The 288,358-nt window shown below is 37.0% G+C and overlaps 1 protein-coding gene across 38 annotated transcripts; it reads right to left on the reverse strand.

The window, feature by feature from the left end:
- Positions 1-23,431: 23,431 nt before the first annotated feature.
- Positions 23,432-235,493, reverse strand: LOC102154803 (DDB1- and CUL4-associated factor 13-like). Of its 38 annotated transcripts, none has more exons than XR_005353649.1 (9): positions 234,950-235,079; positions 191,982-192,158; positions 190,117-190,301; positions 182,221-182,341; positions 151,319-151,451; positions 121,492-121,536; positions 103,080-103,170; positions 95,454-95,579; positions 76,028-76,260 (listed from the first exon to the last, which is right to left on the reverse strand). XR_005353649.1 is itself a non-coding variant. In XM_038526289.1 (9 exons), exon 9 carries the CDS (start codon positions 112,754-112,756, stop codon positions 111,836-111,838), a length of 921 nt encoding a protein of 306 aa, XP_038382217.1. In that variant the 5' UTR covers positions 112,757-113,175; positions 121,492-121,536; positions 151,319-151,451; positions 182,221-182,341; positions 190,117-190,301; positions 191,982-192,158; positions 223,829-223,991; positions 228,267-228,353; positions 234,950-235,084; the 3' UTR covers positions 111,472-111,835. The 38 variants fall into 38 exon arrangements, 12 of the variants coding, with proteins under 12 accessions (XP_038382217.1, XP_038382218.1, XP_038382216.1 ...); XM_038526289.1 differs by lacking the exons at positions 76,028-76,260; positions 95,454-95,579; positions 103,080-103,170 and adding exons at positions 111,472-113,175; positions 223,829-223,991; positions 228,267-228,353 and having other exon boundaries at positions 234,950-235,084; XR_005353647.1 differs by lacking the exon at positions 95,454-95,579 and having other exon boundaries at positions 76,029-76,260.
- Between the last annotated feature and the right edge of the window lie 52,865 nt (positions 235,494-288,358).

Consider the following 288,358-nt stretch of genomic DNA (forward strand, 5'->3'; position numbering starts at 1 on the left):
TGTTCTTAAAAGTCATTTTCCTTGCCTCCATGCAGCTTCACCTACCAAGCTTCTCTGTTTTTCTCCTCTTAAGAACACAAAGATTAACTTCCTTGAATATTTTTATGGAAAAGAATTCAGCCATAATTCCCCAACCCTTATAGTAAACTCTACGGTGCCTGCCTTCCAATGTGTATCTAGACTCAGTCAAAGCTTTAAATGATACCTGGCCAAGATTTGATTACGCTTTTGACTTCTATTTCTTTCTCATTCTGAGGAAGACAGAAGGAGACAGATGTGGAATTCTTATTATTCAATAGGAAAATCAACAAATTAGCCTATGGCCCTAAAAGAAGGTCAGAGCCTAACTTGTATGCTTTTTTAAGTTTCCTTGGGGGTAAAACATTAACTAGAATGGGTCACCAGGAAGAGCGGTAAGAGGTTGGTGATTTTTGCTGAAACAACATTTAAGTGTTGGGTTTCAGATTTACTGTACTCATTTGGGACCGTATATGGTATTGTTTTCCCATAGAAGAAAGTGACCCTTACATGCATAAAAAGAACAAGAGGAAGGGAGACTTTTTATAGTGGCATTATGGAGTAAATATACCTATTTGGGAAGCAATGTCAAACTAAATGAATTATTTTCTGCCTTTGAAAGAATCAAGAATCTCTTCTTAATAAGAAGAGAGAGACACAAAATGTCCCCCAGCCAGACCAAAATCTCAACCATGGCCTGACTTAGCATAAAAGAAAAGAAAGCCAGTCAAGATCATAAGAGAATTTGCAAAAGTTGGCTTAATTTAGTAAATATTTTTGGAATGTTTTATGAAGTTAGTCATTTTTCAAGTACTGTGTTTTTCTATCACAAAGACCGATACAGGGAAAAATATATCAAACTTTAGGCAACTTTTTTGCATGCTTTCAAATTTATACACACCGCTAAGGAAACTTTTATGGGTGTTAAATTTTAACATATTTTATTCAAATGAAATTGCCAAAATATTCCCCCGAACAAAATCTATTTCCTAGAACAACTAACTTTCCCCAATCAACCACTTTCTCCAGGCTTTTATTTTATAACGTGCAACTTTGAGGTATCAGACTGTGAGGCACCCAGTTTATCTAACACACAATCTTTCATTGCTTTGGAATTGAGAAAACAATGTTGATTTCTAGAGTCTGTTTTGGTATAGAAGGAGACACAAAAGATTTTCCAAGAGGTTCCTCCATCAGGTAATAATAGGAGAGCAAACAGAACTTGTAAAAGGGACAAGGTCCCTGGTTCTATTTATACAGCCCTAAAATATACCATTTTGAGATGACAACACTTTGCTTCCCTGCAGCCTGTCGATACCCTCTGCCCACCTTTCTCCTCTGCACCAGTTCTCTCATCTCCACATTTTCCAACTATCAACTGCTTCCTAGCTTTGAAAGAGTTTTCTCCCCTGTGGACGGGCCTGTGCCAGTGTTAATAAAAGTTTTGCTACTTTTGTGCCTCTCTCTGCTGACACCATCTCAAGAGAAATAACACAGAGGAGAACTGTTTCTAAGAGGAAAAAGGAAAAGCCAAGGAGAATTAAGGTAAACTTAAGACACTCATCTTTTGGAGATCTCTCAGCTCCCACAATCAAGATGAACTGCTCCCCCCTTATGCCCTCTTTTCCCAATCATTGTTACAATCTATTGTGGACAGACCTGCTCCATTTTTATCTGCGTCTGTCTTCCAGAAATCATGTGGATGATAAGAAAATGGTGGAAAGAGCATGGTGACAAGTCCAAGGGCAGCCAGAAGGATGACTTTGAAAGTTTGAGGGTAAGAAGAGTCAGTTTTTTAAGGGGTATTTCAGAAAAGGAAGTAAAAATAGGAAGAATGGAAAAAGCTGGAGAGATGCTGCTTTGCCATTGTTAACAAAATTCAGTTAGTTCTAGGGAATCACAGGCCAGCAATTTATGTTGTAAAGGAAGGTTATATTTTCTTTCTAGGAGTAGAAAATAAAACAAATTATGCACATTTTCCAAAAAATCTAAAAGGAATCTGTAAGCCTAATAAAAAGATTCAGTTTTTTTTAACACATTTAATTACCAAATTATGACAGTGTGACATAACAAACAATAGTTCACAATTTTTCTTTTTCTTTTTTTTTTTTTTTTTAATAGTTCACAATTTTTCTTAAGCTTAGTATGAGCTAGTCATTATTTAAGTGTATTGTTTGGATTACTCCCATCTTCTACATGAGGAAACTAAAATTAAAAAAAAAAAAAAAACCTTCCAAAGTGTTCAAATTTATATAATTAGTAAATGATGGAACCATGCGAACCCCCACAACCTACTAAAGACCCTACACTCTAAAGCTGGATTAGCGAATAGAGGGGAACTCCAAAATAAAGATTTGGGTCTATAGGGAATATGGAATTGTGCAACCTTAATATTCTATCTATGGCTCTACTAGATTCTCCAAAATTGACTTCTGGTTAATTTCATTGATGCCATCTTTAGGCAAGCCAAATAAAACTGTAGAAAAAAAGAGAAAAGATCACCAAGAAAGGGTAGTAGAGATAGGTAGGAAGGTAGGAAACTAGCCAGCTGTGCTCCCATGGCCATGATTGCATTTGACCAAAAGAGATTGACACAAAAAGGGTGCCTGGGTGGCTCAGTCAGTTAAGTGTCTGCCTTCAACTTAGGTCATGATCCCAGAGTCGTGGAATCCAGCCCAGTATCAAGCTCCCTGCTCAGTGGAGAATCTGCTTCTCCCTCTATTGTCTGCTCTGCTTATGTTCTCTCTCTCTCTCTCTCTCTCTCTCTCAAATAAATAAAATATTAAAGAAAAAAAAGAGAGAGAGAGAGACATTTACACACAATGGAGCAAAGGATGACTAAAGGTGTTTGCCAAAGACACACAGAGCATTGCAAAGTTGCCAGATAGTGAAAATGTTCACTTTGACAAGGTGCCATTTTTGAGGTAGAAAGAGAATAGTTTGCTCTAGAAAAACCAAGCTGCCTCAGTCTCTCTAAAGAGGAGGATATAGGGAACTCCTTGGTGCCATTCACAAGTCGCAGAGTAATTGGAGCATTAAAGTGGAAATGCAAATGGGGCTCTTAATTGTTTCCAGATCCCTACTTCATTTCAGCCTTCTAGGGCAAGTAAACACCAGCAACACTTTCCAATCAAACTGGCAAACATTTTATCTTTCCGTTTGCTTACAGTTAACAATTTGTCTTCAATATTTCAGCTGGATCAGTGTTCAGAAATGGGACCTTAGAGAATCAAGGCCTTTCACCTTGCATTAATTCCTCGGCCTGCCCAATAACAGAAATAGCAGTGCATTGCTCAGGAGCCTACTGCAGATAAATTAGCTAATGTCTGTGGAGGATAATGAAGATTAAAATGGTGTGGGTACAATCGTCATGAATAATGAACACATTAGCTATACGTCGTTACTTCAAACACACGTATTACAGCTTATCGATTAGGGAACCTGTGACATTTTGCTAGGTGATGGCTCAATTTAAAAGGAGACCCTTTTGAAAAATGATCTACTAACTTTAAACAAGATTTTAAAATAATTTTAATATTTCAAACCATTAACTGTTTATTTAGGATCCCATTTTATGTCATCACTCATTATCTGCCAGGTCATCGTGAGCATTTCATAAAAGGATTTCAAATAGGACCAGATTTTTTTTTTTTTTGACCTAGCTAGTATGGGCCCTTCTTGAGGAATCTTTATAGAATTGGGAAACATAGTAAGAAAAAAATAGAATTCTACGCACTTGTCAGACCTCCTACCAATGTCATTAAGCCCCACCACTGGTATGACACACCTGATGTGCTTCTCCCAGCTATGCCCCAGTCAGTTTGGCTCTCCATTTAACTGTCAGATTTACCCCAATTCAAATATCTGGATCCATGATGAATCTTTCAGATTTCGTTTGTGGCTTACATGATGAATCAATCAATCTATGGTAATGGATTCTACAGTTACTACATGTGAGCAACATCTTCACCTTTTCACCTGGGGCCTCCTCATTGCATGATATCTGTACTCAAATGTCTGTGTGCATCATGGAGATTGGTGGCACTGTCACTGTCCTCTTGGTGTCTACTGACTCTGTGACCCCTGCGTTCTCATCACTCCAGGCATTCTTTATGTTCACCTCAAACCCACCCTTTGGGCTTCTTTGGCCCTTTATTTATTGTGCAAACTGTAAATTTGTTATGACATGTCCCTTGGCACTTTCACTGCATGAGCTTCTTTACCAGAAAAAAATTTAAACTAATCCGCTCTCTGTGGCTGCTAGTTGGGAATTTTATCATTCTGAGAGACAGAGCCACAAAGGAGAAAGCCAATGAGAAAGAGAAGCTCAAGTGATTCATGTCTGAACTAAATCCTAAAATAAGCAAGCTTTCCAAACGTGCATACAATTTCTACTGCATCTGTATGTCCAGCACGCAGCAGTGAGTTGCATGTTCTGCTTATCTCTGGTACCACAAGGCATATTAAATATGGTTCCAGATCTTGCCACCATTCCCCACTAATACTGGTGATGCCAGTGCAGTGTGGCAAGGCAGGAGTCCACATGGAGAAGGAGACAGAATGTTTACAATAGGCAAACTAAAAGATCTGCCTCTTAGACACTATCGCTGGCTACCTCCAAATTCAGAGCTGAGTTTGGGGCATTGGAGAGGAACAAAGTGGCAATTATTTATATGGGATTCATGGAGGAGCAAAAAGTTTTTCTAAAGAAAGTCTTCAGTTGAGAGGGAAAATTTGAAAAGGCTGTTTCTTTATTTTGGTATTAAATGAACTTAGAGCAGAAATTCCTACCTTGGCTTCTGTGTAATTTCTGATGGTTCATGGGGGAATTCTACAATTGGACACAGAATCCTGTGGTGCGTACCACGTAAGGAGAATATTTCAAGAACAGGGCTCTTATTTTTTTTTTGCATATTTTTATATTGGAGTTCGATTTACCAACATGTAGTGTAACACCCAGTGCTCATCCCGTCAAGTGCTCCCCTCAGTGCCCGTCACCCAATCACCCCACCTCCCCTTCCACTACCAATTGTTCATTTCCCAGGGTTAGGAGTCTCTCATGAAGAACAGGGCTCTTAAATGCTCTTAGAGTCTCAAAGAATAGTACATGACCTCAAAACATCTACAAAATTGAATAAAAACTACACATGTAGATAATGCTATAAATTACCATATGGAAATACTATACCTATGTATCATTTTATAGAGATATGGTAAATGATGACCAGGGTAAACAAAAGACACTATTTTTCTTATTATTATCATTATTTATCGCTCCTTTTTGCTGCACAAACCCAGTACCTCATGGAAGACAGAATGTAGGCGATAGGATTAGCAGTACTCTGGGATCCTAGGGAGTCATGTAAACTCTCTAAGCCTCTTTTTCAACTCCAAAATAAGAATTAGATTTCATGATATTTCAAGTGACCTTTCAACTCTGAACTATTCTATAACATAGCCCTTTCCCATACGATGATTTAAATGTTTGTACTCAAATATACATTAAATACAAAATTTTAAAATACAACAAAAACATAAGTTAAAAAACCCCAGGCGTTCGCATTCTCCTAAAGCCTCTCCAAAAATTATGGCACTTTGATGTCAAAAACCACTTTGCAATATCTACAGATTTTGGCCTAAAGCACTATTTGGTTATGGTTTGGTGGCAGTCATTGAAACGAGAATTAGAGTTTGGGGGATAAATTCACTAATTTATGAACAACTAAACTCTAGCAGTAATTCTTTAGCCTACGTTAGCCTACGTTAGAATTACCTGGAGGGCTTGTTTAAAGGTACAGATTTTGGGGCACCAAACCCAGAATTTCTGGTTAAGTACATTTTTGGTGCAGAGCCTATGAGCTTGGGTTTCTTAGTATGTTCCTAGGTGACTTTGATGCCCTTGGGACAGGGACAACAGTCTACCTCTGACCTATTCTACCTCTATCCTCCATTAATCTCCATATTAAGAGGCTGTCTGGGCCTAAGAATAAACCATTTGATTGTCACAAAGGAGGCTTGGATCTGTTTTTTTTTAAATCTCTGATAGCAGATAAAAATGTTTAGAAATCTGTAATTTATCTTAAAACTTTTCTCCTTATACCCAGGTATAAATTGATTTTCTAATTTACCAGTTTCATTGACTTAATCTGACCTCTAGGTGGCAGCAGCTCTAATCTCTCCAAAGAGAAGAAAAGAGCTGTATGTTGAGAGAGAGAGAGAGAGAGAGAGAGAGAGATTAACATCACTGAACCTCAGTTCTTGACCAGGTAAAAGTAGAGGCCAACATTCCATGTCACGGCTACAGAGGCGTGAAATGAACACCGTCTAGGGAATACGGAGGGACAGACAACACGTGTTTAGTGTCACATATTTGTCACCTACTCATTACAACTCACTCAGAATTAATTGGGATTTTGAGGTTGTTGTCCTGGGCTTGAACTTAATATTTTCTTCATACCTGTTATTTAATTCCGCAGAAGATACTGCTGCTTCTGCCAGAAGTTCAGCAGATGAGTGAGAGAGAACAAAGACTGGCTGGAGCTCCAGTTCTGCTATGTCATTGCTATGTGACCCTTCTGAGCTCCCATTTCCTTGTAAGTAAAGTGGGAACTACCTAGATTGTCACAAGTCTTTGGGGAAGTTATACAGTTCTTTCCCAGCTAGTTGCCTATAGGTAAATCTTTATTCTCCATGTGCTCTATCATACATATTAGAACTGCTTGGGTGACACTTAAGTGAAATTTGTCAACTTTTATTGATCTTATAAACTCCACTTTATACATATTGTTGGATAAAACCATTCTTTTTATATTCTTAGACACACTGCTAATAGTCTTAGTAAAACTCCTTTTAAATTTTCAATCAATAAGTAGGGCTATATCACCTACCCAATTATCCAGGAAGTGTTTGGTGAGCCTACTAGGTTTAAGGTATTTTACTAGACCTGAGAGCGCTGGGGTTCCCTGAGCGGCAACAGCAACAACAACTCCTGGGAAGTCAATAGAAAAGTAGATTCTTGGGTCCCTCCCCAGAACTACTGAGTCAAAAACTTTGGGGTGGGGTCTAGCAGTCTGTGTTTTAACTGGACCCCCAGATAATTCTGACGCTTGCTAAAGTTTGAGAACCACTGCATGTAGGAAATTCAAGAAAGCATTAAACATAGGAAAAAAAAAAAAAAGAAAGCATTAAACAAGTGGCTGCAGTGGAGATCAGAGTTCAACTAGCTACACGCAAGGCACTATGTGGCAGCTGAGTGTGACAGGGCTTGGGAGTTCCATGGAGAAACAAGGTGCTTCAAGATGGAGTGTTAATAGAAGATTCATAGAGACGGTATAATAATACAGTGAGGAGTAAAGGCTCTTTAAGTGTGGAGCAAGAGGAAAAGACAAAATAAGCTACAGGAACAGCCTGAGCAAAGTTTTGGAAGGAGGTTAATGTTTAATTCAGAGAAGCTCTGGGTGTTGAACCAGAAGAGGCAGAAAGGCATTACATCATGGAGAATTTGGAACATCGTGCTAGAATTTACTTGCAAGACAGTGGGAAGCCACTGCAGGCTTTTGGGGGAATTTGTATTTTAGAAAAATAACTAGCTGATCTGTATTTTAGAAAAATAACTCTAGAGGTAAGGTGAGGGATTCGGCATATGAGAATTTAGAGGCAGACAATGATGTGTTCCAGCTCTTCTATGAGTGACTCTAAGTTCTAATTTAAGATTGCCAGTGTTCTTTAAAAACTGCAGCATTGCAATAAGGATTACATGTTTTGTTTAAATGAGGAATGCTACCGGTCACATTGCATTCTGATGCATACCGATCAGTTACATAAATCTAAATCATTTGATTAAATTAACGATTGCTTATTTGAATACTTTAGCATTACAAAACAAATAAAATGAAATAGGATGGCATTTTCTCTTCCCCAACTTTCCTCTCATGCAAAAATATGCTTTCAGGTCAGTAGTCTTGTGCTTATGTGTCACCCTAACTTCCTCTTTCCTGATAAGATGACTTAACCTTCCCTGTTTATTAGTCCCTCTGCCATGTTTGTCAGTTCCTTCTATCCTTCATCAGATGGCTCCGATTCAGAGCCTCTCTCCTAAACAACTCTTCTTTCCTCAATAATGACCCATCCCAACCCCAAATTCATTCTCCAGCTTGAAACTGTCTATGTATTATCCTTCAAGTTCATGGGACTTGAAGAATGGGTAGGGACTTGGTAAGCTTAGGGGAAGGAACACAGGAGCTCAAAATATATTGGAAATAGTATTTGGGTTTCTTTTTAACCTGACTTCTTGTAAGCAGTGATGTTCTGGGTTTAGGTGCTGATGACCCTGTTTTTAAATACCAGCCCGACTACTTATTGTGTGATTTTTGGTTTCTCATTTTCTCTTCATTTATTCATACTCAACGTGGAGATAATCCTTGGAGTTATAGCAAGATATGGTGGTTAGCACGAGAATTGTTATTATCATTTCTAAATTGTTGCAAGCAAATTGAAGTCCATTCCCTGGAAAAAAATACTATCAATCTTGACCATCAAATTGTTAATAATGGAGAAGATACACATTAGCTATTATAATTCAATGATGTCTATTTTATTCCCTGTATTTAAAAGGAGAATAGGGTGTTTGTTCAGCAAATACAGAAGGAGAAACACTTTAGCTTCAGTCATAGAGTTGAAGCACAGAATTCTTATATAGCAATATACACTCACTTTAATTTTTAAGACTATAATACATCAAATTATGCAGAAAGTAGCTTTTAGGATTTATTCCTGTAAAATGAATTAGAGGCATCAGTTGGCTCTACAAATAAAATTTTAAAATTGCTTTGCAAGCTAACTTTTATCCTAGAGTCAGAGTACTTTAATCAACACTTGGGCCTAGTGATAACTATTGCACTTCATACTGAAGAAGAGCATCAAAAAGAGAAGGAAATTACTTAAATTCACATATCAGAGAGTGGAATCTCCTACAAGAATTAAAACTGAGTATCAGTGCTGGGGGAGGGATGAACAGGCAGGGCACAGAGGACCTTTAGGCCAGTGAAATACTCTATATTGTAATGATGGATATGTGTAATTATGTTTGTCCAAACCCATAGAATGCACAATACCAGGAGTGACCCCTAAGGTAAACAATGGACTTTGGGTAATTATGATATGACAACGTAGGTTCATCCTTGTATAAAAATAGACCTTTCTGGTGATGCTAATAATGGGGGAGGCCTAAACTGCTTTTAAAAAGCTTTTCTTAAGAAACTGACTCTCTCTTTCCTTAGGATGGAGCTGACACTGATTGGACCATGGAGGTCCATGAGGATGAAATAGGAACTTACAGGAAATTCACATCAGAGAAGGGAAGAGAGTATTCTGCAGGAAGTCAAAGCACATTGAAGTGACCAAGATGATATCTTAGAGTCATGTACTGATATGTAAGGGTATGAATCTTAATACTAATTAATAAGATCCAACAGTATCAACTCCTGGCTTATGTTAAAATAGGCAAAAGATGAGAACCACAGAGAAGTACTCATTGTGAACTTGAAAATAAGAAATATGTGATCACCCTGTCTTGTATAAAACCACAAATCAATTCATAATGGATTAGAGTAGATATATAAAAGTCATCAAAAAATCTAGAGTGAGTCCAGGCCCTCAAGACTAGACAGCAACCTGATATGAACTCATATCAGACCTAAAAAAATGGCTCATTGGAAGCAGGGGTGGCCTATCATGGAATCAAAGAGAAGGAAATCAACATTTAGAACAAATACTAACAAGAGTGGGTTGGAGACCATAGAATTTGAGTGGCACACATACATTTGGCTCTATAATATCCCAGAATCATCAGTTGAGAGAGGTATAAACTGAGAAGACCTATATATAAATTGATCCATGGTTGGGATTTAGCTGGGCAGGTGAAATAGAAGGACCAGTGAGCAAGAACATTAATAAAGTGACCAAAGTGATACACAATGGGATCTAAGTTGGATGAGAAAGCAGTGAAGGTAGGAGGAAGCTGATGGGTAAAGAGACAGAGGAATTGTGGGCTGAAGCTCTTGATAAAGCTAAAGAACAGAAGCTGTGGATCTCGTGGGTTGAGAAGGCTGAAAGCTAGTGTAGGACAGTATGATCAGAGATGGGTCTGGCTGAATGTGGAATCATGAGAAGGAGGACTTGGTATGGGGAAAGTGAAAGTTATTGGACCTAAGAAGATAAAAAAAAATTCAGGAGGTCAGGGTGTTATGTAGTCATCCTTGTGAACAGGAGAGTAACTCACGATGTAGAGGAAGCTTGGGGAGGAGAATAAGGTTGTAAGCCAGGTCTCCCAAAGAATGAAGGAGAGACCTAAGAATTTGGTAAAAGAGTGAGATGAGAGATGGTGATTTAGTTTGATGTTCCAAGTCTCAAAAGAGCAAGAATTTTCACCTGAGAGGGGAGGACTCATGACTTGGAAGGAGCCTTGAGGATGAGATGTATGCTGCCCAAATTACTGGAGTTGTGGAACTGGTCCTCCCCCCTCCCACCCCCACCCCGATGTAGGGGAAACAATGTTATCAGGAAGGAGTCAGGCTTGAGGTAAGGAAAGAGCATGCAAGAAATGTTCACTGAAGGAGCCTAAGGCAAAGGGAGCTGTGGATATAGGATAAGAAAAGGCACCAAAGAAAAGCTGAGAAAGTTGATGTGAAAGGAAAGGTTGGGTAGTAGGAAGAAAAACACAGACATGTTTGGGAATTAAATGTAGAAAGAAGACAGAGGGAGAAGAGCTTATGTTCTGGAGAGTCTCCAAAGCGTCAAGGGCAGGAGGCATTTGTTCCATCAGTCTCCAGTAGCTGGGAGGAGATACTGTCAGGGAGGGATGGATAAAGCTTTCATGGAAGGAATTAACTGTGACCTGTGTTGGTGGGACTTTCTAGAGTTGGGGAGGTTGGGCTAGATTTGCCCTGAGTGAGAGATGTAAAAGGTATGGTGAGTGTTGAATTGGGACAAGACACTTCTTTTTAAATTTCTGTCCTTAAATAACCTGGAGCCCAAAGTCATGTTAGCTGAATGCCTCTAAGAAAGAAAGCTTAACTCCCTCTCCATTCCCTCCTGGGGTTCACTCCACTCAGAACATTTCCTCATATAAGGACTCTGAGCTACTTGGGTATAAACAATGTAGATCACAGAACAGTGCACGCACCAAAGGAAGGTAGGCATCCTACAATATATCCACAATATTGTAAACATTTTAACATCTCACTGCCAGGAAATTAGTGTATTGAATCCAAAACCAAAAAGTATACTTCGTCGTAGTAGTGCCCAGTAACAGTGCAGAGCGGTACTTCATATAAACTACCTTGACATTCTTTCGAAAGGATAGTGGCTCTCCTTGTACATACTGTGGTTCCTGTCCTCTCTCTGCTTAAAACAATATCTTATGAAGCAGACTTTCTGAGAAGAGATAAGAGGATTTGGGATTGTCCAAATGCAGCCTGTGCAGACTCGGCTCTTATCTGTTCAGATTCCCTTGCCTTCATTAACTATTAAATGCTAACCTTTTCTATTTAACCAGAGGAGACTCTAATTTTCCACAGCCTGATGAGAGCGATGTGGAGGTCTATTAAGGCCACGTCTTTCACATTTCTGCCTCCTGGAAGATGAAAAAAAAAGAAAAAGAAAACCAAAAAAAAAAACCCTCTTTAAACATTTCTAACCACTGCCATGACTATATTTGCCCTTCTCTTAACCTACAGCTGGTTAGCTGAATTTGATGTTCTCTGTATCAGCAGTGATTGTGTCTACAGTACTCACAGAAAATACCAGAAATGGTCTGTGTAGCTACTTTGGCCCTGTGGGGTTGGTAAAGCCCCCCCTAGGCATAGTCTGTCTGTGCCTTGCAGGTGTCTGTTGGTGTTCCTGAGCTATGGCTCAGTCTCTTTACCTCAATATCTCACTTCTTTTCTGTTGTGCATTTTCCCCTCCTAAATCTTTGAACATCAGGCAGTTAAGACAACCTGAGTATGATCATAGAACATTATAATTCCAGAAGCAAAAATCGGCAAAAATCACCTAGTAAAGTGATAGTAAATGTCCTTTCACTTTCAAATGATGTGGATATTTTAATTTTTTGCAAATTAACTCCTGAGACCCAGGGCTGAGCTAATAATTTGTTACCCCTTTACATGGATGGTTTAAAAATATTTGTTCTACATGTATTAAAGATAAAGGTTATATGTTCTGGGTTGTGGGGCTGAAAAGGAGGGTGTGAAGAACGCTTCTGGATAATTCAGTTCCGATCCCAGACTTGCCTAGCACACACTCTGCAAACATAGGCTCTACCTTCTTTACCCAAGTCACTATCCTGAGAATCAAGTTAGAGATTCCTTATCATAACCTGAGCATGAGTCTTAGAAGCCTTTGGGCTCATCCCCAGAGTTTTAACAAAGTAAATATTCTGACTGCTTTTCCCTAGAGGGATTCTAGTAAACATAATTTCTTCTGCTTTTTATATCTCTGCTGATATCTTAGACTTAAGTGACATTTAGCTCTCCTTATAGATGGATGCCCTGGGCTCTCTACTCTTAGACTCAGCTTGGCTAATAACTAAGATCCCAAAATATACACAAATGTATAATTTTAATGCTATGGCAGCAAGAAAATAACAAGGGAATGCTATTATATAGAACAAAGTTATGGCCAAAATTGGAAACAAAACAGAGATACGGATAATTTTTAAAGCTTCTTTTTCATTTAACTTTTTAATGATCAATTCTGATTTTTAAGGAATTCTAAAAATTTGCCAGGCAATTAACTGACAAAACTGTTTTTCACAGAATGTATTTCCATTTTAGCAAAAGCTGGAAATATTCCGCTCTATTGTGAGATATGATGGCTACAGTTAAGTGTAAGCAAAAAGATAATGTCTAGGTAATTTTTTATTTTTATTTTTATTTTTTACTTTTTATTTTGGAAAATTTCAAGCATATGCAAAAATGGACAGGGTGGTGGAATGAGCCCCTAGGTGCCTGTCATTTAATTTCAACTGCTTGCATCACATGACTAATTTTGTGTCTTCACTGACATCACCTTCCCCACCCCGACCAAGATCCATAAACCTCTCACAAGGCTGAGAGGATATATCAATACAAACAAGATGAAGTTCCATCAGCATACATAAAAAATTCCCCTTTTCAGGCTTTTTAAATGTGTGCCTTTAATAAACTTAATTGATTTCAGTTTTAAGGGTAAAAAAGAACTGACTTTAAAAGATTTTTTGAGGGAAAGATCTGAATGGGTTAGCTAGATATGAATTAGTTTCACAACAGAATTTTTCAACAAATGAACACCATCTAAACCAACAGAAAAAGTGATTTTCAGATAGAAGACATCATCATGGGCTCTTGTCTTGTGAGCCTCTGAGATGCTTATCTTTAACTACAAACACTATCTTGAAGGAGGATAATGTACAAGTCATCCTGGGGAGCCCCAGAAAAGTTAAGATTCTAAAAATCATACAGGGAGCAAAAGAAGAACTTGGGCACGTCTCATTGTGATTACAAATAATTAAAAAGTTGAGAGACAAGAAAATTATCTTCAGTAACTGAATCAGTGTCTATGGAGAAGGGACTCATTTTGACAAATTAAAGATAAGGTGTTTTTTGTGTGTGTGCCCCTTTGCAGGTTTCTGTTGGTTTAATTTGATGATAGATTTTAGACTTTTTAACACCAATTATTTTAGGGCAAACTAAATACCAGACATACTAAAAACTATCTTTCAGATGCCTACTGTTTTCTAAAGGAAAAATGGATCAAACATGGATCTGGAAAATGCAGTCAATATGGGGTATGGAAATGGACAATTTAAGCATCCTTAGTAATGATACCATGGGTATCTGCTAAAGTGGGATAAAAATTATTTTTAATAAAAAAAGAAAGAAGTAGGTCTCAGGGACATTGCTCTATGACTTGAACTTTCCAGAAAAGAAGGTTAGGTTAATAAGAGAGAGGGAAAGGAAGTGTGATTGATAACAATTAAAAAAAAGCCAGGAAGATCAAGATATATCCAACACCTATTATTTTTTAAAACAGAGAGTGTAAAATGTGATCTCTAGACCTTACTGTAGATGAAACCAAATTATTTAGGATAACTTAATGGTTTTCAGCAGTCAATGTATTCACTTGAAAAATTCTAATTCTTTATTTTAAAAAATAGGAAGAAAAAGCACTTTAAAGCATGAGAGATGTGTTTTAGAATCCAAAAACCTTTCTATTGGAGTTTTAAATATCGAAATGAAGCCTCAAAATGATGGTTAAATCTTCTCTGCAAGACATCTGTGTAGAACTGATTCTCACAACTGATGTTGTGTCTTCATCAGCAGGTGGGTACCCAGATGCTCCTGATGACCAGCCTTGCGACACTCTCAGGAAATGAGAACATTATTCTATGGTCATAAGATCAGTGATTGCAAAGTGCTTTCTAGACAATAATGGGAACTATAAGGTGAAAGATAGGGTGATCCATGTCTGAGGAGTTGTGATTTGTGTTTGGTGCCACCCACCATGGAAAAGCTGGTCTCAGCCCTGCCTTTGCTTGGACCAACAAGAGCTGTGTAGTATGCAGCATCTTTAGGAGGAAGCACCACCAGCAGGTCACAGTCTACTTCAACCACCTGCCTGGTGCCTGCTTGGATTGTTCCCAGGTCTGGGCAAGAGAAATCCCTCCTAGAAGACAGGAAGGGCTTCAGGCAATGCTTGGTGGTGGCTGTGCTACCAGTCCCTGAAGCAAAATGGCTGGCAGTGGGAGCTATGTATAGACCTGTGTTTACTGTGTAGGTGAGGGAACTGTGGAGACCACGTGCAACTCTGAGTGTCTTTGCTTGTATCATTGGGTCAGTATTTGTCTTCTCTATGATGAACATAAACCTAAAATCCAAAGAGCCTGATATGATGTGACAAGGGTGCATTTCTCTATACTAATGTGGCCACACAGAAACTTTATTTTTCTAATTTCTCCCTTTTAAGAACTCTGCATAAACCCAGGTGGAGCATCACTGGGTTGGTAATCTAAGCTAAGGGTCCATGGACTGTTACAGTATTTGAGTTTCATCATAAGGTCTAATTTAAATATGAAAATATGGAAAATCATGTATGAATATGCACTGAAATTCTATACCTGGACTTAACAAAGAAAACATAGTCTGTATGGAAAATAATACTTTTTTTTTTTTTTTTTTTTTTACAAAATTAAAAGAAATCCTTGGATATTTCCAGATTCTGCTCCTAACAAGACCCTTTCCTTCTGAGCCTGCCACGATGCCTCTCTAACCTTCGAGAAAGACCCATTTGACCAGCTACTGGGATTAGTGTATAAAGACTTAAGACCAGGGCTAGGCTAGTGCTGACTTAAGTTCACCATTTGTTCATTTTGGTGCATTGAGCAATTGTTTGATATGCTAGTTTTCTCATCTGTGAGACGGGATTATATCAGATTCAACCTCACAGTCTGTGGGGAGGGGATTATGAGATAAAATATGTAAAAGAACCTAGCCCAGTGCCTGGTGTTTGGAAATCTGTTTCTTAATGTTCCATGCATAAGCCTGCCGCAGGGTTTTGGTCTCTTTTCTCTTCTGTCCCACATATTTGCAAAGCTCTCTCTCCTTTGTCCTTCAAGCTTTGACTCCAATGTCACTTTCTCAATGAGGCTTTCCCTTGCCACCTTACTTAAATTGCAACACTCTCCCCTTGGATGATCCCTCTTTCTCATTACCCACTTTAATTTTCTCCTTGGTTCTTATCATCTTTTAACGACAGCATTTATTTCACTTGTTTATTGTCTGTATTCCCTACTACAACACAAGTCCTTTGAGGGCAAGGAGTTTTGTCAATTCTTGCCTATTTGATCTCTTTCATAACCCATAGTGTAGACACAACACACAGTACGCACTCCATAGTATTAGTTGAATGAATAAATGAAATGATACACATCAGCTACTCTTATACTATCAGTGCCCCTTTTGACTTATTGTGGTCACCTCTGTTGTGGTTGTCCTTTTCCATTTCCTATTTGTGTATTTTCTTCCCCTTTGCTGAGTCATGAGCTCCTATTATTTCATTGTGTTCACGTAATATTTGACAGAATCTCTTTCTCTGTAGACTCTAGCCCCCACAGAATGAGAACCCATACTTCTGGTCAAGTTTATACTGGGAAGACATGAGTTTGCCTTCTTATACATGTTTACATACAACAGAGTATGAACAGGCATTTTTTTGGAATTATTTATTCGTGAGAGACACAGAGGGAGAGAGGCAGAGACACAGGCAGAGGGAGAAGCAGGCTCCATGCAGGGAGCCCAACGTGGGACTCGATCCTGGGACCCCAGGATCGGGCCCTGAGCTGAAGGCAGCGCTCAACCACTGAGCCACCCAGGGATCCCCTGAACAGGCATTTGCCTACGTGTGTACCGTAGGCCATTGATCCAGTGGTGCATCCACTAATTATAGGACTGTACGGGTAGACAGGCTATGAGACTGTGATTCCAGTCTATTTAAAGAAAGTAAAAAATGTCTTAGGATTGATTGAGTTTTTGTGCACAGGCAAAGTGTAAGCCTTGTGAGAGAACTACATCGCAGGGAATGGTGGGGGCAGCACACCTGGTCACAAGGCAGGATCGTCAGTAGAAAATGTGAGTCCTAGAATCTATTATCATAATTATCATTAACTGTCACAACTTTTGAGACTTTTGCCTGGTGCTGGGATCTGTAGTGAATGTGTTCTGTTGACTCTCCACAATACCCACTTACATGGGCCATCACACTGTTTATGTGGTGTACACATGATAATTTTGATGAACAACTTGGAAAGATAGGAAGAGAATTTTTACTCCAGGGAATATTGGTTTAGCATTTTAAAAAGTTTGAAGTACAGATAATTTGGAAAATGTAGTGGTAGGTATCTCCATGAGATGGCACTCCTTATCTTCCTTACTTTTTATTTATTTAAAGTTTTTAACATATTCATAGTTACAGAGTATGGATGTACATATATGCATATACATATACACATATATGTGTACTTATCTTTGGTTTTATAATTTACCTAGATTATTCATACTCGTAATAATTCAATCACATTTTTTACAAAATTGTCATTTATTTGGGCCCCTTGGGGCCCATGGCACAGGTAGTGTGTGGGGTACTGTGTTGGTGGGTGTAGGAAGGAAACCATTAGCTTTATCTTCTTCACTTCCACCCTATGCTCTTCTTAGGCCAGAGGACAATAAATACAAACCTGCCTGTGAGCCTAGGAATCTCTGCACAGTAGGTAAGGATGAAGCACAAAACCACAGAGACAGAATAAACAGGAATGTAATGAGATAAGCTATTTATAGAAAGAGTACTATCTAGATTGTTGGAGGACTGAGCAGGCTAGTAATTCGAAAAGCTAATAACTTTTTAGAAAAAACACTGGGGTTCACTTGCTCCTGTTAGCATCTGAGACCTGAAAATAACTCCCTTCTCCTTTGTTAGTAAAGTTGAATATGAATTAAAGTAGGATCTCCCTTACTTGAGGTTCTCTCACTATCCACTGCAGTCCTGTGCTCTGGTTAAAACGCTCCACGAGTGAGAGACCTCAGCATGGATTTTGAGGTCACAGACTCAATTGCAGTCAGCTGGAGAATCAACCAGGGCTCTGGATCATTATGCCATAATTTTGTTTTCATTACATTAGCACTAAAAGGGGAGAAAGATCAGGAATTTAGACTCTATTAAAAAGCATATCAGATAATCTATGGGGGGAGACACAAGCTTCTCAGCAACAACAGCATCAATGCCTATCAGCAGGCTGGATATTGCACTCAAATTGACCTTGTAGGCATTCAAACCAAGTAGGCACTTGGGAGGCAGAGATGGAGAAGGCATTTCTAAGCACTCTCTCATGTCATATGCCTTAAATAATGACAGCCAGTCCCTCCGGCCTTTTCAGGAACTTCTTCCTCATGCGGCCTCTTCCTCACTCAGAGAGCACTCTGCACTGCCTGCCTGCATTAGTTTTCCTTTGTGTAAATACCTAAAGTCATGGCTTATACTCCTATAGTATTTTGTTAATTTCAAAATTATTTGACATCTGAGAATCATCTTCATTCCTTTTAACCACAATACAATAGAGGTTGGTAGATCTGTTCATCCTAATGTCATAGGTAAGAATCTTGAATAGGGGAAGCGGCTTATCTGAGGTCACAAATGAGATAGAATCAAGGCCTGAAATGGACAGAAACTGGTCCCAAGTCTGGTAGCCCATTCTGCATACTGCCTGGTCATGTGAAAAGCCCAATCTCAATATATCATAGGAACTAAAGGCTCCATTTTCTTCTCTAGCAAAAGCAGGAGTAGTCTAAGTTAAGTTAATGCTGTCTTCCCAGAGGATATTTTACACGTGGTGATTTCCGTCCCTAAATATTATTTGCTATAACCTTCTTGAGGATAAAGTCATGACCTCAGAAAAAAGACACAGTATATTAAATTTCTTCTAGTCCTCAAACTGGATTCTCATTAAGGCCACTGCCTGATTCATTTTTAGTACTGCCCCAGGCACACCAAAAGAGCATATTTTCATGACTAGCAAGGGCATCATTCAAAAGACAACTTGAATGTGGCCATTTATGTTTTTTTTTTTTTTTTTTTTTTTTTTTTTTGTCTAAAGCTAGCATTTAGATAACCTGCAGGGAAATCTTAAAACACCCTGAAAATGAATGCCATTTCCTATCTGGTAGACATATATAAAACGCTGTATAATGTGTGTGTTTGTGTGTGTATGTGTGTGCGCACGCGTGTGTACATGCATGTGTGTGTGTGTTGGAGAAACAGGAGGTGTGTTCTTTGGAAAACAACTGGTCCAGAAACCAGCATTAATTCATAGGCCAACAAATCAGTGCTCTAATTTCCAGTCCTTTCCTACTAGATTTAAAGAGTCTGAGGATGCAGAAACAAACCAAGAAAAAAAAAAGCCAAAAGTCTGAGGAATAAAAACCATCAAAGAAACATTCAACTTTGCTCTTTTCCAGGATTTTGTCCAAAGCTACCCAGGACAGCCTGAGACATGTCAGACCCAAGCGTGGTTAAGTCCATTCTACCAAATAACTTTCTACTTGCTGCCCAGGGAACCAGTATGTCATGTGCATGTATGCAGAGAAATATGCATGCATCTCTCAGATTCTCATTCTCTGCATGCCCTCGGTGCATATGTATGTGTCAAATGTATGTTGAAGGTCATTTTTCTATTTGAGTTTTTGCTGCTTCTTATTTTTAAAAGGCCAATGGAAAAGGGTTTTAAAAAGCAGGTTGCATAAAAATTCTGTTTCACTGGGCAGCCCCGGTGGCTCCGCGGTTTAGCTCTGCCTTCAGCCCAGGGCGTGATCCTGGAGACCCAGGATCGAGTCCCATGTCGGGCTCCCTGTGTGGAGCCTGCTTCTTCCTCTGCCTGTGTCTCTGACTCTCTCTCTCTCTTTGTGTCTCTTATGAATAGATATATAAAATCTATTAAAAAAATCTGTTTCACCAAACTGGCTTCAGACTCCTTGTACGCGTACTTACAGGTGCATGCGCGTGCACACACACACACACACACACACACACACACACACAAACCTCTTTTAACCCCCTATGTGGTGATTTAAATAACGAATAGCTGCTTTTTCTTAGGTCCTTTGGAAGGACCTCTATTCTTCGGCATTAGAAACTCCTTGATTCCTCTGCCAAAATGCAGCAGATTCCTCATCAAAGCTGTGACCCTGTTGATTTTGCTCACTGCCAAATTTCACATTGTGATAAAAACAAAACAACAACAACAACAAAAAGCTTGATATTGGAGTGATTAAATTTCAGGGAGACTTGACAGAATGGAGTTCTTCAAAACCTAAACTCTGCCAATTTGAGGTCTCCAATTTATTCCAACAGCCATTTAAGCCTGAACGCCTCCATTTTAATCATATTAAGAGTAGATTACAAAGACACTGAACACCCAAAGAACTCCAGTTGCAAAATGAATTTGGCTCTTCCCCCTCCTCTTTATGTTTGGAATGATCAAATATCTGCTAGCAGAAGCCATTAGCCAGAGCCAGCCCTTTTGTAATTTCCCTTTGATTCCCTCTGTTTCCTTAGCCAGAGGTCAGCACCTTGGCACTTGCCCAGATAGTAGAGGGGAAATAAATGCACCTACTATCCAAGCAACAGCTAAGGTACTAAGTTCCCAGTGCCAGCATTTAGCTCACCTTGAGAGCTCACATTTTCTTTGCATATGACTGGTGCTACAGAGAATTAGTGATGAAACTAATCCACATCAATTCACAGCAACTTAGAGCCCTGGTCTGACTGTCATCATGCTCTAACCAGGGAGGCGACAGCAATGGTCCCCCCAAACTGTGTGCTCTTGGCCCCCTTCTGGATGGCACCAGTTGGTAGTTTATTAGGCCTTCAGTGGGGCCAGTGTAGAGATTTGTCCATGCCAAGCCCGAGCCTTTGCCAGCTTGCCCATTTCTCTGGTAGTGTACTCCCATAAAGCTGCAGGAAACCTGAATATTTAATGCAGATATTTTATTTGAAACCAAATGCCTCTGTTCTCCAGAGTCTACTTTCTGTCACCAGCCTACATCGTAGAAAACAGAATAAACATTTTTCTGCCCTGCACAAGCCAAGCTATTTTCATATTTTGTTTCCCCAAAGTCATTAAACTGCATGTGTACACAGATTCTAAAAACTCAAATATCCCCTTACTGTTTTTCACGATATTGCATAGTGGGAACAAACTGGGGCTTTCCCATCAGCCAGCCTGTGCATACCTCCCAGCTCTGCCCCTTACTCTGTGACTTCCAGTGAGTTATCCATACTTTCTGAGATTTGACTTTCTCAATTATTAAGATGGGGAAAAAACTATCTCCTTCACACAGTGCTACTGTGAGAAACAAGGGAGATAACACACAAAACGTACTTAACATTGAGTCTGGCCTATAGTAAATGCTTAATAATGCATTTAATATGGTAAGTGCATAAGTGTTTAACCAGTGGTATTGTTAATATAATCATTATTAATATTATCCACTTATAAATGGCTTGAATTGAAGATTTATCATGACTTGATAACGACACAGAAATAGAGATGAGGAGACTATGAGTTACAAGAATTTCTACACAGCAATATGCTTGGAAGAGGAGCTGGGGGATTATCTTGTGTTTCATTCACATAGAAGCACATTCATTTTCCTTAGATTGTGTGAGTATTTGGGGTGGTGAGGTGAATACCGGCGCTGATGGAGGCTTATTATCCTGTGGTATCTTCCATTATACCCTTTCTATTCTGCTTCTGGGTGTTCCATGCCAGACTTTTCCTGCAACTTTTCTCCCATGGCCTAGAATATTTAAGATTTTTGAAAATTATTTTACAAAGTATCTTATTCCTACTTAAAAAAAAAAAGCTTTGAAATATACTGTGAAATAGAGTTAAATATCTAAGCACAGGTTATTTTCTTCCTTTGTGTTGAATCAAGGAAGAATCTTCTAAAGTTGGGCTCTGTCGATAACCTTGGGAGATATCACTACAACCTTTCCGGACAGAGTCCCATATTGAAAGATGAACTGATTGAATCATATATGAGGTAATTGTCCTCAATTAGACAATAAAGGTGATGGAAAAACAAGATTTTTTTCTTAAAGTTTACCTTTCACTCAATCAACAGATACTTTGGAGTATAAACAAGAGGGCTTTGGAATTGTGAAAGGTGAAATGGAACCTTTCTGGTACCTCAAAGTAGTTGGAAAACCAAATTTCTGCTCAATAGAAATCAGTAATATTCTCTTATACATTGGCTTAAGACTTTGATCTAGTTCAATAAACAAAGCTAGAATGCATTATTTTTTTCCCCTGAAATGATTGGCCCTTCACATAGAGATTCAGTTTCAAAAGGAATGGCAAAATACAAGGAAGATTTAATGCCATCTCTCAGCTTCCTGAAAGAGAAGATTCCCTAGCCAAAGAGAAGAATAAAGTGTTAAAATTTCTCTCCTCCTTCAGGAAGATTCAGATGTTTACATTTGAGAAGGGAGAGTGAAATTTCAGGGGCATTCATAGGTCCTTGAAAAAGCAGAGTCCAATCTTATGTGGCTGGAGAATGGACAGCACTTCTGTCTGTGGAACTGAGTGGTGCTAAGGCTTTGAGTTTGTGCCACGTTGTCTTACGCAGTCCTGGAACGAGGACACTGGGTTCCCTTTCGTTTGGGTCCAGTGAGGTGTATCCTGACTGTATCATGTGTAACCAGTCAATCAGAGAACAATTAGCCCAACTATCTGGGGGTCATCAGACATCTGGGTCAGGTTGCTAAAAAAACACCAAAGTACTCAGCCACTGAGACTCCCTAAATATTACTCAATGGTCACCTTTAAAATGTCAGTAAGAGCTAATCACATGTATTTACAAATACAGTATTGACTAGAAAACTACTTCAGCCAGCTATATTTCTAAGATCTAGCGAGAGCAGTCTGTTGAACAAAAAACAAAAAGTCTTAAAATGCAGTGTTTTCTTGGAGGCCTTAGGTCCCAGAAACTGGAAACACTTCCAACAAATAAGGGGAAATAAAATTTCTTAAATGAATAGGATAAAAGACTACAAGCCCTGTTATCAAAGTTGGGATTCTGAGCACTAAATTCATTATTTTTTACAGCAATTTCTTTTTGAAGCCAAGGATATTTGGAAGATACTATTACAAAACAATCTGATGAAGCACAAGTAACTTCAGTCTATACATAAGAGGACATGCATTTTATTAACTTGTTACTGGTTGATGTTAACATACATAATTTAGTTCCCTCAGGACAATCTGCAATAAAAAATGTAGTGATACTAATAACAAATGTAGAGGAATGACCTTTCTTATTTACCATTTCTGACACCATTTCCGCCAAGGCGGCTTTCTCTTGGACATATAGGCTCTGAATTTTCAGTGTGTTAATCCTTACTAACGTTCTTCTAAATCCAATCCTGGACATAGATTACTTTTTTTAATTTTTATTTCCATTCTCTTTGCACCAACCCTCCAGGATATTTACTGATCTCTCTTTGTCCTGTCATTCTTTCTGTCTTACAGAGCCTGAGTCATTTATGTGCATTTAAAGCTATCTTTGGATGCAGCCCTGCTAAAGCACAAGGTAGTCTGATGATGAAGTACTTCACCCATTTGCACTTGTTTAGAAGAATACCCTCCACTTCTCCGCAGTGTACTTCTCAAGTAAAGCAAGTTGGATATTGGCTCCTACGTTGCCCTTTGTGTACAATTTCTTTTGACTCTTAATCATCCTGGCAGCAAGTGTGTTCAACATGAACTGGACCACACATGGTGTCTTTGCATATTCTGTGCATATTCTGTCTCCAAGGATTTGGAAAAATCTCAAAGTCAGTGCTAGAAAAAGAAACGTAGTAAAACAAGATTGGGGAAATAAAAAAGTCAGTTACTTAGGAAAATATGCCCAATTATAATATAATCTGCACAGTACGTACCATAAGTATTTTAGAAATAATGCAATGTTGTCTGTAGGGAGAGATGAATGTTGCAACTAAATAGTTTCTGAAGAGCAAACATAAATAAATGTACTGACTCTTAAGACCTTGGCATAGAGCGTACAATAATGAGTTGTTTTGACAAGTCCAAAAAATGTTTCTGTCTCTCCTCTTTCCTATGATTTGGCAACTTCTTTACCTCATATTGATTTGTTCCTCATTTCCCTTGCAACAAAATTTACCTTCTTGTAAACATATCATCTGATATTCTTTCCACAAAGACTATTTCTAGAGCCTCTACCTTCTTCCTAAATGATTTACTACTTTTTCGTTCCTTTTATTATTCCTCCCTCCACTGAAAAACCAAAACCAAACCCAAAAATTTAACCAGCACAGAATAGAATATTACATTTTTCCAAACTATCCAGACGATGAAGACAATGATGGGTGTAGAGTTCTGTGTGGATGGCTGTCTCAGCCTTACAAGATGGATAGTAATGGGTCTCCTTTCAACCTCAAGCCTCTGTCTCTAAAACAATCTCCAAGTCCATCCTTGTAACAGAATTGCTAATAACTGCTCTTCCTGCATCTCCATGTCACAGTGGGTTGACCTACTTCTTCCCCTCCCTGACTTTTCTCATGTGTTCCACTACTGCTGAGAGACAGGAGACAAGGTATACTTCCAAGGGGGAGATGCTCAATTCAGCCAACAGAATTATGAGAAACAAGGCCCCTGTCACTTCCTTTTTAACATTTAAATTCTGTCTAATGTTTCTGACTGGTGGTTCCATTTCTTTTCAAGTACTAAGTTATTTCTCAAAGACAAATTTTAGATTACATTGTTCTCATCGTCTTCACCAACGTAAGTATTCCTCAGATGTGCATGGTGCTGTTTGAATAAAACATTTGTTTCTTCAGGAAAAATGTATGTCTTCCCTGTGGATTGAAAAACAAGGTACCATATCCCCTTCTGCATTTCCTCTCCTCTGGGTAGAGGGAGGGGATCATATTCCCTATTGGTAAACTGTGATTTTTGAGAAGTTAAAACTGAATTGAACAACTTTTTCTGGATTATTCTCAGGGCTTACCCTATATTAAATGAGCTGGATTTTGAGTTTTAGAAGGTCAGCTCAGCACATTACTTTTATTTTCATGTCTTTAAAACTTGTAAATGAGTCTGCCACAAGGGCAGCCCAGGTGGCTCAGTGGTTTAGCACCACCTTCAGCCCAGGGCGGGATCCTGGAGACCCAGGATCAAATCCCACGTCAGGCTCTGCATGGAGCCTGTCTCTCTCTCTCTCTCTCTCTCTCTCTCTCTCTCATTCTGTTGCTCATGAATAAATAAATAAAATCATTTAAAAAAATCTTGTAAATGTGCCCCTCTCCAAATCTTATATTTCATCAATAAGAAAAACAAGGCCGAGAATGGTTAAATGACTTACTCAAGGCTATACAGCTACCTTGTGGAAGAAAGTGGATGGTATCCCTGATTTTCTGATGTTTTCATTTACCACTACATAAATGAAATAATTTTGCAATAGTTCCACAGATATGTATGTGAAGACCATGCACACTCACTGAATAGGTTTCAATGGATCTTCATGTTGAACATTCCTTCATGTTTGAATCAGTATGGTGCTTCCATCAGAGCAGAGTTAGCCACCAGTACCACTAGTCCTCTAGCTAGAAAAGAGACCTAACGTTTTGTCAGCACTATACATTTATAAAGGGCTTTGACACACATGCTGGCATTCTTTCCTCATTCTAGCCCTAAGAGGTTGATATAATTAATAGTTTTACATTTTAGATGAGGACACCAAACATTCTCAAGTAAAATCCTCTCTGTTGCTCAAGTGATGTGACTTGAGAGACCATGCTCAAGAGAGACCTTGCTCAACATCAGAATCCATTTAGAGCCCATTCAAAACTAGTGGATGTGTCCATACTTCCTTAGCTAGAGAGCCCTGAGAGAAGAGCTTTAATGGATAAGACACAGCACGAGCATGATTTGACTTCACAGTTTTGACTAATCCAGCACACCTGGCCAAGTATACATGTGTGCTTATCTGTAAGTTTTGAGGAAATGGTGTATTAATGATTGGTCCTCAAGTCTCTAACATTTATGATGATGAATCTTACTTTGTGTTTTTTTTTATTTTAAATTAGATTTGAGAGAAAGCAATTATAGCTCCTGTTAAGTTATTTCTGACAAAAACATTTTGTAAACAAACAAGGAACTAAATAAATATTTTTGCTTGGACTTCTACTCTATGAATCATTTAAGAAATGTACACAAATCATGGCAATGTGTGTTTTTCCCCCCTCTGGATGACTTTTATTTCAACTTTTCCATATTTAAGAACATTTTCAATTATTTATAATCACACTTTATAAAGTCGCTTTGCTGCTAGAGCCAAGATAAAGTCATATGTGAGTTAGCTTCATATTTTATTTGTCTTCACCTGTAAAAGATCTGGTTTCCCAAGAGTGTCATACTATCATGAGGGGATATTCTAATAATTCTATTGAGGTATATAAAATATTCATATTTTTTCTAAAATGAAAAAGAAATGTCACGAAAACAGTTTTAAAATATAAAATTTGATAGTGGTGCACATTGGTGTTTAGTGTTCATCCTGAGAGGAGCCCCTACATATAGCCACCTGATATGAATGTAAATAAAACCCTCACTTCTTTCAGGAACACCAATGCAGAAAGAAGTATAAATCAATAGTATATCATTAATAGGAACATTTTGACTTTGTATAGACCATCAAAATAATCCCATCAACATGGAGTTGTCAGTATTAGGGAATCAAGATGGAGACAAAGAAAGATGACGCCACACAAGATCAGACACAGAGGATGTCCTGGGCAGGATTGGCAAGAAAGTGGGGTGTGGCCTAAGCATTGCCTATCTCCCTCCCTGCTGCTCCTCTTAGGAACACTCAGGAGTCCTGAGAACACATACCTCCTGTGCCTGCCTCCAAAACACCATCCCATTTCATGCTCCAGACTTCCCCACTACTTTAGGTGCTACTCCCAGAGGCAACTGTGCTCAAATTTGTAACTCCTTAGAAAACAGTCTGATGAAATGAAGCTCTTTAATGCAGGCAACTGATCATATGCCCCTGATCACTGACCGTCCATGAGATAAAAGCCTTGGCCCAAAGTGCTGACAGATGGTAGAGAGTTTTTGACCAATAGCCTTGTTAATTGTGCTAGAATAAGAAAGCACTGGGGGAGGGGGGGAAAGGAGATCTGGATTCAAGGAATGGTTTACTGTCAAGTAACTCCTCTGGCCTTGGATAAGCCACCTGACTTGCCTATGCCTTAGTCTCCCCATGTAATAAATGAAGATTTAGGGGCACTTGGGTGGTTCAGTGATGAGTGTCTACGTTCAGCTCAGGTCATGAACCTGGTGTCCTGGGATCGAGTCCTGCATCAGGCTCCCCACAGGGAGCCTGCCTCTCCTTTTGCCTATGTCTTTGCCTCTCTCTCTGTGTCTCTCATGAATACATACATTTTTAAAAACTAAAAACTAAATAAATGAAGATTTAAAGGGTGTTTTGTGAGGGAACAAAACAGGCAGCCAATTATTTTTATTACTGTTAGCATTATAGGAGTTTTCAAATCATTTTGCATCTCCTGTTCATTTGCTGTGCAAGACATAAATCAGCCATACTACTACTAGTTTTTCAAATACCAACCATATAGAATTCACAAAGAAAATCAGAGTAAATTAATTTTCCCTTCTTTTACATGAATTTTTGTTTCTTTCAGATATAAAGATTCACACATAACTAATGCCAGATGTACTTTTTGCCCTTACAGTTGGTCAATATTTGGTAAAAGTGTCGGGAAAATACAGGTATGCAGAAATGAGGAGCTTCTGAGCCCTGGTTCTCCCCAGCCCCTTGGGTAGTTCATCAGAGGTAGATGTGGTGTACCTGGACCACAGAGCTTGCCCAGGCAGTGGAGACTTTTCCTGTGCACTCTGCTGGCTTGTAGGCCTGTTTCTTCCCTAGCAGTGCAGTTCAAAACTGCTGATTCATGCTCATGATACAAGCTTAATGACCATGAATGCACTCTGATTTTTTTCTTCAGGCACATTTTCTTAGTAACTAGGCTCATGATATGCTAATACAAATTGGCAGACTTGAACTGAAACTACAAAAATACAATCAGCCACTTGGAAGGAACAAAGGACAAAAGACTCCAAGGCTGCCCTTTCACCTTGGGTTTTCATTTTGGTGGTGAAGGCACACAGTAAGTGCTCAACAAAGAGAGGTGGTGTTCAGGGGAGACCCATGGTTACCATTAGGATTTTAAATCACTCTGAGTAGTAATTCTTTTCATTTAAAATAAATTTCCTTCGAGCCCTTTTAGTAATCTGGCATTAAGAGGCTCTGCTGGTTTCTCTCTTTGTGTCAAATAGCTCTGGCTCAGCAGCAGCTACTGAAACCAGGGAGGCAGAAAAGTCAAATTTTGCCTTTTCTCAAAATCCATCTTGGCCACAACCTGGCTGCATCTTGCTTCTGAGTCATATAGGAAAGGTTCATGGGAGGTCACCCTAGTTCCAGGGACTAATTTGGAGTTTTAATGTATTGCCATTAAAATAATGCTTAATCTCTTCTTGTCAGCTGGCTGGATGATACAATGATATTACCCTGTGTTGCTACACAAGTGATTAGAGTACAAGAGCACAGCAAGTCCTCCTTCGACAGCAGACAGCAGCCTCCCAGGAAAGCTCAGAAGATTCTGCAGAAGAACCAGCCTTCTGCAACAGACAGATATTCCCAGAAAGACAATTCTGAGACTGGTTCATTAGTGCCTGTGTTTTCATTGCACTGCTGAGTGGAATGCCAGGGCCCTTGGCTTCTGTTTTATTGAGGGTCTCCTCTACCTACCTGAGTATCACATATTTTCTGACCACAGACTTGGAATTACTGTAAAGTGAGTGATCTGATATGAACCAATCAAAGTTCTCCAGGCAAATTCAGCTCAGATTTGAAGTTGTTTCTATTCTGAAATGAGCTTTTTCTTTATTACTTGGAAACATGTCTATTAGGTGGGACTGGGTGAGTCTGTTCTAAGATGCTAAAATTAAAAAATAAATAAATCACCTTGGGTAATTTCATGCCAGAAGCTACAATCTCCTGTTGATAAAAAAGGAAGATGTTTGGTTTCAATTGTAAAGGTCACAGTTGCTCTGCTAAGCTGATTTTAAAAGTGATGTGGTGATAAGCATAGAAAAGGGTAAAGAAATTCCTTACAAAGCAGAATGAAGTTGAGGATTTTTTTTTTTTTCATCACAGGGGAATAAGATTCAAATCAAAGTCCTGAGAAAGAGGTCATTTTGAGATACAGAGAATTAAAGATTGGCTCTAATTTGTTTAGGTTTTTATAAACTGCTTATAACTGTTTGCTCTGTTAATCAGTTCAGCATTTACAACAATCCTGACATAGTTATTACCACTTTATAATAAAAGTACTAAAAATGAGAATTTTATTTTCTCTTCTGCACTCTAAAATGCTTAGTCTTAATATCATCTCAAAAACCAAAATCCTATTTTATCTTTTGAAGTGATCCAGAGCCAACAATCTACTCAGAGACCATTACTATAAACATGGCTGTCAGATTAACCCTGGAGGAAGCAGTCACCATAATCTCTTTAGGTCCCTGGGGGTGTCACCAAGTAGTACTTCGGGCAATATCTGAAGGCTGATCACCATGAAACTGGAGTGCTCCAAACATCACTCCCACCAGGGGCATCCGAGCCACGGAGTCCAAGACAGAACAACCCTTGCATTTAGACTCTAGTGAAAGTGTCCAGGCAGGAAGATTTCAGGAGGAAGTTATATTAAAATTACTATCCTTATTATTTGGGTGAGGAAATGAGGCACAGAGCATTCATGATTCCTCTACCTCCCAGCAACAAAGGGATGAATTGGAATCAATTTTTTCTGCCCCTGTGCCTTAAATTGGGCATCCATCAGACCATGCCACCTCCTTTTGTGAAAGGAAAAGAAGAAATAGAAAATTGGATAAACAAGCACAAAAGCTGAATTCCAAGGTTAAAGATAAATCCCAGTTGACACAATAGGGGCAATTTTCCAATGATCTGTTGTTGGAAGATGGCGGACTAGACACGGGTTCCAGGGAAGAACCAGAAACAAGTTCCCTTTGAAAAGTGTTATTTGAGCCAGAGCAAGGATATTGAACAAAATTCTGAGAAGGTGATCCTGACATATATTTCCTCCTAATAGCTGGCTGGGTTAGCAAAGGAATTAAATTCTCTCTCCACACCTCCAGCTATCCCCCAACTAAGGAAGGGCTAATTCAATTCTTTAAGAACATGTATCCGTATTCCAAATGGCTGAACAAGCAACACATTATTAACATGGAAATGGTCAAAACAGCATGTCTTTCCTAAGGACTAATGAAAGGAAAATATGTTGGACTAAGAGTCTGTTTTCAGACAGAATATGAGAAGAGAAGGAATAATAAAGGCAAAGATTAGGAAAAGAGAAAAGATGGTAAGAAGATGGACAGGCCAAGACCTAGTCTTGGCTTGGGGGCATTGACTTCTTTTCTGATCTCACCCTCATTAATGGCCACCTTGTCACCCTCTGTGCCCAGTGAATGTATTGTTACCTGGAAGGCTCTTATTTCCATAGAGTATTGGAGCTGTGGTCCAGCTGTGTTCAAGAGCCCGAGCCCAGCCCAGGTTTTAAAAGGAAAATAAACTGCAGGGATGTAACAATTGAAAGGGAAAACTCTTAAATAAGAATTTCTCAAATTTTACTGGGAACAACTGACTGAAAGGAGCAGAAGAATAAGTACTTCAATTGAACATTTATTGAGCAAGTACTATATGTCAGTTATTATACTACAAACTCTCCCTATTTGCTCTTTAATGTTCTTAAGAAACATAGATGTGGAACTATCCTTGTTTTACTAGAATCAAGGAGGTTTAGTTACTCCATGAAGATCATACAATTATAATTGAAAGGACTGGTATTCATTTCCTGGTGGATTTTTATTTCTAACTAATAAAGATACAAGTGGAATTTATGCACATATAGTAAATGCATGTAAATGTTTCAAAAGGCATGATGATTAACTAGTATCTTTATTATAAAACTATAAAAGATTATCACGGGCCAAAACTTGATGAGGACAAAATTTCCCATTAGTACATCTGTAATTTTGAGTACAGGGAAATCTAAACAAGTAAACAAGAGAGGAGGCAGGGGAAGAGGAACCCATCAGAATCACTTGTGCAACCTATTCAAGCACATCTTCCATTCCTATATTCCCTCCGCAGCCCACTTCACTTCTGTTGGTCAGTGTTTTTGGTAGAATATGTCTCATTTCTTAGAAGCACCTAGTCATTAAGAAAAGAAACAAAAAAAATGTTCTGACATCACTTTATAAATTTCCACACAAGTGAATATATCTATGCCTCTTCATCATCCTATACATATAGGATATGTCCTTCTCTTTGACTAGGATATATTCCTCAAATAAAGAAATTTCTGGATGATTTGTTCTCAAGTTATTTAGATTCTCATGTGTTTTGGTAATTCATTTATATCACACACAATTTTACAGGTAACAAATATTCTCACAATAATACAAATAATTTATGTCTTTCATTTGCTTCACTAACATACTCTGCACATAAATGTACAACTTCATCAAGATACTGAGTTCTGATCAGATTAAAAATAAAGTAAGTTACTTCATTAGAAAATAGCAAATCTCCTACAAGTGGTATAGGAAGTGATTTCACTGAATCTCTCTACTTTGTCATATATTCATTAACTTATTAAATATCAATTTATTATTGAGTGCCTATAATATTCCAGGTAGCTGGATTTTACCAGCTCAAGTAGAACTTACACCCTTTGTTGAGAAACTCATTTGCTTATTTTGGAGAAATCTCTTTCAGACTATGGATGTACTGAATGATATTAAAGATATTCAGAAACATCAGACTGTTGTTTTGCTCTTGAATGACTATATTTATTGGAGATAAAGCCTTCATGTTTCTCAGGTGACACTTTCCAGATGTCAGCATTTAGTAATAATTACTAGTAATAATTTAAGTCACTTATCTTGTTATGTAGGCTAAAATTTGGGCTTTGAAGAACATTGGGTTAGTTAAATTATAATAAAAACATAGACCAAACATACTGAAATGGGCCCTATGGACTCTAAATACCTTAGTGGTGCTGGTTTAGGGAATTCATAGTAAAGCTCTGATCTGTAGGTGAATCTATACCAGTAACCTGCATTATACTACACATGACACCAGAAGAATGAGAAGGCACCTGGGACTGGGAATCTAGATTTTATTTACTTATTCATGAGAAACAGAGAGGCAGAGACACAGGCAGAGGGAGAAGCAGGCTCCATGTAGGGAGCCTGACGTGGGACTAGATCCCAAGTCTCCAAGATCATGCCCTGGGCTGAAGGCAGCACTAAACCACTGAGCCATCTGGGCTTCCCTGGGACTGGGAATCTTAAGGCCTGCATCCAAATTTCAGTTTGCAAGTTTGGGAATCACAGATAAATTACTTAATCTCCGAGTTCCCGTCACTTCATCTGTAAAGAAAATAATGACTTTGCCCCTATCACTGGGATATTATAAAGATCAAATGATCTAAGATTCGTGAAATGTTTCAGAAACTATAAGATGATATAATATAAAATATTAGTTGTAAGAAAATTTTCAGAAACTGTAAATGATACATTAAAGTGTTAGTTTTGCTATTGCCCTCAAAATTTTATTTTGAATTTTATAATCATATTTAAGCTTATTCATTACAATATACTTGCTTATTGTAAACAATCTACAAGATTCAGAAGAGGCAATGTTGTAGAAAGACAAGAACTCAAGGCTGGAATCAGCTGAACTCGAATCCCAGTATACAAGATCCATTTGGGCATCTTGCTTCTCTGAACCTGTTACTTCATCTATAAAGCATACATAAATATACTTTAATGTATGCAAAGCATGTAGTACAGTTGCTCAGTAAGTAGGCCCAATCAATGAGAATTACTTCTATTATTACAAAGTTTAATGGTCTTTGTTCTCTCCACTAACCATCCTTACAAATGTCCATCTGGCTCAAGAATTGTATCATATTCTGCTAGTTTTTTAGTATCCTCCTTTTTTCCCTTTCTCAATCCCTTCCAAAAGCAAAGGATTCACAACTACCATAATTATGCAAATGTATCAGATACGCATTAGTTTTACAGTTATGCTAGAGGTTATATCCTACTAAGATACCTAAACAGTGAGTCTGGTTTGAAAGGTAAAGTAAGACGAGGGTCATGCACAATTGAAGACATGTTCTTATCAAGGTGATTCTTTCTGAGGTTATAGCCTCACTTTTGTACTTTTGTATTTTATATTTTCTTTTTCTTGAACTGAATGTTTTGAAAATACTATCCCACCTGAAAGAATCTGGTAATTGGTAAAATGAAGGTTTGTCTGAGAAAGAAAACACTGCTGCAAAAAAATCTGATTTAGTATCATGACTTTTATTCATTTTTAATACAGAATTTCATGGCTCATCAAGGAGTAAGCCAGTCTATCACAAGAAGTTGTCTTTTTCTTCATTTTAGAAATGTCCCTGCTGTTATTGTGTGTGTGCTTTTGAAATATCAACACTGTTTATAAGGAAGGGAGCTGGGAGTCTGTTCTCTTTCCCCTCCCTCTTTCCAAGTTCCCTGTATGTGCCCTTAAAGTCCCTCTCACAATTTCTTCCTGCAGCCCATATTATTGAGTGTCATAGCTTAGCAACAATCATCATATCACATTAAATTTATAGTTCAGCTAATGTGATGGAATGGTCTCCATTCCAGAATCTCCTAATTTTCTTTCTTCCACACAACTACAGACTGGAACCAAAATGCTCAGTCAAATATCTTTCTTATGTAACTAACAGGAGGTAAGTGTTCTCCTGTTTCTCTTCCTCTCTCACTCTTATTCTCTATCCCCTTCTGAATTTACATAACTGGCTTTCATTATAACTTAACAATGTTCTGAGAGCACATCAGTGATTCTCCAGATGGCTCAAACTGATCCATGGGAGTACCTTTCTTTTCAAATTTGATCTTAGAATAGCCAATATGTTTCTAGCAAGAACTGACTAAGCAGGTGACTTGTCTATTTCCAGTTAGTTTCCATTTACCTACTTTCTGATAATGAATATTAATATTCCTTGATATTATCGGTCCTTTAGGTATCTCTCTAAATTTTATCCTTTAGGATTTTTTTTAAAAAAATACTTAATCTGTGGACCAGTTGAAGAAAAAACTTTAATTTGAAAAAAAAATTCATTATTTAAATCTGCTTTTCTTCCAGCATATGTTACAACTTCTAAAAGAAAGGTCTTAAACTTCAAGCGAAGGACAGCCAGATGTTTATTCTTAAAGAATTTATGAGAAAGTGAAAAGTATAGCTATAAATAAATAAAGAGAAAAGAAATATGGGGAAGAGAAAGGTATAATGTTTTATATGTTCTTCTATTTCCTCTCATCAAATTCTCTGCCAAAGTGCTTAATATAAGGTTATAACCAATTTGGTTACTGTAACCAAGTACTGGTACCACCAGCACAGATTCTGCATTTCTTTTATCCCCAAATAATGGAAAATAGGGGCTCCAGAATGATCCTAAGAGCTGTAAATAAATCAGCAATGGCAAAATATTCTTTAGAAATAGTAGTGTGTGTGTGTGTGTGTGTGTGTGTGTGTGATTTCATTGCCTTCTCTGGTCTAATGTCAACTAAATATGACAGAGTAATATTTCTGTAGTGAGTAGGTAAAAATATTCTTTCTCAGTTTATTTGAATTGTCAAAATGTTTTTATTGAGCCAAATAGAAACTAAGGAAGTAGAACTACTATTAAAATTCTAACAGAATGTAAAATGTGAAGATGTTTATGTCCATCTATAAGTTCATATATGAGCAAACCTAAAAGCTTTAGTTTTCAGTGTCTTCTGGAGGTTCATGGTAATTCTACTCTATCATTTATTCAATTATTTGCTCACTTGACAGACCTACTATTTGAATATATAAAAGGGGAGGGAATAGGGTAAGAGGAAGAAATCTAAAGGAATTTTGAGGAAATTTCAGGCAGAGAGTAGCATATGAACAGGGAGCTGAAGAAACTTGTCATTTATGGTAATTAGCTTAATTTCTGAACAGCATAGGAAGAAGGTGACAATGGACATAAGTGAGAGAGAGAATGTAGATGGTTTTCTATGACATACTCTGGAACTTGGATTTTGTCCCTTTTTCATAGGTAAGGGGGAAAATAGATACATTTTGAGCAGGTGAGTTGGATATATTATTGAATTTCTGTGGATATTCACAGTGACAGCAGTGTGAAGGGTGTCTTGAGAGCACCTGAATCTACAGACAAATACATATTAGGAGACCACTGCCATAGTTGAGGTGAGAGATGAGAAAAGCCTTAATCAATAGTAGAGGAGTGGGGATTTACAAAGACACAATTTATAGGTCTCAGTGATGGTTACACATCAGAGATGAAAGAAAGACACAAATCTAGGCTTTTTGGCTTCAACAGCTGGGCAAACTTCTAAAATGAGAAATGCGAAAGGAAAGGTAGGTTGGTGGAAGATGATGAGGTCAGTTTGGGACATACTGTGAAGTATGAGACATAGTTCAACAGTACACATTGAAGCACATACATCTCAAGCTCAGGAGGGAGAGGACTGAGATTTATAAAAAGATTTATTTTTCAGATTTGGGGATCAACAGCATAGATGACTGTTGAAACCCAGAGAGTAACAAGCTTGCCCAGAGAGAACCTAGTTGGAGGAGAAAGTCCTAATAACAGAGCCCTGGAGAACACAAACACTTAAGCTATCATTAGAAGAAAAGAAATTAGAAAAGAAGCATTTTTTAAATAGGAAGGAAGACTATCAGGAGAGAGTTATGATTCAAGAGGGAAAGGAAAAAAAATAGCTTCAAAATTAGATAAGATGAGGACTGAATGATAATATTGTCTTCACCCATAATTATGTCACTGATAAACTATGCCAGAGCAGATTAGTATAGTACATTGCAGAGGCTATGACCAGTAAAATTTAATATGCACCAATTTTATCAATGGATCAAGTCATAAATTCTAAAAATTACACAGAAATAACATTCAAAAGAATAAGATCATTTAAAAATGAAAGTGTTTGCATATGCTATATATAAAAATTGGCTTAGAAATTATATTTTCTAAAAGAAAATTCCTTCAAATTAGGAAAATTCTGATTAAAATAATTGTATTTTGAGAATATGAAGCCACACTTTTGGCCAACAGATACTAGACTAGCTGTACACAGCTAGAATGATAAACAAATTATATAGAAATATATAAAATAATATTTACAGATGTTGTACAATAGTCAGCACAAGGCAGTATCTCTAAGAGAATGGAAACAAGAAAAATCTTGTTTTCATGACCCATGTTTTCTGGCAGAAGCAGAGAGGCAAGAGGAGGAATCCATGTAAAGCACAGAGATCTCATTAATCAGATTTTGGAGAGGTGGGGTATTTTGAATAGTGGGATGGAACAATGGAGAGAAGGGATTATACTCAGCAAGAGTTCCAAAAACCTGCACAGGCCAATTCTTGAGACTTGGTGAAATAAAAGGTTGTCCATGTTAGGAACACTTCACAAGGTTGAGATAACCGCCAAGGAATTATGAACTCAGCTACCATCTGGAGCTTGCACATAACTGGGCCAAATTCTGGTTCCAATCAATCAGGGTAAGAGACCTTGATGCACACCACAAATAGCCAACAGAAATCATAGAAAGGCCATGTGTTAGCATAAGGTCTAACTTAGCTGGACAATAAAACATGTTCTAGATCAGCCTTAAGCAAGCCTAAAAACAAATGTTGAAAAGATCAAGCTGATTCCCACATAAGTAGATTTCTAAACAAAACAACTTCATACTTCTCTAAAGGAAGATAATAAAATCCAGAATTTCAACAATTAAGCACTCGGCATCCAGTTACAAAGCAATTACTAGACATGCAAAGAAACAGGGAAATAAGACCCATAACTGTAAGAAAAATCAATCAATAGAAGTATGCCCAGGAATCATTGAGGTGATGGAATCAGTAGGCAAGGTTTTTAACAGCTATTATAAATATATTCAAGGATTTAAAAGAAATAATGAACAAAATAAGAAGAGAATTTGAACCTATTAAAAAACAAAAACAAATGGGGCAGTCCAGGCGGCTCAGCGGATTAGTGCCGCCTTCAGCCCAGGGCGTGATCCTGGAGACCAGGATCGAGTCCCGTGTCAAGCTTCCGACATGGAGCCTGCTTCTCCCTCTTCCTGTGTCTCTGCCTCTCTCTCTGTTTCTTGAATAAATAAATAAAACCTTAAAAAAAATAAAAAGAAAAAATTAAAAAAACATGGAATTTCTAGCGTTGAAAAAATGCATATATAAAATAAAAAATTCGCTGGTTGAGCTTAAAAACAGATTAGATGCTATAGAAGAAATGATCAGTGAACTTAAAAGCAGAAAAATAAATAGATTCCAAATAGAAACACTGAGAAAACAGATTTGTACCAATATACAAGACACCTTAGATGAAATGGACAGATTTCTTGAAAAACATACATTGCTGAAGCTGACTTAAGAAAATGGAAAATCCAAATAGCCCTATACCTATTAAAGAAATTGCATCCTTAATTTAAAATCTCAGAGAAGGGCAGCTCCGGTGGCTCAGAGGTTTAGCGCCACCTTCAGCCCGGGGCCTGATACTGGAGACCCAGGATGAGTCTCACGTTGGCCTCCCTGCGTGGAGCCTGCTTCTCCCTCTGCCTGTGTCTCTGCCTCTCTCTCTCTCTCTCTCTCTCTGTGTGTGTGTCCCATGAATAAATAAATTAAATCTTAAAAAAATAAAAACAAAATAAAATAAAATCTCAGAGAAATAAAAACAAAAAGAAAAATCCAGATCTGGATAGCTCCACAAAATTTTATCAAATGTTTGATAAACAATCCCTATTTCCTTAAGAAAATAAATGTAGGGAACACTTCTCAGAATTACATTACAAGTTAGTGAGAATCACTTCAACAAGGACTTACACAAGTTCTTAGGAAAGATCTCTTCTGAATGTTATGGTCAAGAATAGAGCTAATCTAAGTATAAGTTTAACTTAATGTAATATAACTAATATAAGTTAAATATATATATATATATATATATATATATAAAATTTATTTATTTATGAGAGACAGAGAGAGGCACACAGGAAGAGGGAGAAGCAGGCTCCATGCAGGGAGCCCAACTGTGGGACTTGATCCCGGGTTCCCAGGATCACACCCTGAGCGGAAATCGGCGCTAAACCGCTGAGCCACCCGGACTGTCCAAGTTAAACTTATATTTAGAGGGTTTTGACAGAATGGAAATTAATTCTAATTTGAGGGAATGACAAAATAACATGAAGCGAGAAAGCATATGTGCATGGAATAGTAAATACAATTAGACAATATCACAGATTATGCAAAGATGCAATCACCATGGGATACCTTCAGTTTCAAGAGAGGGAGTTTGAATTTTATTTTATAAGTGGCTATAAAGTCAATGAAAGTTTTTGAGCATGGGAGTGGCACATCGAATAGAGATTTTGCAACCTTGATTTCATAAAAGCTATTTGGACTGAAGGAAAGAAGTTTAATGACAGAGAAAAGAGGAAAAATCCCTTAAATGGCTTGGTATGTTTCTTTGGGAATGGAAAGAAAGACACAGTGCCCAGAGGAGGCCTCGGGGTAGATTCAAAGAAGAACAGCTACAAACCTCATCACATTTTCTAAGTATTAAGTAAAAATATATACGAGCTAGTCTAGATTCTAATTCCCAGGCTCAGAAAGAACCTTGTATGGTATGGAATCTGACTACTAAGACCTCACTGTATGAGAAAATAAATATTATTTCAATTTATAATAAATTTATAATACATTTATAATACATTTATAATAAATAAATATTATTTCAATTTATGCCATGTTCTTGGCCGGAAAAGACACTTTTAAATTTAGTCCTATATATTTACATATGAAAATTTAGGTAAGATCTATGATGTTCTCTCCCACACGAAAGAACACGAAGCTATGTTCAAATAAATTCATAATGAGAAGCAATTGTACATGGTACATTTACTGGATTTTCAATTGATTTAGGAGGGTGGATTTATCTACTGAATTTGAAAATGATCGATGCTGATTAAATCAATTATATTTGATATCATCCATAGTTTTATTTTTTTTTGCTCTCAACATGAAATTTGATGAATACCTTTTTCCTTCAATAACCAAGGCTCATGTACAGATATCTCTGAGGTAGCATCTAATTCTCCGTGAATGTTATCTGGGGACTAAGGCAGACAAGAATTTGATATGTTGTGACTTTGCAGCAGTAAACAAATCACAGTTAAGAAAGCAGTAATTAAGTTTGTGAATTTGCTAACACCACAATTGATATAAAAGAATTTTCATGATAACCAGACTAAAGAAAGACTTGTGTTTTTGTAGTAGTCTTCTTAAAAAAAAAATCAAAGCAAACAAAAAAATTGTTAAGAAATGAATAGTTAAGGGGTGTAGGATTTCTATAAATAATTTGAGTTTGTTCATTTTGCTGAATATAGAAAATTTTCACTTGCCCATTCATTCATTTATTCAACAAGCAAATACTGAGCACTGCTATCTCTGGGACACTGCAGTAGTTTGAAGTAAGTGAGTTCCAGAGCCAACCACAATGAGAAGAAAAACATGTACTCATGTGACTACAGAAAATTATTGCAGGTAATACTGTAAGCAAAAGCTTCCCTTAAACATTTCCCTATGCTTGAAAACAATTCTTTTTAAACATCATGGAAACAAAAAAATGCATAACAACTTAAAAGTTTCTGTTTTACTATTCACATCAAGTCTCATAAATTTTAAATATTTTCCTTACCTGGTGCAAGTTTCCTCTCCTTAAGAATTCATACTGCACAAATCTAGTGAACATTTACTGTTTGGCAAACACTGATAAGAGCTGCCCTCTTTCTGGAAAAATTCACAGGTTAATGGGAGGATGCCTCCTGTTTGTAGGGCACTTTACAATTTACCGAGGGAATTTATTTTTTAACCGATTTGGTCTCCACAACAGCCTCTGAGTTTGGAAGGCAGTCAGTTCTGTCTTCCTGGAGGTAATATGGAGCTCTAAGACTTTGTGTTTGTACTTATGGTGAGTGATGGTGACATGCACATGAATCCTCTAATTCCTAATTCAGTGTTCTTTCAAACACAACATCCAGCACATATGTGTATGTGTGTCTGTTGTATGTGTCTATCTATCTACCTACTTATCTATCCATGTCATAGGAAATGGGATTAATAGAAATGCATTCGCTTTCAAGTTCTCTGTGCCATATAATTTGTGGCTATGGAATGGCGAGTTTAAGAAAATATTTTCTTAAGTGTGTCTCTCACTATATCAAATTACAACGCTATAGTCAGGCATCTCATGTGCAAAGAGTGGCATAGGCTTTATAGTTATAGAGGGCCTATTGCATGCCAAGTACATTTTTAAACCACATTGTATGCATTAAATCAATTAAACATCATGATAACACTATAAAGTAACTTCTGTTTTTATCCCAAGTTTATATATGTATGTGCAAGCTCACTTTATATACAAAACACAGAGAAGTTAACTTGCTCAAGATGATACCATCAAAAAGTAATAGAAATGTAATCTGAGACAATTTGGCATCAGAGCTAGCCCTATAATATAGGATGATATTTAAGAGGGAAAGAGTCTCATTAGCCAAGTACAATGTCTGATAGAGAGTTCAGTGGTTACATTTTAAGACAAATATTAGTATATACCATGTATTACATAGAAGGTGCATTTCAAACCTCTGCCTGATAGCATTTTGTCATGGATGGTTTCATTATATTAGCTGGTTGCTACTTATATAGCTTAGCTATTGGATTGGTCACAGGACAGAAACATTTTAAGGTGGATGAATGTAGAATGATCAAAAACATGAAGAAACTTCCAGAAGATTATGGCAATACAAGAGCTGTTGTAGAGGAACACTTGGAAGCCAAGGGGGTGACTTGGCTTAGTCTGTGGCAGAAAAGGGCATAATGAGCCCAAGAGGAAGAACCAATGTCAATGGACATTCCATAAGGAGTTCTCAGTCCGGGAAGGAAGGCAGATATGTCATACACAATTATACTCGCTTGAGGCATATGTTTAAATAGGGGTATGTGCATGGTTCAAAGAAGTTTCAGAGGAATGCTTATTTTACCAGGCAGAGGAAAAAAGGTCAGGAAAAAATACATGTCTGAGGAGACAGCTTCTAAAGAATGGATGGATCAAGCAGAAGAGAGATTGTAGTAAGTGGTTCCTGCAACGTTTTGATTTCTAAAGCATTCAAAAGTATTTCAAAAGCATAAAATGCTTGAAGCATTTTAAATACAGAATAAAGCATTTGTTTTACTATTAAAGATAGTATATTTCAAGAAATTATGGAAATAACTCATAATAGATTCTTTTCTGCCATAATTTTAATTGATAACAAGTTAATCACAAGGCACGAAAGTGTGTGAGAAATGGGGGAAGTGGCCATCACTACAGGAAGTAGCGGGAGGGCAGAATTTAATGAAGTATTATGTGGTAGTTTTTTGTTTCTTTGTTTATATCCTTTCACTGAATTTTCAGAACCACCCCATCAGGTGTTTTATGCCCATTTACAGATGAGAAAACAGAAGTTTCGAGAAGTATTTGTTACCAGTAAGTGGTAAATCCAGACAGGTTTTCCAATTCTAAAGTTCATGCTTCATTCACCCTGACCTTTCACTCTAATCTCCACAGGAAATACAGATATGAAAGCTCTATCAAGGATCCAAATGAACCTCTACAGTCATGCTCGGCAAATCCATGCTCAGGGTTGGCCAAGTGGAACCTTTGGGAGGAAAGAATCAGGAGATTACAAAATCTCTCCTCCTTCTGCGTCTTCTTAGTCTTGGTGGGATTTGAAGCAAGATGTTTCGTTTGTTGCTATGTCTTCATCTCTGGATGTCTGATAGGGGTTGTAGGACCAGGGAGGACAAAGGAAAAAGGATATGCATAAGGCTTTGAGGAAAAAGGAAAAGATCACGGCATTTCCACTTTGCCCAACTGAGTTCTTCAGGGCAGGAGAGCAGAGAAGTCTTCAAAGCAAAAGCCCCAGGTAGGAAAAAGTGAATTTACTTGTATTAGCACCTAAGCACAATTGTAGGTGGCTGGATAAAGCATAAGTCTCAAAGAAGTAAGAATTCTTTAATGTACATTGTCAGAGGTAGGAACCATTGCAAAAGCAAAGATGCATGCAGTCAGTCTTCCCACTTCTTTCTAGCATCATAAAGAGAGAGAGTGATGGAAAGTTCAGGTCTTTGGAAAGGAAACTTACTCAGCTAGAACATCAGAGAGGAGAAGAAAAGGTATGCATAGGAACCAGGATTGACTAGAGATACAAGGAAGTGGTAAATGTCAAGGAAGTTAATGAGGAGGATGTCAATCACCAGTTCAAGGGTGTTTTTACTACCTCTTATTGGGCTCTTACTCTCTTTCCCTTATCCAGCATTCATTTCTCTCTCCTCTTACCAGGACTATGATTCTGCTATGAAATCTTTACCAGCCTCTTTTTGCTTACAGAATGATCCATGCTTCTCAAACATGCAGTCATTATGCTCTACAATGTAGCACACCTTCCCTTCCCAACCTGGTCTTCTACTCTTACTATGGGAAATCTTCACCATTAAATTGATGTATATTCTATTCCTAAGTATTTTTGTGCTTTCTCACCTTCATATTTTGGCTCTTCATATTCCTCCACCTAAATGCTCCTCTGTCTAATTTTCCATTCTTGCTGTCTTTGAACCTTATATACTATATGAAGCACACAAAAGTTGCCCCATAGAACCTAATTAGAATAACATCTTTATGTCTCATCTCCTGTATATTTTGTAAACTCCCGAAGGTCAATAAAATGTCCACATAACCCATTATTCTAAGGCATAATTCCTTGTACGTAATAGGCACTCAATATATAACTGATAAATGAAGATATTAAAAAGAAATTATGATTCTATTAACTAAGGAGATCTGGAAGGATCATTTGCTAGCATCTAGTCTAATGCCTTTATTTTAGAGATGAGGAAACTGAATCCCAAGGAAGTTAATGATCTTGATCTGCATAATAACTACTTGAACCACAGCCAGCACTAAGAATAATAGCTAATATCATTTGACTACCTACCATACACAAGGCCTGACTACAACACTTTGCTTATTTCAACTTTTAACCTTTGAACATCCTATTCAAAAGCTCATTTGATAGAAAAATAGTCATGCAGAAAGACTAAGTAATTCATACTAAGTCACATACTTTTGTAAATAGCAGAATCAAGATTTAACCACACTTAGATTGATTCCAGAGTATGCATGCTTAACCATGACTCCATTCAGTTGGACCTTTGCCATTCTATCTCCATTTGTTAGCACAGTAGGGTATGCAAATATTGGCTGACCCAGGTTCTTGCTATAAAATGAAAGGCTTGTAAAAAAAAACCACATACCTGTAGGCATTCCTTGATATTACTAATAAAGCTAATAAAGAAAATGAAGTTAGTACAAGCCAACAGCAATGTGATTTTAGTTGAGAAATGAAGTGTAGACCCTACTTAACAAAATTTAGTATTTTAGTCTCTACAATTCAGCTTTCCTCTCAGGAAGTAACAAACAGACTCAATAAAGAGAAACATCGTTGGCTATTCTAAACCTACCATTTCTTCAATTTTCATTGTGACCTACGTGAAAGGAAAAAAAAATATTTGTAGTGCTCATGGAGATTTTTGGGTTTATGTTCTAGATGTTGACAATGATGATAGTGGTAACAATATTTCAATGCCACAGTTTTTCTGTGTATGAGTAAGCTTATTTTTTAAAGCTTCAGAAACCAAAGTCTGTCTCAAAGCAAGCCTATTTTGAATTGCTTTATGCTTAGTTTTCCCTGTTAATTAAATTCCAGTTTATAATTTATTACAGTGTTCCTTTTTCTCATTCACTATATTTCTGTGTGAGCTATTTCTAGATTAGAATTTTGAAATTTTCTCAAGGAAAATATAATTAACTCTTTCTGTTAATTATAAGAGTTACTGTAACCACAAGATAATTCTGGAAAAGCAATTAAGCAGTGCTTTGATTTTCTCCAAAGTTGTACATTTGTAGTTAAAATCTACAAGTCTTGGACATTACACTATCCAGACCCCATTTATAGGGAACACCCTCCTTACAATGTCTTCTTTAGATGGCAGCCTCTACTATCCCAAAAGACCCTCCAAAAATAGAAACTCACTCCCGTTTCTCCACTGCGTATAACCCTTCTGCATCCACTTTTTTGCGTGACAGACAATTTCTTCATGCTTTGGACCCCTTGTACTCTCCAGCCTCCTCTCTCACCACCTAAGGTCCTAGCAATCAACTCACTACATGTTGCCATTTTTGCAAGATGAAATCTAGAGAACAAATCTACTACTTCTTCCTCATGACCATCTCTCATATATTTAAACACAGCTATTGTGTGTTACCAAAGTTTTCTATTTTCCAGGTTAATTTCTCTGATTCTGAACATCCTTCAATAATTACGCTTGCCATCTCTTGGTAAAATCTGTTAAAATTGAATTCAACATTTTGTTAGGGTCTATGCTTTTCAGAGAACAGTGAGTTTTGCTTTCTTCATTCTACACAGTAAATTTTCACTTATGGAAAGCAAAATTTCATAAACCTTTTCATTATCCATGTCCACTCAATTTGTACTAGCCAACTAAAAATTTACATTGATTTTCATTAAAGTTCCCAAATATGTTCTTTGCTTTTATTGCTTTAAATATAGATATGGTAATTTATATTCATTTCTGTTGCATTGTATCTCATTAATTTTTGACTTATCATTTCACCCTATTGAAAATGTTTTTCTTTCAGAATCCTAGGTTTTCGGTGTTTAAAATTGGATAAAAGAGCTGTCTTTGTCTTCATTCAAATTATAAATAAAAAAGTTGAAAAACACAGGGCCAAATACTTAGTCTGCGGGCAGCTGCTATATTACTATGATTAACATCATATTTCACCATCTCTTTCATGAAGAATTTTAGAGACTTGACAAATATACTCTTCTCAAGAGTATCAAATCACATTACAGAGTCTTGGTGAAACCATGTTAGCTCTTTGTGATCCCAAACATCCTTATAATCACAATCCTTTTTGAAAGTACATTAAACATTGAAATCATAGATATGACCTCAGAATAGATCTTCCTTTTAGAAAACTTAAAAAAAGAAAACTGACAGAAAAAAATTCTGAAGGATTTTTTCTACTTTCCATTAGTTTTTGAAGATACTTTATAATGGTTCCAAAATCATATCAGCAACTTTTTATTATGAAATAAATATGATAAAATCATCTCTTCACCTGTATTGTTATTTGGTGTTTTTCTTAACTATAGTGACTCTACTCTTCCTAATGTGAAAACTATTTCTCTTCATAGGGAAGATAAAAGTAAAACAGGAGTTCAATTTCTAAAGTATGAGTTGGTTCTAATGCGATTTTATCCATATTTGCCCAAATCACACCAAATGAGAGTTGAAGAATGCTCAAACTTGTTTAAAAAACATAATCTTTTAAAACTCAGCCTCCTCCAGCAGAGTTTCCAAAGGCTATTCCACAAGCCTCCAATTTCCCTGACTCATAAAGCAAGGTGAAATGGGTTTGTACATGTGCTTCTGAATGTGTGAATGGATGAATCTCTTGATCTGGGGTGGCCAATGGAGCTCCTTTGTCAGAGCCACTCCTGCTTTCCTTCCTTCTCCTCTTTCATTTTTGTCTATGGTGTCACAGTTGCAGTATGGTGTCACAGTTGCAGCTTGCCACCCTAAAGCTTTCTGCTACCCTGCCATGGGCTGTTGGTGCACCACCTAGGTCACCATGGTTTCTCCTGCTCCTGCTCTTGACTATTCTGAAGGCACTGCTGCTTCCTTGTCACCTTGGCAAAAACAAGTCACCTTGTTAAAGTGAAAGAATGCCTTTCTCTCACAAGTCAGATAAGAGTGTTCTATTACTTCCTCTTCTTCCTCACACAAATCCTAGTAGATGGGGATGATGATAAGCTGAGTAGTACACACTCAGGCATACTCCAAACTCTCCCTCCTTTTTGACAGAGGCTCATTATATTCCACACACTCCTGGATCTAAACTCTACTACATTGGGTTCAGGATAATTCAAGATAATCTCCCTACTTCAAGGTCAGGTGATCGCCAGCATTAACTCTACCTGCAACTTTAATTCCCTTGCCATGTAAATTAATATATTCACGAGTACCAAGGATTATGACATAGACATATGTCTATGCCTACCGCATCCACTACCCTGTAGGCTACATCTGTCTACAGGAAATACCTATGCCTTGCTCTAACAAACAGAATTCTGTCTGACTCAATGCAGCCACGTTGATGTACTACCACAGGGCACTTGAGTTTTCTTTTCTTTTTTTTTTTTTTTTAAGATTTTATTTATTTATTCGTAAGAGGCACACACAGAGAGAGTGAGTTTTCTTAGTTATTACCAGGTACCAAGTTCTCTGCAGTATTCAGCTTCATGGAACACATTTCTGAGTGGCCCTCTCCACGACACCCAACCTGGAATGCTATTGTATCTCTCCTTGCTCTTAGAAATAATGTTCTTATAGATCCTCTCTCCAATCTCTGATCCTTTCTTGTAGTCCTTCACCTGGATTGATAGGTCCAAAAACCATTTCTATAACATTTTCTTTGTAAGTCTTGCAAAAGTAAATCCAACTTAGAACTATCTTAGTATTTGAAACTCATTTTACTGGCACCTTAAGAGAAATGTAATTTTTGACATCTTGTTACATGGTACCTTTAAGTGTTTAGTATTATAAGTGATTCTTCGGTGAATGTTCTTATGCACACATCATTTTATTGATGTGCAAGATGTTATATAAGTCCAATTAGTGAAGTTAATGACTAAAAAGGGACCCCATTTTGACTTCTGATGGATATTGCCAAATTGATGTTTATCCAGATTTATCCTCCTATGTACATGCATACTACCTTGCACCCTCAGAAGCAAATAACTGTTTTTCCACACTACTACTAATAAGACATGATGTCTACTTTTGGAGTTTTGCCTATTAAATTGGTGCTAAAATATATTTTATTGCATTTCCCCTCCTCTGATTGGAAATGGACATTTCATGTTTGAGAGCTATTTGCAATGATAAGCATTTTCCATATGTTTTTTATGTTTTAGAATGTAGAATATTCTAGTCATGTTTAACTGACTTTTGAGAATTCAAGTGGCATGAGGCCAAAGTGTAACTGGAACTAATCTTGAGAATCTACCCAAGGGAAAGTATCAGGAAAAGAGGATATGAGAGAACAAGTGTCAACAACCGGAGCCCCAGACTTTACTAGAATTCTGATTCCCCTAAATTTTACTCTGGCTACTTACGGCTTGAAGAGTTATAATCATGAAGATTTTTCTTATGACTCTAGTAATCTCTCTTTCAAGGGAGGATACAGAAATGGAGGTTCCATTCAAAGATATATAGAGGAAGTCTCTCTTTGATTGGGGCTCAATTGGCTAAGGGCAGGGTTAATATTACAAGATCCTGTATTAAGAAGGAACATTCTTAAGGATCCTGGCATATAAGCAATCCTTAGAATGTGCAGAAATTCTTAACTACAATTTATTATATTTAAATGAATGGGAAACAGATGACCAAACTATTTAGGCCTATCTTCAAGTTAAAAATATTAGACTATAAATATCAAAATAAAACTGATGCCTACTTACAAAACTGTAAATTTTGTATTCTTTCTCAAGTTGGATAAAATGACTATAATGCTTTCTGTGTTATTTCAGATGAACATTGACATTCAGTGCCCTTTAGTGTGAGATCTTACACAATTCAAGTTCTATATTGAGCATATAATTTATGTCCAATGACACGCTCTCTTGAACTGCTGAAGGAAAAAGACTCCTTCCCTGTGAAAAATATAGGGCCAAGAAATGAGAATGCAGACTTCAGGTATTTTGATCTATTTAGAGAATTCTTGGTTCTGAATAATCCAAATGAAGTTTTGTGACACTATTTAATGGTGATTAAAGTTGGATCAAAAGTTCATCCCAAGGATAGTATAATTTACTGTGTTTGAAAAAAATTTTTATTTGATTTCAAGGCTCTTGGCCAAACAGCATAATTTTTCTCAGATGATCTTTTGTATCCCTTTTATTATATTAGGACTGCCCCCAAAATAGTACAGGTATTCCTCACATTGCATGGTAGTGCAGGACCATAGAAATGACCTTGTAAGATGAGACCATACAGAGTAATCTTAATTACCGATGAGAAAAATTACAATTGTTCCATGGCCTTTAAAAATGTTTGTCAAAACTTTAAAAACTCTTTTAGTTTATAAATATATAGGAAAATGTAAAAAAAAAAAGAATAAAATTAACATTTACTTAGTACATGTTAATTTAAAATATTACAGACATTGAGAATTAAAATTATTTCCCTGTACTTTCATCAAGAGCAGTTTGAACACTACTGGGCTTCTCCTTGTCATTGTATAACTGAAGATATAAAGGACATCTTTCTTGCTTTGGTGAATTGTCATAGTGTTTTCTACATTTTGATCAGCTTCAAACATTTTAGCTTTCAATATTGTGAAACAATTCTGAGAGTTCTTTTAATGTGAAGAAGTTACTTTCTCTAGGACAGCTTCATCTTTGTATCACAATAACTTTCCTCATTTGTCTTAGTAAATTCACCTTCACTATGTTTTCACTAAGATTCTGTAGATTGCATATCTACAGGCTATCAAATGGGCTGATGCCAACATTCCCACAGTTGGTCATTTCTTTTATAGTTTCATTTATGTTCATTCAATTTGCTATCACTTATCTCTTTGCTGCACTCTCATCATTGTTGGCCAATTCACTCTGTCCATTATCCATTTGTGTAAAATGTCACATAAGTCTATCACCCAGAGACAAGAAACAACACAACTACATGCTTTGCTGTCTATATGTGAAATGAGTAACAGATGTGCAGTGACTGATCACTGACAAATTTTAAAAGTGACATGTTCCTGATCATAATAGGCATCTCTTATTGACATATGATAGTAGACTGAGGAGCTAGCAAGAATTTTGTATCATGTGCACCTATTCAGTTCATATTCCATAGTGACCAAAATTTGGGCCGGGTTGCTAGAAGACTGGTGTTAATAAACCATTGTAGCTGAAATTCATGCACATGGAAACTGTGCGAAGCAAAGATTGACTTGCTATGAATAAGAAGGATGTATTTACTTCTTTCTTCACAAGGTCTGCCTTTTGGAAACAAATAGCTCCTTTTTCTATGTGTAATTTAAGAAAATTGGAGAAGAAAGTGGACAAAATACTAGGATCTGATGAAAAATCATTCTGATGAAAGATCTGCATTTTATTTTATTTATCAAATAATTTACACAATATCTACAATGCCAGGAATTTTTCTAAAACCTTTACCAGCATCAGCCCTTTTAATCATCTTAGTAACAATGATAATAATCACCACTATTTTTCCCTCTTAAGGATGAAAAAATAGGAACAAATAAGTCCCTTGCGAGATTCAAATCCAAGCAGCCTGGCTTTGGAGGCTGTTCTTTCAACCACTGCATAATGCTGCCTTGTGTCATAAATCTGTATTGCTAATTCTGCAAAATAACACATTATCAGGTCATTTCTCTTCCTGATAGAGTTAGGTATATCTCATTCATTGTTGTAGTTTATGACTGTAGACACAAACTTCAACATACAAAGCTGACATTATTTATGACAGAGATTAGTAGGGCTCCGCAGAGCTTAGGGGAGAGGTTGTGCCTTTCCCTCAGGGAAGCCATGAGTGCAAAGGGAATGATTTAGAAGAAACGGGATGCAGCTGGTGACATCTCAGGGTCTGAGTTAACTAGTTCAGAAGGTCAAAAGGGTGCAGTTCCAAACATGAAGCTTTTCATGGAGGTAGAAAAAAAAAAAAAACATCAGGCATAATGGAATGAATAAATTGCTCCATTTCTACTCAGATTACAAGGGTCTCTTTAAGGAAACATTCAAGTTAATTTCACTGAAATTTAAATGGCATCAATTTTACTTTGCTTTGCAAATAACTGTCCACCATTCCAACCACTAAACCTGAACATTATAAATCTTAGTGAACCTGACAACCATATTAATAACCATATTAAGTATTTATAACTGTCAAAACACAAGTTCAAAAATATTGTCCCATTTCTTTTATTAAATGTCTGGAGAATACCAGTAATCATATAACTTAATCTGTTTCTTTAGAATTATGGTTAAAGATTAAAATGGTTGTTTATTTTTAAATCTTCTTGTGTTTCATGGACACTTCCTGAGTGTCTGCTTGATGCCTAGCAACTGCCAACCACCCAATTTTCAGTGCTAATCCTTTTCTCTTTGGCAAATAAAAAGAAAAAATCAAAGGTTATGCAGGTGGTTGGTTACTAGAAATAACTTATTTCATAAAACAATATGAATCACCTAGAATAAGTCATTCATGAATAGAAGGTTACAAAGAAGAACACAGTATAGGGTCTATTTCTCATGGAGTCTTTCCACCAATTTCCAAGTCCATTTCCACAAGTTGTGAGAAATCCTTTTTTTTTTTTTTTTGAGAATTCCTTAATTATTTTTACAGTAAACCTTGGCGCTTGAGTGATTTCACTTAAAAGGAGGAAAAAAGGAGAAGCTCAATGCTGAATAAAAACTAGTAAAATTGTGTGTAGGCAGTTGGTGGTATGGTAAAACGCATATGAACTAAAGACAAGAGACAGATTTGTGTTCCAGACAAGAGATTACCCAAGATAGGCTTCGATTTTCATTAAGAGGAATTGAGCTATTTGATCTCCAAATTCACTTTAAGTTCAGCATTTGAATAATTGTACAAAACCACTTTAATTATTTCAAGATCATCTAATAAACTAACATTCATTAGCTCACTACACAGAATGCTGAAATGCCTCCACTGGCTTTCCATTTCTCTTAGAATAAAATCTAAATTCTTTATCATCAGGGATCCATGGGTGGCTCAGCGGTTTAGCACCTGCCTTCGGCCCAGGGCATGATCCTGGAGACCCGGGATCGAATCCTACATCAGGCTCCCTGCATGAAGCCAGCTTCTCCCTCTGCCTGTGTCTCTGCCTCTGTGTGTGTCTCTCTCATGACTAAATAATAAAATCCTTTAAAAAAATTCTTTATCGTGGCCCAGAAAGCCCTGAAATCTGTCTCGCCACAACTTTCTCTCCATTCACACCACTCTCTGTTTACATGTCTGGGTCAGTTATCCACACTTGCAAAGCTCCAATATGTCTTGAGGCTTTGCCTTTCTTTTCTTTAACATCCTCTGTTCCGTATCTAAGCTTATCAAGGTTGTCGAGTTTTTGTCCTTTGGGTCTCAGCTCAAATTGTCACCTCCTCCTTCTCAAAGAGGTTCTCCCTATCCAGCTGATCTAAAGGAGCTTTTCCCAAGTTCATCTCTATCACCTAGCCTGGTTTAATTTCCTCTATAACAACTTGCAATGATTTTGCTCATTTACTTGCCCTTCATCTGCTTTCTTCTATACAAATGCATAAGCTATGTGAAGGCAAGGATCTTATCCATCGGACTCCTCCGTGTACCCTCTGGAACAGTGCCTGATAGGCATTGCATAAGTATTTTGAGAATAAATGAATGATCATATGTCACCAATGCCAAAGCATAATGCTTGGTACATAGTAAGCATTCAGTAAATATTTTCTCAATGTAACTGAATGAGTGAACTTTGGTCACCTTCTTATAAAGGTGACATGACTTATTTACTATCTATTCTGTATTAGTTTCCTCTCACTGCTGTAAAAAATTACCACAAATTTGATGACTTAAAATAACACAGTTATTATTTTATAGTTCTGAAGATCAGAAATCAAACACGAGTCTCATGGGGCTAATATCAAGGTATTGACAGGGCTGTATTCATTCTGGAGATTTTAGGGAAGAATTTATTAATTTGCCTTTTCTAGCTTGTAGAGGCTGCCTGCATTCTTTGGCTCATAGCCCCCTGGGATCTTCAATAACAGCAATGGCTAGCTGAATTTTTAGATGCTGTATCATTCTGACACTGATTCTCCTGCCTCCCTTGGGATTCTATTGAGCCTGCTTGGATAATACAGAATAATCTCATCTATAAATCCTTACTTTAATCACATCTGCAACATCCTTTTGGCCATGTAATGTAACATATTCATAGGTTCCAGGGATTAGGACATAGACATCTTTTGGAGGGTCATTATTCTGCTGCTGCATTGTCATTTTGAATGCTTCTGGAAGAAATCACCCTTGTCTTGGGTGATCTTATGGAACCCTCTTATTGTTCACACATGCTACATGGTCACATTCTGGAGAGGATTCCTCATACTCTTATATCTCATTTTCCCACCTATGGCTTGAGGGGGTGAGTAATGCTACTTTGCATACATTGACCAAAGGGTTTAGACTACTACCACCTATGCATTTAAACAGCCTAAAAATACGCAGACGTTGACATCTCTGGACAGGCAAAAAATCCATTTCTGTTGCTGGTAGAGGATAATTATAAGAAGAGAAAACACATTCTATTCTATTCCCATCACCAAAATAAGGACACCACCACTGTATATTGCAAGAAGATAAATTCAGTGGGAGTCAAGGAAATTGCACCATTATTAGAAGGATCTATCTTAAGCCTGGAAGGCAGTGGGGAGAAGGGCTGTGTGATAGACTACAAAATTTGCATTGAGCTAAGGCAGTTCTCTTCCCTTGCCTAGGGTAAGTCAGCCTATACAATTAAGCAAACCCAGGGGCCTAACACATTAACTTACCATCGATATATTCTAACTGCCTTGGCACAGCTAGTGTTTCTGGCATTATTTATGAAGGCAGTCTTGCTATATTTGCACAGCATGCAGCATTGTTCATAACAGGCTACAGATTATTGTCGATGAATAATGCCTGAGAAGCTCCTAACCCTTTGTGCTTATGCCTAATAACTAAATGGCAATAGCTGCTTTTTTGTTCTGCTCAAGATTATAGCACAACCATAAATAAACTATTAGTGGCAAGATCCATCCAGCATCAGCGACTACCACTGCAAACTTACAAGTTCATACGGATCCCTGCTATACTATAAACTATGTTCATACAAGATTTCTTTAAGGTGAAGAATCCTAAATACAGACATCAAATTTTCTGAAATCTATTATTTGCATTGTTAATCAAGCCAAAGTATATATCGGGTCTTGCTTGGGAAGTCACCTTTGGGAAGAATAATCACAGAGAAGTGGGAATTCCTATAAATCATTCTTATCTCTGAATTATTAAAAATTGCATGGAAGTGTATCTTCTTATATTTCTTGGAGGACGGGACTTTTCCTCCTGCCAATCATTGCTAGAGAGCTTCAGAAGAGGCCAGTGGATCTCAAAATTTCCATTTCATAACTCAGTTCAGTAAAGGCAAAAATCCTTCCGAGATTTCCCTTTTACTCTTCTTAAAGGTTACACAGAAAGACTTAATCAAAATTAATAGGAAAACCAGTGCTCCCTTTGCTAAAACACCATGAAGGCGATTCTGTGCCTGCTGCCTAGTTTAACCTTCTCTGTGAGTTCACTGCTCTACATAAGACTCATGACTTACAGAAGGTAGTATAAACAAAGTACCACCAACATTGGACATGGAAGCAGAGCAAGAGTCCTGGACAGAACTGTAGTTATGAGGGACTTCACCACTAAGAGGATCAGGAGTTCTCCTTTCTTTTCTGGATTTCACCTGGCTTCATCATCTCATCAGAGTGTATTTGTATCCTGAGACCACCAATACAAATAAACATAATCCAGCTGGTTTTAAACATCCTAAATTTATTCTCTCAGAGTTCTGGAGACAAGAAGTCCAAAATCAAAGTGTCAGCTAAGCACTCCTTCCTCGGAGAGCTCAAGAAGAGAGTCTTTCCTTGCCTCTTCCAGCTTCTGGTTGCTCCAGGCACTCCTCATCATGTGACTGGATAATTCTAGTTTCTGCTCCATCTTCACATGGCCTTCTTCCCTGTGTACATCTGTAGCCAAATCGCCCTCTCTTTTCTCTTATAAAGGCACCAGCTTGTGATTGTATCATCAAGATGCTTAACTAATTACATCTGCAAAAACTCTATTTCCATTCTGATGTTCCAGGTGGACATGCATTTTCAGGTAGGTGAACAATATTCAATCCATTCCATGACATCTGGTTCCTCTGCTTGGGCCAGGCTGCTTGAGAAGAATTGTATTCCTATGGCTCCCAAGCTTCCCTTATTCCCCAGGCCCGTACAAGAAGTATAGGGAACCTTAGGCCAGGATTGGTGAACAGGACACCTCCACCCTGCTGGCTGTCTCTCCTGCTCTGTTCCACAACATGCAGGCTTTCTCCCTGCAGAATACGTAGGAAGGCTGGTGCCACCCTATCTCCCACATCTCTGGGGAGATGGGTCTCTGTCTCTGAGGTTCCCTTCATTTGCCTGGAAGACTTTGTGACCTTCTACTCAGGCAACCTCGAGGAGTTCAACTTTCTATTTAAAATACACTTTATTTCTTCTGTAAAGGTGATCCAATTTTATCACAAGATCATTTAAAAATTATATCATAGTACTACAAAGATAAAAAATCATCATTAATTCCACTTCATAGAAGTAACCACCACTATTGTTTAAATGAATTCCTCAATAATCTTTCTCTATGAAATATATCATACTCTCTTTTAAAGGAGTTAAGACAAGACACATATTGCTTCCCAACCCCTTTGGATCTCAGATGCACAGAACTGAATTAACTTATAAATTTAATTTAATTTTATGATATGATAGACACCCAGGGAAAAGATACACAAGAATTAGAGGGTTTTTTTTTTTAACTTGCTCTTTTCACATTATCTGTCCTAATCATTTCCTCATGTCGCAAAATAATCTCTAAAATACCATTTTAATGGCTATTATTTCATCTTATACTTTTGTTGCAATTAATTTAAGTAATCCTACATTACAAACATACAGACCAAGTCCAATTTTAATTAAATAATAATAAATCAATGTATAGCTTTATTTTTAATCTTCCTGAATATTGCTGATACATTTCTTAATCAAAAGACAAAGATGTTTTAGTTTTTGATACATATAACTAAACCTCTAGTTTATAACAATTAATAATTCTTTTTTTTTTTTTTAACAATTAATAATTCTACAATCTGGTTCATTATTCTCTTCAAACACTATTAACTGTAGCAACTTTAACTTAAAATAAAGACAATGTTATAGCATTTTAATTTGAATTTCATTGACTACTGGTAAGAATGGAGATATTTATGAATTGTTATACTTCTTTTGCAATGGTCTCTTTGAATTCTTTTTATTTTTTTTGGTGTCTTCAAATTCTTTATCAATTTTTTCCATTGGGATATTTATCTTTATAGTAATTCATTCTTTCACTCAACATATTTTTACTGTCTGCAGCATGCCAGACATTGGGCTAGATTGCGGGAAAAGAATGTTGGAGGTTAAGGGGGGAGATATGTTTCTGCCTTTGTGGAAAATTATGTTCATTTCACATACATTTACAAAATCTTTTTATGTATTAAGACTACTAATCCTTTATGTGTTGCTAATATTTACTAGTTTGTCATTTGTTAACTTTGTGTTTGGTAAGTATTGTTTTATGTAGGTTTGGCGGGATATCATTTGCATTTTTCTTCATTTTGGGGGGTAAGAAAGGGGTTTGTTCTCTCAGAGGACTTCCTTACCAAAATATCCAGCCATTGTTTACAATTGCTTGCATTTTCATATAACTTTCCCATTTGGATTTTATTTTGATATATGACATGAGGTTTTAGAATCTTCTTATTTTCCAAATGTTAATGATCTCAGTACCATGAACAAATGATCTGCTATTTTCTCATTGCCTAGAAGCTCATATTTATCATTTATTAACATTTTATAAACATCAGAGTCTGTTTCTAAGACTTCTATTCCATTTCATTGTTCTGTTTATTCTTAGGCAATGTCACAGTATTCATTAGTAAGCCCTATGTTTTAGAATACGACAGTGCCAATTCTCACATTTTTTTTTCAGTCTCTTCTTTTTCCTGATTCAGGATAACTTTATTGTAAACACCAAACACACAAACAAAAGACTCCCAATGGAGACTTTCGTTGGAATTGCCATAATTTCCCTTTAGACTAAATCTAATATATTTAGTTCCACTCTCCTCTATTTCCATTTTCTAAGCACTTCTTTCTAATTATCTTTTACTCCTTTACTTAAAATACGCAATCCCAATGCCACACCTTGCAGGAACACACTAAAAATCCCTGTGGGTTCAGGTTTTCTGTTTCAAACTTGACCTTGTAAATGAAGAGGTTTGTAGGGGAAAAGGAAAGCTGTTTAGAACTTAAGGGATTGTTTCAAATCCAATTTTTTTATTAACAACGTAAATGTATAAATCAGGATAAAAAAATGCACTTAATCTTTTTGTTGGTTAAAATAGTACAAAAATATTATATATCACATTGCAAAAGAAAAATATTTCAGATACTTTATGATTATTAAAAGATTCCTTGACTAGTCTGAAACAATATAGCATTGTTCTGGAGAATAGAACAAAAATAGAAGTTCCCTAACATTCTTATTTGTAATAAACTATAAGAGATGAGATGGGTTCAGATGGCCATCTCCTGGAGCTTTTCATTAAGAACATGTATGCAACTTTTCACTCCTTTGGAATCTGCTACATGTCCCACATTGCTCTTGTCCCTAACTGGCAAGCAACATTTGCCTCTTGCTTTGGCCATTTTCTCTGTCTACATGCTTATGAAAGTACAAACTTAGGTATCAGATCACAAGCAAATGTCTATATAGATTCCATGAGCCTTGGAAAAAGAAATTAAATTATGAACTCATCTAAATTTCCCTGAGAGTATCAGCAGATAAGGAACTATCTTTATTTTTTAGGAACCTTGATAAGACCGAATAGTTAGGTTGCTATATTCACCCAGGTATAAGCAATAACAGCTTGCTTAAAACTTTGCAGTCCATTACATATTACACAACTCACAAAACAAAACAAACCCAGACAAACAAACATGGAATTCACTAAGTATTTATCCTTTTATCTCTTGGTATCTAAAAATAGATCAAATTTCTTACTCAAAGGTCCAATGAAAGAAACTTTACTTGTGTATGTTAGGCTTTTTGTCACTGTTTCTTTTGAAAAACTGGGTTGAAGCAGATGAGGTACCTCTTAGTTAAAGTACTAAAAATAATTCCAGTGGAAAACAAAGGGCTGAATAATACTATGAGGCATAAGATAAAGGATCAGCCATGAAGATAGGCAAACACTCAGTGAGCCCCTCTATGTGATGTTTGTGTTTTCATATGTATTGATCTCAACCTTACCACCTTTAAGTGGTTATTCTCAATTCCAGCAACTGTGTCTCTTTGGTAATTAGCATGGGACTTGGCATTTGAAGGATTCTCTGCAAGTGTTGAGGACTACCCCAGTTTCTTTGTATAATTCCCTGGAAGCTCTTACAGGGTAACCCAGCCCCACCTTGGAAGAATCATCACAAAGTTTTCCCTGGGGTCTCATGCCACCCCCCACAATGCTGCGGGGTCCTTAGCAAAGATCATAGCTGAAAGTATGTATGTAAGAACTGAAGTTCTTACTCACCCAAAGAATCATAAGGGTGCCAAGGCCAAAAACCTTTGCCTCAACCATTCAGGCATCAGGCTGTATGTTCCAAGTAGATCCTTTTTCAAAATTCTCTTTTCCAAAGCCTTTCAAATGTCGTACTTTTTTCCAATTTCAATTGGCAATCACTGTGTTAACTGGATATAATTTCATTTATATGTTTTTATTTTCATTTATGTTTCAATTGAAGCTGAAAAAAGTCACTATGTCTAGCTTATTAAAAACTAAACTATTGAGTAGAATGAGTCTCCCTACATAGACTAAAGGTAGAATTCTAAATTATATTTATGCTTTTCAATTTAATGACATGATCATATTGAATTAGACTTGTGACATTATCTAAAATGTCTAGAGTTTTCTTACTCAGCAAATTTTTAGTCCATAGTCCTTATGAAGAGCTTGGGAACTCATTGTTTCACATTTTCTTTTTTTGGTTGATATCACAGCCATCACACATTTTGTTGGCAATTTCTTCAAGCCGGAGATAACTGCTCCTTTGAAGGCAGGTTGCTGAGTGTAAACTTTTCCTGGACTACATGGAGTCACTTACCTCTTATGATTGATTTATTTATGTTTAAAATAATTTTTAAAATTCCTACGTTACTCTGGATCTTTGTCATGGAACATTCCATTGGTATAATATCACAATAGAAGTTGACCAAACTCGAGTAGCACAGAAACTTCAATGTGTCTATGTACCAAGTCATGCAATTAAAGTATGTATAACATTGCTTAATTAAACAGATAAATGCTCAGGAACATATAATGAAGTTAAGTATCCCTTTTATGTACTGAATTAATCCACTATAGATGACTTGAGTTTAATGTCACATGTAAGCAGTCTACAGTTAATTTTTAAAATAAATAAAAATAGGAGTGCCTGGAGACTCAGTCAGTTAAAGTCTGCCTTCGGCTCAGGTCATGATCTCAGGGTCCTGGGATTGGAGCCTATATGGACTCCCTGCTCAGCAGGGAGTCTGCTTCTCCCTCTCCCTTGGCCTCTACCCCCGTCTTGTGCATTCTCTCTCAAATAAATAAATAAAAACAAGATCTTTATAAATAAATAAATAAATAAATCCCAGAAATTATGTGGGTCTTATAAACAGTAATAATTAATATTTACATAGTTTTTTGATGTGCTGAGCACTTTATGTATATCAGACATTTTAAATCTTTAGAACTACTTTAGGTTAGATGTTATTATGCCCATTTCGCAAATTAAAAAGCTAAGGTACCGGAAGGTTAAGTAACTTGCCCAAAGTTACATAACTAGTGGTAGCAGAGTCCAGATTCAAACCCATGCCAGACTTGTTATCTTAACCAATATGCAATGTTACCCATAAAGCTTATTTCCTGGCAGTTTCCCATTCAAGCATTATCCAAGAGTCTGACCTTGCTAAACTTCTACAGTCAGGTGAGTTGTGACTAATTCACAAAACTCTGCTGGGTGGAATCTACAGTCCTGCAATAACACCCCAAACTCCTTCTTGGCCTGAAAGTAACCAACAGATGGAAGGTCCTGATTTAGAAATGCCAGATTTAGCAACTAAAAATACAGGATGCCCAGGTATATTTGAATTTTAGGCAAATACAGTTTTTAAAAACATAAATATGCTCAGATTCAGGATATGGTTATGCCCCTGATCCCTGCTACTGCCCAGCCAGCTAGCCTCCCTTGGTAGCAACTCCTCAGGTCCACTGCCTAAAATACAGCATGACTTAATGGACTGCATTATAGGAGAGTCCCTTGTCCAAAAGGTTTCATCCATCTATTTATATTTCAAGTGAAGACTGAGTCACAAAGGGTAGGCTATTTTGAGGCCAAAACATCAGCAAAAGTTGTCACAAGCCCCTAGTGGTCATGGTCATTTTCACTCCCATTACAAACTCCTGGCCTCAATCCTCAGTACAATGAAATATTCAAAACTTCACATTGAAAAGAATGTCTTTCTCATTCAATTGCTTTCTGGGTATTCAGTTTCAGTCATAAAATGTAAAGACCAGATGGACATGGTCTTTGAACATCTGAGGACAAAATTGGGTGCTGGATGTTTTGTGTAGACAGCCTTAAAGCCTACACTGGGGATCAGGCCAAAACGCACGATTCCATGTAAAATTAATTACCGGGTAAGCTTCCCATTACTGAGTTCACAGTGGCCTTGAAAAATATTGTCCTTTGAGGTATGCCAAGTCAAAATCATGCAAAGTGCTATTTAATTGATGCATTGAGCTTAAAAGCAGCCAACTCTATCATATTAGCCCTGTGTTGGGCACATCAGCAACAGCTCAATAAATAACTTGTTGACTGATTGACTGAAGGGATATTGGAAAGGTACTGGGTGATTCTCTGCTGCATGACCAGATGTCCTTTGCAAGGGTAAACCCAGCAGGGCAACAGAAAGTTGCTGAAAATTATTCATGAGAGCAAAACAGAAGAGAAACACATTATCTGCATTCTATGGTGGATGCATAAGCACTGGAAATGGGAGTTGTCACAACAGTGAGAGTAGAGAAAATGGCACAGGAATGGGAGTGTTTGGAGGCTTGGATTTTGGTCCTTCACCAACAACCTTGTGATAACCTATGGAAAAGTTCATTTATGTTCCTTCTGGAAGTTTGGTTAGATGTTTCCTAAAGACACTTCCATTCTTTAATTTTACAATTTTTCTTTTGCCTCAGGTTTATATGCATTTAGGCATCAAGAAGTTTTAGTTCTCTGACTCTTTTTAAGTATTGATTTGCTGCTTTGATTTCTCAATTTTCTAAGCAGATTCCATACTTGAAAAATGTATCAATTTCCTATGAATATCCCCACTTGTAAGGGAGTTCAGCTGGTTAGGTTAATCAATGCAGCCCTAGAGTTGTCATATGATCAATCCTTCTTATAGTCATTCATTCTTTTATTCAGTGAATGCTGAGATTCTTGTCAGTAAATAGTTGATATTTATTAAGAATCAACCTCACATTATGCAGTGAACCAGGTGCTGGTGAGAAGTCCCTATTCTCAAAGAACTTATAGTCTATGTAGAGAAACAGAAATGTAAATAGAATTTCAACACTTTGTGGTGGGTACTACAAAATAAGCGTTTACAAAGAGCAATGATAGGCTAGAGGGAAGGGGATCATCTCCTAGCTGAACCAAACAAAAGAGACTAGTATAGAGGACATAGTCCTTGAGTTGAACCTTGAAGTTGTCAGAAGGGCTAGGAGAGGCATTCCATTGGAAAACACAAGATTACTCTGCAATAACATGCACAACTGGTATGGACTTGGTGGTAAAGGCTAAAGAGGCCAGGTTTGATAGCTAAGACATCCAAAATTGAGAGAAATAAAGAATCAAAATAGAAAAAAATCACAAATATGTATTAAAATAAGTACCAGTGCTTGCGGTGCAAAGGTGCAGGAAAGATTAAGAAAATGAATCCTTGCCCTACAGAAGGTTGTACTGAACAGCACATGATCTTCCACAGGCCAGACTTTGGAATGATGTTTTGCTGTAGCTTCAACCAATGATTCTGTACTGAATTTCTCATTTCCCTTAATGCTAGGCCTTCACAAGTCTTACTTCTCTTTGACCCTCAAACTAAATGTGCCCTTCCTTCCCCAGAAAGTACTCTCCATTGCGTGGCCCCATTGATCACAACTTGCAAGTTCCTTGTCTGTTCATCTGTTTATTTGCTTCGAACTTGGAAATGATGTGGATCCTTCCACAGACAATGATCATTTGGTCTTCTATTTCTACCGTTCAGTAAAGCATTAGTTACCTGTGTGCTCCAAACCTATCAAGGCCTGCCACCGTGTCTGGCATATCAAAGCCAAAAATCCCATAGTAACAGCTTGGAGCAGGAACCATATTTCTCCTTATATTGCACTAACCTTCACACCATCTCATATTTCCAGTGGCCTTATAATCCTTCAACAAGGTGATAAAAATTGTTATTTCACATTTTTATTATATTTTGTACTTTAAAAAGCCCTTACTTTGGTGTCTCAGGCCTAAAGAGACCTGTTTCTTTCTCAACTAGAATGAGTTAAGGTGCTAGAATGAGAACAGATGGAAAAAAGTGATATAATTAGGAACTAGCAGAAATAGTGGCTTTTCTATTTGTACATGGTTCCTTTCATTGACTGTAATGTATGAGCTCCAGAATAATATGTAATGTGGTCATCAATTTTAATTTTGCTAGCCATTCATTTGACTGTTGCTACCATTCCCATCTGAATCTTCAAAGGGCACTGCCAGGATGATTAGTACAGCCACCAGGTCTTTCTCCTATAATATCACTGAATTTGATCAGTCAATTTTCTTTGCAACTTAGGATATCACAGATAGAGAACTATTGCACTCGCTCTGATCATCACTTCTCCAAAAACACAGATTTTAGAAGAGTAGTAATTATAACTGCATATTCTGCCTATAACTCATTTACGTTACTCATTTAATGTAGTAATAATGCTAATATAACTCATTTCAGACAAATATTTGAGTCTAATCCACATGTAGGCACTTATAGAACACCGGATTGCATACTCTTGCCTCTGCTCTGTTAAAATAGAATTCTTATCATCGACCAAGGACATGAGAAAAGAAAGCATTCTCAAAATTGGCCATTTTGCTGAAAGATCTCTCTGATGTTTAAATGTTTCACCTGAAAATAACTATTCCAAATGCACATAAAAGCCAAGAGCCCTCTTCTTGTGGCCTGATGTTGTGCTTTGCACATTTTTACTGCACACAAGCCAAGTTTATGCAGGAACCTGTACTTAGTGCTAAAATTCATAAATAAATGTGATTTTAGTCAGTGTTTAAGGAAGATGCTTTTAACACAAATCTACATGGGCAGATTTGCTGAATTATCAACTTCAGTGAATGTTTATTGTCTCAGAGTTCACTTGAGACTCAAAAAATAAAAAGTCAAAGCATTTTTTTTATTAGGCTGGTGGTTATTTCCTTTTCTCTAAAATTCGAAGAAATTCACATAGGGTCTGATTATAATGTTGCTGTCTGATAAATGTCTTTCCCCTGAGATAGTAAAATAAATATACAAGTGACTTCTCCAGTTATTACATGAAGTTATGAAGGCAAACTATGCAAATTGTGGGTTTTAAATTTTCTGCAATACATTCAAAGCTAAACAGAAAAAAAATTCTATGTTGGAATCCTTGCTGGTTGAAATCTATTTCACTAATTATTTATCAATTATTGTTTTTCCCACTGAATTACATTACTCATATAATTCTTAAAGACTCATAAAATGATACATGTTGCATAATCTATGTTTTTTTTCTTTTTTTTCATCTGTGCTTCTGAGATGAATTTACTGCTAGAATTTATGAGCCTTTAATGACAATCCTTACTGAAATTCACAGTATTGTGAACATAACTGACAATTTATACCACACAGTGTAGTTCTTTGTAAGCATTCAGACACACACACTCACATTAACACACTCACATGAGATTACAGATAATGGCATTCTGCATGGCAGGCAATTGCCATGAATAATCAGTGTCCATTAATATTCTCATAAGTTATTGTGTTTACAAATTAAGACTAACATAATCATAATACTCAAAACATTAAGTTAATGGCATTAAGTTCCCTATTGACGTGTAAGGCCTATAAGTAAGAGATGTTCATTCTTGTTCACCATTCTATCCCCCATGCCTAGATCAGTGAGTGAATTATAATACAGTTTAAAAAACAAAACAAAACTTTGTTTTAAAAAATAAAAAAAAATAAAATAAAATAAAAAATATAAATCAGTTGTCTAAAAAATTAAGTGGAAAATAATTTCCTCTTTTTTAAATTCCTTTATGGTAAAGCATGTTGAGGAGGATATTATTTTGGATCAAGAGAGATCATAAATTTGATTCACATACATTTGAAACAGACACAGTAGCCGCTGGGTAGGATATAAAGGTGAATATTTCCCCTTTACAGGAGAATCTATCATTAATTAAATGTTGAAAAATCACAGTGATTTACACTTGCTGAAAAACCTTACAGGCAGCAAATTATGGTAGCCAAAGAGATGAGTGGATAAGTGTTGACAGAAAAAGCACAAGTGAACTTGGGTGAGCACCCTGAACCCAAACTATCTGTGGGCCATGTTGTCTGAGGGTGATGTACTTACCTGTTTAGACCTAATGATTAAGCATGTCTCTGGTTAGAGACGTTTGATCTATTGTACCCAGCCTGGGAGAAAAGCACACAATGTGCCTGGTCCATTAGAAAATACAGTCCTCTATGAAATGTTAACACTTGGCCTTCTATGCACCGGGTTCATTACTATGGTAATACCCCCATTTTCTCTCTGATGCTGAAAATGTGAGTTCTACAGCTCATCCTTTTGTGTGTGATCAGTAGGAAAATGGGATGATGGAAACATTTGATGGGTTCTAATAAGACAACATCCTAGCCAACTAATTCATGACATAAAACGAGTACTTGGTGTTCTTATTTATCCTGCTACCCCTTAGCCTAGCTTAAGTCCAAAAGTATAAAAGAGGTTGATTCCTTTGGTCCAAGCTAACTCCCTAATTCACAGCCCCCCTAATTCTGATAATTCTTCTTATCAGATCTGCTCCAAGGGTCTTGCTGAGGATTTCACAATACTAATAAAAACTTCTAGATGGGTAAAACTTACTTCTCAGGTTTTTTTTTTTTTTTTTTTTTTTTTTTTTATTAAATCAGAAGATAACTGCTTGCAAACTCAAATATTATCTTCTGTATTTCTAAATAATTTCACTACATTTTGGAACATGAAGATTAGTAAATAAGAAGGAAAGAAAAATAATAATAAAAAGGAAAACTCAAGGAGAAAAAAAAAGAAAAGCTAGAGACTTCACACCTTTGGGGCTTTTCCATCCTCCCAGCTATTTTTACTTGCTAACTTTGCCATCTACCACACATCATGGGTGTTGCGCGTGTCTCTGCCTGGGTGATTGACATGGCGCTAGTCACACTGTCAGCTCCAGCACCACCTTTCCCTTCCAAGCACAGCCAGAGAGGTGTCACTGGAAAAGCTGAAACACTGTATGTAAGAGACAAAAAAGAAGGCCCTAACTGGGACATCTGGCCTAGGGGAGGAAAGTTACGGAGAAGGCATGTGATTGCATTCAGACAGGTATGAGGTGCCTGCAGGGCTTGCTGAACTTTGTTTTCAGTTAACACTGAACTGAAAAGAAACCTGAGGATTTTACTGATTGAAGGAACTTCGGAATTTATCTGGCCTAACATCCTCACTTTAGAGCCAAGACATTTATGGGCTAAAAAGCAGAACTTGACAATCACAGCTATCCTGTAAAGATCAGTGCACAGAAGGCATGGCAGGACCAACACTTTATATAGATCCATCTTCCATTTTTCAAGATGACTTTGGGTGGTACAAAGACAGAAGTATATTTTAATAGTTATGTATTGGGGCACCTGGGTGGCTCGGTTGAGATCTGACTCAGTTTTGGCTCAGGTCATGATCTCAGGGTACTGGGATTGAGCCCCACATCAGGCTCTGTGCTCAGTTGGAAGTCTGCTTGAGAGTCTCTCTCCCTCTCCCTTTGCCCTTCCCCTCCCCTGTTTGCACTCACACTCTCTTTCTCAAATAAATAAATCTTAAAAAATAGTATTTATTTCCATGTATATTTTAAAAAATAGAATCAGTACATTGATTAAGTTAAAATAAATAAATCCCATGATGTGCCAAAGAGAAATTGCTCTCTTGGAAATGTGGCCTAGTATTAGCCCTTGATCATCATGTACCATCTAAGCCACCTCCTTAGAAGTGGAATGGGGCTGAGCTGGAGGCAATTGGAGCTTCTCTGAGGGGCCCACAATCAGGAACATTTTTCCTAACACAGAGTTCTTGATTTTTAAGGAAAATTGGGTCACTCACTGAGGTTATGAGAATTTCCCTGGAGGCTTCCCTGGAAAATATTAAACCCAATCTTCCTAGAAACAATAGGAAATTAAATGATTTCTTCACCTATTTCCATCCATGAGTGTCTGTGATTTTTAAGAAAATATGAAAAATTATAACATTGCCATAACAACAGTGATACATTTAATATCTAAAATATGTCATATGGCTGATAAATCAGGTATAAATTAAAACCCCATATTAGATAATCCTAATCTCTTACTACAGCTTTAGGGCTGAGTAGCAGTAAAATAGGAAAAGAATAAACTTTGAGAAAATCTGGGTTGGGTCTTATTTGGGGCATGTGTATCAGGAAAAGAAAAAACTTTGAGAAAATCTGAGTTGGCTCTTATTTGGGGCATGTGTATCATTATAATTTCTATAACCTTTGTGGACTTACATTCCCCCTAAATCAACCCAAGTGTTAAATTACAGTATTTTGACATTAAGCCTTAGCTTCTCTAGTTAGAATGAGTGAAGAATAGATGCTCCAGAATCAGATCTTGTTTCTTTTACCAAAGCTAATATAGATCCTGATAGAGACTGTTGTTGCACTTTGTAGACACAGTTCTATAAGAAATTCAGCTGGACAGACTGCTTGATACCACTGAGCATGGAATGAAATATGGTAACATTTGGACCACTCCAGTTTAGGGCAGCTGTAGTGTCTGTACCACATTCTCAAACAGATCTTCTTCTGATGGAAAGATGCAATGGTGATATTGTGCCTAAGATTCCTGCCCATGAGTTTTTACTCAGCTGAGTTAAATGAATAAATATCGAAAGGACAAATGAGTGATTTCATCTTTGAATTCCTTCTTTCTTATATCCCACATTCAACTTGTTAGAAAAATCCTATTGTCCCCACCTTCAAAATATTTCCAGAACTGAGAACTTTTCACCACACCTACTACTGCCAATCTAATTCAAGCTTCTATTATCTATCACCTGAATTTTTGAGGTCTTTCTGGGATCCCTTCTTTAATCTTTATGGCTTGTGGTTTAGTCTCACTATATAGTATATATCCTTTTATTTTTATTTCTTTAAAGATATTATTTATTTATTCATGAAGGAAACAGAGTGAGAGGCAGAGTCGTAGGCAGAAGGAGAAGCAGGCTCCTCACAGGGAGCCCGATGTGGGACTCAATCCCCAGACTTAGGGTCACTCTCTGAGCCAAAGGCAGATGCTCAACCACTGAGCTACCCAGGCATCCCCAGAATGATCTTTTTAAAAGTTAAATAATACCATACTTTTCTCTGCCTCAAACTCTCTAATAGTTTACCATGTCATTCAAAGTAATGGCCCAAGTTCCAACATGCCTACAAGGTTTTATATGATATATCCCCATCTCTAACCTCCAATAGTTCTCTGACTCATGTCCTACTACTCCTATCCTTGTTGGGGTCTAGATAATTAGGTTGTGAGGAAAGAGAAGAGAGAAGAACAGACTGTAACCACAGACAAAATGTTTCCATTCTGTGGGGACTTTTTTCCCCAAAAAAAGGTTTTTGCATGACTCATTTATGATGACAGAAGGAAGACTGGTTGTGGAGAAAACAATATAGCTTCTGACCATAGCGACTGTGCACTCATTACCCTCTCCCAAAACAAAGACTGTCTCTCTCTCTGTCTTTTTTTTTTTTTTGCATTGTTGAATGCTAATACAATACCTAACATATAGTAAAAAAACAAAAGAATGTTCGTTTAGTCCTAAATTGCTATAGAACACTTGGTTCTTTCAATTAATTTCACCAAATAGCCTTTTACAAAATGTGATGAGAGGTATATTGATGAGTTAATGATATACCACACCCAATATCCATACACTCATGGATGCAATCACCAACACTGCAATATCCCTGTGCTATTAGCCAAGCAGTTCCTAGGCTTCCCTATTAGTGATTAGGACATTTAATGTCAAGTTATGTGAGAAGTTGAAAGGCCAATTTCTAGACTTCATTTTAAGGATTTCTTAATAGGGAACTTTCTCCGTATGGCCCATATTTATGCAGACTTATATCCTATGTCTTTGAATTTACAGGTAGTTTCCTGATAAAACTTTCTAAGCCTAGGTATCTATATCTCACCGAAGAAATTTCCTATAATTTATATTTCCTGTACTCTACTGACCTAGAAGAGGACTCTCCCTACATATTAAAAATGTCATTTATATGAATAGTTGTTCCTTTAATTTCTGTAACAAAAAATTATGCAAGCTTACTGACTAGAAAATTCTCTGGAGGCATTTCTAATGTCAAATAGATGAGCACCTCAGAGAATTTCAGCATGAAATTTCATATCCAACATGATCTGGCACCAAGTCATCTAGGAAATAATATTACTGGAATCATATTTGGAAAGGTGGTATGGTTGCAAAAATGGCATAAGCATCGATCATTTTATCAGAATATAAAAATCTGGGGGATCTCTGGGTGACTCAGCAGCTTAGCGCCTGCCTTCGGCCCAGGGAGTGGTCCTGGAGTCCAGGGATCAAGTCCCGCATTGGGCTCCCTGCATGGAACCTGCTTCTCCCTCTACCTGTGTCTCTGCCTTCTTTCTGTGTGTGTCTCTCAGAATGAATAAATAAAATCTTTTTAAAAAAAAGAATATAAAAATCTCTTTATAAGTTTTAACCTCCAGTCCTGACTGAATGGTGATGGTCAGTGAGATCTTGCAATATTTCAATAGTTACATAATGTCTCAAGCATGGTTCAAGTGTGGCCTGAATATAAGGATTTCATGAGGACATATATTTAGACCCAAAAGACTGAAGGAACCTCTGTCTTGTTTGTTGTTGTTGTTGTTGTTGTTGTTGCTTTTCACATGCTACTAATTTATTTTCTTCCAGGTAAAATAAATGGACACCACGAAGTAGAATGACAAATCTCAAGAAGCAGCCGATTTTTATCAGTGTCCATAATACTTCTCACATGCAATCTTCCTTCTGTTTCTAATACTTTTTACCTTGTTCAGAGAATTCTTACTTATTCTTCGTGGATTAGTTCGATGTCAATCCCTGTCCTACTTTCTCTAAGTAATCCCACCTCTCCCTGACACATCCCAGCCAACCTTACGGCATCACTCATATTATTTAGTGCTACCTGCCCATGTCTTTGCTACTGTACTGTGACCTTTGGGATGCCAAACACAATATCTTTTCTACTTCCAAATTTTCAGTGCAAATTGAATAAAGTGTTAAATTTTGAGATTTGAAAGAGTTAAAGCAAATAACATCATAATGTTTTTAGATCAGTTACGCAAAGACTCTCATAAAATCTATGCTCTGCAATTATCACTGTCAGGCAAGTATCGTTGTGACTGGAGTGATGGTCAGAAGGTCTTAGCCATTGAGCATGTCATGCTCAATATGCATTTTCTGGCATCTGGGTTGATCTCATTGACCAGAATTATCCACTTTGGATTTTGGACAGCATTTATAGGAGAAGGTGCCTTAGCTTCTCACTCTGATTTCCTCTAGCAGAATCCCATTCATGAGACATGTTGGACAATAGAGAAATTAAAGGAATCATCAATGGCCCCTTCCCACCACTTTTTATGACAAAACAACCTTGAACCATCAGTACTCGAATTGCCACTATCTTCAAACCCAGGCAACTCTAGAGATGACAGAGCAAGCCTTGACCTACCACCATGCTTCCAGTACACAGAAACTAGAGTGTTTCTGCATGTAAGCATGGACCACAAAGGCATAAACCACTGAATTGAAAAGGATAGAAAATGAGCTTAATAGGTACAGATACAAATTTCACTACTCTCAGGAGTATTACTTAGTTTCAACAAATAAATATGCACAGCAATATGCTTTCTTGATTTGGTATTCCTGCTGTCTGTGAAGCAAAGCACAGCTGCAAAGGCAGTCAAATATTTTGGCAGTGGAAGGGGACAGTGGCAATGCCTTTAAAACTCCTAAAGTAAGTAGGTGAGTGAGTAGGAGGCAGGGGGGTATCTCTGGGTTGGGTTCCAAAATCCAGATTAATTTTATTGATGTGGCTGTTATTGTTCTATGCTGTAATTCTATAAGAAATGCTGGGAGGGGGCATACTGGATTTTTCTGGGGTCCTCACATGCTAATAGTCATTCACCACTGACACTTGAGCAGTTTAACACATTGGAAAATAAGTCTGTGTTTCAAATTCTCTACACCATAGAACTAAGTGTTCCCAGCTTGTTCTATTTTTGCTGTTGGACCATTTCATTTGAAGACACACTTGGGGAAGATGACAGCATTAATTTAGCTAACAATATTCATTTTGTTTTCATTAGTTGTTTTTGTAGTTTCATATTTTGATGCTTGATCTGATAAATGCATAATACCCAGAGGGTGCCTCTGTTTGTATTAATAACAGCATCTCATTCACACTTCATCAATGTTAGAACAGCTCAGCTTCACTGTCAAAGAAGCATGAATCAGAAATGTTCATGGGAGGAGGGACATTTCTAATGCAGACAGAAACTACAGGGAGAGGATGAGGTGAGCAGGGAAGACAGCCATTCTCTGAAGTGTAAGGTACTGTACAGGATTACCAAGCATGGGTTCTCCAAACAGCTCAGTGACTTGGGCAAGTCACTCAAACCATCTAAACCTCAGTCTTTTCATCCTCAGAATGGGTGTATGTCAGTTACACCTCAAAACAAAATTCATGATTCTTTAATTGTATACACATACACATGGAGTGTATAATTGTATCAGCTCTGTTTAGCTTAGCATTGATGATCCTTGTAATTGCCTAACAGAAAATTTTAGAAGGGAGAAATACATGGTGCAAATAATTTTTTGGAGTCAATAAATAATACAAATCATTTTTGGATGCATATGTGACAAGCATTAGGCTGTTTTATGCATGTTACATTAATTAATTAATCACCATTACCATGCTGTTTTAAATACAAGTATTTGAATTTATTCTCTAATTGTTTATGCATGTTGGCTCAGAATGCCTACATCCAGGAAAGTGTATTTATACTTTGGTTATTATCTTTAACACACTAGATGAAATTATCTTTACAAGTTTGTTTCCCTCATCAGACTTGACATTTCTGAAAATGAGGGCCTGAGCCTTATGTATTTTTAAATTCCCAACACAAAGTCCAATGTTATATACAGAAAAAATAATAAACACTGGCTATACTAAATTTAATGAATAAGCACTTCCCCAAAACCAATTTGTCCTGAAAATTTACTTTGGTATCTCCTCCTTTGGGATTGTCTGAAAGAAAAAAGAAAGGTAAAAAAAAAAAAAAAAAAAATTGTTTCATTCTATTAAAGTGGAAAGTGGAAAGCTGAGGCAGAAAAAGAAACTGAATATTTAAAATATGGTTAAATGTCCACACAAAGGAGGAAATAGTGCTATCAACATGAAACAAAATCCTACCAATAAGGTAGATAGCCTGAAAACTCCTTTTTGAGATATGTGTGATATAATTATAGGAAAAATTTTAATAGCATTTTCTATGTGATGGCTTACATTAACCTCAAGTAACTTATCCAATTCTATGATAAGGGCATTTAAAAGGCTGGCCATTGTTTTGATCCAGGTGACCCATGGAGAACTGAGCCCAGTAGCAGCAGAAAGTTAACACAGCATTAGAAGAGACCAGCAAAGCCATTTGGTCATAAATTATGGCATAAAACTTGAAGGCATGCAAAAGGACCAGAACCAAGAGATCTGCTGTCATGGTAGACTGTTTCCTGGTCAACCCCAGGGGCAGGTAACTATGCTGCTCTCATTCTCCTCCTCCTCCTTACTCATCAGAATACCAGAGTAAATAATATCCCAGTGTAGCTATGCAAATGGAAGGCAAATCTATAGTTACCCCAAGTTAGATTTCGCAGCTTCTTCCCGAATGTGTCTACGTCATTGGCCATGAGTCATACCAAGTAAATGACCATCACTCTTTAACCATGCTCTTACAATATGTACAAAAATAGCTACTTCACTTAAATCCCCATTGAGTCCTTCTGTTGTCTTTGAATGCTGATTCAGAAGGATCATTTAGTGTTTAAAATCTTCCTGCTTTCTTTTCTATTCTTTCTCTTATTGTTTGGGTTAGGAGAATAAAGAAATCTAAGTCATATTGCAAGGCCTCACATTAGCATAAGTATTTCTCTTTTCTATGCAATTTAATTGTTCTTATGATTATGAAAACAGGGGAAGGAAATCAGTCTCTTTTTTTGCACAATGGGAATAATACTCTGTAATCAATAACAATCTTGCATAAAAGCATTTATTTTCCTTAGGTGGTAGTGATAACATTAAGTGGTGACTATCTTTGCATTCCTCCTGCTTTCATCAAACAGCTTCTTGGCTCTGTCACTAAAAGACAGGAGTACCTTGATAGGAATCTGAGCTTGTGAAAATCAATGAACACAACTCATTGTGTGGTTTTTTCCAGTTTCTCCCTGCCCCATATACTGTCTTGTCTCTTTGATGCCTTTCTCTTCCCCAGGAGACTGAGCCCCCTGCACCAGCAGGCTCCCTGCCAGCTCTGCCCTACCAGTCAGGGGAATGAGAGTTTGGGTTCCCCTCTTCCTCCCTGCTTTGGGCAGGGCCCCTTCACAACCAGGGCTCCTGTCTGGCAGCCCCTTCTCACTGTTCAAGCTCTCTCCGATTCTGGGAACACCAGTTTTATTACCTGTTTCCCTTTAGACCAGAGGGTGCTATCAGCTTCCCGCTGTTGCTTATCTCTAGGTATCCAATATTCTTTCTGTCACCTGACCCAGTAATTCATTCCTTCAGAAAATTCTCTTCATTAGAGTGGATTCTCTTTTCTCCTGAGCCTTGGCTGATAACAATCCTGAACGTGAAAGTAGACCAACTTAAACATTTCCATTCCAATCCCTCAACTCTGTTGAAATATCTATGAACAATATCAGCCCTTCTCTTTGTGTAATTGAGGCTGGGATGTAGCAGTTTAACAATCATGTCCGGGTAGCCAGAAGGGATTTTTCATCCCAGTAATCAGGGAGCATAGTGATGTGCATGGGTTCTGTGCATTGGAGCGCTGCTTCTCCTGGGCCCCAGTGTAGAGCCACCCTCCTTGAAAAGGGAATGCGCTGTCATACTCCCTCTTACTGCAGTGAGAACTGAGAAAGAGCAGTACTCAGACAGCAACCAGACAGCAGTGCTGTTGGAGCCATAGTGCAGTCTTGGACACAATGAAAAACCAATAACACTGATCACATCTTGATTTAAATGTTTTATATTTGGTTCATCAGGGATTTTTTTTGTATTAAGTTAAATTGTTAATATACTGAATTTTAAATTTTTTATCTTGGTAACTGAGTTGTTTGGCATCTTCCCTTTTGTCTTGCACCTGAAGTCAGTGCCTCGCTTGCCCTCTCCCTGGTCCAGACCCTATTAGAAAGACTCAGAAAATGGAAACTTCCCTCAATGTGACAGAGAACCAAGGTAGGTATATGATATTGTTATTAAAGAAGCAAACTTGGAGTCTAGGCAGACTTCAGTTGGGATTTTTTTCCCCTACCACTTACTGCTTGTAACCTTGGGTGAGTTGCTTAAACTCTCTAAACTTGAAATTCCTCGCTGCAGGATAAAGGTCATACTACAGGTCAACAAACCCTGGTCTGCAGGCAACACCCACAATGTTCCTAGAACCAAATGATCATTCATTCACACATTCAGCACAAACTAATTTGCAGCAAATTCTGACTGAACCAAAGTAAGGCAATTCATAGTCTGTCTTTATTCCAGGTATAAAGTGAGCACTTGCTGGCTACTGCCTCAGATTTCACGGTAGGGGACCGGGGGCGTGGGGAGGCGCACAAATTAGTAAGTCATGTGTACCATACAGCCTGTCTAAAATCTGGAAGTTCTGAATTTAGAAACTTAGATGAGCCTAAGGCTATGGATAGTGACTGTGAATCTGTAATAGCTTTTCATGGGGATTCAATGACGCACTGCATGAGAGTATACCCCAGAATGGGGGCACCCAGGGAATACTCACTGGAACATAGGGTTTCCCAGAGAACTCTGGAAACTCAGAAGCAGAGTTTCCATTCTGGGGCACCCAGGCCCTGAGACTGCTGACTCCCTGGTGAAAGATGCATCTTGCCGACGCTGAGTTGGGGTCAAGAAGCAAATAGGTTGTTACATGATTCCTTCCAGAAAATGACCCAGACCTTGGATTTGAAAAGGCAGTGGCAGGGCAAGCATGACCATTTGTCCTCTTTGTGTGCACATTGCCTCAGGCAGCTGTGGGCTCCTGTTACAATTTGGGGGGAGCCCAGGGAGCTACGTGGAGATGTGCTGCATATGCTCCTATCCTGTGTGACTACCTCTCTTCTGATTAGGTTTGCATCTTTGGCTAATTAAATCAAGAACTTAATGTAACCTTGAAGTATGTACATGTGTTGGGAGTGGTTCTCTTCCTGTCAATCTGCAACCTAGCAGAAGCATTGCAGTGCTCGAGAAACACTGTCTATTAATGTCATCTTAATCATGATTATTTCCTAGCCGGCAACAGGCATTTTTCAGAATTGAAGCTTTCTTAGAAATCAGTTGATTTACAGTATAATCTTTGAGCCATTGCAGATGCAGAGACTAAAATTTCACCATAATTATGACTAAAAACTTGATTGAAGAAAGGAGAAACATCGTCCAGGCTGGGGTGGGATGTTAACTCTATCAACAAACCATGAATGATGAAGAGGGAGCTAGGCTAGACCACAATAGAGACAATTCCCTTTCTTGTACATGACTAAGGATTTTACCCATTTCCCATAAGAATCAGAAGTTCATTCCAAAGCCTATTTTAAATTCTTCGCAGTTTTTGTTTTTAATGATTCCTAAACTACCTGGTGAGAACAGAATAGTTTTTATTCTGCAGAGTGGGTGTAGTCATTGTCATTTTTTAAACTGCCTACACATTGGCTTTATAGTATCAGATGATTAATCTGGCTGCAGACCCCATCTGTAACTTCAGGCAGACTCTGGCACTCGGACATGGAGCCACTCTCATCTGGAACCTTGTACCTGGGGAATTACCTGTGAAGGTGACCCAGTGACGAAACAAACACCCCTTCAGGCTTGCTGATATTAATGGGAAGTCTGTGTACTTCCCAGAATCATCTCACAAGATAGGCAATGAAGCAAGTCACTCCGCTCACGGCATCTGTTTCTCTCATTTATAACATTTGAAAGTTGCCCTGGAATGTTTTCAATTCTCTTTTCTTTTTGCTGAACTCTAACATTATTTTTTAAGGAGGAGGCCAAAATATGACAGATAAAAACCAGAGGCATTCTATTTGAAGAAGTCAGGGTGGAGAATCCCCCCAGCTCCTTTATCCTTGCCCTCTCCCAGTGCATTTACAAAGCAGGTAAGACTCCACAGAGGGTTTTATGAGAATCAATGGGCCAGATGGTTCCTAAGAAAGATTTCTTTCTACACTAGCAAATGTCTAAATCCACGAATCTATGAGTGTCTAATAGTTACCATTTACTAAGTGTCTAAGATGTACAAAGCCTGGAGTAAGCATTTTATACACAGTACCCTATTTAAGCTTTAGAAAGACCTTACAAGGAAAGGACCATTTATCCCCTGATACAGATTAAGGAAATAAGGCTCTGGGGTTTAAATAACTTTCCTGAGATCACCAAGCCAGTAAGTGTGGCTATAGAATTTAAACTCAGTTCAGCTGACCCCAAAGCTCATATGCTAACCAGCATGTCTATCAGGGAATTCAAAAGAGAAAAACTAGGCTGGTGAATAAGTTTCTGGAAAGAGTCTGGCCTGAAACTCAGCTTAAAAGGACCTGGGCTTCACAAGTTTCTTTTCTACTCTGTATAGTAGCTTTCTCTCCCCCACCCCCACCACTTGCACTCCATACCACTCTCCTCTCTTCCCTTCCTCTCCCCTCCTCTTCTTTCTCCAAACCACCTCTCTATTCTCTAGAAATTTATGGCAGGAAACATGGCCACTTACAGCTGCCCAGTCTCATAGCTTATACTCTAGGAATCCAGGCAGCAAATGCCCAGGACAGTTGGCCCTATGTGGACCATTCCACTGTGGATCCATTCAAGGGGCAGGATAAGGGGGCAATATGACTATTACTGCTACAGATTCATAGCAGTCCTCATAGAAGAGAGATGGTAAGGTACTAGCACTCTGAACAAAGTATTAGAAGGTGGGTTCATCTCATAGAAAGATGGTCCTGACTGGATTTGAAAAAGATTACACTTATTTTTATTTTTTCATTGAAATCTTTAATTATTAAGTACCTGCATTAGCAATGCTGTATGAATATGCAAAAACCTGGAAGTCCAAGAATACAGTTTTATCTAGAGTTTTCCACTCACTACTTGTACAAATTACTACTTGGACAACCTAATTCAGGTAGTTTGTTTGTTTGTTTGTTTGATGATTGTGTTTTTAGTTTTTGGTATATTAAATGAAACAGTCAGTATTCTTTAAAGAGTTCTTGATCACTAACATTTTCTAGGTTGGTAGATCTGTTCAGAAAATATTTGTTTTTTTTTTTTTAATATTTTATTTATTTATTTATTTATGAGACACACAGAGAGAGGCAGAGGCAGAGGGAGAAGCAGGCTCTATGCAGGGAGCCTGATGTGGGACTTGTTCCTGGGATCACAGGATCATGCTCTGAGCTGAAGGCAGATGCTCAACCACTGAGCCACCCACGCATCCCTCAGAAAATATTTGTAATGTTAAATAAAAATCCAAGCATTGGGGAGATAAAAACATAACACTTTTCATATATAGTTGCTTGTGTTTTATATTTGACCTTCTCTACAATTCTGTAGGATGTTAGTCCAGATGTCATGATGTCCTTATGCTCCTGTGCAAGGAAGAAATACATCAAGAGGTTAAGTAACTTGTTCATAATCACATAAATAACACCATGGCTTGAATTCAGGTCTTCTGCTTTAGAATCAATATGCCCTGGTCATCTGGATAATTTCCCCTAGCCATCAGAAAGGCTCAATTTTAGTTATTGTCATTCTCTGTATGATATTGGTTCTTCGTTCTAATCAGATGGAAGCATAGTAGATGCTCTAGAGGTCTGACTGCCCCCTTCTTAAAGCAGCTCTTCCTTTGGCATTTCTGGGTGGCATGATCAGTGTTGTCACTTGTAGAAATGCAGCCTACCTTATTTTGGAGCATCAATCAACAGAACTTCTAGGTCTGGTCTGTTTAACAGTCTATAAAGGGGAACCATGAACACCTAATCTTAATAAGGTCATTGTGTTTTATAGATGGGGGGTATAAAAGAAAAGAAGAACACAAAGTAGGCAGTACATCTTATCTGTAATTTGCTGTTTTATTTAATCCGAGTTCACCTTTTGCATCTGAACCAACCATCTATCTTCTAAACAAAGTTACTTAGGCAAGATACCCAGTGAGACTGTGACTTGTACAATAAATTCACTGCTTAAAGCAGCCCTAATAATACAATCCTTTCAGTTTTGAGAGAGAAAAACTAGCTTCATTTTAAAAGGAATTTCTAAAAAAAAATTTCTATAATTCAGTCATTTTAGTATCAGTCACCACATATGTACCTAAATCAGTTTTAGATCAGACTTTAAGTTGGATCAGTAGGAAACAGTATCAGGACAATGAAATAATAGAATAAATATAACCATAGCCCCAATGAGTGCAGCCCTTCTACTTCTCCCTTTTTTAACTGTTTGAATTCAGCTTTTGTATCTATCAATGAGTACCAAAATAGCATTATTAAAAGAGATTATTGCCCTCATAAGCATCCAAAGCAGTGGCCCTTTTCCCAGTTCTGATCTTTGAACTCTATATAGTATATGACTCTAGTAATCACTCCTCATTAAAATGCTCTGTTTCTTTGATTCTGAGGATAGGAAGTGATTGCATTCCTTTCACCTTTCTGGAAGTCCCAACTACCTTCTTCACTTGCTCCCAATGTTAATTTTAACTTCCTCTTCTCTCTTTCTACCTCTGATGTCACACCTCATTCCCAGCTTCAGATATAATTATAGGAAAGACCTCCAAATACAAATAATAATAAATTTCCTAGCAGAAAAAAAAAATGAAACAGGAGAAGGGATGGTACTGACTAATGCACACACTGCTGATCACCCTCTGAAGAGAGAATCCTTGTGCTTCTTGAAAAGGGGATAGACTGAATTTATAATTTATAAGCCATTCAAATTTGTATTCCTATTCATAAAGCTAATAGAGATCCCACTGCTGCTTTTGGGGAAGTTTCTTAAATCTTCTTTCCATAAACTTTGTCTCTTTGCTTCTCCTTTCCAAAAACATGGAGACCCATATTATCTGGACTCAGTATCTATAGATTTGTTGATGTGAGAGTCATTGGATTTTGAATAGTAACTCATTACTTTAATATCATGCTACATAAAAATAAACTATGTACAAAGTAAAACCTGGGCAAGTTAAACTCACAAAAGCTAGGTATGAACCTATATGAAAAATATTTAAATGAAATTTTTTATGGTAGTTCTATAGATATCTTCCCCACACCCTGCAGACTTTTATCTGCATATGGATTCTTCTTTTTTACATGAATTGCAACTTTCACAGTTTCTGTAAGAGAACACTGAAGGGAACATGAGTCTCTGAATCAAGACTCAGCTCCACATGGAGGCTCTACAATCTTCTAATGCAACCTCCATTGCTTTATTTCTGAAATAGAATTATCATAAATACCTGTTAGCATTCTTGGAGGGATTAAAGGTAATGATGTAAAATAAGTAAAACATAGTAGACTTTCAATAAAAAGGCATTGCTCCTGCACTAGGCACCTCCACGGTAGTTCAGAAGGACCGGTAGGCTAAAGGAAGTCCAGATGGGATGAAGGAAGGCAGACAGTAATTCAAGCAAAACTAGGCAGCCGAGTTGGAGACAGATCGAGATAACCTGCTTTCTACTTCGATTCAGTATTTCCAACAAATACAATTACAACTATTATTTAAGACTTTTTTCCTTTATTAGTGTTGAAAGGGAAAGTGCTAAACAATATGGCAAAATCCAAGATGACAAGAAAAGTCAAGAACTGTGCGGGCTGCCCGGATAGCGTGTTATTCTATGCACGAGTGTCAAATAGGTGTTTGTTTACTTGCTTACTTGCATCATAAGATCATCTAGTCTTAGCCTCCTTTATTGAAAGATTGCATGTGAGTATAGCATGGTTAAGAGAACCTGATCAATGAAACTTATCAGGTTTAGATGCAGGAAGGGTGGGGTTGATGTTATGCATTTGCCATCTCTGGTCATCTGCAGATATTTGAGTACATTTGCATAGCTATAAGTGTAGGTTTTTAAATTTTTTCTCAAGTCTCTCTAAAGAAAAAATTTGATAGAAATGCTTTGTGCCCTCACAAGCCTTAGTAGACTCAGATCTTTGTGCAGCAAAAGGATGTTTCCTCTGCTTCAAAAATCAATCATTGGAAACAGCAGAGGGAACTTGAACTCCCTTATATTGATGTCAAGCTTAAAGAAAAGAGAAAAGATGATACCTTACTGCATGAGGATAAACAACCAAATCCTAGCAACTGACCTTTGACTGAGTAGTTATAGGAAAATACTCTGTTTGTTTCCCTGAGCCAATTGAACCATGATGCTCCTTGTACTCTGGAAAAATATCAAATTTAATTAGAAATAAAAAAGAAAAATCTGAACAGAATGTTTGATCAATTGATGGCTTCATCTTAATCATACCTTTCTTTAACAGGATGGGTCTAAAAGAGTAGGCCTATAAAAAAAGCTACAAAACAACTACCCTACCTTAGGTTATTCCTAGAAAGCCTTGGGTATATCTCCTAGAAAATGAACAAAGAAATCATGATACTATTTAATCAATTTTCAAATATCCAGAAGTTGATTATTCCATTGGTGGATGGTTCATATCTCTGTCCTCCTTCCATTCTCTTTGGCTGAGTGTCTTTTGGCTGTGATAGTGTCCATATGCACTTCCACAAGAGAATGGGTAGGGAGAGAGATCAGTAAGCATACAAATCAAGAGACCCATAAAATTGAGAGAATAGCAAGCACTTTGGCTAAATGAGGCTCACATATTACCTATAGATCTAAAAAATTCATGCTTTCTGTAAAATCATAGTATGATGTCTGGCCAGTTCAGAGCTTTGAATCATCAGCATTCAATAAATCCCAGTAGAAAGAAAGTATAGCATAGTGGTAGAGATCCCAGCTGTAGAGCTGAGTTCACTGTGTTCACACTCAATTTCTAATCTTAAAGCTGATTGATTTACTTGACCTCTCTATGCCTTAGTTTTGATACCTCAAAATAGCATTGTTATAAACTATATTGTTATCCAACCATATGTTAAAGGGGCAAGTCTGAAGATGAAGATGCACAAGGGGAGAAAAATTAACTGAATTTCTGCCTTTTTCACAGCTCCTGACCAACAGCAACAAAGGCGGCTGTCTATGGTGGAGAAAACATACACCTTCCCAAACAGAAAGTCTATAGGCCATGGGACAATCCTCTCAAATACCCTCTTACTCATGTGATTAGTTTGCTACAAGGAAGATAAATCCATAACTGATGTCTATGTCCCTTGGCAGGAAAGGTTAATCTCTACCTTTCAAAACTGAACTCTGGTACCATTATTCAAATGTTGAGAAAAGCTGCACAAATTTTACTAAATGACCCAGCTGTGACTGACAAAAGATTCAACTTTCTTTCTACCATTCTCAGGCTACTGAATCCCTGAATTGTGGAATATCTGATGTATGATAATGCTAAATTGTCCAACTTCTATTTCAAAAGAAGGATCTGAATAAATCCCCTGGAAAATAGGTAGTAAACCCAAGAATAAAACCACACTATCTGGGGGCATGGGTGATTAAACTTACATAAACCTGTATTATTCAAATAATAGAGGAATAGTGGAAAAACTAGGCAAGAATGAGTATTTAAAAGTTAGAAAATGAGGGATGCCTGGGTAGCTCAGTGGTTGAGAGTCTGCCTTTGGCTCAGGGAGTGATCCCTGGGTCCTGGGACCATCCTAAATTGGGCTCCCCCTGGGGAGCCTGCTTCTCCCTCTGCCTATGTCTCTGCCTCTCTCTGTGTGTCTCTCATGAATAAATAAAAATCTTTTTAAAAAAGTTAGAAAATGAGTATAGTATACCAAAGCTAGATTTAAATATTGATTCCAGATTTTTAAGAGAGCAAATGATTTATAGTTTCAGGAAAATTTTAAAAACACAGACTTTGTAAAATAATAAATAAAGGTGAGATAGATCACTGGCTGAATAGGATTATGGCTTAATTGAGGAAAAAATTTTAAAGAACTTCTGGCAAAAGGTGAGCAAATGAGCTCTCTTTAAAACCATGAAAACAGAAAAATAATGTAAAATAGAGAAACTTTCATGCCCAATGAAACTAGGAAATGGTTATAACCCAAACAAACTTTTAACAAAATTGAGGAAAGGCAGAGTACCAATACATCATACTACCTATAACTCTGAAAAACAGCCTTAAGATCAGAAAGGGAAGGAAAGATGTGGTCAGTTTTGTTGCTGCTAAACAAAGTTAAATGAGCTGAGTCAACACCAAATGTCAAACAGGATCTGAGTGCACAAGGGCCTTCTTCTAAGTCACTACAATCTCCTACTCAACAGAGGGCCTGCTTACTGCAGGAGGGACTCTAAGTTTTAGACTCATTCAATGAGAATCTTTAGGAATAGGGACAAAGAACATGCTTTAAGAGCATGATGGAAGCTTCAGATAATGGGGATTTAAGGATTATGCCGAGTCACATAATAATTCTGATTGTGATATATATATATATGTATATATATATATATATATATAATGCTAACATATGTTTATATATATTTTATGGTGAAATACAGCAAACATATAAAGGGAGAAAGCGAGATAAATAAATGTTTGTGTGTATATATATGCATAATATATAACACAATGTATACTGTCCATATCACCATAAAGAGAATTCACCATAAAGTATCCACAGATAATTTGTAAAAGTTGACCATATATTAAGCCTCAGGGAAAACATAATAGATACCAAAAGGTACAAATAATCAGATCGCTTTTCTTATCTAGAATTCAATAATCTAGCAAATAATAATATAAATGTAATTTAAATGTAAAACAAACATCCTCACCTTTTTGAAATGTAAAAACTGCCTCTCACAAAATTTACAATTGAAAGAAAAATCAAGGTTAACATTACAGAAAAATTGTAAAATAATAAAAGGAAAAACATTTTTAAAAGACATATAAAAAAGTCCTACATACAGGAAGATAGTTTATAGACTTAAACACATCACTAAATAATAATATTAAATTAAGTAAGGAATTCAGTTCAAGAACTTGGAACATACACAGTAAGATACAAACCCCTAAGGAAGACAAAATGAAGGAATAAGTAAAGATGAAACCAGAAATTAGAAAATAGAAATGAACAGACAATAAAGGGCAAAAATTGGAACTGATAAATATATAAGAAAGGAAATTACTTGCAGGAGGGCAGAAAAATTATTTTAAAACATACCATTAGCTAATCATTAAGAGAAAAAAAGGGAAAGAAGCATAAATGCTTCTTAAAATAACAAATTAAAATTAAAATATAAAAGACAAAATAATAAAATATACAAAGAAAAAATTTTAAATGAGTAAAGGATTAGTTTATTTAACTCTGAAAATAAGTTTTTAACCATGAATGAAACGGAAACTGATAGTTTTCTAGGAAAATATAAATTATTAAAAGAAATCCAGAACATATAGCAACCTATCAAAAAAAAAAAAAAAGTGAAAGTTACTCCACCAAACTGCCAGTTTTTATAGAAAATCCTTCCAACTCTTACAGAAATAATTTTTGTTATTTAAATGTTTTCTGATCAAGTAGAGAAAGATGAAGCTTCCTATTATTTCATCAAAGCCAGGATAAGACTCATATCATAACCTGACAAAGATATTTTCAATATTTTTTGAAAATATAAAATAGGGATCCCTGGGTGGCGCAGCGGTTTGGCGCCTGCCTTTGGCCTAGGGCGTGATCCTGGAGACCCGGGATCGAATCCCACGTCGGGCTCCCGGTGCATGGAGCCTGCTTCTCCCTCTGCCTGTGTCTCTGCCTCTCTTTCTCTCTCTCTCTCTCTCTCTCTGTGACTATCATAAATAAATAAAAAATTAAAACAAAGAAAATATAAAATAAATGAATATTCAACTCAAGTAGTTTAATAATTAAAAGACACAATGAAGTCAGCATGAAGAAGTTAATAAAAAGAAAGAATAGTGAATTAAAAATAGAAAAAACAGATTTAGTAAGCAAACATCCTACGAATGTGAGGATAATAATATGAATCATCTCATCTTGAGGTTCTCTTAAAAAGGCACTGAAGTGTTCTTTCTCTTCAAATCTCCAAGTTTTTTTCTTGCTCTCTTTTTGAAAAACACCAAATTTTATTTAGAAATAATACTACATGCTCCGAAGATGTATTCTTATTCCTAAAATGGGTAAAGTTCTGTCTCTTAGAAATCAGTTCAGCCAAATTAATATGTCCTATTAAAAATAGGACTGGCATTCAAAGAGGAGATGACCACTGTTTTCCTGTAGCTCTGTCTTGTAGGAAAAACAAACCTCTACAGAGATATTAACTCATAGGGTAGTAAGCATGTAGCAATGGAGTTAAGGGTAAAAATAGTAGTAATTCATTGCACTTTTTCCCCCTATTGAACAAATGCTCAAGATAATTTATTACACAACAAACAGGGAAAAACAAAAAATTGAAGTGATATGATTTGAATTACTATTATATATTAATGTCATAAAATCATAGAGCAATCACTCCATTTTCCTGGGCCGCAGTTCCCTCATCTCAGAAACTAGGGTAATGACTATACCTACAGTACTGAGCTCATAGGGTGTGAGGCTCAAATGAGATAATGTTCCTGAAAACCCTTTTAAATGTGCTATATGCAAAAGTTATTTTCATTAGAACCATTAGCATCAAAGTGTAAATGATTGTGAATTTCACAACTATAGTTGAATTTCACACTTCTTCCATCTTCAGTCACCACTTTTTAAAGTCAACACTTTCTTAAATGAATAGTGTACAAAGGATCCGATTCACAAATGTTCTTCTTCATCTTAAAGTCACAGTCACAAAGTAGTCAAGATCAGTGTGTGGTCCAGAATGTCAAGTTCTTTGTAGCCTAAATAATGAGGCTCTTTAGGAGATGCTGTGCATACTCTCTCTCTGACTATATTCATTAGTTAGACAATGGTTATTAATCATGTACTTACAACATAATTACAATTACAAAACAATAGTTCTCCAAACTGACTCAGGTTAGCAGATCCTGCTTAAGAGTAAGTGAATGAAAAAAAACAACAACAAAAAAGAGTAAGTGAATGCTCACACTAATGCATCTTCTGGAATGTTGACATTCTGTTCCTATCTTTGAATGCTATGCTTACTAAGAGTTGATGTCTGTTCCCAATCTCTTTATGCTGATTGTATTGGTAATTATAAGTATGTAATTTAATTTACTACTGAATAAACGAAGTGTAACTGGGAAAACAGAATGGTTGTTTCCATCAAGGTGAAATTGAATGGCTTGGAAAGATGAAAAAAATAGGTGACTCATTTAAAAATTCACTCTCAGATAAGTTGTGGACAAGGCCACTGTATAAGGTTCATGGGAAGGAAGATAAAAAGCCTAAAAGGATTCTGAACCGATATTGTCAGAAGTATCTTACTTCTCATTCTATTTCTAAGAATATGGAAATTTAGGCTCATGCCTTAAGCTTGCAGTTAATGTAATATAATAAAGATAAGTCAGAACTTTTACCAGTGGACCCCAAAAATAGGATGTAAATGGCCAAAGAATAGGCCTGAGCTCTATCTCAAAAATTGCGGAATAAAGGTATGCTTCATGTCTTAAAAGTTAAAAATTTTAAGGTATGCCAGAATCACCTTTATAATTCTCTACTAGCTTTTTAAAATAAGCTGACCAACTATGCATTGTTAAAATATTAGTTTGTAAACTGGAATTATTTCCAAATGAGAACACGAATTATAAGAATACCTACGATTATTTCAAAATCCCATTAAACAAATAAATACGGATTAATTCCCAACTCAGACTTAGGTATAATAACAGACACAGTGGGGAATGAAAGATGAATAAAGCTAAGTAACTACAGTGAAGGCACTGAAGACTCACATATTTTTTACATTTGAGAAAATTCTCACATCTCAGATTCTGTTCTCAGGTCTAAAGTTGTGTAGATCACAATTTGTATACCCTTTACAATGGCCCAACGGGTATAATGGTGTCCAAACATAAGACATCTTTGGGTTTGGGGAACTAATTGGACATAGGTGCTAAAAATACAACCTGATGCTTTAAAGTTCCTAATGTCTGTCAGCCACATTAATCATTTTTATTGATAGGAGTTGTCACTACATTCCTACAGCTGTGTTAGAAATCTGAGACCTCTCTGAAGAAAAAAGAAGAAAACTCAGGTTAAATGCTCAGCAGTATTTTTACACCGCATATATATTTATTCATCATTCATGGATTCCTTCCTTTTTTTTTCAGCAGACAATGAGTTCCTACAATGTGCCAGACCTGTTGAGTGATGGAGCAGGGAGAAAATACAATGATTAACAAGATCTCTGAATTATTTTCAAAGAGCAATGGAAGGTCCTTGCAGGGTTTTAAGTGTAATGACATCAGCTAGTTTACATTTTAGAATCTCTCAGGTTATGAGAAGAAAGGGTTGTAGCAGAGAGGAAAAGAGAATCAAACCAGGTCTGATGTTCATAGCCTTTGTTATCTCCAGGTTTCTGATACCATTTTACCATGTTTAAGGTGTGCATGAGCATGCCTCAACTCCCTTATCCTGGACTCTAAGCTCTTTGTTATCAGGAATCACAAATCTCACTTCTTGATAAATAGGTCCAGAATTTTCTAGAATTATCTTGATTTAAAGTTTGTCCTGAAATTCCGATGTACTACAATAAAGAACATGCCAGAAATTCTAATAAGTTGGCCTCCAAACGGCATCTCACCACCTCTTGTACCCAGAAGCCCAATAAAGCCTTCCTCATTTCGGCTCAGAATATATAGTCGCTGCACTCAGGGTACCTCATACACAGTAAGTGTAACTCAAGGCATATTTTTAAAAAACTACCTTCAGGTAACTTTTGAAAATGTGAGAAAATGAAAAAAATGATATCAATTCTTTTGTCATTTTCAGCTACTTTCCTAGAACTAGATGCATTTGTTATTTATCATTTTTCTTTATTTTGGACTCATCAGCCAATTTTCAAGGCAATTTGAGTTCCTTTTTTGTGAGAGAGTCTTCAGGAAAGTATTCTGTCAAGGGCTTTGGGAAAATCAAGATAAATGACATCCCTACATTTTTCTCATACTAATCACCCCTTCATGAATCCATCCAAAAGAATGCGCTCGACTGTGCGAGGCTGCTCTTTATATACCCCTGAGTGCTCTCTGCTCCACACATTACATTTCATTCTGTCTTGCTCTCCTGGTGAGCTGCCTCACCACCTGAGATTCTATTCTCTGAGCAGTCCTTCCTGGGATTTTGGACATTAAGACTGCCAGTCTTCAGATATTTGTTATTTTTCTATTTCTTTATTTATACTTTAGGTTATCTGTAAAAAAAAAAAAATACATATAGTAAATTTGGGGAAATTTGAATTTACTCTTTGGATTATCTGTGGGTTGTTGCCAAATGTTTTCCAAAACTCACACAGATAATGTAAAAGAAAAGAAGTATTAGACAGCAAACATTGGGAAAATTATCAAAGAATGGGATTTTTAAACTTTCTCTAAGCCAGGCCGGAATAGGAAGGAATCATAAATGAGATTCAAATTTGATTGATACCTTGATGTGAGTGATGTGGTGAAAAGATCAAACTGAGAGCCAGAGCTTTGGTTCCTCCACTCTTTTGCATTTTCTAGAACTTCAGATAATGGGGGTTTGTTGAAAATATATAGATGGACAAAAGAACTAAGGAAATCTTTAATCCAGTAACAGGTATATTCTGGTACTCAGAAGAATAAAGCTTGGGAATTAGAAAATGATTAAAAATCCAACATCGCTTTACTATGAACATTAACTTAAAACTCTCTAGACAATCTCTTGCCAATACTGTGACTCAGCTCCTCTGTCTCTGCTGCTGTATATCTTTTACTTTCTGCTTAGTCATGACATCTGTACTTTGAACTTGAAAGTGTTCATAACCTTTATATACTAACAGTTTCTTATGACCACTGCCATCGTATAGTCTCTGATACCTGACTTTTGTATATTTTACAGCATTAGTCTTTATTATCAGCTGGAGCACATTCCTTGTATTTTTCATTCAAAATCTCCAAGGAAGAGCATCTGAGAAGGATTATTTAGTCACTATCATTTTATAGCAGCCCATGAGGCATTTGGCATGGGACCTTGACCCAAGCAAACAAACTCCCCCTACTTGTGCTCTCTCTGTCAAATAAGTAAATAAAATCTTTTAAAAAGAGAGAAAGAAACAAAGAAAGGGAGAAAGAAAGAAAGAAACCATCTATCTCTAGCCAGTGCTCTAGGCGAGGCACTAGAATTCCTCCCCAGTGAGCTTGGCTTCTGCAAGACTTATTATCACATCTATAACAGGGAAAGTTGGATTACATACTCATTAAAGTTATTTTAAATTCTAAGGTACAAGAGTCTATCTTTTGGGTTTGTTAACTTATTTTTTTCTTTTTTAGTTACTACTGCGTTTGGTATTCTAAGTGTTGAGGACATAGCAATTGACTGAGACAGAGCAGGAGTATAACAAGATTCTGACAGAAATAAAAATTTACTACAGATCATACAAATTAAGTGGCTTTAATGGAAGAGCTACTTAGATGTGCTGGGAAATATTCAGGAAAGAAACCAGGGAAACTGATGCACCTGAGATTAGCAACATCTAATGTTGAAAGTGTTACAGAAACCAATGAGATGAAGGGGGAGATGCCTGAAAGAAGCTACAATCATGAGGGATACAGATAAGATATGGAGCTAGAAGGAAGAATTCCCCAGTCTCTCTTCCCCCATGCTCCAGTCCCCTACTACAGCTTCTCATTAGCCAAATCCAGCTGTAAAGATGAGAACAAGTGAGTCAAGGTGATGTAGTCTGCAGCCTCTGAAAAGCAGAGTGCAGAGACAAGAAGTCCAGAAAATGGACAGGAGTAGGTCAAATAGAAAACAATTGGCACATGGATCTTATCATCAAGTGGAGTAATGAGAAAGGGGTAAGGAGGATAAATCTTTAAGAAGGGAAAGACTGTTTTAGAATATTGGAAAAAATAGCACATGCTGACAAATTTCTGTCATTATGATAAAGAGATAAAAGGCACTTGCCTTAGACATTTTTGTTTGGGAATATTTGATATGTGAAATGGATGTATTTGATATATGCAAGTTATAAAATAAAAAGCAAACAAATGCCCATAAACGACTACCAATTGAAAAAGAAAATATTAGCACCATTAACTTTGTTGTTCATCATCCTATTCTCCTTTCTTACTCTATACCAATAGAACTCATTAGCTTAATTTTTTTCATTAGCTTAATTTTTAAACACACTTTCTATTCCTTGATATATTTTTTGTTTTACCATTTTTTGAATGTTATAATATTGAAATCATACATTCATTCTTTAGGCCCTCAATTTTTTTTCAAGATTTTATTTATTTATTCATGAGAGACACACAGAGAGGGAGGCAGAGACACAGGCAGAGGGAGAAGCAGACTCCATGCAGGGAGCCCGACGTGGGACTCGATTCCGGGTCTCCAGGATCACACCATGGGCTGAAGGCAGCGCTAAACTGCTGGGCTACTGGGGCTGCCTCACAGCAGGTCTTCTTAAATGCTTTTAGTACCCTAATTATTTTTAATAAATGCTAGCACATCATTTGCTTGATTCATTTCTCTGTTATTTTTTATAATGCTAAGTATCTTTTTTTTTAATTTTCAAACTCTACTGATGTTTTTAGGTAGTAATCTTGCATCCAAGAACATTGCTAAACTAGCATTATTTCTAATAATTTATGTATCACGTTGAGGTCACTATGACAAAAGTAGTGATAGTTTTGTTTCTTTCCAATCATTTTATAGTTTTATTTTCCTCTGATACACAACCTAGAATGTTAAGAACAATGATAAATTAATGGTGGTGGTCAATTGTTGCAATCCTGATTTTATTTATTTATTTATTTATTTATTTATTTATTTATTTATTTATTTTTAAAGATTTTATTTATTCATGAGCGACACAGGGAGGAAGAGAGGCAGAGACAGAGACAGAGAGAGAAGCAGGCCCCCTGCAAAAAGCCCAGGATCCTGTCCTGAGCTAAAGGCACATGCTTAACTGCTGAGCCACCCAGGCATCCCGCATTCCTGATTTTAAAAGGAATTCCTATAATATTTCATTAAATACTATGTTTACCATAGATGATTGGTAGGTACATTTGTTGGGTTGGGAAATGTCCCTTCTAGTCCCATTTTCAGGAGTTTTTCTTTGTGATTTATTTATTTTTGATGTATGCATGTTATCAAATATTTTGCTACAAATGTTGATAAGAACATTTCCCCCAGTAATTTGTTAATATAATATGTCATCTGATATTAAATCACTTTTGTATGCCTGGGATATATAATAATTAATAGTAATATTTTACCTCTGTTAATACAATGTTGGATTTAATGTGTTAATATTGCATTCATGATTCTGTACTGACTTTTCTTTTTGTGTCTTTATCTATTTATTCACTCATTCATGAAAGACACAGAGAGAGAGAGAGAGAGAAACAGGATGAGACACAGGCATAGGGAGAAGCAGACCCCATGCCGGGCGCCCGAGGTGGGACTTGATCCGGGGTCTACGGGACCACACCCTGGGCCAAAGGCAGGCGCTATATCGCTGAGCCACCTCGGAATCCCCTGTATTGACTTTTCAATTCATGGAACTTACCTATAATCATTCTTTCTCTCATTGTCATTGTTTGGAGTTAGTATTATTATTAGTCTAGCCTATAGAATGTGTTGAAAGTATGTTCCCTTCTTTTTATGCTCCAGAAGAACTTACATAAGATGGCAGATATTTTCCGTGAGTATTTCATAGCTTTTACTTATAAACTATCTTGACTTTGTATTTTCCTTGTAGGAAAATTTTTAATTATTGATTCAATTTCTTTTATGCTTATAGATCCATTCAGGTTTTCTATTTCTTCTTGAATAAATTTGATGTTATATTTTTCTAATATTTATCTATCTTGTCTAAATTTTTTTTTAAGATTTTGACATAAACTTTCCCAGATTACTTATTATCTTTTATCTCTGTTTTGTCTCTAGTGATAGCTCTTTTTTTATTTCTCATATTGTTTATTTGGGTCTTTTTGTTTTTCTTGTGCATCAGTTACGTCAGGGTTGGATGATTTTATTTTTTTCTTTCTCAAGAAGCAATTTTTGCTTTTATTAATTCTCTCTAACATCTGTTTGTTTTCCATTTCATTGATTTATACTCTTCTCTTTGTTATGTGCTGCCTCTGTTTCATTTAAGTTTGTTTTCTTGTTCCTTTTATAGCTCCTGTTGTGGATGCTTAGCTCTTGATTTGGGACCTTTTTTTTTCTCATAAGTGGCTTTAAGTCTGTAAATTTTCCTCTAAGCACTACTTAATCTGTATCCTAGAAGGCTGAGAAGTAGTCTTAAAATTATTATTTTAAGTATTCTAAATTCTAAATATGCTCTAATTCCTTTCCGATCCTACCTTTGGCCTGCATTATTATTAAACATGCTTTTAAATTTCTAAATGTAGAGGATTTTTTAAAAATCTTCTTTAAATGTTTGTTTCTTGCACTGTGGTTGGACACATGGTGTGTATAATACTGAGTCAAAATTTGTTGAGGTTTACTTGCTCTGTGGTCAACAAATTTTATATTTCTATGATATAAGTCCCTTGATATTTACTGAAACTTAATTGATGGTCTTAAATACTATAGACTTCCAAAATCTTTTTTTGTGGTCTTGAAAAATATGTTTGTTCTCCAACAGAAAAATACATTGTCTACCACATGATGCTTCTTCACTGTGTTATTCTAATATTCCATATACTTGCTGACTCATTTTTCAAGAATTGAGAGAATTGTATTAAAATATCCTACAACAGGGGCACCTGGGTGCCTCAGTTAGTTAAGCATCTGTCTTCGGCTCAAGTCATGATCTCAGGGTCCTGAGATTGAGCCCCACATCAGGCTTTCTGCTCAGCAGAGAGGCTGCTTCTCACTCTCTCCCTCTGTGCTTGCTCTCTCTTTCAAATAAATAAAATCATTTAAAAAAAAATCCCAATACAATTCTGGATTTTTCTATATCTTCCCATAATTTTGTCATTTTTTTTGCTTAATTTGTTTTTAATCTCTGCTGCTATATTCTTAAGAGGTATCATGTTCCCATGACAGATTCAAACTTTATTAATATACAATGATATTCTTTATCTCATATGATAAAGAGCTTTCTGCCTAAAGAGCTACATTATGTGATACTATGATATTAGCTAGAACCATAGGCAATTGCCAGTTTTGTAGATCAAATTGGCAATTCCATGTTTCAGTCTAATAGCATTGTCAGTTTTGTTCTCTGTGTGCTTATGTGTTAAGTATGTCTCTTGTAAACAGAACATAGCTTGATTTGTCTTATCACTTTTCAATGATCTATGCCAGTTTTCACTGTTTCTTGGTATACTTGGATTTATTTCTATCATTTTATTTTATACTTTCTATTTGTCCCAAACTTTGTGATTTTTTTTTATCTCTTTTCATGTCTTATTTTAGATTGATTTTTTCCCTTTTGTTTTCTTTCTAGTCTCTTCCATTAGCAGCTTTGGAATGTAAATATTCAGCTATTCCTTTTTAGTGATTACCTTAAATTTTTAATACGCAATACTTAGCAAAGTTTACCAGTAATCGGTATCTTTACCTTTGGCCAACAGCACAATGAACAATTACTGGGAGTAAGTAGTTCCAATCACTCTCGCCCAGTTTCCAGTTATTGTTGCCTAAACATTTAGCTCTTCATCCCTTTGTTTTTACCCTATGAATTGGACATTATTATTATTGATTTATGTAGACAGTTATATAAATTTTGTCCTTCAAGAATTTCAATTATATACATGTTGGCCCTTATATTCCATTTCCATGTTTATTGTCACTTATATTTTCCATCTACTTGTCACAACCTTCTGTGTTTTATAGGATTTTAAAGCTCAATATCACAGTTCACTAATTTTCTATTTATTTGCTTCTATTTGCTTCTATTACCCTATGTAACACTTTCATTAAGCTTTAAATTCATTTATTATGGTTTTCAATTCTACAACTTCTACAAACTAGTGCTTCTTTAATTATGTGCTGAACAACCCTGCAGCTCCAAATTAGAGTTCTCTCAGAGTCTAATGGTGATTCCTATTCACTTTTTGTGCTCTGCCCTAGAATGCAATAGACCCACCAGCTCCTACTACTTCTACTTGGTTTACCCCCTAAAATACTGGTGTGTGGTCTGACCATCTGAACTGATTTTCTTACAAGCAATTCTGAATCATACTTCTAGAAAATATCAGCATGATAAGCAAATGAGATGAACACTTGGCCTAATAGCTACTAAGTCTTACTACAGGTTGTTATATTGAAAACAGTATATCAATGTAAAAAGAGACAAATTGACCTAAAGATCATAATTGCTGTGAGATAGACTCACTCATATCTCAGAATTTATTACATAATAAAGATGCATCACAAATCAGACTGTTTATTAAGTGATGATAATTGCTTATGATGGAGAAAAATCCATACCTACTGTCACAAAGATGGAATTCAGATATATTAAAGAAATAAATCTAGAGAAATCATAAAGGCAGAAAATAATGTGACCTAAGGTTAGGGAGGAACTTCTTTTTTTTTTTTAATTAATTTATTTATTTGAGAGAGTGTGTGTGTGCATGAAAGGGGAGGCATGACAGGGGAGAGGAGCAGAGAATGAGACAGACAGGAAGCAGACTCCTTGCTGAGTGGGAACACCAATGTGTGGGGCTTGATCTCAGAACCCTGAGATTATGACCTGAGCCAAACCCAAGAGTCAGATGCTCAGCTGACTGAGCCACCCAGGTGCCCCAGAGGGATCTTCTTAAATAAAATTCCAAAAACACCATAGATGCATTTAGTCACATCAAATTAATAATTTCTGTGAATAAAGTTAACATAAAGGTGTCACAGAGACATGATATTTGTCATGTCTAAAACCAAAGGACATGATTATCTAGGACATATAAGGAACTCATATAAACATGAAGAAAAATACAAGAATCTCAAATTTTAAAGAAAGGTAAAGGATATTTGAGCCAATTCATAGCCAAAGAAACCCAGATATTTAACAAAATGCAGGGTTGTTGTCCAAAGTCATTAGTCATCAGAGAAATGCAATTTAAAACAAAAAATGTGGTACTACTTTATGCTTATCAGATCCTAAATACAAAATGTTGAGTGACAAAAAGAAGAAACAAGTACCATGTATGTAAATTAAAGCTACATGAAATAATGCATGGCTTACACAAATGCTTTAAAAGAGAATAATATAAGCTAAACACATGTTGGGAAGTGCAAAGGTGAGGAGTGGACCGGGGGCCTTGCAAAGACCAATGAGCACTAGATGACCAGAACTGCAGAGGATTAATAAGGAACCCTTGGATCATTAATAAAAGCAAATCCGTAGAACACAGATTAAACTAAACTACTGTCATGTGGGATTTCCAATTTCATCTTGGGAGTCCTACCCCCAAGACATCCCACTCGGAAGTTCTTCCCTGTGAATCTCCTGGTTCCCCACAGGCCTAATCATTTTTCTACAGGCTAAGATGGCTCTTCATCTAGTTTTCCAAATATTTAAATTCTTATAAAAATGTAGCACTAGAATAGACAAGTGATGGGTATATATATATATATCCTGAAATTTCAACCAAAATTTTTTCCTCTCACTTTCTTGCATCCTCTTTTCCACCTGTTCACTCAAAAGAATGCATTGCCTCAGGGATTGGATAATATAGCAGAGAAGCAGAGAAAATCTTTTTGGTGTTAAAAAGTATAGCTATGAAGTACATAACTTCTAGGCCATAGAACATCATATTTGGAAAATTAGATAAAGAACCAGTCCAGCTTGTCCTCACACTCCAGTAACATGGTCAGGACTGTAGGGAACAAGGAGAATCACAGCAGAAGCAGGGTTTAGATGACTGTGGGTTCCTGAGCAACATGTCCTATAAGAAGGTCTCCCAAGAGAGAGTTGGGAATCCAAGATTAGACCCAACTGGACTGCTAGCCTCAGGGGAGAATCTAAAGCCAACAAGAGTCCTGTATTCCTCAGCTTGTCCCCCCAGCATGGTGCCGGGACAGGCCTGAAGCCACATTATAGAACGCCCTGAAATAATGCATAACAGCCCCTGTGCCTGACAGAAGAGCAGCGACAACTGCCCTGAGAGCCCTTTGTATGGGCAAGGGCCTAAAGTCATAAGGGGATTGGGGACCCCTTGGCTGAGTCCATGTGGATGAAGAATGATTTCAAGGAAAGGCTTTCTTTACCCCTTCTTAGTCTCTGCCCTAGAACTTAGACATAACCCCACAAAAAGGAGGGACACTCCACTCACTCAGTGGTTCTCAATGTAGCACTATTTTACCTCCCAGCAGACATCTGGTAATGTCTGGAGAAACATATCATTGTCACAACTAGAAAGTGCTACTGGAATCTGGTAGGCAGGGGTCAGGGATGCTACTGAACATTCTATAGCACACAGAAAAATACCCCAAAACAAAGAATGATCCAGCCCCAAATGTCAGGAGTGTCAAGATTGAGAAACATTCCCTTAGACTAAGGTTAAATCTGGACTACTTGGCATAATAAGAAATTTATAGTACAAATTGTGTATTTATAAACAAAGAAAATTACACCTAATTCCTGAATTGAATTGTGCAACCATTTATTTATGCTAAGGAATACATGATCTAATATAAAACCATCAGCAATCGTCAGTTTTGGATTTAATGAAGAGGTCCTGAGAAGGGAAGAAAAGTTTAAGTGGCTTAAAGTCAGATAAAGTGCCCTCCTCACAAGGAGGGCAGAGAAGCAGACGCATGAATACAGAGACTAGAAGCTCACAGCAATATCTACAGCCAATGAGAGGAGGCAAACTCTTGGGGAAGTCATCCCTGGAGCAACTTTCGGGGGACAATGAGCTGTTCCTAGGCAAGGCTAATGAGGAACATCAGCACTTTTCAGACAGGTAAGATTGTAATTTCTTACAGATTCTTAAAGTTTACTGAGAAGGAGGTGTGAGAACCCCAAGACTACCCACTTGCTAGGAAGAAAGCAGAAGAAAAACCTGGAAGTACTTTCAAAATAGCATGAATGAAAGCAAAAGTCAGAAAAATTTTTTTTAAAAAAGGAGCAAAGGAGAAGGAAAGAGGGGAAGGGAGGCATGGGGGTGGGGCGGTGAGAAAGAATGAACTAGAAACAATTGCAAGAGGTAATAAATAAATTACTCTTACATTAATGACATGCCAAAGTGTTCCATTTTTATGGGAAAGCAAATAACTATGAAGTATCACCAACATAAACACTGATTAAAGGAGATTAAATGTCTTGAGATGAAATGTCATAACATTACACGGTGTCAGTCTGCGCTGTTCTCAAAATGTTAATGACCTCCAGCCTTGGCTGCTTCCATTACCGGTGATCTCAGGGGAGAGAACCTCAGCTGCCTGGCTCCCAGGAGGAGCCCAGAGCCTGGGCCCATCTCCTCGCTGTTAATAGATAAAATTTCACTGAAAATGATTCGGTGACATTTGGCCATAATTCAGAAGGGACTACATTTTTTAAAAAAGAATTTTTCTTTTATCAGAAAGTACTTGGCTTTTATCTTACTATTTCAATAATGTTCCAGACCTGATTCAGTCAGTCTTCAATACTCTTTGGAATAAATTTTCTATCCTTTAACAGTGACATTTCCCCAGCAACAGTAGCATCCTCAAGAAACTTAGGAGTGAGGGTTCATCATTTTACAAGCGAGTTCTGTCCAAAAAAAGCATGGGTCAGGATGAATTTTAACTATTTTACTAGGGCTGATCCCAGAATTCTTCATGAAGTGTTAATTTAGAGTATGCTCTCAATGGCCATGTCCCTTTATTTATTTTAATAAAAATCATTAGTACTGTCAACCTCCACCATTATTTTTGCCTCCAAGCCAAATAAAATAGGTTAACACCCTGTGGTCATTTTACGGATTAGTCAGCCTTTCCTGCCTATTCTACTGACCCAATTTCTCTCACACAGTCAGGATTGAGGACCCTTTAACACATGGACCTCAGTTCACGTGTATCTGGTACCTTTGTGTTTCTGTGGGATGTAAGTGTGTACCAATGGTTATGGTTGGTGCAATTTTGTCCACGTTGGTTCAGCAAATGCTTGTTGACTTTTCATTAAACACGAGCCTTCTAATTAGTTCCTTCTCTCAAGAAATTTCTAACACCAGGAGTGACAGAACAATGTGGGGCAGTATAGGTAAGTGCCACTTCTGGTGCTTAGAGTGCTCAGTCATTAAGAGGAACAAGATAAGACTTTCGGCTGGAGATATCACAGGAGGGTTACACAAAAGGGATTTTGTAAATTGTTGACAGAGACGTATTGAATAAACATTCTATCTGCCCTGAGTAGCCGCTAACCATATGTGGCTATTTAAATTTAAACTAAGCACACCAAAATAAAATTTGAAATCCAGTCAAGCTAGCCACACTTCAAGTGTTCAATAGCCACATGTGGCTAGTGGCTACCATATTGGACATTTCCATCACTGCAAAAAAATGTATTGCACACTTCCATTCTAAGCTAAAGAAATGGGATAATCACGCATGAGAAACTCCGGGTGTTTTATAGGTAGACACTGGGAAACACCCCACATTTGTTGGAGCATAGAGTGGGAGTAAAATAGCAGTGGAAGATAAGACTGGAAAGGGAGGTTGAAATCAAATTGCAGTTAGTCTTGAATATATTCATCTGGAATTGAGACTTTGGAGCACAAAACTGAGATTTAGGATTAATCTTTCATAATATATAAAATGATGACCTAAAAAAGCAACTGGACAATGAGTCCTCAGCCACAGCTGTACATTAGAATGTGGAAGGAAATTTCTTACCCAATATCAGGCCACATCCCAGATGAACTAAATCAGAATCACTGAAGGTGAGACTCAGACATCAATGTTTTTTAAATCTCCCCAGGTGATTTTGATGTGCCAGACTTCAGGGACAACCACTGTTTCTGCGTGCACTTCTCCCATTTCTGTCGATAATAACCTCTTTCCTCTGATTAGTATCCTCTCATACTTTCTACCCAATGCTGGTGGTGTTGCCAATCACAATAAACTAATTCCTTGGTCACAAGAGTTGGTCTTGGAACCACATGTTGGCAAAGCACAATATGCTGGTATTGCTGTCTGTGATGATTGGCCCAGGCTTAGACCATAATCCAAGTCAGGCAAATGAGAGCTTGTTCTGGGGTTGAACATACATATGTCTGGTTAGGCTCTCTATTTCATCTAGGAGGTCACTAAGCTGGAATAACATTAGCCTGAAAATCTCTGTGAATGTGTTCTTCTCACCACCACCATAATTGCAGTGCAGTGTAGAAAGCCATCCACACAAGAATATCACAAAATTCACAGATACAAGCACAGTTGAAAGATCTGAAAAAGGGAGTACCAGCGAAGAGAAACAAAGAAGACCTGATGGTATATCTTAGGTTCCTGGTGGACTCCCTGGAACTGAGTCCTCCTCTCGATTTCCCAGTCATATGAATCAAGAAATTACCTCCTATTCCTGTTTTGTCTTCTTCTGCCTAAATTTGCAATGGGTTTAATCATTTTTAACAGTAAAAAATATAGAGAAATGTAGAATGTAGCTTTACCAAACATGTTTGACCACAGAACCCTCTTTCTTAGAATACCTATTAACAACCTCTGGACACTAACCTTTTTTTTTTTTCCCAGAAGAGCTACAGAGGGTAACTGAAATGTGAGGGCCCTCTCTGAGTATGATAAGCAAGAGAAAAGATGTGTGAGAGCACTGAAGTACCTAAGAGGTGGGTCAGAAAGGGAAGTGAGCCCAAAGAAGGAAGCCAGGGAAGGGTAGTAAAAGGGGTTGTCATCTCCTATATCTGACCATGATGCCTTGAGTTTGTATATGAACACAAACTTGATCTATGTTGGCTACATGGTTCACACTCCAAGGGTAATCAAATCGCCTCAATCTTGTGCCATTCTGGAGGAGACCTGCCTCAGGTCAAGTCCAAGACTAATATAGGCTACTGTACTATAGGATGGAGGTTTGGAGTGAAGAACAAAAACTATCAAAGCTCAGGTGTCCACATAGTTTGTTATACTTGGCTTTTGTCTCAGATAATAGTTCCCTTTGGATTACTTTTTTCTTAATAAATTCATGGAACATATTTATTAAAATGAACCCAGGGCACCTGGGTTGCTCAATCAGTTAAGCATCTGATTTTGGCTCAGGTCATGAGCTCAGAGTCCTGGGATTGAGCATCAGGAGTCGGCTTCTCCCTCTCCTTTTGCCCCTCCCCCCACCCATGTTCTAAGGTCACTTTCAATTCAAAGGGTCCATCTCTCCACATGATGGGGCCCATACATCCTTGGAGAGAGGATTTTGGCCTGTGACCAAACCAAAATGTGTATTTGAGGTTACCCAGGGGTTCAAATGACCAACTTTTAGTCAAAGGCTGGGAGGATAGACAAAAATTTCTATAGTACATGCACACTCATGTCCAGTTCACTATCCCCAAATACTCTCTTTTGAATCTGTTTAATTGACCAGGATTAGGTATCACAGCCAGTTCCCCATCTCTTTCCACATAGAAAACATAAACAACAACATACTCCACTTTTTCCCAGCCATCCCCAGCTATTGACTAATAGGGGCTTATTGTGTTCTGTGTTAATGAATCATGAGTGGAGGCCAGTGAAGCAGACCATGTATCAGAGACAGGAAACATAATTGGTTGGATGAGAAAAGTAGATGGGGATTAGATCTACTCACAGGAAGGGGAAATAAGGCTCTGATCAAAGAAGAAAATACCTGGTAGGGTAGGCATTTTTTCTACCCCTGAAATCCTGCCAGTGCTGCAGTCTCCTATGATTTTCACTCTAGGACCCAACCTTCTTCCTTACACCACCTCAGGCATTTTATGTAACTTAGCTCAGGCAATTTTCAGATGCCAGTCTCTATAGGATGTGCTCTGTATTTTAAAGAAATTTTACAATATATTTCCATTTATGGCATTTTAAAGTGTAGGCTTCTATGACATATGATAAAGAAAAATCTCTTCCCTGAAAGGAGTTTGCTTAAGATGCCCTTTATAAGGACTCTTTCAGTTCTAATAGTGAATGACTATATTTAAAAGATGAATGTATTATATGAATACAGAAAATAAAAAACTGAGAGATAAGATCCTAAAGTCAAAAGCAGAGAATGGAGAGATGTAAGAAATTTTGTTCTGTTATTTCCATAATCAGGGGGGAAAAAGTTTCAGGCAGATCCCTTTGGATTTACTAAATAAACATATTTGTGGATAGGAAATTCAAGAGACTTTTGGCAATTGAGGAATTCAGCTGTCTCAATATTCACTGTGTCAATCATACAAAGACACTTGGTTTTCACCAAGCTTCCTGGGGTCCAAATCATCTGGCAAAGATGAAGTGTTCTGAACAGTAACAGGCTATGTAATCATAAAGATCCTATGCATTATCCAAAATCGAGCTGGTTTTGTCAAAGTCATAGGGATTTAGATACCCTCCTGGTGAGAAATATCTTCCCATTCTATCAATCCATTCGTTTAAAAAAAAAATACTGTACCCTAAACCTGTGGGCTTCAAAATTTCCTTTTAAAGTCTATAGATGTCCAATATAAAAATTATATAAAAGGTCCTATAGGTAGTAGGGGAACAAAGAGTTCTTTGAGTTTTCTTTCGCTATTCCTTCCATAATCCTGGAGATTCCAGTGTGTAAATTTTGAAAACCACTATACCAAATTATTTTCTTCATTGGTTGACAAGTATAGCACCCCTTGATATTGTGCAATATAGCATCTCAGCCCAAATGACCGAAAAGCAGCAATTAGTTTTCAAGAACTAGGAAGTTTTTGTATCTTCTGGAGTCTCCTTTAAAAATGCAAATGTTCCTTGGAGGAGAAACATCTTAAGCAATCATGAGGAATTATTTTATCAATTCAATTTGCAATTCAGAAGCAGAGCTTACAGCAAAGCCCTGTAGGATTGGGCACAGATAATGGAGGTAAAGGAACTAAAACAGATGTAACCACGGAAAAACTTATTTCCTGAAGTCACACAGGACACACTTAATGGTCTAGCAATAGTTTTTAAATAAAGATAATTATGAAATGGCTAGCATTTGAATGCACCCTGGGTGCCAGGTACTCTTCCAAGTCTTACTCTATGTTTGAACTCACTTTGTGTTTTCCTTTATTCCTTTATGTATCACCCACAACTATGTGGTAAAAGTACTGCTTTTCTGCTCATATTACAGATGAAGAACTGAGGCATAGAAGTGTTAAGGCCACACAACTAGTAAGGGGCAGAGCCATGATGCAAATCCTACAGTGTGACTCTGGGGCTTGTGATAACCTCACCTTGGTTCACCTTCCTGAGAGAAGGACAATTATTTCAGTTCTTCCCAGCACTTCCAAAGAGTGGCCTCTTTGACCTTTAATTCTCTAACCTCCATGATCCTCTTAAATTTGGTTGATAAGTCCAGAGGAAACAAGAAAGATAAATCCCCAGTGAGCTACCTACTTAAAGTATAGTTGACATACAATGCTATATTAGTTGTAGGTACACAACACAGTGATTTGGAAATTATGTACATTTGTAATGCTCACCATGATCAGGGTAGTTACCTTCAGTCATCATACACAATTGTTACAATATTATGGACTATATTCTTTATGCTGTAATTTTCGTCCCAGTGATTTATTTATTTTATAACTAGAAGTTTGTACCTCTTGTTCGTCTTCATCTCTTTGCCCATCTCCCATCCTCCTCTCCTTTAGCAATGATCAGTTCTCTGTATTTATGAGTCTGTTTGTCTTTTTGTTTGTTTATTTGTTTTGTTTTTTAGATTCCACATGTAAGTAAAATCATATGGTATTTGTCTTTCTTTGTCTGACTTATTTCACTTAGCATATTACCCTCTAGGTCCATCCATTGTCACAAATAGCAAGATTTCATTTCATTCTTTCTTATGGCTAAGTAATAGTCCACTGTGTTTGTGTGTGTGTGTGTGTGTATAAATATATATTGTTTATCCACCCATCTGTCAATAGACACAGGTTGCTTCCATACTTGGTTTCATAAATAATGCTTCAATGAATACAGGATGCATGTATCTTTTCGAATTAGTGTTTTTGTATTCTTTGGGTAAATACCAAACAGTGGGATTACTGAATCATATGGCATTTCTATTCCTAATTTTTTGAGGAACCCCTATACTGTTTCCCACAGTGACTGCACCAATTACATTACTACCAACAGTACATAAGCATTCCTTTTGTTACCACATAATTATAAACACTTCTTACTTTTTTGATCCTCACCATTGTGACTCATGTGAGGTGACATCTCATGTGGTTTTGATTTGCATTCTCTAATGATTAGTGAAGTTGAGCACCTTTCATATAACTGTTGGCTATTTGTATGTCCTCTTTGGAAAAATGTCTATTTGGATCCTTTGCTCATTTGTAATTAGGTTGGTTGTTTTTGTTTTTGTTTTATACTATTGAGTCATATGAATTATTTTCTTTGCTTGCTTTTTGGATACTAACCTCTTATTAGATTTGTGGTATGCAAATATTTTCTGCCTTTTCATTGTGTTGATGGTTTCCTATGTGGAGTAGAAGCTTTTTAGTTTGATGTAGTCTCACTTGTTTATTGTTGCTTTTATTGCCTTTTTGCTGTCAACTTCAAAAAATTATTGCCAAAACCAGCTTCTGCCCTATGTTTTTAGGAGTTTTATGGTTTCAGATCTTATGTTCAAGTATTTAATCCATGTTGAGTCGACTTTTGTGAGTGATGTGAGATAAGGGTTCAATGTCATTCTTTTGCATGACTATTCAGTTTTCCCAGAACCATTTATTGAGCCTATCCTTTCCCTATTGTTGGCTCCTTTGTAGAAAATCAAGTGACTATTATATGCATGGGTTTATTTCTGGGCTCTCTATTTTGTTCCACTGATCTATGTGTCTGTTTTTATGCCAGAACCACACTGTTTTGGTTACTGTAGCTTTAAAAAAAAAAAGATTTTATTTATGTATTTGAGAGAGAGAGCACAAACAAGAGCTGGGGGTGCAGAGGAAGAGAGAGAAGCAGACTCCTTACTGAGCAGGGAGCCCAAGGCGGGAGTTGATCCCAGGACCCTGGGATCATGACCTGGGCCAAAGACAAATGCTTACCTGACTAAGCTACCCAGGTACCCTAATGTAGCTTTATAGCAGAGTTTGGAATCAGGAAGTATGATGCCTCCAGTTTTTCTCTTCTTTCTCAAGTTTGCTTTGGCTACTCAGGGTTTTTGTAGTTCCATACACATTTTAGGATTTTTTTTTCTATTTCTGATAAATGTCATTGGAATTTTGAAGGGATGACATTGAATCTGCAGACTGCTTTGAGTAGTATGGACATTTTAACAATATTAGTTCTTCTGATCCATGAACATGGAATATCTTTCCATTTATTTGGGGCCTCTTCAACTTATCTTACCAGTGTCTTATTGTTTTCAGTGTACAGATATTTTATCTCCTCAGTTAAAATTATTTGTAAGTAATCTATTCTTTTTGATGCTAATTTAAATGATATGTTTTCTTGATTTCACTTTCTGATTCTTCATTGTTGGTATATAGGAATGCAACTAATTTTTGTGTATTGTTTTCGTATCCTGCAACTGTACTGAAATCATTTTTAGTTCTAAAGTGTATATGTGTGTGTGTGTGTGTGTGTGTAGAAAAGACTTGACATTTTAAAGATGATTTTCCTGGGGATCCCTGGGTGGCTCAGCGGTTTAGTGCCTGCCTTCGGCCCAGAGCATGATCCTGGAGTACTGGTATTGAGTCCCACATCGGGCTCCCTGTGTGGAGCCTACTTCTCCCTCTGCCTGTGTCTCTGCCTCTGTGTGTGTGTGTGTGTGTGTGTCTCTCATGAATAAAATAAATAAAATGTTTTTTAAAAAAAGATGATTTTACCCAACTAATATTGATACAATGCAATCCATTAAAACTCTGATCAAGATTTCTTTTTCTTCTTTTTTTTGGAAATTGGCAGCTTGATTATAAAATTTATGTAGACTATTCAAAATAATATGTGAAAAGAATTAAAAAGTTGGAGAATATACTCCATTGATTTCAAGATTTACTATACTACTTAGTAACCAAAGTAGTATGATATGGTATAAAAATAGGTCAATGGAACCAAATAGAGATTTTAGAAGTAAATTCACCTTTATATAGTCAATTGATTTCAAAAACATGCCAAGGTAATTCATTTGGGAAACAATCTTTTCAACAAATGGTGCTTGAACAATTGGACATCTGAAGTCAAAACAAAATAAATTTAGTCCACCTTTACCTCACATCCTACAAAATCTAACTATAATGCATTATAGACCTACAATATGGAACTAATACTACAAAACTTCTGGGAGGAAACATAGAAGAAAATCTTTGTGACCTTAAATTAGGCCAAATTTCTTTAAATAGGACACAAAGAAGCACAAAAAATTGATAAAATAGATTTCTTTTTTTTTTTTATTTTTATTTATTTGTGATAGTCATAGAGAGAGAGAGAGAATGAGGCAGAGACACAGGCAGAGGGAGAAGCAGGCTCCATGCACCGGGAGCCCGACGTGGGATTCGATCCCGGGTCTCCAGGATCACGCCCTGGGCCAAAGGCAGGCACCAAACCGCTGCGCCACCCAGGGATCCCGATAAAATAGATTTCTTAAGAATGAAAACATTTGTTTTTCAAAAGATTTTTAAGAAAATTAAAAAGCAATTCCACAGGGTAGGAGAAAATATTTATAAAGCATAGATCTACAAATGATTTGTATTCAAACGTATAAAAAAATCTATGCAATCTAATAACGAAAAATCCATATTTTAAATGAATAGTAGATTTGAATAGAGAGCTCAAAAGAGAAGATATATAGATGGCAAAGAAGCATAAGAAAAGCTCTTCAATGTGATTAACCATTAATAAATACAAACTGAAACCACAATGAGATATTACCCGTCCATAAGAATTGGTAGCAACTGCAACTACCTTAGAAAGAAGGTAAGCAACTGCAATCCCCATACATTGCATATGGAACACATTTCAGAACAGTTTGGCCACCTCTTACAAAGATAAATATACACATACTCTATGACCCAGCAATTTCTCCTTTATACATTTACTTAGAGAAAAGAAAGCATATGTCCACACAAAAATTTGTATGCAAATGTTCATAACAGCTTCCTTCATAATATCCCAAAATGGAAAGAATCTAAATATCTGTCAACTGAAGCATATATAAACAAAATGTGATTCTTTTCCTATCATAGACTACTACTCAGCAATAAAAAAGGAACATAAACACATGTGTGCATCAATATGGATGATTCAAATGTATTACATTAAGTAATACAAAGACTATGCACTCCATGAGTTCACTTTTTATTAAATTCGAGAAAAAAAAATCAGTGATTGTCTAGGCCCAGAAGGTTAGAGAAGGGAACTGATTACAAACACAGCTGGAAATGTTGATGTGAGAGAAATATTCTACATAATAATGTGGTGGGTTGTGCTACTGTACAAAATTCTGAAAATTTGTCAAATTGGACAAAAAACTGGTGAATTTTACTGTATTTGGATCAATAAAGCTGATAAAAATATAAGGAAGAAGATCTCTTTATCATGGTGTTATATCCTTTCTAGAAATAGAATATAAGAAATGAAAGAAAATTAAATGTTTTTAATGAAAAAATAAGGTGTTAATCCAAAATATTTTGTTTTGTATAATGACGTGTATCAGTGAGGGTTTCAGAGAAACAGAACCAATAGGATCTATACATTTATATATAGGGAGAGAGAGACAGAAATTTATTTTAAGGAACTGTCTCACAGAATTGTGGAGGTTAACTAGTCCAAAACCTACAGGGTAGGCCAGCAGGCTGGAGACCTGGGGAAGAGTCGCAGTTCAAATCTGAAGCAGTCTGCTGGCAGCATTTCCTCTTCTTCCAGAGAAGTCAGTCTTTTCCAACTGATTGGATGACTCCCACTCACATTATGGAGGCTAATATACTTTACTCAGAGTCTACTGATTTAAATGTTAATCTCATCTAAAAAAGACTTTCACAGAAACATCTAGAATAATGTTTGGCTGAATATCTGAGTACCATGACCTGGCTACAGGTCATGACACATCACAGTATATAATTTACAAAGTTCTACTACACATGTTATCTCATTTGTTCCTTGTATCAGCCACATAGATAGAAGCTACTACTCCTACCATATTTTGGGCAAGAAACTGAAATTTCAAGAAGGCTAATGACTTCCCATTTCTCATAGCTGGCAAAGGGTAGTTCAACAACTCCGAGCAATCATCCTATCTCCCCAACTGCATGCTCTTTCATCCTAAGTGCACTAGAGAGAGACAGTAAAAGGAAGGGCTTAAATATATCCTTTGTTCCTTATAAATTCTTCACTGGCATTTCTCCAAGCCCAAGACATTTAAGGGTTATATAATTTTTCATGTTCACTTTTAGAGTTAGGTAAAATCGATAATATCTTTTATAAAGACTTACTTCACTTTTATCCCCTGACAAAATGAAGTTAACAAACCAGCAAACCACTGATTAAATAGAGGCAGAAAGAAAATAACATCTAAAAATGAAATTCCTACTTGCTTTCTCCTGCTATTTGTTTCAAAGGCAGTTTTATCAAAGGGGTGGGAGGAAGTCACCGACTCCACAAAAACCTGCCAACACACATAGAAAGGAGGAAAACTTTACAAGGTGATAAACTCTGGGTCTTCCAAACTAATTTATTTAATTAACATTTTTCCTCACCAACCAACAAATAACATAGAACTTATTTTAAAACTTCATCACCTTCTAAATTTTCAAGGTAAAGGGTCAGAAATTTCTTCACTTCATTCATTTTTACTTAATTTTAAATTCATGTTGGAGCTACATAGAAAGAGTCATTTATTTAAGGACTATTAGCATTTGCCTTTCTGGAGAAAGATGGAAGAAATTCCTTTGGTGTTACGTTTTCCCTCCCACTGGCAGGCTGGCTGACCTTGAAGAGAGCAAGCTCAGCTCCTTGGGTCTCTATCTGTAAAATTAGTATAATATTGACTTCACATAAGTGTTGGAGAAAGATGTATTAATGAGCACATAAACAACTGGAGCTCTGGCATCAAAGCACTGCTCCACATGCCCTTACACTATGTACTCTCAAGGCTCCTCAGCAAGGCCTTCCCATGGCTATACCACCATTGCCTTCCATCCCAGGCCCACTTCAGCCTGATTCTTCTTGGCCCATCAAGGTGGTCTTTGCATTCTCTCTTCAACAAAGGCTCCCAGACACAAGAGACACAGGAACTAGCTGTCTTCCTTTCCTTCAATACTGCCTCTTAAGGAGCAATGGCATCTAAGAAACCTCAAAGAGCAATAGCAAAATTGTTTGTATGTAGACAAAGATTTCTGATTCTTGATGTACACAAAATAAAGATCTTTAAAAAAAACCTACACAAGAATCAGTCCTACAGTAAAATATTGGCAGTCAACTGGAAATGAGCATGGAGTGAAATGTTAACAATCACAATGATAACAGTCAGTTACCTTTAAAAAAAAAAAAGATTTATTTATTTATGATAGAGAGAGAGAGAGAGAGAGAGAGAGGCAGAGACACAGGAGGAGGGAGAAGCAGGCTCCATGCCGGGAGCCCGATGTGGGACTCGATCCCAGGACTCCAGGATATCGCCCTGGGCCAAAGGCAGGTGCTAAACCACTGAGCCACCCAGGGATCCCCTCAGTTACCTGTTTTAATGAATGCTTGTTCAAGGCCAAGAATGAACATTGTTATTTAATTTTTATACCAGGTAAGCAATGGAGGTGTGACCATTCCTACTTTACAGATAAAAAATTGATCAGAGCTAAAGAAGTTAAAGAAATTGCTGACAGCTAATAGAGTCAGGGTTTGACGCCATATGAAAGAGGAAGACCCTGTACATTTATTCATCATTTATCGCCTTGTGTACAAAATAAAAGAGCTAATATGAAATCAAAAAGGATAATGGGGACCAATTGTACTGGAAGAGGATGTGAGACATAGGGAACCCAGAGCTCATGTCAAGGCACTAAGTGGGCACGACTGAAGGGAAGGCAGAGAGGGTGCATGCTCTGAGATGTAAAGGCACCTACTCTTCACTCCTGGTACCACCACACTCCCAAAGACTCATAGTTGAGAGTTTTTATTTTTTGCCATATTTTCCATCATCTACAATTCTTAAAATTGTAATTAATAGGCACATCTTTTATGCAAAGCTTTCTTTTGGAAATTGATTGGAAGCAGATAGATGGGCGAGGCAGCAGGGGAAAACACTAAGTAGAAAGGGTGGTAAGTGGGTGGATGGGGGTCACCAGAGAGAAAATGAAATCAGAAATATATTCGTACTTGCTTGGGAAAAAATGACTAAGTAAAATAAGTGTGATTATTTGAGGCAGCCAGTCAGTCTGACCTTTATAAAAAGAGCAGAATGATTCTACTTTTCTCCCACTCCAAGTCATTTTAAAGCAATCCATAAAAGTTGACTTCTACCAGAGAGTAGTGGGATGCTGTAGTAGAGCTGTTATCTATGAAAAGAATGCAGTGGGCCAGCATATGCTGTTATTAAAGTATAAGGGTGGTGAACCCCAAAGGAAATGCAGGCAGTTCCTCTTGCTTGACTCATCACGGATATAGCATGTAGAGAAGCTGGGTGAAAATATCTTAAAGGAAAAATTTGATGGGAACAAAGTGGTAAGCTGCCACATCTTCTTAAACCATCTCCACATTTTATCTCTTGCTGTACTCCCAGGCTGGCAGGAGAGAGATGCCATGGGAGGTAGATGGGGCAGTGGCCCAAAGTCTCTCCTCATCAGTGAGCCAGACTGAGTGAAGAAAAAGGTGGGCAATCTCATTTCCTCACTGAATGAGAAGATTCTCTCCTGAAGCCTAAGAAAAGGCGACCACTTATGAGGAAAAAAGAACAAAAAAATGGAAGCTCATAGGTATTCATCTTAAAAGGTTTTCAAGTCTGATGACAGGATTTTGTGATCTTCGCTGTGTGCAAAGGCTTAAGAGATGCCAATGCTCATTAATGCAGAAAGTCAAGGCTTCCCTAAAGGACCTATATTAGTTTCCTAGGGCTGCTGTAACAAAGCACCACAAACTGAGTGCCTTAAAGCAACAGAAATCTATTGTCTCACAATCCTGGAGGCCAGAAGTCTGAATTGGAGTTGTTGGCAGTGCTGTGGTCTCCCTGAAGCTGAAGGGGAAAATCTTCCCTTGCTTCTTCATAAATTCTAGAAGAAGCCATGGATCCTTAGTATTCCTTGCCTTGTAGCCACATCATTCCAGTGTTTGCCTCTGTCATCACACAGCATTCTCCTCGTGTGTCTAGGACTTCACATATCATTTGCCACTTCTAATGAGGACAATAAACATACTGGATTAGGGGCCACTGTAATGACCTCATCTTAACTTGATTACATCTACAAAGAAATTATCTCCAGTAAAAGTCATAATTCGCAGATATTGCATAAGACTTCGACATATCTTTTTGGGGAACTCCAAATGCTCATGTTCACATATTTCATTCACTCTCCAAGGAGAACACATCTGCATCATGTCTGTTGACTCTTACAGGAGTAGCTCCATATAGCAGGGTGGTGCATAGTGAGAAGTAGGTTGAGGTACTCAGGGTGAAAAGCCTAAACAAAAGTCCAACAAGAGACAGCAAGGGTCAGGTAGGTAAGAAGCAGCAGATGAGACCAAGAAGTGTTATCAATTTCACGTTACTGGATACAAAAAGAAAGAAGAGCAATGTCAAAGCAATGTCAAATTCCCAGTGAAGTTTAATGAGCTAATGTTTGAAAAACAGCAACAGAATTATTATTTCTCTCACATTCAGTGCTAAAGAGTATAGCTTTAATGCAAGTTTTAGAACATATTATATGAAGGTTGAAAATTTTCCAATAAAATAAAGCCATGCATAGACTCCTGAAACCCACTCTAAAAGCTTTAAACTACCTTATATTTCCAAACAGTGGGGCCAGGACAGATAGATTGCATAAATAAAGCGATTAAACTGTAAAATATTTGAAAATCCATTTTTTTCCAAAGATATATATTAACTAAAATTAGCCTACTACAGGTTTTCTCCTTTGAAAAATGAATATGGAATATGAGTGGCTCAGTTATTGTAGACTCTATTTCCACTCCAAATATACATAAAAATACTTAGTAAATATAAGACTTTTGAAATACAAAAATGATCCTAAAGGAAATAAAAAATATATAAATAGTTCACAAATGAAAGAATAAATATAAGAGGTGATGTCCCTGCCTCTGGAAGAAAATAAACCCATCAGATCTCAACATAAATCCTGATAGCAAAAAGCTAGGTTTTTAACACCTATCTAGGAACATGAGACATGGAAATAATGCACTTAAATAAAGCCAGGAACTTAAAATAGCCATGTTTTCCATGCAAAGGGAACTGGAAGTGTCAAAGAAATCTGTAGTGTGTTAAAAATATTGGATAGGGAAAAGTTAAATTTCCCAAGAGAAATTAAAATTGTATATCTAATTAGGTGTGAGATCTAAATGGGTACTATGCCAATTGGCACAGGACACTTAATTTGGGAAATGAGTTTAAAAAAAAAAACAATTCTAGATCAATGGAAAATAGTATCTCTCACAGAAGTAAACAAACAACAAAAAGACAATACCTTGAAAAGAACTCAGATCACACGACTCCCACAAATAAATAATTGTGAAGGTGAGCTAACCCTAAGAAATTATAATACAAAGAAATAGAATACTATGAGAAAGTCAGCAATACAAGAGGATAATTAGCATGCTAATTAAAACCTTAAAATAGCATATAAAAAGATTCCCAAATAAGTATATTTAAGTGATTAAAAAATAAGAATGTGAAATAAAGCACTAATAAAGTTAATGACACTGTTTAAAAACACTGATTAGAAAAGATTTAAACATATTTCTAGAAATTAAGAAATAATTATCACTAAAATAAAGCAAGGAATGGGTAAAGTTGTGCATTACATAGCCAGAGAAGATAGGTGAACTGGGAAATAGTCTGGAAAAAATTACCCAGGACTACAAACAATAGAAAATATAAATACACAGTTAAAACATGAAGAATAAATTGAAAAAGTCTAAAACACTTTCAATAGGAGAGTCAGAAGAATAACAGAGAAAATAGTGGCAATGTAGAAATTTAAAGATAAATAGCAGAGAACTTTCCAGAAGAGATCATCAGTCCACAATGTAAGCAAATATAGTAAAATCCTGAGGATAAAAAAAATAAATTTGCACAAGGCACACCAGAATAAATTTTCATAATACCAAATCAAAGAGAAAATATTGAAACCAAGTTGGAGAAATAGAGATCATCTCTAAAAAAGTGACCATTGGGGTGCCTACGTAGCTCAGTCGGTTAAGCATCTGCCTTCAGCTCAGGTCATGGTCCTGGGGTCCTGGGATGAGCCCCACATTGGATTCCCTGCTCAGTGGGGAGTCTGCTTCTCTCTCTTCCCCTTCCTCTGTCCCCCACTTCCAGCTCATGCTCTCTCTCTCTCTCTCAAATAAATAATAAGATCTTTTAAAATAATTAATTAATTAATTAATTAATTAATTAAAAAGTGACCATTAAAAGGTTTGCAGATTTCATATCAGCAAATATAAAGATCAGGAGACAATGGAAAAAATCTGTCTTATGATTTTATAAAAGGTAACCAATTATTCAAAAATAAGTTGCCAGACAAAAACAAGAGGCAACCAACAACAAAGCACCATTATAAATAGAAGAGATAAACTAAGGTAATCAAAATGAATCCAAATTATTAATCACAAGAAATACAAGTAATAAATGGATTATTTTTAACCATAAAAAAACAGAGATTTTAAGATAGGACTTTTTAAAAAGTTATTTGTTGTTTACACACAATGTACTTAATACCTAAATATACAAAAGTATTACATTTAAAAAACACCAAAAGATAAACAATACTAAAATAACAAAATATACTATTGCTATAGTAATATTAGGGAATAGAGATTTTAGGCAAAATTTATGTTAGAGATAAAGAAATAATTTTAATAGCATAAGGATAGTTCCACATGAAGACAATCCTGAACATACCTCATAACATATAAAGAATATATAAATAAATAAATATAAAGAATAAATAAATATAAAGAACAAAAATTCAAAAAAGCATCCCTAATAAGAGTGAATAAACTATTCTCTCAAACACAATATATGTATGAATTAAACTTCTATAGATGTGAAAACTCGTTAGTGTTTTAAGACAAACATTATCTCCACTGTCATTTACATTTTTCCCATCACAAGTTATTTTTTTTTACAATGCAGAGAAAAGGATGTTTTATCATCTTAAACCATAAGTTATAATTCTTATAAAAGTTATATAAATGCAGACTGATCATCTTTAAACTCTCAAAAAGCCAAATAAAAATAAAGCACAGAAAATTGAATTGAGAAAGTTCTGACATAATTCTTCCACATGTTATGTATCATCAGGAAGAATCACTGCAGTAGTTACCCAAAGTAGCATTAAAGGTAACAAATGAGAGGTTTGGTCTTAAACATAAATTCAAATGTATAGTATATCTACAATAACAGGTCAAAGAGGAAGTATATCTGCAATTTCTAACGGTAATAAACAGTTAGTTTGCAAATACTGTATTCTTGAGTGAAATAAGAAAGCAGATCAGGGTTAAAATGTTGGACAGTCTTAACAACCAGGCCACCTTTCAGGACCATTTCTCACGGTACATAGTGCTCTACCTGTAACTAAACCGTGTGTTATTATTCTAGAACCAGTACTTTATTTGCAGAGTCCGCATATCAATAGGTAACAAATGATTAGACCTCAGGATTGGTAGGGATACCAAGTATTATTTCACAACTGCCACTATGTGTTTCTTCTTCTCTGGGACAATCGACACGGATCCGGGCTTGCTGTGTTTGAGACGATTCACCTCCTTTCGTCGGGGAGCTTCCTTCATGATGCGCTGTCCCTGGATCTGGCTGTAGATGGATTTTGGTAGGTGCCGAGCAATGCGTTTTATGTGAGGATGATGTTGAAATTTCTCCTTCAACTTCTGGTTATAATCTTTGGCTGCTTTTTCTCGTGATGTAAGCACACCCAATTTTTCAGAAGCATTAGCTTTCCATAGATGAATGTTCATTTCATCAGATCCACACATAATATATTTGCTGTCAGAAGTCCATTTCACACAGATAACACGTTGCATTCTCTTTGTGTGATAGACCTCCCTGCTTCTACTTTTGTCCACAGGAAAGATACGAATAGATTTATCAAAACTAGCTGACACAAACTCTTTCCCAGTGGGAGAATAATCCACATCAAGCACCGCAGATACATGATCCATGTGTACCATTACGGGAGTGTCCAGTGCACGCATATCAAAAGTATATAAGTTGTAATCTTCATTTGCTGCAGTAAAAATGAAAGCTTCCATAGGGTTCCAACATATTGTATTTGTCCTCATATCTAAGATGACCTTTTTCAGGGGAGTAGCTTGCCTCATATCATATAGTACTGTATTTCTGTCAGAAGCACAACTTCCCAAGAGAAATGTCTCAATTGGATTAAATTTAACACTACTTATACTGTCGAATCCCCAGGTCATTGAACATATAGGACTTGTTCTTTGCTCATCCCAAATGTCTACTTGCTGTCCACATGTGGCAAAAACAGCTTCTTTCCAGTGATGATCAATTCCTGTATACACTGTCTTTCCTAGTATTGTATGCAATGGTTCCTCCTCTTCTCCATAGCCTGGTCCATCCATTTTCCACTGCTTCACAGTTTTGTCATCACCAACAGTAAAAAAAGAAGTCCCACAAAATCGAGTACATATTCCTCGTACAAAACCTTCATGTGCTTGTATTGTGCGGATACATTTTCGTTTAGTCAAATTCCAAATTCTAACCTCTCCATCACATGCCCCAGAAAGGACAGCAGCCAGGCTCTTTGGATGCTTTGCCAAGCAATTGACTCCATCTCGGTGACCATCCAGGGAAGCAAGAAATGGTTTTGCAAATACCCGTTCCAGTTTGGTAGCATTTAAAGCTCTTACATACTCTATTGGGACCTCAAAAGGATGTAAGGTAGGATCATAGTTTCTTGGAACTCGTTGTAAGTCCAGCTTGGTTTTCGCAGACTAGTTGTCCGGGTTCCGGCTCAGCATCTTCACCTTCATTTTGGCTGCTGGGCGTCCCCACAAGTTATTTTTTTAAACAAGTTTAATAATAAATAGTTAAGCTTCTTACTTTAAACAACTTTTTTAAAAAATAAAAAAATAAAAATAAAAATAAAAATAAAATTAAAAAAACAACTTTTTTTAAAATCTTTTTTTATAGAGTGGCTCTCTGTGTATAAAAAAGTCTCATAAACATTGATGCTGAGAGAAAGTAGGTCACAAAGTCATAGAGAACATCTAATAACTAAGACTAAGCCTAGGGCTCCTAATTGTAAAAATCAATGTTCTTTACATGTTACCAATCGCCTCTCAAGCATCTTGAAGAAATTATTAGAAAAATAAAATCATTTCTATCATCCAGTATTTATGATGTGTGTGCACTGTCTAAAAAGTGCATATGATGATGACTCAGACATACACAGACTATGTGTATTATCTTTTTTTAAAGATTTTTATTTATTTATTCATGAGAGACACAGAGAGAGCTAGAGGCATAGGCAGAGAGAGAAGCAGGCTCCCTGTGGGGAGCCCAATGCAGGACTTGGTCCCAGGACCCTGGGATCATGAACTAAGCCAAAAGCAGACACTCAACCACTAAGCCACCTAGGCATCTGACTATGTGTATTATCTTAAACACAGATTTCCTTGTCTTTCCATTTTTGGGCTTCCTCCATATTTCTCATTGCTTTTTCTTGGTTTCCACTGAGGGCTACCCTTGCCCTGCCCAACATTTATCTCATCTCTAGGATTCCACTCTGCCTTGTTGCTTTCCAGGTCTATATATTTGATTGGGTCATCTCATTCATTACATTTGCTTCAAGTATCAAGTACTGGTCAAGCTGATGACTCTCAAAGCCATAACTCCATTCTAGATCTCTGTTTTAAACCCAAGAGCAGATATCCATCTTATATTGGGCACCTCTATGTACATAAACTTACTGGTTACTCTCTCAACTTCCTCAGCAGAGTATTACTAAAGTAGATTTTGTGACTCTACTTTTTTGGATCTCTAGACATTTATTCTCACCTATAGCTTATCATCTTTCTTTCCCTGATATTGCCTGGTTGAAATTTAAATATCACTAAAGGCACTGACCTCAAAAATGCAACTTTCACCATTAGAGCAAAAGGATGACTTTAGCTACTACTTCACCGAGAACACATAAATTACTACATATAAATTTTCCCTCTTTAACTCTTGTGCTTTCCCAATTTTTCACTATTGCACCCATGTCCTTTCCTTCCCTCTGACTCTTATTTCAGAAGAAGATGAATCTATTTTGCTTACAGAGATATTCTAGTAAGGCAGATGGGGGTTGTCAGCAAGATATTCCTCATAACTTCTAGTTTGCATGCTGAGAATGAAATTGGGAGAAGTGTAATTAATGAGATTAGCCATCTGTACAAGAAGTGTCCCTCAGTAATGAGTGGCTAAAGTGCTTCAGGAACATCCAGGCTCAGTGGCTTCAGCATCCTATCAGAAAATAATTAACCTATCTGGGCTTATAGTTAATCAACTGATCTCAAAGACATGAAATTTCAAGGCAAACAATTTAAATTCAAGTAAACTATTTCTAATGTAGTTTTATTCAATTTATATAACTTTTTAATGTCTCAGCTTTCTCATCTTTGGAATAAGGTTAAGGCTACGTATTTCATGTAACTGTGAAAATTAGGTAAGTTGGGGGAGGAGCAAGATGGCGGAAGAGTAGGGTCCCCAAATCACCTGTCTCCACCAAACTACCTAGAAAACCTTCAAATTATCCTGAAAATCTATGAATTCGGCCTGAGATTTAAAGAGAGACCAGCTGGAATGCTACAGTGAGAAGGGTTCGCGCTTCTATCAAGGTAGGAAGACGGGGAAAAAGAAGTAAAGAAACAAAGGCCTCCAAGGGGAGGGGCCCGCGAGGAGCCGGGCTGAGGCCGGGGCGAGTGTCCCCAGGACAGGAGAGCCCCGTCCCGGAGGAGCAGGAGCTGCACCGACCTTCCCGGGCGGAAAGGGGCTCGCGGGGAGTTGGAGCAGGACCCAGGAGGGAGGGGATGCCCTCGGGATCCCGGGGACACTAACAGCAACTGCGCGCCCAGGAGAGTGCGCCGAGCTCCCTAAGGGCTGCAGCGCGCACGGGGGACCCGGCGGGACCGGAGCAGCTCGGAGGGGCTCGGGCGGCGGCTCCGCGGAGGGGGCTGCGCGGCCCCGGGAGCAGCTCGGAGGGGCTCGGGCAGAGGAAGAGGCTCCGTGCGGAGGGGGCTGCGCGGTTCCAGGAGCAGCTCGGAGGGGTTCGGGCGGCGGCTCCGCGGAGGGGGCTGCGCGGCCCGGGAGCGCGAATCCACCAGCGCAGGCTCCGGAGCACAGGGCGCCGGGACACAGCCCAGGATCCCGCCTCCCCCGGGACAGGCAGAGGCCGGGAGGGCCCAGGACAGCGAGGACGCTCCTGCCCCAGCTGAGCAGATCAGCGGCCCCGCCCCGGAGCCTCCAGGCCCTGCAGACGGAGTTCCTGCCGGAGCTGAATCCAGGTTTCCAGAGCTGCCCCGCCACTGGGGCTGTTCCTCCTGCGGCCTCACGGGGTAAACAACCCCCACCGAGCCCTGCACCAGGCAGGGGCAGAGCAGCTCCCCCAACTGCTAACACCTGAAAATCAGCACAACAGGCCCCTCCCCCAGAACACCAGCTAGACGGACAACTTCCAGGAGAAGCCAAGGGACTTAAAGAACACAGAATCAGAAGATACTCCCCGGTGGTTCTTTTTTTGTTTGTTTGTTTTTGTTTTTGTTTTTATTTTGTTTTGCTTTTTGATTTGTTTCCTTCCCCCACCCCCTTTTTTTCTCCTTTCTTTTTCTTTCTCTTTTTCTTCTTTTTTTTTTTCTTTCGTTTTTTTTTTTTCTTCCCTTTTTTTTTCTCTTTCTCTTTTCTTTCCTTCTTTCTCTCCTCTCTTTTTCTCTTTTTCCCAATACAACTTGCTTTTGGCCACTCTGCACTGAGCAAAATGACTAGAAGGAAAACCTCACCTCAAAAGAAAGAATCAGAAACAGTCCTCTCTCCCACAGAGTTACAAAATCTGGATTACAATTCAATGTCAGAAAGCCAATTCAGAAGCACTATTATACAGCTACTGGTGGCTCTAGAAAAAAGTATAAAGGACTCAAGAGACTTCATGACTGCAGAATTTAGAGCTAATCAGGCAGAAATTAAAAATCAATTGAATGAGATGCAATCCAAACTAGAAGTCCTAACGACGAGGGTTAACGAGGTGGAAGAACGAGTGAGTGACCTAGAAGACAAGTTGATAGCAAAGAGGGAAACTGAGGAAAAAAGAGACAAACAATTAAAAGACCATGAAGATAGATTAAGGGAAATAAACGACAGCCTGAGGAAGAAAAACCTACGTTTAATTGGGGTTCCCGAGGGCGCCGAAAGGGACAGAGGGCCAGAATATGTATTTGAACAAATTCTAGCTGAAAACTTTCCTAATCTGGGAAGGGAAACAGGCATTCAGATCCAGGAAATAGAGAGATCCCCCCCTAAAATCAATAAAAACCGTTCAACACCTCGACATTTAATTGTGAAGCTTGCAAATTCCAAAGATAAGGAGAAGATCCTTAAAGCAGCAAGAGACAAGAAATCCCTGACTTTTATGGGGAGGAGTATTAGGGTAACAGCAGACCTCTCCACAGAGACCTGGCAGGCCAGAAAGGGCTGGCAGGATATATTCAGGGTCCTAAATGAGAAGAACATGCAACCAAGAATACTTTATCCAGCAAGGCTCTCATTCAAAATGGAAGGAGAGATAAAGAGCTTCCAAGACAGGCAGCAACTAAAAGAATATGTGACCTCCAAACCAGCTCTGCAAGAAATTTTAAGGGGGCCTCTTAAAATTCCCCTTTAAGAAGAAGTTCAGTGGAACAGTCCACAAAAACAAAGACTGAATAGATATCATGATGACACTAAACTCATATCTCTCAATAGTAACTCTGAATGTGAACGGGCTTAATGACCCCATCAAAAGGCGCAGGGTTTCAGACTGGATAAAAAAGCAGGACCCATCTATTTGCTGTCTACAAGAGACTCATTTTAGACAGAAGGACACCTACAGCCTGAAAATAAAAGGTTGGAGAACCATTTACCATTCGAATGGTCCTCAAAAGAAAGCAGGGGTAGCCATCCTTATATCAGATAAACTAAAATTTACCCCAAAGACTGTAGTGAGAGATGAAGAGGGACACTATATCATACTTAAAGGATCTATTCAACAAGAGGACTTAACAATCCTCAATATATATGCTCCGAATGTGGGAGCTGCCAAATATATAAATCAATTATTAACCAAAGTGAAGAAATACTTAGATAATAATACACTTATACTTGGTGACTTCAATCTAGCTCTTTCTATACTCGATAGGTCTTCTAAGCAAAACATCTCCAAAGAAACGAGAGCTTTAAATGATACACTGGACCAGATGGATTTCACAGATATCTACAGAACTTTACATCCAAACTCAACTGAATACACATTCTTCTCAAGCGCACATGGAACTTTCTCCAGAATAGACCACATATTGGGTCACAAATCGGGTCTGAACCGATACCAAAAGATTGGGATTGTCCCCTGCATATTCTCGGACCATAATGCCTTGAAATTAGAACTAAATCACAACAAGAAGTTTGGAAGGACCTCAAACACATGGAGGTTAAGGACCATCCTGCTAAAAGATAAAAGGGTCAACCAGGAAATTAAGGAAGAATTAAAAAGATTCATGGAAACTAATGAGAATGAAGATACAACCGTTCAAAATCTTTGGGATGCAGCAAAAGCAGTCCTAAGGGGGAAATACATCGCAATACAAGCATCCATTCAAAAACTGGAAAGAACTCAAATACAAAAGCTAACCTTACACATAAAGGAGCTAGAGAAAAAACAGCAAATAGATCCTACACCCAAGAGAAGAAGGGAATTAATAAAGATTCGAGCAGAACTCAACGAAATCGAGACCAGAAGAACTGTGGAACAGATCAACAGAACCAGGAGTTGGTTCTTTGAAAGAATTAATAAGATAGCTAAACCATTAGCCAGCCTTATTAAAAAGAAGAGAGAGAAGACTCAAATTAATAAAATCATGAATGAGAAAGGAGAGATCACTACCAACACCAAGGAAATACAAACGATTTTAAAAACATATTATGAACAGCTATACGCCAATAAATTAGGCAATCTAGAAGAAATGGACGCATTCCTGGAAAGCCACAAACTACCAAAACTGGAACAGGAAGAAATAGAAAACCTGAACAGGCCAATAACCAGGGAGGAAATTGAAGCAGTCATCAAAAACCTCCCAAGACACAAGAGTCCAGGGCCAGATGGCTTTCCAGGAGAATTTTATCAAACGTTTAAAGAAGAAATCATACCTATTCTCCTAAAGCTGTTTGGAAAGATAGAAAGAGATGGAGTACTTCCAAATTCGTTCTATGAAGCCAGCATCACCTTAATTCCAAAGCCAGACAAAGACCCCGCCAAAAAGGAGAATTACAGACCAATATCCCTGATGAACATGGATGCAAAAATTCTCAACAAGATACTGGCCAATAGGATCCAACAGTACATTAAGAAAATTACTCACCATGACCAAGTAGGATTTATCCCTGGGACACAAGGCTGGTTCAACACCCGTAAAACAATCAATGTGATTCATCATATCAGCAAGAGAAAAACCAAGAACCATATGATCCTCTCATTGGATGCAGAGAAAGCATTTGACAAAATACAGCATCCATTCCTGATTAAAACTCTTCAGAGTGTAGGGATAGAGGGAACATTCCTCGACATCTTAAAAGCCATCTATGAAAAGCCCACAGCAAATATCATTCTTAATGGGGAAGCACTGGGAGCCTTTCCCCTAAGATCAGGAACAAGACAGGGATGTCCACTCTCCCCACTGCTATTCAACATAGTACTGGAAGTCCTAGCCTCAGCAATCAGACAACAAAAAGACATTAAAGGCATTCAAATTGGCAAAGAAGAAGTCAAACTCTCTCTCTTCGCCGATGACATGATACTCTACATAGAAAACCCAAAAGTCTCCACCCCAAGATTGCTAGAACTCATACAGCAATTCGGTAGCGTGGCAGGATACAAAATCAATGCCCAGAAGTCAGTGGCATTTCTATACACTAACAATGAGACTGAAGAAAGAGAAATTAAGGAGTCAATCCCATTTACAATTGCACCCAAAAGCATAAGATACCTAGGAATAAACCTCACCAAAGATGTAAAGGATCTATACCCTCAAAACTATAGAACTCTTCTGAAAGAAATTGAGGAAGACACAAAGAGATGGAAAAATATTCCATGCTCATGGATTGGCAGAATTAATATTGTGAAAATGTCAATGTTACCCAGGGCAATATACACGTTTAATGCAATCCCTATCAAAATACCATGGACTTTCTTCAGAGAGTTAGAACAAATTATTTTAAGATTTGTGTGGAATCAGAAAAGACCCCGAATAGCCAGGGGAATTTTAAAAAAGAAAACCATATCTGGGGGCATCACAATGCCAGATTTCAGGTTGTACTACAAAGCTGTGGTCATCAAGACAGTGTGGTACTGGCACAAAAACAGACACATAGATCAGTGGAACAGAATAGAGAATCCAGAAGTGGACCCTGAACTTTATGGGCAACTAATATTCGATAAAGGAGGAAAGACTATCCATTGGAAGAAAGACAGTCTCTTCAATAAATGGTGCTGGGAAAATTGGACATCCACATGCAGAAGAATGAAACTAGACCACTCTCTTTCACCATACACAAAGATAAACTCAAAATGGATGAAAGATCTAAATGTGAGACAAGATTCCATCAAAATCCTAGAGAAGAACACAGGCAACACCCTTTTTGAACTCGGCCATAGTAACTTCTTGCAAGATACATCCACAAAGGCAAAAGAAACAAAAGCAAAAATGAACTATTGGGACTTCATCAAGATAAGAAGCTTTTGCACAGCAAAGGATACAGTCAACAAAACTCAAAGACAACCTACAGAATGGGAGAAGATATTTGCAAATGACATATCAGATAAAGGGCTAGTTTCCAAGATCTATAAAGAACTTATTAAACTCAACACCAAAGAAACAAACAATCCAATCATGAAATGGGCAAAAGACATGAACAGAAATCTCACAGAGGAAGACATAGACATGGCCAACATGCATATGAGAAAATGCTCTGCATCACTTGCCATCAGGGAAATACAAATCAAAACCACAATGAGATACCACCTCACACCAGTGAGAATGGGGAAAATTAACAAGGCAGGAAACAACAAATGTTGGAGAGGATGCGGAGAAAAGGGAACCCTCCTACACTGTTGGTGGGAATGTGAACTTGTGCAGCCACTCTGGAAAACTGTGTGGAGGTTCCTCAAACAGTTAAAAATATACCTGCCCTACGACCCAGCAATTGCACTGTTGGGGATTTACCCCAAAGATACAAATGCAATGAAACGCCGGGACACCTGCACCCCGATGTTTCTAGCAGCAATGGCCACTATAGCCAAACTGTGGAAGGAGCCTCGGTGTCCAACGAAAGATGAATGGATAAAGAAGATGTGGTTTATGTATACAATGGAATATTACTCAGCTATTAGAAATGACAAATACCCACCATTTGCTTTAACGTGGATGGAACTGGAGGGTATTATGCTGAGTGAAGTAAGTCAGTCGGAGAAGGACAAACATTATATGTTCTCATTCATTTGGGGAATATAAATAATAGTGAAAGGGAAAATAAGGGAAGGGAGAAGAAATGTGTGGGAAATATCAGAAAGGGAGACAGAACGTAAAGACTGCTAACTCTGGGAAACGAACTAGGGGTGGTAGAAGGGGAGGAGGGCGGGGGGTGGGAGTGAATGGGTGACGGGCACTGGGTGTTATTCTGTATGTTAGTAAATTGAACACCAATAAAAAAAAATAATTAAAAAAAAAAAAAAAAAGAAAATTAGGTAAGTTGATTTATACATAGCCTGCATGCACTATCAATTAGAAGTGATGGAGACTGGAATTATAGCTGTAGAAATTTACTAATAATGGTAGTAATTGTTTGCCACTGTTCATTTTAATGTGTAAATAAAAGCAATAAACATGAAACATAGAAAAATGGTGTCAAAGGGCAGTATGACCCTGTACTATAAAGCTGTCCCTTGACCGTTGGTCTAATTTAACTAGTTCTTTTGAAAGGTACATTCCTATGTAGTACTTTGTGCTACCATAGCTCTATAGGCATTAACTATTAATATTACAATTAGCTTTTGTTATTCTGATTCTTTACTCACCAACAAATCCACTGCTTGTAATTTGGCTTCCTAGGTAACTTTCTTCTGTAAGAGAATACGCTGATCAGCCCACAGAAACAGTCCAGTCCTTGTGAAATGTTTACTTTCCATTGTAAAACATTGGTATTCTGGTTTACACAATAATTTCCTGTGAGTTGAATCATTAGAATTCAACTCAGACAGATTTATTATCTGGGTGTATATTGAGTTGTGACATAATAAAATGTATACATAAGCATATATATTTGGTGTTTACCCCTATTTCCTAGCACACAGTTCCTAAAATCTTTGGAATCTCTGAAGAAATAAGTGGGTTTTTTTGTATGCTAATGGGATGACTGGTGGCTAGAAGCTCCCAGATACCCCACCTACAATGGAGAGATGATTGTCAAGGGAACCAACCAAGTAATTATAGGGTTGGAACTTTCAACTCTACTTCTGACATTTATGAAGTAGAGGGGTTGGAGATTGAGTAATTATCAATAGCCAGTGATTTAATCAATCGTGTCTATGTAATGAAACCTCTATAAAAAGTCCTAACCAAAGGGAATTAAAGAACTTCTGGGTTGAACATGTGGAAGTGTTGGGAGGATGGTGCACCTGGAGAGGGCATAGAAGTTCTACCCATTCCCCCAAATCTTGATGTGTGCATTTCTTCCATCTGGCTGTTTCTGAATTGTGTATTTTTATAATAAACTTGTAATCAGGTAGGTAAACTATTTTCCGGAGTTCTGTGAGCAAATTGTCAAACCCAAGGAGGGGATCATGGGAGCCTCTGTGTAGATAGCAAAATGGAGTCTCTCATGTCAAGTGGGAGCCTGAGTCAAGCAATGACACAAGCAGTTAAAAGTATCGCAGCTAGGAGATATCACTGGGAGCAACGTCATCCCACACCCCAGAACTGATAATGAGCAGAACCAGAGGAGGTCTGCAGGGGCCCCAAACCAATCAAATCCCTTTTAAAAAGGGAGGATATGGGCAGCAAACTGTCAGACTCTTCAGACATGACTCCTCTATGTCTGACCACTTAAAAAAGGCAACTGCCACTGAAGGCTCTGCTGGTTTGATTTCTGAACAGAACCAAGATCCTTCACTGCTTAAACATAAGCAGCAGTAACTGCTGAGAGTAGACCCAGACCAGACCGAGGCCTTATCTCAACTGCATACCCACAGACTGATTTCACATTTGGTTCGTTAACTTCCTACACCCTTCTGTTATCTTGTTTGTTTTGTGGTTTGTCTTATGCCCTGCTCTGTGTGCTGTGTAAGAAGCCAAGTTTAATCACATGGTGAAATGTCATGAGTTTGAAATCCTGAACCTGCTTTATAATTGTGATTTAACTTTGCTTTATGATTGAATAAAGCTGACATTGTGGAAATACACAACTCGTGTATGTCCCTTCATAGTGTGCTCATGACAACCTGTTTTATGGCTGTTCAGTTAGAAGCACAAGTGACAACTTGGACTTGAACTGGTATCTGTAGTGGTGTGAGGGAGTAGTCTTGTGGAACTCAGTTCTTAATTTGTGGTATCTGACACTAATACCAGATAGATAATGCCAGAATTGAATTAAATCTTGAGATATCTAGCTGCTGTCAGAGAACTGGTAAGTGTATGGAGAGGATATTATATACATATATTCAAAGTTATGCCTCTAAAGAGTTAATACTCTAAGCATGGCTTAACATAACCTCCATGACGTGATGCCTGAATTATCTGACCAGTTTCAACTCATGCCAAATCTATGTCCTCATCTTAAGTTCTACAAAAGTCCTGCTTGGACTTGTGATACCATCTCCTTCAGTCTCTTCTATGATTCTCTCAGCCCCCAGCCCTCTCCACAGAGACCTGGCAGGCCAGAAAGGGCTGGCAGGATATATTCAGGGTCCTAAATGAGAAGAACATGCAACCAAGAATACTTTATCCAGCAAGGCTCTCATTCAAAATGGAAGGAGAGATAAAGAGCTTCCAAGACAGGCAGCAACTAAAAGAATATGTGACCTCCAAACCAGCTCTGCAAGAGATTTTAAGGGGGACTCTTAAAATTCCCCTTTAAGAAGAAGTTCAGTGGAACAGTCCACAAAAACAAGGACTGAATAGATATCATGATGACACTAAACTCATATCTCTCAATAGTAACTCTGAATGTGAAGGGGCTTAATGACCCCATCAAAAGGCGCAGGGTTTCAGACTGGATAAAAAAGCAGGACCCATCTATTTGCTGTCTACAAGAGACTCATTTTAGACAGAAGGACACCTACAGCCTGAAAATAAAAGGTTGGAGAACCATTTACCATTCGAATGGTCCTCAAAAGAAAGCAGGGGTAGCCATCCTTATATCAGATAAACTAAAATTTACCCCAAAGACTGTAGTGAGAGATGAAGAGGGACACTATATCATACTTAAAGGATCTATTCAACAAGAAGACTTAACAATCCTCAATATATATGCCCCAAATGTGGGAGCTGCCAAATATATAAATCAATTATTAACCAAAGTGAAGAAATACTTAGATAATAATACACTTATACTTGGTGACTTCAATCTAGCTCTTTCTATACTCGATAGGTCTTCTAAGCACAACATCTCCAAAGAAACGAGAGCGTTAAATGATACACTGGACCAGATGGATTTCACAGATATCTACAGAACTTTACATCCAAACTCAACTGAATACACATTCTTCTCAAGCGCACATGGAACTTTCTCCAGAATAGACCACATATTGGGTCACAAATCGGGTCTGAACCGATACCAAAAGATTGGGATTGTCCCCTGCATATTCTCAGACCATAATGCCTTGAAATTAGAACTAAATCACAACAAGAAGTTTGGAAGGACCTCAAACACGTGGAGGTTAAGGACCATCCTGCTAAAAGATAAAAGGGTCAACCAGGAAATTAAGGAAGAATTAAAAAGATTCATGGAAACTAATGAGAATGAAGATACAACCGTTCAAAATCTTTGGGATGCAGCAAAAGCAGTCCTAAGGGGGAAATACATCGCAATACAAGCATCCATTCAAAAACTGGAAAGAACTCAAATACAAAAGCTAATCTTACACATAAAGGAGCTAGAGAAAAAACAGCAAATAGATCCTACACCCAAGAGAAGAAGGGAGTTAATAAAGATTCGAGCAGAACTCAACGAAATCGAGACCAGAAGAACTGTGGAACAGATCAACAGAACCAGGAGTTGGTTCTTTGAAAGAATTAATAAGATAGCTAAACCATTAGCCAGCCTTATTAAAAAGAAGAGAGAGAAGACTCAAATTAATAAAATCATGAATGAGAAAGGAGAGATCACTACCAACACCCAGCCCCCTACTTTTTAGTGGAATTATTCTCTCTGGTTCCACCATTACTTCTTTCCACAAACACATTTTACTATCTTCTATTCTAGAAGTTCTTTTATTCACTAGTTTTTCTCTCAAACCACTGTTCTTTTATCATGCATCTTTATTACAAATATTCTTTAAAGACTAATAAGATAAATATGGCTGACACAACATACTCTCTCTTCCAAATATATAAAAACAGAGATAATTTTTCAAAGTATTTAATTGAGCTCCAAATAGGAAAAATAAAAACTCCAGTTTCCATAAATAAATATTCCACAGAGGTAAGCTAAAGTTGAAACAAAAAGACTCATGAAAGCTGGGACCATGCATAGGCTGTGAGATTTGGGATATTGACAAAAGCAGATCTGGAAACTAAGTCTTGCACCCCACAAATGGTAGGAGGCTGAAACTTACATGAACATCAATTCCCAAGGAGTAAAACTGAGCAATAATTTAAAAATATAAAAGGCATACCATTGTTATAAATGACAACTGATTGACATATAAGTAAGAAAGTCTGTATCTGAGAAAATAGACACAAAAGCATTTCGAGAGAAATTCAGTTAAAATTGTTAGGAATATTAGCACTTATGAGATAAGATTAGACAGTTGTGAAACAAAGGAGTTATAAAACAGAAATTATAGAAATAAAATATTGTCATTTAAAATGAAAAGCACACCAGATGAGCTAAATGATGGACTTGATAAGGTTAATATAAATTTAAGTGAATTAAAAGATAAAATTAAGAATGTCTGCCATAACATTGCAAATATAAAGAAATGAAATACGTAGAAAATTTAAGCAATAAAGAGGACAAATAAAAAAGCCCTGATATTTTTCTTTCTTTTTTTTTTTAAAGATTTTATTTATTTATTCATGCGAGACACACAGGAAGCAGGCTTCATGCAGGGAGCCTGATGTGGGATCATGCCCAGGATCATGCCCTGGGCCAAAGTTCAGGTGCTCAACCACTGAGCCACCCAAGCATCCCTAAAGCCCTCATATTTTTCTAATAGACACTTCTATGGTGAAAAGTATAGGACATATTATTTAATCAATGGCTGAGAAAGTTATAGAATTAGAAAAAGAGTTGATTCCTCAGAGTTAAAAATCCACTGAATGCCAAGGTTGGATGAAGCTTATTTTAAAAAGTACATGGTTGAACCTTGCACAACATGGGTTTGAACTACACAAGCCACTTAAATGCAGATTTTTTCAGTAAATGCAGCATAGTACTATAGATGTATTTTCACTTTCTTATGACTTTCTTCATAATGCTTTATTTTCTCTCACATACTTTATTGTAAGAGTACAGTATAAAATATTTATAACATACAAAATATATATTGTTTCTGTTTTTGTTAAGGCTTCTGATCGACAGTAGGCTATTACGAGTTAAGTTTTGGGGAAGTCAAAAGTTGTACGTGAAAGAGGATAAAAACCATATGAGCATTTCAATAGATGCAGAAAAAGCATTTCACAAAGTACAATAGCCTTCATAATGAAAACCTTCAACAAAGTTAGAAGGAACATACCTCAACATCATAAAAGCCATATATGAAAAACCCACAGTTAACATCATACTCAATGGTGAAAAACTGAGTTTTTCTCCTAAGGTCAGGAACAAGACAAGAATGTCCACTCTCCAAAATTTTATTCAACATAGTACTGGAAGTCTTTGCCATAGCAATCAGACAAGAAGAATGAATAAAGGGCATCCAAATTGGTAAGGAAGAAGTAAAACTTTCACTATTTGTAGATGACATGTTATTATATAGAGAAAACCCTAAAAATTCCACCAAGAAATCTACTAATCCAATAAATGAATTCAGTAATATTGCAAGATACAAAATCAGTATACAGGAATCTGTTGCATTTCTATACACTAATAATGAAGTAGCAGAAAGAGAAATTAAGAAAATAAGCCTACTTACAATTGCACCAAAAATAATAAAATATCTAGGAATAAATTTAACCAAGGAGGTGAAAGACTACACACAAAAAAAATGAAAAGATATTCCATATTCACAGACTGGAAGAACTAATCTCCATATCGCCCAAAGTAATCTACAGATTTAAGGCAATCCCTATCAAAATATTCACAGAATCTTTCACAGAAATAGAACAAATAATCCTTACATTTGTATGGAACCACAAAACCTAACATTTGTATGGAGCCCAAATAGCCAAAGCAGTCTTGAAAAAGAACAAAACTGGAAGTATCACAATCTCAGATTTCAAGATATACTACAAAGCTGTGGTCATCAAAACAGTATGGTAGTGGCACAAAAATATACACATAGATTAATGGAACAGAATAGAGAGCCCAGAAATAAATCAACAATTACATTGTCAATTAATCTTTGACAAAGAAGGTAATGAATATGCAATGGGAAAAAGACAAGTCTCTTCAAAAAGTGGAGCTAAGAAAACTAGGCAGGAAAAGAATGAAACTGGACGACTTGCTTACACCACCCACAAAAATAAACTCAAAATGGATTAAAGACCTAAATGTGAGACTTTAAACCATAAAAATCCTAGAAGAGAGCACAGGCAGTTATTTTTTTGACATCAGCCATGTCAACATTTTTCTAGATATGTCTCCTGAGGCAAGGGAAACAAAAGCAAAAATTAACTATTGGGACTACATCAAAATAAAAAGTTTCTGTACAGCAAAGGAGACAGTCAACAAAACTACAAGGCAATCTACTGAATGGGAGAAGATATTTGCAAATAATATATCCAAGAGGGGGTTATGTATCCAAAATACATAAAGAATTTATACCACTCAATATCCCAATAAAAACAAATAGTCCACTTAAAATGAGCAGAAGTAATGAACAGATATTTTTCTCCAAAGGAAACATACAAATGGCCAACAGACACATAGAAAGATGCTCAACATCATTCATCATGAGGGAAATGCAAATCAAAACCACAATGAGATATCACTTCATACCTGTCAGAATGGTTAAAATAAGAAATATAAGAAAGAAGTGGTGGTGAAGATGTAGAGAAAAAGGACCCTCATGCACTGTTGGTAGAAATGCAAACTGGTGCAGTCACTGTGGAAAACAGTAATGAAGTTTCTTCAAAAGATTAAAAAATAGAACTACAATATGATCCAGTAATTCCACTACTGGGTATTTACCCAAAGAATACAAAAATATTCATTCAAAAAGATATATTAACCTTTAGGTTTATTGCAGCATTATTTGTAATAGCCACATATGGAAACAGCCCAAGTGTTCATCAATAGATGAATGGCTAAAGAAGAAATGGTATATATATGGTATATATATAATATACCATATAATATTGCTCAGCCATAAAAAGAACGAAATGTTGCCTTTTGCAACAACATGGATGAATCTAGGAAGTATAGTGCTAAGTGAAATAAGTCAGTCATGGAAAGACAAATACCATAAGACTTCACTCATTTGTGGGATTTAGGAAATAAACAATGACAAAAAAGAGACAAACCAAAAAGTAGGCTCTTAAATATAGAGAAAAAACTAATGGTTACCCAGAAGGTTACCAGAGGTGGGTGGGGGATGGATGAAATAAGTGAAAGAGATTAAGAGTACACTTACTGTAATGAGCACTGAGTAAAGAATTGTTGAATCACTCACTATATTGTACACCTGGAACTATTATAACACTATATTTTAACTATTTGGAATTAAATTTTTTTAAAAGTTGTATGTGGACTTTTTACTGGGTGGGGAAGGGTAGTGGCATTCCTAACCCCTGTGTTGTTCAAGGGTCAATTGTATATCAAAACAGACTGATAAAACTATAGGTCATCAAGGAAGAAGAGAAATTCCAAATAGTTACAAAGGAGAAAGAACTAACCCTGATTGCAGACTTATGTGAGCAACAGAGGATCAGGGAGAAATAATGTCCTACCTTCAAGGTGCTGAACAAAAATAATTATCAGTCTAGAATTTTGCACCCAGTCAAATTACAAATCATGAATTATTGAAGGAAGGAAGGAAGGAAGGAAGGAAGGAAGGAAGGAAGGAAGGAAGGAAGGAAGGAAGGAAGGAAGGAAGAAGGAAGAATAGATCCAGAAAGTTATTAGCCATAGACTCTCACAAATAATGCCACTAAAGATATAGTTTAGCAAGAATAATGAGCACAATGGGAAAGAATAAAATGTCAGAAGCAGATGTGAGTGAATAAGTTGATAAAATACGGTAACAAATCTACTATTTTGACAATAACTATATCAGTATCTTCGTGTGTGTTTTAAAATAGCCAGTGATATTATTCAAAGAAAGATGGCTTTGGGAGACCTTTTCTATGGGTCTCTTGCATTTCTTCAGGACTTGCAAGCAGAGGCATGGACTGCATTATACATAGAGTGTGCCTCTCTCTGGAGCAAAGGGCTGTTTTCCTTCAGCCTTGGAAGACTGACATAGAGCATTCAAGCTTACTGCCCTTTATAAATATCAGAGTGTCTCTCCGATAATTGCAACCCACTGTGTGTCCTGGTATCACTTGGTCCTTTTGCTGTCAATCTTTAGGAACTGGAGCTCTAAGAAATGAGAAGAAAATGATAGTACTCTGGCTATTGCTACTACTGTGAATAATAAAGTCTTTAATCTCTGACCCAGGTTGCATCTTCTGCACATCCATGAAGCTATGGCAAGTGAATTTATTAGATTGCAAGTAGAGTAGAATCAGACCCTTTCACACTTCTTGACAGATGGGGGTAGGAAGGGGAAATTGGAAAAAAGTAAAAATTTGTCTAGTTTGGGAAGAATAAAAAGATATTAATTGACTTGAGAATATCTCAGAAAAATACAAATTTAGGTATGGTTCTTAAAATACGGAAGTCAAATTTGGAACTCTGAAAATGGCAGAGGAAATTAAAAGTAATTTTAAAAGTTTATTTTTATTTTTAATAGATGTATTTTTTCTTTATTAGAGAGATAGAGAGACAACCAGAGGCAGAGAGAGAGAGAGAAAATCCCAAGAAGACTGCACTGAACTGGGGGTCCGATGCAGGGCTTGATCCCATGACCTATGAGATCATGACCTGATCCAAAACCAAGAGTTCAACACCCAACTGACTGTACTACCCAGGTGCCCCTAAAATTTTTTTTAAACTCACCATTTCCACAAAGGTCAAGGGATAGGAAAAAAACGAGAGAGAAGATATAACAAGTAGAAAAAGTGTAAAGTAGGTTGGCAAAAATAAGTTGAAACATATTAACAAATAAATAAACCAGTATATCTAAAATAGTTAAGGAATGGGTCCAACTCAGTTTAGGAGGAATTTTTGCTATAGTTAGATGCTGAACATGAGAAGATGATGCTAGTGTGTTTATCTAGTTACTAGAGGTCACTAAAAAGAAACAGAGAAGTAGGGAAAGATCACATTCCAGAAGCTCTCAGATATCTTGGAAGAGATGTTTAAAGGAGGATGTTAAAGTCATAGATTAAAAGAAAACTTTCAGGGATCCCTGGGTGGCTCAGTGGTTTAGCGCCTGCCTTTGGCCTGGGGCATGATCCTGGAGTCCCGGGATCAAGTCCTACATTGGGTTCTCTGTGTGGAGTCTGCTTCTCCCTCTGCCTCTGTCTCTGCCTCTCTTTCTCTCTCTCTCTCTGTGTGTGTGTGTGTGCGCGCGCCTCATGAATGAATAAATAAATAAAATCTTTAATAAAATAAAATAAAACTTTCTTGAGACTCCACACTCAGCATGGAGTCTGCTTAAGATTCTCTCCTTCACCCACCCCATGCTTGCTCTCTCTCCTTCTTTCATAAATAAATAAATAAATAAATAAATAAACCCCAAACAAACAAACAAACAAATGTCAACTCTCTTAGATTGAATTTTAAATATCTGGTCACATTTTATTTATACAAGTTAAGATTGAATTAAAGTAATAGAGAATGTTTATAGAGTCAGGAAAAGGATGACCTAGACAATTAGTAACCAAAGGAAGCCAGGAATACCAGTATTCATGCAAACAAATATAAATTACCAAAATTGGCTCTATTTACCAATCACTAAATAAATAAACTGAAATAGTAACCAAAATTCTCCTTTGCTCCTCATATCCCATAGTCTACATCCCCCCACCTCCATCAAGGAATATGGTTCAAAGAAACTTAATAGACAAACCTTCAAGGGTTAGGTATCCTAGATCTTCCAGAGAAAGAAGAATTAATAAAAGCCACTCACCTTATCTTATTTGGCCATTAAATCCCTGATATTCAAACTATCAGAGTACAAGAAAATAAGCACTCTGGACAATTTTACTTATGAAATATACATAAATAGCCAAATAAACATTTGCAGATCAAATCCAATAGATCATATTAAAAAAAATATGCTCACAAACATGCTATTTTTGTCCTTCCTTGGAAGACAAGAATGACTAAGCAATAAGAAAAGTCTATCAGTAAAATTGACCACAATCAACAGATTAAAGGAGAAAAGTCATCTTACCACCTAAATAATATCTTTAAGGTCCAAAAGCAAGAGAAAAAAATTCAATATCTATTCTTGGTTTTTAAAAAGCTATTAAATTAGAATTGGAAGAAAATTCTTATACCCTAACAAAATGTATTTACAAATATCTGTATAGCAAGCATCACACTTATAGGACTTTGAAGCATTCTCTATGAAGCCATAACGACAACAACAAAAAACTATTACTTCTGCTATGCAGTTTTATATTGGAAGTTCAAGCCTAATACGATAATACAGTGAACAAAGAAATAAGACTGAAGAGGAAGATACAAATTCCCTTTTCTCCATCTTTCAGATTGCTTCATCCCTTACATAGAAAATGTTAATAAATAGACAAACTTTACAAAACATAAGAGCCTTCAACAAGTTTGCTGGCTACATGAAACATGCAGTGCTCATACAGTGTGTCATGAATACATATGGATGAGGTCACGATAAGAGGGAAAAGAGCATCCACCAACATACAACTTACTCATCTGCTTCCTATTTCCTCCACACTCTAAGATGGGTAATCTATTCATAAACCTTCCTCACCTGTGTGCTGATGCTTGCCAGCGTCACCTCAGCTCACTTTGCAAAACAGCTGGCCTAAATATGAATGTGTCCCAAAATTTGGATTTGTGCAGAGGAATTAGGTGAGATTATCATTGGCCTTTCCTGTAAAGTTATATATTCCAAATGAGCCTCATCAGAAGTCAATATAAGAAACACTGGCAGTCGGGATCCCTGGGTGGCGCAGCGGTTTGGCGCCTGCCTTTGGCCCAGGGCGCGATCCTGGAGACCTAGGATCGAATCCCACGTCGGGCTCCCGGTGCATGGAGCCTGCTTCTCCCTCTGCCTGTGTCTCTGCCTCTCTCTCTCTCTCTGACTATCATAAATAAATAAAAATTAAAAAAAAAAAAAAGAAACACTGCAGTAACCCAACTAATTAATGGTATCTTTCTTCCCACTTATCCCTTTGGGAATTTCAAGAGGAAAGGATAACCAACTGAGACAGAATTTGAGCATTCCTTTTTTGGGAGGGGAGAAGGTGTTTGGTTGTTGTTTGTTTGTAATATCAAACTATTTCCTCGAATGCTAACTTTCTCATGTACACTTTCATGTTCCAGTAATGTTGCTTACCTTGTTTCCTCAATCAGGAATTATTTCTCTCTTCCTCAATCAAAAGTTTATTCTTCGTAAAAATTCTGCTAAAAAATATGAAGCTTCTAGATACTTTCCAATTAGCTGTGTGTTCAGGTGTGTCTATGTTTGTGTCTGTGGTATGTTTACAACATTTAGCTCTCCTAAAAGATTGTTTGCTGAGGGCAAGAACAGGGTCCATCCATTTCTGCATTACTGTGAAGCATCAATCGGTGTATAGGAAAGTATCGTAACTATATCTGTAGACTAATTTTAAAGTTGATCCCAGTATTACCCAATAACATTTTCTATAATAAATGGAAATGTCATGTCATTATTCTCCAAAACCATAGTCACTCTCCACATAGAGCTAATAAGCACTTGAAATGTGACTGGTGTGCCTTAAAAATGAGTTGTTAATTTTATTTTACTTCAGTACATTTAATTGTAAATAATAGCGTTTGAAATGTTTCTTATGAGAGAAAATGAAAATTATGTAAACTAGTGTGACATGCTGTTTGCCTTCGCTGACAACTAACTAAAATCGAATTTATTTCCAACTTCAGCTATCCTCTTAGATACTTGGTAGCATCTACTTACTGCTCTTTCTAAGTCTCTGTGGCTGGACTGGACTTTAGCCCCACTGATACATCCTAAGCCTGAGAGCCCACAATCTTGGCCAAGTCTGAGATAAATGACTGGGACTAACCTGTAGTTTCTGAACCATCAGGAACACACAAGGCTCTGATTTGGGACTAGGATACATATCCCAGGTAGAAAAGAAAGTCTGTTCATTTAATAGGACATATGGCCCAACATAGGGCTGAAAACTGGAATAGCTTCTGACTTTCCCACAGCTGTCACTTTGTCATACACAAGTATCAGAAGCTGCAGTTTTGGTAATGGCAATGAGCATGTTAGCAGAGGTTTTCCAGAACCATCACCACCATCATGGCACCATAATTGGAGCAATAAACTGCTCTTGAAGATCCTGAGACATCACCCGAAGGATCCTTCAGAGAGAAATTGAAGCCTCCAATATAGTAGGGAGAGGTGAAGTCAGAGAAACATTAATTCTTTAATTGTACCCCTCCTTAAGGCTTAACCACTGTGATCTGGTGAAAAACAAAATGCACATACTTTTAAAACAGCTAAACAATTTTAAAGCTTCCAAAGGCCAATGCAAAATACTGTTGTATTTATATGTTAGATGCTTCTGTTTTTTATCTTCTAAATCAGTGCCAAGAGCAAATCATGCACACATCACACAGAACTGTAAAATGAACAGCAAATAACTCAAGACTTGTCAGACAGCAACTGGTTCAACTATGGACCAGCTTCACACATCACACCTTCAACATACACAGCAGCTGTGCACTGCACAGCAGCACATTTGGACTGAAATCTTGAATGAAGAACGATAAAATTACCACCAGGATTAACTCAATAAAATAATTTGAGTTCTATAGTTTCAGTTTTTAATGTACTCAAAAAACACTACTAAATTCTATATATTATGAACACTCAGACCTTTCATATACTTTTTACTTTTTTTGAATAGCCTTCATAATTCAAGATTGGAAAATCCAAGATTAAGAAGAATTCCAAAATATTACACATTTGGTTTATATGAATATAAATATCGCAAAACTCGACCCTAAATGCCAGATGAAAAATAAAGTTTAAGAGCTGATTTTCCCATATTGGACCTCTGAACTGCTCAAATTCTCTCTCCAGGTTTATACAGACCATGCATTAGTACCTTCAAAAAACTCAGGATTCAACTAAACTCATGCAGAAACAACATAAAAGAAGACCCAAACAGACATATGTAAAAATCGTGCTTTTAAAAAGCCCTTCTCCATTGATTTCACTAAGTTAAATTAGATAGAGTTGAGCTTGGTTTCCAGATCTACCAGCTACTAACTGGAGTCCTTAGACAGATTATTAGCTTATTGGAGCAAGTTTATTGACTTTTAATGGTGACTAATAATACCCTATAGAACTTTATAAAAATAAATGAAATAATGTATATTTATCAAACTTTACACAGTGCCTGCTACATAATACACATATGAGTGGTAGATATTACTGTTACTTCTGCCGTTGCTATTACCTCTACTACTTTTACCATTACTATAACTTATACTACTATCATCACTGCTATTACTACTATTACCACTACTACTATTAAGTGACCAAGGATGAACACAGAAAACTCCAGATATGTGAGCAATAAGGAGGATTCATTTGTGTTCAGCTATAGAAATATAAAAATAAAAGTGATGACTATACCAAGTCACTGTGTTGTGCACCTGCAACTAATGTAACAATGTGTGTCAACTATACTTCAATAATTTATTTATTTTTATTTTTTTATTTTTTAAAAGATTTTATTTATTTACTCATGAGAGACAGAGAGAGAGAGAGAGAGAGAGAGAGAGGCAGAGACACAGGCAGAGGGAGAAGCAGGCTCCATGCAGGGAGCCCAACGCGGGACTCCATCCCAAGCCTCCAGGATCATGCCCCGGGCCAAAGGCAGGCGCTAAACCGCTGAACCACCCGGGCTGCCCCCTTCAATAATTTTTTTAATTAAAAAAAGTAATGACAAAATTTCTGGATGTTGAGTCATCCCTCCTAAATTTTTCTCTATAGATATTGTTTTGGGAGGATGATAGCATAATGATAACATTAGCTTGGCATGCTTATAGAATAGGTTATTAAAACACAAAAAGAATCTCTTCCCTGTAACCATTTTATTCTTTGGAAAGAACACCTGAAATTGCCTAGAGAAAAAAAAGGACTACAAAATACCTGCAAATAATAGGGCATATCTCTTTAAGACTTTAAATATCTAGTTCTTGGTAATTAGAGATGACAAAATAAAATAAATGTACCAACGATATTTATTAGGCAAAGAAAATATTTATTAAGTCCATAGAATGTTATAGATATTTAGGTTTGAACTGAGGAGACCACCAATACATGAGAGTCAAGATCTCTAATGTCAAGGAACTTACAACATATTATTGCAGGTAAAACAAGAGTAAACCATCCAAAACAACACAGCTTCTAAAGACTGTGGTTGGCTAAGATTATGATCAGTGAAGAGTGAAACAGTCAAATAAAATTTCATGAAAGTTGTAAGACATACTTGAACTGAGCTCTGATAGGTGGCAAGGAGCAAAGGAAAGAGTTTCCAGGCAAGAATTTTATCATAAACCAGGAAGAAGCTTTATCATAAACCAAGCCATGGAAAAAGGATTGAGCTTTACATGTTTGTAAGAACAATGGGGTCATTGGTTTGAAAATTATTCTGCCAAATAGTGGAACCTAAAATCGTATATATGTCATCAAGGTGGTAACTTTAGAAAACTCGTTTAGGAAAAACTTGCCTACATCAAAATGACAGATGATTTGTGGATGGGTAAGACTGCAGGCAAGAAAAACTTGTAAGAGGCTTGCTATAATGATAAGGCACAGAAGGTTTGGGTCCAGGTGATCACAGAGAAATAAAAAGGTAGAAGTATAATTGAGAAAGAGTCTGAAGGAAGATGCACGGGACACCTTAACCAACTGGATAAGGGGAAATTTAAGTGTTTAATGAGAAAAAAAAAAGAATGGGTCCAGGGTTCTTAAGCTAGGTTGTTTAAAAAGAACCATGCAGTCCCATAGAAATGGGGCCACAAGTGTAGAGAATAGCCAAGAAGAGGGGAGTCAGATGATGATTACATCAGACAAGTTGAGACATGTGCATGCCTGTGGAAAATATGTATGGATGAGGCTACAGATTTGTGCACCAACAACCTCGATGTGTGGGAGAGCAGGCACAGCAAAAGGCATCTAGAGAGCCAGAAGACAAGGACTTGATTCTGGAGGTGTAATAACTAGGAGACATTAAGCCCCAGAAGCCAATGTTGGTGGGGCTTTCCGAGAGAGGAAAAATATATTTAAAATTAAGAATTTCTCACAAACCATCTCCCTCAAACAAGCTCTACCTGTTTTCTTAACTACTTACATGATCAAAGTGGGAAGTTACGATTTATGCAATAAACTTTTTAATGTGTTCCTGCCTGCCAGACACAGTCCAAGGAATGGAGACAGGGAGAAAGCAATGAACTGAAAATGAGGATCTCAGTCTCTACCTCCTACCTGTTCAGAGTCACTGATGCTTGACAATGACAATCTAGCTTCACCCAGCTCCAGAGACCACCTTAGACCAATGTGATTAGGAGGCAGAACCCAGAATAAGTCTTGCTGCTAGAAAGCTGGTACCTGATGCTTTGAGGTCGATACCTGCATGTATCTATGGTCAGAACTTCCCTCCCCCCCACTAGGCTTCCAAGTTTCTCCCCATTCTAGACTCCAATTATAACCAAAAACATTCCCCCTGAGGACACTGCAATCTAGACTATGGCTGAGCTTCTCAAAATTCAGCATCCCCACAGCAGAGTTAGTGCCACTAAAATTAGGCTCATCTTTTCTTCATTCCTTAACTTCCCTACATTCCACTCAAGGAATCTTTAATTTGCTCTATTCTATTCTAAGGAAGATCTGAGAGTAGTGCTTATGAAAAAAAAAAAAAAAACTCCAGTTTTAGGTACATCTCAAGATACATGTTCATTAACAATCTCAAAATAACCTTGACCCTTTCAATGAAAAGGACAGCAGTTTTAACTTTCTAATTGAGAGCTGAGCAAGGCAGAAAGACTTTCCATCTTTAGGGGGGTCCCCAGACATTAGGACCAGTGAACTCCCACCCAAACAGCCCTGATAGAACTACCTCTGTCCTCCACCAGTGATTTATATCTGTGTTCATCAGGGCTTAGAGACTTCTGCCCCTTACTAGTTTTATATATTTCATTCACTCTTTTTCAAAACTGCAACTGGAACAAAAATGCATAAGAGATCCAAAAAGGGAAAAGCCTAACTAGTCCCAGAACATCAAAAACTAAATAAAAAGTTCTTTGCCTTGTGTTAAGCTGCAAGTCAGACTGCAAAATTCAAATTCCATTTACTTAATGAGTTGCTTATAATATCACAACAGCAATGAATCTAATCTCAGGGTACTGAGGAAGTGAAACATGAGCAGTGACTTATAGTTACAGTTTCGTCTATAAAACAGTGACTTATTCACTAAAAGGGTTTGTTTCTTCTGATGTTTAGACCTAGTCTAGATTCAAAAGAGATTCAGTTCAACAGATAATTGAGCATTACCGGATGCATACAGACGGATAAGACTCCATGGCCTTCACTTCTAGGAGTTCTAATTATTAGGTCAATTCAAAATTTTAACAAATCAGGGATCTGGCTTGGCAGAACTAGAGACTCAAGAGCCAGAGAGCTATGTTGGAATGAAGGAAATGAACTTCATACTATGTGATTGGAAGAAGGGGTAGACATTGAATTATTTTAAGCTGGAGGATGATGCAATACAATTTGCATTTTAGACAGATCACTATGGTGATGATGAGTTGCCACAGTGGCAAAGCCAAATAAAGGGACTGCTTGGGGAGATATATGATGAGTAGAATCTGATTGGATTGGGTCAAAAGGAGAGAGAGAAACTATCTCCCCTGAGAGTTCCTATGTTCCTCACAACATTCCCAACACTGAGAGTCTTGCCTGCCTGAGGGAGGCAAGCATCTCTCCACCCAGGCACCTCCCCTTTGCCTTTTATTTATCAAGCCTGCATTATATTCTAAGTCTTAATGGCAGCAAGTGTTCTTCAAAGTGAACTGGAATAATCCGATCTGATCTTCACATTTGTTATTGTCGAATTTATTCTTGCATTTTCTTCACTAAGCCTGAAGTGATAGAAAGAACACAGAACTAGGGAAGTCAGGTAGGTGGTCTTGGGATTTTAATGCTGATTTGTTTGTAGTCAGAGATGTGACCTTGAACAAATCACTTACCTTTTCTGAATCTCATTTTGTCTATAAAATGGGGGATTACCCCATCTATAAATAAAACCCCTTCCAGATATGTCTATTTATCCCAAATAATTCTGTTCTAGTCTATCAACCAGTCATTAATATGCAAATACTGATTAACCCCCAGAGCAGTTCAGATAAGTTATATACTAAATGACTTCTTGAAAAGGAAAGTCCCTGAGGCACAATAGACAAAGAAAAAATAATAGACTTCTCTAAATTAAAACAAAGACATAAAGGAAGTGAAACAATTCAATGAGATTTGATTGCTGGAAAAGTGCTGATCTTGAATTTGATATCTAAGTATGTTAAGAAAATCATCCGATAAATTTAACTATCTGGGACTAAAAACTCAGAGGAAGTATGCACAACTTCTGAACCAGTAAATCTCTATTCCCTAGTTGCTGAGCTAAATTCTAATTCCCGTTGGACAGATTGCAAATGGATTATTTTAACAAACACTTGCTGTTTGGGTTTTTTATTATTTTGATTTTGTCTAGCAGCCCTCTCTTCCTTAGAGAACTACATCCCTCATTTTTCAGGGAACTGCTCTTTAACCTGCTGTATCATGGTCCAGACTGCTATCTTACTCTATAACCTTGATTCCTTTTTCACAGCAATTTGACTGTGGTTGGGCTTCTGATCTAACCTGACCCCTGTTCTTCTTTGCGATTTTTCACTGTGCAGCTAAGAGGTGAAGTCTTTTGCTTTCAGATGCTAAAGCTGGAAAGATAAAGCCTGAAAGCTGTCAGTGGAAGAAGGTGTTCTGAGAAAAAAACTTTTTTAGAAACATGAGATATAGAAAGAAAACAAGCCCTGGCAGGGTTCAAACACCAGTCCATAATATCACTGGAATCACTGCTTGCCTTGTAAAAATTTCTTTAACTCTCCTTTTGATTCTTAAGCCTACATATTATGTCAAAACTAGTTCAAATTGGATTTCTGTATTTTGCAACCAAAAAAGGTTCTGACTGATATAGTAATTTTCACCATAAGGAGGAAAAGTGGAAAAGAGTGATTTAGCTTATTTCATCATCACTACTGGAAAAATCATTTAAGTGCGCCAATACTGGTGGCGTGTCAATCATTAGATATGTCAAACAACTGTTTATATTCTCTGAGCTACAGTACTTGCTGAGCCAAATAAACACAAAGTGGTCTTTACCAAAAACAATTATATTTAAAAGGTTTGGTTTCATTGTTATATTGTCTTCAAAATGTGACAAATTGTGAATCATTTGCAAGAATCTTATGAACTTCCTTTCTAAGTGCTATTAGTCTTCATAAAACATGTATGAAAGAAAAATCCATGTGATGTGTAAAACTGGATGCCCACACAGATTATATCCCCATAGGACATTGTTAGGAAGAAGAGACATGTGGGAGGGAGTCATGTGTCTACCCATCATGAAAGCCACCTGGTCCACGTCAAAGGAACACAATACGGTTCAACTGAAATAGCTATCTTAGAACAAAAGAAATTAAAATTATTTTCTACCTACAGGGGCTCCTGGGTGGCTCAGTCAATTAAGTGTCAGACTCTTGATTTTAGCTCAAGTCGTGATCTCAAGGTCTTTAGATCGAGCCCAGTATGAGCCTGCTAAAGATTCTCTTTCTCTCCCTCTGCCTCTTCCCACCTCTCTATAAAATAAATTAATTAAATAAAATTATCTTCCACCCACAGGAGAAAAAATAGGCTCCAACAGCAGGAAGGAAAAGATAGGGGAAATGAAAATGAAAATAACTACAAATAACTTCTCAGGAGAGTCACTTATTAAACTTGAACAGCTGAGCATTGAAAGGTTTGAGACATATTCAACAAGCAACTGTTGGATTCATTATGTATTCACTCCTGCTCTGTGGTAAACCAGTTTGACAAAGACCATCTACACAAATTGTTTTATTATCTGATCAAATATGTAAATTGAGGAAAGGTGAGTTCCCAAGAAGAAAGGTAAGAGAAAATCTCACTTGAAAAATGTGGAAGAACAGATTCATGGACAAGGAATTTTAAAGGTTCACTACCTTTTTCTCCATGGATCCCTTTGTCAGTTTTGTGAACCCTGTGGGCCTCTTTATCTCAATAAAGAGCATTACCATTTCCCCAATGTTCCAAGCCAAATACACAGAATATTTTCCAAGGTCACATAACTACAAGCTTAGAAAGAACTTTAACCACAAACTTAACCACAAATTCAGTTATAAGCTGTCAGCAAGTCTGTTAGCCCTATCTCTCTCTCCAATTCTTTCATCCTAGTCAAACCTACCTGATTTAAATTACAAACTATGCTGCATCTACTCTTCTCCTGCCCCATACTCCAATCTATGCATGGCAGAAAAAAAAGATTATTCCTTAAAAATTCAAATCATATTCGCTCACTCCTCACTTGAGCCATTCCAATGATTTCAAAATTTAATTTGCATAAAATAAAAATATGTAACTATGGTCTATGAAATCCTACATAATATGAAACCTGAACCAATGATATAATAAAGATAGCTAACATTTACTGAATACCTACATATTGCAGACCCTGTTGTAGTCATTATGTTTTGTTTTTCATCTTTGAAAAATTCCATGAGTTGTGTATTAATTATGCCCACATTAAAGATGCAGAAACTGAGACACAGATAGGTAAAGTAATTTGTACAAAGCCAAAAAGATAACAAATGGCAGATCTGTTATTTGAACTTAGGCAGTAGAAGCTAGGTTTAAAAAAAAAAAAAAAGGAGTCAAACCTGGATTCTTAAACACTACACCATTTCACTTCTCACCTCCTCCCATTCCCCTGTCTCTCATAACATTGTATATCAACTCCACATCATTCTGTCCCTTGAACATATTAAGCTACTTTCTACTCTCAAGGACTTGTGCCTGCTATTTCCTTCTCTAGAGTATCCTTCTCCAGACCTTCATATGGTTTATTTATTTTCTTTCTCACTGCTCAGGGCTTAGCTTATCATAGGCACTGATGGTTGTCTATCCAAATCTATCCTCTCTTTTTTCACTAATTTTATAGTTGTTTAACTTTCTCTGATCATTCCTATACTTAATAAAAGTGACTCAAATCCCAATACCAGGAGCTGAATCTTAATTAGTCTAAGTTCTAAACTCTAGCCAGTCCTGTTAATTTCATTTCCAATGCAGGTGATACAATTTGGGTCAATAGATGTGATGTGAAGTCTGCTGGGAACAGAGAGTTCTTGCTGATGTCTGTGTGTGTGTGTGTGTGTGTGTGTGTGTGTGTGAGAGAGAGAGAGAGAGAGAGAGAGACAGAGAGAGAGAGAGACAGAGAGAGAGAGAGACAGAGAGAGGCAGAGAGAGTTAGCTATGGAAAAAAGCTGTCATTTTTACCTAAGGACTTTGCCTAAGATGCATGAGGATGGAATGCCTAGAAGTGATGCAACCATCTCACAAGCAAGGAGGTAGCTAATCCACATGCTAAGATAGGCATGTAAGAACCAATATTTTCTTATATCCACTAGTCTCTGATTAATCCTAGAGCCCTTCTATCTTAAGACATCCTTTTATGTAAGTTAATAAATTCTTCTATCGTTTGAACAATTTTGTGCTCAATTTTTTTTTTGTTTGTTTGTTACTTGCAGATGAAAGTATCCTGGTTAACCCACAGTTAAAGTCATCTCTCCAGAGAGGCTTCCCTGACCATCTGATAGAATTGTACCATCCCCTTGTCATTTTACTATATCTCATATTTACTTTTCTTCATAGTGCCCATTATCTGAAAGTGTCTTGTTTATTTATTTTCCATCTGCTTATTTCCCTGGAATATAAATCTCTTATAAAAAGGAATCTTCTTTATTTTATCCATTGTTAAATCACCTATACCCAGAATATGATTGTACTCCTCCTCTTAAAATCTATGTGACCTTGGAAAATTTTCTTACTATTCCTTTATGGTAGTTAGATTATAAATATCAAATTAGTTAATTCATGTGAAGTACTTTAAAAAGTGCCTGGCACATAGTTAATGCTCAATAACATTGCTATTTTCATTCTTATAGGCATTCAGTATTAGTTGAATGAATGAAAATATTTTTAAAAAATCTGTCAGATGTGATGCAATCATCCCCTAGATTAGAACATGATGATAAAAAGATTTGCCTCACTCAAAAGAAACAGAGTTTTAAGAGGAGAAATGGATTAGTGCTAAAGGTGAGAAAGTTAACATCTGCATAGAAATCTTCATTCCCTGAAGACAGAAGCACACTGGAAAGCATTGAATAAGTAATAAATAGTGACCATTATGGAGCACCCATCATGGTGTGGATATCAGGGGTGAACAAGACAGGTGAGGTTCCTGTCCTTAATAGCAGTGAAAGAAGACTTCAACTGTCCATTTTATTTGGCTAAAAGCCAACCATGTAACAGGTGCTTGAATATCAATAATGACAATTTAATCTCTAAGAAGCAAGGACAAAGCCAGAGGAAATGACCACTTTGGACCTAGTTCTGACAATAAGAAGAACTGATTGGTAAAGTGAAAATAATGTGAATTTTGGAAAAAAAGGAATCATGATATCCTGATTTTATTTTTTCCCAAGGAATAAAAAACTGGACATCATGAATTGTACACTCTGCACGATGTGAATGTCTTCAAAATGTTTAGAGAAAAGATATGCATTATTCATAGCATGAGACTCCTAAAGAGATTATGACTCAAAAGTGTTATGTTCTCAAAAATGCAATTTTGAGTACAATTACAAATAATAAAAAGAGGAGGAAAGTGCAAAGAAAACTTTTTAAAAGTAGCTACAGATATTTTAAAAAGAAAAATACAATTGGAAAATATTCATATCTATCTACTTATCATCCTGGTAATACAGTGCCAGGAACATAGCAAATAGTCATAAAGTATTGCCAATTGAATGAATGAGTGAGCAAGTGAACATGAATATGAGAGTGGCAGGCCCAGTAAGACTTATGTTAGGGAGATTAAGGTCCCAAATGAGTTGAGTTTCAGGGGGAAAACTTAAAATATCAAAGGAACCGTAAGAGAAGGCCATGACTTTGAACTAATGACATAATGACAAAAAGATGATGCTTTGCAACCTCCCAAACTCAGACTAAACACTACTGGAAGGAATTGAAGTCCAAAGAAGGTAAAGACTTTATTGGTCAGCACGTATCTGCTCTAAATGAATTCATATCTCTTGACAATGATGAATTACAAACCACATGATAAAAGTAATTTGCAATTGAGATCTCTGGGTACCAAAAACAGTATTATAAGACCAGAGATAAATAGAAGAGCCAAAACAGTATATTCAAAATCTACAGGGAGATGAATTTGCAATTGGTTCTTAGGAGCTTTCTGAGTAGCTGATCAAAAAGCAAAAAAACCACATTTTCTCCTTCGATATCATTATTATATGATAGACCATTATTAATCCCATAGGTCATCTGAGTTTACACAAGAGGACTCACATTGTTCATAATCTGATCAAAATGTCTTTGAGCAATCTAGAATAATAAAGCTTAGAGGCTAGCTTAACTGGTGAATTAGCCATTGACTATGTTACACTGTAGTTAATGGTTTATACCAATCCAGAAGAAATAGCTAAATTGGGTGCCATAGTGCTTTCTTCTTAGATTCGTAATATGCAACATTTTTATTGCTCATTTAAAAATTTGAGGTGATAGTCACTGCATTTTTCAATGATAAATAGCTTGCTAGTATTGCAAAAAAACACTGTTCGACAAAATCAGGTTCCAAAGTTTTTGTTAGCTTGAGATAACAGACCGAATTTAACATGATTGGGTTTATTTTTTTTTTAATTTTTATTTATTTATGACAATCACAGAGAGAGAGAGAGAGAGAGGCAGAGACACAGGCAGAGGGAGAAGCAGGCTCCATGCACCGGGAGCCTGACGTGGGATTCGATCCCGGGTCTCCAGGATCACGCCCTGAGCCAAAGGCAGGCGCCAAACCGCTGCGCCACCCAGGGATCCCCAACATGATTGGGTTTAATAAGAATAAAAGAATGATCCTGAATTAAAGTCTAGAATATTAATGGCACAAAAACAGGTTATAAGAAGGGATCTGACTTCATTTTTTGATATTTGCTGACCCATTTTTTTCCTCATTCCTTCCCCTTCCCCTTTTGCCCTATATCTGGGCAAGCTTTTATGAGAGCCTGAGTACTTCTTTCTTTGGCTCTGACAAGAGATTCAAACCATGCAAGCCCCTACTTGTGCATAGGAATCCCCACCGAGCCCTAACTTCTAACCAAAATAAACATCAGGAGTCAATCTCTTTTCCATGCTTTCTCAAGCCATTTCAGTTCTGCTTGAGAGGCCTGCCCTGATCTCCTAGGAGACCTTAACTGCTACTAAATCTTTTTATATCCTCTTGGTATGAACATGTAGCATCATCGTTCTCAGCATTCGAACCAAACTTTGTTGGGGGCCCATCTGCCTCTACAGGATGGATACAACATGTGAGGTTGAGGCAGAGGAAGAGGATGCAATTTAGGAGTAACAGTAAACAGACTTCTATGAGTCTAAAAAAGAGAGAATGTAGAGGTGAGCAAGTCAGGAACGAAAAGCATAGTATAAGCCCACAGTATGGTGAAGCTGCCATAAGGACAAATGTGATCTTAGGAGGCTTTAGAACAAGGGATATGAGGATAGAACGCCCTCTTTCCAAACTGGGTGGATCAACCACCCTGTGGTTTCAATTTTCAGGGCTGTCTTTGGACTTCTTTAACATCACTCACTCCTTTAGCGATATCATCCAATGTCTTCAATTTAAATCTCATCTATATGTTGCTAACTCCCAGGTGTTTATCTCAACGTAGAGTGCGATGACCCTCCCCAGTGTGGAGTAGGCCTCATCCTATCCATTGGAGGCTTATGTAGGGGGAAAAAAAAAAGGCTGAGCAAGGGAAAATTTGTTTTTTCTCCCTGATTGTCCTTGAAATAGTACATTGGTCTTTCTCTGCCTTTGGACTCAAGAGTCAGACTGCAGTTCACACTATCAGCTCTCCTGGGTCTCCAGCTTGTCAACAAATCATCAGACTTTTCAGCCTCTATAACCACATGAATCAATTCCATATATAAATCTCATGATCAACAGATGATAGATAGATAGATAGATAGATAGATAGATAGATAGATAGATAGATAGATGATAGAAGATAGATATAGTTGTAATGATATTTCCTTAATATCCTCTTTGTTCTATTTCTCTGGAAAACCTAGATTAATACACTTACTTTCTCAGTGAAGAAATGCCTGGTCATTTTAGCCAAGGACTCTAACACCATTTCCTCCACCTACATCTTATATGACTATCCTGCTTTGTTTTTCTCTTTTAAACACTTATCATTCTCTAAGTTACTTATTATTTATTTCAAATATTTTCTGTCCTCCCCATTTAGCTGTAAATTTGATGAGGTTAAGTATTTTAATCCATTGTGTTCACTGCTTTATCCTCAGTATCAAGCACAGTGCCCTAGTGGGTTATTCAGTGAATATTTTCTTGAATGAATGAATGACCCTTGAAATATTGTGTCTTAATTATGACAATGAAAAAGGATACTGCCACACTGATTGTTTTATTGTGGAAGGTTTCTTTGTGTGTGTGTGTGAATGAAAGGACTTCCAATTATATCCCACAAAGAATAGAAGAAAATGAGTATTTTTAGCCTAAGGAAGAGGAAACAAGGACTAGGAAGAGGAGAATGGAAGTTGGTCTGACATGGTAGATGGCTTCAAATATTCCAGGGCTCTATTAAGAAAAGAGATAATCCACTGGGTGTTATGCTATATATTGGCAAATCAAACTCCAATAAAAATATACAAAAAAGAAAAGGGATAATCCTATTCTATTTGTATTTCTAAATGATCAACTGGTATAAATAAATGGAAGTTATAGATAGATTAAATTTCAATTCAGAATTTTTTACATAGTCCAAGCTTTCCACTAATGTCTTAGGCTTCCACAGAAGGAGCAAGTTTCTCCTTCTTAAAGGTTTAAAATGAATGAAAAATTCATGGAATATTAATATTATGCCAGATGATAATACATTTATTCTGAGAATGAAATCACATGGTTACTGAATGTACCATTTGGGCAAATGGACATGGAGGACATATTTACAAATGAAGGAGTGGAAAAGGAAAATTCAACAGTTACAAATATGAATCTTATTTAATTTTTCTGGCTTCCTAAGTCAGGTAAAAAAGGTTTAATACCTACAGGTACTCTGTTATATGGAAAAAAAAATCCCAATTTCTCTCTTAAATTTTGATAGTATCTTCTGAGTCCTTCTTTCCTCTCTTATTTTCTCCCCAACACACACAGACACACACATTCAAGTTCTAATCACTATAATTATAGGCTACTGATTCTGATATTTCTAGAATTCTCTCAATATTTCCTCAGATTTAAGTTAAAACAGAGGCTAACAGGTGTTGCTGGAATATACTCCAAAGGAGTTTGGATATATATAAAAAAAATTTATAGCATATTTAAAAAAGAGTAATATAGTATAGTAGTATAGTACTCTAACATCCTTTTAAAAACTGAGATTCCATGCTACTACCCTTTCTGTCAATAGAAAAGAATCTCATGTATCTGAAGTGAATTTTGTGTCTCAAGGACAGAGACCACAAGTTTCCTTTGCATCTTCCCACAGGGCCAATTAAGGTAATTAATACTCAATAAATGTTGACATTCAAATACACAGATTCTTGAAGACCTATCATATAGGGAACTAACTAAGGGTTGCTCTAGGGGAGCTGGATGGGGGGATGGAGTAACTGGGTGATGGGCATTAAGGAGGGCATGTGATGTGATGAGCACTGGGTGTTATATACAACTGATGAATTATTGAACTCTACATCTTAAGTTAATGATGTATTTTATGTGGGCTAATTGAATTTAAATTAAAAAGGAAAAGGACAAAAGAAAAGCATTTGTCTCTATCCTAGATTCCTCATTTTTAAAGGTTCCAAAGGATTTTTATAAAGAGACATGATAATTTAAATAAACCATTATATTAATGATCATGCTATGAATTGATCTCAGGATTAGAACTGTCCTTCTTTATTTAGATTGCTTTTAATAGATTTGACTATCCTTTCTAATTTTCTTGATTACAGTTCTTCTATATGTAACACTTTCATCAGCTATGGTCATCTTTTCTCCTTCAGACCTGGGTAAAACTGGACTAATTCCTATTCTGCATCCTATTGAAAATCAAATGGAAACTTTAAGGAGAAGGTAGGTTAGGGATATTTTTAGAGTGAGGAGGGTAGGTTCTCATGTTATGACTTACTTCCCAATTTTTACTTCTGCTAGATTAGCTCGGTGTCTTTCATCTGACCGTCTTCACTAACTGTACACAGTTTCTGCCATATGAGTCATTTAGCCCCCTGTCCTTGATTACCACCAAAAATAAAATAAAATAAAAATAAAAGAGGGGCAAAAGGGAGCATTCAGAAATCCTTTTGTGTATTGTAAACATCACAGAAGGTTTTGGAGTAACAGGGAGTTTTATTTATTTATTTTTTTTTATTTATTTATTTTTTTTTTTAGTAACAGGGAGTTTTAATCATAGCAATACACCTTAAAACTGATTATCAGACATCTTTCTTCTTCAAATGTCCCTTTCTCCTAAACGAGGCCAGCTCCCAAAAGAGTTCTACAGTTCTCCCCTCTTTGTTCCTTCACCAAAAAAATTTCTTCTTAGTTTTTAAACAGAACAGTATGGCAATGTTAAGATTTACTAGAAATCCAGTAAAACAATCTTAGAGTCATCTTTAATACTTCCTTTTTTTTTTTTTTACTACCCCTATAATCTATTTTTGCCCTTCAAACATCATCCAGAATGAACTTCTTCTCTTTCCTGCTCTCTGGTCTCTCGCTCAAATCCACAAATCTACCACAGCTTCTCTCTCTGTCCCCTTCAGTACACTGCCTGACCAAATGCATGACAATGTATTTGCTCAGATTCCGTCTCTGCTTAAAAACTTGCCAGCAATTTCTCACTTTTCACCTAGAGATTTGAAGATCTCTTCTACCTAGACCTATTCTATACCTTTCCAAGTTACCTCCTTTGCTTATTCAAATCCTATGCATATTTGGAGACCATCTTCCCAAAACCACTCCATCTTATAGATTTCAAGCCTAATATGCTCTTTACCAAATTATTGTTTACATAGAAATACACAGAAACCCAATTGCTTTGAGTATATTTATTTGTTTGTATGTTTTTTTCCCAAATCTGTCTTGAACTGATAAGAATAAGGAAGACTCTACTTTATTTGGGTATATGTCTTCTTACAGAGCCGATGCCAAGTCTGGACATACAGATGCTATTTTAGTTTACTAAACAGTTTGACAGCTAAAAACTTAAGCTGTGTATAGCTACCATTTACTAGTGTGAGATCTCAAGGCAAATTTCTTAACTTCTCTAGGCTTTTGTTTGTAAATGTGAGTGACAAAGGTTATCACAAAGATTAAGTGATACAATGCATGTAAAAGCACTTATAGTGTCTTTGGCATTTTAGCCAGGCCAGTTTTAAGGATCAAATAGAAAGAGCATGTAAGATCATCTACACCAACGCCTTGATTTTTTTAGATAGAATATTAACTCCCAGAGAGTCCTAGAGCCTTATTCTAGGAGAAGCAATTGGTGTCTTTCCTAAGATAGTTATTGATTTGGGGCTGACCAATGACTAGGACCCACCATTTGACTTTCAGCTCATTTCTCTTTCTGCAGCAATCCAGGGCTACTAGAATTTACTTGGCAGCTGGAAAACTCTCATGTGATTGGCAAAACTTTAAATCAATGTACTTGGGGTATTGTGGAAAATTCTAGAGGATAGCTCTTAAGATTATTTTAGGTCATTCTGATAACAATTTAGTTTTAAAAATCAATAATGGATTAAAATATGTTATCTGCAATTCTAAACAAGAGGACATGGCTAAATCCATTTTTCTCCCTTAGAACAAAATGAATTTTAATATTTACTCTCTCAATGCTCTTGTACCTCCAAACTCTAATCATAAGTTTTGAAAAGCATGTGTATGTCTTATTGTAGGGAGCTTATGTAATACGTGGAATTGTTGAAATATCTGTTGTGCACTTGAAACTATTATAGTTTTGTATCTCAATTATACTTAAATAATAAAAAAGTTTTATAAAGTATGTGTGTGTACATGTGTTTACATGTGCCATGTTTGAACAAGCCCACAGAAGTGTGTGGCATGAGCATATTCATTTGCTCATTGAGTGAGAAAGAAATCTACATTATCTGCTAGACTGGTTACTACATTGACATCCTGACTCTTTACAACTCCAGAAATGAAGAGGCTCCACAAAGCAGACTGGGTAAATCCAGACAGAATACTGATTAGAGTAGATCCCTGTAGCTTACCTCTTACACACAAGAATATCAGGGACAGTTGATGACTTCAAGAGACCATCAGAGATTCATTACTCCTGTAGTGCAATCTGTAATGCTTAAGCCCTACCACTCAGTGCACGGGGGGTATTTTCAATCGACATCCAGCCCTATTGCCCATGCCATCTTGGACGAGCTCTCTTTGTCCCCACCTACACACATGCTGCCTCGTGCACACAAATACACGCACATACTTAGAAACCTTAGGGTTTCTACTCTGCCTGTAGAAACTGTCTAATGTTTGCTAAAGCAGAGTCCCATTGGGAAATTGACTCAGTTCCTGGAAATTCAAAAGCAGTAGAAATAAAATCTGTATCTTCTATGCTGAGATGAACAAGGAAATTTTAGAAACTAACTAGCATTTACCAAATATTTTCCATGTTTTAACTACTCTTCTAAGGCTCTAATGTGGACAGTATTGTTTACTTCTGTCATATTTATAACTCTATGGACAGCTCCTATCATAAGACCGATGAAATTCTTAAAAAATATTTAGTAAATTATTTCCAAATGAACTTGCCCAAGGTCACACAGTAAGTAGCAAAACCAGATATGAAACTAGGATGTAACTGACTTCAAAGACATCTAAGCCATTAAACTGTACCACCTCCATGCCTACATTATACATCCTCTGAGATTCTGTAACTTTCTTTTTATGGACTGAATGTTTGTGTCCTCCTAAAAGTCATATGTTGAAGCCCTAATCCCCCAGGTGGCTGTATTTGGAGATGGGGCTTCTAAGGAAGTAATTAAGGTTAAATGAGCTCAGAAGGATAGGGGCTTTGATGCAATAGGAATAGTGTCCTTAAAGCAGAGACACCAGACAACTCACTCTCTCCCCCTCCCTACATAAATACTGTGAGGAAAGGCCATGTGAGAGCATATAATGAGAAGGCAGTCAATTGATAGCCAGAAACAAATCTTCATCAGAAATCAAATCAGCTAGAAACTTGACCTTGAACTTCTAGCCTCTAGAACTGTGAGGAAATAAATTTCTTTTGTTTAAGCCGGTCAGTGGCATTTTATTATGACAACCTGAGGCAGACTAATACACTCTAATATCTAAAATTCTCCAGCCTTGAACTTTGTATGACTCTGTGTCCTGAGTTATTCTTGTGCACAAGAGGGTATATGCCATAAGGAAAACAAAAATATATGAAAGTATAGGAAACCATAACTCATTTAATATAGAGTCATGCGCAGAACACCAGCATATTCAAAAAGAAGAAAACAATGTTTTTCTATCAAGCTCTACCCATACCACCCACCCACTCCCAGCTGAAACTTTAAATGAGAAGGAAAGGTGGGTAGATTGTGACAAAATATTCAGTGTTATTGTATATTCAAAGCAGTTATTAAAAACAAATTGATGGAGAAATGATTCATAATTTGGATAAGAGTAACCTAAATATCAAAGCAGTAGTATCTTTTTACCTCAAGCATTCTTCCTGATTTATACTTTTTTACATAGTAGATAACAAGATCTACAAAGAAATATTTATAGCCATACCTCACAGTACTGAGTTGAAGCAGAGCCCAGAGCCCTCTGACTGCTGCAGGCTCCCTCCCTGGAACTTTGGAACCTTGGACAGCTCCAGAACCCACCAAGGACTTGTGGGCAGTGCCACACAGGCTCTGATGACCTGAGTAGGGAAATGAGACTAGGTCAAACAGGCTAGGCTCTCCTATCTGAGAGCCTTTCCAAATGGCCTCCACTTCAGTAAAAATATTTGAAGGCCAAATATACAATAACGTGGCGCTCTTGTGGAAAGACTCCTTGTGGTCTGCTGGTACAAACCATTGCACAGCTTCTTCCATGGATATTAGGCTTAAAATTATTCAGCACAATGTCCCCAGTATCTAATTTATTGTAGAAACACAGTAAATCATCCTTTCCTGCATCATCACAATACCAATTAGACATTTGCAGACAAGAAATCTGCACTTGCCTAGAAAACTCTTCTCAACACTGAAGAACATGACAGTCTGAAATTAGGATCTCACTGAAATGTTTCATGAGGCAGACCTAGTTTTTCTATAAAGAAGCTACCTCCCACATGTATCTGAAACTTATTTATTCCTCCCCCAAATTGGTGGCTGGCCATAATATAGTCATCACTGTAATGTAGAATGGATCTTGCTCAGAGGCATTCTCCTCAAGGATGTACACTAAACAGTCATAAGATTGTAGAATGTTAGAGATAAGGAGTGACAGGTAATCATTCAGTCCACCTGCTTCATTTTAGAAATGAAAGTCCAGAGTGTTCAAATAACTTACCAAAAGCCACAAAGGTAAGTGAGTACATTATATTTCTCAATAATTTCCTTTTCTTATACAAACCTCATCTCTGCTTACCTCCTCCCTCTTCTCTGGCCCTAGCTCTTGTTTCACTATGGCTTCAGTTGTAGACTACAAGGGAGGTGACATAACCCAGGCAGCTATCTTCCTGCAAACAGATTCTCACCGGAAAACTGGCACTCAGAGTCTTGGCAGAGAATGTGCTAAAGCAGGAGCAGAGAAATGGCCACCATCTGGACAGCATGATGCTTGGTGCCAAATGGGCCCCAGCCATAGGGAAGGAAGAAAAAGGAAGGGTGTCACGCGACTGCACACATTTATTTTCACTTCGAGGGGATTTGTTAGTAACCATGCTATTTGAGTGGAAGCTGTTGTAGGTGGTTCTGATGGCTGACAAACGTTTAGGCAAGGAGGAAACAAGGTGAGTGGTAGCCAGGCAATTTGCAAAAGATTTGTGAGCCAGAAATAGTCAACAGTATCTGATTACCATGTATGACTGAAAGGATGCATGTTTAAAGGGTAAAACTATGTGTATGCTTTCCCCCCTTGCTTTCCTCTCCTTTTTTAGAAAAGTAGTAAGCATAAGGATTTTTCTGACAGTACCTAGAAAAAAATCTTATATTTAGCACAACCCACTGACATCCCTCTCTTGTTGCTAACTTTTGATCATATTAACATTTTCCTATGCTACAGCTCTGCGTTGCACCTATGAAAACTATACTTACATACATAATGATTTTCAATGGTCAGTTAGCAGCATCAAAGTTGCTATAAATCTTTTCCTCCTAGTGATCCTGGTTTTCTATGCACATACTGGTTTTGGCAATAGTTTTTAAGTAATGTGTATTGTAAGTATTATTGTCCATGTTTGCCTATGAAGATGACTCAAGTGAACTACACCATATAGCGGTGAGGGTTTTTTGAAGTGTCTTTTCCACTTTAAGAATCATGTTGCATTTTCCATAATGTAGTCACAATCTATCATCTCCATTGTTTGGCATTTTAAGGTTTACAAAACACCTTCACATACATGGTTCCATTTTAATTTTGACAGTAATAATCTGATGTTGGCAGCTATTCCTACTGGATAGAAATACTAAGAGCCTTACCACATAGAACTCAGCCCCAGAGAAGCATTGTAGCATGAGGAGCAAGCATTCACTATGCCTCAGATGGACTTGGATTTAACTCTCAAAACTTCTCGTAGCTCAGGACAAACAGAGTGAACATCTCCAAGCTTCAATAGTAGCAATCCCTGCCTCTAAGGCTCACATGCATCCAAATAAGATAAAAATGGGAAGGTTGTTGGTATAGTGTGGCAGGCACTAGTCTATGTCTTTTTCCCTTCTCAACTAACTCCAGCCCTCATGCTTTCGTATTATACATGGTGCCTTCCTTTTCCTTCTTTTGTCCTTTTTATAACCAGTGAGACACATTCTGAAATATCTGTATGAAATGAAGAAAATAAAACCTTTGGCCATGAAACACATCCATGAGAAATAGTTGATACAAGGGGAAAATATTATGCTCCAAAATGGAGCTACAGCCCAATCAACACTATTATTAATCATTAACATAATACGGTCATTCCCCTTTTATTTTTTTAAAGGGCTTTAAGACCTACATTATAAGTAACCAGAAGGTAATACTTCTTATTTTTTCTGTTTTGCAGAAAACATATTTAAATCCATATTTAAATTCATATTTAGTAAAAAGTTGGCTACTCATAACCAAAATGCTGAAATCTAATAAGCTTCTTCTGAAATGATTTTATTTGTTGCTGCAGTAATATAAAATCTAATGGCCAAGACAAAAAAAAATGCATCTGCTCCAGCTGATCCATTCAAATTCTGTTCAAGCTGGGATGATAGCCTCAAGGCAAAATCCTCAGTACTTGGAATATCCTTTCAGCTCATCAGGATTCAACGTCTGTGAAATAAAACTTGACGCCTTTAACAGTTAATTCTTCAACCAAGGAGAAGTCGCTGCATCCCTTCTAATAGGAATCCATTTGTTATATTGTGTCTTTCTTTGACTATGACCAAGGCTGGACGACCGTATAATTTCATTACTCTTCAGAAGAGCATTTAAGTACGACTTACAAATAGAAGGCAGAAGGATATCCTCTTCCTTAGGTGAGGGATGCTTCTGTCTGTTTTTCCTGTTTCCTTCCACATGGAGAGTGCTAGGCTATCTCTTTTAGCCTCTCTTTTCCCCTCCAAGCCTTCCTTTCAAGGCAGTAGGGCTAGCTCAACCCTATTAGTCTCCAAGGGAAATTTTGGAAAGCAGAATCCAGCCTCCTCCTCCTCTTAATTTCTGTTCAAGAAATGACTGTCCCACTATTCTGTAATCTGGCAACCCAAGACACCAGGGACAGAGGAAACTTCCATAAATCCAAACAACATATGACCCAACTAGATGGAATAACCAGAAGTGGGCATTTAACCATGCAACTGAGACTTTTTGACCAAAAGTTACAATGATCTCTATAGCTATAATGGAGTTAGTATCTACCTTTTGAAAGGACAAAAGTATTCAATATTTAATATATTTTCTTATATATTTCTTTCATTGAATAAAGCCTACTACTCCAATTCCAAAATATAAAACCTGACGGGGAAGAAGCCACTTATTAAAATATATTTCACTTTTATACCATATTCACAATCAAATCTAGCTGCCCATTATTATGTATAGAATTTATATTATTCATATTTTATATAAATACACATAGATTTATATAATTTATGTTATATAGAATCAGATTTGATGTGATATACTGGAGGGAGAGAGATGAAAATTTTATCTATAAGATGCGAATTTCCACAAATTATGAGATGGGATATCTATTTTCTAATTCTAACTGCCCACGTGATGTTAAGTACAGGACAAGAGAATTTTAAAATTAACTATAAATAATATGTCTCATCGGTCATCATTTATAAATTTTTGAATATATACATATTAGGATAAACCCCCAAACAAATATTTATAAATCAAATAAAATGAGTCACTTTATATAACATTTCACTCTCTCCATGCCTAAAGTACCCCAAATATAGGTACCACAAGGGTATTGTGAAATTGAGTCATTGTGGATAACATTTCACTTTTTCCGTGCCTAAAGTAACCCAAATATGGGTACCACATGGGTATTGTGAAGTCCTGTACTTTAAGCCCAGCATACTAGGCAATGAAAGAATAGGCCAGAAATGTTCTCATGTGTTCAGGTATTAGCTATTTTTCACAAGTGGCAGGTGGATATTTCCCTCCCTGGCCCTGGAAAGTCATCTTGAAACCAGGTCTTCTGGTGGGCCATGAAGGAGCTGCCTCAGGCTCAGGGGCCACTGTGGTCTGTCCAGCCTGTTCTACTTTAGATCAAGCAAGCTGTGTGCTCATTTAACTTTTCCTCACTGTCTCACTTTCTCTACCCTTTCAGTATCTTTAAGGCCATGTACGAAACTTCAATTTCCCTTCAGAATTCCAATTCAGAGCTCCATTTAATTTGGCAGTCTTTCCCTCTACTTATGACAAAAATGAGCAGCTTCACATTATCCAAAAACATGGTGAAACAATGTCTCTCCCTTACTTTGGGAATATATACAGTTTTGAGGTATAGCACAAGAATAAAGACATAATAAGGGGCTGACTAACATATATCTAAACACATTGGGAAGAATGGATTAAGGAAAATGCCATTATTCCAGACCTTGTTTCATCAGAAATCTTGAAGGGTTTATATCTTAGCATAAATTTACTTTTATGCAATCTGTTTACCTATACACTTTAAAGAATATTGGCAGGTCCAACAAGAACACTAGCGTCAAAGCAATTGAGGGAAGCAGGTATTTTAAGTTTCATTAAGAGACAATAAGTTTTTGTCTACTTTTATTTGGTGCATGTTTTAAATTATTATAGTCCATGTGTTATATAATACCTACTATATGGTCTTTGTAAATATATTTGCATAGTTAGTGTGTTCCATGAATCTTATTTCAGAATACAAAAGCAATAATTAAAAAATATTTGGTATAAAATGGAGCATGAGGATTGGTCAAGTTGAGACTATGATCCTGATGGGCTGGACCCCATGACCCATTTCCCAGAAGTCTTCTCCTGGGCAGCCCAAACCTTCTGCCCTCATTGCTGCTTCTCAGATACATCATGCCTGCTTTTGTTGCAGGACATTTGCACTTACTATTATTCTATTACCTGGAATTCCTTTCCCAAATTATTTATTTGGGTTCATCTCTTTTATTTGGATCTCCGCTTAAAGATTACCTTATCAGAAAGGCTATACATGGTCATCCCTATAAAATAGTTCTTTCCACAGACTCATACAGCATGAGTATCCTCACACTTATTCTATCTATTATGAGCTGAATGTTTGAGGCCCCTCAAATTTATATGTTGAAGCCCTAATACCCAAGTGAATATTTTTGGAGATGGGGCCTCTAAAGAAGTAAGTATGGTTAAATGATGTCATAGAGTGGGGCCTTAATCTGATAAGTGTCGCTATATGAAAAGATGTCAGAGAGCTCCCTCTCTTTCTGTGCATTCACAGAAGACCACATGACCACACAGCAAGATGGTAGTCACCTACAAATTAAAAGAAGAGTTCGCAGGATGAAATCTACCCTGCCTTATCCTTGATCTTGGACTTCTTAGACTTCAGAACTGTGATAAATACGTTTTTGTTACTTAAGCCACCCAGTTTGTGGCATTTTGTTATGGTATAATGAGCAGACTAATACACTACCCTACCATCATAATTGCAAGGAAGAAAAATATGTCTTAAAATACGTTAATAAAATATACCTTCATTATACTTATCATGACCTATCATGACATTTCTGTCTTGGTGTGCCTCTCATTTAGAAGAAGGAAATATGAGAACAAGGTCTTTGTCTTGTTCATCTTGAACCCAGAGTAGTATAGATATTTGTTGGACAAATGAATGTTAAATAAATGAATTTTTAAAGTAATATTAAGCTTATTTTCTGTTATTGGATTATCCCTTTCTCTAGTTTGTCTGAAATGGGAAGATTTTTCCCAAACAAAAATCAGAAAACAAATGCATGTTATGTGTTCTCTAGTTTGTAGTTATGAGACACAGCAAGAATATGAAATGTACTTCTCTTGTGTCCAAAATAGAGCATACCACCACCACCACCTGTGATATTGAAGTGAGGAAGGAACAAGGGTAAAAAAGAGCAAAAGGAAAGTATGAACATTTCATGAGCAAACAGGGAAGCCATTCCAATTTAAAATTATTTTTGATAATGTATAATATGCTAGATAGCATGGAAATAAGACAAAAATACACCATTTCTTGCTATTTTGGGTGGAAGAGCAGTTACATTTTCTCTTATAGTTGTCAAATGTGTTCTTCCTGTATTACATGGATCCATAATAGCCAGCTAGAAGCTGTGGGCTGACGATTCTATTGATAGACTTGAGCAACACACTGCATGCAGTCTGTCAAGTTTCACATTTACATCTTAGACTCTAATCTGTTTTTCTTTCCTTCGTGAAATCAATTCTGTAGCAATTAAATAACCAGCCTACAAGGCATTTTAATAACCTAACCATTTATCTATATATAACCCAGAGAGGGAAAGGTAATTAGAAGTGACCTACTAGAGCTGGTGCATGGAGACATGTTAGACAAATCAGTGCTTCATCATTACTTTAAGGAGGTACCACTAAATCTGCTTCATTCTTGATTCAATTCTTCTCAGTGACATGCTGTTGAATCCTTTTATTTGGTTCCTAACAGACTCTAAAATGGTTGTCATTATCTGGGATTTTGTTTCATTTTCTGTGAATTTAAGGCATCACTGAAATAGACTCTGTTTTTAGCTGTAGGATGATATCGTCACATGCACACAGCATTGGATGAAGTAGGCTTTTAAAGATATGAAAAGGCTCAAGGAAAATGACTTTCCAGATTCTCATCCATTTGAGTGTTTTGAGCTGAGCCCTGCAGGTTAAAAATTTCTTGTCTAAGTGATTTAAGAAAAAATAACAAGGAATTGCCACAAGATCCAGGGAAATTGTGTTGTCTTTCTCTTTGAAAATTCAGCTTACTACCTTGGATCTATAGTTTGCATATGAGACAATTATGGCAAGGTCTAAAAAGCACAAAATTTGGCTGCAAAAGATCCAACTCTAACTCCTGGCTCTGCCTCTAACTAGCTACTGGAAGTCATTAAAATCCTGGAACCTGGATTTTCTCATTGTATAATGGTAATAAAAATATCATTCTTTGTATATAAGATGCACATTTTCTGTTTTAGCAACTGAAATCGAGCATTTTACAATGTATGGTTGCTTTTAAAAATCCTTGTTAGTGTTTGGAACCAACCAACCACTTAGGGCGACCCTAGACCCCAGAATTGTGAAGGTGAGTACTTGGTCATAACCCTGTCACAACCTTCCCAACTCATTTCCCTGGGTGGTTTCACACAGTCCCTTTGTTCCAGCTACCTTTTTTGCTGAACCCAAATTTGGAAACCTCTGGACTGAGAACCCAGGGATTTAATATGGGGCAAGCATGGCACAGAGAAAAGTAGATTTCCTTCACCTATTATCTAGTTCTATTACCTCTTTTCTATGTTAACATACCTACTACAGACACTTCAAATATTAAGTCACATAAAGAATACTTAGCAAACTCATCTGGGGTGAAGTGAAAGAAAATACATTTACAATAAGCATAACATAAAATTATTTCTAGGTAATTAAAAACATTTTGTCATGGTTAAATAGAATTATTTTTGTTTTCATAGTGGTACATTTTTAAAAGCACATTTGTAATCTAAGGCATGATAGATTCAATGAAATACAGTACCTGCAGCAGGGTTAGATTGAGATAATGTAGGTAAAAGTGCTTTATATATGACAAAAGCCAATACAAATGAAAAATATGATAGTAAGACACAGTCAGGAATCATTTGAAAGATAAGAAAAACCACTCTAGATATTTTAAGCATAAAGGAATTATCAAGTTTCTTTTTACAAAATCAGTGGGAGGATAGAGGAGCAGGCTCTACACATTGCCTCTGAGAATGACTCCCAGAATCCCCAAGTAGCACTAGGCTATAAGGACATTTGCTACCTCTGCCACAGTAAAAAAACTGGGGTACCTCAGCAAAAGTTAACTCCAAAACATTCAGTCTTCACTACTGTCCAGAAATTAGGGAATTACCACCAGGATTGTTCACTCCAGAGCCTGCCACACACGATAGATGCCTCATACTCAAAGGCCTGCTTCTCCATTAACACAAACCCAATGACAGGTCACAGTCACAGAAATATCCACTGCCTCCCTGACTATGCTTGACAGAAAAAAAAAAGAAAAGAAAGAAAGAAAGAAACAACTGAAAGGCAATCTCAGATTTACTTTCTCCCTTCACATTTCATGTGGGTGTACCTAACAAGCCAAACCTAAATCACACTGAGACCTTTGGGTACAAAGGAGTCTTAAATGTAGTTTTCAGTTTTACAGCATCAGAATATGAGGAGGCACACTAGGATGAGGGACATAAATGTAAAGAGATTTAGGGAGGAGCAGGAGATCATATCTCCCTCTTCCCCTTAAAATGAGAAAACCTGCTTGATAATAGTTTTCTTTAAAATCCATCCAAGCCCTGGGATGTAAAATGTACCCCATTGCCTCTGTTTGTGTGACCTACAAGCTTAGAATGTTTTTCACATTTTAAAGGATGGAGAAACATAATAAGAATATGTGCTATATATGCTAGATAACATGTGACTGCAAAGACACACACAAGAACAGTTTGCTGATCCCTAATCTGGAGATTAGCATCTGAGACTTCCTTGATTTGTGTCCCAGTGAATTTCTGGCTTCATCTGTAGAACCCAATGTCCAGGCAAAGCAAACTACTTAAAGTTACCCAAAAACATGTTTTGCTTTTAATATACCCACAACTTTCAATATGCTATTTCTTTTGCCTACCATGACATGATCAGATATTTATTTCAGAAAATTAACTCTAATAACTATTTCAGGGATGAGTTTTGATAGGTTGTAGGGATAAAGGTGAGATAAAGACAGGATTCAGGAAGAAGGCCAATTGGTTCAAGGAGATGATAACAAAGGTTTGAAAAAAAAAGCACAGCTGATGGTGTAGTGGGGAAAAATAGGAAGGTTTTGTGTAAGTTTGTCTTAAAATATCATAGATTAGATGGCTTAAACAATAAGTATTTATTTCTCACAGTCCTAGAGAATGGAAGTCCAAGATTAGGGTACCAGCATGGCTGGGTTCTTGGTAAGGGACCTCCTCCTAGTTCACAGACAGCTGCCTTCTCACTGCTACCTTAATATGGTGGAAAAAGAAAGCTCTGATCCCTTCATCACTTTATAAGGGCACAAATCCCATCCTGGGGGCTTTGCCCTCATGGCCTCATCTAAACTTAATTACCCCACAATACCATTGCATAAGGGATTAGAGCTTTAACATGCTAATTTGGGGGACACAATGCTCAGACTATAGCAGATATGTAGCATATTTATTAGTTATGGGTACCAAGAAGGAGTCTAGGAAGCCAACAAAGCTGAGGAATGTAGTAAGAGTATGAATGGTGCTATTTGCATTCACAGTAAAGCAATTCTGGGAAGAAGATACTAGCCATTGCATTTGTAGTTTCTGTGTAAAGCATCCATGTGTAAATATATTGTAAGCAGCTAGATACAATATACTTAGAGGTGAAAGGTCTACATTGAAGTTAGAGTTTTGAATGACTGATTTGGCACTATGAGTGTAGACACAATCATTATGGTCAAGATTGGAATCCAAGAAACACTAACAACCTATGTGGGGCAAAAGAATTAAAGCTGCCAATGAAGAAGACTAAGATGTGATGAGAATAAGAAATAACCAGGACAAAATGATGTAAAAAAAATGATCAAAAAAGAGTATGTTTCATGGTGCCAAGTGCTGTAGAAAAATCAAGACCAAGAAAGATTGAGAATTATTATTGTATTGGCCATTACAGTATCACCATAATATCACTACTCTCCTCTGAGGGTCTGGGAATTAGGGAAGTGCAGAAAACAAGTATAGGCTCATCAGAGAACTATTCTATAATTATTAAAAGCTATAGATTCAGACAGTTGTGGTGTTAAATCCTGGATCAGCTCCTTATTTTCTGTGTGATCTAATTTACTTAACTTTTCTAGATGGCAGTTTCCTCATCTTTAAAATGGGCACTACATTAATTACATATGACTATTTTGAGATGTTCATAAAATAATAAATGCTAAAATGTTTGATACACATCAAATATTTAATAATCAATATAAATTATTATATATCAAACATTATCAAAATTGTGGGTTTATAAGGAGACAGGAGGGCACAAGATCAAAAGAAAAACATAGTTTTCAATTTTGTAAAGTAGGAATACTTATATAGACTTAATGTTTATAGAAATAGAGCTTATAATCAATCAAAAATATTCCTAAAGGATATAGAAAAAGAGCACAGGATAAAAGGGTAAAAATCAAGAGCACAGATGAGAAATCAGAATCAATTTTAAGGAATTCAGCTCATATGTATATATGTATATATGTATGTATGAGAGAGACATGGGGTGGGAGTAGAGCAGAGAGAGGAAAGAGATAATAGAAGATGGGGGAGTTCCCTTCTGGTTAATAAAATTACCGAGAAAGCCAGTTTAAAGCTTCCCAAAGGACCCATCTCTATGAGGCATTAAAATGTCACTGGAAAAAAATTATTTTTATCTGAACTTCTCTCAAAGAGAGACTGCAATATTACATGTGAAGGAGGCAAATTTGATTGCTTCTTGAGGCTAGGCAAAGTAAGACATCCTCCTCTTAGCCGGCAAGGCTTGAGCTCAAGTGTTAACAACAGAAGGTGGCTAAACTGCTTTCCAAGAAGTAAGGCTCTGCTGGCCTGCGGGGCTGCTGCTTTGTCTAGTGGGATGTGCGAGTCTGGGGCCAGAGTGGAAATCCGTGGAATAACAGAAGAAGGGCTGAGCTGGCACCTGCCCCTCCTTCCTCTTTACCCACTATCTTAACAGCACTAGTTTGAAAGGCTCTAAGGCATCAGCCTACATGGGGTGCTCAAATCTTGGCATCCACCAGGAATGGAAATTTTCTGGGGAAGATCCAAGTGATGGGAAGTGGGTTAGGGTTAATGAAGAGTGGTGGGAGTGATGAGAGATTCTGAAAGAAATGTGAAACAGCTAGAGAAGGTAGAAATTTTGCAGTGGCTAATACAACAAGAGAAAAGGGTATGATCAAGTGACCAGAATTCTCTGTACTTTCTACCTTCTCTTGTAGGTCCTCCATTTTACCAATTTTTTCTGCCGACTTTCTCTGGAACTCTGTTTTCCTTCCCCCTTCTTTCCCAATTTTTTTTTTTTTTAGAGATTTTATTTACTTATTCATGAGAGACACACACATAGAATGAGAGAGAGAGGCAGAGACACAGGCAAAAGGAGAAGCAGGCTCCATGCAGGGAACCCGACATGGGACTCAATCCTGGGTCTCCAGGATCACGCCCTGAGCTTAAGGCAGTGCCAAACCACTGAGCCACCCGGGCTGCCTTTCTTTCCCACTTTGTGACTCCACCTTATCTTTGACCTTTTTCTTAGCTCAGTATTCAGCACCCAGGTCCATGGCTTCGCTGAGTTCTGCAGGTAAACACGAGCTTATTTGTCCTTATTAGTAGGATATCATGCTTTCTTTTGCACTGGTGGGGAAAGGAATGATAACTTCCAGTTTCAATGACCAAAAAAATAGAGTCTAAAGTATTTAAATATGCCTTCCTTTTCACACATACATAGTTGGCTCTCATAGTTTGCTCAGTTCCTCTCAGAGACTGCCCTTACCAAAGCCCCTTCAGTCCATCCAGTTCAAGAAGAATCAAGCAGTTTGTGTTAAATGCGTATATCCAAGCCGGAGTATCAACTTCAAAATAACACATTTCCTAGGAATAATGACTGTTGTAGTTAATGACCTGTAGCGTGCTTTGGTCTGTCAACTCCTCCCAGCTGGTTAATACTCCCTCAGGAAATGCCTGGTGTCTCAATCATTATTGACTAATTACTCAAGCTTTCCTGGATGCTTCTGTGTTTCTGACATCACACCTCCAACAGCTGTGTTTGATTATCCACTAACCAAATGCTGTTGTCTAATTTCAGATCCTTCTAGACTAATATTGATCGATGCTCTAGTTTACTTACACATAATTTCCAAAAAAAAAAAAAATTTAAGAAAAGAGAATATATTGTAAAATGCAACTTCCCACACAATGCAGGCTTTCTTTCTGAGATAACTAGGAGTCCTGAAATACTAAGCCAGTTAACTAACCCCTTTTGAGCTTCATATCATCCTTTCTAAAATGAGTATAATAAGGGGCACCTGGATGGCTCAGGGGGTTAAGTGTAACTCTTGGTTTTGTCTCAGGAAATGATCTCATGGATTGTGAGATCAAGCCCTGCATCAGGCTCCACACTCAGCTGGGCATCTGCTTGAGGATTCTCTCTCCTGCTTTTCCCCCAACTAGCATGCATACACTCTATCTAAAATAAATTTTAAAAAATAAATAAATAAATAAATAAATAAATAAATAAATTTAGTTTTGAAACAATAGTATAAATGAGGATAATAACGTCATCTACTATCACAGGGATCTTATAAGAATTAAAAGACAATGCAGAGAAGGGCTATAGTATAGCATATGATAGTAAGTATTGAGGAAGTGGTATATTACTGATAAATAAACTGGTACTTACTATTTTCTATGGGTATAGAAAATTTTGCACTGTTTACATGCTGACCTCAATCCTAATTTTTTGGACCCTTTCTCCTAAAACAAATCCAAAAAAAGATTTACACACTCATGGCTTCTTAGCTCTGAGAAGAAATATATGGAAGGAAGGGGAGAGAAACAGGACAGATTTCTTTTCTCACACAATTAGTTTTTGAATATAAAATTGCTTAGCCAGCTGTGCATTTTATGGCCTCCATTACAATAATAATACTAGAAGTGATGTCAAATTCCATTTGAGTATGGCTGTAAAAACCTTGCTCCTATGAATTATCCTGTATTATTTTCTAAAAAGCACTGAGAAATAAGTAGGTAAGATATATTGCCCCAAATAACAGAAAAAGGAATGACAAACCAAGACTTGCCCTACCTAAGCTCAGAGTGAATGATTAATGCCTGCTCAGGGCTGTGATATGACCTCACACTCATTTCAGTTCCATGGTGGTCCACAGGCCAGCCAGAGCTTCCCGAACAAGCATGCCAGTGAGAACTCCTTGAAACCCCAGCCCCATGTACATGCTAAAAATAAGAGTGAAGGAGAAAGAAAATAGAGGGGGGATGTACAAAATTGTATACTTCAACCAGATTAATGGTTTCCTTTTTTTTTCAGTGGCCCTCAAACATGACCCTCAAATGTGAAAGTGGTAAATGACCTTAATGAAAAATCATGAGGTCAAAGTTCTGAGAGGTCAAGGTTCTGATATGCTTAAGACACAGATTTGTACACTCAGACTAAAAAATAAAAATTGTCTGGTGATGAGTTTGAGGCCACAGGCCAGTGGGAAGACTGGTTGCATGGAAGCCAGCTGGCTGGGAGCCTCTGTGCCTGCTCAAGACAGAGCTTTGTACCAGACAGGTGCTACTGAAGTGGCCATGGCCCTGTAGTAATGCAGCCTTGGGAACAGCAGCGCCCTTCAGGGCAGAAGAGCTATTATCCTTGCAGAATTTCCCTGTGTCTCCTGTATGTCTCATACCAACCACTTGGTCTCCTTGAAATCTGGTAGAAGAAATACTAACTAGGGACTGAAAAGACTCAAACATGCCTCATCTCATGTGATCTGTTGTGTGAACCATTTTAAGTCAATGGCCTGAGCATTCTTTTTCTTAATTTCCAAAATCCTATTACACCCTTTAATAGAGTTCTTTTGTGAATAAAAATGATTCAGTGCTTTTAAGTACAAGATCCTTGCTGCTTACAAATGCCAGCTGGAATCTCACAAGTGTAGTAAGTTATAAATGTGAAAGTAATGGACTTTTGATGGAACCGTAGAACTGTATATATTCTTTTAAATCATAGGAACAAAAATATACAGCTCCCAATTGTTATAAGTAAAATCACAATAATTTACCTGTATGTAGGCTATCATTTCAACATTTTTAAGCCAATGCATGAAAGGAAAACATATTGTGAAAATTTTATGTGTTAATAACTAAAAATAATGGCATTATTCATTTCAGCAAAATGTTTGAATGTAGCCTTTCATTTAGAATTTACTCCATATCTAACTATCAGGTAGGATCACAAAAGAATTACTTAACAGCAAGAGCCTTGATTCTCATTTTAATTTCTGTATGGAACTCCTGATGACTTGAAAGAGTGCAATTGAAATGGGAAAATGCAGTTTGATCCCAATAATGGCAGGAGAATTGTGCAGTGTGAAATTTCAAGCAGTAAAAAGCATATAATTTACTACTGTAAATATTTGGAAAATCAGGATCTAACTTATTTGCTTTATAAAGGAAAGAGACCTTGGGAAGATGTGCTGTAAGGAAGATTTTTGTATTGCTTATCAAAATGATTTCATAGTTAGCCTTGCCATGCTAAACATGCCCTTCACTGAGAAATAGCAGCCCAGGAACAAACTCATTTCCGATAAAGCTGATGCAGCTGTTTGATGCACAGAGGCGCTCATAAGGATTCCAGAAGCAGGAGTAGTGTTTATTCAGTATACTGGCAGAAAAGAATCTTTCATTTAGATGCTCAGATCACATAATGAGATTTACCAAAAGCAATGGTGGCACCAGAAGCTGTCAAGATAAAAACAAAGGGATGGGGATTTCATTTTACATCAAGCGAGCCATCATCTTCCTACAATGAGCTTGTAAAAATAGACCAGTTATGCACAAAAGCAGAATTTTGAAGATGGGTCAGTGTTGTGGCCTATAAAACTTGCTCTTTTCATATCAGTATAGTAATAACATACCAGTAGATGATGTGAGTTTGTTTCTCTATCATTAAGGGGTAACGATTTTGTGCTCACCACTCCAACCGCAGTGATTCAACTGAGAAAGGTGGTTTGTGTGTGTAGGTGGTTGGGGGGGTGGGGGTTGTTTCATCAAAGCATAGGCACATGAATGATATCAGAGGAACTGTGGTCTGTTCCATACAACACAGTCATGAAAAATAAGCCATAGTTGTTCTGAATTTAGGCGCTATCCAATTGAATTGACCATCTTCTTTGGATGACCACATCAACTGTATCTCCACAGTGTGAACTTTAGTATCTTATTTTTTTTTTTAATGTAGGCTCCAATGCAGGGATTGAACTCTTAACCCTGAGATTGAGATCTGATCTGAGATCAAGAGTCAGATGCTTAATCAATTGAGTCACCCAGGCACCCCTGAAATCTAGTATCTCTAACCTAAATCAGTGGGCTCTAGTTCCCTAGATAATGCTGTGCACTGAGCAGAATTTATTTTCAGGGCTCAGATGAAGCAACAAGCATCTCTGTAGTGGAGCTTTTCTCTTTATAGCAGTGTAGTGCAAACTGAAAGGAAGTTGCAAGGGTTGCCTTTCTTGGCCTGTGCGCAGAATCGTGCGCAGAATCGTGAGGAGCAGATGCCAACTCGTGGGCCATCCCTTGTGAACTTAGCCCCACTTATTCCTAATCCATGCCAGAAGGCCTGTGAAACAGAGTCAGAAGCTTTCTAAATGGAAGACAGTGTCCTGTCTGGCAGAAAGCACACTGGCAAAGTCAAAGGGCAGAAATGGAATCTTACCTGCTCTCAGGAGTTACTTATCATTTACAAAAGATGCTGATTACCTCCCTACCCAGCAATGTAGGAAGTGAACCAGAACTGCAAAAATGTATAAGAGACACAAAGCACATTGGAGGACATTCTAAGACATTAACCTTTATGAAAAGAAAGAGAGAGAGAGAGAGAGAGAGAGAAGAAAGAAAAAGAAGAAAAGAAAGAAAGAAAGAGAGAGAGAGAGAGAGAGAGAAAGAAAGAAAGAAAGAAAGAAAGAAAGAAAGAAAGAAAGAAAGAAAGAAAGAAAGAAAGAGAAAAAGCTTCCTTCACTGTAAAGGCCACTGTCAAGGAAAATAACTATAGAAATTTACTCTGGAAAATCAGTCACTTTTAAAAGAGTCCTTTCTCAAATTAGTCTAAATATCATGTCTCTGGGGCCAATTTTTACTTCATCTTTACCAAGCAGAGACCATGACTTTGATTCTGGCTGTGAACATTGTGCTTAAAATCTAATGCAGAGGATGTGAAGGAGCACAACATTATAGGATTTATACTAAGGCTTAAAGCCTTGAACAAAAGCTCTAGGCCCACGCAGGGGGAGAAGGACCTAATTGGCCAATTATATGAGGAATACTTCAAAAGAATAAGAAGGAAGGCAGGAAGGATGGAAAAGAAAGAGAGATGGCAACTCAAAAGAGCAATAGCCTCAAGTCTATAAATACTAGAGGAAGTAAGAACAAAATCAAAAGTTAAAGTAATTTTAATTCAAAAATTGTATACCAAAGAGTCAGGTTCAACCATCACTTTTATTCTCGTTAGTCATCCTCAGGCCTTTCTTACCTGGAGCCCCTCAGAGACCGAGGCCCTAATACCTTAGGGCATTCTAGGGTACCTAATGAGTGGGTTCACTTTCCTCCTCAGTATCCAGAGTACCAGTTATATACCATCTGGGAGAGAACCAAGAAAATAGGAACTCAAATCACTCAAGTAATTTTCATTTTTTGTGGTTCGAATGAGGAACTCAATTTAAAGAAATAATTTCCCGGGGTGCCTGGGTGGCTCAGTGGGTGAAGCATCTGCCTCTGGCTCAGGTCATAATCCCAGGGTCCTGGGATCAAGCCCCAGCTCCGTGAAGAGTCTGCTTCTCCCTCTGCCTCTCAACTTGCTCATGCTCTCTCTGTCTCTCTCTCTCTCATAGGAACACATTAAAAATCTTTAAAAAAAAAAAAAAAAAAGAAAGAATTTCCCAAAACACTCAAACTATGTCCTCTGTCTCTGCCTGCTTCCCTCCCCTCAATTAGGATGAACCTAAACCTAAATACACCACATTTTACCTCGACCCTCTATCCTCTCTCTATTCCTAATCCTCCTCCTCTTGAAGATTTCATCTTCCTAGAAGCCTTTGCTGACCTCTCCCAGGCGGTTTTTGCTATGTTCTTCCATTTCCCAAAGTACTTGTTGCTTCCTTCTGTTTTTAGCACTCAGCATTGCATTGTCATCAACTGTTAATTGTCCCTTTTCCCCCTTCCTTGAGTTCAAGAAAAGTATCTTGAGTTTTTTAAATTCCCATAGACTGACTTTGATTCTAAAATAGGAGGTGCTCTCTATGTGTCTACTGCTTGATTTCAAAAAACTTTATAATATCTGCCTAAAGTATTTTAGAGTAGTAGAAGCTATGATCTTGTCTGATACTTAATGACCTTTATTATCGGTTAAAATGTTCATCAAATCCTATTCTTTGGAATCTCGGTATTCCTTAAGTGAATTTGTGGCCAATACCATACACAAATATAAACTCCAAATAGATTTAAAACCCTAAATATAAAACCTAAAACCATGAAACTCTGGGATGCCTGGGTGGCTCAGCGGTTGAGTGTCTGCTTTGGCTCAGGGCATGAACCTGGAGTATCCGGATGAGTCCCACATTGGGTTCCCCGCAGGGAGCCTGCATCTCCCTCTGCCTCTGTCTCTGCCTCTCTCTCTCTGTGTCTCTCATGAATAAATAAAGTCTCAAAAAAATTTTTTAAAAATGAAACCTAAAACCATGAAACTCCTAAAAGAAATATGGGCATAATCTCTTGGACATCAGCCTTAGCAACATTTTTCTGGATATGTCTCCTTAGGCAAGGGAAACAAAAACAAAAATAAACAATTGGGCCTACATGGAACTATAAAGTTTTCGCCTAGCAAAGGAAACCATCAACAAAATGAAAAGGCAACTTACTGAATGAGAGAAGACATTTGAAAATGATATATCCAATAAGAATTTAATATTCAAAATATGTAAAGAACTCATATAATATCCAAAAAACTAATAATCTAATTTAAAAATGGGCATAGGACCTGCATAGATGCTTTTCCAAAGAAGACCTACAGATAGCCAACAGATACATGAAAAGATGCTCAATACCCACTAATCACTAGGGAAAAGCAAATCAAAATCACAATGATATCACTTTACACCACTCAGAATGACTAATATCAAAAAGACAAGAAATAACAATTGTTAGTGAGGATGTGGGGAAAAAGGGAACCCTCATGCACTGTTGGTGGGACTGTAACCTGGGGTAGCCACTCTGGAAAGCAGCATAGAGGTTCCTCAAAAAATTAAAAATATAAATGCTACATGATCCAATAATTCCACTGCTAGATATTTACCCCTAAAAATCAAAAATGCTAATTCAAAAAGGTATATGCACCCACTTATTGCAATTCAATTTACAATAGCCAACATATGGAAATAACCTAAATGTCCATTGATAGATAGATGAATGGATAAGAAGTTACAGTACATACACACACACACACACACACACACACACAGGAACATCATTGAGTCATTAAAAAAAAGAAATCAATTTTGCAACAACATGAATGGACCTAGAGAGTATTACACTAAGTGAAATAAGTCACAATGACAAGTACCATATGATTTCACTTATATGAGGAATCTCAAAAACAAAACAAATAACAAGCAACAACAGCAACAAAATAGAAGAAATAGACTCACAAATATAGACAAATAATTGGGGGGTACCAAGGGGAAGGAGGTGGGGGAATGGGCAAAACAGGTGAAAGCATCTAAGAGGTTCAAACTTCCAGTATAAAACAAAGAAGCCACAGGGATGAAAAGTACAGCATAGGGAATATAGTCCATAATATTATAATAACTTTGTATGACAAAGTTATTGATAGTGACAGATGGTAACTACACTTATCATGGTAAACACTGTGTAATGTATATAATTATCAGATCACTATGTAGTACACCTGAAACTAATATGACACTGTATGTCAACTATACTTCAGCTATAAAAAAAAATTTATGATCACCCTGTATATATATTTGTTCAGTAAATATTGAATAAATGAATGACCAAATGAATGAAATATATAGAAGGAGATGTGAAAAATAGTATTTTGGACTCTAGGTTATTTCAAACCTTTATAGAAAAAAATTGAGAATATAAATAGCATCTTTGCTTCATATTTTTGTAGTTTTATTGCTTTGCAATTTCTAAAAACAGATTTGCAATTTGTAATTCTTATGAATATTTCTGTGTCTAAGACTTTAAGCCTCTGTATAGCTTGGACCATGTCATAGATTATTGAATGTACCTAGAATTCTAAGCACAATGATCATCATAGAACAGGTGCTTGATAAATTCATTAATAGCAGCATTAAATGAAGTGAATACAAATTTTTTTTTAGAAATGATATATTGAATAGCTTCCATATAAAGAGTATTTTGCATCAAATATATCTTCAAATAATACCTGTAATTTTGATCATCACAACCCACATCACATCTGGAAAATAAAATCGGTTAATTAAATATGGAATTTTTAAATTATGTTTCCAATGCATTGCACTTTTTAAAACTCTGGTTACTTTTTCAAAATAAAGGAGACAGCATTGACAGAAAAAAATAATGGAAAAATAATAAGGAACATCAAATGGCTTTTGGAGGCAATGCTTCAAATATCAGGTTAAGGAATTTTGTGTGAATTTAACAGGAAGTGGGGGAGCTTCCTTCAAAGACTTTTTAACAAAGTTTCACATAAGATATGTGCTTACATTTGAGAAGATCAGAAAAGTTCATATGACACCAACGTTTCACCATAGAAATGTTGGCTCTATAGAAATCATGGCACAGCTTAGCCGTTGGGAACACAGATGTGGAAGCAGGCCATCTGAATTCAGGTCCCAGCAAACCCACTTACTGGTTAGATAAGGGAAGTCACGAAATTGTTCAGTACCTCTGTAGTTTCCCCATATTTAAGATGGGAATAATAATCAAATCTGTTTCATGAGATTACGGAGAATTAACCGAGATAATATATGGAAGACACTTAGCAGTGACTAGCACATAATAAATACATGTAAATGTTAGTAATTAATATCACTGTAGGGACATGAGACCTAAAAACTATTTTTACATCAAATAGAAGGTTAAAACCAGAGGAAATGAAGATTTTATCGTAGGAGGCTCACTGTTACTTTTCCCCCAAATGTTCATTTCTCACTTCCTGTCCCCTGAAAGTCTGTCTCTTCCATGAGCCAGGAAAACTTGAGGGAATAAAAATTGGAATGGAAGGTTTTACTTAATGAAATTCCAAATAAAAATTACTTAAAAGCATTCAGAAGGAGAAAAATGATGGGAAAACAAAAAGAAATCAGAACAAAATCAAAATGGAAGAGCTGCCTGGGGGACAGAAAGGTTCTGGGTATAAGAGAAATCCATCATAGTCCACCTCCCATGCCCTGAACCCCCTCCCCCCCACAGTGTGTGCTCTCAGGGCCTGCATCCATGCGAAGAGCATCCATCTGGAAGTGTATACTTCACAACCCAGCACTGAGACCAGATGGCCCAGCATGGAGACTTCATTTCTGACTGCAAATGATTTTGTAAATCAGAAGATAAAACCTTCTGAGTAAGCACGGCTTCCTAAGAGGATTCCACAGACCCAAGTCTCTGACCCACCCACAGGTCAAAAAAATCTCCAGAAAGCCACTGCCTCATAGCATCGACTACACATATGTTCTCCTTCACAGATCAAACGAGAAAAGCATTAGAGATGACAGTTCCAGATCAAGAAACAGAGGTAGCCAGGGAATGAGGAGCACAAACAGAAATGGTGATGGTGTAGTATCAGACTCTAAACTGCAAAGCTCTGGGTGAAGGAAGTCTTCAATAAGACAACATTTAGTGAGCATTCATTCACAAGGCACATGGGTTATCCTACGCAGCATGCAGAGGTGAACCAGACAACCTCTGCTTTCACCACACCTACATTTTAGGTGATTGAGGACACAATCCCAAGCCACATAAGTAAATGGATAATATAATATCATGCAGGGAGATGTCTGAAGATTATGGGGAAATGCAAAATAGTACAGCCACCTTGGAAAACAGTCCGATGGTTTCTTACAAAACTAAATGTACTCTATGCAATCCAGCACTTGTGCTCCTTGATATTTATCAAAAAGAGTTGGAACTTTATATCTACACAAAAACCTTCACATAGTTTCAGCAGCTAGATTAGTAATGGCCAAATTTTAAAGCAACCAAGATGTCCTTTAGTAGGTGAATGGATAAATAAACTGTGGTACAAGATATCTACAGAACTTTACATCCAAACTCAACTGAATACACATTCTTCGCAAGTGCACATGGAACTTTCTCCAGAATAGACCACATACTGGGTCACAAGTCAGGTCTTAACCGATACCAAAAGATTGGGATCATCCCCTGCATATTCTCAGACCATAATGCCTTGAAATTAGAACTAAATCACAACAAGAAGTTTGGAAGGACTACAAACAGTTGGAGGTTAAGGACCATCTTGCTAAAAGATGAAAGGGTCAACCAGGAAATTACATAAGAATTAAAAAGATTCATGGAAACTAATGAGAATGAAGATACAACCGTTCAAAATCTTTGGGATACAGCAAAAGCAGTCCTGAGGGGGAAATACATCGCAATACAAGCATCCATCCAAAAACTGGAAAGAACTCAAATACAAAAGCTTCCACCTAAAGGAGCTAGAGAAAAAAAAAACAGCAAATAGATCCTAAACCCAGCAGAAGAAGAGAGTTAATAAAGATTCGAGCAGAACTCAACGAAATCGAGACCAGAAGAACTGTGGAACAGATCAACAAAACCAGGAGTTGGTTCTTTGAAAGAATTAATAAGATAGATAAACCATTAGCCAGCCTTATTAAAAAGAAGAGAGAGAAGACTCAAATTAATAAAATCATGAATGAGAAAGGAGAGATCACTACCAACACCAAGGAAATACAAACGATTTTAAAAACATATTATGAACAGCTATACGCCAATAAATTGGGCAATCTAGAAGAAATGGACACATTCCTGGAAAGCCACAAATTACCAAAACTGGATCAGGAAGAAATAGAAAACCTGAACAGGCCAATAACCAGGGAGGAAATTGAAGCAGTCATCAAAAACCTCCCAAGACACAAAAGTCCAGGGCCAGATGGCTTCCCTGGGGAATTCTATCAAACGTTTAAAGAAGAAACCATACCTATTCTACTAAAGCTGTTTGGAAAGATAGAAAGAGATGGAGTACTCCCAAATTCATTCTATGAGGCCAGCATCACCTAAATTCCAAAACCAGACAAAGACCTCACCAAAAAGGAGAATTACAGACCAATATCCCTGATGAACATGGATGCAAAAATTCTTAACAAGATATTAGCCAATAGGATCCAACAGTATATTAAGAAAATTATTCACCATGACCAAGTAGGATTTATTCCTGGGACACAAGGCTGGTTCAACACTCCTAAAACAATGTGATTCATCATATCAGCAAGAGAAAAACCAAGAACCATATGATCCTCTCAATAGATGCAGAGAAAGCATTTGACAAAACACAGCATCCATTCCTGATCAAAACTCTTCAGAGTGTAGGGATAGAGGGAACATTCCTCAACATCTTAAAAGCCATCTACAAAAAACCCACAGCAAATATAATTCTCATTGGGGAAGCACTGGGAGCCTTTCCCCTAAGATCAGGAACAAGACAGGGATGTCCACTCTCCCCACTGCTATTCAACATAGTACTGGAAGTCCTAGCCTCAGCAATCAGACAACAAAAAGACATTAAAGGCATTCAAATTGGTAAAGAAGAAGTCAAACTCTCCCTCTTCACGATGACATGATACTCTACATAGAAAATCCAAAAGACTCCACCCCAAGATTGCATACAGCAATTTGGCAGTGTGGTAGGATACAAAATCAATGCCCAGAAATCAGTGGCATTTCTATACACTAACAATGAGACTGAAGAAAAAGAAATTAAGGAGTCAATCCCATTTACAACTGCACCCAAAAGCATAAGATACCTAGGAATAAACCTAACCAGAGAGGTAAAGGATCTATACCCTAAAAACTACAGAACACTTCTGAAAGAAACTGCAGAAGACACAAAGAATTGGAAAAATATTCCATGCTCATGGATTGGAAGAATTAATAGTGTGAAAATGTCAATGTTACCCAGGGCAATTTACACGTTTAATGCAATCCCTATCAAAATACCATGGACTTTCTTCAGAGAGTTATTTTGTATGGAATCAGAAAAAAAAAACAAATAGCCAGGGGAATTTTAAAAAGGAAAACCATAGTTGGGGGCATCACAATGCCAGATTTCAGGTTGTACTACAAAGCTGTGGATCATCAAGACAGTGTGGTACTGGCACAAAAACAGACACATAGATCAATGGAACAGAATAGAGAATCCAGAAGTGGACCCTGAACTTTATGGTCAACTAATATTTGATAAAGGAGGAAAGACTATCCACTGGAAGAAAGACAGTCTCTTCAATAAATGGTGCTGGGAAAATTGGACATCCACATGCAGAAGAATGAAACTAGACCACTCTCTTTCACCATACACAAAGATAAACTCAAAATGGATGAAAGATCTAAATGTGAGACAAGATTCCATCAAAATCCTAGAGGAGAACACAGGCAACACCCTTTTTGAACTCAGCCACAGTAACTTCTTGCAAGATACATCCACGAAGGCAAAAGAAACAAAAGCAAAAATGAATTATTGGGACTTCATCAAGATAAGAAGCTTTTGCACAGCAAAGGATACAGTCAACAAAACTCAAAGACAACCTACAGAATGGGAGAAGATATTTGCAAATGACGTATCAGATAAAGGGCTAGTTTCCAAGATCTATAAAGAACATATTAAACTCAACACCAAAGAAACAAACAATCCAATCATGAAATGGGCAAAAGACATGAACAGAAATCTCACAGAGGAAGACATAGACATGGCCAACACGCACATGAGAAAATGCTCCGCATCACTTGCCATCAGGGAAATACAAATCAAAACCACAATGAGATACCACCTCACACCAGTGAGAATGGGGAAAATTAACAAGGTAGGAAACCACAAATGTTGGAGAGGATGTGGAGAAAGGGGAACCCTCTTGCACTGTTGGTGAGAATGTGAACTGGTGCAGCCACTCTGGAAAACTGTGTGGAGGTTCCTCAAAGAGTTAAAAATAGACCTGCCCTACGACCCAGCAATTGCACTGCTGGGGATTTACCCCAAAGATACAGATGCAATGAAACGCCGGGACACCTGCACCCCGATGTTTATAGCAGCAATGTCCACAATAGCCAAACTGTGGAAGGAGCCTCGGTGTCCATCAAAAGATGAATGGATAAAGGAGATGTGGTCTATGTATACAATGGAATATTCCTCAGCCATTAGAAATGACAAATACCCACCATTTGCTTCGACATGGATGGAACTGGAGGGTATTATGCTGAGTGAAGTAAGTCAATCGGAAAAAAGGACAATCATTATATGGTTTCGCTCATATGGGGAATATAAAAAATAGTGAAAGGGATTAAAGGGGAAAGGAGAGAAAATGAGTGGGAAATATCAGAGAAGGTGACAAAGCATGAGAGACTCCTAACTCTGGGAAACGAACAAGGGTTAGTGGAGGGGGAGGTGGGCACTTGATGGGATGAGCACTGGGTGTTATACTGTATGTGGCAAATCTTACTCCAATAAAACAATATACAAAAAAAGAAAAAAATAAATAAACTGTGGTACATCCGAACAGTGGAATATTATTCAGCACTGAAAAGAAATAAGTTATCAAACCACTAAAAGACATGAAGGAACCTTAAATGCATAATACTAAGTGAAAGATGACAATTTGAAAAGGCTATATATGATATGATTCCAATTATATGACATTCTAGAAAAGGAAAAACTATAAAAATAGTAAAATAAATAAGTAGTTGCCAGTCTTTGAAGAAGGAGGAGGAATGAACAGATGAAGCATAGAGAATTTTTAGGGGAGTGAAAATACTCTGTATGCTATCTAATGATGGCTGTATGTCATTATATGTTGGCCCAAATCCATAGGATGCACAACATCAAGAGTGATTCCTGGGCAGCCCCGGTGGCTCAGTGGTTTAGCGCCGCCTTCAGCCCAGGGCCTGATCCTGGAGACCTGAGATCGAGTCCCACGTCGGGCTCCCTGTGTGGAACCTGCTTCTCCCTCTGCCTTTGTCTCTGCCTCTCTCTCTCTCTCTCTCTCTCTCTCTCTGTCTCTCATGAATAAATAAAATCTTAAAAAAAAAAGTGATTCCTAATGTAAACTATGGATTATGGGGTGATTATAATGACTCAGTATAGGCTTAGCCATCATAACAAATGTACCACTCTGGTGAGAGATATTGATAATGAGGGAGGTGATGCATATGGGGGGCAGGGAGCATATGGGAAATCTCTGTACATTCCTTTTAATTTTACTGTGAACATAAAAACTGCTGTAAAAAATAATTTACCTTTAAAAAAGATTAGGGGAATATATAAATGTGGGAATCATAAATGTATCCTCAATATTCAGTGTTTAGAATTGAGACTACCTGATGGGTTAATAAAGATAAAGCAGAGAAAGAAAGAAGGAAGGAAATCAGAAAAGTGTCCATCTCAAAGATAAGCAAGACATTTTCAAGAAGAACAGGATCTTATATTCTTTATGTCTGAACCAAAGTGCCTGGTCAGGCACATAGCAACCCTCAATCCATGTTCACTAGATAAATTAATTTACTAATTTCATAAATCAAATACAAATCATAAACTTTCTCAAGATCCCCCTGCCACTAACCCTTAAAAGCTTTGAATATAGTTTTAATTAATGGTAGCCAGAACATGTTTTGGCATCCCAAATCTCTAGCCTCACTTCCCCATAAAAGCACAAAAGTTTAGACTTCCAAAAGTTTTGAGATCCAAATCAGGACATCTGCTATGGACTTTGGTGGTCTGTTTACTATATTCTGTGCCTTGAGCTTTCTTAAATAATTGTAATAATCAAACAAATTATTTACTACATACCATGCACTCTGATATGCACTTTACAAGGATTTTTTCATTTAATCTGTCCGCCAAACACAAGTTTGATATTACTTTTATCTGCTTTTTACAGATAAGACTGTTGAAATAGAGAGAAGAGGTAATTTTTAAAGGATCAAAAAGCTAGTAAGAAATGTAGCTGCTATTCCAATCCAGGGAGTCAGTTTCCAGAAATATTACCAAAAGCACTACTTAAAAACAACCTTAGGGCAGCCCTGGTGGCTCAGCGGTTTTGAGCCACCTTCGGCCCAGGGTGTGATCCTAGAGACCTGGGATTGAGTCCCACATCGGGCTCCCTGCATGGAGCCTGCTTCTCCCTCTGCCTGTGTCTCTGCCTCTCTCTCTCTCTCTCTCTCATAAATAAATTTTTAAAAAATCTTTAAAAAAAAAAAAAAACCTTAGTCAAGAAGGCATTTGAGGGAACCTAGTGCCTAAAATATAAATAAATAAAAGTATAGCCCCAATATAGCAACTCCTTAGAAAGCTTTGCCCCTGAATATAATGGATGTGCATCAAAAAGTGGAATACAAGTGGGTGTATTTAATAATCAGCTACAATGATACAGCGTAGACATTAGAAACTTGCTTAGCTAAGAAGGAAAATGCCTTAATTTATACAGCTGTTGTTTAAAAATTAAAGGGAATAGCAGCAGATTCAAAGACAACATTATTACTTGAGGTGCCGTTGGCAGGCAGGTAAACAGTGGCACAGGATGGCATAGGAGCCAAGTTAAAGCAGGTCAAGTGCTCACAGGGCTGGCCTCGTGCCTCCATTGTTGGAGCCAGTGCACACCTGGTGAAGGAACACGGTGTCACTAGCGGGCAGGTATAAATCCAAGAAGGGACAAACAGGGTATACGCACTGCTTCTAAACTTCTAAAGTGAATGCCTGCAAGTGGGAACTGAACAAGCGTATTCAGGAAACCAGATCAATGGGAGATAAACAGTGAAGTGTCTTTCTGTATCTTGACCAGCTGTGACAGGAGAAACCGGCAAAGGCAATGTTTTCTTAACAGCAGAAACCAGCCTGCCCCAGGGACACATCTCAGGGAAATGCTCCATTTGAACCAGTATGTTCTGTCCTACTTAAAAGGTGTTTCCAGCAAATCCCTTTACATTTTTTTTCTCACGTAAATAATAAAACACAGGGAACTGTGCGCAAAGGCCACCTGCGACTGCTAAGCCTCCCTCCTTTTAACTGTTAAATATGATGAGATTCAGCACTTCAGAGTGCACGATGCATGTACATGAGGATGTTAAATCCTCCCAATAACCCTGTGGATTATTTCTAGTCCCTCTTTATAGACAAAGACACTGAGTGTTGAGACCGTGTAGTTTGGAGCCAAAACTCGGATCAAAATTTCCACCTGCCATAGAGGAGACCCTCTACCTTATGGATAACCCTGGTCACATCGAACACAAATGATCACAATTTAAAAATTAGAACTGGGTTCTTGTCATTGTAGGAAATTCAGTCGCTGAAATCACCCTCCTCCCAACGAAGTAAGAGAGGGCATATGGGAGCCTCGGAGAAGCGAGTTTTGAAGGTGAGAGAAAGGAAAGATCAGAGATAAAACTTGACAAACCTACAAGGAACCAGGGCACAGAAAGAGACAGATTGGAAGCTAAGAAAAACTGGAATAAACCTTCTCAACACGAATGTGATTTGGCAGGGGGGCCTCTGACCCTTTCAGATTCAATCTCTTAAAGTTCGCCTTGTATTTTTCCATTTTACTGCCTGCTCACCACTCCCTGTCTGAGTCCCTGGTGCTTGATTTTAGTGATTTACCTAAAACTGGCAATGAAAGGTGTTTATGTGCCATGTCATTTGGAATATAAGGAACAGTTGATTATTAGAATTACTAGCGAAGAGAGTCTTGATTGCTGGAGCAGTAAGCCGAAGAGTCCCTGTAGAGAGGTGCCATTTGCAACCACCCAGGCCAGTGGAGCACAATTTGAGGAGGGAGGGGGATTGCCATGAACCTCTCGAGAAAAATAACACTGAATTTGAGTTGTCAGTGAAAAATCAGGAGTGATTTTACTGCAATAATACAACTCAGCCTTGGAATAAACCTGCACAAATTCAAAGTTGCATCCATGAAATAGAATCAGACCATATTGCATTTATTTTCTCAGAGCAAGCGCTAATGAATACAGAACTGGACTTTCATGGTTTAAAATTCTATCAGGACTTTGAAAATGGTAGCAGAACACTTATTGAATTTCAGAGGAACATTTTGGTGAGGCAGGGTGAGGGGGCTGCCATGATTAATTCTTTAGTAACGTGGAATTCACATAACGAATAAATTCACGTTCGTAGAAAAACATGGCAAAGTTAGCACTGGGTAGATAAAATTAGAAACTTTTTTTTTGAAGTTTTAAGAAGATTTTCTTTTTTAAAAAATTTTAATTCCAGTATAGTCCATATACAGTGTTATATTAGTATCAGGTATAACACATAGTGATTCCACAATTTAGAGACTTTTTAAAAAGTTGGATATGTATGTCTGAATATTATCATCAATTAGAGAGTAAATGCTGGATGTCAACAAAAATTTTAAATTTTTAAAAAAATCATAATGCAATATTTGAGCTGAAATTTCTACAATTGTTCCCCCCCCAAAAATATCTTTTTTGAAAACAAGTTATGGCAACAAAAAGAATATTCATAAACACATAACAATACTGTCCTGGAAATGCAAGGTTTCTAAAATTTTAAAAATTTCTTGGGATGCCTGGGTGGCTCTGCAGTTGAGCATCTGCCTTCAGCTCAGGGTGTGATCCCAGAGCGCCTGGATCGAGTCCCACATCGGGCTCCCTGCGTGGAGCCTGCTTCTCCGTTTGCCTATGTCTCTGCCTCTCTCTGTGTCTCTCATGAATAAATAAAATCTTTTAAAAAAATTTCTCACCATAAAATAACAAACCACTAGAAAAATGAAGCAGTCAGGACTCCCTTGTTTAACCATCCATAGTTTCAGCTGCTTCAATATTTTATCCAAAACCCGACTATGCTATTGCTGCCTCCCCTCAGTGACCTTTAACCCTGACCTTGGCACCCATCTAGGCAAAGGGCTAGCAAAACAACATATACATTGCTTGGTGCTCAAAAAAATGTGTTGGCTAGTAGATCTAATTGTCTTTTCTTTTTTTTAATCACAAGAAAATAAAATTAAGATTATAGAGCAACTAGAAGTCTTGGATTTAGGTTGAAACATTGCTCAGCTGTTGAGTTGTTTTTTTTTTATCTCATATCTGCATGTCAGCATGATGTTCTGATCTATGATCTGATTACAGATGTTTGGAGAAGCCAAACTATGTTATGACTCCCTTTGCCATTATCGTTTACTTGTTCTCTAATAATATTAAACTAGCTGTCTAATTTATCATCATGATTATTAAGATCAGCATGATTTTTAATGGTTTCAAGCTTCACGTGGTTAAGGATCACAGCGCATGTCCTTTTTAGGCACTTATTGAGCAGAAGGCCAGGTAGAACAAGTACTATTTGCACAGCAGATTAGAGCATGCAAAACCTTTCCATGCTCTTCTTTGGCCCTCGTGTCAACCCTGAGAGACAGGTAGGGCAAGTACCATCGGTGGCCTTTTCCAGGACAGGAAAGTAAGAGATTTATTGACTTGTCCAACGTCACAGAGCTTATAAATATCAGAATCCAAATGTAAGTCATCAATGCGTTGTCCCTTTCGTCTCTGGAAGTTTCATTGTTAAATAAATGTTTAGGGGATCCCTGGGTGGCGCAGCGGTTTGGCGCCTGCCTGTGGCCCAGGGCGCGATCCTGGAGACCCGGGATCGAATCCCACGTCGGGCTCCCGGTGCATGGAGCCTGCTTCTCCCTCTGCCTGTGTCTCTGCCTCTCTCTCTCTCTCTCTGTGACTATCGTAAATAAAAAATAAATAAAAATTTAAAAAAAATGTTTAGGATTCCAAGTGATCAAGTCCTCAGAATTCTAGGAACTCAAGGTTTTATTGTTTTCACATTGAAATATTTTGATTTTATATTTTACGGCAATGTTAATCCTTATTGATGGTTCACTTGGTACTCCATAGGCCTTTTGTGTAGCTGTTTGACGACATTGTTTTATCACCTTCCCTGAGCTGTCAAACAGCCTGCAGATGCATTCCTTGCCATGTACATGCATGAATGGTTGAGTAGATTCTGTTTACCAAGGAAGCTAAATAATGAAATGTGACATACAAAGAAGGTCAAAGATAACCAAACCAAATTATCTTGCACTGCTTTGCAGCCTGTTGATTCTGTTCATTTTAACAGTTTTCCAACATAAATGTACAATATAAACATCATGATGAACCAACGTTATACTCAGCAACGTCAGCTCACTTTACAAACTGGTTTGCTTGCATTCCTTCAAATGATAGCTACTGGAAAGCTGTCAGTCTAGGGGTGGAGTCCAAAAGAAGGACAAGGAGGAGAATGACATGAAGGAATATATGAGGGTGGAGAGGGTATTAAATCTCCAAGTTCTGGTTTCTCTTAGTGTCCTGGAACTCAAAGGTGATGGGTGTCAGTTCACCCCAAGTTACACAGTATGCAATTTCTTCTTTGTATGAGCCTCTCAAAGCCTCAAGTAACACAGAATTCCTTCAGTGGGCTTTGCTTTTCAATTTCTGAGTTCAGCAATAAATTGTTATAAGTTTAAGAACTTTTCAAATATTATATAAGACTCCTATTAAAATTATAGTCAATTATCCCAGGCAGTAATTTCCATATTCAAAGAGAAACATATTTATTTTAAGATATCTACCAATTATTTGACACTTCTCTGAGTTTTCTTTTCTATACTCAATTTGCAGAGTTGAGTATATCAGATATATACATTTCCAAAAGCATTAGATAAATATATTTTACCTGCAGATGCTTACCATAATACCACAGTATTTCTTTATGTTTGTGGAGGGGTATTTTTGTCTTCTGGGTTTTTGGGGTTTTTTATTGCTTAGAAATGGCTACCTTGTTGAAACAGCAGGCCAGCTCCTGGATTCACTGAAAATAAAATTAACATGACACTTTACTAGGACAGTGAATCATTAAAATGTAGTCCCATGAAGACAAACTGAAGAGTGCTTGTGTTAAATAAATAGCCAAATTAGGTAAAATGTCTACAATACCCAAAAGTTGAGTTCAGCTTTCTCCTCCATGGCTCAGAAGGTGGGTGGAGATATTTTCTGACAACTCAGGCAACTGAGCAGAGAGCAGATTACCAACCAGAAGAGGAGTTGCCCCACCATCACACAATGCATAGACTTGATGGCAGGAGACCAGAGAGTAAGTTGGGAAGACTGGCTGTCACCTGAACATACTTGCAATCATCTCTTTCTGAACTCACATAATAATTCACCTGCACTCTCTTATGGCACTTTGGCTTTCTGCTTTTTATTAAAGTGATTCATAAACACATTTTAGGTCTCCTACTGGATTGCAAGAGCCTTGAAGGCAATACCCATGACTGGTTCATATTTGTGTCCCCACCACCAAGTTCAAAGTCTTGCCCCCAATTTGTGATGATTAAATATTTGCTGGCCAATTGAAACCTCACATAAAGAGCTTGGATTTTCTCTTCCAGGGCCTTTCCTGGGTGCTTACTTTGATCAGTGGAAAGGGAGAAGAATGAAGCAAGAACACTTATGAATGAATGATGTAAATACCTTTAGATAAGATAAGCTGTATCTACATTTGTCCACTCTTGACTTTCCCCTTTCCTTTTTGAGGAGAGAATGAGGACAAGAAGGTCTCTTCTCTCAAGATCTAGGTTACTCCCTGACATCAAGAAAGCCAAGAGTCCTCAGTGAACAAAAGGGGATGGATATACATTTCCCAGAAGGCCTATATGATTAACAGACAGTGACTTAGGCAATATTAAGTATAGAGCTTCTTTCATTTCTGTTATGAATCTACCAAAATAGAGTTTCATGTTTTATCCATTTTGTTTCCTCATAATTGTAGACACAAAGGGTGAAATTCTGATATTTAATGCATGCTCACAGTTGCTATTAAATTAATCGGGAGCTGTGTTCGTGCATTCAACAACTAAATTTGGTGCCATAGAATATTTCTTGACTTGATGTTACATTTGTACGTGGCTTAAATATTGTTCAAGAAGTACAAATGAGTCCAATACAAAAAAAAAATCAAGAAAGGGAAACGAAAGATGTAAATCTTTCATCAAGTATTTTAAAAACAAATATATATAACCCAGTCACAGACTAAGCTAAACATGCCTTTTGTTTTGCATTGTCCTTATACACTATGCAATCTTTCTTAAATAATGCTGTTAAGAATACAGGACTTATAGAATCTTCTGACAAAACTCACTTTAGGTTAGAAACAGCAAATACCTCTTCCACCATACTCATACTTGACAGATATTGCTTATTAGTCTTTTCTGCTGAACCTGAGAATCCTTCCATTAAAACTATTTAAATGGGGGCAGCTGGGTAGCTCAGTGGTTGAGCGCTCAGGTCATGATCCTGGGATCCTGGGATCAAGTCCTGCATCAAGCTCCCTGCAGGGAGCCTGCTTCTCCCTCTGCCTCTCTCTGTGTTTCTCATGAATAAATAAATAAAATCTTTTTTAAAAAGAAGGTAAACTATTTAAATATTTATTTTAGTGTTTAAAATAAAACCTACTTACCATCTTTGCTTTAGACCAGTTCTTAGCCTTTTGAATCAGAAACACATGAAAATTCAAGAAAAAAAAATCTACCTACCCAGAAAAAAGTCACATATGGCAAAAAACTATTTTTATACTATTGTTTTAGTTTGGGTACTCCTTAAGCATATCTATTAATATTCATGAGGTCTATCAACTCATGGGAACAATCTCTGTTCTAGACCATGTATTTTCTAAAAAAATTTCAGGAAATAATGGAAAGACTTCATCATGAAAATGAGTACTTGATTTCTCATTTTTCTCCTTAAATTCCCTCTCTTTCCTTCCCCCCAATATGAATATCTATATATATCTAAGATTTATAGCAGTTTATTTTTCTCCAAGTGGTGACCAGCCAAAGAATGAGTCAAACTTTCCACAAGTAGGTAGGAGTATCTTAGCATTGATATTCTCTGAGGCACCTCCTACAGAGACTCATCAGGGGTAGAGAAAATGATGTGGGTGGACAACACAGCAATCTGTGATATGAGAATGGCAACTGCGGGTGACCAGGTACATACCTTTCATTGATATCAAAGATCATATTTGTAACTGTTCTTTAAATTGCTATTTAACCTTTTTTCTTTAAAAATGCAAAGGAAGTGTTATGCTGAATTCAGATTTAACATTTAAAAGTATCACAAATTCTGTCTTCACCTTGAGACTTTCATAAGACTTCAAACTATGTCCTTGATACAGAGGTGCTAATTAACCCATTGGTATTTTATAGGCTAACAGGCAAGCTTAGGATCTATAGAAAGCAGACATAACACTGTTAAACTATTATAGCGTTATTAGTACGTAACCTCTGCCCAGTGGCTCAGTCAAATAGCAGTGCTTTCCCTCATTACTAGTTTCTTGACCATAATGTTCTATTCATTTCCTCTGTATTAAATTTCGTATGTCATGCAATACTAAGTTCTTAGGTTCATATTAAAGTTTTTAATGGATTATTAAAGTTTTTAATATGAGCCCTTTAAATGTTGGAACACCTGAGTGACTCAGTCAGTTAACTGTTGGACTCCTGGTTTTGGCTCAGGCCATGATCTCAAGGTCCTGAGTTCAAATCTTGCATAGGCCCAGTGCTCAGACTCAGCACAGAGTCTGCTTGTCCCTCTCCCTTCTCCTCAACTTCTTCCCTCACTCACCTGCAGGTGCTCTCTCCTCTATCTCAAACAAACAAACAAATGAATAAAATCTTTAAAACAAACAAAAACCTTTGACACTGTTTTTCCTGGGGGCATTCTAGAAAATATTTAGCCATAGGTTGTATATTCTACACTCCTTTCACTCCTTTCTTCTTTAATGTTTTTCTTTCTCCCTCCTTATTCCCATTCTTTTTGGTAAACTCTCATTCTATTCTAAGATTATCTCTTTTGATTCATATGGTCTTTTACCAAAGCAATATAAATGACAATGCAGCAGGACAAAATTACCATAATTACTTAGGAGATTGTCCCTCAACCTCCAGTCAGTCTCGTGTGATCTCTTCTACCCTGTTGAAGTTGCCTCTATTGCCTCACTGGGTGTCCATGAGCATTCAAAATATCCTGATATGCTAAGAGAACTAAATATCCTCCTGGAAAGGACTGAACAATTCCAGCATCCCTACTTTATTCAATAAGCATTAAGCAAAGCCTCCATTTGTCAGAGAAATGTTGGCAAAGAACTGCTAAGAGTTTTTAAAAGGCAAGTTCTTTTTTTGTTTGCCTGTAGGAATATTGTGAATCATGATAAAGATCTTAGTAGGTTTATGAGATTTCAAGAAACCAGAAAGGAATATAGGGGGAAGCAAATTGTTGCCTCACTTCCAACTTGACACCAACAACAGGGGCTCAAAGCCAGGACCACGACTCTGCAAAGAGTAAGGAATTGGGTTAGAGGGCCAGGAGAACCATGTGCTACCTTTCTAAAAAGGCTGCTGTTCTGCTCTTCTTTTCTCCTTTACCAGAAGCTCTTCTACCTTCACATCTGAGTCATTTAGGAAAAATATAAATCAAAGGAGACTCTTCAGTAAAAAGTACTCCTACTTGAGGGATATAAGAAGTTCACCCATAACTGGTCTCCCACTTGACACTGTAGTGGCAGGGGCAAAAGATGATCCCATATCCATGCACTGCCTCATGTGTGGGAATACACATCTAAAGAAGTCCCACTTTCTTGAAGGAATAATGCCTAGAATGGGGAAGAGCATGTTCTTTGCAGGGAGAAAAACATTTAGCATGGAGTTAAATGTGGAGAAATAAAATTCTGTGAAAACCAACCCTTTTACCCATTGAATCACTTGGCACTTGTTTCCTAAGTGAAAAGATAGATAGAGCTGAGAACATAAGAGTCAGTTAAGTTTATAAATAGATTTTGGAACTCAGAGCAAAAACAGTAGTTTTGAAATCCATGGTGTTTTTGATTTGCAAGTATCAACCTTTTGTAAATATAAGGTGTTTGAGTACCAAAAGCTTGACTTTAAACAGAAAGAGCCCAAATCCTGAAGGACCCATAAACAAGGGCTGAAAAAATAGTTGCCCCTTCAGTTTTTAAAACTTTCCAGGAGGAATAGATTTCTGGGCTAGTGAGGAGAACATTAGGAGAGGAACGAAATTAAGTGAACTAACTCTTAATGATAATCTGATAAAGAGGGCCCTGCCCCTGAGCCCCTGAAACGAGCTGAGCCTAGGGTATGGAAACAACAGGAAAGACAGATGAGTTTGGTGGTATCCCAGAATAGAGAAGATACATGCCTTCCTTCCCAAAGTATAACCTAGAGAAGCTTCAGATTTCATGAAGGAGGCTCCATCCAACATGGCACCAGAACAGTAAGATGGCTTCTGTTGACTAAGCCATCTAGACAAATGAGTCTACAAGCAGGCTAGCAAAGTCATAGGCACCTTACAGCGTTTGAAGCAAGACAATTCCCAAGCCCTTGAAGAGGAAGTACACGAGGTTGGGAGTGGGTCTTGCAGTTTGAAGAGGAAACTTTGGATCTGGAATACAGGAATGGTGCACATCAGGAGAAGATGCCAAAAACCAGGAACGAATACCATGTGGCATTGGCCAAAGTAGACAGAAAGCACTCAAGGAGCAGACCCACCCTCTTCACTAATGCTCTATGTTATGATCCTACTGTAAACTCCCCAGAACTTAAACATAATTCAAAAAGGAGAAGCAAGGAAAACCTTAACTTGATTGAGTGTATAACCAGATTAGTCACTACTTTGACCAAGTTTCCCTTGGATGTGAACAAATTTAGTTTTCTGCTATCTGATGGAAATGGCATCTCTCTCTCTCACACACACACACACACACACACACAAATTTTTTTTAATTACGTTAAGAAATTTGAAGTTGAATTTTAGAAGTTAAAATTATCCCCTATGAAATTTCCACAAATTACATGTGACTTCTAATTCCAATTACATTTCAATCCAGGGCTTACTTTCAGATTATTTTTTTTCTTTTCTGTATTTCCACACTTATAATCATGCTTGCAATTTTTTGGTTTAGTTTCCTGAATATTCTCCTGAACATATCCATTGTGTGAAGATTTCACTCATTAAATTTTATGATATTGCTCCAAACTAAAAGAGCTATCCAGTGCCTTGCAATTTTGGTTTAGAATTTTTTGAGTAAAAATGCCATTAGATGCTGAACAAATATGCCTTGTATATGTGTAAAAAAAAAGAGGGGCAAGGAACAGCTGGCCTACTCTTCCCCAGCAAGCTTAAGGAGAGGAACCACCATGGTTCTTTTGTTTGTTAAACCTTGCTTCAGTGCTTACAACAATAAAATTGCATGTTATAGATGCTCAATTAATTGTTATGTGTGTACTTGAATTGAAAGAAATAGAATTTAAGTAAATTGGCATAAAAATGGCTTTTCACTGCTGTTTATACATTGACATACAATAATAGTACTTGTAATTTACCTACTCCATGCTCACTAAATGAGTAAAAGAGTAAATGACCAAGTGCAGATATGTGGGGAGGTAAGCATAAATAAATACTAGTCATAACTGCAGTGTTTTGGGAAGGCTTTGCTTGACTCAGAACAACCTATTGCTTGACTCAATAGCTTCTATATTCTAACTATAGGATTGGTTCCTTAAAATTCTTTCAACCCCTAATCCCTCAAATCTTGCTGAGTCTCCTGAGATCTTAACCCTCGGATACATTGTTGTAAGAAAAGAGAGCACAGCCTTTGGAGCCCCTATATTTAAGACCTGCTCCAATAATAGTATGACCTCTAGAAAGTTGTTACTCAATCTCTTAAGCTTTATATTCTTTATTGATAAAACAGGCATAATATTACTACATTCATCAGGTTGCTGTAGACACTGACTTTGATTTAAACAATTTAAATGCTTAGCACTTTCATTTGTAACGTGCGTGGCAGGGCAGACCTTCAACAGCTGGTAGCTCTTGATGATATCATTACATGAAAATGCAATGATCGGATGCTATTCTATAAATACCATGGGAATGAAAATTTTTAGTTATCTGCTCTTTCTTGAATATTTGATGTGAAAAAGGGCATCTTTCTTCTAAGTTATATTATACTGTATTATGTGTATCTACATATACAATATATTGTGGCTAAAAGTGACAGATTTGTATTCCAAAGAGTTATCGAGGCATCCCCAAAGGTATTCAAAAATCATTATTTATTATAGGGTCATCAAACAGAGTCATTCATTCAACACACCTCTGTCCATCTCTGGGCCATATTGGGCATTGCAAGCAAGCAGTTTAAAAACTAAGTAAAAAGCACAGCAGAAAAAAAAAAAAAAAAAAAAAAAAAGCACAGCAGCAACATGTAAGCATAGGGCTCAACCAAGGGTGAGGATCTTCTAAATAGGTCATTCCCCTAGCTGGTTTAGGAAATATACAAGAAACAAAACACGAGGGCTTTGATTCTACCGAACTCCCTTTAATACCCATTCAGTTCCAAATACATTATGGGCATCTAAGAAACACATAAGAAAATATTAAAGAGTCAGACATACTGCTTTATCACTAATTATTTAGGACTGCATATTCAGGGCAGCCTGGGCGGCTCAGCGGTTTAGCACTGCTTTCAGCCCAGGGTGTGATCCTGGAGGCCTGGGATCGAGTCCCACGTCGGGCTCCCTGCATGGAGCCTGCTTCTCCCTCTGCCTGTGTCTCTGCCTCTCTCTCTGTGTGTGTCTCTCATGAATGAATACATAAAATCTTAAAAAAAAAGAAATGCATATTCATTTTTGTATCTCTTTTTCTGTGGAAGTGATGAAAACCATGTAAAGCATTGTATCAATATGAAGCATTATTATTTTTACTATTTCATGAAATTCAGCAATCTATATGCACATGCCAGGGGCCACGAATGTTTTTATAATCCAGAAACAGCCACAGATGCTATTATTGCCAGCTTCTTTGAATACATGTCTCTGAGGGTGGCCTCATTTCTTAAATGTAGCAGCTACATCACAGCAAAGAAACTATATGAAAAGTGAAACTCATTCAGTCTTACAGATGTTCATGTTAATGTGACACCAAACAATGGATTGATTAACTGAACCTCTCCTTTGTATTTGAATTTTTGTGTATCGTGTATCACAGGTTTAAATTCAATCTAGCAGTTGTACCATCAGCACTTCTGTGAATTTAAGGTTGTCCATATACAGTGAAATTGTAGTACACATCTCTATCATAATTTGGTTAGATGCTTCTTGAGAGTATAAAGATCACGATCTATTGAAATTCTGGTTTTTTTTTTCTTATTTTCTGAATAAACTGGCATGTCTCTTTGGGTTGATATCTTTACCACTGATCAGGGAATTCAAACAAGAAATTGATTCATCCTTGACACCTCCTTTTGCCACACTTCCTGGAGTGCTTTTGGGTTCCATCCCCATTTTAATCGTTCTACTTTAAAATCTTGAGACCTCTACCTTGGATTTGCTTTGGTTTTGTAATTTTAAAAGGCAGTTCATTGGAACATTTAAAAGTATGATCTCTGCAGTTAGACCAATGAGTTCAAACCTGATCCCACCTTTTTTTTTTTTTTTTTTTTTTTTTTTTGCTATGTAACCTGTATAGCTCCCTTATCTATAATATACGGTTAATAATGCGACCTACCTCTTGGGATTGTCTTGAGTAGTTAACATGTGGGAAACTTAGAATGTACCTGGTACATTTATTACCATGCAAGTGTTAGCCATCAATTCCTCCTCTTTTGTTGTCATCCTCCTCCCAAATGCAATTATCTTTCCAAAATAAATGCCATCATGCTCTTCAGCTCAGAAACCTGTGCAGCCTCCTTCCTATAAATAAATACCATTTGAACCTTTCACCTTCTTGTCCCAGCGTGAGATTCCAGCCTTCTCCTGGCACATTCTATTGTGCTTCAACCACACTGGACTTTGCCATATTTTACATACCTGTGTACTTCAGGTCTCCTAGCTTTGCTCCTAGCATTCTCTTTGATTAAAATACCCTTTCTTATACTCTACCCAGTTGTAACCTCTGCTTCTTTTAAGACCCAACTCAAATGCAAGTTCTTAGGGAAATGATTCCTGAAACAATAAGCAGGAATCATTCCTACGTGTGTTCTTCCACATGTCTGACACCAGCGTATGACTAATCATATTATCAGATATTACCATTACTTGCTCATGAAATTGTTTTCTTTTTCTTTTTCTTTTTTGGAGGAGGAGGGCAGAAGGAGTAGGAGAGTAGGAAAGAGAGATCTTAAGCAGGCTCCATGCACAGTGCAGGGCCCTATCCAGGGCTCGATCTCAAGCCTGGATTCTTAAACACTACACCATTTCACTTCTCACCTCCTCCCATTCCCTGTCTCATAACACTGTGCTTCAACCCCACATCGTTCTGTCCCTTGAACGTATTATAAGCTAATTTCTACTCCCAAGGATTTGTGCCTGCTGTTCCCTTCTCTAGAGTATCCTTCTCTAGGCATTCAAATGGTTAACTCCTTCTCATTGCTCAGGGCTCAGTTTATCATAGGCACTGATGGTTGTCTATCCAAATCTATCCTCTCTTTTTTCATTAATTTCTTAGTTGTTTAGCTTTCCTGGTCATTCTTGTACTTAATAAAAGTGATTCAAATCCCAGTACCAGGAGCTGAATCTTAATTAGTCTAAGTTCTAAACTCTAGCCAGTCCTGTTAATTTCATTTCCCATGCAGGTGATACAATTTGGGTCAATAGATGTGATGTAAAGTCTGCTGGGAACAGAGAGTTCTTGCTGATGTGTGTGTGTGTGTGAGAGAGAGAGAGAGATAGAGAAAGAAAGAGAGACAGAGAGAGTTAGCTATGGAAAGAAGCTGTCATTTTTACCTAAGGACTTTGCCTAAGGTGCATGAGGATGGAATGTCTAGAAGTGATGCAACCATCTCACAAGCAAGGAGGTATCTAATCCACATGCCTAATATAGGCATGTAAATACCAAATCAAGAGTTGGATGCTTAAAGGACTGAGCCACCCAGGTGCCCTTATTTTGTTTTTCCAGGTGCCCTTATGAAGCTGTTTTCACCCTGAGGTTTGTGTTTCTTGAAGAGAAGGATCATGTCTTAACAATCTTTATATATGGACAGTCTAGCATACTGCCTACAAATTCTAGGAGCTAAATAAATAAGTGAGCATCTGTTGAATGAATAATAATCCCTCATCAGAAATTCACTTCTCTCTTTCACAAGATTCTAAGTGGAATCCTAATTTCTTCAAAAAACCTTCCCATCAAAAAACAAAAACACATAAAAAAAACAAATCCAAAAGCCTTCCCAACTGACTCAGCTCAAATATCCCCCACTTTGAACTCTACTCTCCATTTGATCTGTCATTCATCTGACATTTATAATATATTGCATAATTTTTTGTTTTCTTTTCTTCATAGATCTATCACTCAGATGTCAGCTAGAGCCTTTCTTCCCATTAAGATCTATCCCAATGTGTCTCAGACCCCTCTCCTGACAGTCCTTAACATACCACAAAATTCTGGTGAATTCCTGGGGGTGGATTTTATGCTTATATTCATCTTTGGCTCTGAACCCTTTCTTCTATGCAATTAATTCAGTGTGTGAATCATCTTCCTCTCCTTTCTTTGTTGTTCCTATTCTGCCCTTGGTCAATCCAGATGTGGAAATCAGCTCCTTTCCCTGATGTCTGCAAAACAAAACCAAACAATGATAGGCAAATAAATCCCATTCATATAAGATTTTATGTAAATAATAGATTTAATCAAATTAATTTGATTTGTGCATGCTTGTGTGAGTGCATGCAATGGCACAGGGATGTATACATCCTATGTACACATATTCTACAAGGAATGTACATACCTAAGTCACCAATCTGCACTCAGTAGTCCTTACTGAATAAGTGGGGAGACCTAGCAGGGTCTATATCACAATAATCCAAAGAAAGGCAACTTAACTTTTCTGTCAGCCTCAATCTCTTCCCCTTCCCTCTGGAACACCTTCTAGAAATTATGTCTTCATTCTATTTGGTAGAACAAGTCAGTGCCCTCTAGTCCCCTATTCTCAGAATAAGTATCGGTCCTACATTTGTATATGCAAATCTATCAAGGTGCTCAGCCAAAGAAGATGGTTTCTCATTTACTAGAATTTATTCTCCTTAGAAGACTGCTAAGGAGAAAAAGACTGTTTTCACCCCAAATTTGTTTTTCCTCTTTACACATGTATGTTATATGGTGCTAAAAATCCCTTAAAGACTGAGATAATCTTATACTACTTTGATCCCTCAAAATACGTATTGAATCTTTAAAATTAGTAATTCTTCAATAAATAGGTATTGAGAAGATACTACATATAAGATATAAGCAATATAAGCAGTCTTCTCTCTTGCCCTCAAGATGCTCCTAGGAGGACTAGGTAGACATATGAACAAAGAGTAGCTATACAGTGTGCAAACTACCCTAGGACTGCAGTGCAAGCTTGATTTTGTAGGACCACAGAAGAGGGAAGGCTCCTCATAGTTCTCAACCTTGTCTCCAACATTTCTGCAGGCCGTTATATGCTCCAAACTAGAACATGATTCTCCACAATGAAGATTTCTACTCACCATGAAACCAAAAGGGGAGAACCCCCATTCCCCTTGGAAGTCCAGCAGAATAGGAGTGGGGTAGTACACGGAGAATTTTCAAAAAGACCTGTAAACAACTGTGATTCTGAGAAATCTGCTCAGGGAGTATGCCGTTAGGGATTCACTGATATAAAACTTTTAAGATACAATTAAATTAGAACACAATTTTTCAAAAATGGGTTAATTCCATAAAGTAAGAATGCATGCTTTAAAGTACGAAGCCCCTTAAGCTATATTACACATGGATACTGAAGAATTGAAAAAAGTGAAGAATTGAAACAATTTTCTAAGCGGTCATTAGAGGACGTTTAACTGCTGAATCCAGCAGAAAAGAGGAGAAAAAAGTGGGAATATATACAATCAGTGCACTTGAATTGATGGAGGTCATTCACTGTGGCACTTAGTAGGACTCAGTTCTGTGGGCATCTTCTGACTCCCTTATGTACACAAAAATTTAAGTAAATGTATGTCTGTCTAGTTACTCTTATTAAGGGTATATCTGAGCCTATCTGTATAAGTTCCAGCAACTAGTAATGTATCTGCATAGCAATCCCTGTGACATTTGCTTAACTCACTTGCAGAAAGGCATAAACAACTTGCTGCAGGTCTGTTTGTAATGGCAGGATAATGAGGTCTCCAGAGTCCTGAGCTGAAAATGACTCGAGATTTCTCTTTGAGAATATACTTTAGTTGCTGTGAATTGGTTTTGCTTTATGCAATGCTCAGAATAAGAAGAAAAAATCATTTCATAGCGACTTCTTTTTCCAAGTGGGAATACAGTCTCAGCTATTTTTAGATCATTGTTCTAAATCTCAAAGACTGTTTTATTATGTCTTTTTCAAATACAACTAGACGAATGTTGGGAGTTATTTGTTAAATCCTTTCAAAAAAAAAAAAAAACAGCTCAGCAATAAGCATATATTCTCCAGAGAACAATTTACTTTCAGATTGAAATCACCTGATAAAACCACCCAGCTCATTCAAGTAGAAGTTTGTTTCCTTTTAGATCTTGCTCCTCTGCTTTATGAGGGAGAGATCAATGCAGAGACTAGAGAGGAAATCACAATTCAAACCCAGGCCACTATCTGCATATTAAAAGGAAGAACTAGATACAAATAGAAGCAAGGAAGAAACTTTTCCTTAGAAGAATCCAGCAGATCCCCTGTTAACTTTTGGATGCTGATCTCTGCCAAAAGCCAATAAGGCCTTCTTTGGGTTTGTAACCAGTCACCTCCACAGTGCTAACTCAAAAAACAAGCACCAAGTTAAATTTATTAGAACATATATTTATTGACAGTTACTAAGTTATGCATGCTCATTCTCATAGCCAAAAGGAATACCTAAATTTTATTACAAATGTTAATAATTACTTTAAAGTATGAAGCCCCTTCAGGCTATATATTATATAGATAGGAAGTGAAGAATTAAAACAATTTTCTGAGCAACCCACACATTAAAACACTTTTATCTGCTATCTCCAGCAGAAAGGAGGAGGAAAAATGGGGGAGGGGAGTGTTATCTTGCTGCTCCCACTGCTTGGAATCTTCTTCCCCCTAGAAATATGCATGACTTGCTTTCTCCTATTATTCAAATCTTTTCTCAGATGTCACCCTCCTGGTGAGGCCTTTCCCAAATAGGATAATTTATAGCCCTCCCTCTGGTTCTATTGTTTTTTTCCTGATTTGTTTTTCTCCATAGCTAAGCATCTTCTAATAAGGTACATAATGTACTTACCCATTTGGTGCATTTGGTGTGTTCTCTGTTTCCCTCCAACATTATATAGGCAACATGAAGGCAAGAATTTTGGTTTCCTTCATTTTTCTGCTCTATCTGTAGGTACACTGTCCATAGTACATGCTCAAAAAATGTGTACAATATATGATGTATAGAATGTATACCTTAAAGTATGCAGTCTCTTCAGGCTGTATTATACATAAACACTGATGTGAAGAATTGAAATGATTTTATGAGAAGCCTGGTCAATAGTCCTTTTATCTGCTGTATCCAGCAGAAAGGAGGAGGGAAAAAATGGAAATGCACCTGAATCAGTGCACCTGAATTGATGTAAACCATTCACTGTGGCACTTAGAAGGGCTTAGTCAGCTCTGTCAGCAGCTCTTGAGTCCCTTGTGCACACAAAAGTTTAACTACCATATGTCTAATTACCCTGACCCACTAATTCCTATGAACTGCCGTCTAGGACAACATACCTTTATACTATAAAAGATCATGTAGTTGATTAGATTTTCAGAGTTTAAGTTGGCAGACTGAAACCATCACAGATTCTCTCCCACCACAACTAAATAAATTTACAAATTTTAAGTAAAACAAGACATAAAAAAACTAAGCCAGTAGCAATCAAACATAAGAAGAGACACAGCCTTATGCCTACTCAGTGAAAAGCATAAGCTGAAGAGGGGGAGGAGATGGAGAGAGGGATTATTCCAGGAACTAGTATAGCTACTAATAGTGAAGGAAAAAAAAGAAAAAGAAGAGAGAAGACAAAGTTATATATACATATATGAAAAGAATACTTCCAATGTAGGAAGAAGACAAAAGGTATAGAGACTCCAAAGAAAGAAAACATAAAAATCTACCTGTATTCTCCCAGAATCAGGAAAAAAAAAAATCTCTAGAGCTTATTATCTATTTTGTGTCTTATTTTTTTTTCCAGCTCAGAACAAAGCTGCAAAGAGAAGGCAGGCTATTCACAACGGCCTAGGGCTAATTATATCCAACAAAATATATGCATCTAGCAAAACAGAATACCAAAACAAAACAAAACAAAAAAAGATATGAACAGAAGAGACTTAAAACAAGCTCCTTTGAAAGTACTAAAGGCCCAGGGTGATGAAACCACAAAGAACCCCGGGTGTTAAGCCACTCCTTCCCAGCAGATGATGAGGCTATAGTCCAGCTCACAAGTTTTATCTTAGTTTTGGTCATATAAACAGCAGTTGGGAAGAAGCAGGTGAAGAAAGTATAGCCTATCTCTACGTGAAGACTAGTTTCCAGGATTCACCCTACATTGGATATCTCTCCAGGCTTCATGTATGACCTCACATAGTTATAGTAAACCCTGGGCAAGGCTTTGGAACAAGCTGGAGTGGTGAAAGCAGAAACCAGTCTCACAAAATGTGGCTTTCCACAATCCAAATGAGCTGTCTTCCTCTCCCCTATGCCTCCTACACAGAAAAAGAAGCACAATACATGTTACCCAGCCCTCATGATAAACTCTAAAAGATACAAACCAGTCTCAAATAGGATGTGAAAGAAGTTAAAGAGATCTTACTACCACGATATCAGAGAAAACAAAGCATCTTGACCACTATAACAGCTAACATTTATTGTTTACTGTGTGGCAGGCACTAAGTACTTTACATACATTAACTCATTGAATCCTCACAACAACACAATAAGGGAGGTACTACTGTTGGTAGACAATTCCATACTCAAAAACCCTGAAGCCAAATGTGTCTTGAAATTTAGATTTTTTTTAACCAGGTTTTAGAAAAGGAATAAGGTATATATGCCATTTAAAAAAACACATAAAATCCACGGGTCCTACAGAAGCACTTTGTATTCAAACATGTCAATATGTTTAATCAAATCTATGAATATTCACACTAATTATAAAAATTATATAGAAAAAATCTATAAGGAGCTCATATCAATTCAAATCAGGCCAAGTTTTGCTCCCAAATAAATTTGTGCCAAACATACAAAAACTTGGAGTTTTCAGAATCTTTTGGACTATGGATTTATAGATAAGAGATGCAGACTTGTAGCAATGGCCCCTGTACATGTGAGGAAGCCAATGCAGAGGAAGGTTCAGGTCACAAGTTCCCCTAAGTTGAACAGGTAAAAGTAATGGAACCTAGAAGAAGACCTGACCCCGGAGTCCAAAAGTTTAACTCCCAGTTGATGGAGTCAGCAGTGCACATACAGTCACTCAGCAAATATTTATTAAACAACTACTAAACTACAGGAGCCAGGGATACAGCAATGAAGAAAATGGCACAGTCCCATCCTCACAGAGCTTACAGTTTGGCCGGGGGGCGGGGGGGGGGGGGGGGGGGGGGGATGGACCATAAACAAAAATGTAGTATTCCAGGTACAAAAATGTAAGCACCAGAAGTGTCTCAGTGACTGCCTTTCAGAACCTAGTCCCCCTATCCCCTTGTAGAACAGTAACCCAATTTCCTCTTGGTATTAGGGATCAGGCATCATGGCCTGTTGCTTCCGTGCCTGGGAGAGCCTAAAATGGTGGGGTGGGGGGCAGGGGTGGGCATTCTCTCTAATTTACTGTAACAAGTCTGTTTAACCTAATGGAAACACTCATCCCTTAGGCAATAGGACCCCCAACTCACCAAGACCACAGTGCAAAAGTGGGAAGCAGAAATTCTAGGCTATTAGGTGCAATAGTGAGATGAGTCCCTCAGAACTCCACTTCTTAGTTCCCAGATGATAACGTTCTGACTGTAAGGGAATGGCGCACATAACACTGATAACGGCGTCAGAATTCCTTCCTGCAGGAGAGCACTAAAACATCACAAAGCACGGTCTTAAAGCTAAGACTGTAATAGCTTTTACACTTTTCTTTTAGTTCTGCTGTTCTATCAGTCCACCTGCTTTGAGATCATGAGTCTTCATGGAAGGCCAATGAATCCAATGGGTCTGAGCTCATCACCATACTTCTTTCACCACGAAATGAGTTTCTTGGCCTAGGATATGGTAAGGAACACCATGGTATTTTGTGGGTCTCTCAATAGTAAATGGTAGTACTAACAGACGAAATGTAGGAAGAGAAGGCAAATCTGTAATCAGAACATTAGTCCTATAAGGATAGCCTAAATCAACATATTCAATTTATCATTCAGAGGGAGTGACCGTTCCTCTAAAGAATGAAGCCATACTGGGAGCAGAGCATTGGCCTGTGCTGTAGATAGATTGGACACTCAGCGATAGCAATAGTCTGATTGATTAGCCTTGGTAAGGGAGAGTCTATACTGTTATGCCTGCATATAACTTCCATCCTTAATGCCATGTCCACTTTGGAAATGAATCTTCTGGGCAAACACCATGGCTGCTAAAAAGAGGCTGATATCTACAGCACAGGTTATCTTGTCCCCTCATTAATGAGAGATTGCACTGATGAGTACTCACTTTATCTAAGGCCTTCTTGTCACCAAACCTGCCATTTTTCTAAGACCCTGATTCTTCAACTAACCTGCTAACAGGCCTATGACCCCATGGAGATCCATACTTCTGGCCATCTTTCTCTCTAAAGACAGAAGACCACCGAATGGACTACTGAAGTTCTGCCTACTAGGAATCTCCCCTGCACCAATGACCATATAGTCAGTCTTAACTAAGCCTGTAGAAATATTTTAGCTCTCTGCTGCCTGCTGTTGCCAGCCCATTATACACACTCACACGTAAACCAAGGTTTAAATTTTTCCTCTTCTGTTCATTGGTCATAATTATCTCCCCATGAAGCCATATGTGTGACATGAAGGAGTAAACATTAACTGTGAGAGTCTGAGCCACATTTTCATCAAATTTACTAGTACCCTCTGGACCTGCTCAGACCCAGACCCACTTTTAATTATTGATGGATTGCTGTCATACAATTTAGGATATGGTAGATCAGAAAATACCAGACAATGAGTTTCTCAGATCTGAGTCACTTTGGGGTCGAGTGGTCATCTACTCCATCTTCCTAAGGACCCCATAGCAAAACATGAGCTGCTTCTCATGCAGAGAATCTTGGCAGTAGAAAAGGTCAGAGTTTACTCTGAAACCCTACGGTCTGAAAGCCAATACACAGTGACCCTCCTACTGAGGTGAAAGACACAAGGATCATTAGGTCCAAGTGGTAAGGCAGCTCACACCACAATATGAAACTTCTACAGAACTCCCTTTAGGTCTCCTCTCAAAAATAATAGTCTTGTAAAGCAAGTCAGTAGATGACTCAGAGTAACATACACAAAGATGGTTTATAGCGCCCCCCAACTCAAGAGAGGCCCACCCAAAATCATCTGTGATGTGCAATTCAAGCTACAATAACTTGACCTTCACTTTAGGAGTATCCAGATAAACCCCAGAACGTTAGGATTCAAGCAACTCACCAACAGTAGATCCTTGAATTTTGTGGGGTTTATCTCCTACCCACAGACACACAAAAATCTTACTAAGGTAGAAGTCACTGGATATTTTCGCTCACCAGATCTGATTATCAAAATGTCATCAATGCAATGCGTAATTTTCTGTAGATGCCTCTAGTACATTACAACAAAGAGCAGAAGAGCTGACATGATCTATTAAGAATTTACTCTGGGCCCTCTGAAGAAATGAAAATGGCTTTGGATTTTACTAATGGATATAGGAATTGGGTTTTTTAAATTATTATTATTTTCTTATTAGTTTCGATAGGTTAGTAGCTGTAAACAAGGGGCAAGACTGTGTTGATCTACTCCAGGAAAGATACCATATCTGAAGAACAGCTACAACAGTATCACTACTTTAGTTTATGGTAACCTGTTGTCATTCTTGAAGATCTACCTAGCTTTTGGACCAACAACATAGGTAAGTTAAATGGAAGTATGGCCCTAATCTCCACAATTACCCTCAGGAAGGTTGCACTCTTCTTAGTTTACTATTTTTGCTTGGTGAGAGTATTTGGAGAGAGAATGGAAACTAAGTTAAATGATATGACAAGAATACATTCAGCCAAAAATTGAATAAATGAAATTCTACAAGACTAATGACCCAGTTTCTTCACCAAATACCATAAAAAGTACAAAGGGGGAACCTTTCTTTACATAAAAGAAGCTTGGGATATGCCAGGAATTTGAGTACTGATTCAACTAAATCACCCAAAAAAGCCATTTTTTTATGAGAGAATTCAAACTTGGGCTGTGTAATAGATAATAACAAAGAATTATTATTTTTAATGTGATAATGATATTGTGGTTATATTAAAAAGTCCTGGGGTGCCTGGCTGGCCCAACCAGGAGAGCATGCAACTCTTGATCTTGAGGTTGTAAGTTCAAGCTCCACGTTGGGTGTACAAATTACTAAAACTAAAATAATAATTAATAATAATAATCTGTTAGAGGTACATAGTATTTATAGATAATGCGATGACTGGAATTTTTTTTTTTAGAAATCTCCCAAGTGTGGGGTAATGTGTCAATATGGTTAGATAAAACAACAGAAGCAAAATATTGATAATTGTTACAGTGGAGGATGAGTACATCATTATAAGCATTCTATATGCCTCTATGTGTCTGAAATATTTTCATAATAGGTTTAAAATGATTCCATCTACCTAACTCCAAAAGCCACTACACTGACTGGTAGGTAGGTCACAATGGCATACTGGGTACTTAGCAATCAGCATCAACCTAGAGTATCTTATATGGAAGGTCTGGAAAATGTCCTTTCCCCAGTGCACAATCACCCTATAAACAGCCTATGGGAAACACTTAGAGAAAGATTTACAGTTTATATTTGTAGCTATGTCGCTTTCCACAGGATACTTCACACAACTCAGCTTCACCTCAATTAACCCTCTAGTTCTAAACTGGCTTACATCTAGAATTGATGATAGTCTGTGCCTTCTCATTATGGAGTGTCTAATCATGTTTATGCCACAAGGTTATATAGCCCAGTCAATATCTTAATAGAATACACATTCATTTCATACCTATAGGTCCACAATCAATTCACCACCAGTATAGATTCCAGCAGATCAAAGCAATCGGCCACTCTGATGCTGCCTATGATAGAAATTATGCCTACTTTGTCTCTCTAATGGTCTACCACCTGGCCTCTGCCGCCAGGCTCTCATTATCCCTGTAAAAACTAGGATCCCAATTTAAAGGTGACACTTGAAACTATTATCTCCAGGATGTGGAATATGATTCAGCAAACTTTCTCTGTAAAGAGGCAAATTGTAAATAGTTTTTAGCTGTGAGAGCCACTTTCTCGTGACAACTTACCTTGCAGCACAAAAGTGCCCATAGATCAAAGCGCATGGTGGCATCCCAAAAAAGCTTTATCTATGGACACTGAGATTTGAATTTCATATCATTTCCATATGACATAAAATACTTTCTTTTCCAGACATTTAGGAACATAAAATTCATTCTTCGTTTGCATTTAATACAAAAACAGGTGACGGGCCATTGGCCTTGCAAGTCAAAATTTGGAAATCCCTGATCTCTTATGTAATACTCCCTGGATTTTGGACCATAGAAAAGTAGTGAAAAGCACCTGCAGTTCCTTTGGTCTATGTACCATACCCTCTGTCCTTCAAGTGAATGTACAGCTCCCCTGTGCCATGCTATGATTTTACCCTCCTTCTGAGCCCAGAGACCTTGTGGGTAGGTCTAGATGAAGAGGTATTCCCCTGGCAAGGCAACCACCTCGGGAAATATTGCAAGGCCTCAGGGAAAGGAGAGAGTGATTTCCTGAGGGGAGGAGGAACTATTTGCAATAACAAGGGACATCCAGAATAATTTGGAGATTCAAATCATGCCTGCAACAAATGTCCCTATCTCAGAATCTCAGAATCTCTTCTTTCCCAACCAGTGTTCTAACCTTAGCAAAAGAGACTTCAGGCTTAACCAGAGTTGAATTTTGCAACCAAGCAATTCAATTTTAGGTCTGATCCTTATTCGTGTCTGCTCTGCAGCTATCGGCAAGAAGGGTTCTTTTAAGGCCTCCATAGAACCTTTCTGGTTCTCTACTTTTGTCTTGAAATGAAGGTAAAGCAATCTATTTTTATACAAGCTCTCTGGCACAGTCAGAAGCAGGCAACACTGCCTACAATGTTTGTCATCATCCTTGTCATGATATTAGGGAGTACAACAGCCTGGTCATCTTCCAAAGCTTTGCCCTCGCTGGCTCTCTGGCTCACACCACTACGAGAGCAATTGTGATCGTGATGCCGTGGCGTGCCACCCACTGCGTGTGTCCTGTGTGGCCACGTTATGGAGGTCATCCAGGAAATGGCTGTTAGCAAGCCAGGGTGAGAGTTCTATCTCCAGGGCCATTCCTCCTAAGGATAGTATCAGTCAGGATCCTGGCAGGCAATACACTTCACCAAGTGACTATAAAGAAACTGCTCAGAAAGGTCATGCAAAAGAACAAATAAAGGTTAGTTAATGGTCAAAGGTTAAAGGTTAACTTTAGTCAAGGTTAAAAGGACCAAGAAGGTCTGGCCAAATTTGCAGAAAACAGTGGTAGCATACCATTCCCACCCTTGGGACTGAGGAGTGAGAGGAGGAAGCAGTGTTGTCAGAGTCTGGCGAGAGCTGGAGCTAGGAGGAGTGGCCACTTTCAGGGACCATCCACAGAAGGGGTGCAGTAGGGGGAAAGCAAGGAAGGTGATTCCCCACCCCAGCCACCTGATTTCCTGCAAGCCCTTCCCCTTGGCCCAGTCTAGCTGGAAGCCAGCAATCTGGCAACTCAGATGATGCAGAAAGCAGTAGTCAGCCTCCTAGGGTACAGAATGAGGCAGAGCAGGGCCCAAGGGTGATCTAGGGCAGGCATGCAGTGAGGCCAACAGATAGAATAAACAGCACTTATGGGGATCCCTCTTTTAAGGAGGAAACGTGAGCAGTTACTTGCTCATGGTCACATAGTGAGTGGCAAGGCTAGAAGTCAAACCTAAGAGCTCCACCCACAGAGCCTCAACACGGGCACAACAAGGCCACACAGAGATATTTCCAAACCCTGGGGAACTGGGGACGAGAAAACTCACAAGAGCTTAAGAAGAGTAAACTGTGTGGTAGCCAAGTAAGAAATGACTACAGAATCCACGACAAAGGCATTAGTGGTGAGCGATAAATAAATAAATGTATGGGAGAATGGTTATGGAGGAAAATGCTATGAATATGATAATTTAACAACAGTCATACAAACAAAATGTGGAGGTAGTGGCAGTGCAGTGATTTCATCTTTCTTCGTGGGTAATCAACAGTGACAAAGTTAATGAGTAAGAAAATTATAGCCTGTTTTTTGAGTATGAATATAATCCCATTTTTTGAATGTTCTGCACTTTTTTCATTTGCATCTCCTCAGTTTGTCACGAGTCCAAAAAGAAGAGTTAATATCACCATCGTTGTATTTCTGTCCATTGCTAAGCACATCTGTCCATTTCTGCCCAAATGCATTTCTGTTACATTTCCTGCTTTTTATGTGTGATATAGCTTGATGCTGTGGTAAAGAAAAATTAAAGCAGTAAGACAATATGTATAGTGGAGTCCAGCCTTCCGAAGAACTGGGTTTCTTGAATAAAGGATGTAGGCAATATTTAAAGGATTAAAAAACACAAAGTTACAGTCTATCTATCCATTATTCCCGTTGTTGGTAAGAAAGATATATCATCCTTCGCATGATAACCCGACCTGCAAGAATGCTGCCCATCTTCAGATGTCAGAGATAACATTGCTCTCTCATAGAGTCAGCAACTTTTATAGGAAAGAGCCTCAAGGCTTTGTTTCTGGAGGGGACTCAAGCATTCTTGGTTTTTCACATTTTATCTCAGATGGAAAGTATTTCTTTCTCTGATGGTGGCATAGGGTGTACACATCGCAGTGGTGGCCAGACCAAGCATCAGCTTTTATTTCTCATTTTGGTATTTATTGATGAACTTAAAACATTCCCATCCATTTGTGGATTTTTACCCTTTGTTTTTCTTAAAAAAACAAACAAACAAACAAACAAAAAAAAACCCACTTCCTTATCTCATTTAACACTTCTGCACTGATGGACTGATGTTAATATCATAACTCCATCTTTTTCTCCTTAGCATTCACTTCCTATTCCCTTGTCTACCTTTTTAACCTTTCTGAATTGTTTTCAGTACGTCCTTTGTGTTGGAGCTCTTGGTCTGATTCTTCAGCCAACCAAAAAACCATTTTATGACAGGTGTTTATAGCAGTGTAGCTCCATTTCTGCTACATACAGGAAATACATAGGAAATGTCATAGTTCATTTCTAAGTATTTTGTAATTTTTATTATAGTTTCTAATCTGTGTAATTTAAAGGTGATTTTTTTTGTTTCCAAACATATTTTTTAAAGCTCTCTTCTCTTAATTCTAATCTAATTTCAATGTTAAGAGATTCTAGTCTTGGGACATGAGTGACTCAGTGGTTGAGCATCTGCCTTCAGCTCAGGTTGTGATCCCAGGACCCTGGGATCAAGTCCCACATGGGGCTCCCTGCATGGAGCTTGCCTCTACTTCTGCCTACGTCTCTGCCTCTCTCTGTGTTTCTTTCATGAATAAATAAATAAAATCTTTTAAAAATATATTAAATTTAAAATATTAAATTATTTAATATTTATTCATGAGAGACACAGAGAGAGAAAGGCAGAGACGTAGGCAGGAGGAGAAGCAGGCTCCAGGCAGGGAGCCCGATGTGGGACTCGATCCTGAGACCATGGGATCATGCCCTGAGCCAGGGACAGGTGCTCAACTGCTAAGCCACCCAGGTGTCCCTAAAATCTTTTTTAAAAAAAGAGAGAGATAAAAAAAGAGAGAGAGAGAGAGAGATTCTAGTCTCCATGATATCAGTTCTTTAAACTTCATAGAGATTTCTTTGCACTATAACTTGACTGGTGGTCAGTATTTGTAAATGGTCAATGTAAACTCAGAAAGAATGTATATTCTTTAATATTGGGAGCAAGATTTTATTTGAATATGTGTATATACTCATCTATATAGATCAACCTTACCAATTGTGTTGTTCAGATTTTCTAATCCTTATTCATTGTTGGCATGCTTAGTCTGTTTCTAATTGAGGTATATGCACAAATAATCCAGCATGATTGCTGATGTGTCAGTATTCTCTTTTATTAATTTATCTTTTTGCATGAAATGTTTACAGTAGCTTTATTTATAATAGCCCAAATCTGGAAACAACCTAAATGTTCATCAACAGGCAAACAGTAAATCATGGTAGCCATCAATGGTACACCCCTCAGTGATAAATAATAATAAACCATCGATATTAATAAAGCAAAGTGAATGATACTCAAAAACATGTTGAGCAAAAAAAAAAATCCATAAACACAAGAAGAAATACTTTATAATTCCATATACATGAATTTCAAGATTATAATTTGTGAATAGAAATCAACACAGTACATAACTACAGGGTGGGGAGAGTAGGAATTGCCTGGAAGGAAGCACAAGGGGAATCTCAGGAGATAGGCACATTCTATATCTTGATTGGGGTGTTGAGTATATGAATTTCTGTATTTACAAAATCAATATCTCCTTTTAAATAAATACATTATGTTGCCCAAGGTTATGTTGTTAGATGTGTACAAGTTCATAAGTCTACCTTCTCCATTCTATCATGATTTCAAATCATTCTGTTTAACTATTAATGGCCTTGCCTTAAATTTTGGTTTTTCGTTATATTACTATTGCTATACCAGCTTTCTTCAGGTTGATATTTTCTTAATCTATCTCTGTATATGTTTTGTTTTAGGTATAGCTCATAAATAGCAAATAACTATGCTTTTAAAAATCCGTTACACTTTGGGTGTATTTTCATCTAAATACCAATGTATTTGAACTTACATGTACCATTTTGTGTTTTCTGTTTACAATCTTTACCCCCATTTCTTTATCTTCTTTCCTGTCTTCCATTGCATATGTAATATTTTTATTTTCCTCCTTTTCCTTCTGTTAGTACAAAATCTATAGATTGTTCTCCATTTTCATTGCTGTTACATTTTATCCTGCAAACTTACCTACATTTTTTAAAACAAAACAGTTATTCAGTATTTCCATTCTTGACTATTCCTTAGCTACCTAAAGAAAACCAAAGCAGCCCTCATCATCTTGTCTTTGAGGGTGTTAGTTTTACTTTCAATAATAGTTATTTTTTATTAAATAGTTAACATCTTTGTATCAGTTTCCGTGCTCAATGTGTCCTATAGCCTGTGCCTAACTCCTAGGTTCACTTTTCCTTAACATACCACTTCTATTAATTTTTGTTGAGTTATTGGCAGAATAAACTATTTGTCATATGTCTCTGTATGTCTGAAATATTTGTATTTGTTCCTCCTTTATCCCCAGGAGTAGAGTCGGGCTGGGGTTCCCCATGTGGAGCTGAGTGTATTAAGCCTCCTCTACTCAGCAAGAGCTGTAATCCCCACTGGGAACCAGACCACCAGTCTCCTTGTACCTTCCACCCTCCCCCTCTCTGTGCCAATTCTGCTGGATGGCAATAACCGTTCTTGTTTATAAGTCCCGCTATGTCTCTTTGCTTTCTCCTCTGATGTATTATCTTTCATTGCAGTACATTTGATAGGGAAAGAAGTGTTTGAAACAGATTCCCTCCTTCCTCTATTTCAAACTCTTGTTCTTCAAAAAAACCACTTATTCTTAAGTTTGGCTTGTTAGATGATAACTTTTGAAAAGAATGAGAAAATCCGAAGTTTCTCTTTTCTTCTGACATCGATACAGATTTTCCCTCAGTAAACTATTGGTAGGTTAAATAATTAAAGAATATATCATGTAAGCCAAGCATGTTACACTTTTTATTTAACTATTAAATTCAAGTTCAGTCAAAGTTTATGAAAGTTCAGACTAGTGAACTATAATTCTCAGCAGGTTAAAAAAGAATTTGCAGATTAAGGGACATTTGGTCTCTGTCCTAATAGATGAATAGGAGTTTGCCAGACTAATAAATGATGAGACGTTCAGAGCAAAAAAAGGTCACAAAATTACCCAGAGTTAAGTGGTCCTACAGTGTGATTTTAAAATATAAGCCAATATCTCAAAACCAAGGGAATCCAATAAAAATCAGGATTTCTAGCTTCTGACAGAAAAAAACGGTCAAAGTTTTGCTAAAACTGAGCCCAGCCCTCCAGTATTTCTACAAGGCTGGAGCTGAGTAGTTCTCCTTTCAGATAGGGTAGTGAATGTTTTAGTCTTCTCTCCCTGTACCACCTAGGTCCTCCCTAAGCTTATGTACAAGCTCTGCAGAAAGTCTGGAAGGCAACAAAGGTGTATAATGCATTTAGAAAAGGTTTTAAAACAAGAGAGTAATGTGATCTGATCTTTGTTTTCATGAAGCAAGTCTAGGAGTGAAGGACAATGGGTGTGCAGGAAGGAGAGGGGGCAATTTGAAAGCAGAGAAACCAATCAGAAGGCTGTTACAATAGTCGAGGAGAATGATGACAAAGTGCAAAGCTCATCCGTAGCTACGAGACTGCAGTGAAGGATACAGAATCAGAGAATTTTGAAAGGTAGAATAAAAAAGACTTGGAAAACGAATTGAATGCCAATTGTGAGGAAAAAATGTGTCAAAAATGATTTAAATGCTTCTAGCTTTGGGAACTGCTTGCTGACATCCACTAAGACATAAAACTGAAAAGAAAGCAAAAGTTTTGGTGAATAAAGAATTGTGGTTTCTGTGTGTGTGTGTGTGTGAGAGAGAGAGAGAGAGAGCGAGAGAGAGAGAGAGAGAGACCTCTTTGAATCAGAGGCTGGGTCTTAGTTATCTCTGTGTTCCCAGCTTCTAACACATCTATTGAAAGGTGTTCAATAAATGAATGTTGAATTGAACTCAATTAAGCTTATTGATTTTTAGTTGTTTGTGGGAAGGTCATAGAGGTGGAAAAGTCCAGAAGTCAATTTGCCATTTTAGAGCTCAACAGAAATGTTCAAGCTGGAAATTAATTTAGGTATTGTCAACATATTTATTTTCTTGACAGATTTCCATGAGTTGTACAGTTGTATTTATTTTCTTGACAGATTTCCATGTGTTAAGGTATACTGATTTAGAGTATATCTTGATTAAAAGCTTATGATTTTGTTTATTTATATGATTGTCATATGTGCTTAATATATATTGTAATATTGAGGATTTATTGATGTGTTCACCATATCCTCTCCTGTGTGTTTTTTTTTTACCAAAAGACATTTCTGATAGACTCTAAAATTAGAACAAATTTAATTTATTATAGAGTCATCAGGTAATGTGAAAGGAGCTCAAGTGATATAAGTACAAATACATCAGTTTCTAAATTGACCAAGGTTTCAAGTACCAATTTCAGAAAAAAAAGAACATTAAAAATGATAAAAGCAATATTCTAAGCAAACACTGATTATTCACTCAAAAGCAGTGTCTACACAGTGTAAACTTTTTAAAACAAAGATGTGGTCATTGTTTAAATTGTTAGGTTAGTTTTTAGTTTGAACTTGCTATGTTCAGGGTAAAAGGAATATGCTCTGTATTTTTTAAGTGTGCCATTCTCATCCTCTCCTGAGTTTATCTTTCCTTTAGAAAGCACACAAGTAAGGAAAAAAAGAAAGGAAAAAAAAACAAAGAAAGAAAGAAAAGATGTAACAGCTTCTTTTCCAATTCCCTATACTACTTGGTCATCCAACACTTACAAGATCTCAAGGGATCTTGACTCCATAACTCTAGCATGTTCCCTGCCTGGAGACACACAAGAGTTGTTACTTTGGTAACCATTCTAGAGGAAACCAACACTATCCAGAGTCAAGCACCAAAACACAATGACATAAAAGAGAAACAGGAATTCACAGTGTGCTCTTTTCTATTTCCTAATTTTTTCCTCTCTTTTTACTTTTCATTGACAACAGTATAGAATACAAAAAAAAAAAAAAAAAAGAAAGGAATATGATTTCCCCATGCACCTGTCACCCAGTTACAAAACTCTACAACTTAGGCCATTGCTTGTTGTGTATCTCTTTTACCATCTGCTTCTTTCCTTCCATACAACAATGGGAATATTTTGAATCAAATCCTTGCTATTGTATTATTTATAAATATGTCAGTATGCATCTAAAAAAACAAGAACTCTTTTTTAAATATATTCATTATTCTTGCCTCCCAAGAGAAGGTGATATTCTCCAACATCATCAAATATCCACTGTGTTTGAATTTCTCTTATTGTGTAAAACACATATGTTTTGTTTTTTATTTTTACCACTGGGTAGGTTTGGATATGAATCCAAGTCAGATCCACGTATTGCATTTGTTTGTTGGGTCCTTTATCTCTTTTAATTGATAGGGCCCTCCTCTCTCATTTTTCTCTTGGCAATTCATTCGTTAAAGAAACCAGATAATTTATTCCTGCAGAGTTCATCAAACTCTAAGATTTTGCTGACTCCATCTCTATCATGTCCTTTAATATGTTTCTGAAACTGTATAGTTAGATCTAGAAGCATGATTTAATTCAGGTTCAGATCTGGGATAGAATGTTTGTAGAGGTACAGAAAATTCAGCTCTCCTTTAGATACCTATGAATCAATGGCCATCAGTGGATCATATACTTAGTTCCATTGTTTCATAAGGGGTTTAAAATATGGTGATATTTTCTCATTCCTTTGCCATCTATTAGCTGACATGCTTCTATGAACAGAAATCTTCATCAATTCTATGGTTATCCTGAAGACAACTCATTCACACAGTAGAAATAAATGCTTGATTCTTTCCTCCTAATTACTAGTTTTTAGATAATAGGTTGGTTCCCTCACAGCCACCAAAGTTTAAAAAGTTAGTTTTTAAATATCATTTTGTACTCCTAAATTTTAAAGTGATGTGTTTCATCCCCTTCCAAATATTTCCTTTTGATGCTCAAATTATCCCATCTTTGGCCAGTACAAGCCTCTTCAAGGTGGCTCCTAAATTCTTTGACACAATCCCAGTCAGCAGTCTGTTGATTTCCTTAATCTTTGGTATAACAAGATAGATATCTAGTATATTTCCTACTCTAAACCAAGATTCAGATATTTTTTCCAAAGTATTCTGTTTTTAATAGTATATTATATTTAGAGACCAGAGTTTGGGCAAATTCTGATTTTTAGTTCTGTAAAGTGTGAGAAATACCAACTACAAGGACTGTATTTTACCTCCTTGAATGTGTTCCTTCCCCCCAGAAGTCACTTATACCTGCCATTCTTTCTTGTCTGGAACTCTCTTCTCTCTTCTCTCCACTTTTTGCCTATCTATCTCTCCCCACTCACCTTTCATATTTCCGTTCAAAATTCACTATCTTTTCTGGATGCATGTTTCTGTGGCTTGTCCTGCATAACAGACAACATGGACTTGCACTTATGCAAGTGGGCTAAAAAAACGTTGTTTGTGAGACTCATGGTATGTAAAGGACCTTGGAGGCTTGGTTATTTGAAATATATAATCTGGCCTCCAGGTCAGAACTGGCCCTTCTGTTCTGGACACCCAGAGTTATAAATCTTGCCTCATATCCTCTCCTGCTCCAGGCTGGGATGGCCCCCCAGAATGGAATCCAGGAGGGAAGGCAGACACTCATAGTCCAGGCTTCTTTATAAGTATAAAAACGTGATTAACATAGAAATGAAGCTTGCTCAAACTGCATGTAGGCAAACAAATGTTTAACTTCAAAACCTGTCATTTGCCCTATAAATATTGCCCTTTTGGGATGGTCAGTTGAGGGGAGGACACTTTCCCCTGGTCTCTCAATTGGGACTCCAGCCTGGCTATCTCCATGGGGCTTCCCCAGCTGATGAGGCTGGATGTTGTAAGTACTTGATTTGATGTAACTCTGCCTTATTCTCATTATTGCCTACTATTACCTTCATCTGTGTGTCGATTCCTTTCCTCTTCCATTTCTATCAGGTTTCTATAATAATAATAAAATGTTCTTCCCTTTTCAAAACTGAAAACACAGCTATTGTGAACCTTTTTTCTAGAAAACTGTTCCAGGAATGTTTTTCCAACTTCTTGACATAATCAATTTCTCCTGCTATAATAGGCTCTCAAAGATCACATGCCCTTGCATATATTTAGCATTCATGTAAACACTATTTGAGGTATACCTAATTTTCATGCTAGACTATAATATCCAAGAGGGGAGATCCCTGGGTGGTGCAGTGGTTTAGCCCCTGCCTTTGGCCCAGGGCGCAATCTTGGAGACCCAGGATCAAATCCCATGTCGGGCTCCCAGTGCATGGAGCCTGCTTCTCCCTCTGCCTGTGTCTCTGCCTCTCTCTCTCTCTCTCTCTCTCTCGACTATCATAAATAAATAAAATTTTTTAAAAAATAAATAAATAATATCCAAGAGGGTAGGACCCATATTGCTTTTTGCTCAGAATTGTGTCTTGGGTCCCAAGTCAATGCCTGACATAGATTAACACTGTAGTGGGTTGGTTAATGTCCCTCCCAGACCCCCATTCATGTCCACATGGAGCCTTAGATTGTAACCTTCCTTGAAAATAAGGTTTTTGCAGATGTACTTACTTAAGATGAAGTCTTCAGGGATTAAGGTGGACCCCAAATTCAATAACTGGTGTCCCCATAAGAAAAGGAAAGAACACACAGACACAGGGAATGAGGCCATGTAAAGCGGTGAAGACAGGCACAGAGATTGGAACAGTGAGGCCGAAGCTGAGGAGTGTGGAGGACAACATAGGGAATCACCAGAAACTGGAAAAAGCAAGGAAGGATTTTCCCCTAGAGCCTTCAGAGAGAGGACAGCCCTGGGGGCAGCTTTATGGCAGATTCCTAGTCTCCAATACTAAGTGTGAGGGAATACAGTTATATTATTTTAAACTCCCTGATTTCTGGTGTTTTGTTATGGCAGCCCAAGGAAACTAATATGATGGACAGGACATTTTAAAAATCGCCACACAGGGCAGCCCCCATGGCTCAGCGGTTTAGCGCTGCCTTTGGCCGGGGGTGTGATCCTGGAGACCCGTGATCGAGTCCCATGCTGGGCTCCCTACATGGAGCCTGCTTCTCCCTCTGCCTATGTCTCTGCCTCTCTCTCTCTCTCTCTCTCTCATAAATAAATAGAATCTTTAATAAATAAATAAAAATCACCACACAAAGGTAGAATTTCCTACCCTTTTTTCCCATAAAGATAATCTCCCACCCTGTAAACCTCCCCTGTTCCTTATGCCCGAAAGCTCTCAAGGCTTGCTGATGACTGATGGAGAAGATCATGACTTGAATATATCATACAGTATGGAGATTCCTGCTTGGGGAAAATTGGGGTGGATGGGAGGACTCGTTTTGAGAGTGCTAGGGGAGTAGGAGTGAATAGTTGCACACAAAAAAAGCCAAAATGCAAAGAAAAAGTGGATATTTAAAACAGAAATGTGAAATCTGGGGGACATAGCATTGCTATTAGACTTTCAGTTTGAGAAAGAGTGTCATCTTAATGAGACACACCCAAGATATCTTTGGTCACCAATCTGCACCTGTTATAATATTTGCCATCTCTCTCTACAGCTACTATCACCAACTTTGTTAGTCAAGGAAACTATATTCCCTTGCTAAAATCCTTCCTCCCTTTCATTGCATTTTGACTTCTCACTCATGATGTCACAACCCAAGAACGTTCCTGCGCTTCGTGCATTATTCAAAGTTCATTTACCTTAAACAGGTAAAGTTTAATATTGAACAAATCTCTTTAATCAATAAAGAGTTTCGTATGTGATTCCATCAAGCAACTAAAACCAAAATAATCTCTCCTAAAATGCTACAAAATATAGACTAGATATCATGTAACCTAGAAATTATGCATGACAATATAAAGTTACATTTTAATTTTAACTTGATGCCTTACTCAATAAGTACAAAATAGTGAATTACATAATTTCCTTTATTTTAAAGAAAATCTAGATTAAGGGTTTTCTGAGCAAATGGCTACCAAAATCCCACTTCCAAACTTCTACTTTATGTCATACGAGGCTTAATTGAGAGGTATCTTCATAGGGTAAAAACATTACTCAATTTGAAAGCATAAGACCTTGATTTGAGACCTGCTACTTCTAAACAGGACAAAACTGCTACTTCTAAGCCACTTAAACATGATCAAATAAGGTGGGAGGGAGGAACATATAAATATCTAAGGGTAGTACCTGGTATGCAGTTGGCATTTAACAAAGATGGGCATATAATTAGATCCAGAGTGTAATGATTAGGATCAAAGGACTGTGGGATAAAGAAGACCCAGGGTCAAATTCTGAATCTGCTTCTCACCAGATTCAAATGTTGACACATTTGGGGAGCTTTCTTAGCCTCAGCTTATTCCTCTAGGAAGTCCATTCCTACCACAATGGGCCTTACAAACATTAAAAAACATAGCACATAAAGGGAACTTAACCCAGTGTCTGGCACATTGGAAGTGCTCGATAAACATTTTCATTATTATCATTATTCATACAAATTAATGTTTCAGAGGGATGCTTCATAGTGATTCTACATTTTTGGATGTTTGAAATACTAAGATATTGAAATAAAATAGTATTTGGGTTACCTTATATTTAATTAAATTCAAATTAATGCTAAATCATCACAGACTAAAATCTGAACTTTAAAATTATGATAATGGGGGATCCCTGGGTGGCTCAGCAGTTTAGTGCCTGCCTTCGGTCCAGGGCATGATTCTGGAGTCCCTGGATCAAGTCCGATGTTGGGCTCCCTGCATGGAGCCTGCTTCTCCCTCTGCCTATATCTCTACTTCTCTCTCTCTCTCTCTATGTCTCTCATGAATAAATAAAATCTTTTAAAAAATAAATAAATAAAATAAAGTAAAATTATTATAACATTAGCAGAAATAAACTGTAACAACAAGGGAATACCAGAATGTAATACATAGAAGATCCAACCAACCCACATTCTTTCTCTAATAGTACTGGAAAAACATATTTTATGGGAAGACATAAAATAGGTAAAATCACATTTTAATACATTTTCATTTTATTATTTCTGAGGCTCTGTGAGATGATCTTCTCCCAAACTGTCTCATGTTTCCTAATGTTTAACATTCAACCATTAGAGAGTTAGTCATTTGACTTAAAAACATTCTCTGGAAGCAGGAAGACAACATGCTACCAGATATAAACATCTAAGTGGACATGAGGTTATCGTAGACATTCCAAAAACAGATCATGGATTCATAAATATCCTAGAACCAGAAAGGATAACTATCCAAAGGCAAAAGAAAGGTGAACAGATGTGCCCAGCTTCAGCTGTCTCCAACATTGGCAGGGGGGAACTAGAAACTTTTTATGGATAAGAATTGATTTTACTTAACAACAAAATCATACATGATCTTGCATTTGTGTAATGGTGAAGATAGATCTGATTAGAAGATTCCAAAGGTTTTAGGCTATGTTTTTCCTTTCAAATTCTATCAATGATCCAGATCCTTGAGATATTTGCATAAAAAAAACGTGATACAGCTATAGAATGCTGCCCTATCTGAAATGTTTTTATAATATCTATTGTGGAGCTATAATTTTACTAAAGACAACACAATGAAATGACAAACTCTTAAAAATCACCTATTTTTAGTCTTTGCTTATACATAAGAATAATATAAAAATATGCATTAGATTGGCAGGCCTGTCTTTGGCAGCCAAAGGCACAGCACCAAAAATGTATAATTATAAAATCACTCAACAACTATTTTGTCATGTAGCATGGCAGGTAAATAATGGTTGTGTTAATGTATGTATTATTTTAGTATCTGGTTATGCAAATGTAGACATTTGTTCAAGTGAAGGTTAAGCCTTTGGGAGATAATGGTTAAGATCCCCTGAGGATATTCTCTATTCTCAACAAAGGAAGTATTAAGTTTTTCCTCTGAGTATTTCTTTAAAAAGTATTTATAAAGTTTCCAAAGAAATGTGTACTTCTTCCTCTTAAATTCCAATATACAAAAGTATAAAGTAAATTACAAATATCTCCATATTACCTAGTCTTCCTGGTGCAGTCTGTCGTGTTGCCTTTGCATGTGTATGTGTGTATGCACATGGAGACAGAGACAGAAAGATTCTTCAAACTGTATTGTCAATGTTGTCAAAACTAGAGATTTTCCAACAGCTAAAGATGGATCTTCGTAGCTGTGGGAGTCTTCTGAATTAGACCTTTCTTACCCTTACCTGAATCAACGGTTTTAAGATCAAATCTCTAAGCTATTCAAATAGGAATTGTGGATATTTATAGTCTAGTGTTGTCCAATTCAGCATTTCTCAGTTCTAGCTGCTAAAACAGAAAGGAGGTGGAGGGGGTGGGGAACGGTGGAGAGAGTGGCATCAATATGCAAACCTCCAAAGTTTTTTGAAGATCAGTTTAAATATTTACCTCAAAGTTCAGAGAGGTTTCCAAAAGTTGCCCAGTTGGATTATTTTTAAGGTTTTTTGTTGGGTTTTGTTTTGCTTTTAAGAGTTTATTTATTTATGAGAGACAGAGAGAGAGAGAGAGAGAGGCAGAGACACAGGCAAAGGGAGAAGCAGGTTCCAGGCAGGGAGCCCAACGTGGGACTCGATCCTGGGTCTCCAGGATCACGCCCTGGGCTGAAGGGGGCACTAAATCGCTGAGCCACCCAGGTTGCCCTGTTGGGTTTTTTAAAGTATTTAAATTCTACTCAGCATCTAGTGTACTTTTGATTGCAGAAGTAAGAATTTAGTGATTCATCTCTTACCTATAATACCCAGTGCTCATCATAACACAAAAGTTGCCTGGTTGTTAAGAGTCTGCACATCTACTAAATGGGAAGAAGTCTCATGAGCTTGACCTCCTTGGAGAGATGAAGGCTGCTTCCTCTGTGGAGAGGGAAGCACTCTGAGAAGCTCTGCTCATACTATTGTGGTGCATTGTTTTCAGTCCTAATTGAAACTAGGAAATGCAGGGAAGTGTGATAATGAAAACAACAGGATCAGCGGAGTGTGGAAATTAGCTGACTTTTTCCCCACAAAATCTGTAAAAACAGACTAGTTTGAGTTAGGGGTGTGATTTCTGGGTTATATGCTAGAAGGGGTGTTTTACAGCTAATACCATGAAGCCAATAAGGAAATAGCCTTCGCTTACCTGTGACTCCAGGCACTTGTTACAAGAATGCTGCTTAAGAATAAATACAAGACTTTCTCAGAAGTCAAAATGCAGAGGTGAAGTTGGTGGTGGTGATCCATTCAAATCAGACCTGGTCCATACAGTTTTGAGCATTCCGTGAATCTCTAGCACAATGCCTACTTTACAGAAGCACTCAATAAATGGTCATTGGTGCCCTTGTTAATGCTTTGTTCTAACTCTAAGGGCATGATGTGCCATCATGAAGAGCAACGCTTCTTTTTTAATAGCTACACAAATCATTGGCAACTGGGAAAATCTTTCCCAGCCATCTGAAACTCTAAAAGAGACCTCTAAAGGTTAGTATCCAAAATACGTAAAGAGCTTAAATAACTGGGATCCCTGGCGGGGCGCAGTGGTTTGGCGCCTGCCTTTGGCCCAGGGCGCGATCCTGGAGACCGGGGATCGAATCCCACGTCGGGCTCCCGGTGCATGGAGCCTGCTTCTCCCTCTGCCTGTGTCTCTGCCTCTCTCTCTCTCTGTGACTATCATAAATAAATAAATAATACCTTTAAAAAAAAAAAAGAGCTTAAATAACTCAACACCAAAAAGCCACAATTAATCCAACTTAAAAATGGGTGGAAGAAAAAAAAATGGGTAGAAGACATGTACAGACATTTCTCCAAAGACATCCAGGTGGTCAATAGACACATGGAAAGATGCTCAACATCACTCATAATCAGGGAAATGTGAATCAAAATCGCAATAAGACATCACTTCACACCTGTCAGAATGGCTAAAATCGCAAATACAAGAAACAAGTGTTGGTGAGGATGTGGAGAAAGAGAAACCCCCATGCACTGTTGGTGGGAATGCAAACTGGTGCACCCACTGTGGGAAACACTATGGAGCTTCCTCAGAAAAGTAAAAATAGAATTACTATATCATTTAGTAATTCCACTACTGAGTATTTGCCCAAAGAATACAAAAAAAAAACTGATTTGAAAAGATATATGTACCCCTCTGTTTCTTCCAGCATTATTTACAGTAGCCAAATTATGGAAATAGCCCGTGTCCACTGAGAGACAAATATATATGGAATTGATATACATGTACCATGGAATATTGTTCAGCCATAAAAAAGAATGAGATCTTGCCACTTGTAACAACATAGAGAATATATTGAATATAGAAAGTATAATGTTCAATGAAATAAGTCAGAGAAAGACAAATACCATATAATTTTACTCATATATGGAATTTGAGAAATAAAAGAAATGAACAATTGAAAAAAGAGACAAATGGGAAAACAGACTCTAAACTATAGAGAACAAACTGGCAGTTACCAGAGGGGAGTTACCAGAGGGGAGGTAGTGAGGGGGAGAGGTGAAAGAGGTGAAGGGGATTAAGAGCACCCTTATGGTGATGAGCACTGAGTAATGTATAGAATTGTCAAATCACTATATTGTACACCTGAACCTAATATAACACTACATTAACTATACTGGAATTAAATTTTCAAAATGACCTCTGAAAGTGGGAAAAAGGAAGATTTGTATCTGTGTGTGCTAGATTGTAAATCCCTTGAGGAATTTCTATCTCTTCAGTGTCACTGCCTAGTTTAATGCATGAAATGTAGCATGACCTCAGTAAATGCCACCATAAAGGGCACTGGCGAAGAGCACAAACTCTAAAGTCAGCCTGTTTGGGTATATATTCTGATTCTCCCACTTATTAGCTGTGTAATCTTGAGAAAGTTATTTAACCTCTCTGTGCTTCTGTATCCCCATTTATAAAATGGGGGTAATAATAGTTTTGACTTTCCTGGGTTACCCTGAGGTTCAAATGAACTATCACACGCAAATTGCTCAGAATAGTGCCTATCACCACGGGGTAGCTATATATTTGCTATAATTATTGTGATGATGAAGATGATGAGCTTTCCCCCAAACCTTAAGCACTAGCCTTAGAAATACAGCATGAAACCGAGCTTTCTGCCACACTCCTGGGGCCTCCTGACCCTCTGAGAAACGTATACAGTCGTCCCTTTCATATCCAGTAATCGATTGTGACAACAGCTACTAAGTGGAACACATTCTACCTAATTGTGGTTTTTTCAAGAAAAAAATGATGCCAAAGGAGCTGCCAAGTGCCTCTGCTGTGTTTTCAAAAGGCAAAGTTAAATCTTCTCTTGCTGCTCTTTGAACATTATCTGAAAATGATTAGAACTGTAACATTTGTGCTCTATTTAAGAAAATAACAATATTTTCTAAATTAGTGGGTAAATGATACTTACTAGTGGCCCCGTTAACCCTCACTGGCTTTTTTGGACGAAATGAGCCTATTTAAGAATAAATAAAGCACAAGAAACCTATTCTTCCTAAAAATCAATAAATAACGCTTTTAATTCACTTTGATTACTGGACTTGGCAGGAGAATAATCATGTCATGAAACTGACACCACAACAAAAAGCATTATGCTGACAAAAACAAGTAGGAATAAGCCAACTACTGAGCCGCAGAAAGAAAACATTATGCCCAGAAGTAGTTTCTGCCGCGAAATTGGGAGCCTGGGCTGTGCGGTCGGCCGCAGCGTGAAGAGCAGCGATTCTCTCTTGCAAAGTGCACTTGTTACAGCTGAGTGGCATCACCTCCACCTGTGCAGCAGTTCTTCCCGCCAACGGTTTCCAAGCGGTGTGAAGCCTGCCTCTGACACCTCCCTAGTAAACTGTGCCTGCAGATGAGATGACAGGACCGAGGGGAGCATGCACTAGATTCTGTTAGCAGGAGAACAGCCCCGACCAGGGCTTGCCATTGCACCCGGGCCCCATGACGTCACTCTAAATGCCCGGGAACGTCAGCGTTCATTTCCAAGAGGTGATCATTGTTGCCGACCTCAGTGAAGAAGTTGCATGTAAAGCATCCCTTTTTTTTTCTCTTTGTTTCTTGGAATCTACAATGAGAGTTTAAATGGAAGGAAGGTCGAAGTTCAGTAAGAGAAGCCTGGCCAGACAGAGCAGAAGAAAGATGGACCATGGAACCAGGAAGACCTGCTCAGGCTATCACCTTTGCCTTCCACACATTGTCTCCCTAATCAAGTTCACTTCTCGTCTGCAGACTCAGGTTCCTCCGTAGCAGAAGGGAATAATAAAATCTATCTCAGGGCTCTTATCAGAATTTAATGACATGTGTAGGCATCCAGCACATGGTGTTGTATATACTCAATGAAAAATACTATGAAAATTGTCTGCAAAATGACTCTTTTTCTTGGCCTTTAATATAGAGGAGACACCCAAAGGCTCCTTTGTATAACGGGACTGAAACCAAGCTGGATAACCCTGGAAGGTGAGATGAACTCGCAGGAGTCTAGAGCTGCGGGACACATGCTGCTTACAGCAAGGCACGAGACACTGGGAGTGAGGTTGTCACCTGGAATGCAATCAGGAGGGCCCCAAGTCCTCTCTATGCTCTCCTATCTTCACTGCAATCTTCTCTCTCTACCCCCTACCCCCAACTAACCAAACCATTGCTGGAAGAAGAGGAAGCCATCACTGTACTGTATGATGCCGGCTGCCAGGGAAGCTTACAAAAGGCTCTGCTTACTGCAAACTTCCTGACAGCTCTCACACCATCACTGTTGCATGTGCAAACCCTTTTTATGACTCCTTTAAACAGAGAGAATGTTAAGAGGCTAGAGCAAGCATGTGACTCCACTGTGAGTACCTTGGGCTTATTTATATACTGGGATGGGAAGAAGACTGATTTTTCTTCATTTTTACTTTACAGGCTGTGATTGCTACAGTATCCATGCCCCTCTCTGAGACTGAGGCACAGAATTAATAATTCACAAACAGTATGGGGGAGAAAACACATTATCTGACACACATCCAAAACCCAAAAACTAAAAGACAAATGTGGGGGTATGCAGTTAAAAGCAAAGAGCTCTAATTGAAACCTGAGTCACACTTATAACACCTTCTTCAAATGAAGGAGCACAGTGTGGTCTCAGTTCTCTGCCCATTGCATCCACCCCAATAATACCCAGGAGGATACAGTTTAATACTGCCACAGGCAAAGTAGAAAAGGCAAGAGAAAAGATTGTTGTTCTCTCTTTTCCTTTCTGCCTCTGTTAAACTCCAAGGAAAAGTGTTTCCAGTGGCAGGCAGTGAATCAGACTGAAGAAAGGTTTTGTTTCACCTCTTTAGGTCAGGTTAAATAAAACCTGTGTCAGAAGACATCCATGGGACATCTGGGTGGCTCCGTGGTTGAGTCTGCCTTTCTCAGGTTGTGATCCTGGGGTCCTGGGATGGAGTCCCACATCAGGCTTGCAGGGAGCCTGCTTCTCCCTCTGCCTGTGTCTCTGCCTCTCTGTGTGTTTCTCATGAATAAATAAATAAAATCTTTTTCTTAAGAAAAAAGAAAGAAAAAACAAAAACATCCTGGCAATTTATCTATAGCTAAAGATTGGCAGGGACACTGGGTGGCTCAGCAGCTGAGCATCTGCTTTCAGCTCAGGGTATGATCCCAGGGATCTGGGATAGAGTTCTGAATCAGGATCCCTGCAGGGAGCCTGCATCTCCCTCTGCCTATGTCTCTGCCTCTCTCTGTGCCTCTCATGAATAAATAAATAAAATCTTTTTAACAAATAAAATAAAATAAAGATTGGCAGATCTATCTCTATGCACAGCCAGTCACCCCTCTTTCCCATTGTTCCCCTCCTCTTGTGAATGCCCCAAGAAATACATGGGCAAGAGCAGAAAGATACTACACAGTTGACTCAACGTTTTTTTCCAATCAATTCTCATGCAAAAACAGACTCATCAAGAAATATACACTAAACACATGTATAATGTGCTAGGTCTCGCTGCTTCCTTCATGCATTTTCTGACAACACAGCCTCTTATCTATTTCGTCATAATGAGATACAGTTAGTACCAAATAATTTAGTGTGTTGCAATCTTGGTTATATGATTCAGTGTAGTGGTTAAGAGCATAGGGTCTGAGCACAGGCAATAGTGTTAAGGACACCATGAAGATAGTGAAAGGCAATGCATGGAGTGGGAAAAAATATTTACAAACCATTATCTGGTGCGGGATAAATATCCAGAATATATAAAGAACCTCTACAACTCAATAAAAATGAAACAACCGTATTTAAAAATGAACAAAGAATTTAAATAGACATATCTCCAAAGAGGATTTACAAGTGGCCAATAAGCACATGAAAAGATGCTCAACATCACTAATCACGAGGGAAACGCAAATCAAAACCACAGTGAGATACCATTACAATGGGTACCAGAAAAAAATATCGGCAAGATGGTAGAGAAATTGCAACCTTTGTACAGGGCCAGTGGAAGTTTGAAATGGTGCAGCCACTATGGAAAACAGTATACAATGTCTAAAAACGAAACAAAACAAAGAATTAACTCGAGTTGTAATAATTCTTCTCGCATATACCTAAAATAATTGAAAGCAGGAACTCAGATACTTAAACATCCATGTTGTATATTTACACTTTACCACAATAAAAAATATATAGGAATTTGGAAAAAATAAAGAGCCTAACTTCTGGAGCCAGTTCCATATGTGCCACCCTAGGTACCCCAGATTAGCCTTGGGCAAGTAATTTAGCTTTCTGTTTTCTCATCTGTAAAATGGAATAAGTAGAGTGCCTAAGTCATAGGTTGCTGCAAAGTTCATGGCAGATGACAAAAAGAAAAACCTGGCACATAATAAATGCACAAAACATGTTAGCTATTATTATTGCTACTTTGTATGGATGCTAAAAAACCCAATGCTATAGACAACAAATATTTCTTGCTTTTCTGCATCCCCTTAGAGCATTCTCTACATGTTACTAAATACTTATTTACTCATTTACATCTTTATATACAAAGAGGAACCTTATTGACTTAGTATCAGTGATTGTTTTCCAACACAGAATATAAATTAATATTGATCCATTCATATTCTTCAATAAGCCTCTTTGACCCAAAGATATACATTTGTAGACGTCTGGGTATTATCTTGAAAATATAGGTAATGCTGAGGTATTATCTTGTAAAGGACTTAATTCACATGGCTATATTCCAAGGCCAAGAGAATCATGAAGTCTTTCCCATTACTGTTGTTAACCAACCTATAGAACCAATCACAGAGTACAATGTAATTCAGACATCACCATTTATAAATAGATTCAAAGTAAGTCAAATAGATGGCAAAATCTCTGAGACTCGAAAGCTGATGCCTTCTTAGATCTCTTCACATCACTGAGGAAGGGATGGAGGTGTGAAGGTCATATAGACCACCAATAATAAATTCTGGCCCAGATGACGTTGGGGATCCATATTAAATTTCAAAGCAAGTGTATCTAAAGATGATGTTGGTTTTGAGTTGACAGCATGAGAAACAGGGCATTTGCTAATTCTCCCCTTTTAAAAAAAATAAAATAAAAAACCTCTACTCAAAATCTGTGATAATATAATAACAGGTGATTTCTGATATGTACAACATTTTTACAAGCTTTTCCTAAAATGAGTTTTTTAAAACCTTGCCTGATGCTGGCTTCTAAAATCATCTTCAATCTGAGTGAGAGCAAATTCATTTAACGGTTTATTTCTCCAACAATTTGAGTGACTATATCCCCTAGATATCTTTCTCGGAGCCCACACCCTAAAGCTTCATAATTCCATTAAATCACCACACAGCTGGGCAATTCTTTCTTTGCTCACATTATAGTGGTCCCCAGGGAATTTATGTAAATCTATGGAAATTCATTTTAAAGTCTGTACTCCAAAAGGGAGGATGCATCCTCATTAAGTAAACGATTATAACTACAAATAAGCTAAAAGGAACATGCTGGAGAGCTAAATTAAACTTTTCATCAGGAAAACTAAACCATTCACTTTCATATATGAGCTTTACCCAAATGCTACCAAAATCATGAGACAAAATATTTTGATGAAGTCCAAACAGATACCAAGGAAAGTGTAGCTGAGCCACTATGGCAGAACACAGCCTCCTTTCTGGTATAACCACCTGATGCCACCTTGGGCCATGGTACAGGAAAAGCTTCACCCTTATCATTCACAAGTTCTCAGGAAAGACTTCTCACATAAGGGTGAAAAGAAATGTACTCCCAAAGTCTTTCAAAGGGCACCCAAGTCAATTCTAAGAACCCCTAAAAAGACAGCTTAAAGGAGAAGATATTGTGTGTTAAAAAGAGGACACAAGCTTTGCAGTTAGACTTATCTGCCTCCCACTCCTACATCCTTCACCTACTAGCTGAATAAATCACCTAGACTTCATAGCATGGTTGGCACTCAAATGCCTTCATCTGAACAACAACGAAAAATGAGGTCTGAGTAAAATCTAAGCTCTAGAAATGAGGAGCTAACTGGAAGGGAAAGGAGAGAATTCCTCCACTTAAAAGTTATAGGTCCTCAAACAACTATGGTGTCTTCCCATCTTGGTAGATCTGCTCACCTCTCCTACTCCTGAGAAAGTAGGGCTAAAGCAATTTATGAGAACATTGACTCAATATTGCCACAGCCCTTTCTTCTTAAGCCATTCTAACATTTACTTTTTTCTCATATCTGAAAACTCCATACTCTACACAAATTACATCTTGGTTCTGAAGTTAGAATTAAAAGTGAAAATATCAAATGAGGGATCCCTGGGTGGCGCAGCGGTTTGGCGCCTGCCTTTGACCCAGGGCGCGATCCTGGAGACCCGGGATCGAATCCCACGTCGGGCTCCCGGTGCATGGAGCCTGCTTCTCCCTCTGCCTGTGTCTCTGCCTCTCTCTCTCTCACTGTGTGCCTATCATAAATAAATTAAAAAAAAAAAATTAAAAAAAAAAAAAAAAGAAAATATCAAATGATCAATTTTACCCATGAAAATCCCCCCTTAGGAAGGCTTAGCATTGGAATAGTCTCCCAGGAAGTCCAGCATTGGTCATTTCTTATGCATTATTGGGACAGATTGCTGATTCTTCAGTGGAGCCCAAGTGAACCAGCTGCCTTGACTTTCAGATTCATGTCATCTTAAAGATATCTGCAGAGACATAGACATTAGATATAGCTTCTGATAGTAGATTCATATTCCAATTAACATGATTCTCACACTCCATAGGAGATAAATGAAACTGAGACCAAGAGATGAAAGACAGATTCCCATCTCCATGCACACATTGGGTGGAATAACTGGTGGAATGGCCTACACTTTTTATATATTTGTTTTAGTATGTCTTTATTTTGCTAAGCAGTATGACAACATTTGCATACATTAAATATGCTTTAATCATCCAAGCATGATATTATGCCACATTTTGTTTTGTTACTGAAATGAAATTGTAGTCAATGGTAAACCCCACCAATCAGGCCACATATGAGGGCTGATAACTCCTGCTAAGTAAGAAAAAAAAAAGAGAGACTCCTTCACATTTTAGGAATTAAGACAAATCTTAGTCACCACTAGTAAATATCTGGGAAGAACACAAATACGTGAAGGAGTAAATAACAAGCTACTAAACAATGATGGGGTCAACCAACAAATCAAAGAGGAAATAAAAAATGCATGTAGGCAGGGACACTGAGGTGGCTCAGCAGTTAAGTGCCTGCCTTTGGCCCAGGGAGTGATCCTGGAGACCAGGGATCGAGTCCCACATCAGGCTCCCTACATAGAGCCTGCTTCTCCCTCTGTCTGTTCTCTGCCTCTGTGTGTGTGTGTGTCTCTCACGAATAAATAAAGAAAATCTTTTTAAAAATACATGGAGACAAATGAAAATGAAAACCCAATGATCCAAAATCTTGGATGCAACAAAATTTGCTCTAAGAGGGAAGTTTATAGGAATACAAGCTTACCTTAAGAAACAAACAAACAAAACAACCCTCAAATAAACAATGTAAGCTTTTATCTAAAGGAGCTAGAAAAAGAACAAACAAAACCAAAAGCAGTAGAGGAAGGAAATAATAAAGATTAGAGCAGAAATAAATTAAATAGGAACTAAAGAAAAAAAAAAACCAACAATAAAACAGATCAATGAAACCAGGAGCTGGTTCATAGAAAAGATTAACAAAGTTAATAAACCTTTAGCCAGACTCAGAAAGAGAAAGGGCTCAAACAAAATCAGAAATGAAAGGAGAGAAAGAACTGACACCATAGAAATACAAAAGATTATAAGAGAATATTATGAAAAATTATATGCCAACAAATTGGACAACCTAGAAGAAATGGATAAATTCCTGGAAACATATGACCTCCAAAAACTGAACCAGGAAGAAATAGAAAAATTTGAATAGACAGATAACCAGCAATGAAATTGAATCAATAATCAAAACACTTCCAACTAACAAAAGTCCAAAAACAAGTGGCTTCACACATGAATTCTGCCAAACATGTAAAGAAGAGCTAATACCTACTCTTCTCAAACTATTCTGAAAAATAAAAGGGGAAGGAAAGCTTCCAAATTCATTCTATGAAGCCAGGATTGCCCTGATACCAAAACCAGATAAAGACACCGCTAAAAAAGAGAACTGCAGGCCAATATCTCTGATGAACATAGATGCAAAAATTGTCAACAAAATATTAGCAAACAAAATCCAAAAATAAATTTTAAAAATTCAGCATGATCAAGGGGGATTTATTCCTGGGATACAAGGGCGGTTCAATATTCAAAAATCTATCAACATGACACATACCATCAACCAAAGAAAGGATACAAACCGTATGATCATTTCGATAGATGAGGAAAAAGTATTTGAAAAAGTTACAGCATCTGTTCGTGGAAAAACCCTCAACAAATATAGAAAAACCTAAAGACTCCACCAAACACTGCTAGAACTTATAAATGAATTCAGTAAGTTGCAGGATACAAAATCAATATAGAGAAATCCATTGCATTTTAACACACTAATAATGAAGTAGCAGAAAGAGAAATTAAGAAAACAATCCCATTTACAACTGCGCCAAAATTAATAAAATATCTAGGGATAAACTGAACCAAGTTGGTGAAAACCTTGTTTTCTAAAAACTATAAGTATTGCTGAAAGAAATTGAAGATGACACAAACAAATTGAAATATTTTCCATGTAATGGACTGGAAGAACAAGTATTGTTAAGATATTCATGCTACACAAAGCAATCTACACATGTAATGCAATCCCCATCAAAATACCAACAGATTTTTTTCACAGAACTAGATAAATAACCCTAAAATTGTATGGAACCACAAAAAGACTCTGAATAGTCAAAGCAATATTGAAAAGAAGAACAGAACTGGAAGCATCACAATCCCAGATTTCAAGATACACTACAAAGCTGTAGTAATCAAAATAGTATGGTACTGGCATAAAAATAGATACATAGATAAATAGAGCAGAACGGAGAATTCAGAAATAAATTCATCTTTGACAAAGGACGTAAGAAAAATTAATAGGAAAAGATGGTCTTTTCAATAAATGATGCTGGGAAAATTGGACAGTGACATGTAAAAAAAAAATGAAACTGGTCCACTTTCTCACACCATACACAAAAATAAACTCAAAATGGATTAAAGACCTAAGTGTGAGACCAGAAACCATAAAAATTCTAGAAGACTGCATAGGCAGTAATTACTCTGACATCAGCCATTAGCAACATTTTTCTAGACACTTTCTGGGGCAAGGGAAACAAAAGCAAAAATTAACTATTAGGACTACATCAAAATAAAAAGCTTCTTCATAGCAAAGGAGTCAATCAACAAAACAAAACAAAACAAAAAGACAAAAAGATTGGGGGAAGATATTTGCAAATGATATATTGCAAATGATATATCTGATAAAGGGTTAGCTATATATAGTTATATATTGGACTAGTTATATATATTGGACTAGTTATATATATATATAGTTATATAATATATATATAGTTATATATATATACAGGACTAGTTAGTTATATATTTCCATTTGTCTCCAATAAATATAGATCTATTATATATCCAAAATATTTATTAAAAAACTTATACAACTTAACAACAACAAATCCAACTGATAAATGGACAGAAGATATAAACAGACATTTCTCCAAGGAAGACATCCAGATGGCTAACGGACACATGGAAAGACACTCAACATCACTAATTATCAAGGAAATACAAATCAAAACTATAATGAGATATCACCTCACACCTGTCAGAATGGCTAAAATCACAAACATAAGAAACAAGTGTTGGTGAGGATGTGGAGAAAAAGAAACCCTTGTGCACTGTTGGTGAATGCAAACTGGTACATCCAATGTGGAAAAAGTATGGAGGTTCCTCAAAAACATAAAATTAAAACTACTGTATGATCCAGTAATTCCACTACTGGGTATTTACCCAAAGATACAAAAACACTAATTTGAAAAAAAATACATGCACCACTATGTTTATTGCAGGATTGTTTAAAATAGCAAAATTATGGAAGCAGCCCAGTGTCCATCAATAGATGAATGAGTAAAGATGTGATATGTGCATATATATACATATACAAAATATATATATTCAACCATAAAAAAGAATGAAATATTGCCTTTTGTAACAACATGGATAGATCTAGAGAATAACATGCTAAGTATAATAACTCAGGGTATGATAGATACAACATGATTTGGGGATCCCTGGGTGGCTCAGTGGTTTAGCGCCTGCCTTTGACCCAGGGCATGATCCTAGAGTCCCGGGATCAAGTCCCGCGTGGGGCTCCCGGCATGGAGCCTGCTTCTCCCTCTGCCTGCGTCTCTGCCTCTCTCTCTCTCTCTCTCTCTCTATGTCTATCATGAAAAAATAAAATATTAAAAAAAAATACCACATGATTTCACTTATATGCAGGACTTAAGAAACACATAAACACAGAAAAAGAGGTAAAGAAAAAACAGGACCTAAAGTACAGGGAATCATCTCATGGTTACCAGAGGAGAACTGGGCGGAGTGGGGGTAGGTGGGGGTGAAACAGGTGATGGGAATTGAGTCCACTTATCATGATAAGTTCTGAGTAAGGAATAGAATTGTTGAATCACTCTCTTGTATACCTGAAACTGATATGACACAGTAGGTTAACTATACTGGAATTTGAATTTATTAAAAGGCAACTCTTGGCCGGGATACACAGTCTAGTCCCTGTTACAGTTAAGCTAGCCCCAGAGTCATAGCTGTTTCTGTCTGTCCAGTTCTCTCTCTCACTGCCTGGGTTCTATCCGTCCCATTTACAACATATTTCAACTTTATTTCATTTCTTTGGGAAAAGGAATTCAGACCAGGCAAGTGTTCTCTGGCAGCTGCATCAGATTTTTGATCCAGAAAACTTGAAATACCTCATCTTTCTCATCTGTCTCCAGATCTGTATTTTGTTTTCCTGCAGCTCCCATTCCTTCATCCTCATCTCTTCACTCCTTCCATCTCTACATGGAGGGAGAAGGACAATAAACATGTATGGGTCACATGCAATTTTTAATACTATCCGCACTCTAAGAAACTATGCAGATTCCAGCATGTCAGTTTGAAAATAAACCCAGCTGCGTTGTGCTGGAACATGAAAAAAAAAAATGACCATTGACTTTCTGAAAGAGAAAAAATAAGTTGGTTTCTAATTCTTGATTTTTCATTTCTATTTTCAATATGAAATATCTAAAATGTGATGATGTCATTTTAATAAAATATAGAGGCAGAGATACTGTTGCTCGGAAGATTTGCTGTAAATACGCTGTAAGGAAATTGCCCTTACATTATTATAAAAGTTTTAACTTTAATCATTAAAGCCACATCTAATCTTCTACAAAGACGCTGCTACTCCTGCAAGCATAACTCACTGCTGCCTCCTCGATGCTCCTCTTGTGTATATGTTTATCAATGGTGATGATATTAACATGCAATATCTTGTGTTTCAAATTTATATACATCTATTTCCTCCATGTGATGGTAAAGCCTCTTGATTACTTTGGAGATATAAATTCAGTTTCTTGCAAAGAGTAGAGGCTCAATAAATATTTATTGGGCTTTATTTGAGTTATTCTGTTATAAACTTGGGAACTGATAAGAGCACCTTTGCTTCCTCCTCCACGTTTGGCCCATCCCTCACCATCTTAACTAGCCGTCCATTGCTCTTTTCCGCATCCACCACCTCTTAGATACCAATTCACAATCTCTCAGCCTCATGTGTCTTTTGTTTCAATTGCTGCTACAGTAACCAGCTCTGCATGGGTTGGGAATGATTTCATTTGTGCAGAACTTGACAGTAACCATACTCTACGCCAAGCCACAAGCCTCTTGCCAACCCAGAACTTCCTTGTTGACACTGAGGTGCGAGGGGTCTTGTTAGTTGCCCACAACAGCAGTCTGGAACTTCTGGGGAGTACAGCAAACCTGTAATCAGTGACCAACAACAAAACAAAGAAACCTCTTTCTCAACTGTCTGTGGTTCTGAGGTGCAGTTGATATGGCCTTTCACAGGACGCCCCTACAACACGAAGCAATCTCCACAAGTGCCATTAGTTCAGCAGCACACCCTCCAGCCAGTTCTTTATCCCTTCCTATCTCAAAATTTTTACACTCACTGCTGCCCCTCTCAGTAAAAACAATCACATAAATTCTTGCATCAGACTCTGCTTTCTGGGGTGCTTAGGCTAAAACACCTGTCTGCATCACAGCCCCCTGCCAAGAGAGGACATGGTTATGTCTGCATCAGATAATCCTCTCCACTTTTCAGTGGAGGATTTCACAGGGGGCACACCTAGCACAAAGGTTACTCATCCACCAACGAAGTCAGCAAATAAGACTCTAGACTCAGTGTAAAAAGAAGCCAAACAAGTTAAATTCTTCTCTAGGGAACTTAGAGACAGGAAAAGAAGACATGAAGCTAATAGCAATAGATTATGATATAAAGACAGAAAGTGTCAGGGCAGCCATGATGCTGTAATTGCTCAATGCAGTAGCAATTATTACAGGCATGTTGTTTCCCTCTCCCTTCTTCAACTCCTTCTTAGATGCCACCAAGACCTAAGTCAGAGAATCAGCATTCATTTTCAGGCTCTACTCCTTATCTTCATTCAGGCTTTTTGCCATAATATCTGATTAATTAAAAAAGGGCTTCTAACCTTGCTGTTCTGAGCTCAGGCTCTTCCTAACTCATTTCATATTATTTATAATTGCCATCCTGTCCGGTGGCACTCATCAGATCACTTTCTCTTCTCAGGTAAGTTTGATAACTTTTACTTTTTTGATAAGTGTAACATTAAGTGGCTCCTCTCCTCATCAATCCATCAACATTAAATTCAGCTTCATTTTTTATGCTATTTTTCAATAGCATTTCACCCTCAAGCCTTATTCCTAAAATGCACTTTATGGACTTGCAATTTAAAGAACAATACCTTATCCCATATGCTCAACAACTCTATATGCTAAAACTACTGAAATAACCAACAGAATTTTTTATATTTTATTATTTATTCATGAGATACACAGAAAGAGAGACAGAGATACAGGCAGAGGGGGAACCAGGTTCCATGCAAGGAGCCCAATGTGGGACTGGAACCTGGGGATCCTGCCCTGAGCCAAAGGCACATGCATAACTGCTGAGCCACCAGGTGTCCCAATGACCAACAGATTTTAAAGCTAAACCATGTTTCTATGTTGGAATCTATGGATGGTTTCCTTTAAAAGATGGAAAATTTAATAGTTTCTATAAAATACGGTGCATGTCAGGTCAAATTAAGAGAAAGACTGAGCACAATTCACAACAGATGACAGAGGATTGAAGAAATTAGTACGTCCAGATAGTTTGAATGACATGATACTATAGCTAAGAAAGAAAGAGGGAAAGAAATATAGAAAAAAATGGACAAACAGAAAGCACAAAGATCACATAATAAGTAAATATGCATCACTAATCACAATATTTATATATGTAGACCAAACTTGCCAGTTAAAAACAGAAATCTTAAGGCTAGATAAACAAAAATTCAACTATATGCTCTGTATGAGAGATGCACCTAAAATATAAAAGGATATCATGACTGACAGATATATCCAGCAAATAATAGCCCAAAGAAATCTGGGAGCGCTATATTAATGTTATAAAAATAGTCTTTAAGGTAAAAAACAGACAAACAAAAAACCATTATCAGGAAGAAGAGGTGATACTATGTGAAGATTAAAGTTTCAAATTACCAATAAGATTTAACAATTAGATATGTATTATGAACCTATCTCAAATTACATAGTGCAAAACATTCAAGAACTACAGAGAGAAACTGACAAATCATCATAGTAATATAAGAATAAAACACACATTTCTCAAGTATCCAGTGTTCGGTCATGAAAAAAACCTTTAAAAAAATCTTTGGATTTTTTTTTTAAAACCTCATAAAAAAATCTTTAAAAATCTATTTAAAAAAATCTTTGGACAACCAGCCTTGATCTAATGGATATATATATAAATAGAGAAAAAGAGAGATATTCCATATTTTGTTCTCAACTACACAAGATACATTACCAAAATTGAACACATTAATCCATAAAGCAAAGCTTATTATGTGTGTGTGTGTAATATATAGTCTTTATATATATGTATATATGAATATGTAATTCATGTATATATATTTTATATACTCTAATTCCTTAGCCACAATGCAACTCAATCAGAATGATTTGAGATAAACTTTTAATATCTTCTTATGAAAAAGGTCTTACACACAAAAAAATAAATGGAGTAGTATATGGAATGCTCTTGTATCCTTCAATTGTCTTCAACAATTAATCAAATCCTAGTCAATCTTTTATCATCTATATACCAGTCCCATCTGAATTTTTCTGAAACAAATTCATTCCACAAATATTTGTAACTCTATTTAAAAAGGACACTTTTAATATAACCATAATACCATTATGTATTTTTTTAAATATATAAAAATTCCTCAAGTATCCAGTAAGTATTCAAAATTCCCCAATTATCTCAAACACTCTCTTGTTTGTTCTAATCAGGATCCAAATAAGGATCACACAGTGCATCTGATGAGTGTGTTTGAAGTCCCAAATAGATACATTATTAAAACCCCGTAGGATTGAAATTTTAGAACCACACTTCCAAATAATTCATAGGTCACATAAGAAATGGTAATGGAACATTAACAGTGTTTGTAACTGAACAAAGAGCAAAATATCAATATAGATAAAATGTTGAAATGCAATGATGAAAGTAGTAGCTGGAAAAAAATGTTTACCCTTTAATGGTTATATCAGAAGAAATGGTGAAAATCAATGATTTGAACATCCAACTTAAGAATTTGGTGGGGGGTGGGGAGAATGATAGAATATAAACAAAGCAAATGGAAGGAAGAAACAAATGAAAGAATAGATTATTGAGGGGTGCCTGGTTGGTTCAGTCCATTAATCATGGACTCTTGATTTTTGTCTCAGGTCATGACCTCAGGGTCATGAAAATCAAGCCCCATGGAGGGCTCTACACTCAGCAGAGATCTACTTGAGATTCTCTCTCTTCATCATCTTCTGTCCCTCCCAAATTCTCCCTCTAAAGTAAATAAATAAATAAATCTTGAAAAAATAAAGAATAGATTATTGAAATAGAAGACTAAAATACAACATAGGATCAGTGCAATGGAATAAAGTTAGTTCCAATTCTTTGACACTCATTCCTTTGATAGGAGGAATCTACTTCCCCCTCCCCTGGGTGTTCTGTGACCACTCTAAGAGTATAGCAGAGGTGATGTTTTGTCAGGTCTAGGTCTAGACCTTAAGAAAACTTGTAATTTCTACTGCTTGTTTCTGTATACATTTTCAAAATTGTGAATTGCAGTGTGAAAGGCTCAAAAACTCTATTGGAAAGGTCATGTGGAGAGGCCCTGTGCTACATGGACACGGGAAGGAATCCATCCGAGCTCAGCCTTCTCGGTTTCCTTGCCAAGGCATCGGGCACCTAAGTGAACCAATCTTAGACTCTCGAAACCACACCGACAACCAACCGAATGCCCCCACGTAAACTCACGATACTGCAAGAAGAAAAAGAATAACCCAAGCGAACTCTACCTGAATTCTCGACCCACAAAATCATGAGATAATGAGATAGTGGTTGTTTTAAACCAGACTGTTTTGAGGGTAGTTTGTTACACAGTGGAAGATACATGGCAGCAATAAATAAAGCCGAAAGTTGGTTCTTTGAAAAGACTCATAAAATTTGTTAATAATCTCTAGTTAGGAAAAAAATAAACCCAAGAAAACTAAGAAAAAATATATTAAGAAAAAAAGGACCGTGTATCAGACTATATAACAGGGAGATGACTTTGGATTCAAGCCCCCAGGCAGAATCAGGGCAATTTGATGTAGTAGAACAAGTACTTGGAGGAGGTATGTATCCTTCCACCAGTCAGATTTGGGCAAGTCATTTAAATCTATTGGACTCCACTTTAATTACAAAGCAAAACAAAAAATGAAGGCTCCTTCCATAGGTGGAGTCTTTGATGTGACTTCTCAGTGTATGTTTAGCCCCTGCTATTTAGAGTAGTTGTATTTAGAAAATAGTGGAATATAGAACAAGGAGCAAAGTAGCATTCAGAAGGGAACCAACCATCACAGCTTCCTCTCTTTGCTTAAGATGAAAAAACAAAAATGGAGAGTGACATCATTTTTTTTCTTACAAAATTTTAGTATGTATATTCAAGACCTTCTCATGGTAATAAAGTCAATAAAAATCTGTTGAATTAAATTCACACAAACACACAAAAAGGCTTTTCCCCTATAAAAAAAAAAAAACACATTAGGTGGTTTGATCAACATAATGCCTATAACTAAAGAACTAATTTTTACTTTTATATATTCTAATAAAACACTGTATAGTAAACTCTAGTTTTTGCAAGATTTTGAGACTCAAACCAACAACTTGTGCTGTGATATGATCTGGAGCTCAAATGGAATTAGGTACTTATCAAAAACATGGCCCCAACTTCTACCTTGCTCTACATTTTTCAAGCGTAACTTAAAATTTTTCTAAGACTTGACAAATTATTTATGTCTTTCTGACGATTATTTAACATGGAATTTAGCTAATGAAGTTCTGTAGTGTGTTAAATCTTAGCTGATATTTTGGAATGATTTTGAAACATATGGATAGAGGGGGTAGGAAGGGCCAGAGTTCTATCAAAATGTTCTAGCTTGTTACCTTAGATAAAATTAAAAGCTACATCATGTTATCACCTTAGTTTCTGGTGAGGACATTTATTAGTTTAAATGCCTTTTCAAATTCCAAAATAAGCTCAATTCTGAAATTTACTGTATAATAAAAATCTAGACCAATTGACATAATGAACAGGCTATAGGCTCCAATGGAAACATTAGGCCTGTCTAAAAAAAGAGTATCATTAAAAATGTTTTATTTTATTTTAAATTATCAAAGCCATTTCACTTATTCAGTTGTGTTCTAATAATGATAAGCATTTGCATGGTAAAATAAACATTTATGATTTAATGTACACAGTATAAACATGAGAAGCATCAAACCCATTAATAGATACAGATTAATCTTTTACTTCTCTACTCTGAAACACATAAAAACATCTTTAAACAGATATAGCTATATAATATGACATATTTATGTAAGAGTCCTCCACATTCTAATTAAAATTGAGATTAGGACATCAATCATATCCTTTACCCATTGCTACTTCAAAAAATAAAAGTAAAAAACCCTAGCTATATGCTTTTTTTAAATTTCAAAGTGTCCTCTTTATCTTTGTGAGCTAGCTAGTTACCTACTACAAGGCATTAGTAATTCCTTTCTTTCCAAGTTATTTTTAGGGTAGCTTTAGCTTTATTAAGATGTCCACCAAATGCTAAGACATTAAATACTGAGTTTCCTCTTCTCTGTCTACCCCACAGATAGGAGATTTCTTGCTTCAAACCTCAGTGCACACATGTAAACACAATTACTCAAAACAAGGCAACAAGTGAGAAGTAGGATTAAAATAAGAACTCAGACAATCTGACTCACAATCCAGCATTCAACTCCCTATAACTTGCTGTTTTCCTTTGTCCTCTTTGCTGTGAACCAAGATACTTGTTCTTTAGCAGGGTGTTTCTGCTGCAAATCCAGTTGCTACTGCATTATGCAATGAAGTCAGAAGCCTGAGCTTGTGACATCAATATAGGTTGCTATGGTAACTCTTTCCATAAGTATTACAGGTTCATTGTAGGCTCAAAAAAGAGGACTTCAGCACAGTAGCAAAATAGCTGGCATTATTCAGCCTAAATCACAACAATAATTGACGCAAAAAAATGTTTTATGCTACCTATAATAAATACAGATTTTTATATTTATGTTTTGTGTCATTATTGAAAGAAATTTTTCAAATATGTTAATCTGTTTAAATGAAAATTCTCCAATAGAAATAGCACTGCTACTGACCTTCTGATATAACAGATCCACAAGATCCAGGAAGAAGAGAGTCTCACCGTAACATAGCTTACTATTCCATGCCTTGTGTCATTCCAGAAGTCGAGTAATCTTTTTTTTTTTTTTTTGAAGTCGAGTAATCTTATGCATTATCTGTTTGGAATTAATTAATAGCATGATTAAATCGTTCGTCCCATTACAGAAATTATAGGAAAGGTCCAAGGAGTTGCACATATGAAAGCAATGTTAGGTGAAAAGTTTTCCCAGGGAATGTGTCCATTTTTAATATAACAACAGTAAAGATCACTTTTTATTGACCCTTGTTCACCCTTATTTCCTTTGAATATTTTTTGCCAATGCCTCAGTTCAAATCATTAAATCCACCTCCCTGTGTAGGAGATATCTAGATTCTTTCTCTATTACATTTTTTTAAATCTAAATTCGAAGCACACCGCTGAATAATTACAAAGCCTGAATTCCTTTCTTCCTTAGCTCCTTTTTGTTTGTTTATCACCCATCACCGTCAGCATGAGGATGTTAGTTCAATTCTGCAACCATGCTTGGGCTAGGCATGGCAGTCACACATGCCAGGCTTTCAGTGTAAGTTGTGTAAGACACAATCCCATCCATAAAAAGCTCATACAGGTTAATAGCAACGACAATAACAAATAATATTTACTGAGTACCTGCCGTGTGCCAGGCACCATGCTAAGCACTCTCCACTCATTATCTTAATTAATTTTCACACAACAAAGAGGGAGGGAGGTACTGTTATCCCCATTACACAGATAAGGGAACTGAAGTTCCAAGAGATAGCCACCGGTCTGAAGTCATACTAGTAGGTAGGAACACAGCCAGCAATTGAATTTAGGATTAACAGACTACAAATATTTATATGTCTCAACAGAAATAAAGGACAAGCTCTTGTTATTCACTGTGGTAAAACCTGAAAATTGGATTATAATCCCACTGAGCAAGGACAGCTTGACATAGAATTCACTGAAGCAGAAAGCAGATGATAGTCTTCAGGTGGACTTCATAAACACTTTCGATGAGTGACTTTTCTGTTTTTGTAACACTTAGCAGTTCAGAAAGTGTTTGCCTAAAGACATTCTTATTCCTCTAGGTTATCAATGAAAACACGTCTTAAAAACATTGGTTCTATCACTTTTCTTATACAGCTGCACCAATATTCTATTATGCTCCACATCACTATACTATCTCAAGATCAGGTAAATATATTAGCAATTTAATGTGAATAGTGTGTTGTACTTTACAAATCCTACCCAATATTCATCTTTTCAGCACAAATTTAGGGAGCCACTACTATGAGTCACACACGGTGCTCAATGTTAGATATGACACTACAGCAGAAAGTTGAAATGAAAGGAGCATGACATCGTCTAAAAGGAGAGAAAGTCATTGATCAAATAGCAATAGAAATAAATGTAAAGTTGGAACTGTGTCCAGAGAGTAGAAAATAAGAAACGCTGAAAAGAGATCATCTAAGCATTCGACCCTAAATGATAGAAAGAGAACAGAAGAAACGCAGAGAAGCAGAGGGAAGAAAACAAGAAGAAAAGTAAAGCCTTTGGAAATGTAATGCAACATACAACAGGAGTAACTTGGCTCTTTGAAAAGTTGAATAAAATTGACAAACCTCTGGCAAGATTGATCAAGAAAACAGACAAGGCAAAGGCAAGTATCTGAAACGACATACAGAACACAGAGATACAACAGATTTAAAAAGGAAATAAGATAAAATGAACTTTATGCCAGGACATCTGGAATCATAAATAAAAAGGACAAACAAAATTGATCAAGAAGAAACAGAAACTTGGATAGACATAGACACTGAAGAAATTGAATTAGTATGGGTCCTATGTCAGTTCTCTTTTTATCTTTTGATAAAACACCATATTGTGTTTCTTAGTAGCTGCACCAACTTCCATTCTCACCAGCAGTGCACAGGGTTACCTTCTCTCCACATTCCAGCCGGCACTTGTTACCTCTTGTCTTTTTGATAAGAGCAGTTCTAACAGGTGTGAAGTGATACCTCATTGTGGTTTTGATTTGTAGTTCCCTGATGATTCATGACATCTGGCACTTTTTCATGTACTTGGCAGTTTGCATGTCCATTTTGGGAAAAGGTCAGACCTCTTCGGGCTCTTTGTGTATTTATTTAAATTATTTGGTTTTATTGTGTCTGTTGTTGCTGCTGCTGTTGTTATAGAGCTATGAGCTCCATATATATTTTGGATGTTAACACTTTATCAGATAATGGCTTGCAAATATTTTCTTCCATCCCGTAAGTTGCCTTTTAATTTTACTGATGGTTTTGTTTGCTGTGCAGAAACTTTTTCGTTTGATGTAGTCCCACTTGTTGTTTTTTGCTTTTGTTACTTGTGCTTTTGGTGTCATACAAGAAAAAATAATCTGTACCGAAACCAACGTCGATAAGCTTTTCCCCAAGTTTTCTTTCAGGAGTTTTACAGTTTCAGTCTTACATTTAAGCCTTTAATCTTTTTCAAGTTAATTTTTGTGAGTAGTATAAGATAGGGGTTCAATTTCATTATTTTGCTTGTGGATATTCAGTTCTCCCAAAACCATTTATTCATGAGAATGTTTGTCCCCATGGAGCATTTTTAGCTCTCTTGTCAAATAGTAGTTCGCAATTTATGCATGGATGTATCTCTGGGCTCTTGATTCTGTTGTATTGACCTGTGAGTCTGCTTTTTTATGTATCATACTGTTTTGATTACTAGAGCTTTGTTGTATAGTTTGAAATCAGGAAGTGTGATGCCTCCAGCTTTGTTCTTTCTCAAGTTTGCTTTGGCTATTTGGTCTTCTATGGTTCCACTAAGAATTTAGGATTATTTTTTTCTCTTTTGTGAAAAGTATTGGAATTTTGAAAGGATTGACATTGAATCTATTGATGGCTTTGGGTAGTATGGACATTTTTAATAATATTAGCCCTTTTGATCCATAACACAGAATGTCTTTTTATTTATTTGTGTATTCTTCAATTTCTTTCATCAATGTTGTAGAGTTTTCAGTGTACAGATCTTTTACCTCCTTGGTTAAATTTATTTCTAAGCATTTTAGTCTTTTTGATGCTACTGTAAATGAGATTAATTCTTTCTCTCTTGAGTAGTGTGTTGTTAGTGTATAAAAACACAACTGACTTGTCTGTGTTGATTTTGTGACTTTATTGAATTGATTTATTAGTTCTATGCAGTTTTTTGATTGGGTCTTTAAGGTATTCTGTATATAAGATCATGTCATCCATGGAATTTTACCTCTTCCTTTCTAATTTGGATGCTCTTTATTTCATTACCTTGCCTGATTTTCTGGCAAAGACTTCCAGTACTATGTTGAATAGGAGTGGTGAGGATGGGCACAATTCCCTTGCTCCTGATCTTAGACTGTGGAAAAGCTTTCAACCTTTCACCATTGAGTATGATGTTAGTTATGGGCATGTCATATATGGCCTTTATTATGTTAAAGTGCATTCCTTCTATATATACCCACTTTATTGAAACATTTCATCATGAAAGGATATTGAATTTTCTCAAATGCTTTTTTTTTTCCTTTTGAGATGATTATATCATTTTTATCATTCATTCTATTAATGTGGTGTATCACATTTATTAAATGGTGCATGTTGAATCATCCTTATGTCCCAGGAGTAAATGCCACTTGATTATGATGTATAATCCTTTCAATGTGCTGTTGAATTTGACTTGTGAGTATTTTGTTGAGAATTTTTGCATCTTTATTCATCAGGCATATTAGTCTATAGTTCTCTTTTCTCGTGGTGTCCTTATCTGGCTTTGGTATCAGGGTAATGGCCTCATAAAATGAGTTTGGAAGGTTCCTCCGCTTCTATTTTTTGTAAAAAATAAAGCACGATTGGCATTAACTCTGTCTCAGCATTTCATAGGGCTGCTGACTTTCTTCCCTGCCCTGTCAGCTGCAGGATGTACTCCATAAACCTCCAGCATTTCTGGCCAGGCTTCCTGGTTTGGGGGGGCTAGAGGCTATACTCAGTAGTTGGGCAGGGCTGGTGAATTTCTTCCCTGTTAATGTGTAGATCTAGAATGGGCTCTGAGGTCAGAAGAGACCTACAGTTGGGAACCTAAAACAGACAGAACTGCTTACCAAGGTCCCCAACCAGATGGAGCCATCCATATTTATCCTTAAAGCGTTGTTATTTGTCATATCTACCCCAAATCAGAGTTTCTATATTCCATTTCTGTACCAAGCTTGATTTTAGAGTTCTGCCTTTTTAATTCAATTCAGAAATTCAGGCAATATTTTTGGAAGGTTCCTTTATTTTGAGTTTTCATTTTAATTCCAGCTAGTTAACATAGTGTTGTATTAGATTAAGGTGTACAATATAGTGATTCAACACTTCTGTACAACACCTGGTGCTCATCACAAGTGCACTCTTTAGCCCATCCCATCCATCTTTTCTCTGTTAACCATCACTTTATTCTCTATACTTAAGAATATGTTTCTTAATTTGTCTCTCTTTGTCCCTTTGCTTGTTTGTTTTGTTTTTTGTTTTGTTTTGTTTTTTGTTTATTTGTTTTGTTTTGTTTCTTAAATTCCACATACGGTATTTGCCTTTCCCTGATTGACTTATCTCACTTTATTCTCTAATTCCATTCATATCATTGCAAATGGCAAGATTTCATTCTCTTTCATGGCTGAGTGTGTATATATATACACACACACACACACACACATTATATATATATAATAATAATAATGCTCTAAACATAGTGATGAATATATCCCTTTGAATTGATGTTTTTGTATTCTTTGGATAAATACTCAGTAGTGTAATTGCTGGATCATAGGGTAGATTTATTTTTAACTGTTTTCCACAATTGCCGTACCAGTTTGCATTCCTGCCAACAGTGTCTGAGGGCTCCTTTTTTCTCCACATCCTCATCAACCCTTGTTGTTTCTTATGTTGTTGATTTTACCCATTCTGACCATTTATGTGGTGATGTCCCACTGTGGTTTAGGATGATTTGATAGTTTTATAGTCATATTTGTGGGACAAGGCCAGCCTAGGGTCCTCTTACTCTATCACCATCTTCTCCCTGGGAGTTTCCTTTTATAAAGTCTTGTTTAGAGCGTGTGGAACCTACCCATTTGGCTTCCATCACACTTAATGCAAAATTCTCCTGAATTTCCTAATTCTGCTCTCCCAATTCTATCTTTCATCTCAAAACATTGTGTTGTTAAAAACATTGCATCTTTCAGCTCAAAATCTATTGCCTCATCTCCCTCATCCAGTCTGGCTCTGGGTTCTGCTCATTCTTTCAAATTTTCCATCCTCTCTCATGCATGTTCTTCCTGTTCTTCTCTTTGCTACTAACCACATCTGAAACCTCATCACTTCATGCCACAGGTGTCTCAATAGTTTCCTGCAATGACTCCCTCCTTTAGCCTCTACCCTAAGAGTGCAAAGTACAAATAACTATAGATTTACTTCCTGAAACACTAAAAATTTAAAATTATATCATATTGAAGCTCCAATACCCACCAAATACATTTAGTCACTCTCCTTCCCAAGAAGTTGAAATTTTAACTCTTTATCCTGACATTCCTGGCTTTTAAAAATCTGACCACAGTCTAACTGTTAGTCTTTGGAGCCATCACTCACCTTCAAGAATTATCTCCCAAATAAAATGCATGTATTACTAGTCTCTAAATACACATTTTACTTTTGCATCTTTCTGCTTTGTTCATGCTATGTCACCACTAGAATGTCGCACCCCTCTTTCCCACCTCCATTTACCTTTTAAAATTCTAAACATCCTCCTAAGCTCAGTATATTTCTTTTATTTTTTTATTTTTTTTTAATTTTTATTTATTTATGATAGTCACAGAGAGAGAGAGAGAGAGAGAGAAAGAGAGAGGCAGAGACACAGGCAGAGGGAGAAGCAGGCTCCATGCACCGGGAGCCCGAGGTGGGATTCGATCCCGGGTCTCCAGGATCGCGCCCTGGGCCCAAGGCAGGCGCCAAACCACTGCGCCACCCAGGGATCCCCTAAGCTCAGTATAAATTATTGAATAGACAGTTGTGCTGTCCTTTTGTGTGTGTGTGTATATATGTTTTATCTTCTCAACTAGACTGTAAGCTTCTTGAGAAAAAAAACCATATCCTTAGTCTGCTACAGTATGAGGCAAATATGGTACTTAGTTAATACTAAGTTGATGTCACATCCCAGAACAACAAAAACACTCAGATATTTGCTCAGGCAAATATTTGCATCACTAATTGTGGTGACCATGGCTTCTTTTGAACATTACAGATTCAGATTCTTCTGTTGGTTTTATTAAATTATAACAGTAGAACATAGAATAAGATTTCTTGCTTGATTACATAGTACAAATAATTTACCTGATATATACATGACTTTCAATCCACTCTCCCAAGAAAAGATAGCAAGAACTATGAGTTATTGTCAAGATTCTTCCATTTGAAAATAAAAGATATCTGACTTACAATTAGCTTAAACAAAAAGGATAATGTATTGGCTCATGGAATTGAGAAATTCATGGATGAATCTGTTTTTAGTAACAGATCTAGAAGATTCACTGGTATTAATAAGTCTAACTCTCCTTTTTCTAAGTGTTCACCTTATTCTCTGTGGCTGCATATCAAGCCAACTGTATGTAGTAAAGGCAAATGCTAACTACACTTTTGGTTTCATGTTATGCAAATCGGCACCCCAATTAAAGAAGAATCTCTCTGTCTCTCTCTCTCATTCTCTCTCTTTCTCTCTTTCCATAACCATAGAGAAAGTTCAGGGATAATTGTTAAACTCTGAATAGGGCATATGCCTATCAGTAAAGTCACTGGGCCAGAAAGAAGAACATCTAAGAAAAGTTCAGCCTGAACATGAGTTCATGCCAGTGGCCAAGTTGGTAGTCAAATAGATTGACTGTCTGTGTCTCCAAGACCACATGATGTTAAGGAAACATCAGGACATAAGGACCAGCTGATTTCAGAAAGAAAGAAGAAAGAAAGAAAGAAAGAAAGAAAGAAAGAAGAAAGAAAGAAAGAAAGAAAGAAAGAAAAAGAAAAAATAAGAAAAGAAAAAGAGAAAGAAGAGAGAAGAATGTAATGCGTAATGTAATTTAGAGGTGTTATGTATGAGCTATAGTAGGAAAATCGCGTATTTCTCTTCTAGAATTCGGCTCTTCTATGCTCGTTCTAGGAATCTCTCACCCGCATCATTCCTCTCCTCCCTCTCATCTCTGCTTCATGCTACTCCGCTTCTCTTTGTCTATCTTGATCTATTACTCTATCTACCTAACCTCTTCCTTACTCTAATACTCTCTATTCCTCATCCCTCTTCTAATCCCTGTCAGCCTCTCCTCGCCTCTCCCTCGCTTCTGCCTGCCTCTTCTCTACTCTCTATCTTGCAACTCTTCTCCTTACGCCTACTCTGCTCTTCCTTTCCGCTCCTGATCCCTCTCTCCTCCCATCCGCTCCTCACTCGCCTCACCTCTCATTCCTCATCCGCTACGTAGAGAGAAGAGAAGAATAAAGGATAGCAAAAATAATCATTTCTCCCTTAAAGTCAGAGAGATCCTTTGGGTCCTGAATTGTCTAGATTGACTTTAAATTCCAAGGCTTTAGTTCATCCAGTTATCCTCAAATATTTATTGCATACCTAGTATGTGTCAGTAACTCTGCTAGGCACTATTGAAAATAAAAGATTATTAGCTTTGATTTACAGGAGTGAGAAATGTAATATATTTATACTAAATCTGATCCAAAGCAGGATTTGGTATGTGTCATAAAAGTGGGGCTAAAGATAAGGATTTAGGAATCATATATATAGAAACAACAATGTAAGCAAACAGATGACACTAAAATTTTGAGGGATAGAATAAAGATATAAGAGAAATGAAGACTGAGGAAAGAAAGAACTTGGAATAAACTTTTATAACCATGTTCAAGTTATATCCCATAGAATGCAAACTCCTTAAGAGTAAAACTTTAATCTTGGGTCTTGGGTGGCTGAGTTAGCTCAGTGGTGACTCTAGATTTCAGCTCAGATCATGATCTCAGGGTCATGAGATTGAGAGCCACATCAGTCTTCTGATTCAGCAGGGAGTCTGCTTGAGTTCTCTCTCTCCCTCTGCCCCTCCCCCACCTTTCTAAAATAAATAAATAAATCTTTTTATAAAAACTGATTTTGCTTTGAACAACAAAAATCTTAACCATAGAGATATAAAATTACAGTATTAATACTATGTAATATTTATTGAGCATTTACCAATGATAGGTATTGTTCTAATTTTCCCATTCAATTCTCAAAGGAATCTCATGAATTAGATATTAATTTTAACATCGTCATTTTACAGATAAGAACACTGAGATTCAGAAATGTTCAATAATTTGCTTAAGCAAATGTAAATGTGGGTTCTTACCAAGTCCAGAGTGTGACTTCTTAATCAATATATTATAGTAAACATTTTGAAAGATTACATCTTCTCATGTGAGTCAAGGAACAGATTCAGTATAAATTACCTGGAAATGATGTTCTTTGAGCTTTTAGTTAGCCTCATGTGATCTCAGCTTCTTGCCTAATGTAAATTTCAACACCATTTTCTCCTTGGATTATCCAGCAGACTAAAATCATTCAGTAACTCTGTTGTTTGAGAAGAGAATGAGTGGAGAAAGAAACATGGTTATAGCATGGTAGAGGCTTTGCCTTTCTACTAGCAAAATAAAACTCAGTGATACTGATATGAATTGAAATATATCACCTCAAAATTAATATGTTGAAGTCCTCACCTCAAGTATCTCAGGGTGTAACCTTATTTGGAAATACGGTCTTTACAGAACTAATCAAGTGAAAATAGTCATTAGGATGGGCTCCAATCCAATATAACTGGTGTACTCATACCAATGGAAGATTGGAACACATGAAGCATTCAGAGAAGAAAGACCACATGAAGAGATACAAAACATTGTATGTGAATATGAAGACAAATATTGAGGGTGATGTACATAAAAAGCAAGAAATATCAAATATCGCTAGAAAGCCACCAAAAGCTAGGAGAGAGGCCTGGAACAGATTCTCCCTCACAACTCTTAGGATGAACCAAACCTGCCAACATCTTGATCTTGAACTTCTACCCACCCCCCCCCCCAGAATTGTAAGACAATAAATTCCTACTGTTTAAATGACCCAGGTTGTGATGCTTTGTTACAGCAGCCCTAGGAAATTAATATAAGTATCTTCAAGAAAACTTAGAACAAATATCAGCCTCCTGCAAATGAAAAAAGCAATTCCCAATACTTTCTTCTATGAGGGTACCGGGTTAATAGAGCCAGTTCACAATTAAAATAGCTAGATCAAAATTCTGTCTTGATTTTATAGCCTCATGGGGAATGTTTGCAAATAATTTTACATAGATACTACATTTTGTGTTTCCTAATTTGTTGCCATCATTTGCTAAAAGAAGGTTAATATTTTTTTCTAAAGAGAATGCTTTTCTTTCTTCCAGAAATCTGACGCCTGATTCGTAAGTGATCATTTACATTTTTTTGTTCTGGACTTCTAGGAGACATCTAGATACTAGGAACAGATTATTTACTCATCAGTTCATAGTTCAAATTCACATTAAAATGTTCTCAAATATCAAGAAAATGTTTTTATTGTAATAACAATTAGCAGCTCACCTAATTGCTAATTTTAAGGGGTCTGATGGGAAGCATGGTGGAAGTTCTTACCTGAGATTTTGTGAAGAAGATCAAATATGACCTTAATCATAGTTGGGAATCTATATTCATAGTCACATTACCAAAAAGTATCCAGGACTAAAGTTTAAACATTTACTAAGTTCTTGAGTAAACCAAGTTGAACATCACACTCCCCTAAGGGAAAATGTCATACACAAACATGACCCAGTAGGCTTACTTTTCCGGACTGGTAGAACTTAATGAACATTCTAAGCCAGCAGAATGGTCACTCATGTACACACTCAGGGAGAAGCATGGCTTTTAGCAAAATCTTACAGAGTTACTGACCCTGTTCCTGAACTTAATATGCTTTTCTTCCTCCCTTTCTGCCTTGCTTCTTCTTTCCTTCCTTCCTTTTCAGTATAATGTTTTTTCTATTAAGGTATGCATGTTTGGAGTTGTAAAGAAGCCCCATTGTTTTGTGCACAGGTGTGTCAGAGTGGAGGAGCATTGTAAAGCAGGCGTACTGTGATTATTTTTTCAGTTCTGACTATGAACTTAGCAGCATCACATATTGGTTGGGCACTGATTTTGGAATCAAATAGCCCTTGTTTTAAACTAAGTCCTCTTATTAGCTGTATACAGTTTTAGGGGTAGTCCTTAGCTACTCTGTGCTTCATTGCCTATATATTAAGGATGAACATTGTACTTTCTCAAATGGTCTGAGAACAAAAACAAAACAAGACAAATAAACAAACAAAGGTGGCACCTGAAGAGCAGATAGTATAGTGATAACCCACCCAGTGAGTACTTAATAAATGTAAGCTAATAATTAGTAATTAGGAGTATAAAGGAAAGTAATTATATGACAATTCTGGAAAAGTCAAAACTATAGCAATGGTAAAAAAAAAAAAAAAAAAAAAAAGAAGAGCAATGATTGCCAAGGATTTGGGGGAGGAGGAGTGTTAGGTAAGTATTGAATACATGAAACACCTTTGGAAGGTGGCAAAACTAAATTTTTTTAAAGATTTTATTTATGTATTCATGAGAGACACACAGAGAGAGGCAGAGACACAGGCAGAGGGAGAAGCAGGCTCCATGTAGGAGCCTGATGTGGGACTCGATCCTGGGTCCTCGGGATCACGCCCTGGGCCAAAGGCAGGCGCTAAACCGCTGAGCCACCCAGGGATCCCAGCAAAACTAAATTTTGTAGGATACTGCACTGGTGGATATATGACACTCTATATGTCAAAATCCCTTGAATTTTCCAGCATAAAGAATGAAACTTACCGTATGCAAATTTAAAAAATATTTTGGAGGTCAGGGTATCACAGGACGGAATGCAGAATTTGATAAAACTACCTATTATACAAATGTGTGAAATAAATCTAACCATATTACAAATATATGAAGCAATCTTACCTGAAGAGAGTAGGAGGAGAAGGTAACTTAAGTAATTTTGGAAATGAATGGAATCTGTGAAATAAAGGCAAAATAACCTATATATGAGCACTGTGTTCAGGTTCATAAAGTTGTTTCTTTGGGGGGTATGATTAATTTTGATACTGCTATACATGTATCCTGGAATTGAACAATTAAATAATTTGGTGCTGGATGCTGGGAGCAAGGTCTCTCTCAGTGTTGCAGTAGAAGATTACAGAGAGCAAGGGAACAAGCTAGAATGAGCCCTGTGATAATGGATTAGAGTTGGAGACATCAGTATGAACTCATGTCTAGCTTAGTATAGATACAGATAATTACATATAGAAATAATTATGTGGATATGAACAAGCTGATAGCCACACATAGAACTCCTTGCTCTGTCAGTGGAGAGAGCTTAGAAGCAGTACCAACAAGTGCACCTATTACCCAGATCTTGTTTTCTAATACCATTTTCCAATAAAGGGAATTGAGGCTCCTCGGAGAAAGGGCCAATTCTAGGACTGGAGCAGAAAATACATAGAATGAGTTCAGAGTATCTTGTAGTGTGAGAAAGTAAGGAAATGCTTTTTTAAAAAATGATGGCATAGGCAAAGAGAAATATTAGACAACTGAAAGATCCCCCAATGATCAAAATGGCAATATTTGAACAACACAATAAATAAAGTAGTATTGGCTTATAATCTAAAATAAAAAATATTTTTTATTCTGTACTGTACAGATAAATAATCAAAAAATAAATATGGGATAATAAGCAAGTTTTCCATGCAGAAGAATTCTAAATAACTAGTGTAGGTACTCTGTCCTCAAGGAGGTGAAGCAGAAGTCCCCACTGACTCCCTCCCACAGAGTACAATATAGAAAATGGAAAAAAGAGTACCCTTATGGGGGATAAACCTCACAAACACTAGCTCAATCAGTTGGCCAAGGTAAACATCAACAGTGCTAAATCGAGTTGATAGTACATATTCTTGATATGATGTGATGAAAATGACACTTCACCTGTATAGTCCTCTCCAAAACCCATAACCCCAGTCTAATCATGAGGGAAAAAATCAGACAAATACCAACTGAGGAACATTGTACACGATTGTACAAAATCGACTAGTAATTTTCTAAACTGTCGAGGTCATCAAAAACAAGGAAACTTTGATAAACTATCACAGCCATGGGGAGCCTAAGGACATATGAGGACTACATGTTATGTAGATCCTGGAAGGAGCCCTCAACAGAAAAAGGATATTAGGTAAAAACCAAAGAAATCAAAATATAGATTTTAGTTAAAATAACATATCAATATTGATTCAACAATTACAAACTAATGTAATATAAATGTACAAATATAAGGCATTAATAATAGGAAAAAAAAACTACAGAAGAATATGGGTATATGAGAACTCTGTACTATCTTAAACTGTTTTGAGATTTCAAATTTATTTTAAAAAGAAAGAAAATGTAAAGGTAGAACTATTATATTAAACCTAAAAGCAAAAACATTAACCAGTATTACTACGTACTATTAGTTTTTATTTGGTAAACAATTAGTACAAGAAATGTCTGGCAATTACTAGGACTTTATTGAACTTGAATGTTTTTAATCATCCGTCCAACTAACCCTAGTCTAATTTATATACTTTATTCAACTCGTGTTGAATCACTTCTTAAAATTAGACCTTCCTTGAACTTGATATGGTATGTTCAAGAACTTTACCACCCACCTCAGTTTGCCTACAAGGAAATTTTGTGGGTGTCAGTAACTTTTATATTCAATAGTCCATTCCTAACTCTCCTAAATGTTCCATTAGTCAACACTCTTTCATTTATAGATCAAAGGATAAGTTGCCCTGTTTAATCAGTGAAAAACCACCCAAAAAGTAAGGGGTTAGTCACAAATTACATTATCCTGCTAGCCATACAAATTCACCTATGACTATTATTCCTGATAAAAGTAGATTTCACATCATTTATGTCTTCTATGCTTGGTTCTTTGTTTTGGAAGTCAAAATTTACAGATTTAGAATTTTTTCAAGTAAATCCTCTTCTAACAAACTTCACCATGTATAGTAGCTTTTATATGGCACTATTTTCTTTTAAAAGTGTGGATACAGGGGGATCCCTAGGTGGCTCAGCGGTTTAGCACCTGCCTTCGGCCCAGGGGTGATCCTGGAGTCGGGATCGAGTCCCACGTCAGGCTCCCTGCGTGGAGCCTGCTTCTTCCTCTGCCTGCACCTCTGCCTCAGTGTATGTGTGTGTGTGTGTGTCTATGTGTCTGTGTGTCTCTCTCTCTGCATCTCTCATGAATAAATAAATAAAATCTTTAAAAAAAATAAAATAATAAAAGTGTGGATATCAATCCAAGCTATAACAGAGATAGCTAAAAGACATATTTAAACAATATGAGTTTTAGGGATCCCTGGGTGGCGCAGCGGTTTGGCGCCTGCCTTTGGCCCAGGGCGCGATCCTGGAGACCCGGGATCGAATCCCACATCGGGCTCCCGGTGCTTGGAGCCTGCTTCTCCCTCTGCCTGTGTCTCTGCCTCTCTCTCTCTCTCCGTGTGACTATCATGAATAAATAAATTTAAAAAGAAAAAAAAATTAAACAATATGAGTTTTAAAACAATCATGTAATTGTTTCCTATATACTTCTGGGAAGCTGTCCCTCCTTCCCTACTACAACATAGAAATGTCTCTGAATCAGTCTTTTATGATGTTTGTGCTTTGGGGGCTTGAAGATGAATAATGGAGCAGAGAGATTAAAAGAAACAGAGACAGGTAGTTGAGCTCCCCCATCACATAATGTCATGCCATAAATCTCTTAGTCAACATTCTTGGGACTTGCACACTGACATCTGATAGGAGTATGATATAAGCATAATTTAGAATGTTATGGATCTTCACAAGTTCCTAAAACATATAGTGACAATGGCCTTTGATGCAGACGGGGCAGGTAGAAATACAGATGAAAGAAGATTAAGAAATCTTCTCAAAATGCTGAAAACCACTAAGTTCAAAGCCAACTCATTTACTCTTAAGGTCAGTGGGCTTTCACTCCACACCAAATGTCTCCGTGTACTTACCACTCTAAGCCAACTTTAACATACATTGGGAGGATATGGACCATTATCTTATTCAGTATGCATATTCCCTTTGCTCTTCTTAATAAAGTATAAAGTGATGTGGTAATTTGATAATCGACTCAGTGCTCCTGCCTACAGAGTGTGGGTTCTGAGAGAAATGGAAAAAGCAAGTGCAGCCAATTTATGTACCTCATAATTTTTTAATATATCTAGTAATTCATAAGTCTTACAAAACTTTATGTACTTGAAAGATTGAGGTCTATGTTGAGAGTGTGTGTGTGTGTGTGTGTGTGTGTGTGTGTGTGTGTTGGGCTGGGATACCTTTTTATGCATCTAAAAGTCAGTTTTAGGGGTATCTGAGTGGCATAGTCAGCTCAGCATTTGACTCTTGGTTTCAGCTCAGGCAATGATCTCAACATCAGGCTCTGTGCTCAGCACAGAGTCTGCTTAAGTTTCTTTCTCAAGTTTCTTTCTCCCTCTCCCTCTGCCCCTCCCCCACCTCTTGGGCACATGTGAGCTCTCTCTCCCTGCCCCTCTTTTTCTCAAATAAATAAAGTAAGTAAAAGTCAAGTTTCAGATAAGGTAAGCTATAATGTGGCACTCAAACTCTCAATTATAGTACTTGTAACAATGGCTACTGTGTATTTTATCAAACAACGTGGACTTAAATTGAGATGTATTCTTAAACTGCTGGGTCTTTTTGAGTTTACATGTAAAAAACAAGGTTACACACATGGGAGCTGCTGGATCCCCATGGAACCATCAGGCATTGTGGTATAGAAGATAATATAGCTATTTAAACCTGCCTCACCTTCAATTCAGGAAGCTGGCTTCTGGTCTTAAATATTTTGTTCTATTCCACAGAGCCCTGTAAATCTTACTTCATTCCTGGTCATCTTCATTTTCTATAAGGGTGAGATTATCTTGCAGTCAAACCTCAGAAATGTGTCTTCCCTGGGGCAGGCTGAGCAGTCCAAGCAATTTAACACATCAACTTTCCCCACCATACCAGACCGATCCTAAAATTAACCCTTACATACGAAGTGATCCAAATCTGGTGTCTGAATACAGAGAGACTCTGATGAGATGGCATTTGAAACTGAGACCTCTTGAAGTCCTATGTATATATACAGACTGTTCCTTTATAATGAAGTTCTGAGTTTGACTTTCCCATGAGGTAAATTTGAAATGGATATTTATGGATATAGATAGGTCTTACCCCCATACCTCTCTCTGGGTATCAGTTTTGGTTTTTTTTTTTTTTTTCCGATCTTGTTTTCCTTTTTCTCCTAATCCAACCATCCTCTCTACCTCTCTGTTTATAGGTCACTCTATAACTCTTTAGGTCACTTTTTATCTCTTGCCTTGTCCTTTTCCCTATATCTTCCATTTCACTCTCTTTTCACCTCCCCCCTCCCACCCAGACCTGATGTAATCTCTCTGCAATGTTTTCCTGAACTTCTTTAGAGTGTGTCTCTCTGGCCCACTGGGGCCACCTGACTCTCTGCTCTGACACTTCCCCTATTTCTCTTCCTACTGTAAAGCAAACTGAAACAAAACTCTGTATTGTTTGCAGAATTTAATGAATGAAGTCTTATATTTGCATCTCTAAAAAAGTTTTGTCATTCTTCACTTACTTTGGTCCTTGAGTTCTCTTTCTGCAGGTCTTACTAGGGGAAAAAAATGAGGTATGCCATATTATACCACATAAATAATATGGAAATATTTGGAAATTTTTACTTATTTTAATCCTCTTGAATGCATGTGAATATGTGATTTTTTTTTTTTTTTTTTTTTTTAGAGAGTGAGCATGAGGGTGGGGGAAGGGACATGTGAACTTTAAAACACAACACTGTATTTTCATATTTGGAGGAAGCATGTGGCCCAGTTGGAGATGAATTTTGACTTTGGTATTTTCAGAAGCAACATTTTAGAATTTATATGAAATGGAAATGAACTTTCCTCATTGTATGCTTTTAACTGCAATCTCATTAATGTCTTTCAATTATTTTTGCTACAATAATAGTATGCAATTATCTATACTTATTATTAAAGCCATCTTAATAGAACTTTTATTAAAACTAGGAAGGCTTAGACATAATAATAAGACACATTGAAAATATTTTCAGTGACAGCCTTATAAAGAACATACGTTTTCTCAGAAAGGAACTCTGTACAGAATTATTTTGTATTAGTTTCATTCTAACAAAATTGAAGTACATTTTACAAATTAATACATAAAGTAACACATTCTAGAGGGTTATTTCCAAATTTAGTTTCAATTTTCTTCAATGAAATCAGAAATTTGAAATAATCCTCAAGTTCAAGAAATGACTTGAAAAAGATGGAGTAAAGATAAAAAAGACCAATATCTTTTTTCTACTGGCAAAAACATTTAAACAATGTCCAATGAAACTCACTGTAAAGACATTCCACCCCCCCCCCCCATTTCATTCTCATTTCAGAAATATTGTAAATAGTTTCCTATTATCTGGTAAAGCATACAGTGATAAGATGCATCCTCAAAATGATGAAACTCCTCTAGATTTAGATGGAATTACATTATTCTTGAGCGAGAGACTTCCTTTGTACTCTCATGCACAGCATCCTATCTTGCTGACAGCTTTGACCTATTGGAGGTTCTATTTGACCTTGGAGCCTGAACAAAAAATTTTTTTTTCTTAAAGAGAAATGGTCCTTTGTCTTCTGAATTTAAAGATGCAGACCTATTTTCCAGAAAACAAATTATTGTAAAGAGGAAGCTCTAGGTGTGAGGAGCCACAGGTGAGACAGGAGCACCTATGAAGTCCTCAGGGTGGGACAGAGATCTGGGGCATTTATTTCATTCCACACCAGGGCTTCAAGGGGTAATTTTGGGACAGACTGAAATGTTAAATAGAAAAGATTATTTTCACCACGTTCTCAAGGAAAAAACCTACCGAGTCCTTTCTAATTGACCCTTCTGTTATAACTTCGTGGCTCTTTCTCCTTGGCTCCAAAATGGGAATAATAAGACCAAACTCAGAGGGTTGTTTTGGGGATTGAATCAGATAATTCAATTAAAGCATTTAAAATCACACCTGAAACACATTGCTCATTTGGTTAATGCTAATTATTGTTATCACTGCTGCTGTTATGGTAGTTAACAACACCAAACGTACTTAGGGCACTACCTACATAGTTGTGGGACTTAATAGAACCAGTAAATCCAAAACCTAAAAGCAACATAAGTGCTAGAAACAAGTAAGTTTGCCATCTTAGATGCCATAGTTTGCCATCTTTTTCCTCAGAGAATCTTCAGACACAGTTCATAATTAAGCACATCTTTATCCACTTTGAATTACCCGGAAGAAAAGTTTATAAAAAAAAAAAAAGCTTGTAATTATAGTTTTATTTAAGGCAACTATGCTTGAAATGTTCTGAAGGTCAGAGAAGATAAACTCAAGGTGTGATCCTAGTGTTGAGGAAAGAAACAGTGAACATGAGAGACTATTATCACTCATGGGAGCATCCTTCAGAAACCATAAGATTTACCATATAGAAAACATTAAGGAAAACTTTGTCCATTTTGGTAAATTGTTTACAAAATGTCTCACAAGTTGCCTCTCTGCACCATGAGGAGTCTATAATGACTCTGGGTCTGGCTATCAGACTTGCTTTGACCAGTGGAGTAGTGATTTAAGTAGCAAAGTGAAAGGTGCTTGTGTTAGGGTTCTCCAGAAAAACAGGACCGCAAAGTTTTTATATTATGTAAAATGTATAATATAATTTATAATGTAAATTTTAATATATAAAATTATATTAATATATAATGTGTATTAATAATATATTTTAAACAACACTATAAATATTAGAATATTAATGTAAAATAATATATGGGTAATTATAATTTAACAAAATATTACATAATATTTATATATAAAAACCTATTAGTTCTGTTTATACACATAGATTATATAATATATTTAACATGTAATCTATATAAGATATTATCTAGAGCAAGATGAGAGAGATTTAGTATATGGAATTGACTCATATGATTATGGAGGCTGAGAAGTCTCATGATGTTCAGTCAGCAGCCTGGAGTCCCAGGACAGCTGATGGTGTTAAGCTCCGGTCCAAGAGCAGAAGACTGACATCCTAGCTTGAAAACAGGCAGAGAGAGCCAATTCTTTCTTATCCCATCTCTTGTTCCATTCAGGCATCCAACAAATTGGATGAGTCCCATCAACCCTGAGGAGGGCAATCTGCTTTACTTAGTGTATTGACCCAAATGTTAGTCTAATCCAAAACCAAATATCTGGAATCTAGGAGCCACATCAAGTTGACACATAAAATTAAATCACAGTACTCATACAGTGGCTTCTCCTCTTGCTGCTGGACTCTTCCTCCATCATGTGAAGGAGCCCATGCTAGCTTGCTGCAGGCTGAGAGACCACATGCAGGAAGAGACCACATGTCTAACTGTCTTAGCTGAGGTCCCAGATATTTGAGTGAACTCTACCCCAGCCCAGCCAGATTAAACCAAAGAATCATTCAGCCTACTCATAGAAACATGAGAAATAATAGTTTTTGATATCTAAATCATTATGCCTGGGAATGGTTTTTCATATAGCAAAAGTAAACTGATTTGAAAATTGAGCACAACTTTTTGTTCTTGTTGTTGTTTTTTAAGATTTTATTTATTTATTCATGAGAGACACAGAGAGAGGCAGAGACACAGGCAGAGGGAGAAGCAGGCTCCCTGTGGGGAGCCCAATGTGGGACTCGATCCCAGGACTCCAGGATCACGCCCTGAGCTGAAGGCAGACACTCAACCACTGAGCCACCCCGGTATTCCTGAGCACAGCTTTAGAAGTTGATGTCACATCTAAAAGCAAGGCCATATTATAACCCGCGCTTAATAAATTTTAGTCTAAAATAAACAATTATAGTCTATACCTATTGCTTACATATAGAAATTTTAAAATATGTAAATAGTTTTATTATTAGTGCCAAAAGAATTATACAAATGGATTTTTTAAATAACAGATCAAACTTTTAAATACCATAGTTGAGTGGATACAAATAAAAAAGGAATCTCAAGATCAAGTTTTAAAAAATGGCAAAAAGCAAATTAAATATTATGTGAGTCTTGAAAATATTGAAGATATCGTTCCAATTCTGAAATGATGACCTAAATATTAATTTCAAGCACCTTCAATATCAAATAGTAAAAATCTTTTACAAAATAATTCACATACCATAAAATTCATTTTTCTAAATTGTGCAATTCAATGGAGTTGAGAATATTCTGAATTGTACAACCATCACTACTACTTAATATCAGGATATTTTCATCACCCCAAAAAGAAACCTTGTGTCTATTAATAGTCACTCCCCATTCTCTTTCTTCCCCTGTCCCTGAAAAATCCTAATGTGCTTTCTGTCACTATGGATTTAAATATTTTGGACATCTTACATAAACAGATTTATACCATCTGTGGCCTTTTGTGTCAGGCCTCCATCCCTTAGACTAGCATTCAAGTTCATCCGTGCTGTAGCATTTATCAGGACTTCTTTTTATTACTAAATAATGTTTTATGCATAGACCATAGTTGGCTTATCCATTCATTAATTGATGAGCATTTGGGTTGTTTCTATTTAATTTTACTATCATAAATAATACTGCCGGGTAGCCGGGGTGGCTCAGCGGTTTAGCGCCGCCTTCAGCCCAGGGTGTGATCCTGGAGACGCAGAATCCAGTCCCACGTCGGCTCCCTGCATGGAATGGAATGGAGCCTGCTTCTCCCTTTGCCTGTGTCTCTGCCTCTCTCTCTCTCTCTCTCTCTCTCTCCCCCTTTCTCTCTCTCTCTCCCCCCGTATGTTTCTATTGAATAAATAAATAAAATATTTTTTAAAAATAATAAATAAAATAAAATAAAATAAAATAAAATAAATAATACTGCCATAAACATTTGTGTACAACTTTGTATATAAATATATGTCTTAATTCTCTTGGATATACACCTAGAAGCAAAAGTGTTGAGTCACATAGAAACTCTATGTTCAACATTTTGAGGAACTGTTTAACTATTTTCCACAGTGCCTGGATTATTTCACACTCTAATCAAGAATGTATAAGAGTTCTAAATTCTTCTTATCCTCAACAGCACTTGTTATTATCCTTTTCTTTAAAATTTTTTAGAGAGAGTGTGTGTGCAACCAAAGGAGGGGTAGAGGCAGAGGGTAAAAGAGAATCTCCATGCTAAGCATGCAGCCCAGTACGGGGCTTGATTTCACAACCTTGAGATCATGACCTAAGCTGAAATCAAGAGTCCAATGCTCAACCAACTGAGCCACCCAGATGCCCTCCGCTTTTTTTTTTTTAATTTTTTATTTATTTATGATAGTCACAGAGAGAGAAAGAGAGAGAGGCAGAGACATAGGCAGAGGGAGAAGCAGGCTCCATGCACCGGGAGCCCGATGTGGGATTCAATCCCGGGTCTCCAGGATCGCGCCCTGGGCCAAAGGCAGGTGCCAAACCGCTGCGCCACCCAGGGATCCCCCCTCTGCTTTTTTAAAAAATTTATATAGCCATTCTTATAGTAGGTATGAAGTAATATCTCATTTTTGTTTGGATTTGCATTCCACTTATAACTCATGTGTTGGAACACCTTTTTCTATGCTAAGTTTTCATCTGCATGTCTTCATTGAAAAAAATATCTGTTCAGATCATTTACGCATGTTTTAAATGGGATATTTGTCTTTTTATTGAGTTGTAAGTGTTCTTTATATATTCTAGATACAAGATCCTTATCAGATATATAATGTGCAAATGTTTTATCCCATTCTGTGGGTCATTTCTTTTTTTTTTTGCTTTTTTGATATCATTTGAAGCACAAAAATGTTTAATTTTGATAAGGTACATTTATCTATTTTCTCTTGTGTTGTGGGCTTTTTGTGTCATATTTTTAACACTATTGCTTAAACTAAGGTCAAAAATATTTACTCCATTGTTTTGTATCTTAGAATTCTATCATTTTAGCTGTTATGTATAGGTTTAGTACATTTTTAGCTCATATTGTAGGTGGTAGAGGCAGGGTCCAGTTTCACTCTTCTGTGTATGAATATGCAGATGTTCTAACATGATTTGCTAAAAACACTATTCTTCCTTCATTGAATTGTCTTGGCATCCTTGTCAAAAGTCAATTTGACCATAGATGTGTGGGTTTATTTCTGGACTCTCTGGTTAAATATTGTGTGATCTTTATGTCTATCCTTATGCCAGTACTTGATTGTACTCGATATGCCACTGACTTGATTACTTTAAGTTTTGAAATCAGGAAGTATGAGTCATCCAACTCCGTTTTATTTTTTCCAAGATTGTTTTGACCATTCTGGGTCCCTTGTATTTCCTTGTGAATTTTAGAATTTGTTTATACATTATTGCAGAAAAAGGAGTGGAGATGTTAACAGTATTAAGTTTTTTGATCCTTGAATATGAGATGTCTTTCCATTTGTTCAGATCTTCTTTAATTTCCTTCAATAATTTTGTGATTTTACGTGTACAAGTCTTATACTTATTTAGATAAATTTATTTCTAAGTGTGTTATTCTTTCTGATGCTATTATAAATGAAATTGTTTTCTTAATTTCATTTTGGGATTTTTCATTTTTAGTGTACAAAAATATAATTGAATTTTGTGTATTGACCTTGTGTCATGCAACTTTACTGAACTTTTATAACTCTAACACTCTGCATGTGTGTATGTGTGTATATTCTTAGTGTTTTTCTATATCCACAAATATAGAGATACTTTTATTTCTTCCTTTCCAATCTGGACGCCTTTTATGTCTCTTTCTTATCTAACTGTGCTGGCTCAAATCTCCAATACAGTGGTGAATAGAAGTGGTGAGAGTTTTCATCTTTGTCTTACTCTTGATTTTGAGAGAAACACTCAATCTTTTATATTGACTATGATTTAGCTGTAGGTTATTTTGTAGATCCCCTGAATTAGGTTCAGAAATTTCCCTTCTATTTCTAGTTTGTTGAGTATTTTATTCTAAAATATTATAGGATTTTGTCAAATGTATGTTTTGTTCTTTTTTTTTTTTTTTTTTTTTGCCTATTGAGATGATTTTTTTCTTTATTTCTTCAGATAGTATGTTACGTTGAGTGATTCTCATATGTTGAAACACTGTTGCATTCCTGGGATAAATCTCAAATGGCCATATGTACTATTTTTAGAGTTGGTTTGCTAATATTCTGTTGAAGATGTTGGCTTCTACATTCTTAAGGGATTTTGGCCTGTACTTTGCTTTTCTGTGACATCTTTGTCTAGTTTTCGTATCAGGGTAATACTGGCTAATAGAATGAGAAGAGTTTTCTCCTTTTCTTTTTTGGGGGGGAGAGGTGGAGAAGTATGTGAAAGATTGATGCTAATAATTCTTTAAATGTTTGATAAAATTCACCAGTTGTAGCTGTTTGGTTGTTTAGTGACATTTCTAAACTAATTCTGTAAAGTCTCTATTTTTTGTCATGTGAAAATTCTATTAAGTTAATTTAGTGATAAACTAGTAATTAGACAAAAATTTCTTAAATACTAGAACCAATAAATATCCCAGTGTTTATTGAGATTTGTGTACATGTTGGAGCACACCTCCAACACTCAGTTTACAACTCTACCTTTGCTTCTTCTTACTTTGCAGAGTTTTAAGGTAAGCAGAGGTGAGATACTAGGGCCTTTTCAGGTTCTCCCTGAATATGTTCACAGCACTATGAATTTCATGTGAATGAAATTCCAGATTTCCAGGTCCCCAAAGCCAGCATGGACACCTCATTCCTCAGCTCTCTTTTTTAAACCTTTTGGTTAGTTCATTGTTTGTGCTAATTGTTAACCATCACCTCAGGCATGGTAATTTTAAAGCATTTGCCTGGAAATGCTTTTCATAAATGCCCTCCGGGGAGAAGCTTTTAGCATTGAGTAAGCTTGAGTCAGGTCAAATAAAGGCAAGCTTTTCCAGTTGGGTCTTCTAAAGAACCATCTAATAGAGCAAATAATATCAATTATTTGGGAGTGAAGCCCTGGAAGAGCTCCAGCTCTGTCCCACCCCCCTCCAGTATTGAGAAAGCATGCTCTTTTTTTTTCTTCCCCAAGGCAAGGGCTGAGCTGGAAAGTGAAAGACAGGAATTGCTGTTTTTACCAGCACTTGACATTTTTTCTTAAATAAATGCTTCCTGGGTTGTTACAAGCCTTTGGGTAATTTCCAGAGATCTGAAAAAGTTGATTCTGACTATTTTGCTACTTTTTTGTTGTGGTTTTTATAGAGAGATACATTTTTGGATGTCATTTTTCACTATACATACTATTAGCAGTAAATATTACCAAACTATTACCAAAATTGAACTGATAGAGTACAGTCAGTTTACCAGTATTGATCAGTAATTTTGTGACAACTTAATCTTCAATACTAACAGAGGAAGAAAATAAACTAAAATAAACAAATAATATAATAAAATAAAATACATAGATAAATAAAATATACTGAAGCAAACCATGCATTTCAACATCTAAACTATGAAATATGACTGCGGATAACAACAAAAGAATATCTTCTCTTAAAAAAAAGAGTATCTTCTCTAAATATGAAGAACAGTAAAGTATATGCAGACAGGTGCTATATACTTGGGTTACTACTTAAAAGAAACACTATTGAATGTCAGCTCCAGGAACTAAGAGAATCCATAGCAATGTTTTACATTAGGACAACAAATTATAAGATGCACCTAATGAATTAAGAGTAAAGTCAACTTGTAAAGTGAACTCATCAAAGTGAAAGCAAAAGCTCTTATTAGGAAGAGGCTGTGTAAGAATATTAAACTTACTTTGCACTTAAACTCTCATCAAGGATGATTGATGATAACAAGAAGAAACTAAGAGGAAACATATTTTTGTGGCTGTATTTTTATTTGCTGACACTACAAAAAGCCAAATCTCTACTACACAAAGAATGAGTTCATAATGGAAAAACACCAAAGCACCTTCTTGTGACTCTATACTGTACTAAGACAAAAGCCAACTCAGAAAACACCACTTTCTGTGAAAACTAGGTTGCCTTTATAATTATTGTATTGTTATCTCCACATTTGCTTTCATCAAGTAGTTTGATTTTTAAATTCAGTCTTTTTCTGACTGTGATGAGGTCAAATCATATCTTTCTTGTTTGTCCTCAGAGCAATCGATGGGGTAGATGGGATAAATAGAACTATTCTGGGAGACACAGAATTCTAAATTATATTATAAAGTATGTCTTAAAATTACATGGACTAAGTGCTCTTTCAGTTGGGTCACTCAGTGTTTAAAAGGCCACTTTAATTTGGTACCAGTTGGGGCACAGACAACAAAGACATTTAGTTAATGATTGTGCATCATTATAGAGGGCAATTTAGCAGTGTATACAGAGCCAAACCCTCCCTAGAGAGTCATCACAAACCCCAAGATTATACTTAGAGGACTACCATTGTCCTTTAGATGACACTTCATGGCTTTAAAAGGCTAATGTTGCTCTAAAAGTTTGACCCTCTCTCGGACTATGGGTTAATCCTTAAACTTCCATTTATCTGATTTTCTATTGCAGCTACAGTAATTTCTACACAAATGAACATTCTGTTGTCCACTATTAGTTTCATGTGCCTTAACCTTGTCTTTTTTTAGATAGTATGCTGCTAGATTCCTAAATTTCTGTATCATCCTCTCTTTTCCTCTTCTCTCTTCTTTCATTCATGTACTCTTCACAATCCATTTCATCCTAGCTTTTCAGTAAGTAACAAATGCCACAGCGCTTCCTTCTATTGTAACAATTCATCTGAATGGTTTTGAAACCATAAAGCCTTCCCCCAATAAAGTGAAAGAAATTGAAATTGAAAGAAATCATTCAACTTTACACTGCATCTGTCCTGTGTAAATATATTTTGAGAGTTTCTCCTTATTTCTTATTCTTAAAAACTAATTGTCCAGTCTTCCATCTATAGAAGGTTGTCTGTTTTGCTGTCTCTACTGCTCATTATCTAGTCACTGAATAGGGATTCTATCCCAACTCTTCCATGAAAACAATGCACACTTTACAAACTTTACCTTCCTGAAAGTTTCTGTAGCACTTGGAATAGTTGACCAATCTGTACCTTGAACAACAGTCCTTTCTCTCAAATACTGGAGGCTCATCTCTTGTAACTCTCCATCTTGCACTTGCTTATTCCCACCTTCCAGAAGGTCTTCTAGTTCTTTGAGATCACTGTGCTCCGGGCTAGTCTGTACCTTCTCATATGCTCTTCTAATCTCTCCCTCTCTAGCCTCTTCTCCGTTGCTTGGACTGCACCTATTCATCTTAAATTAAAGTTTCTGTTTAGATATTCCTTCCTCAAAGAATTCTTATCTGATCTTCCAGGTCTGGATTTGAGACACATCCCATGAGCTCTCAGAACACTATTTCCCTTACAGCACTTCTTTTATGATGTTGTAATTACCTCTCTCATCTGTATATTTTGGGAGATCAGAAACCATGACTATCTCATCCATCTCATGAATCCCTTCCATAATGCTTAGGACCACATTGTCATCATCATTATCATCATCTTCATCATCTCACCTCCTCTTCAGGTAGCAAAGACACTGAGCTAAGAGCTTTACATATTTAAACTTCTAACAACAATATTTGGCTCATCAGGAAAATGAGGTTCAGAGAGATTGGAAGAGGAGTCAGCTAGTAATGAGAAAGCAGGACTTGAACCCGGGGAGTCTAACTCTAGAGCCCACTCTATATTTTTCCTTCTTGGAATAACAGAATAACAGCAACTGATTTTCCTCTAAAAATTCACTCTCTCTTCAACTATTCCCTACCTTCCTTCTTCTGAGATTGCACTTTTTATATTACCTGCTCCCCTACTCCCATGTACCTGTGGCCATATATTCTGTGACCTGTGGGAACAGATTTGACTGTAATTTCCAGAGAGGTACAAAGACTATTGCTGGTACCATTTTCAATTCACCAAAGCATTTCCTCGCCATTCTCTGGGTAGACTATCTAGGGTCCTTTTCATGACACAGGCAAGCATGAGCATAACATTAGAAAGAGAAGAACTATTCTTTCTAAGGATTTAAGTGAGTATTCCTCCCTCCAAATTCAGGTAACACTAGGTTTTAAGAGTAAAAACAAGTGTACATGTACTTTTTAAATTTGATAGATTAATAAAGCTAATAGGAAAACAAAACTGATCTGAAATATAAAAATGAGAAATACAGCTGTTTGTGAACTATAAAGCCCATCTCTGGGCCCCTCCAGACGTTTCTACACTCCTATATTGCTATACTAGTTAGTATCCTATCTGTGTCCTCGATACATGACAAGCTCTGTAACTTTTTTTTTTTTTAAGCTCTGTAACTCTTAAGCACAAGGATTGTTTTTCATCCCTGGAAGTCCAGCATCAAGAACAGCTCCCAACATTACAGTGGTGCTCAAAAAACAAAAAAACAAAAAAAAAAAGGCAGTTGTAATATAATCTAGTGAAGAAAATATATGTTTCCATCAAAGGTTTTTGTTCTTTCTTAGCAAGATAGTTTAAAAAGAAATTTGGTTAAATAATTTTAAAACTGAGCCTTAATCTCTCTGACCAGATGCTATTGTTAGTATTTCAGAACCAAAATGGGAAGTTAAGTTGTCCTCTGTTCTGTCATCTTCAATCCTCTGAAGCAGAGATTTATATAAACTGTCACCCTGCCCCATATTCCATCCAAATTTCATTTTGCTGTCATGCATGGCTCCTCTGCCCTTGGGGTAGCACTCCCTTATGCCTCAATCAACTTTCTTCACTCTGTGACAGCCTGTATTCAGCCTCTCATTTTACACACAGGCAGCATCTTAACAACAGTCAATATTTCCTAGTATCAAGGGCACAAGCCCCCTCCTACGATGGAGCAGAGGTAAAGGTGAAGTTAAAGGACAGACCCCAGGGCCTATGTGCCATCACTCTTTCTCCTTCCTCATCCAGGCAGTGGTTGCCCCTGAGAACTGGTGCACAGATGCTTGGTACCCTATGGGAGCAATCTATTCTTGAGACTTATGAAGTTTTTTCTAGTCAGTATTGTGATACTATAATGAGTAGACTCCAAGCCTCAAAATTGAAGTTTCCTGAGAAAAGAACATCCTGAAGATTGTTTGAACTATATTACTGAAATTCTTCTTAACACATGGTGACTCAACCCTGTTTGTTCATTGCAAACATAAACAGGGCTGATTTTGAAGGGTGTGCCTGGTTAAACATATTGTATACACCCTCTATATTAAGACCAACACCTGGTTAGAAGCTGCCATTTATTTTGTGTAGAGTGTTTAGTTTTCACATAGAATAGAAATTGAGAAGGCGGCAATTAAATAAGGTTGGCAGATGTCACATCACAAATGTCCTCCTATATCCTACATTTTTGCTATAAAGGGCATTACTGGGACAATTGGCAAAACTCAAATGGAGTCTGACTATTGCAAGGCAGTCACATATCATTGTTAATGTCCTGATTTTGGTGGTCACATTGTAACTGTATTGAGCACCAACCATATGCAGAAACTGTGACATACAAAACCAAAAGTACAAGAATTAACCCAGTGATTACAGTGTAACAGGAAATATATCAGGTGCATGAAAGAGATGATGAAAAATCAAAGCACAATGTCATAAGGACCAAAGACCAGACAAGAATCTATAGCTCCCAGGATTTTCTCCACCCATGACATTGACCCTAATACTCACTCTTGGAGATTCATGGAGGTCTAGACCCAAGTCACTGTAAGATCGATATAATTCCATTTTTTTTTCTCCTCTACTGAATGAATATTGGAAGGAGCAGGAGTAGCAACTATTCTAATATTAGTTTTGAATTTATTCTAATTTAATATTAAAAGGTACATGATTGATCACCTTGGTGACATCATCTCTACATAATTCATCTCAAAACCATTTCATTAGATCTCTCAGTATAACTCAAATTAATAAATTTTAAGTAAGGGCTAATTTTTAAATGAGGCAATAAGCACTATCACCACCCCTCCTGCTGTCCCCCATTAAGAAGTATTTCCTGCCCATCTACCTCAAAAAGCAACAACCATAAACTTTATACCAGTGCAGCAACTGAGAATCTTACTGCCTGTCACCTTCTCAGTAGTGTTTTCCGTGTGTGCCCATAACACCATAATAGTAGATTCATGGACACGTCTCAAATTTAACATTTATTCTTCCACAATTATGGAGAGTGCTAAATGGTGAGAGAAAGGCAGTTCCTCAAGATGTTTACAGTTTGGTGGAGGGAGATCATAAACATAGGTAAACTCTGAAATACATACACACAAAATACAGGCAAACCCCCTTCCCCTCCCCCTCACTGCAAAATTCAGAATGTCCCAGTTCACCTTCTATCTCAATCCCGTTTGTCCCCAGCAACCCCACTGTATGGAGGAATCAACTTACAGGGGGTCAGGAAGTTGCATTTTATGGTGGTAGCAAGTTTCCTTACTTCCCTGAGTCTACTTCCATATACATAAATCTGGGACAAGTAAATCTAGCACCTAAGGTGGAGACTGGATTAAATGTGATCGTGAGCATAAAATACTACACTCAAAGTATTCTCTCAGCTCTCTTCTCTGCTTCCCTCCAGGTGAAGTAGGCCTACATCCAGAAAAGCAGTGTACAAATAGAAAAAACTTGATGATGGGGAAGGGAAGTGGGATGGGATGTATTGGGGAAGGTTGACGACTTCTCTTCTTCACCATGGCTTTTGTACTCCTAAACTGATCTGTCCATTTTTCACTCCCGGGGAGAAGAGAAAAGCCTCTATGCTTCCTTGTCTCTGTCTGCTCTCCTAGTATCAAAGGAAAAGAGGCATTTGGCCACCTGTTCAGGTGCTTTTTAATTCCTTGATTACCAGAGAGAACAGGCTCACTCAAGTTGGGTTGATACTGATTTTCCCAAGGACCTATGGATTTCTGAATTAGCATGTTCTCAGAATCTTCCCATTCCTTCCCCCAGCACTCTCCAGAGCTGGACTATAAACTATGGTCCAGTGCAAAGAAGAGAGTTTTCTGCATTTCTTGTCAAGCCACCCAAGGGGCCTGGAGCCCCCCTGATACCCAAATACCTGCCTGCCCCAGCCCCAGCTACAGCATACTCAAGACAGGTGGATGGGCTGGATATTGGAATGAAGCAGGAACAAGATGGTACCACCAGACTGCATCTTTTCAAGCTCATTGCAAATTCCCAGTAATTTTTAATTCTTAAATCTCTTTTTCCTCCTCTATCCACTTTCACCAAACCCAAGCATTACTTCTATGACTTTCCCAAACTGCTGAACCCTAGGAGCCTTCTCACACTTCTCACTTCTCACTTCTCAAATGAACCCTCCTTAGAGAAAGGCAGGAAAGAAAAGGAGAGACAGAAGGAGGGAAAGAGCAAGAGGAGAAAACCAAGAAGAGAGTGTAAGTTGGGAACCTTCATGTGATACCAGATTTTGACTAAGCACAAGTGTCACTCTCCTCCTTACTTGAGCTCTGCCAGCATCATCCCCAGACCCCCACATAAGCACACACTAGCTCTCCACTGTGTTGGAATGTCCCACTCCCAGTGGGGCAACAGCAGGAAATCTTGCATAACTAGAATCATTTCAATAAAACAGGTCGAGAAGGAATTGATCAAGGACTTATTTTTGCCTTCTTCAGAAGTTTCTGGATGTCACCTCAGGTACTCCTGAAAAAAACTTGTCTATAGCTTTTTGAATCTGGTAAATTCTACAGTCCACCAGAATCTCTCTTAAGCTATTTTTAAACATTGACTCTGATATTTTGTGCTATTTTAAGGCACTTATAGAGTTTGGTTTGTTACATTGGGAAAGAAAATTTTATGACTGCTGTGTTTCAGTGGTATATTCCTCAAAGCTTATCAATTCTTCCTTTGGTTATCATGATCCTCTAGAAGAAATGTATAGAATTAAAACAAAATAAAGGACCAGCCTATATAACATTACTTCAGGGGCCCTGGATTGGATCCAAGGTACACAAACTCTAATTCTTACTCTATTAATAAATTTCTTATCATACAATTTTGGGAAATATTGACCTCTTTCTTAAGGTTATCATCAAAGGCATATTAGATGATTTGCAAAACTAGGCTAACAAAATATAAAATGCAATATAAAAATAAGATGTTAGGGAAGCCCGGGTGGCTCAGCAGTTTAGTGCCGCCTTCAGCCCAGGGCATGATCCTGGATACCCGGGTTCGAGTCCCACTTCGGGCTCCCTGCATGGAGCCTGCTTCTCCCTCTGCCTGTGTCACTGCCTCTCTTTCTCTCTGTGTCTCTCATGAATAAATGAATAAATCTTTAAAAAAATAAGAGGTTATATTTAAGAAATTACTAAAATAGAGAAGAACAATGTAAAGCTTATGAAAAAGAACCCATGAGACCTTTTGCTCAGAATTGCCTATTTTTTCCAAATACTTTAAAAGACCTTGGAATGAGAGTCTCTGAATCTTAAATACTTCTTTAAAAGTATGAAAGTTTCCTCTTTACCATGTGATATTTGAATTATATCTAAAGTAAATTTAACCCAGTAGGTGTTAGACTGCATTTTTGATTATTTGGCATAAAGATCCATACCACAATTGGAAATGACGCTATTTTCTGTATAATTTGATCTATTATTTTTTAAAACCGTTTAGAAATAAGATATGATATAACTCAAAGACCAACTGGCTGGCTGGCCAATAGACTAACATCATTGATGGAGGGAGCCTAACTGGATAACTAGGGCTCAAAGTGGATATGAGGATGTGGACTCTATTTTTTCTGTGCATAAAGCTTAATTCATATGTTTTAGCCTTTCATATCACTGGAGTAACTCACAAGAGATTAAGGGTTTACCCAAAGATATAGAACGTTGTTCGTGCAGCACACTATAACCATTTTAACCTAGGGCACCTGGGTGACTCAGATGGTTAAGTGTCTGCCTTGGGCTCACGTCATGATCTCAGGGTCCTGGTATCAAGCCCCACAGTGGGCTCCCTGCTGGCGGGAAACCTGCTTCTCCCTCCCTCTCCTGCTCCCCCTGCTTGCATGCACTCTCTCTCTGTCAAATAAATAAATAAAATCTAAAACAAAAACATTTTAGCCTTACATTTAATGCATTATTTCCTTTTATTTCACAGTAATCCTTACATTATTATCTGAAAACTGCCATATAATGCCCTGTATTTGACATTGTTATCTTTTCTTATGTGGTGCTTATATTTTCAATACTCCCTATTGTACTATATTTCACAAGATTTTTAAAGTTTAAAAACCTTGGGTGTTTGTGTTTTTTTTTTTTTTTTCTTTTGGTCTAAATATTGAAGACCAGTTTATTCAAGTAGCATAGGGTGGATGAGTTTTCTGAATGATTTGTTTTTTCTCATGTTCTTTGTAGTCTGGCCAGGAAAACTTATAAATAATCCAAGTCACATTACAAGTCATTTGATTATTGGTCGCTGGCATGTAGAGCAATGAAAATGCAGTTTAAAAAATTAAATGCTGAGGTGCTACTACCAAGACACCAAGCAAATATATATAAACAAGAATCCTATGATTTTATCATAAGGAGGCTATTTGTCTTATTTATTTCTGCTTCTAGCACAGTGGCTGATCATACTAGTCACTCAATAAATATTTGTTTAATATATGCTGGCAAAATAAACAGAAACATCCAGGAAAAAAAAATCACTAGATCTGAGTGCAGACTGAAGTAAGTTTTATTTTTTGCTATGTTTTTCTTTTCTTTTCTAGAAGCCAGAAAGGGTTTCTATACAGCTCATTCACTACAGCAAATTTCCAAATAACTTTAAATCTCCTTAAAAATGTTATATGGAGAAAGTCACTGCTCACAGTAGTTAGAAAGCATTTTGATAAGGCAGACCGCAGCTTTTTTAAAAGAGATGTGAAGTAACCTGAGCCCTGCACAACAGGCTCTTATACCCCAGACTGCCCAGAATTGCTTCTTACAACACTCTTTTCAGAGATGAACAACAACCAAGGAAAAATAAACTAAACATGCCACCATTTTGCAAAGTGAATTATTTTTATATCCTGATAGTGTTTCTGTAACAGACACTTATAATACTCTCTAACTCTTCACTATACACACTGGAAAACAAACCTTTAAATATTTCTTTTTCTAGACAATATGTAAAATTGATGCTAAAAATCTCTACTGACTGTGGTATGAATCCATCTAATGATACGGTAAATTATTTTATTTTCTTCCCATTTCCCTGCAAATTTTCAACTTGAACATCATTATGAATTTAGGGGACATGGTAAAGACAAATGACAAATCTGTATTAAAACGCAAATACATGGGCACCTGGGTAGCTCAGTCAATTAAGTGTCTGCCTTTGGTTCAGGTCATGATCCCAGGGTCCTGAGACTGAGCTCCTTGTCAGGTCCCTGCTCAGTGGGGAGCATGCTTCTTCCTCTCCTCCCCTCTTGTGCTGTCTCTCCCCATTTCTGTTGCTATCTCTGTCTCTTTCTCTCAAATAAATCAAAGATCAAAGATAATGCATCTGAGAGACAGGAATGTGAGGCAGGTGTGAATGAGACTGAGATACCTCCCCACCCCAGCCCTGCCCTTTCCAAGAAAATAGAGGAGGAAAACAGAAAAAAATAAAAGATAAATATGTCCATTCTAGAAAGAAATTCCTGGGACCAAACACAATGATTCCACCTCGTACATGGCTAGTAGTGTCTCAAAGCACTCTTAATTTATCTTTGAATTTCCAAGGGCTTCCTTTCTTATGACCCTTTGTCCCCAATCCCTATATCTATGCACGATATGTTTATTTCATCCATATCAGCCTAATCCCAAACCTTCCAATCAAGTATCATCATCAATTTTCATAAAAATAACACTCATCATGAATATTTTTGAGTTTAGTAGAAACTGACAGGTGCTCTTACTCATCAGAGATGACTGATGAAGAGATAGAAATCCACATCATATCACACTCTGCCATTTTACTGGCCTCTGCCTGTCTTCCTATTATCTCTTTCTGTTAGGAGCAAAACACAAAATTCATTCTCCTGTTTCACTGGGAACAACTTATCAATGCCTCTGAAACCTTCGTATCAACAATAATTAAGTCTCTGGATTTTGGAGAAAGGAGGGGAAAATTGTAGGGGTCTGCTTTCCATCAATAATTTTCAATGCTTTCTTCCATGTAAAGTAGAATGGTCTGAGTAACACATCAATTCCTTACATGTATCAAACAATTCTTAGAGATCTTTTACAGTCACTAAGATTTTATTTTCAAAGAATATTTATCAATATAAACATTTATGATATGGTAAGTGAGACATAGGTTATATACGTAATACAGCATTTTTTACAGAGGTCATATATATTTATATTCTTAAAAATGACTTCAGAAAAGTACATTAAAATATCTCTGAAGAGAGGCATTATGAATGATTATAACTTTCTCCCTTATAGTCTTTCTATAAACGTTTTGTCATGGAGAGGAACGGTTTTTTAAATCAGAAAGATAACATAATTCTTATTCTTAAAGATGTCTTAGAGTCATACTCAGTAAACTGTTTTTAGATTAAAGTGATATGTGGTTAGTTTGAAAACCGCATATCACTTTTAAATGTGAAATATATACTTCATTTGTCCTTGAATCCCAAGCAATTTGATTCTTTGAGGCACTGAATTTGATTTCTCCTTGGGGAATTCAATCTTTTTCAAAATTTCAATCACACTCTTAGGAAATTAATAGATTAAAGAAATGAGAAAAATAGAAAGATTATAAAAATAACATGAACAGTAGCATATATATGTTAAAGCCTTTCTTTCAAAAAAATTTATTTAGAAGGATTTAACCAATTTATTTAGTTTTGGGCCTTCCCTATGATCTTCTGAAGTTAGGTACCTGAGGGCCATCTTTTTAAAAAGGTGTTTTTTAAATGCATACTGTATTATGATGGTCTTATATTGATACTTCCTGTATCTTTAAATGATTTCATGACTACTGGTAATGCAAGGCAACTACCACACTTCTCTTCCTATCTCTGAAATAGAGATCCAATGTACTCTGCCTAAATCCCTTGTTAATACATAAGTGACTGAGAAAAAAAAAAAAAAAAAAAAAAAAAAAAAAAAAAAAAAACATAAGTGACTGAGGATCTTTAATTTATTTTTTTAATTTTTTTTAAATTTTTTTTTTAAATTTATTTATGATAGTCACAGAGAGAGAGAGAGAGGCAGAGACACAGGCAGAGGGAGAAGCAGGCTCCATGCACCGGGAGCCTGATGTGGGATTCGATCCCGGGTCTCCAGGATCGCGCCCTGGGCCAAAGGCAGGAGCCAAACCGCTGCGCCACCCAGGGATCCCAGGATCTTTAATTTTTAAATAAACATATTAGGATATAATACTGCCATTGATTCATTTATTCACATATTCACAACAATATTTGTGTCTAATATCTGCCAGGCACTATGTTAGGGTCTAACAATAATAAAGCGAATATGACAAGGCCCTGCCCTTAAGTACTTCATATTCTATGAGATACTCAAGATACTGGTAGGAAACCAAAGCTACACAGTTTCATGTTTGCCATGATTCCTTAATGAAAACTAATGTTTACTTTTTAGCTTCAAAAAATATTGTTATTGCTTTGATGTAATCATGCCCAATTTTTTCCTCTTTTTTCCATTCTTTTTCTTCCTTTTTTTACTCCTTTCCTTCCTTCTTTCCATCCTTCCTTCCTTTTCCCTCCTCCCTCCCTTCCTTCCTTCCTTCCTTCCTATAAACTCTACCAGCACTCTGCAGTAAAATAGCAATTAGTGATACGTGGTTATTGAGTATGTGAAATGTAGCTAATCCAAATTGAGATGTATGGTAGATGTAAAATACACACTTCATTTAAAAAATTTAGTATGAAAAAAATGCAAAATATCTCATCGATCATTTTTTCGAATTCATTACATGTTGAAATCACAATATTTTATGTGTAGTGAGTTGGAGGAAATATGTTATTGAAATTAAATTCTTTTTTTTACTTATTTTAATATAGCTAGTTAAAATTTTCTAATTTTGTGGCTTAAATTATACTCCAGTGCATGTGTATTCCACATAATTTTTCAATGATTATTTTTATAATGATATATCTGAAGTATAATAAAGGTGTTTCTTAAATAATTTTGAATATAATAAGAAAGTCTGAGCAAAACACTAAATGTATCTTACCAGAATCCACTCATCATGTCTCATCTTAAATTTTAAATGAATCATAATAACATGCAATATAGTATATAGCCACATCTCCAGTACATAAAAGATACATGTAAAAGAAAAAATATATGCATACTTTTCTGTTAATGGAATCATGGCCTTTAATACTAGGTCGCAATAATTATATTGGTTTTTGTTTTTCTAACACATCCTCTCACCTTTCTCTCTTCAGAAGTCCAAAACTCCTCAAATTTCCATTTCTATGATTAGGCCGTTGAAAATTTGATTAAAATATTGCTTTCATTTGTATAAACATTGAACAGGAAAGCTATGTTATCCACTTTTCCCATACATTCATCCGTTGAATAAATTTTTACCAAGCAGCTATTATGTGGCAGACACTGTATTATGCCCCCAGGATAGAATGATAAGTGGGGATCCCTGGGTGGCGCAGCGGTTTAGCGCCTGCCTTTGGCCCAGGGCGCGATCCTGGAGTCCCTGGATCGGGTCCCACATCGGGCTCCCGGCAGGGAGCCTACTTCTCCTTCCTCCTGTGTCTCTGCCTCTCTCTTTCTCTCTCTCTCTCTCTCTATGTCTGTCATAAATAAATGTTTTTTTTAAAAAAAAGGATATGATAATAAGCAATATCTTCTTTTCCTTATCTTCACAGAACTTAGGAGAATTAGACCTTTCACAAATAATCTCACAAATAAATGTACAGCTATACACCATGACATATGCAATGAAAGATAAATATAGATTTTATAAGAAAGCCTCAGGAGCTGTATGCTCTTTTCTTTTGAAAAGAATCATGGGAGTGTTTGAACATGACCTATTCAAAAATCAGTAATTAAAAAATGAAAACTAAAAGCACCTGGGTGGCTATCAGTTGAGTGTCCAAACTCTTGGTTTCAGCTCAGGTCATGATCTCAGGGTCTTGAGATTGAGCTCTGCCTCAAGCTCTGTACTTTGGATGGAGTCGGCTTGAGAGTCTCTCTCTCCCTGCCCCTCCCTTTGTGCAGGAGCTCATGCTCGCTCTCTCAAATAAATAAACAAATCTTTTAAAAATAAATTAATAAATAAAAATTAAATTCAGGAAAAAAAAGTCAAACTCTGAAGGAAACCTAAGAAAATCACAGTGGTTATTGGTATTGAGGGGAATGTGAACAGGGAAGATAAAAGATAAGAGGAAAATTTTTCACTATAGCCCATTTTTCTTTTGATTTTGAACTACATTAATGTATGTGTTGAGAAGTGTAAATAAAATATATTAAAATCTAAAATAAAAAAATAAATATTTTTTTAAAGAAAGTTTAGGGGGATTAATTTATGTGAGAGAAGTTAAGGAAGGCCTTTCTGAGGTCGTGACTAGTTTTGGCTGGAAAAGGAGTTAAGTTGCAAGTGAAGTATTGGAGGAGTGTTTGAGGCAGAGGAAACTGTACATGCAAATACCTCAAGCAAAAGAACTGCATGCATCTGAGGTACTGAAACACAGCTGGGTAGCAGGAGCCTCCTGAGCCAGGGGTATGATGGAAGATGAGGCTGATGAGATTGGCAGAGGTCAGGTCACACCTTGCCTCATGTGTTCTTTATTGGGACAATGGACGCCATCTATGTGGAGTCTGATGATTACAGAGTAGTAATATTAATTTCCTGGTTTTGATTGTTGTAGTTTGATTGTGTAGAAGAATGTCCTTGTTTGTAGGAAACACATGCTCAAGTACTCAGGGTTGATGAGGTATCATATGAGCAATTTATACTCAAATAGTTCAGAGAAGAAAAAAGCTCTTTGTATGATACTTGCAACTTTTCAGTAAACGTGACATTGTTTCCAAAAAGAAACAAGATTGGGTAGTGAAAGTTCCCTTTCTATGAGTACTCTAATAGTTTTCCATTCCATTTTTGTTTTTCTAAAACAAAACAAAATATCTGAATGGAATAATTTGGATGTATTCAAGAAAATACAATTTGTGGGACAATTTATCTTTCTTTTTAGATACAGATCTATGCTATGTTTTTCATATAACCAGAAATAAAGTATTAGGAAGCAACTGTTTTCAATTTAGTCCTGAAATGGATACAGCTAGATTGCACTGCGAGGACAGGTGGTTTGGGACATAGAAAAGGTGAAACAAGTTCTGCTTGAATGAGTTACTGGTACAGCTCCTTTCTTTGGCAGAAGAGCTCAGTCTTCCCTGCCCCCAGACCAAGCTCTAGGACACTCCAGACACTATTAGGCCTGCCTTGATACTTGAGGAACAAATAGGGGCGCACATACCAAATGTTGCTTTAAAAAATCATAGCCATCATTTGTGTGCATGAGATTGAATGTACAGACAGTGGTCAGACCATATACAAAAATGGAACTCTGACACACAATCTGCAACAACCAGCTCAGGAAACCAACTCATTAGTTACAATAGCCAGCCCAGAATGCCAGCCTGTCATCTATAAGTCAAACATGTAGGAAGTCAGACCATTATCCCCAACAAATGGTCCAGGAAGACAAATAATAATCCCTGTCACACTGAAACCAAAGTGTCCAGGACTTGCCTGGTAATTGTCAGCTTCCTTAACTTTTGTCCTCCTTCCAACTTAGAACCAACCAGAGAAAGCCAAATATGCACTCCTAATCTAACACATTCGATGCCCCACTTCCAGTTAGCCTACCTACAGCTTCCTGTGCCAATGGCCCCCAAGCAGGGCACACCTGAAGTCCTCCCTAATTCAGGATAAAGCTTTCCAGCTCCTGTGTGTGTCTGAGTCTCTGCCAAACACAAGTAATGGTGGCTGACTCCTTTGCGATAACAGGCATGTGGTAAATAACCTTTGCTGGCTCTCACTGGTTAGTCTTTGTTTATTCCCACATGTAGCAGGCATTGATACTTTTCATGCTTAACATCATTTATTGCAATGAAGCAACTGGAAAATTTAACTGCAATATCTGTTTGGCTAATGTGTATTTATAATTTACTAAATAATTATGTATTATTTTATCATTAAAATTTCAGTTGGACATGTTTCTTTTATAGAACTAGCTGTGTGTCTAGTAAAAATGGGATATAGACTGATTAAGGAAAATATTCCCAAGGCTTTATACATTTCTGGAGTTAGCAGCAAAAGCAAATGTTTCATTAGTAATTTATATGCAGTAAATGGTAGATTCTTTGAGTTTTGCACATAAGGATGAGTCATCCCTGAAGAGTGTTTTATATGGTGAAAATCAATGCTCTACCTGTAAAATTGTTTTACAGAATTTGGTTAACAAAAGGATGTTAAATCTGAGAATTTAATTTATTTGATTACTGTAAAAGCATTTGGTAAGAGGAAGAAAAAGGTGTGATACTTAGAACAGTCAAATTCCTAATCAACAGAGGTTGAAAAGTGACATAAGCTCCCAGATACCTTCAGTCCTTACAGCAGGCTGTTTTTGAGGTCTATCATGTGAAGACACTTTAAAATTCAAACCTTGAATCAGAAGTCATTTTGAAGACAGATAAAGTAGCTGGTAAATTGTAATTCCAGTGTTTTCTGCAGGTAGCAGGAGAGCCATTTCCAAACTCTAGCTATCTATCCTTCTCTCCTGCATTGAGGACACATCTTCTCCCAGCCTTCTAGATCTCTCCCAAATTCATTTCTCCAACCTTTTCCTTCTGCTATCATGCCTGTAATTCCTCGAGGTATAGATGTGAGCTACTAGAGCAGAATCATCAAAAGGTGCCTGTTAAAATGCAGATTCCTGTGCCCCATCCTCACCTTCTGAATCAGAATGTCAGGGAGTGGAGCCAGAAGAATGTTCATTTTTCACAAGCACTCCAGATGATTCCTATATATACCTGAAGTTGAGAATTACTGTTTGAAGCATTTATCTACCTTAAAATCTCATCAAATCTCTTGGATTCAGAGAAGGCATAATATGCTAATGACAATAAAATCTATATTTTAAAGCTTACCTTCTCATTTGAAATTCAAACGGTTTCTCTAACTTCTTTGCTAAGAACTATTCATCAGATAACTTACTGTCAAACCACAACTCAGGAAGAATAAAACCAAACTCATGTATTTGCTGCAAAATAAGCTCCTCCCCTTTCTTCCATTAGTGGTATCATCAGCCTCCTAGTTATAGACTATTTAAAAATGTAAAAGTAAGAGTCATCTTTGACCTTTTTTCACATCATAAATCCAATTGGTCACTAATCATGAGGCTTCTTCTCTCATTAAGGTTATAACTGTAGCCAAATCTATCTCTAAGTCAGTAGTTGTTACCCGAGTACCTACTATGTGCTAGGAAATAGTGATATAAAGATAATAGATCAGACCTGATTCTTGCTTCGAGATACTTATAGTCTAACTTTCATGAGAGTCCGATAAATAATCCTCTGTGCTAAGTGCTATGGTGTAAACATGGCAAGAGTGCTGACAGTACACAGATAAGGAACCAATGAATGATTCCTACATGGTCTGGGAGAAGGCAGTATTTAAGCTGTTATTTTCTGAAGGATAAGTAGCTTCCCAGGCAGTGAGGAAAGGACATTCAAGAACAAAAACAATAGGAGCTAGAACACCAGGATGTGAAAGTGAGTTGGACAGAATAGTTCTTTGCCTGATGTGTGCTGGGGAGTGATTGTGGTAAAGCCCAAAAGGTGGATTATGCCCAAATTATAGAATGTCTTGTGTGACATGAAAACAGCTTGGACTTTTTCTGTGGGCACTGAGAGTCACCAAAGGGTTGTTTTCTTTATAATTATTATATTTATAAAAATAGATGTGTAGGATTTCAAAATTCAAATATGACAAGGCTTAAAACCAGCACATTCTCGGTTCCATCTCCTCCCTCCCCAAGTCCTGCTCCTCTCAGGCATCCACTTTACATACTTAAAGCTGTTACTTTTTAGTATTTACCTCCCTGTTTCAAAATAATATGGGGCATTGAAGAAATTTCATTGTGAAATCAACAAATAGCAGTGTCACTGAGTCTGTCCTGGCAGTTGATCTCTTCTGCAAAGAGGAAATTTCTGGTCTCCTGCCTGAGGGCACAAGGTCAAGAGGAGGAAGCAGACCCAAGCTTCACCACCAGTTATATAGAATCTGGCTCAATCACCCTACGTTCTCGTTACTTGACTATTTCCTGAACAGTAGTCTTTAATGTCTAACACATCTGAGGTTATGTCAATTACTATCAAATAAATCATTACATCAAGTTTAGCTTTATGAAGAGCCCAAGCTACCTGATTCTTTTTTGTAGTAGTAGTAGTTGAACCTGGTTTCTATCAGACAGATGAAGAAACCGAACAGACCAAAGTAAAGGTAAAACGTTGGTAAACGCAGAAGTCTCCTAAAGCAGAGGTCAGCGATCTACAGTCTATGGGCCAACAAATCCAGTCTCTCACACATTTTTGTACTGCAGATGAACTAAAAGTGGTTTATATTTTTAAGTGGCTAAAAACAAATCCAGAGGCAAATACTGATTTGTGATACATGAAAATTATATGAAATTCTGATTTTAGAGTTTGTAAATAAAGATTTATTGGAATCTTACCAGGCTCATGTTTTACATTTTGTCTACAGCTCCTTTTCATGCAGGAGTAACCATGTAATTGTGTAGTTGTGACAACACCTAATTAGCTTGCAAAGCCTAAAATGTTTACTATCTGACTCTGCAGAAAAAGTTTACTGACTCTTGTTCTAAAGCAATTAGCTGGGGTAATGCAAAGAGCATCAGGTAAGAGCATTAAGTCCAGATAGTCTGGCCAAGGGAAACAGAGATCCCTAATACAGAAAGTGGGAGGGAAGAAAGTAAACATGTTTTCTGCCCGTGGGACTTCCTTCAATTCTGGTTAATGTGAAGCCATAGAGCATTAAGCCTCAGCAAATTTCAATTGTTAATACTTCTCAGAGTTTCCCATTTCAGCTTCTTGTCTCACTCTCCTAAATTATTATTATCTGTATCACTTGCCAATATGCTTTTAATTATCTGCATACATGCATGTACATGATCTATTCCTCAAATAAATCTTAAGCTCCTGATGACTTTAGAAAGGGGGGGGAGGGATGCTTTACAGTCCCTTGTATTTTTGTTTTTCCAAGACCTAGATTGATGTATCATGATCCCGAGTGCTCATGAATATTGAAGATGATGAAAATCTGCCAGGCATTATCTACACTTTTTTTTTCCTCTGGAGAAAGAAAATAAATCCCTAAAAAAATGTGTTTCTACATTCAAAGAATTTCTACATTCAAAGAATTTTAACAAGATAGACTTTGATGCAATTTAAGCTATTAGATTAGCACAGCCTGAGAATTTGGAAAATATGCAGTAAAACATGTGTTCTTTAGTTGAATCCATTGGTTCAAAGAGACCTTTACAGCTCTCAAAATTTCCTTCTCTTTGGGGCTCCACCTTCTTCAACACACATCCTTGCACATGCACCTCAACCATCCCATCCAGATATATCCAGAATCAGAGAATAAACTTCTTGACAGTGAAATAGAAGTAGAAAGAGATGTCAAATGAGCATGTGCTGAGCCATAGAGCAGAAAGAAAACAAAATCCAAAACTACTTCTAAATTTCACCCAGGTCTCTGAGGAAAGGGTGAAGTGCAGGTTTCATTTAGTTTAGCAAGACACCCATTTGCAGAGTTAATCATTTCCCTTTTGTGTCTTAGTTAATACAAATTTATTCCAGTAGGGTATTAATGGGCTTCTGGCTTCTGGCTGGTAGTCTCAATTGTAACCTGTTGCAGTAATTTAGTGAACAAGTGGTTGAGATGCTGTTAACTGTGGTTTAATGTTTTTTTGTTTTTTTTTTTAAGAAAAGGAAGCAGGTCTATAAAGAATTGCTTAGAAGCTCTGTCTGAAGAGAAATTCCAGATCGTTGAGAGATCTAAACAGAACCATAGAATACATACCTTTTTAATCTAAGATGAAAGAATTGAAGGTATTCTTGAATCTTACTCACCAACATCATCTATATATGAAGGAACCCTTGGTATATTTGATTTTCAAACATTTCTCTAATGTGACCAAATAAGGGTAAAGTTGGAAGAAAGGGAAACAAGTATGGCACATGCCTAAAGGATTCGTCAAACAGAATGCAACAGAATGCCAAAGGCTCTGAGACAGACTCTGAGGAATGAGAGGAGGGGAAGAACAAACTGGCAATTTTTCACAAAGAATAATAATGAGTACTTTCAAATCTCATCATCCCTTCCCCTGCAGTGCCAGCAGATCGATGATGCAGAGATGCTAAATGACTAGGGAGACACTTCTCCTAGACACACACAGTGTGGAGAACCAACATATATCTAGGATGCTTGCTACTTTGCTAGTAATGGTGGAACTCAAGTGTGAGAAAATATTCCTTTGGTGATATTGGTAACCCCATTCAAACCACAAAATATGACAATGAGAACATTGAGCATCCTCCATCTCCAAAATAACATTGACTATGCCTCATTGTTCCAAGCTTGTAAGTTACAATAAGGAAGCTGAGGAGCTGTCCTATAGTAGGCACTCAGTATATAATTTCCGGATGAACCAGGAGCTAAAATATTTGGAGGTTTGAGTGTATGGCTGCACAAATCTTGACAGCATAGAGAAAATGAAACATAAAGATGTTTGTCTATATCATGGATAATGGGAAACATTTTAAGGACTCAGTGAAAAGCAGACTTGGTTATAGAATTCTGTATAGGAGAGTTCTTGGTGAATACCTCCTCTATTCCAGAGACGATCAAAATGTTAGCCAAATTGAGCAGAAGAAAGCTTCCAAAGCAATATCATAAAACCCTCTCTCTCCAAGAATGAAGTCATTGATCCTCCAGTGACTACACAGCATAGCAAATAAAAAATAGGTTTTTTTTTTATTTTATCATGTAAACAGGATGTTTTATCATTCCAAACAGAATTTGGAAAACATGGCATTCTACATAAAAGTTGGGGAACTTGCTGGAGGGCGTATAGAAAGTTAGGGAAGGGCCAGAATTATATGCCCTAAGGTTTTAACCTGCTCTTTAGTTCTCTAGCTGAGAATGACGCTCTGCCTTCATCCTAAACTTGTAGATATGCACCAGAAATAAATGCCCTTCTCACCTAAAAAGCCACCCTTCTGAAATTCCCTTTTACAAGTTTCAATAATTGCAATTACTCTTTGAAAACAACATTTTTTGTTCAAATGTCACAAAATCATATGTGTACAGAAGCCAGGTAGGTAAAATACACAAAGGAAATGGAATGTATGAGTTGTAGCAAATGGCAAGTGACTCTCAGCCCTAGTTTCTGGAGGATGCAGAGGCTGAGTATTCTGGGAAATTCAAGACACAAAGTCAATGTAAAGACTCCAATTTTCTGAGAAAGAGCCAAAATTCAGATTGGTGTATAAGGCTTTTAAATTTTGCTGTGTTTATTTTGGTAACTAATTAAAACGTAAAACACTGGCCAGGCCAAAACCACAGACAAAACCTAGCATGTCTGCGGGCTGCTTCTAGCCAGAGGGAAACTCATTTCCTTTGTATGTTGCCAGATGGAGCTGCTGGGGGCATGTCCCTCTGTTTGAATTGGCTTCTAATATATCAGCAATCAGGCACGTTAAGAAAATCCAAGAACTTTTTTAATAATGCCAACATAGATGGAACTGTACAGCCTCCCAGGATGGCTTACTCAGTAGGAAAATTAATTTAAGGTTGAGAGTTACGGTGTATATGGGCTAAGAACATAGACTTTGGAACCAAGTTGCCTGGGTTTGAATTCCAGCTTTCACTCACCAGCTTTGTAACCTTGGGCAAGGGATATGATTTCTTCATTGCTTAGTTTCAAATCTGTGAACTGAAGATAATGACAGTTATCATGACAGTTACATGAATATATATACACACATACAAACACTTAAAATAATATCTAAATTAGTGCTAATTATTTGCTATTATTATTCACAAATCATAGCATTGGTTAAAACAACAAATTTTACACATCTATCTCACATTAGACAGCTACTGATCCTATGAGTGGCCTCAGAAAGCTTTCTTCTTCAGACAGAAAAGGTGGAGAAATCAGGCTTTTTGTGGTAAAGTCCCACTATTTTGGCCTTAGTACTGATGCCATCACTTTTTGGAAATGGCATAAATGCATATTTCAATGAGATGAATATACATAACAAATTTTTGAAATACTAAAAATACTAGCAGTTAATAGTATGTCAATCTATCTTGTCGTTTTTTTCCTTCTTGGAGATCATCCATTTTAAAGTTAGAGACATTCTGTTCCAGAGTTGGAAGGCAGAAAAATCAAAGGACTTTTATTTTCCTCTTTTATGGGTTAGTGAAGCATGAAACTTATTGGCAGATGCTTGAGCTAGATATAAGTTGCCATGCTATTTCATTCAAGTTTATTTTCACATTAAACGATTCTGGAGGTTTTCATATTTTAAAAAGGTACTCCAATTTTTTTTCAATGTCTAGAAATAGAAAAAAACAGAAGGTCACATGACATCTTATCTATTTTACTGAAATAACCATATGTTTGTGAATAGTCAGCGATGACACAAATTCATTTTCTGTGGCACAAGCATATTTTCTCACCAATGAAAATCAAGATACACTCTGTCCTTTAAAGATTCCATAACTTTCTTTTTCATTTCCAGTATTCTCCGAATAAGTAAAATCATTGGGCCCACTATGCTTTCATTCTACCAAATTCTTCCATCCTAAGGCAAGAGAAAACAGTCATGAAATTTCAAGAATAATGCAGGTGCTATCTATTAAAATTGAAAAGAACATCTACTTCCACTCTGATCTCATCAAGCATTGTTTGTGGCTTTGTGCTCATATAACACCCAACCTAGGAGCTAAGAAAAGCCAAAGTGCAGAAGCACAGAATAACAAAAGATGGGAAGGCATATTAGAAAGAATGTAGTGTACACGCTACTATCACCATCCTCTATTTAACAACGAGAACCAAAGCTCAAAGAGAGAATATACAAAATATGCAACTGAGTACCCAGGGGCCAGAAGCCAAACCTAAAATTGTCAATTAATTAAAATATCTTTGAATTCTGAACTCTGTGTCTATTAGCTTCTAGAAGTTTTAAAAATTAGAGATGCACCACACAACATTAACTCTTTTTCCTTTCATAAATATTTCAAAATTCTCAGTTTTTCTCAAATATGATGGGAAGATTACCTGCATCAAAATCACCTGAGGTCTATGTAAATTTCAGATTCCCAGGCTCACCTTACACCTACTGAATGTGAAGGAGATTTAGAATTTCGGTACTGGCAGTTTTAATATACAATTCAGGATTGTTAAACAATAAAGTTTGAAAACCACTAACACCTAAGATCTGTTCTATACATTAATACAAGTGGAATTACTGGAAGAGGTAAAAACTTTCCTACTTAATTTATTTAAAAATGGATTTTAAAATCTCAAAGTTGCAAGATTAATTTGCTGTAAAGAATACTTGCATTAAAAATTCCAAATGAGCTTTCACAGATATGCACTCAGTGATTTTTCATAGTCACTTTCTCATTTGGCTTTATATCCTGGGGACTGACCCTAAAGTGAGTCTTACTCAATGGGTCTTATTCAAGTGCTTGTTGAAGCACTTGGCTTATATTAGGTGTAACAAGTTATATTTTGCTGCACTTAAAACAGAAATATAGCTAGCATTTAGTCTTACTGTGTTTGAAATGCCTTATCTACAGGGCTAGGGCATCCCAAACCCAAAGGATGACATAGAAAATAATGTTTTTGTATCACATCATTTCCCTTTTAATTTATTCTTTAATCTAAAAAGAAAAATAACAATTAAAATTAAACATTAATATAGCTTAAAGTTTAAATTGTGTAACAGATTTAGAAACATGACAACTTTAAAAATGCATTAAACCAGGAAATATTTCAAATATAGAAGATCTACATGACAACTTTAAAAATGCATTAAACCAGGAAATATTTCAAATATAGAAGATCCACAGATAAGCTTCTAGAATTCAATCTTAAGTTTGGTTCTCTTCCTTGTCCTGCAGCGACTATTTCCCATCAACATGGTTCAGTACAAACCTGGCATTCTATGTCCTATGTGGTGAATTAAGGCTTTTTCAATATTCTAAGACAAAAAAAGATTGGTAAATTCCCAAGGATTCATGTCCAATGTTTCATTACAAAAGAGCTACTTCTCCTTGTTTTTTGATAATATTACATTGTTGTTGCATTATTATTATAACAGCGAAATAACTGTTTATTACATTTTTAGTATGCATGGTTCATTATTATTATTGCCACATTAAACTGGACTTGTGTTCTTAATTAAAGCTACTTTTAGTCACCTAGATACCCTGTACTCTACTACTCCTGGTACTTACATATCAGAGGAAATTATGAATGTCCTCAGAATAATAGGCAAAATTAATTTAGCAATAGTCTAGAAAAATGAAGAAAGTTAAAATTATCCTTCTGAACTATTGTCATCAATCCATTTAAGATAATGAATATCTAAGAAGTAGTGTTCACTATACACTAAGTTTTCATTACCTTTTCTATGAACTTCTTATCCATTGTCATGTCATATAAAGCTATATCCATATTGTCATACATTTCATTCTCCATCATATTAGGACAAGTTAGGGTTCAATGATAGCTTTAGGCAAATATTTGTGGAAAGACTTTAAATAAACTAGGTAGGGCTGGTTAAATGTTTCCTAAATTTGTGCTAGATTGATTCTATAATGATTCATCAAAACACTGGTTAAAAACTTGTATCTAAAATTTTGTTGAGAAATGACAGGCAGAGAAATATCATCTGATTGGCTGATATCTGACAGAAATTAATGATCGATAATAACCCAACCCCCATGAGACCAACACAAGAAACCAGATCCTTTCATACCTAGACTGTTCTACTACTCAAATGCAGAAATGCAGAGATGACCTGCTGTGAAACTCTACACCTGGGACCAGAGTTTTACACCTGGTCAGCTTCACACTTCTTATCAGTAATCTATTTCTCCTAAGTCTACGCTGAGCCAAAGATCAGAGCTAACATTTGCTTCTACATTTCATGTTCTTTGGGTCCTTATTTGGTGCCAGGAGTCATGCTAACTTCTTTACAATTCCATTTGTTTGTATAATTATTAAATCACATTTTATAGTTGAGAAAACTTAGAGCCTGTGTTCTTAATAACTGTAGCATATAATCTTTCTCTTTTATTTTGGTAAATATCTTGATTTACTTTTCTTTTGCATTTAGTTACAATTCTTTCTCATTTGCTAAAAATAATTCCTAAGTACATATATATAGATATACGCTACCATATTGTAAACAAATAATTTCATGTCTCTTTTAGGTTCCAAATGTAGATATTTGTATCTTTCTGGGAATGGGAAGCATTTTCTTATGTAGACAAAAACTAGTGGCTACTTCGGACTGAGAAATATTTCCAGTCAATCCTATCCAATATCCTAATGTAGAATATTAATAATGCCTTGTTGTATATAAACCCTTAACATTTTCAAAGTGAACATTTGATTATTACAACTCCAAAGTAAGCAGGAAAGTGATTATACTTACCTTAGAGATGAGATAATTGATGTGAAGGGAACTCCAGTCTACTGATTTACCCAAGATTATGTAGTTAAATAATGACAGAGCTTCGTCTTAGAATCTTGGCCTTCTGATGATGACTCACTTGGTGTTTTTCTAGTAGAATGTCCCTCAAATAATACTTAACATTCTGGTCATTCAAGTCTTTACAGCTCACAACTTTTATGAATGTGTTAATTTTTCCAGAAATGAACAACTCTATGTGGGAAACACAAATAAACTGAAAGATAAAAGATACAAAGATGCAAAACAAAGGTGTAATAAGTTTCAAACCATGTCATAAGCAATCACAAAAACATTTCTTGGAAAACTGGGCTTGAATCCTCAATACATTTGTAAGACTGACCCTCAAAAGACAATTTTTCATCATTTATAGTTTGTCTAATAACAGCATTTGAAACACAGAACATCTTTGCAACTACTTTTTTTATTCTATGCTAGCTATGAAAAGAATTTGTTTAAATATGACAGCTAGCTTTTGGACATTCTCATTTTGGACTGAATAACTATGAGAAAATCTTAGTCTCAGTCAAAAATGATATCAATTCCAGCTATTTTTAATATTTCAAGATGAATATGTATAAAAGATCAGCATCAGAATTCCTGTGGAGTTATTTTATTAATCAGTGCCATTTGAGTTTTTATTATTTATTATAAATTCCTATAGTTAAAAAGCAAGTCAAAGAATTATGGGAATATGGTTCTTTTCTTCTGTCATTTACGGAGATTTTCTGTATGTGTAATTTACCAAGATTTTTGAATGAGTGAATCCAAGCTCTAATTCACAAGACAGCTGCTCTCTTGCTTGGTCGGGTTGAATAGCCTGTTCCATTTCTCTCTAATCATCAATTCTATTCTACTTTCTGAAGACCCACTTTCTCTGCTCATTCATTATCCTTGTTTTTCCAAATTCTCTCTTTGGTTTTGTATCTGCAGGCTTTTTTTTTTCCTCCCCCTTTCTAAGGTAAGACATGGACTCTGGTCCTAAATTTTCATACTTTACAAGTCTAGCACCCTTATTAACCAGCCACAGATTGCCTCTTAATTCACATTTTCAATTGTTACATGAAACAAACTGACTCAGCCCAGTTTGGAGGCATATTTCAATCAGATATGATAAAGAGGATGAAGAATCATGTATAAATAATGCCACTAAAACCTAACAAGTCAGGATGGAAAATCCACCAAGAAAGGAGAGTGGGCCAGGAAAACCCCCTAGTTTATCATTAAACTATTATCGTCGTCAGCCCAATAAAGAAAAACACAGGATGCTATAGATACACATAGAACATGCACTTAAACTAGGCCAGAAAGCATGATATAAAGTCCCTAGAGGAGGTAATAAAGTCCCTAGAGGAGGTAATATATGAGCTGAGATTTGAAAGATAAATGAATAAGAATTAGGGAGAGAGAATGGGGTAGAGTTTGTAAAGGAATGGAATCAATATGTACAAAGATAAGATGCATAAAGGAGTTTGGCCTCTTCAGGGAATTGCAGGTTTTTCAGTGTGAATGAAGCACAGGGTTTGAAGGTGAGAGCAACAATAGATAAATCTGGAGAGTTTGGTAGGGACCAGATTATGGGGTATTAGTTAAGCTCACTGAGGAATGTGATTTTATCCTAGAGGCAATTGTAATCTGTTAAGGAATTTCAAGAAGAGTTTTGATGTGAAAATGCTTATAATAGTATTAGCAACATATTTTAGAGTACCACTATATCTCAAGAACCGCAGATAACACTTGGCATGTATTATCTCAACTAATTCTCACAAAAACTTAGTGAGGTAGACACTGCTAGTATCTCTATTTTTCAGATGAGATCATTGGGCTTATAAGTAACAGAAACAAAGCCAAGGGTGAATTTGAAGCAAGCAAGATTAGAAATAGAAAAACCAGTTCTTAGATTGTGGCATTAATTCTCTCTGAGATGAACTGGGACTTATCTGCAGCAGACATGAGGAAGGACTAGATGGGTGAACAATGAGAGAGTCAGAATCAAGAAGTTGTGGCTTAGGTTGGATATGGGCAAAAAGGGAAGTAAGTGGCCAATAACAATTCCCAATGTTCTGTATTAGGCATCTGGGAAGACAATAATTTCTGAAAGGAGAAGCAAAGTTTAAGAGAAGCATGTTGGATTGGAGGCATCTGTGCTAAAGAAAAGTAGAAATATCTAGCAAGTATTTGAATAAATGAGTAGGGTGCTCAAGAGAGACACTAAAAAATGTAATTGCTCAAACCATTAGAAGCCATTTCTTACCTATGTAAAATTCTAGAACCCGTATTTCAGGTTGGTGGGTGGCTCTCCCTCAGGAAAAAAGGAGTGGAAGCTTGAAGCCAGACATTTCCTCTTAGGCAAGTGAGGAGGAAGTTGCATGTGTCACTTCTAATGCTAGAATCACCATGTGTCCATACCTACTGCAATGGGGCTAGGAAATGCAATCTCTAGCTTAATTGATATAAAATGGTTAAAATTCTATTATTATGAAAGAAGAAACAGCTATAGGACAGTATTGGAGAGTTTAGAGCCATGAAAGTGGAATAGATTACCTAGGAAGAATGTTTAAAGTGAGAAATAAAGAAGGCCAAGAATGAAACTGACATATTTATAGACCTTTAGAGGCTACATGAGAGCCATCAGGGAGATTTCCTGGTCTTTTTGTACATCTTGAGTTATACTTCTTGTCTTGCTCTCTCCTCACGCCCCCCCCCCCTTTTAAGCATTTGATAATCTGACTCATGATTGTCTACTTCATAACATAAAATAATTTGGTAGAAAATGACTCCATTTCTAGTTACAATTCCAGGGTTTCCCCACTACCAGCAACACACTGTAGTCCTACCTTCTGCTTTATCTGTGGTAAATCTGCCATAAGTGTCACAACATCTGTGGAGATCAGCCAAAGCACATAGAGGGCATATTATAAAACTTATTTTAACAGATAATTTGTAGGGACAATTGGTATAAATAAACCAGAGTTAAAAGGGCTTGAAGGGAATGAATATTGGTCTAGTACTAACAAGATAAAATTTCACAGGAATATATACAGTAATGTTTCAAAAAACTAAATTCATGAAAAAACAGCTTTTCTCAACCACAGTTAATATGAATACCTCAACTTTCATTCAACAGCAGTTAATATGAATACCACAATCTTATTTCACCACAAGATCAATGTTCAGGAACACTGTCATACAACTGCTAAAAAAGTAATGCTATCTTAGGTGTTATTCGTAGGTTTGGCACACACAACAAAAAATGCTGGTACACAAAACATTTTATGCTGAACTCTTGGGAATACCATATTAGTATTTACAACTCATGGTGACCCATAAATTCCTCCTCTCCCTTTTCCCCACATCCAACCAATATCAAGTCTCATCTATTCTACCTTTTAAATATTTTGTGACCCTTGTGGTATTGAGTTAGAATTGAACTCAGTATGAACTCATTATATTTATGATATCATGTGTATATTATATATAATATATAATTATATAGCACACATATAATTTTACAGAAAGATATACACATATGTACCTGTGTGTATGTATGTGTATATATATGTTTCTTAGGTCTGTCAAATAAGTAGGCCAGAAGTAAAGAGACCAAAAGAGCAATCAGTACATCTAACACCCAAATCTTTGTTTCTAAATACAATTTTTCACAGAAAGGACCAGGGTCCTTAGAGAAATAGTTGAGCCCAGAGTTGGGACAGGGAAACTGCAAAATGAGGCTAGAATGTTTTGTTGTGCCAGAAAGTAAGAAAGTGCTAAAATAGGGACATCTCAAAAAAGACAGGATTCAGCTTAATGAATACTAAAAATAGTGGATGAAATTTTGTTGAACAAAAAAGTTACATGATTTCAGAGTAATCACCAGAAATTACTTATTAATTACAAAGAGGAAAAATACATAGTGTATAAAAATATTGAATCACTTTGGTATATACCTGAAACTAAATCAGTTACTGTATGTCAATTATACTTCAATAAAAAAGAAGAAACTCAAATGAAAATTTAAATACATTATATTGTATACATACATGCACATTTTTATTTCATTTTACATACTACTGTCAGAAAATATATGGCTAACATACTGAATACTATGCTATATATATTTACTATGCAAACGTTAATTAAAAAAATTTTCCTGTTTTCAGGGATTATTTTTGAAATACAATCTAATTTATTTGCTGCATGCATATCGCAGAGGGAAACTGTACATAATTTTTAGAAAGGTTAAAGCAAAGGAAAAATAAACGAGTACTTAAAATTTTAAAGAGGGTAAGTCAGTAACTTTATAGTAGATTAACCTAACAAACACAAATTTCTTTAAGTTATCAAGGTTGACATTGGTAATAATGGTGCAAATTGACATTATGTGCTTCCTGATATATATGCTGAGAAGGACATGGCAGCACTTTAATGTTATTACAATAAAGAATACACAACTGAAAGCTAATTCTGGGGAAACATCAAAGAAATCCAAACTGAAGGAAATTCTGCAAAGTTACTGGCTTTACTCTTAAGAAAAAAAAAAAGATCATGAAAGGAAGAGAAAGGCTGAGGAATTGTTTTTAGATTAAAGGAAACTAAAGAAACAAGACAATTAATACAACCTGTGATTCTGGATTGTATCCTGGACAAGAAAGAAAGCTATATAATATATTATTGGAACAATTTGTGAAATTTGGAGAAGAACTATGAATCAGATAATAATATTGTGCCAATGTTTCATTTCCTGAGTTTGATAAAAATACTTTGGTTATGTAAGAGGTAGTGCTTAGGAAATACATATTGAAGTATTTGTGCATAAAGAGGAGACAGAGAGGAAAGAATAAATGCTACAGTAAATGGGGCAAAACATTAAGAATTGTTTGGTAAAGGA

This window comes from Canis lupus, chromosome 1 (assembly GCF_011100685.1).
Source record: "Canis lupus familiaris isolate Mischka breed German Shepherd chromosome 1, alternate assembly UU_Cfam_GSD_1.0, whole genome shotgun sequence".
Lineage (NCBI taxonomy): Eukaryota > Metazoa > Chordata > Mammalia > Carnivora > Canidae > Canis > Canis lupus.

Excerpts from the sequence above, each read along its gene's own strand:
- LOC102154803 (XM_038526291.1), bottom strand. The coding sequence starts at position 112,756 with ATGGATGGACCAGGCTATGGAGAAGAGGAGGAACCATTGCATACAATA.